The sequence below is a fragment of the Sphaeramia orbicularis genome, chromosome 6, assembly GCF_902148855.1.
Source record: "Sphaeramia orbicularis chromosome 6, fSphaOr1.1, whole genome shotgun sequence".
NCBI classification, from domain to species: domain Eukaryota; kingdom Metazoa; phylum Chordata; class Actinopteri; order Kurtiformes; family Apogonidae; genus Sphaeramia; species Sphaeramia orbicularis.
The window spans coordinates 52414895-52703252 of record NC_043962.1 but is presented as its reverse complement, the minus strand read 5'-3'; the positions used below and the strand labels follow the sequence as shown (position 1 = coordinate 52703252).

Genomic DNA, 288358 nt, shown 5'->3' with positions numbered 1-288358 from the left:
CAAGGGAGCCTGATTTCCAGTCATCTGACTGATCAGACACTTACAGCATTATTATGAAAGATGAGTAACAGAAACAGAAATAACCTGAAATAAATCCTAGAAAACTTATTAATCTCTTAGCCATGATCCAATATATTTAACTTACATGTAAATCAACCAGGTAGTGGTTTTAAGTGTGAACAATACTACTTCACCACTGAGGGCTAATAGTGTCTACTTGAAAGCACTGTAGAAAGAACCTGGAACTCATTTCAGATCATTAATTATTTAGTTATTGTGTAAGTACTTACACATGCATTCATGCTTATACAAAGTGACCTTTATCAGAATTAGTAGTATGTTTAGTCTTATTGCTTAACCACTGGAGTCTGATGGAGACCACACGAAAACAGTCAACATCTCAAACACCTTACCAACAATTTATTAATCAACCAATTGGAAGAAAAGTTAAATTAATCACCATATGGTGACCAACATCTTTAAATATAGGTTTCATGTCCAACATGCAAAAAAAAAAAAAAAAAAAAAAAAATTATGTATGTATTTATGTATTTATTTATTTACTTTGAAACGGAATTGATGTCATTTTAGAGTGCATAGTAATGCTAGATAAGGTAAAGGCAAAGATTTCATGCTGTTGTAACCAAATTGATCAACAACAGAGCAACCACTTTTATAGGACTGAAATTGGCTCTCAGAACTAATATTTTCCTCTTTGTCTAATTTCTTTGCAGCTATCTTTTTATTAATAACAAGTCAAAGTTAATAATCTAATTCATGACAACAATAGTGTTAAGTGCCAGAGGCACACCTCACCTGGGTGGACTGAACCTGTAGTCAAAAAGTATCTCTTTTCTACTATACACTTTGGTTTTAGTGCACCAGCACCAGAGGCTGTTGGCATTCACCTGAAGAAACTGTAGAACCAACTTAAAATACCACAGGAAGCACTTCTCAATGCTATTGGAACCACTGAAAATAGTTAGTAAACATATCAATCCTTATTCAAAATTACCATTCTCAGAGAACGTACTACCCCACCAGTGGAGGCCCATGGCAAACCCTTAATAAGAACCCTGTGAAGTATTTTGTTGATCACTCCATATTCGGTGAAGTGGGCTGTGAGGTGATGAAGTACCATTTCCTCCCACTGTCTCTCTAATTAGCTCTCTCCCCCTGTGCTGTCGCTGAAGTAGCACACTTGTGTCAGCAGTATTATCCATACCTGGGCTGGATTCTGGATCCACAGGCCCGGATTTGCTTTAATTTCCCACTTCCACTTCCTGTTCCTTGATGTGTCAACAGCCTGCTGTGGGTGGACACTGATGACAAGAAACAGCAGAGCCCCCACCAGTGAGAAATGCTAGATGGGGATTTTATTGTTATAGTTTCAGTAATACAAGGTTCCACACTAGAAGAAAACTTGTAAAGTGTGAAAGTCACCACAAACAGAAAATCATATAAATGTACATGGTGGTGGAAGAGGACCACTACAAAAATATCATTCCTAAAATCGTTATATTACTTATGTTAATTCCTCTGCACGGAGGGACTTACAGCCAACAGGAAAAATGAAATAAAATGATAGAAATAATATGTAACCCCTTGACGTCAAGATGTTAAAAGTTACTGACATACGCTGCATTCACAAACATTTGCTCAAATCATCATCAGATCATCTAGTGATGGCAAAAAATGTGTTCCATGAGGATATAATGACCTTTAACTTTGAGCTTTGGCCACCAATATCCAGTGATATCAATATCCCTGAGTTAAAGTTAAAGTTCTAGCTAGAAAAAAAAAATTCTATGAGATTGTTTTAGTAGGAAATAAGTAATTAAAATTACTTAAAAAAAAAAAAAAAAAAAAAAAGCAAGATAGCTCATACAAAATTATGAGTTATCTTGTAATGATACCAGGATGTCAAACATATGAGAAAAGTTAACCATTAAGCACTAACATAAACCAGGTGGTGTAATTAATTTATTTTATTCAAATATCTGATAGATTATGATTCTGGTGACATGAAATTCAGACTGAGAAAGAATGAGTTGCAGAAAAGCCTGGACTGTTATAGTTTAGGAAATATTACTTATATTATTAAGAAAAACAATAGCAAAAAATTACAGTATATATTGGACATCATTTTTATATTATGAAGAGGAGATGTCAAATGACATCTGTGGAATAAGCATTAGTAAATATTCAACACTGTGATGTATCAACATTAAAATTTTGGGTGTTCACTTGGCATTACTTCAATTAATGAGTCTCAAATGGCCGTTGAAATGTCACTACAGACAGACAGACAGACAGACAGACAGACAGATAGATAGATAGATAGATAGATAGATAACTGATAGCCCTCTATGCCCTATGGATATGTGATATTTATCATCTGAATGCTCCCAGATTTTGAATTGAAATGGGGGCCTTCAGTTTTTCCGCCCCGATCAATTTTCAATCGGAGCTGAAAATACCAGAACTCATCTCACTACAAGCTTTTTGTACCATTTTACTGACTAGACAGCGAGAATCCTTTGGACAGTGCCTTTGTTTTTAGATGATTTGCTGACCTTGATCAGATCTTGCACTTTAAAAAATTGCTGGTGACCTAAACTATATTGCACTTTAAAATTTTGTCAAACTGTTGTTATTGCGTTTATAGGGGTATTGTTTTTGGTTGGTTGGTTGGTTGGTTGGTTTATTTATTTATTTATTTATTTAACACTTCAGCAGCAAAACTATTGCTTGAATTCATATCAGTTTGGGTTTACAGATTGCCAGTGGCCCAGAATAGATGTGATTACATTTTTGGAAAAATAGGTCCAAGTTAAAATTTTTTATGAATTTTTAAAATCCTGTTTTTTGCTTCTCATTTACTTATAATGGCTGAAGTCTGTCTGTGCTGTCTATGTTTGTGCTGACATCAGCACATGCATAGACATGATGGCATCAGCTGGATCGATGCCAAAATAAACTACAATTCGTATGAGGGGTGTGGTTTGTTGTGCCTGGCACCACTTGTTATTTTGTGTTATAACTATTACTATTATTACCTGGTTTTGTTAATGTTTTAATGCATTGTTATCACCGATCTTTGAACCTGTTTTTCATTATGGTATGTTGTGTGCCGCTTGACCTCTTGGCCAGGTCCCAATTGTAAAACAGTTCTCAATCTCAACAGCATTTGGGAATGGCAATGGCATTTTATCTGGTAAAATTAAGGTTAATAAATTTTCAAAATTTTAGCGATATTCTTATTGATACTGCTTATCGATCTGGTATTCAAACAGTATATTTATCTTTTTTTTTAGGTCAGGCTTAAGGTTATTTCTTTGTGATGAGTTAACTGTTTTACCTTTTACCAAAGTGTGACACAATTAATATATAATATAATTTTTTGGGGTGAAGTGTAACAGCATTGTTTTGAATTAATTACTATCATAGGTTCTGATTTTCTAACGAAGTAAGCAGTATAAAACAAACAGCACAAATTACTATTTACAGCAAAGAAATAGACTTTCACTCACTTCTCAAGCATAAAAGTAACTGCAGGGTATTTCTTCATTAGTTTATTGACAGTGTTGTAGTGTTGTTGTACCTACCGTCTCCAGATCTTTAAATCCACTTGCTCTCATCTCTGAGATTATGAATGACAGATTAGATGATGCGCTGACCATTTCAGATTAAATTTATGAACTTGACACATATTGAAACAATCAGCAAGACACTGATCACTTTTAATCTCCAGGATGGTCTTGATAGTTGCGAGCATACATTCAGTATGCTAAATGTATACTAGTCTTGTTGCTCCGTGACCACAAAAATGCATCACCAATGTCTTATTGAGAAACCGTTACTGAGATGGGTTAGGCAGTAAACCATTATAGCGCTGTAACACCTAGGAAATATATTTATTTTCCTTTCTCTGGTACTATTAGGAAAACCAATGACCGCGAAGGTTATTGATACATCTGTCTTTAATTATTTGGCCCTCGGACTCTTTTAGCACTGAACATTTATATGGTACAGAGGATGTGTTTAGTGTAGAACTTGAAGTTTCAAGACGTTGTGACTTTTATGACAGTCAACTTAACTGAACATTATGTTACAGTTGGATTATCATGTTTTGTTTTTAATGTGCTTTTAATTTAATGTGTATACACAACTCAGAAGTGTGCTAGTAATATTTGATCTTTGTGGAAGTCTAATACTTTCCCAGTGTGGCAAGAGAGAGAGAGTTGGAGGATGAAGTCTGGTGACAACGCCACCTGGGGAATTACACCCCAGGAAATTAGTAGGAGGCTCACAGGTTCGAATTGACAACAATACCACAGGGGCGTAGACGGTTTCGATTTAAAACAATTTATTGAATGAATTATTATTAAAAAGACTGCTATTAAAAAAACAAGTAATTAAAAAGCTAGCACGTGGCCCATACGGGTGAACAGGGCCGGGGCTTACCACTATGGCAGGGATCCAACAAAATATAAAAGAAGGGAACCGCAAACCAACACCCGTGAACTGCACACCAACAAAACTGGAAGCTTTGTGAAGAAAATTCCACCACCAGGGATCACGCTGCCACCCTAGGCCCACGGCACCTGTTCAAAAGAAAAGAGAACAATTAAAAAAAAGGCCACGTGCTGCCCCCAACCCCTCAACTAAAGTAAAGAAAAAAAACAATTAATCAGACTATAATACACAAAATTAACCAGCACAATAACAAACTAAGAATAGACAAACTCAATAAACCAAGATTCAATGAAACACAAATGGAATGCATACAATTATAATAAAACACAACCCAATAATACACTAACACAAAACAAAAGATATTGTAACAAAAGATTCAACAAAACCAATTCAATATAACACAAACAAACAAACAAACAACACAACGGAATACAAATTAACCAAATGAAAAGGAACCGCCGAAGAGGGGGATGGCGCATCCGTGTCGCTCCGCACAGGGGCCACGGATGCGAGATTAAAATAAAATCATAAAATCGGTCAAAACAGCCAGAACAGCAGTGCTTCGGAGGGTGAAGGAAATGGCGGTGGTGGACTCTGGGAATGTCCGCCGGCTCCACAGTCACGTTACGTGCAGAATGGAACTCTTTTTCTTAAACCCGGCTTCACCACACTGCGGCATAAACAAGAACATAATTAGCTCCGGGAGCCAGGCAACAAAGACAAAACTGCACCGACAGACGGACAACGGCGACCTACCGGTATATACACTCCCGATGAGAAGCCAACAAGGAAACACGCTTCCACACGCTGTTCAGGAAGTCAGTCGCACTACAACGAATGGTAACATAAATGAGGAGGTACTAGAATGCTTTCGCGCAACCGACCAACGGTGGATTGAAAGCGGCTTACCTTTTCAGCCTCGCCGACCAGCCACCAGCGTTGCACTGGATTTTAAAAAGAAACGCCACACAGCCAACGCTGCTGCTGATGAGGAAGAGCGAAAGGAGAGAAAGTAGTTTCACCTGCGTATATATATGGCAGGTAGCGCCTCCCTTCAATCAATGCCGATTTGGCACACGGGGAGAAGGGAGGAGCAAATCCTCCTGCCACACCAGTTTTCTGGTTAAAGTCATAAAAATAATTGTTTAGAGTTTTAAGATTTAAGTCAGTTCACTTTCTCACTTGCTTACCTGACAAAACTGAACCTCCAATAAAATGTTGAAAAACTGAGTAATTCTTTTGTATATCACCCAACACTACTGATATGGGGGTATAATTTGGCCTGGGCATGGGGGGTGTAACTTGGCTCAAGCTACAATATACCCTGGCTACAGTCTGTCCTAGATTGCTTTAACCCTGGGTATAGTCCGGACGGGGGTATACTTTGGCCCATTACACTGGGTTGCAGTACTCATCCTTAGGCCGTTTTCACACAACGTATTCCATTCCGTATCCGAGTACGCTGGACCCCCAAGTCCGCTTAATTTTATCCATGTGAATGCAACCCTTCCGTGCTCAGGTACCGTGTCCGAGTCCAGTTGAGAAGGTACTCCTGGGTCCGGACTGCTCGTACTCGGGCACGGTACGTTGCTGTGTGAATGCGATCCATCCCCGAGTTCGGAAGTGACCTAATCACCACTCTTACAACGGAAGTGGGTTAATCACCACAAGACCATAGACCACACTCCTGTTGTCTCCTGAAAAAGCCTCAGATCCACACGGCCTTGGATCACCTTATCAACCGAACCACTCTGTGATATGTCAGGGACAACGAAGGTCGCTCTTTTTCACTTTGCCTCAAACAGGATAACAGATAAGTAAGGGTTTGTCTTCTTCTGACTTCTGTGTTTGTACGACAGCGACAGAATTCCTTCCACACCGCCACTTACTGTTTTGGCCCTGTAACTTCCATTTGTACTCGGGCATGCGCCACGGTAAGCACATGTGAATGCGACATCTGTGGGAAAGGTGTGAACATATCCAAGTACGGTACGGACTTGAGTACACTGTGTGAATGCACTCTTAGACATCAGTACAGTTTCTTTTCAGGGACCTCCATGTCATGTTAGTGACTACCCATTAGTTCTTTATTGTATTATTACACTGAACAAATACATGTGTCATGGCCGTGGGGTGAAGTGTCACCCGATATCTCAATACTAACTCCGAAATGGTATAAAGACAACGCCACCCTAATAAGGGATAAAAAAGGGAACACAAATAGGCTAAGCCTAAATTCATCCCACCATAAGGTCATGCGGGTCAGTATCTGAAGGGACAGTAGACCAAATTATAAGAATACAAAGTCTTTGTTTAATAGTGTTTTTGACATTAAAAACAAAATTTAATTTCTTTTTTTTTAAAAACGAACATACACACCCATACATCCATCCATACTCACACATATGTAAAAAAAACAATATTTCAAAATACAATTTAAAACAGTCCAACGCCACAGCAGTGAGCCAGAGCTTTAAACAGTGCTCCTTGTCCAAACACAGCTCGTGGTATTAGTGATAGTCAGCCTACCAGGATGTCGTAGTAGAACGTTTATGTGTGCCGGAGGTTCGCTGAAGCCTCTTCGGCATTAATGGAAGGTCGTATGGTTCTGCGGGTCCAGAGACCGAAACGGTGGTCCCAGATGGATAGGTCCGGGATCCGCCCACCAGAGGAGGAGAGAACGGGTCGGAGGTCCAGGGTTTGCAGGAACGAAGAAGAAAGGAGCAAAAGAAACCAAAGAAGGAAAAGAAGGGGAGGCTCGTCACTCCTCAGATCCAAGCCACAACTTTAAACACCCAGCCGGGATGATCACAGTCCTGCACGCCGTGCTCCCAAACGCCGCCGGAGAGCAGGGGTAATGAGCACGGAGGCTTTTCCCCACGGAGCGCAAAATGCTCCCCGAACACCAGGATTTTAAAATTGCGACATGCAACACAAAACGCGCAGTAACTTTGCCTTAAGTCCCAGCACAGGTGAGTAAATCTGGGTCATTGTTTCAGCCGCTCTCAGTCGGGAGCTCGGTTGTAAATGGCAGGTGACGTCAGGAGTGAAAGAGACAGGACCAGGTGAGAGGCCCTCCTAATATAGGCTCTGGTACGTGATTGGTGGGCCAGCAGGTGTGTGCATCACCACACATGTATTGAAACTATAAAAGAGAATCAAAAAAAGGAGTCATCATTTGAATAATCACCAAACGGAGGTCAGCAGTTATTTCATTGAGTAGATTATTTGTTGATGTCTTCTTGAATGGCTGTCAGCTGACAGCAGATTGTGGTTTTACACAGCTGACGTCATGTTCACCGTGTAAACCATAAATAAAAGCCAGTGCAGTGAAAAACAAAATCTGCATCAGCAAAGTGGGCCTGATAGCAGGTCTGTCTGTGTGGGCTGGATGTGCCATTTGCTTGCTTTGTTTCTCTCTTTTGTCATTTCTAAAACAGCTTTTAAATGATAACTATTTATACTCACCCTGAACTGGCTGCGTGGGTTCAATGGAGATAGTGAGAATGATTCACTGCCGTTAGGGTTCGCCTTTTGTCAACCAGTATTTCTCTTTCCCATGGATCTGTTTATCTCTCCATGTATCTCTGTAATAATAATAGAAAGATCAGGCAGTCACTTCAGGTGGATGCTGCATGGGCACAAGGACATACTGACTCAAGGTTTATGAAAGAGCCAAAGATAGATTTTGAAGGAGAGGTTTCATAAGCCTTCAGCTTGACTCACGACTGGTTCAACCCAAACAGGTGAAGTTACACAACTGGTGTCTGCTGTTATTAGGGAGAAAAAATAGAAACATAGCATATTTTTAATGCAAGCAAAAACATCAACAAAATAATCAATAATATGAATGAATATTCACTAAGAAATTTAAAAAATAACCAACAAAATCATTAAAAAAACAAAAAGAAGATAATTACAGTATCCAACAATATGAAAAAAACAAAACAAATGTAAGTCAGTTATATTTACACATGTGCATTACAACTTACAGATCACAGTAGATCTACAAAGGCACATAATATCTAGTAACAGGCATAATGTTAAAATTGCACTTGTTTCTCTTAAGACATTTCAGGAGGTTTCTATGTATTCCAGTTATTCACATTTTTGTAAATGTAATTATTTTCATGTAATTTTACTTTTTTACACCAAAACAAAGACAAACATTGAGAGTTTTTGCATCATCTATAGGTTATTTTAATAGTATTTTACTGGTCCAACCCACTTGAGATCAAATTGTCAATCAATCAATTAATCATTCAATCACATTTTATTTATATTGCATCTAAATATAACAAAAGTTATCTCATGACACTGTACATTTAGAGCTGGTGTAGACCAGACTCGTAATATTGGTCTGTGTGTGGCCCATGAACTAAAACGATTTTAATATGTTCAGTGTAATCCACAGGCCGAACCGGACCCGTCAAGTGAGCCAGTTTTGGCCCATGGCCCGTATGTGTTTACAACCTTGCCGTAAATGGTAAAAGCTTATTAAACCATGACAGTGGGATGTTTCTCCTTTTGCTTTTCCTAAATCTGGGACAGCTCACACTTGCATGTGCAGCGCTTGATGGTGAGCTCCATCAGCATCCTGCAAATCCATCTGATTCGCACATGGCTCGCAAAGGGAGGTGGGTGATGAAGTGGGCGGTGGGACAGGAAGGTGGGTGTGTATGCACATGCAATTCAGAGATGCTGACAGTCAAACTATTTCTATCTCTACAGAGAAGCTGGTGACGTTTCAGTTGGATTGAAGGGGGGGTGCATTCACAATGCCATCAGACAAAAAGATGGAATTTCAGCATTATGATTATTTTTGTCCCAACACCATGACATTGGTCTGGTTCCACTTTTCATCTTTTTGCACTTTGGTACCATTTCATAGTTTTTCATAGTAAAATGTTGCCATATAAGACACATTAAATATATTAAATCAACATAAAGATGGTAAATTAAAAGTGAAGGAAGTAATAAAGAGAAAAATGGACCTTAACTCACATGTCATAACCTTACATAAAACACCTTATTTAACCCTCAAAGGCCCAACAGCATCTGGTGATATGAATGTTAAATAACTTTGGAACCACCAGTTCTATCAATACAGTGGAATAATTCAGGTAAAATGCAGTTTCTCAGGTTTTCAGCAGCTGTGTCAGATGTGTTTTTCAAATGCACTCATAGTCTCTATGGTGAACATGGAAATGACACCATCTTTTGCAACACTGCTTCATCAATAGAGTCCATGTAGTTTGACAAGTAACAGTGGTAGTAGATGCTTGTTAAGTAGAATTAATGATATATTTTGCTGAAAATGTCATGTTCTCTTCAGTTTGCTCTGTTTTGATACAATAACCTTTGAGTTTACTGAGCTTTCATGAACATCTATGGTCATTTAATTTTACCTATAGGAAAATACCTGATTTTCACTGCAAAAATTCAAAGGATATCCTACTATAATGGACGTTCTGTGTCCGGTGCGTGTTTGTCGGACGCATGTTTGTCTGACACGTGTCCCAATGTCCGACGGGTGTCCCAGTGTTGCAGCACGGGAGAGCGTATGGGTGCAATGCCGCTGTTGCACCACGGGAAGGCGCTATCGTACAATGGCACCCTGGGTACAATGCCGCTAATTATTATAATATGTGGTGATAAATTACTTGGCAATAGTTAAATGCAGTGGCGGCTCATCAGTAGAGGGCGCTAGGGCACCACCCCACCTGTCTCACAAGAAGAAGATGATAGGAATCACATAAAATAATTTTACAAAAACTTTAATATTTAAATAAACTAGCTATACATGATACAGCCCATGTGTACTGTGTATAATCCGCATTCAAGTGGAGTATAAAAATGTTTTTGCTCATTTATTGAGCAGTCAAGTTACGTGTTTCCTGTTTGGGGCACAAAAATCTGCACCCAAGGCTCTTAGTTTACCATAATACACAGGCGTTATGAATGGCATGTGCACAGTAGACCCCCTCCAATACACGAGATCGCAGAGCCTCAGGGTACAATAAATTGCACCCAAGCACCACCCACAGGAGTAAACATCACATCCAGAAAAGAATCAAGACCTTTCATTAAAAAAAAAAAAAGATGTAGCTTCATTTGAACAGTGTCTAAAACGTTTGTTCACACTTTTGAGAAATTTAGATTTTTACATTTTTGAGAAATTTTTTAAATATTGAAAAATTTGCTTTTAGTTAAAAATGGTCATATTTTTGATGGTTTATAACATGGAAATGGTTAGAGATATCAATGTAGTTACTAATGAGCACTGACAGGAAGTCATATATGGACTTTCATTTAATGAGATGAGTTCTCCTCCAGTGAAAGTACCACCCACTTCTATTGGGAGACTGATCTCTTGCGTCAAGACAACAGGACTCTAACATAACAGCAGAACCTGACAACCTCACAAATTCAAGTTGTTATTGATTCTTGATAGAACATGACATTGAGATACAGGGCCATTGGTCCTATTTTGGATCTTATGAAAGATTCTAATATTTCAAGATACTATACTTGGGATTTTGATGAGCTGTAAGATAGATAGATAGATAGATAGATAGATAGATAGATAGATAGATAGACTTCATTGATTCCAAAACTGGGAAACTGTAGTGCAACAGCAGCATGACAGACCGCAAAAACAGAACATAAGATCAATATAGAATAAAGAGTAAACACACTATACATCATAACTTACAAGTATAAAAAATAAGTACAGTATGTGTGGGAAAAACAGTGAGGTGCAACAATAAACTGTAATGTATAAAGTAAAATGGAATTGTTTGGTAATATGGACAGTAAAGTGCATAGTGGAAATATGTTTATGACTGGGTTTGAACATCAGGTGAGTTTATTGTACAGTGAAATGGAATGCGGCGGGAAATTATTCCTGTATCTGTCTGTTCGACAGCTTAGCTGTAATAGTCTTTTGGAGAAGGTGCTCTGCTGTCTGTCCAGTCTGTGTTCAAGAGGGTGCTCATCAGTGTCTATGATGGAGATCAGTTTCTTGACCATTCTCCTCTCCACCACGGTCTCAAAATTGTCCAGCCTCAGAGCCAGCCTTATTGATGATTTTATCAAGTCTGTTGGTGTTGCTAGCTCTGATGGTGCTACCCCAACAAACAGCCACAAAGAAGATGGTGCTGGCCACAAGAGACTAGTAGAATACCTCCAACATCTTGATGCATACTCTGAAGGACCTAAGCTTCCTCAGAAAATAGAGTCTGCTCATCCCCTTCTTGTACACAACCTCGGTGTTGGATTTCCAGTCCAGTGTGTTGCTGATTGCCACCCCCAGGTATTTCTATCTCCCTGGTCTTGTTGACATTCAGCCTCAGGTGATTCCGTTCTGTCCACTCCACAAAGTTTTCAACCAGAGTAAGCTGCAATGAACAAAATCAAAACAAAAAATAATTGAAATATATTATTAATGTCAGTTTTGAAATCACAAATATCAACCAATTTCTGGATTGTTTTTTAGTTGACATGCTTTTAAACTTGAGATATAGTAAACACTGACAACACTTAATCTTATAATGATAATAAAATGATAATAAAGTTGCCTGAGATGGAGATCTATGTATGTTATTAGATTCAGAGATGAAAATGACAAGAAAATCACGTTTATTTTGCATGAGTTCAAATGGTTTAATATTTATATACAGCTATTTTGTAGAGTTGGAGAAGTAAATCTCTATATTTTGTGTTTATCAGAGAAGCTGAATATTGTAACATTGATTTGATTTGAGCCTTCCAGTACTCGGCACCCAGACGATGGAACACCCCACCCCCCCACCCCATAAGACAGTCAGACTTCATCACAATATTTAAATCCAAACTCAAAACCCATCTGTTCAAACTGGCATATTCACTCTGACTGGACACTCTGCACTACACTTGTTTTAGGTTGATGTTTTGTTTTAATTATGTTTGATGTTGTTATTTTATGCTTTTTATTGTCCGTAAAGGTGATCTTGGGTGACTTGAAAGGAGCCATCAAATAAAATGTATCATTATTATTTATTATTATTTCAGGAGGACCTTTTGTTCATGTGTAGAGTTTCCATCCATCTCAGATAATAGAGTGAATCAATGGTGAGTCACAATGAGGAACACTGGGGTTTTCGTCCCGGTCGCGGAACACTGGACCAGCTCTATACTCTCCATCGGGTATTCGAGGGTTCATGGGAGTTCGCCCAACCAGTCCACATGTGTTTTGTGGATCTGGAGAAGACGTTCGACCGTGTCCCTCATGGTATCCTGTGGGGGGTGCTTCGGCAGTATGGGGTCCAGGGCCCTTTGCTAAGGGCAGTCCGGTCCTTGTATGACCAAAGCAGGAGTCTGGTTCGCATTTCCGGCAGTAAGTCAGACCTGTTCCAGGTGCATGTGGGACTCCGGCAGGGCTGCCCTTTGTCACCGGTTCTGTTCATAATTTTTATGGACAGAATTTCTAGGCACAGCCAGGGGCTGGAGGGGGTCTGGTTTGGGGACCACAGGATTTCACCTCTGCTTTTTGCAGATAACATTGTCCTGTTGGCCTCATTGAACCTGGACCTTCAGCGTGCCCTGGGGCGGTTTGCAACCGAGTGTGAAGCAAGCGGGATGAGGATCATCACCTCCAAATCCGAGGCTATGGTTCTCGACCGGAAAAAGATGGTCTGCCCTCTCCGGGTCGGTGGAGAGTCTTTGCCCCAAGTGGAGGAGTTTAAGTATCTTGGGGTCTTGTTCACGAGTGAGGGAAGGATGGAGCATGAGATTGACAGACGAATAGGTGCAGCGTCTGCAGTGATGCGGTCGCTGTACCGGTCGGTTGTGGTGAAGAAGGAGCTGAGCCGAGAGGTGAAGTTCTCAATATACCGGTCAAACTACATTTCTACCCTCACCTGTGGTCATGAGCTTTGGGTCATGACCGAAAGGACAAGATCCCGGATACAAGCGGTCGAAATGAGTTTCCTCCGCAGGGTGGCTGGGCGCACCCTTAGGGATAGCGTGAGGAGCTCGGCCACCAGGGAGGAGCTCGGAGTAGAGCCGCTGCTCCTCCACATCGAGAGGGGCCAGCTGAGGTGGCTCGGGCATCTGTTTCGGACGCCTCCTGGACGCCTCCCTGGGGAGGTGTTCTGGGCATGTCCCACTGGGAGGAGACCTCGGGGAAGACCCAGGACACGTTAGAGAGACTATGTCTCTCGGCTGGCCTGGGAACACCTCGGGGTCCCCCCGGAAGAGCTGGAGGAGGTGTCTGGGGAGAAGGAAGTCTGGGCGTCCCTGCTTAGACTGTTACCCCCACGACCAGGCCCCGGAAGAAGCCGAAGATAATGGATGGATGGATGGATGGATGGAAGGATGGATGGTGAGTCACTTTCACATGTGAATCACACATCAATAATAGTCTACTTTTACACATGAACCATGATGATGGAAAAGATATGGAAACAGAAAAAGATGATGAAAGGCTTATTGTCAGTATCTTAGAGAGTCAACATTCGACTCATCAGTCCACAGTGTTTATGGTTTAGTTTGGCTTCAGATAAAAAATGCTTGTTATTCAAATTTGGGAATGGTTAATTGGTTAAGCATATCACGTTAACTGTTTCAAATAAGCATATCATGTAAAAGGCTAAATATATTGCTAAAATGTGTGTGTCGGGGTTGTGATCACACCAGAAAAAAAAAAGAAAGAAAATAACTGTGGAAAGAGCGTGGGCTGATGGAGAACACTGTATAATACTGTACACTCACACACAGAGTAAAACACACCGAGTCCCAGCACTTTCCCCCTACTCCAGACATTCCTTCCCAGCATTCCACTGGGCGTAGGCGGGGACAGAGGTCCCATCGACACAAGTGATGATTTTAACAGTGGGGAAGCATGTTAATGAAACCCACACATGTTTGTACTGCTATACTAGTGAGGACCCTTGGGTGATGTAATGCATTCCTGAGCCCCTCTACTTAAAACCTGCTTCTTACTTCAGCTCAGCTTTGCCTGATAAAGATAGAAAAACAGACCCAAAGACATTGGTGACAAAAGGCTGTGAAACAAATAATAAAGTATGAACCCCACACTGTGAAATAACCACACTACAAGTAAATGTTCTATTCAAGTATTATCAGCAAAATGAACTTAATGTAGGAAAAAGTCAAAACATTTACTACACAGTAATGGTAATAATAATGATAAACTTTTATTTTGAACATAAATAGGAAAAAAAAAATACAGAGGGGAACAAAAGGTAAAGAGAAATTACAAATTCAAACAGAACACTCCAAAATATTGAAGGCAATAAAAGAACCACAAAAAGAAAATGTCACAGAATGTACAACCATTTCATTCTGGCTCTTAAACAATACTTTATGGGCTGGATCTACTAAGATCCCAATTTGCGTGTACTAACTTGCATGCACAATCTAGAATTTTGCGTGTGGGGTTGAACTGCGGTTTGCAGGTGATTTACTAAGATTGCTTGCGCAAATGTTAACAAGTGCAAAGTCTTGCAGATCGCTCTATTTAAATGAGGGTTTTGCATATGCTAAACTGCTCTGGGATACACCAGCACTAATGGTAACAGTGCGCTGAAGGATCCAGACGCATGGAAATGTAACATTGGAGGAGTTTTGTCATACAAGGTATTGCATGACTCATTTATTCTTTTATTTTTCATTTTAAAGGTGTGTGTGTGTGTGTGTGTGTGTGTGTGTGTGTGTGTGTGTGTGTGTTTCCGTCACTCCAAAAATGTTCACACAAGGGTGAAAAATGCATTCTCTGCATCTCGTTTCATCATTTCGATGTCTCCTAACCACGGCTATGTGTGTGCAATTACGCATCCAACCCGTTTGCACCTCCTTTTGTTAAATATATACAGTTTCTATCAGCAAAATTGCTTTCAGGTTTGATAAATCACTTTGCGTGTGCTAAATGAATATATTTACATTTTCTCCTCCTAGCACACACACAACTGCGTGTAAACGCCCCATATTGCATATTCATTGTGGCAAATGTACTAACTGGATGCAAACGCGCTATTTTGCACCTTTGAAAGATGCAACCATGTTAGTAAATCAGTTTGTACATTTTTGTTTGAGTGCACTGAGTTTGCACATGTTTTAATACATGCAAACCTTTAGTAGATCCGGCCCATAGTGTGATTTGGATTTAGCATGTCTATTGTAAAGTCTCCACAAACAAATATCCCTCTCCAGTTTAAATTAGTTAATAGTTCCTCCATGCTATTGTTAAAAGTTTCAATCTTGGACCTTTGTGTTCTATATATGCAGCTCAAAGTTATATTTTTCTTTCTTTTCATACAAATTTCTATCGTTATGCATTCCATCATTTTGTCAACAATAGTCGTCATCCTTTTCACTTTTTTGTAATTTAATTTGTTATTAATGTGTAACCCCTTTTTAGTGCATTACTTACAATTAGGTCTCACTCAAACACACAGAATCCTGGGTTTCCAGTTGGTGATGGTGAATTTACTGGTTTTCCTGTCTACTTTTAAAGTTAGGGAATTGTTCTTTGCACTTAGAACAGTAGGCCTATGATTTAAATAAACTTGCGCGGTGCCTCCACTGAAGAAATACTGTACCAGTAGTTGATATATACTATGTAAATCTTCAGAAATTACATGTAACAAACAAAAAAATAAATAAACGCAATTCCACTGCTCTGATGAAATGTATCAAATAGGTGACTTTTATTTTACCTTTTTGTCAAAATGAAATAGCATGTAAGAATGTGCGAAATAGAATTTGTGTGTATGTGTTTATGCATGTGTAAAATGTATATAAGTGTGCTAATATGGAATAAAGTAAACTTGATATGACCCTGTTACCTTCGACACAATTAAAACAATAATGCAGAATATCCCCTGTGATGATTGACCATGTGGAGGAGGAAACACACCAGGAGGCTGGAATAATCTTCACCGCAGTATGATTTATTTACAGTGTTTGCCCAGGTGACATCGCCGATTGAGCTGTGTTAGTGAAAAAAAACAACAAAAAAAAAAAAACTAAAAACAGAAAAAAACTCAACTAATTGATGAAAAACAGCGTAACAAAACATAAGGAAAATCAGTCTTAAACCACAGAAAATAAAGCTCAGCCCATGGCTAAGGGCAGCCAGCTTCAGTGACCTGCTTCACTCAAGCAGAGCCACACTTCTCCTCGAGGAGCTTCTACTCCAGGCTTTTTATACCCGTTGCCCCTCCCACATGAACAAACCAATCCCCAATGTTCAGTTTACCTTTCAATTAACATTTACCAGAATATTACTGATATCTTGACCTATACCTCATTTCACTACTTATATTTAATACTTCCCCAAAAAGTCTCTAACAGTTTAAACCTGGTTTAGAGCATTTTTAAGGTTAACTACTGGCCAACTCACAAAACTCCCCTCTGATGGCTGCCACCCTTGGTAAGTTCCTGATGCCCTCTACTATAAAAGGTTTGGGAACCTCCCTCTTCCTGTTTGTCTGTCAGGCCTGGGATCTGGTGATGGGATGGAGAGAGCATGGAGTGAGCATCAAACAGTTAGGTAACAAAAGGAACAAAAGAACCAGACTTAAGCTATGCAAAATGTGTTTTGATCTGTGGGCCCATTATGAAGCTATTTCTAAGGATGCAAAAATATTAAATATGAAATGAAAATATGATTAATAGAAACAAACAAAACTAGACCAGCTAAGCTAGCAGGCCCAAACCCATGCTCCCCCTGTCACTCCAACCCAGAACCAGGCCCAGAGCCTGAGAACAAAGGACACAGGTTCAACCCACTCACAGGGCATGGGCTGCCACCATGACATCCCCCAAACCCTGGTAACCACAAATACTGTATCCTGGCCTGATGCAACCCTAAAACCAGACCAAACAGTACCCCTAACAGTACACATTTACCATTTAAACTTGCACTGAACACTATTTCTGCGCCAAATGCACTCACACAGTATATAACACCAGTTCACTTAGTCTTAGAAGAGCAAGCTTGCAAAAAAAAAACAAAACGTTGGAGCCTATTACGTTGGTGCACATAAGAAAAAAAAAAAAAAAAAAAAAAAAAAAAAAAATATATATATATATATATATATATATATGTATATATATATATATATATATATATATATATATATATATATATATATATATATAAAAAAAAACAACTTTCAATGAAGAAGGAAATCCGACGTAGGGATAATGATGTTCACTAACACTGTTACGGTGGTCTATGAATGAAACGGCCATTTGGCTTCAAACCAACTACTCACGAACAGTTTAGGATGCATAGCGAACAGACGATGTTCCAGGCGTTCTCTGTTACAGTTCAGGATGCCTAGCGAAAAGACGATCATGAGCATTTGAAAAAAACAAGTCTTTCTTTTGAAATGACTTAGCTAGCTTTGTCAAAGTTTGTGTACTCAGTTCAATGTCGTATTAAAGAAAACTCAAAACTTAATTCGGCTGGCCTTTACCATAGGCTACAGCACTCATTAATTCGTAGCCGAAAAAATAAACACACACACACATCGCAAAAATTGTGAGCTGGTTAGCAAAATGTCAAAGAAAAGTAATCCTCAATTTTTTTAGGTCCGGCTCCTCCAACTCTCAGTTCAGCATCCTCTTTCGCTGTAGCCAAAAACGCATTCCCTCTTTTCTCCTCTCTCTTTCCGGTCATCGCCAGGTACATTCCTCTGTCCCAGATTCTAATTGGCCCAATCCACAACATTACCTCTAAACGTACACAGGATTGGTTACAACATAGATATTTTAGCGGGAAAGGACCCATTGCATCATGGTACTTGCAGTCACCTTCAATAAACACATGTAATTAACACAGTCTCTATTATAAACAGATTTGTGAAAACCTTAGTGAAAGAATTTGATGAATATAAAAAATAAAAAAATAAAAAGGACCTTACAAATGTACAGCGCAACTCACCTCCTTCTTTATTTATTCTGTCTAAATTAAGAGATTCATATCCATTTAATTCAAAGTCTCCACTCCTTTCAGGCATTATCCAGGTCTTTGATATTGCAATGACACTGAAATGTCTATGAAACTGTCATAGATATTCTTAAATAGTTTGAAAGTTTGCATATAAACTTCTACTGCTGAAGTGAATCCCTGTAATGATGTTTTCTACTATTATTTTCATATTAAATTCATCATCTGTGTAATACTTGCAGTCATTTGTCAGTTTGTTGAAGAAATTCATGTCTGGGTCAATGTTACTTTCATACTCAAATAATTTGTGATCTTCATCTGTGTGGTTTGTAATATGTAAACTGCTGGTCATCTGTGTTGGTTTGTAATATTAGGACTCACATCATGTCCCATACATCCTTTACAATACATCATCAACAATACTTAATAAGGTTAACACTGGCTTGCTAACTGGTCTCAAGGACAAAGGCATCGCTGATAGTTTTCTAGTTCTGTCATCAGACGACAGAACTAGAATGACTACAACTTTTCCCTGCTCTGTAGTCTCATTCAGTTTAATGAATACCTAGCTGTCTGATGTCCATGTTGACTGTATTTTTTCTGCTTTCTTAAAAACTGTACCTGTCTTGGGATATCTGCATTTTTCTTTGTTAGGTTTTCATTGACATAAACATTAGTTCTTTTCAGCTTTTCATCCCTGTTTTTCTTTTGTTTTCTGTTAACAAAGTGGATAATTCTGGCACGTTTTTAATTTAATTTTTTTTCTTGGTGGTTACTGCTGCTGCTGGGTCTGGTCCTGGTGGTTGTGGCAGTAGCTGCTGTTGTAGGTGGTTCATTTTGAACTTTGGCTTGACTATTCTGTTATGTAATTAAAAAAAAAAATAGCATAATGAGAATGCTTCAGTGACATTAGGTTATTATTATTATCGCTATCATTATTATTATTATTATTATTAAGAAGAAGAAGAAGAAAATGGAGAAGAAAAGACAGAAATAGAATCTTGCTTGTTGCTCGTCATGCTGAAAATGACATGTTTACATTACATTGCTATGGTTATGACCACATATGCCAGCAGCCAAGTTGAGTGAAGTGAAGGGGAGTTGAGCCAAAAAATAGCAAAAGTAATACATAATCTCAACCCCATACTCATTCAAGCAAACAAACAGCATCTCATCATCTGCTATAACAACATTAGGGCTAAACAGCATTTGGGAGATGCTAACAGTGGATAAGTACATGTGTTATGTGTATGTGTGTAAATCCACTGACAGGAAGTGTTTTGGGAAGGTTTTATTGTTTTTTGGTGAGCTGGTCCATCTGTTGCTTCCGATGAGGCTTTGGTCACAGCCTGTTCCCTGAGCAGGATTAATAATCTGCAGAGGGATGGAAAGTGTGATGGTGTAAGCAATGAGATGTGAGGATTGTTGCTGGAAATGATAGCTTGGCTGGCATGCAACAGGGAGTGTGTATCTGGATGTGTATGTGTGTGTTTTGCATGCAGTGAGTAGATGTGTGTCTGTCTTCACAGTTTTGGAAACCTGTAACTTGATCTTTGAGGGCAACAGGAAATTGCTGGAGTGGATGAGGGGAAGCAATGTGATAGGAGACAGGTGGGTGGGGGGTGTCTGATGAAGGAGCGAGAAACGAGGGGGGAGGAGGCTGCTGTCAACACGCTGTCGCTTCAGGGTAAGAGGGACAGAAACCGTTAGCAGAGGATTAGCAGGCGTGCCAAGTTTAGCTGCACAGCCTCTCGCCTTTATTTTCACAGCCAGTGGGAAGTGGGGTAGCGCTGACCACATCGAGACATAGGCCGGATGTCCTGTCCATGATCACAAAACACAGCGGAATCTTCAACACTTCCGTGTTAGCTTGAAATGTGGGAGAGGAGACATGGGCTGTACTGTAGCCTAAATCAGAGGTTGGGACAGTATGTTACAGGTACTCTTTTTCATGCAACAAGAGCACTTGTTTTGGTGATTCCTTTTTGTTTCTGCTGACACCATGAACAGAAATCTCCAATGATACATCTTGAGATGGAAAGATGGACGGACGGACGGACAGACAGACAGATACATACATACATAGACTTTATCAATCCTATGACAAAAAAGATTTTTCCACAAAAAAGAATGTAAAAGTCAATGGACCAAGCACTGAAATCCAATTTATAAAAATAGTGTAGCTCATTTGTACAGTGTATTAATGATAAATGGTGCATTAATTATATTACTACATATATTACTGCTATGTTGTTAGTTTTTATTTTATTTTTGTCCTTTTTCCATCTTACAGCCTAACAGGCTCACATTTTATGAGAGGTGTGTAATATTTCTATCAACTATAGTTTCCATAATTTCATTCTTTGTTGTCAATCAATCAATCAAAACAAATTTTATTAATATAGCGTGAAATCATAACAAAAATTATCTCATGACACTTTACATATAGAGCTGGTCAAAACAGACTCTCAAGCCAATTTACAGAAACCCAAAGAATCCTCCAGGAGCAAATATTTGTGACTGGTGACAGTGGAGGGAAAAAGTTTCTTTTAGCAGGCAGAAACCTCAAGCAGACCCTGACTCCTGGTGGATTAAAATCTGCTTTGATCATTGTTGTGCATTTGTCTTATATTTTATATCTGTATTCTATGAAAAAAAACACATTTTTTCTATTCATTCCATGTCATGAAATGATGATTGTTAGTTACAAGATCCTGAACTTGCAATAACATAACATTGATTATAATTAAAAGAATAGGCCTCTGGTAATTCAATTGCAATTGTTCATTAATTTCTGAGCCGCTTAATCCTTGAGAGGGTCACAGGTGTGCTGGAACCTATCCCAGCTACCATCAGGCAAAGGCAGGGTACACCTTGGAATTGTCACCAGTTCATCGCAGGGCTGACATATAGACAAACACCCATTCACTCTCACATTCATACCTATGGGCCATTTAGATTGACCAATGAATCCAGGGATGTCAAACATATGGTCCACAGGTCAAAAGTGGCCCACCAAAGGGTCTAATCCGGCCCCTGGGATGAATTTCGGAAATGCAAAAGTTACTTGGAAGATATTAACAGTTAAGGATGTCACAGTCATTTTAGTTCAGATTCCACATACAGATCAATTTGATCTAAAGTAGATCAGACCAGTAAAATCTATATCATAATACTGGAAGTGCTGGTCTCAGAGTGTGTGTGTGTGTGTGTGTGTGTGTGTGTGTGTGTGTGTGTGTGTGTGTGTGTGTAGGTGTGTGTGTGTGTCTGTGTGTGTAGGTGTGTGTGTGTGTGTGTGTGTGCGTGTGTGTGCGTGTGTATCTGCACAGTTCTGAGAAATGGAGGTTTTTAACTGGCTAGTTTTGTACCTACAGCTGAGGAATAGTCTCATCTTCACATTAAATATCTCAGCAAGTCATATAGGACCAATACGTTGTGAGATATTAGTCATTTTGGAATACATTAGCCTTACAATCACATTGCTCGGTTGACCAGAAGCACAGTACCACGCTGCATGATGGGAAATGAAGTTAAAAACGGGAACAATGCATTTATTAACTTCAGTCCAAAGATATCGGTATTAATATGACCAGTGGATAGTACTATCATGAGCATAACATGCATGCACCCTCGGTCTGACTCATCAGTGCATGGCAAAGTTTTTGGACAGACGGACGGACGGACGACCAACAGATGACAATACCCTGCGGCCAGTGTGGCAGAGGGTAATAACCTACATATAATGACATCTCTAAATTGTTTTCTTTGATTTAGTGTAAAGGAAAAGTACAAGAAAATGTTTACAGTTACAAACTATCCTTTCACAAAAATATGAATAATATGAACAACATGAAATGTCTTAAGAGAAGTGCAATTTTAACAATATTCTGCGTTTTTATTGGATGTTTTGTGTATTTGTAAATCCACAAAGATATGTAAGTTTAATGTATATGTGTGAATGAAAAAATAAGGCATAATTGAGTTAAAATTGCACTTATTTTTAGGGTTGTTCTTGTTATTCACATTTTAGAAGATAGTTTGCAGAAGTAAACATCGTCCCAAAGAGTACCCAAAGAGAACCCATGCAGACACAGGGAGAACATGCAAACTCAACTTAGAAAGCTCCCCCTTTCTGGTGTGACCTTCTTACTGTGGGGGGACAGTGCCAACCACTGCACTACTGTGTTGCCCTCAGTGAATGAATGACTGAATGCTGTTTGAGATGAAAAACAAGCTGAAAATATTCAAAAGCTGCTAGTTTTTCGTTTTGTGTTTTATTTTATAAAAGAGCCAGACTGACGAGGTCTTTGACTGTCAGCTCAGCACTTCTGTGCCCAGGTGCTGATTTCAGAATTTCAGAAGTTACTTTTTGGTTCTTGCTCAATCTTGAAACAAAAACTCCCCACGCAATTGCTGGAGGACAGTGTTATTTGGAAGCACCTGGAGTCGTGGGCACTTTCTGCCACAAAAACAGAACAATCTCATCCTCGAGCCAAGAAAGCAGTTGGGCTGTTATTATTCTGGGGTGATATCTGTGTTTCACTTGTAATCTTATTCTACACTACTGTGAAAATAATTATGTGTGGGAGGAAAAAAGTTTTATCAGTGCTGTTGCAACTCCCACTGATGACAATAAAGGTCAAAGTTTGATGCATGTTGGTGACGCAGCACAGTGTTATCAGCTCTTCAGAGAAGTAATGCATCACGTATTAATGATTTCAGAACCTTATATAGACCAGTGACAAATTAAAGGACAAACCAATGTTCAGTGTCTTGTTCCACTACATGCCTCAGGAAGGGCTTCAGTTGGCCTTGGCATTGATTTTTCCTGTCTGTGAACCAGACTGGAGGGATGAACCATGATGATGGGGTGGAGAATGCCGTATCAGGCCTAGTCTCCCATGTTTAAAAAAAAACATACAAAAAAAAAAAAAAAAAAATTCCAAGCATACAACAATGTCTGTAATATATAAAGTAAAATTCCTCAGTAAATTACCTTCACATAGGTCTTATGGTCTTTTTTGTTTCCACTCCATTTTTATGCCCACTCTTTCCTAGTTGAGTCTACGAAGCCTGCATTGGTCATTAGAGGTAAGAGTTTCAAAAGTGTATTGACGCTAATTCAAGAGGCTCAATATGTCACAGTATATCATAGATATTCACTGTAAAGGCAACATCCCAAAAGCTGATGAGAGGGATGACATGCATTGCAGCAAGAGGAAGGAGCATTTTATCTGTCATCTGTACGTAGTAACCTATTAATGCTGAGCTATAACAGTAGGTCTAAGGATAATGTCTGTAAATTTGCATAAAATATGGACAAATGTAAATGCGAATAAGGCTGAAGTTGAGTAATAAGGTCAATTTCAGTTGTAAACTCAAGTTGAAGGCGTCAGTTCAAGTTTTGAAGGTGTATTTTTTTTCATATTATTTATTTATAGACATAACAGTAGCTGTTTGGTTACATCTCCCAGTCTGAATCATAGATGTAGGAGTTAAAGCTGCGTATGATGTTCGTCACCAATTTTTCATCAAATCTGTAAAACCCGAGTGATAGCCTTAGTATCACGAATCAGTCAGTCTTCCATGATTACCCACCTGAATTACTTTCCTCACAGTGAACAACTTCAAAGTGTTCTCCATCACAAACACTCCATTTGTTTACATACCAAATCGAAACCTAAACGAAATCATCACTTATGCTTTTTCAGGATTCCACGCAGCCAAAATAGTAAGAAACAATGAAACCGTTTCTGTGTTTATTGCCGCTACAGCCAAACTGCAGCTGCGTGGAATCCTGAAAAAACCTGAGTGACGGTTTTGTTTAGGTTTTGATTTGGTATGGGTGGTATGTATGTTTGGGGCAGCCAAGGCTAAGGAGGTTAGAACAGGTCTTCCAATAACCGAAGGGCTGGTGGTTCAAATCCTGCTCAGTCTGTTGTGTCCTTGGGCAAGACACTTCACCCACCTTGCCTCCAGTGTCACTCACACTAGTGTATGAATGCGTATGAATGTTTGGTGGTGGTCGGAGGGGCCGTTTGGTGCGAATTGGCAGCCACGCTTCTGTCAGCCTGCCCCAGGGCAGCTGTGGATACAAATGTAGTTTACCACCAGCAGAGGGAGAATGTGAGAGCAAATAAATAATGGATCAATGTAAAGTGCTTTGGGTGCCTTGAAAAGCGCTATAGAAATCTAATCCATTATTATTAAACAAATGGAGTGTTGGTGATGGAGTACACTTTGAAGTTGTTCACCGTAAGGGAAGTGATTCAGGTATGTAATCATTGAAAGACTAATGGATTTGTGATACTTAGGCTATCACTTGATGTTTACAAATTTGATGAAAAATTGGTGATGAACGTCATATAAAGCTTTAATATTAGAATTAATAAATTGTGATTGTGTAATTGTAATAATGGTTTTATGGTGGAAAGTGGGTAGAGAGGAGGAATTTATCTATTTCTGTGTTGTGTAGACATGCTCATGGTTATAAGGCTGTTGCTTATCTGGATGTTGCGCAGCTCATATTTGAAGTTTTTACCTCAAATTCTGAGGAAACACAAAAACTCCCCCAATAAGAAGTTGATGGAAACACCAGGGTGTCACCTGTTGGTTTTTGAACTGTTGTGTTAAAGCAGGCAAATGAGCTATCAATCAAAGCTCAAAATAGTAGATATCAAAGTCTACCAATAGACCTAAAATTAAAATAATGGAACAATAATTTAAAAGATAAACCTGAGCACTTAATAAACAGTTAAAATAAAACAATTGAAGACCAGAATGACCCCATGACCAGAATGACTCCATAACTCATTAGGTTAACAGGTCAGTAACATAACTGGGTATGAAAACAGCATCTCTGAGTAGCAAAGGTTCACCAATTGGGGTTCTAAAAACTGCTATAATTACCAAAAGATGTATGCAAATATAAATACAGCTGTGAATAAATATGTGTATGGATGCCTATAGATGCAATGACATCTTGTCTTCCATATGGTGCAGCTGCATAATACTATAATATTAATATGTATACAAGTACATGTAAAGCAGGGCAGATCTATATTACATTCTATGTTAGGCTTTAAAAACTGCAATACATCAATATGAATCCAACCCGACTTTTTTCATACAGTGCTATTTCTGGTCTGTGCTCACTACTGTACATTTAACTCCAGGTTAATCACTCATCTGACCACATGTCCGGATGCCAACCCCCCCTCAAAGCCCTCACCATGACCCAGCCGTACATATTTCCAGATCCCTGTATGGCCTGCCCTGTCACAGCCACCGTGTCCCGCTGATGGAGGTGCTGAGGGGGGTCGGTCAAGTGCATCTACATGCCTGTCTAAAATTAGCACTGGTAGTTTCCTGTGCCCTTTAATCCAGGGCTTTAAAGCCACGAAAGGCCAAGCCGCAGACAGGAAGAATGGTCATGAGAGCCCCCCTGGACCTCGGCACGCCATGCATACTGCAGGCCAAACCTGTCAGTCACAGTCCTGCCGTGACTTCACAGCACCGGATTTTAAGAACAGCTTCCCAGGCTCGGCTAAAGTTGGATTTAGGTTTGATGAATGATATCCGGGTGACTGAACAGACCTGTTGGTTCACCTGCAGCAGCCATTGGTCCAAATCTGTCATAGCGTCCTTGAGCAAGGCATTGAATTTCATTCTGCGCCAACGGGTAATGCTCATGTGTTTTTACCACATGAATATCACATTTCATTTGGTGGAGAGGTGCTTTAACTGTTAATGTCTGGTCAACTGTGTAATTTCCAACACGTTCTAATGTAACAAGGCCCACAGACTCACAGTCTCCAGTTGGATTTTGGACCATGATTTTGATGCTAAAATTTGCATTTTGTCTCTTTGGAGCCAGAAGTGACCATATTTGGACAAATATGTAGAACTGTGGGATCATTAGTGGTGATGCTTAAGCTAATACTGAATACAACACAATAAAAGGGTAATAATAGTTTGACTGACAAAACTACATGTATACACAAAATATGGAGGTGCACAACACCATAGCTTCAGAAATTTCTGTGTGTGGGCTTCAACAATGTCAATGCTGGTAGGCCATAGGAACAAAAACAACCCAGTCACAGTGAGATGTTAGTGGTTGTGGAGCAGGCTCATGTTAAATAATAATGAACAAATAATTTAACTTTGGTTTGAGACAGAATATGTCTACTAACAACACCTAGTGTTTATTACAGCTCTCGAGTAATCATTTTTCTCTCCAACCTCTCTGAAGTCTAAACGTCTAACAATATACATCTATAGAATATACATATATCTGAATTCCCAAAAAAAGAAACCTAATCACTTTTATTACCATTTCACTAATTTTTGCCTTTTGATATTACTCTTGTTCTATGTACTGGATGAATAAAGGTCTTGAGCCTGAACTTCCTGATGCCAAATTTAAAAAAATGTGTTCATACTATCCACATCCATCTTATCCTTCATTGTGGTTTTTCTTGATCATTTTTGTAATTTGGTTAAGAAATACAGAGCCTGGCCAAAGAAATCAACTTAACACACAAGAGCTGTAGCATTGTTTTGATATGGTACAGTGTCACAAGATTTATTTTCATCCATAGTTGCATTAATATTTGTCATAGATCTTAATATTGATGATGAAGCGCTGGTCCGCTGTGTAAAGTCTTCTTCATTACATCCCAAAGATTGTCAATGGGGCTCTTATCTGGACTCAAACCATCTGTGAAGGCCAATCCATATGTGAAAATGATGTCCCATGCTCTCTGAACTACTATTTCACAATCTGAGCCTGATGAATTCTGGTATTGTCATCTTGGAATATGTCTGTGTCATCAGAGAAGAAAAAGATCTGCTGATTTTCAGACCTGACTGTTCAGTATATTCAGGTAGTCAGCTGTCCTCAATTTATGGACCCCTGCACCCTAGATCATAACGCTTCCCCCACAGGCTTGACCTGTAGCCACTAGGCATGATGGGTAATAACTTCATCCACCTCTCCTCCCACCCTGATGCACCCATCACTCTGGAACGGGATTGATCCTTTGGAACACAATCCGATCTTTATGCTCTTTAGAAAATCAAAGCCTTGTTTTCCTGATTATCCTCACTGATAAATGGTTTTCTTACAGCCAACACATCTGCTTAGTTCCAATCACTTTGGTTCTCTTCACATCCTGTGAAAATGCTCACACTTAAACAGACCGTGATGATTTTTTACAATTTGATTTCACTACATATTTATGAGATATTACGAGATCTTCACTCAATTCCAGATTTTTCTGACCACATTTCTTCCTGAAGATGATGGTTGACCCCATTTTTTTTTCCATATTTGAGTAATGCACAATCATTTTTGATCCAGTTGTAGTACTTTCAGTTTCCCCTTAGTTGTTTTCGTTGCTTACTACAGACCAATAATTTGACCCTTCTTAAACACAGTTACATGTTTTCCATGACCACAGGATATGTCCTCTGATGTGTTTTGCAGCTGAAACATATTAATCACTGCTGTAATTATCCAGTAGAAGGATCTTACCTGTTTACTTAGTGAGGCAAGGTTGTGTCTTAAATGTAACAATGAATTCAGTGTCTCAAACCAAAGGAGCATCAACAGTTAACTAATTTCTAAACTAAGTGATGTGTGCTGGTTTTTCACTTTGCACATTAATCCTGTGATGGATCTTGTTTGGGGATCTTCCTGTTCTCCATTCAGGACATCCAGCAGTACCTGTAACTGAAAAACTCTGTAAGTTTTGATGAGCAGCTAAATCAATGAAGACAATAATTCTTTGTAAATGTTCCCAGAGACATTTGCCTGTAGTATTAATTGATGTGAGGGTTAGGGCACAATGACAACACTGTTACACAGTAAATAACTAGCAGATATTATGAACAAACAAGTGATTTCTTACCAAGGCTACTACTGTGTCTTTCCTGTTTGTGGTTGCTGTAGGTCAAACACAAAAATTAAAACTCAGATTAAATTTTAAAAACCTCAATCAGTGACTGAGAGCAAACATTTTCCATTAGTGTTTGTACTTGCTCCGTTGAGGCTGTAGGAGTTGAATCATTTTTAAATCATTACCCAGGAAACGGAAAATATCTCCTGAACTTCAAAGTGGGCAAAGGTGGCACCGACTAAAATGTGGGACTCTTTCATAAATCATTTGCATCAGGACACAAGCATGACAGATTTAGCCCTTTTAGCCTTAGATCTACCTCCGTTAATGATTCACTGGCTTTGATCAGCTGCATATCACATTGTGTTTCCTGTCTTTACTTCTAGAAGACAATTCAGTACCACTAATTCTTATCTGTCATGGATGGCGTGGGTGGTGTTAGCTACCCTGACTTGGGATCATTTATGGAAGTAGCCTAAATTGGAATAGAAAAGATGAGATTTTGCTTGATTTGTACTGTTCATGCTTTTATTGGTTACTTTTACCTGCAGCATGAATACATCCTGAAACAATTCAAAATGATTTATGAGCAGTTTACAGTCACACTCTGAGAAATGAACTTTGACCAGAACTTTGAAATTTGACACACATGTTCTTTACTATTAGGAGAGGTGCAGTGCACAGTTTGATGGCTGAATTTCAATTGTTGGATTTTTTTTTTTTTTTTTACAAATTTTTTTTTAAAAAAGATTGAAAGTTAAGACTCAAAATTAATCCCTGGGTAGGCAGGTTATCAGTGAGCAGGAGGGGCAAAGTGTTGTGCGATATTAGTAAGCTCTGCCCACTTTTTCACTTGTCTTTAGTTTGGTTTGGTTGTTAGCCTTATGGTTCACTTAGGAACCTACAACAAATCACAGTACAACTGTAACATTTTTAACCACAACATTTTTAATTTTCAGTCTACATTAACAATCTAAAAGGACCAAAAAGAGAGAATAGAGAAAACTGTCAATGGCAATGAGAGTGATGTATATTCAGTGCAGTGATTTGTTTTAGACATAGGTTGATGCGTGCTTTCACGCCAGAGTCTAAATTTGTCACTGGTTACTTTTTTGATTAAGAGTCTCTAGAGGAGTCTGAAAAATCACTAAATATACCAACATAGTCACTATATTCTCAACACTGACTTTTACCGCAGGCAGACTGTGACTGTGTGAGAGAGAAAATCATTTTGTGTCATATAAATGTGTGTGTTTGAGCATTTCAGTCACTTTTCAAAAGTTGCTAAAAGTTTCCAAACAAATTTAAAAAGTAGCTTTTAAAAGCTGCACGTGTGAGCAATTGATTTTAATGATATGACCCTGTGTGGAAATCAGTGCTCGTCCTTTTACCCTAGTGATAGACAACACACACTGTGCTGCTGGTGTCGCTCATCATTTGTGAGAATGTGGAAATGCCAAGCAGACACATCCCTGCTAAGCCATGAAGCATGTTGCTGCTGCTCGTGTGAGAACCCAACACACCTCCTTTCTCCTTCCTCCGCCTCCTTAGACCTGCAGGTCTGAGCATGTACGCGCCGGATATCAAGTCATGCCACATGTAAAATTTTTTCAACTCTGTGGGTGGCTGCTGCAGAGGCCCCGCCTTTAGGAACTGCCAGAGGGAGGGTTTATGTGAACCTGAAGACCTCACCCAGAGCAGCACCTGGAAAAACCAGTCAGCCTGTGAATGCCGTGACTGGAATCACTTTGTGCCTGTTCAGTAGCATTTTCAGTTTGTGAATGATTGTCATAGAAAACAGAGAGTGCCCGACACCTGGTCACACAAACATCATGAGACAGGACGTGCTAATTCTGAAGTGGAAAGTGATGCTCTGGTTAATGACAAGCTCTGTGAACAGCCTCGACTCATGGCAGCCTCTCACTGTGTTTGTTGTCGTGACTCGTCCTGCTGGTAAACACGCAACTGTACTGCTAGTGACAAGACACTTAGATGAATGTGTTACTGGGAGAACCATTCACATCTCTGACTAAAGTAAATGCAACATGGCCGCAATGTCAAAACACTCCACTGAGAGACAGATGAAGAAGTATTAGTAGCAATGTATGGATAACCTGTTGAAGTGAAAGCATTTGGTTTGCTTTACTGAAATATTATTGTATGTAATTACACATAATAACATGATTGAATGCAGATGACAGACAAATAAAGCTGTGATTCACTCACTTGATTTTTGGCAATATTTTGGAGTTTTTGAACATGATCTGTAATGAAACTTTGTGAGAAGTTTAGATGATGGTGGTAACAGCTTATAGACATTAATGGCAATGTCTGTTTGTGTGGAAAAGGAGTGTTGACCTGAGGCTCATTATATCATGATATGCATTACTACTATACTTTTCAAGCCATTTTAAGAAATCTGATGCACACATTAATTTGCCGGTTTAATGATTTTTAAATAAATTATGTTTTTGACAAACAAAGGTTTAGTAGTACAAGCTACCGTGTTTTCATCTGAATATATTCAGATTCAATTCAGATCAAAAAGTTATGGACGGATTTTGATGAAATTTTCAGGAAATGTTGATACTGGCACAAGGAACAAAAAATTACATTTTGGTGGTGATGGGGGGGTTGGTTTGTTTGTTCATCTGTCTGTTAGCAAGATAACTAAAAAAGTTATGGATGGATTTGGATGAAATTTTCAGGAAATGTTGATACTGTCACAAGGAACAAATGATTACATTTTGATGATGGGGGGGGGACTGATCTGCCTTGGCGGAGGTCTGTGCTCTCTGAGTGCTTTTCTAGTATTATTGTGCTTTCTCTAGGGCTTCCGTTTTTATTAATGTATTTTTGTATGTTTTGTCTTTTTCCCTGGACTTTGAGTCTGTAATAAAGTTTTCTTCATTGATTGACTTGATTGATTTTATATGTGCCTTCACAACATGTGGACAAATTTTCACCTAAATGGATTGAAGAATAACAGAAAAGATGATGCCTTTGTTCATCTATTGGTGCACATCACACATGGTAAACGCAACAAGACAGAAACAATGTAGAAGTACAGGGAGACCAGATCACAGCTGATGTAACTAGACATAAACTATGTAAAAGATTAATTTAAGTTAGACTGGCTTTCTTTCATGATGTGACTTTCAGTTCACCTTTCACACAAACAGCAACGGGAAGTCGATTCGGTACTTCTACTCTCACCTGCACTGGTGTTATGAAAAATGTTTTAAGGTAACACATCACACCCACTCCCACCTTGTTGTTCTGATGATTCATGTTTTTATGGTTCAGAGGCAAAGTTCACTATGGTCAATCATGACTCATTCCAAGCATAAAATCAACAGACTGGGGGGGTTAATGTCTTTCTGCTGACTTTTTTTAGGTTGTTCACATTGAACTTGTTTTAAGTGCATTGTATGTTTCCATGTTATGCAAATAAACCCCGCCCCAAGTATCATTTTAGAAGTGGTGGTGAGGACAGCATTTTGGTGTTGCTTCTGCTGAAGATAAAGTTAGTTTGAACAACTTTATGTTATGAACTACAGATAAATTTGAGACCTAGTCATACGATTAAAGGTTAAAGGAAGACAAAGAAAAACTCGGATTTACTCACCTGTGTTAATCTTTTCCTTATCTATGATATTTTACAACATATTGAATGACTTCAGCATGATTGGTAAAGAAACCACATGAAGTTTTGAAAGGAAAAAAAATCATTATCTGATTACGGTGATAACACTGAGATACATATAATGTGAACAGGGTACCCAGTCAGAAGCCCAAAAAAACTAGTATTTTTTATTTATGTTCGATCAAATAATATGTAACTAAAGCTGTCAAATGTACTGAAGTAAAAAAAAAAAGTGTGTTTTACACTGTAGGTGTAGTGCAGTCAAAATATGAAGCTATAAAATGGAAATTGTCAGGAAAAGTTCCTTAAAATGTAGTACTCAGGTAAAACATTATTTCTAACCCTGCTGTGTCAATGGAAAAACAGTCATGAGACCCAAAAATTGTAGACAAAATAGCAATTTATTAATAACTTATCTTTTCTTTACATTCGTAAGAGAGGAGTGTGGAGGGGGCTAGCAGAGGTCACCAGTAAGGCTTCCTCTGAAAAAAAGAGGCATTACCTCTCTGGAGGGGAGCAACACAACCCTCTGAAGCTCTGCATCCTTTTCCTCGCTCATCTTGACAAATAAAAACTGCATTTCAGAGTTTCCCTGAAGAGGCAAGGCAAAGCAAAAGCCTCCTGCTTTGTCCACACATCAGAGACTTTGAACCCTTGTGCACAGATCAGAATTACCCACATTAACCCTCAGAGATGCAAATATTCAGACACTGTTGCTTTTATACATTGCTATTAAAAAAGATGGAAGTAGGAAAAAAAAGTCCTAGATGTTGTATATTGTGGAAAAAATTACTTTCTCTGAAGGCTAATGTGCAAGAAAAACATTCTGAGCACAAAAGTAAGGCAAACAACCACTTTGATTTGTGAGAGGGTGGGTGCAAAAACAAGGCCCATTGGCTGATTTCACACATAAAGCGAGTATCAAATATATATATATATATATATATATATATATATATATATATATATATATATATATATATATATATATGTTACACATGTACACATTTTTGCACAATTCTTGGAAAGCCTACTTGATTTTTGGCATAATCAATTTAAACATACTGATCAATATGCAGTTATCTTACATAAAAGTAGAATATGAAACAAAGAGAATCATCAGTACCCACTTGTTGCAAAGGGTATATACTAGAGCAAGGCTTTACTGTATTGTATTTTATATTAAGATATATACACAGTGTATAAATGTTTTGAGAGACTCCACAAATGTAAAATCCAGTCCTGTATAATGTGCCTTTTAAAGCTTGGGCACTTTACCCAACACAGGCGAGTCTTCACAGAAGACAAAGGCGACAATGCACCTGAAGGTCTTTGGGAAGCTGATGCTAGACCCCAAAACAAACATACAAAAAAGGAGTTGATTGTTATGTTTGCCCAGTCTGAACAATCATGTCTCTTTGGCACACCAGCCTTTGAAGCAGAATGTCTGACAGATCACTTAAAGTTTCCTCAGACACAAAAAGAGATTAAAGACCTCAGAAGTCGGACAGAGATATAGGATTGTTGAAAGTATCTGCACTCTTTACATGATTCTTGCTTCTTCCTCTTTTTTTACTGTCTCTCCTCATTTGTCCAGAGAAGCTGAGTCTCGGCCACACAGCCCTCCAGTAACCACGCTCAGCAGCTGTCGCCCAAAACCAGCTGTATCAATAACATCATGAGCCTGGCATGGCAGATGACCAAAAAAGAGAAACTTTTTGCAGCTTTTCCAACAGGAGGCTCACAAAACCTCCAGAAAAGACAGGGTTGGGACATGAACGTGTCCTCACGTGGACTCCAGAGGGTCCAGCTGGAAGACATTGTGGTTGGTGGGAGTGGTGAAATAGAGCTGCTGGCTGGGCACCACCATACGGTTGTCGCACGGGCTCTTGAGGCTGAGCGTGCGCTCAAAGTCCAGGAGCTGCCCCATGAAGTTGAAGTTGGGGGAGATGTTAGATTTCTTCATCTTGACGATGTCGTAGGCGTCATTCATGGAGAGGTTGAGCTTCTGCATCAGGTAGGCCACTGTCACAGTCACAGAACGGCTGATTCCGGCGAGGCAGTGGACCAACACGCCACACTTCTGACCTCGAGCTTCATCTGTTAGAGACAGAAACGATGAGACATTAGAGACCACAAGCAGAAGTGCACCTCAGATCTTAAACTGCCTTCTTGTTCTAAAAAAAAATTTAAAAAAACTGTGGATAAAAAGTGTTTTATAACTGTAACTTACTTTTTGCCTGAAGATTTATAGTTTTTAATTTGATAATCCATTAAATGTCAAAGAAAATCCTAAAGATAGCATCTTTTGCTTTGTTTTTCCATATGACAGTCAAAAGAAACCTTACTGAAGCATGATCAAGGGATAAAGTCACTTCACCATTTTAAATGTTATGTTTTCTTCATTTTTGTATTTGTCTGTGACAATAAACTGAATATTTCTGAGGCCAAACAACATTTGAAGGCATCATATTGAGCTTTTATGACCACAAATCTACTAGATCAGTCAATGAAATATTCATTATTTGCAGGTCTGCTCTTCAGTTTATCCTACTAACAGTCCAAAGCTCAAAAGGAACTCTTACTAAACATGTTAGGAGTAGGTTAGGAGATATTATTTACACATATAGACTCTCTCTGGGTGCAGTCCCTTCCTACAAAGCGAGAACAAAACTCGTGATAAACATCTGTGACATTTAAGTCAAGCTGTGTTGGGAGCTGGAGTGGGTCCAGGGAGGGGAAAGTGGCGGAAGTTATTATCCTAACTGTCTCTCAGGCATGTCAGTCAACAAACGGGGGCTGCGACGGCACTAGCACACATAAACAGAGCTGACATTCTTTCGTTTTTGGCCTAGAGTAGCCGGCTGGGAAATTGACTATTACGGTCTATTAAACCATTCTTCAGCTCGCCAGGGTTACTCTGACAATGGTGCCATTTGGGCGTGTAAACGTAGGAGTCATGAGGGCACCCTGTCAAGGCGAACAGGATGTCAACAGGGCCTGTAAATGGCTCCTTTTGTAATGTGAGGGAGGAGGGAAGAAGGGGGGTGGGGGTGCAATGCCATGTCCTAGATTACTTTCAATGCCACTTCCTTCCTGTTGCGCTCGAATTACCGCCCTCCCTTTGCTCACTCTCCCCATTCTCCTGTTTCAACGTCGCCCTTTGTGCTGCAATTACACAAGCCCTGGGACAAGAGCTAGGCCAGGATGTCTTCCATTGAAGTCAAATCATTTGTTGAACACTGTGTATTTTAGCCTGCGCACCATTAGAGGCAGACTTGTATTCCAGTGCGTCAACACAATGGCCTTAATCTGCCGGCTCTGTGTCCCTGCCTGATTGACTGATAATACCACAGCCAGGGACACCTCATCTAATCTCAATAGCACAATAAGAACCTAAGAACTTCCTGGCATTGATAAGACATATCAAATTAATAAGATTACGTCCCCTAGTATCTGTTCGGCCCCTATATTCATTCTAATATGTATTCAACACAATCCAACATCTTCATTGGCTTTTATCCTTCTTTTTGCTGGTATTATGACTAATGCTTGAGCTTCAAAATATCAGTACACATGAGTACGAAGCTATAGTTTACTTAAAACGATTTGTGCCATTTTGTGCTGTCTTTAAACTCATAACTACTGGACCAAACTAAATAAAAGTTGCAATCTATCTGAAATGATTTGATTTTTCAACTCCAATATAAAGTAAACTTTTTAGTTGTGTTTTATGGATGCAGACATGTGTTCTTCATAAAATCAACAACCTTGCTTGAATTGTAGTCCCTAGATTCTTGCCTGTGCATTGCTCTAATGACAGTCATTAGTTGCAGACCTGAATGTGGCTCAGTTTGCAAACAACCTCAGTGAGCTGCAGAAGGGGGGGCTCTGAGTGTGTTTTTCAGCTCTGCAGGATTACTTACCAATGAAGCTGATGGCCTCTGGGAAGAATTGTGAGAGGTTCTGGCTCCAGTGATCAGAGATGGGGATCTGCTTGTACTTAAACTCCCCAGCGTTCTCAAACAGGTTTGGCAGGTTTGGAGTCACGTTCAAGATGTACTTGATGCCGTATTCCTCCAGCACGTCCAGGTTAGTGGAGTCCTTGGCGCAGCCTAGGTACAGATGCGGCAGGATCTCCACGGGGAAGGAGGGCTGCGGGTTCGACAATGGGCTGCCGTCAGAGTCCGTGGCGCTGCTGGGGTCCCGGTCTATGTCCGACTCGATGTCCGACGAGTCGGAGCTGATTCGCAGACCCCCGAGGCCCAACACCTGGGCGGTGGGGGAGCTGTTGTTGGAGGAGCCGTCCAGGTTGGTTTCGCAGAGCGCAGGATACTCGGCCTGAAATTTACTGAAACCCCCTGAAAAACAAAAACAGAAATTACATTAATACACGTGAAAAGAAATGGTAGAAGATAAAAAATAATAATAATAATAATAAAAAATCCAATGAACATTCCACAATATGTGGCCTGGAAATATGTATCTCCGCATTCAAGTTCAGTCACATTCAGCAGCTGAATGTTCGGTTTTCAGAGTCTGAAGTCTTTATTGTCATTTAAACATGACATCATACTGCAAAACGACATTGCGTTGCATTGGTCTCAAAAATACAACATGAAACACTAGTAAAGAGGGTAAAATAATCAGTTTACACACACATATACACATATATATATATATATATATATATATATATATATATATATATATATATATATATATACATACATACATACACACTCACACACATATATATATAAATAATGCACATAATAAAATCTGTGATAAAAAAACAAAAACAAACTATAGGTTACAAGTTCGATGTTTGGTGGGCTATTTTATTTCAGTCAATTTCTCTCCTTAAATGACACTCAACTAAACACGAACCATTCACTAAACTATAAATAGGCCCACCATTAAGACTGAATTTAATTATTGAAAATTAAGAATCCACAGCCAAAGCGCCTCCTTCCGTCTGAGGCGCAAAACCAGCGCCTGTGAATGAACAGCGACCACGGGGCCCAAAATGTGAATGAACCGCACTCACCCTCCAGATAATAGGCCTTGTAGCCTTCGTCCTTCATCCTCCTCAGCAGTAAACCCAACACGGAGCCCCCGTCCACGTTCTCGTTCCACTCCCGGCTGTACTCGTCGTAAAGTACGATGGTGTCGGTCTTGCACCGGCGCACGAACCTCTCTCGGTCCTCCCCGTTGGAGAGCAGCGAGCGCACGGGCAGGTTGCCTTTCTTGAGCCGGCGGAGCATGAGGCTCGGAATGGCCACGTTGATGGCCGTCTCGACGTGCGACGAGTCGTAGAGCTCCTGGGCCCGGCAGTCCATGACCAGCAGGCCGTCCCTGCGCGTCTCCAGCTGCTCCCGGAGCCAGCCCACCGTCTTGCTGATCGCCATTACCGAGTCGAGCTGGACGACGGGCTTGAGCTTGTCAAGCATTTATAGGCAGGAGTCGGATGATTTCAGAAAAGGAGATTATGGTTGAAGGCAAGGCAACCAAAAAATTTAAAAAAAAAAAATCTGTCCACGGTTTTATTTTTAGTCTACCCGATCCACAACAACAGTTGCAAGTGAGGATAAAAAAGAAATAAAAGTACAAATCAGAAACCAGCTCGGTGTCTGGCGCGTTTGAAGCGGGTTCATAAAAATCAGTGATTTCCCCGATGCGTGTTGCCCACACTGGCGCTCATTCATGCATCTGGCCAGAGAGAGTCCGTGTTATTTATCAATGAGTCACACTGGCCCTGCGACGGCGCGGAAGCTTCCTCCGCTCTTATATAACTCCACGACTCCAAACGCTAACGCTCCTCCACTTCTAGGTTCCGCAAAGGAGATCCAGAGTAGAACGGCGATGTGCGGGTATAAACCATACGGATTCGTCGGTAGATCAGCCCTACTGCCTGCGGATGCCGCCTAACCGTATCCTTGTGTACCTGCGCTGTGAATCGACGTTCTGCAGGTTCTGGCTCAGTGCGCTCTCTGCGGCGCCAGGCTGCTGAATGGCTACAAACAGGAGGCGTTTCATTGGATACATTATGTCTGCCGACCAATCAGAGCAGGCCTAGTGACGGTCGCCTTGGAAACGGGGGCCGGATGGAGCGGCCCGTGTTGATGAATTGTTAATGAGTTTGTCATTCACAAAAACGGAGAGGAATTTCCGCTCCGGATCAAGTGAGTGCAAACAAACAGAAGAACTGCAGGGAGAAGGAAGGAAGGGAGGGAGGAGGGCGGGTGACTTTAACTCAGACTCAGACAGAGGAGGAGAGGATCAAATGGGTCCGCAACGTATTCCAATAATACAGGCCTAAATGTGCTTTACATTATTCAGCTGGTTTAAAGTTTCTGGAAGTTCAAATCCAGACAACCTGCGCACTCAAAGCTAAAAATAGTTGATCATGAAACATAAACTAAGAGTCATTACTTAAATTCACTATAAACGGTTATTTCAAAATGGAAATGCAGCATAAATAAAAGTTCTACATTTAAAGCAAAAATATCAGTTAGATGTGGTTAAAGTGTTTATTGTGTGGTGAAATAGTCTCTGTTAGTTTTAGATTTAGAAATAGAAGTAGTTATATAAATAATAATAAAAAAAAAAAAAAAAAAAAAAAAAAAAAAAAAGGTCATATAGCCTACAGCATGACATCAGTATTGCAGAATGTGCAGAATCAGTCCAGCTGGCTGACTTGAAGGAGCTGTGGAAGAATAAATGGATGGATGTAGACTATATATACATACTTAACACATTCATAGCCACATACTTATGTACCATATTGCAAATATAAATCACACACCCACTGACTATTATAGCTGATGTTTATGATTCAAATTGCCTCTATATCAGTGTGTTAAAGTTGTACATGCATAAGGTTGAATCAAGAAATATGACCATTGTTCATATGTACATTAGAGCATAATGACAGAAAAGCTAAGAAAAGGGACAGGAAGCACAATAAATAAGTGTAGAGACTAGACTAGACCAATATGCATGTGGAAAAAAGGTCTATACATATAGACATTGGTTTATAAAACAAGAAATAAAATATTCTGCATGTAGTTAATTCTGCAACATAAATTACTTTATATACTATGTTTACTTCAGTCTACAGTAATACATCGTATTCTATCAGATCATATGTTTATATCTTGTCATGACCTTGGAAAAACATCTGTTTTCATCTTTTTGATGATGCATTTCCAAGAGGGTCTTAAAGAGTAAATTTAGATAAAAAGCTGTTAAACTGTTGCGCCCGCAACCCGGCCCCGGATAAAGCAGAAGACAGTGGATGGATAGATAAAAAGCAGGACAATTTAAATCTTGATCCATAAAGGAACATTTTTAGATATATTTTATATTATGTTATAGTAAAGAAATATTAAATAAATGTATATTAAACATAAAAAAGAAAATACCTTTTCTTCATCTATGAAAGCTTAATATATAGGACAACAGTTTTATCACACTTCACTTTTTTTTTTTTTTCCTTTTTTTGACATATTCAATAAAATTCATTTAGAAATAAAACCAATTTAGGGACCAATTTCTTCACTCTGCATTTGTGAATACAGACTTCACCCTGGATTACTATGAAGTTCATGATGTATTTAATATAGGATGTGTGAGGGTCACAGTATGCATTGAATTTTAATATTGCAGGATTTCTGCTGGTAAAATTTTCCTTGCTGCCACACCATACATTTGATACCAAAAAAATCATCACTGTTGCATTACACTTGGTCTACATATGTGTAATATATAATAGGCCTACTATTTTCAGTAGCTCCATGCCACTCTGTGCTGCTGTACAATTTTAGCCCTGTATTTTTTTTACTCCCTAAGAGTTATGTGCATGCTCCAAACCGTCAGGCATGCACAACTGCATTCTTTTCAATGTAAACATCCCGTAGTGAAACTTGTCATACTGAATTTACCTCATTTATTTATCATTTGCTGTAGTAAATTTCACTTTATTTGTATATTTAAAACTACACAGTTAATGGGGGTAAAAATAATATGGGTGTAAAACCAGCACCGTGCATGCTGTACCAAATTTACCCACATAGGGCGCATGTGCAAAAATACATACATAGGCCTACATACATACATGCATATATACATACCAGTCCAAAGGGCAGCTGAGTGTGCACGCTGATAGAATGGACAGGGAGGGCATGAAAAACAATAAAAAAACAACAACAAACTAAATCTGTCAGACAAATGGAGTGTAAAGAGTATGAAGTACAATTTTTGCCCCTGAGATTTGGTCCAACAGAAAGATGAAGAAACAGAAAATGAAACCAATCAAGTGCAACTACTTCAAATGTGTACTTGTAATTCTTGTTCTTTAAAAATAATTACTTAGTTACATTACACCACTGCTTATAAGTCGTACTTCTTTAACAAATAACCAGAAAGGGCAGAGGCATAAACCTGGATTTAAAAATATCAAGAAATACCATAGTTTATGATGTAGTTTTAAAGCGAAAACATATGAAAGAAGCTGCAGAAACTGAAACCCTCAGTTTCACATTAGTGACATTAACCTCTCTTTTCTCTAGCCTCCCCCTGTGAAGCCAGAGGTCAACCAAACAACACCTGGTGAGGGGGTCATGGCTTTACACAAAGCCATTAAGAGGCATGGTGAAAAGACTGTCTCTTAACAGAACATCCTCCAAAGTCTGTAACTGCAGGCTTTATAAAGACAACTTTATGAGTTTTCGAAGGTAAAATGTTATATTTTATAATTTTACTCATAAACTGATATTGCTTTGGGTAATAGACATACTCAGATCTTGTTATTTAAGTCACCTACAGACACATTCCTACAACTTATACTGAATATTTAATGTGTTTTAAAGTGAATTTTGGGGAAAATAATTTCAATTTCAGCACAGTTTTGATTAATAAAAATAAAATAATGTATTCTTATAATTCATGAATGAAAATGAGAAAAAATCACTGCTGTTTGACAGATTATCTATGTAGTATTTCATTATTCAGTGAAACCACTCTTCAGCTGACATGTTTCCAATACTCGGCAACATTTCAGTAAGTAAACTATGTGAGTATAGTGTAACCAAAAGCTTTCAGACATTTTACTTGTCTGGTTGTCACTGTCAGCATGAGCCTTTTCATATTATCATACTTTGTAATTGAGTAAAATAACACTGTGTCATATGATATGTTTGTAATATAATTGATAATAAGTGTCATATATATATATATATATATATATATATATATATATATATATATATATATATATATATATATATATATATTTTTATTTTATTTTATTTTTTTTTTTTTTCTCTTAACTATTTAGTCCTTATTAGGTTCACCAGAGGCTATCCTGGCTGCCTATACACCCTGAATGTGTCACCAGTTATGTCAAATACATGTTCTAGTGATGCAAAAAAGTTGGAAATCACTGGTCTGCATTTTAACAATGTTTAAAGTAAAGATGTGTTATGTATCCTGTGTTTTAACTGTGTGGCATTCAGTGTTAATGTGCAGTGCCACATTTTACTGTATTTCTTACTAATACTTTTATAATATTTTCCTTTTTTGGTTTTGTAAAAGCCCTGTTGGGAATTAATATTGGGTACAAACACTAGGACGCTTTTATGGGATTTCTGTTTTCGATTTATCTATGTGTATATGGATCTGCCTTTGTCAATTAAATCACGAATAAATAAATATTCAGCTGAAAAGTAAAGTAGTGAAGTACAAGCATAATATTTGACAGTGACATGTAATAGAGTACAAGTACCAACCAGGATAAAATGGAAGTATTCAAATAAAGTGCCATTACTTCAGTGTTTGAGTAAAAGTAATTTCCATCACTGACCCTGGGGTTTTGCTGTAACATCAGTAGAAAAACTCAAACGTGTCGGTTCATTGACATTCATTTGTGCTACTGAAGTGAATCTACATCCCTGATGCTTTCATGCAATTCCCTGCACATTTTTTAATAGACACAGGTAAAACACCATTGTGCGCACAGAGCAGCAGAGCTATTTCTGTCTGTGCAGCCTTCACTCAACTGAAGAGGTCCGTTTATGTGGGTGGAGGTGTTTCAATACATCACATTCTGTTTCTCTTTTTATCTCTCACTCTGACTGGAATCATTTTAATGTTCCATCACTTTTAGAAGACCTTTCTCATGAATTCCTGCTTCCTCAGTGCAAATTTCTGGTCACTTTCCACTGTGTCTCCTTGACAGGGTGTGTCCCTAAAAGCCTGTTATTGTCAGAAGTCATCACTGAGCTGGATCTCTGGCATCTTCGCGTCCTCCACACCCTTTTAACACACACACAGAGGACCAGGCCTTAGCCCATACAGAGCCATCGGGGCCGCTGATTCCTTCCCATTGGCCATTAATGGGTCCCACTCCCACATTGAATACACAGGCACAGTAAACAAATGACACATTTCCCCTGGGTGAGTTTTGATCCCCATCAGGGACTGTCAGACGCACAAAGGCTTCAGTAGACGACCTGTTAATTTAACATCACTGGTCCAGATTGGGGTTTGATCATCTTCAAGTGACAACACAACACATAAGATAAATGATAATCAGTGTGTAATTAAATTTGTTTCAGTATTACTGCTCTGACATACACATGGCATCACTAAACCATATCAGATTCAAATGATTTGTCCATATACTGTAAGTTAAAATAAAATAATACAATTACTTTGACTCCTGGGAAATGTAGTGCTGCAGCAGCAATGAGAAAGGAAAATATTAGGTGTGAAATAGTTAAAGTAACCAGACATGCACACATTTCCTGAAGGAAATGTAGTCTGTGTGCTTGCCTCTTGCTGGATTTGTGGACTTGTGGCTAGATGCGATGTAAAAGCAAGAAATAAAGGATTGTTTATAAAGTTAAGCAACAAAAGTAATTGCACAAAAACCAAGAAAAGGGGTAAAACCAATAAAGGGCCCTTTTAGGGGTTATAAAAGGAGACTGAAAATATAATTTACAATCACCCACTGAGTCTATCACAGAGATAGATAAAATGGGCCTTAAACAGTATGTAAAATGGGAGTCAGTGGTCAGGATGGGGGGTGGGGCAAACTGAGGTGGGAGGGACAATCTCCTTATAAAGTCTTCAACAGACCAATTACAGCCAGGTGAGGAGAAACATGGCAGGTGCACCTGATATGTACTAATGACTTGTGAAAAAGATCCAACCAAGAAAGAAAACAACTGTGGTATCTGTGTCTGGAACAAATGACACTGAAAAGATGGGAATTCACTAAATCAATTAATACTTGAAAGAATGTTTAATAGTCATGTCGACAGTGTGTGTCTGTGAGGGGGGTTGGGTGGGGGGTGGTTTTACATACATGACTTGAAAAGACAAAACACAAATAAAAAATGTTGATTAACATTCCTCCTTGTGGAGGAGACATGAGTGTTCATGTTAAATTCACTAACAAACCGCCTCTCAGTTTTTATAGGTGAGACTTGTGGTGAATCTTCTGAACGGTTCAATGAATAATATGTGGAAAAGAAGCCAGAATTGAAAAAGCAGTGATTGTGGGAACATGTTGTAGTCAAACATGTCAGTGACAGAAATTTAACATGGGAGGTAATGAGAGAAAAATTGGCATTTGACGCTTAGAGGCCTGTAGATCAAAAACAAAAAGTTTTAAGACTCATGTGAATAGCCTTTTAAAGAAAATAGTTTTTTTTTCAATAATTTGATGTATAATTTGTTGCTAAATTCCCATAAATGTGAGAGCTAAGAAGAGTTGTTTGTAGAGCGCTCTTAGAGTGGAGACGATTTCAGCCAATCAGCACTCAGCATTATGTTTCCAGTGTGTGCATGTCGTTTGGTTGATCATGTTTTGTGCGAAAATCGTACATGATATTACCACCACGCATCACACATAAATTCTTTCTGCTGGGCTGTACAAAGGCAATATAGAATAGAAAAGTATAGAATAGAATGTGTGGGAATGGTAACCATTTGAAAATGGACTATAAGGCAAAAAGCTGACCATTGTTTTAACTTTTCACCCATTTAAAGCTGCAGAAAAACAGTAACAATTGTTTAATTATATAGGATTTAGGACTGAAAAGATGAAAATAAAAGGTTCTGCTGTAGAACTGGAAATTCATAGTGTTATCTTCGTCTTTGTTTACTTTGTTTTCAATGTGATGCAAGGTCAAGAAAAAACTTTATCCTTTATACGGGGAAAAAACATCTCATTACTTTCATGTTCCTGTACCAACAGTGTTCATATGCATTCAGACTGACTCCGAGGTTCTGTCATAGACCAATACAATCATTCACACCATTACATGAATAATCCCTTACCTGGTAGAATGAAACATTCAACAATGCTGAGATATATGGCATATTTGGGCCATTTTAAGTCAAATACATTTTGAGCTGGGACAGAGGGTGATATTTCAAAAACAAAAAAAGTCACATTTTTCGAAGAAAAAACTTGAATACTCTCTTTGATTAAAAACACATTTATGAGAAAACCTGACACAGAGAAAAACTTGCATTTATTTATTTATTCATTTTAGAATTTTAAAGATATAAAATCTCAGGAATTATATGAAAGACTTATTTATTTATTTATTTATTTATTTATTTATTAGAAAATAAAATGTAATTTAGAATATTTTTTTCTAGAATTTCCAGCTGTCATACGTATATCGGCTCTACTACATCTCAGAAACAAATATTGTACTTTTTACTCCACAACATTACATTACTGATGCAAATTTAACATTAAAGATATTGAACCTATGCTTTTTAATAACAACCATGAGTTTATTCATACCCAGTACGCATGTAATGCAGATATTTTTCTTGGGCGTTTTAGCAAAAAAATAAAATTCTTCCCAAAGTGTAGATTTTCTAAACTCTAAGTTGGAGAATGATGGCGTCGCACCCCATTTTGCTCATGTCTGTTATGGCTTTGTGTAATGAAGCACCTGAAATATCAAATCCAGGTGTATAAATCAGTTTATGACCTGCAGTAGATTGCGGTCAGCGTGGATACCTTTGGGAGACGGACCACATTGGCATTATGGACAAATCCATATCATGTAAAGAATACACTTCCACAGCCCAAACCAACACTTAAGGTAACTTAAGTTTATAACCAAACTTGTTGCTGCTCCACCTTCATGGCAGATTACAGCCTCTGTCTGCTACATCCAGCATTATCCACAGTGTCCACAGGTTGACCAGCACTTTTGACCAGTTTGGAGTTGTTTTTGCATTATTTACATGGAAAGGGATATTTAATAAAATGAAGATTGTGTGGACAGATTTTTTTTTTTCAACTGGAGGAAGAAAAATATCTGTTTAGAAAAATATTCATGCTGCTATGGGTGGGGCATCAAATGAGTCCACTGTTCTTGTATCATAATCTGGCTAACGCATATCTCTCATTGACTCGTATTTATGGCTAAAACTGACCTTGACCTTTGGCCAACAAACTACTGTCAAGACATCTTTAGTCCAAGTGAACATTTGTATTAAATCAGGAAAACAGTCCTGGGACATGGTGACAAAGTGAGAATAGGCTTGAGGTCACAGTGTCCTTGACTTTTGAGCATTAAAATGCTCTCAGTTCATCAAGTCTGAATTTGATACATTTTTGCAACACTGTCAAATCATTCCTGAGATGCAATCATAACGGTAACAGGCTGACTGATGGACAGACCTTTTAATAGAAATATGCTGTGGAAGCAGTTACAAAGAGGACATTGCTAGAGTTGTTTCCACACCTTTTGTCTCTTGACAAAGTATGTATTGGCTCACATTTCACATTAATGTCATCATTAACAGCTCCACCAATTAGACATTTTCCCTCTAAACTTATCACATGGTTTCATCGCCATGGTAGTAGGAACTATCCAATATTTCTCCAAAATATGTGACCCATAAAACATAAAATATATTTATGGAATGATGCAGCACTTACAGTTAAGGACAAAATTATTAGCCCCTCTATGAAATTTTAAGTTTCTTCAAGATTTTCCTAAGTACTTTTTTAACAGAGCAAGGAATTTTCAACATAGCATTTCTGAACATACTAGTTTTCTTTAGAAGGCAAAAATTATTTATATTTGCAGACCAAAACAGCATTATTTAGAAAAAAAGTAAAATAACCAGGGACATTATTATTAGCCCCCTTTAAGAAATGACCATTTATTAAGTCATGGCACAAACCACTTTTGCGCAATGATGTGCTGTAACTTCACAGGTGATGTGTTTAAAAGTGATCAGGTGAATCAAGTGATTTCACTTAACATTTAAGTTAAAACATGGTATAAAAGCCTCAGTATGGCTCATTGAGCTGTCAGTTGAGAAAGCACCATGCCCAAAACTAGAGAAATCCATTTGGACACGAGAAAAATGATTATTGATGTAGACAAAGCAGGAGAGGGGTGCACAAAGCAATCCAAGCATTTCCAAGTGTCAAGAACTGGAGTGAGAAGTATAATCCAGAAATTCAAAAACAGCCACACAGTACAGAACAAGCCTTGGAAGCCTAGGAAGTGAAAGATTTCAAAGACCCTGGAAAGAAAACTAGTGAGAGATGGGTCTAAAGACCCCAGAACAACTGCCAAGACACTGGTGAATGACTTGGCCACATCAGGAATCATAGTCTCTAAGAAGACAGTCACTATAGCTCTGAACTGGAATGGACTGAGAGGATGCAGACCAAGAAAAACTCCACTTTTGAAGAAGACACACCTTTAAGCCAGACTTAAATATGCTCAGGACAACCTGGAGAAACATTATGCATACTGGAAGTGTGTCCTATGGTCTGATGAGACCAAACTAGAGCTCTTTGGCCATAGAGGCAGCGTTTATGTTTGGAGAAAAAAGGGAGAGGCATAGAACCCAAAGAACACCGTCCCTACAGTGAAACATGGTGGTGGGAGTATTGTGTTGTGGGGATGCTATAGTGCATCTGGAACTAGAAATCTGGTCAAGGTGGAAGGAATCATGAACAAAGAAAGATGTGGAGATTTTGAAGGAAAACCTTCAGCAGTCAGCAGTAACACTGGGTCTGGGTCATTGCTTCATCTTCCAATATGACAACAATCCAAAACATATATCTCTCTTGGTGAAGAGCTATCTTCAGAAGACCAAAGTGAATGTAACTGAGTGGCCTGCACAGAGCCCTGACTTAAATCCCATTGAAAATATTCGGGGTGACCTAAAAAAGAACATCCATGCCAGAAGGCCACCAAATCTGGAGGAGCTGGAAAGATTTGCCAAAGAAGAATGGGCTGGGATTCCTCAAAAAAAGTGTCAGAGACTTGTAATAAAAAAAATACTATGACTGCAGGCTGTTATCCAGCAAAAAGGAAACACAACTGACTATTAGGATCAGGGGGGCTAATAATTTTGACCCTGGTACTTTTTGTTTTTTGTGGAATATTTTCATTTCTGTGTGCAAACTAAAATCATGTAAGCATCCAAAATAAAACTAGGATATCTAAAAAAGCTGTGTTAAAAATGTGTTGCTCTGTGTAAAAGCACTCGGGAAATACCTTTAAAACAATGACATTTTTGTAGGGGGGCGAATAATTTTGTCCTCAACTGTACTACTTATCTACTCCGCTTATCTATTCATATTTAGAACCACTTTGAATGTAGGACTTATTTGCACTGTGGTATTTACTTAAATAAAGGATCTGAGAAACTGGATCTGGTAACACACAATATGAATAAAAACATTAGTTGCATCAGTCACTTTTGATTGCATATAGTGTTAACAGTGAAACATATAGTGTACACTGGCTGAAAATATAATCTCCATTTTTACAAACACCCATTTAAGTCAGTGTGAATTTCTCTTAGAGCCACTGTGATCATTTCTGTCTGAATAAAAATGTGTTTTGACAGCAATTTTATCTCTGCACAGCATCTCACACCTCAGTCACAGCTCTGCAACAAGATCGCATCAGCGTGCAGCCGGAGTTTATCAATCACTGACAAATATCCTGTGTCACAATCTGAGCCGATTCAGCATTACAGGCTTGATACTGAAACGTAAGACAGCACGGAACTGTTCTGTGCATGCCTGCAACAGTTCATGATTCATTTTGATCTAGATTAAACAGGCTGTTTGGTTCAAGGGCATTTAAAGCAGCTCCAGCCCAGGACATATATGCTGTATACTGAGTATTTGTAGTACAAGTTTTCTGTTTAGTATCTTGAATATATTTATATACATAGTCAGGTGTTTTATTCATATAGCACATTTCACACAAATCAACGCGATATAGTGTTTTATAGGAAAGAAAATATGAAATACAAGCCACAATACTTTTTTACAGGGGTTCACAAACCTTGGCTGTTGTCCTTTTAAAATCTCTCACATACATACTTTTTGTATCACAGATGAATGGAGTTTAATGTGCAAAGACTCATGCTAAGTGAGGACAGTTGCAGCCAAAAAGTAAAATTTATTCAAATCAGATTATTACTCATACAGTGTATAACTCAAAACTCTTATTCTGGAATGTATGTGAAGGAAAATGAAAGCAAAGGCCAAGCATGCCATTGTTATGGTTCTAAAAAAAGACTTGTTATATTAGTAAAACCCTCTCTTCGTCCAATAACAATTTCAAATTTTGAATATTTGACTCAGTTCATGGCTGTGACCAGGGTGAGGTTGTGGAATGTGTAAAAAAAATCAGATCTGTATAATGAATTTGAATGCCAAATCACAGTGCCACTTTTATGGACTGATTGTTGTCGTGAATGTACAGATATAAAGAAAATTGAGGTAGATGAAGTTTTGTCATACTTTATAAAAATGGCACATGAGCGAAAAGAAATACTCATGTTTCAGCCCCAGGTTGTCCTCTGTGTTGCATAAACTGGACCATTGGATAATTGACAAAAAATATCTACAGCCAAATTCACAAAGAACCCCCTACAATGAATCAATGAATGAATGAATGTTTAATATTGTTTGGTCTACTGGTAACACTGTTATGCTTAATGTCCCACTTGCTGTCAAAGTACTTGGTAAAGTGCTGTTTTTAAAAGTGTTATATAACTAAAGATTATTATGATGATAATAGTGATTATTATTATTATTATTATTATTATTATTATTATTATTATTAGACTAAACAAAAATGCACTCAAGAATAAGATCTGACCAAGACTTTCAAAAGGTGGTCTTGAGAAGGGCATCAAAATTACTACCAATTTCAAGTACTATATGATTAGTCACCATCAGTACAGCTGTGAATTTGTCATAACCTATTTACAAAAGATTTTGATGTTTCAGGTTTTGTTCTACGTTTACTAATTGGTCCATAATGAAAACTGTGGAAAGCACAAACCTTCATGCACTGAGCTCCTCACAGTCAACTGTCATGTATTTTGTGTCTTTTACCTCCTGAGTATATCACATCTGTTACACAATCTACTGAAATGTCTTTCAAATTAGACTGCAGCTATTAATGTAAGCAAGGCAAGATGGAAACATGTCCTGTCTAATAATTAAATTAATTTTCGTTTGTCATTGAATAATGACAAAACATTATGTTCTGCTTCCTCACTACTAACAGCTGAAACAATAACTGCATCTCCAAAGAAGATGAGCACATTATTTTGTGTTGTCATTAATGTTGCATGTTCTAAAACTATTACACCAAATGTGTTTGTCAACCCTATCCTTGGTTCTGGCCCACACTGGTTTGAGAGCTACCTAAAGAAGGTTTATATCAGTGGCGATTTCTCACAGACTGCAAGGGAAGCCCGGCTTCCCCTAGAATTACAAAAATTAAATGGTTAAATATGTACGGTTGTGTTGACATTTTATTAACTACAAATGTGTTAGAACACGTTCATTTCAAAGATGAGTTCGTTAAGAATCAGCTTCATCACAAATCAATGGACGCGATGTTGTTCACTTTTCATACATTCCTGTTGCGCTGTTTTCTCATTCGATCTCTGCTCAGTGCATTTGCTCGTAGACTGTGGGCGTCTCTGGGCTTCAATGGGACTGAGTGGAACAGTTTTTTTCATTGCCTCAAAACTGGACGGTAATTGGATAAATACCACAATATTGTCCCGCCCCTGGACGCCGGGCATCTCTGGGGGTGAATGGAGCTGTGGGCGGAGCTTGGCCGGGCTGGACGCCAGAATCCCACGTGCTGATTGGAGGATCAGTCGAAAGGCTGAATCCCGTTTGATTGACAGCTGTTTTCAGATCTGCTCCTTCACTGACACATTTCAGTTTAATACCGTCGCACATTCTGCTGTGAAATCAGAGAGAAACCACTACGAAATTACTCGTTCATTTCTTGCACTGTAAATAAAACACACTCATTGGACTTCCTTGTTTCAATTTAACATAATTTCAACGTTTTCTTGTTTCAGTTATGTAATTAAATCATTTCTTGTTTGAGTTTATTATCGTTTTGTAGATAGTTAAATCAATCAAACTGTCGGCTAGGTCAGAGTGAAAGGAGCATCTCTTGTTTAAAAAGGCTGAAGTCTTACACCCACAACACACTGGGCCAAGGTAATCTAAGCTCTGCTGGACATTCAGAGGACACTGGTCCAGTCCCTGGAAAAGACGCCGACTTGGTACGATAATAATAATAATAATAATAATAATAATAATAATAATAATAATAATAATAATGATGGTCACTGACCATTTTCTTAAAAAGGAACGGAGGGCCGAATTTATGTTTAAATAACTTGACAATTTTTTTTAATGTAAACCGACAATGAGCTTCCCCTGTCTGAAAGACGAGCAGCCGCCACTGGTTTATATCATAAGAAACACAATAATAAGCTCCATTTTTTTTTTTTATCAGATAAAGCCATAAAACCATCAAAGTCATTATTTTTTGTTTAGGCTTGCAATTTGTTTTTTTTATTTCTGTTTTATTTCAATTATGAGTCCCTTTTTGTTTTATTTTATGTGTTGTTTCACTTAATTGGTGATTGGTTACTTTATCAGGCATATAGAGGAACAATCTAAACTTCTAGAAGATGAAAAAGGTTGGTTAAAAGCATACAAAACCACTATTCAATAAGGTCCTGTATTGCCCATGTGGTTTATCATGTATCATATGAATAAAAAGTCTGACAAAAACTGTCAAGCGTGTCTTTGTCTAATTTGGCTCCCAATTTCAACTAGACAAAATTGAAAATGCTCACAAAAATGGACAAAGTCACAATGTCCAGCACTGTTTTTTTTTTTCTTGTAATATAATGGTTTGTGGTTTTGGAGAAAGACACAACCTGAAAATGTGAGAGGATGCTCATGTGAAACGTTGTTTCCAGAGCCACATCATGAGATCTAACAATAATCTCGCCGACCAGAAAAAAATGTCTCACCATCCCCGCATTTAGTCGAGAGCGGCGGCTCCTTCCACAGTGAATGCGGTACAAAGAGTCCATATTTAATGATGGGGACAAAGAACGAGATGAAAATCACACAGAAAGGGGCCAAGAGGAGCAAAAAGAGGGGGCCAAGGGCAAAAAGGGAGGCAGAAGAAAAGCGAGAACAGCAGGAGCAGGAGGGGGTGTTGGCTGGTGAAAGGGACCAGAATTCATTTGAAGGTGAAAAAAACCCAGCTTGGTTCCTTTCAGAGGGACTTCTGTCATGCTGGGGGATTGTGGGGGGGCATGCTGCAGGGGCCAAAGGGCCAATGTTAACGCCACACACTTCATATGCTAACACAACTGTGGGTGACGAGAGGGGCTGCTGGGAGCGGAGGGGTCTGCTCACACTGCTGCTGTGTTTGAGAGACATTTGGAAGGAAGTGGTTGTTTTTACATGTGCATCAGTACATGCATTCAGGACAACACATTTACATAGAAATGTACAATAAACTCACCTCCCTCTGATGTCAAAACCCTGGTCATGAACATATTTCCAATATGAACTTTAATGTTGTTTACGAACCCTACAGAAAAAATCCATTTTACTTTGCACATTACACTTTATTGTTGCACCTTACTGTTACTGCTTTTCTCTCACCTTACACCTGTGATGTATAGTGTGTTATCTATCTATCTATCTATCTATCTATCTATCTATCTATCTATCTATCTATCTATCTATCTATCTATCTATCTATCTATCTATCTATCTATCTATCTATCTATGGCCTTTAAATCCTCATATACATGGTATGTTTTGATGACATATAATAGAACTGCTGGATTTTTGATGTTGATGTTTGGCCATATATGAGCCAAACTCATTTTTATTACAAAATCCGGTTCATTCCCCATATTTCCAAATTCCCAGTATCTCAGTATCTGAAAATTTAAATTGTGTTTTCTAGGACTAGAAACACATGAAGCAAATTGGAGATGGTCACTTGGGAGACCTCTGGTGAATTCACATGGCATGACATGGATCGTTCATGCAAGATTGCAATACAAGGTATGCAAACCTGCAGCACTCAAAATTTTTTCCATCATGAGGCAAAAATTCTGTACTTACTTTATACTTTACTCAGTTGGTTTGGAAGGAAATAAGAAGTCTGCCTCCTCTGGAACGTGACAGTTTTCACACAGGTAGGGATTAAATGCATGATCGCCAGCTGCATTTACAGATCACTGTTAAGATGCAGCCACATGTACCATGTAGTACTGTAAAAATACAACAATACAATAAGGATACATAAGGAAGAATGTTCTTTTTTCCAAGGCAGTTGTCAACCATCGGAGACTGGGATATATACAGGCAACACTATCCCAGTTACTGTAATTAGGTCTCTTAAAACCAGGATACAGCTTTAACAAAGCCTCCAGAAATTATGATATGAGGATTACATGTACAATACAGACACCAGGTACTTCTATAACACGATCAGAGAGGGGAAGGTACATGGTGGATATCAGACTATCACCAAGACAGGCTCAAACCAACCCTCCTCAGTTCAAAGATTAACATTTGAAGGCCAAGAACTCTGTAGTGATTTTTTAAATGAATTTTCCCCTGTAATCTCTACAAATTTATTATTTTACTCACTACATTTTTCAGTGTACAGCAAATATGTTCCTATATTTGTTCTACTGGTCATGCAAATGTTAACATAAGCTCTGAGTATATTCAAAGGTTATCATATTCATATTCACATTTTTGTACTTTGCTGCTGTAAACCTGGAATTTCCCCTTGTGTGACTAATAAAGGCATAGTTTATCTTATATCAAAACAGAGAAAACTGGAGAAAAAGTGTCTTTTTCAGCAAAATATTTTAAGTGTGACTAAAAACAAGTGCCTCCATCTTCTGTCAATGATCCAACTCCATGGGTTTTACTGGTGAATCAAAGTTGCAGAAGATGACAGTGTTTCCATGCTCACTATGGAACCTCCGAATGTCCAGATAGGTCATATCTGATGACATTTTACCTGAATTATTTGCAATTAATGATAGGATTAGTGGTTAAAAAGGTATTCAACATTCTAGATCAGAAGATGCTTGAGGTCACCGGTGGCTGTCTACATCTGTGAGGGTTAAACAATGTTAGTGATGCAATAATAATAATAATAATAATAATAATAATAATAATAATAATGGATTGGATTTTATATAGTGCTTTTCTAGACACCCAAAGCGCTTTACATTATTGATCCACTATTCATTCACTCTCACATTCTCCTTCTGGTGGTGGTAAACTACATTTTTTAGCCACAGTTGCCCTGGGGCAGCCTGACAGAAGCGTGGCTGCCAATTCGCGCCTACGGCCCCTCCGACCACCACCAAACATTCATATGCCCTCATACACCAGTGTGAGTGGCACTGGTGGCACGGAGGGTGAAGTGTCTTGCCCAAGCACACAATGGACTGACTAGGATAGAGCGGAATTCGAACCGCCAACCCTTCGGTTATTGGACGACCCGCTCTACCACCTGAGCCACGGCCGCACCAAAAAACCAGTGGGGGGAAAAAAAATTTATGTGGTGAAAGTTAATATTTAAAGTATGGATGCCTGATTAACACCATCTTATGCACAAACACATAACAAACTGTGATTAGATGCTTGAAATGCAGCATTATCCTTCATAAAGGAAACTATTCAATACAAACGGTCTCCATATGAATTGTCTGCTCTGGTAAATGTTTGATTGTGTGGCTGGTTACAGTTGACTCACCAGGAGTTCCATAACATCTGACACAAGCCTCATCTTAGCATGCTTGTGTATGTATTTCATCAGATCACACTATAGCTCTGACTCTGACCTTTAGATCTTACATTTAACTATTATGAGTTAGTGGGATGTTCACACTGACCCCAAGTCAGACAAATGGAACATGCTGATCTGATGCTTCAGATCAGTTACTGGAAGCTCTGTGTCACCGCCTTCTCTGATATGCAACACAAAAGGTTACAAGGAGGGTCAGAGGTCACATAGCTGCTCTGGAGACATTGGTCACAAATTTCCCTGATATGTTAAAAATACCAGAACATTTAATTGACCTGGAAAAAATGTTAAAAATGTCTCACCCATCATTTTCCCTCTTTCTTTTCTTTTTTCAGTTATATTATATCATATCACATCATGTATATGTGCAATCACTATGTAATTATGTAAATATCTTTAAACTTTATGCTTACATTTTTATACTATACTTTTGAGAACGTTTATTTCTACCTGCCTTCTCTTTTGCAATGGTGTGTTACAAATTGCTGTTGTAAACTGTTAAATTTCCCCATGGTGAGATCAATAAAGTCTTATCTTATCTTACTATTAAATTGTTTGTGCATTCTTTTTGCGGATTATTATTTTAATAATTCTACTATTTTTAATGTCATTTGCACAGTCAAAAATGTGCATTCACTTCATTTTACACCCCACAATAAACAGTCAATGGAAATACATTAAAAACACACACAGACACTGCATCATCAGGATGTTGCACCACATATTTAGAGAAAACAATCCAAGAAAGTACCCCTTAAACCCCCAATCTTCACATTTACATTTCAGATGTTTTTTACATGTACATGACTTACTGAGCTTTGACTGCAACATGTAAAAAAAAAACAGACCTGTCGAAGGTTGCGTACGTTTCCCCTCAGGCTTATATCTGCCAGTTAACAGTCTCATTGATAACAGCCTGTCTATTGCTTCATAAAAACAAATGAATGAATTGTCAGTACTGCGAGTTCTCTTTTAAAAAACAGGTTACAAAACAGAAAGAAATGAAGAAAAACATTATAAAACACACATTTATTTGCAACTGAAGCCAAGCAATTTAAAAGTTGTGTTTAAACCAAGTATAAGTATTGGAACATCATTATATACAAGTAGAACTGTAAAAAATATATACTTAAATACAAGCAAAAGCCCTGCATGAAAAGTTATTGTTGAAGTAAAGCTTAAAGTACAGCAGTGTAGAAACTGAGGAAACTTCCTTTGTGTTCCATGGGAATTAACTTCAGGGAAAAAAAAGGTGGTCAGTGGTGAGAGACAAATCATTTCTTGAGCCCATGTAAACTATGCATTTACGTACATGATGTTTGTCAATTGATAAGACAATTTTTTCAAATTAACCCATACAGACCAGGCATTACTTTTATGTCAGTTTCCAAATGAAATTTTCTCTATATCTAACCTTTCTTAAGTGATTAATCACCATTAATCTGTAATATTATCCTCTGTATATTGTATTTTATCAGTGTAAATCAGGTATTTTCATTTACTGATCATGCAGCTGTTCATAAAAGCTCAGATTAAGGTTAAGGGTTATTATATCACAAACAGAGAAAACTGCAGAAAAAGTGACTTTTCCAGTAAAATATATCAATAACTGAACATAAAACAAGCATTTCCATCCACTGTTACTGATGCAACTTTACGGGTATTATTGGTTAATCAATATTGTAGAAGATGACGGCGTTTCCACGTTCACAATGGAGCCTCTGAATGTCCAAATGGGCAATATCTGATGACCATGAAATAATGATAAACTGTATTTTACACCAATTATTCACATGTATTGATAGTATCAGTGGGTCAACAGGTATTAAACAGTTTAGATCAATGGATGCTTTTGGTCAGTGGTTGAGGTTTGGGTCTTTATGGGTTAAAAAAGTCACAGTTCCTGGTAGAGAAATCTAGTTTAAACAGCTCAATGGACCGAATCTTTCAAAGCATATGATACGGGTCACAAACACCAGAACGGCCCCTGCCTTGGCACAATCTACTTCAATCTTCAAGAGCAAGGTGAAAGAGTATTAAAGAGGTGAACATACATCCAGTCTGGTCATGTTTAAACTGCCAAGACATCTTCAGACTTTGAACAGTTTGTGGATAAAGACAGTTGTGACAAGGTCACATCCATGATTTTCAGGACTGTAGTCTTTATATTTACATATTTTCAGTCTCATACTTCAACAGTAGACTGAGACTTAATTGACTTGTAAAATTATGCTGAGACTGACAAACATCACAAATAGTACCAAATATTACTTGTCTCTCATCATTAATTGTAATACAGTTTTCCCAAAGTAAACACCAATGGGGCACAACCTGAATGAGCAGGTTTTCAGATCTGTTTTAGCAGCAAATGAAGTCAAAGTGTTGTGTATGCTTTTTCCCCTGAATGTTGGAGGCATATTAGATTATTTGAACATATTGAAATAAAAGGGAAAAACAGTGTTTGTTGAACTATTAACAACTGAAAGGTGAGCCATCTACACACCACAAATCAACTACTTTGGAGACCACTGGTTTAATTTTTAACAGTCTATGTCTCATCTGAAAAGAGACTAAAACTCCAAACATACGTGGGGCAGTAAAAAATACAAAATTTTCCAGATGTAGATGAATAAACCACGATAAAATGGAAGCCCTTCATATTTAAGTTACAGTACTTCAGTAAAAAAATACTTGTACTTTCAGCACTAAATGGGTTTCTTTTCCCTCCCTCCTCCATCCCTCCTCTTTCAGAAGCTAATCTCATCCTCCTCCTTGTTTCTTTGGCACAGGCTGCTCGTCTCAGATGGGGAAATCCTTTGTCCTCAAACAAAGACTCACCATATGCACTAATCAGGCCTGGATCTGGACCTGGTCATGTCTGTGTGGTGAAGTCTGCACATGACACACATAGGAAGTGAGTACAGAGGAAGAGATGAGCGATACTCAGGAAGTCTGTTTGTCCTTTAAGCTTTTATTAAAATGGACCGAAGTTGGGAAATTGTGCAGGGATCAGTTTGTAGGAGATTCAGACTCTACCCAGATCTTTTTATACTTCTAATTTATAGTGTACAATGTATATTGTTTGCTCTTGTGTATATTTGTCTTTACTCATGTTTGCTGTGGTTTTATATTGTTATTGAATGTGTGCCATGCTGCTCGCACACTGTAATTACCCTGTTTGGGCTAAAAGTGCATCTATCTATCTATCTATCTATCTATCTATCTATCTATCTATCTATCTATCTATCTATCTATCTATCTATCTATCTATCTATCTATCTATCTATCTATCTATCTATCTATCTATCTATCTAAAACGACATGAAAGAACATGTGACTAGTTTATATCCAAGCATGACATCAGCTAAAATAATTAAGAAAACTATTTAATGTTCCCCTTTCACAAATAGGACTTTTGACTTGATGGAGTTTTTGGTCCATTGCTAATCAAAAAGTTATTCAGCTGTATAAATCAATATGCAATAAATTATTTTGTGTCAGGTTTTATGGCATGGACAAACATTAACCCTCAAAGACTGTGACCACCCTCTGTGGTTAACCTTTCAATTAATAATTGTACCCATATGCTTTAAAAATTGAGGTGAACTGGAGTTTCTCAGCTTTCCAGTGGTACCGCATGCATCTTATTTGGGCCTGTAGAGGTTCTGTAGTCCATGTGTTTAAGCTTTAGCATCAGTTCATTCTAATTTCTTCATGTTAGTCAATAATTGGCTGTAACATGCTTATGAAAAGTTAGATGTAGATACATATTCATTCGAAATATTCAAGTGTAGATCGTACATCGATGTTGAACTTTATGAATAAGAAAAAAACAAACTTTCTAAAGGTTCTATTTCAATCACAGCAAAAACACAAGTTCTCCTAATTTCCAGTAAATTAATTCATTTTCAAACAATGCAAATGCAAAATTGTGACTCCTAATGCACCAGAATTAGACGATGATTGACTCCTGACGGTGACTGAAACCAAAATTTAGACTGACTAATTGAACTAGTACACATCACGTGCCACCAAAGGTGTTCTAAGTGTCTGAGGGTTTACAAAAACACAGGTTAGACAAATGATAAATTACTTAAACTTTGTTGTTATTTGACTGATTTCAGGTGTATCAATATGTTTCTGTAGATGTTACAGGTGAGGTGAATGTAGATCTGACAGAGGTTTACAGTCCCTGAAGCTGTGAAGTCAAGCAGCAGAGAAACCTCAGAGCATGATGATGAGGAGATGTTAGCGATGAAGAAGTTTTGGGCTGGTGCAGATTAGCAGAAACAAAACACCAGGAGCTGTGGTCTTCTAGTCACAGATAACAACCACATGCTTCCTCCTCTTATCACATTGTACATCTGTTCAGCACACACACAAACGCTCAGACTCACAGGTGAATGCACGCAATGTCTGTGACGACTCATTCTGAACATACTGTTCTCCTGGAAACCCTGCCCTCAGGTTGGAGACTACAGAGACAGTCTGAAGGATTACCCTTAAATGTACGTTTAGTTTGAGAAATATTTTACTAGATCTTTTCTTTGACGTCATGCATTCTTTCAACTTGCCTTTTTCAGCTCAGTTTAGGCTCAAATCTTCTAGTACATCTTTAGTAAAAGAACATGGCAAAGCCTAAAACAAGAAAATTACATGATAAATGTTACAAAAACATACATATTTACATTTATTTTGAAACAAGAACAGTTATTCCACCACATCTGTCCACAGCCACCTAATCTGACAGGAAATTCAACACATAATGTCCATTGCAAATCATTTCCTAAACAGCATATATGCAAAATATATGCACACAAAATATTACAAATACATTGCATCTCAGCTCTGATAAGGTCCTTGAAAAAGGTTGTTAGGTTTAGGCACACATAAACTGCTTTATATTTAGGAAAAGACTATGGTTAGGGCTTGAATGAGAAAATTACATAACAAACATAACAAAACACACAGATTTATTAGCGAGAATAGTTATTCCACCATATTTGTCCCCAACCACCTCCATCTAAGCATTGTATTTAATATCATCTTCTTATTTAGATATGATTATTGTAGGTTGTCAAATGACAAAGAGGTTTGTGTTTTGTTGAAAAAGTGGTCTTGCCAAAACAAAGAAAGCCTCCCACCAATTCTGTTTTTTTTTTTTTTTTTTTTTAAATAAAAATAAAACTACTTACTATAAAAGGACCTAAGATTAAATTGAATAAAAAAACAAACTAGTGGACCTGGTGGTGCAGGAGGAAGGTCCTGGGTTCGATTCCAACCAGGGACCTTTCTGTGTGGAGTTTGCATTTTCTCCCCGTGTTTGCGTGGGTTCTCTCCAGGTGCTGTGGCTTCGTCCAGCCGTACTGATAGGTTAATTGGTCAGACAAAAAAATGCCCATAGGTGTGAGAGTTAAAGTGATTATCATAGTTGTTTGTCTCTATATGTCAGCCCTGTGATGAACTGGCGACTCACCCAGAGTGTACCTCTACTTCGCTTATAGGTAGCTGGGATAGGCTCTAGCATCCCCTGTGACCCTAAAGGTTCAGAAGATGCATGAATGATTGAATGAATGAATGAATGAATGAATGAATGAATGAATGAAAAAACAAACTAAAGGATTAAAACTGTTAAAACTTCTTTGAATGTTGACTCTGTTCCCTCTTTTAAAGACCTGTTTCATCACGTTGTTTTAATCCTTTCAACCATTCAGACATTTACAACCCCAATTCCAAAACAGTTAGGATCCTGTGTAAAATGTAAATAATAACTAAGATTGCTAAACCCATTTTTTTTTCTTTACACAAAAAGAAGATTGAAACACACCCAACTGAGTAGGTGTACCTTAAAAAAAAAAAAGGTAATGTTTGATTTGGTGGTAGTTCCAGGTCCATGTTTCCCACTATGTTTAATCTCTTCTTTAACAGGTCTGTAAGCATCTGAAACTGAAAAGAACAGTTGATGGAGTCTTGGGAGAGGAATATTACTGTATTGTGGTCTGATATAGAATACTAGTTGCCAAACTGTCGTGGGTGTTCTTTGTCATATCATTCATTCCATGATATGCCAAATGTTTTCAGTTGGTGACAAGTCTGGACAGGAAGGTCAGTTCAGGGCCTCTTCTACTATGAAGCCATGCTGTTGAAACAGATGCAGTATGTGGTTTGACATTGTCTAGCTGAAATATTCAAGGCCTTCCCTGAAAAAGTTGTGGCCTGCATGGCGAGTATGGTGCTCTAAAACCTGATAGTATGTTTCCAGTTAAACAAAACGCCCATTCTATAGGCACCAGTGCACTCCCATACCATCAGAGATGCAGGCTTTTGAACTGTGCACTGATAACAAGCCAGATGGCCTCTATCCTCTTTAGTCCATGGTTTCCAAAAAAGAATTTTCCATTGGAATTGGTTTGACCTCAGAACAAATTTCAGCTTTGCCTCAGTCCATATAAAATGGGCCTTGGTCCAGAAAAGACAGCAGCATTTCTGGACCATGTTCACATATGGCTTCTTTACATGACAGAGCTTTAACTTGCATCTGTTTGTTCACAGACAGTGATTACTGGAAGTGTGTCTGAGTCTATGCAGTGAATTACAGAATTGTGTTTGGTTTTAATACAGTGCTGCCTGAGGACCTGAAGATCACAGACATCAAAGGCTACATTCAGACTGCAGGCGAATGTGGCCCAAATCTGTTTTTTTTTTTTTTTTCAAATCAGACCCAGGCCACTTTCATATGTGGTCCTAAATCCGATGCATATCTGATATTTTGTAATGCACCATCAGTCTGAACGGCCAAGGTTGCATTTATCCGACCTTTACATCACTGAAATGCGCCAAACATCACTATTCTGCTCCGAGACAAGATACTTGCATATTTACTTCCTTAAAGATAGTGTGTGCCTGCGTGCTCACGTATTCCATCAGGACCTCTTTTGCGCATGTAGGTTACCTCAGGGTCGTATTCTGTTCACACTAAAAAAAACTGATAGAAGTCACATTTAATGTGTAATATGAAGGAGGACACAAAAAAATCCGATTTCTCCCAGAAATCTGAATTGTGCACAAAGACCTGCTGTCTGAACCTAGTCTTATGCCGCGTTTCCACTATGTGGAACCAGCTCGACTCGGCTCGGCTCAGATAGACTCGGTATACCTGGAGTCCGTTTCCATTACAGGATACTACAGACTTTACAGTACCTGGACGTCATAGCGATGCGGCGCATTATTTCTGTGTCATCTGCTCAGAGAGTTGCTGATAAACTTGCTCGTTGCGTGTTGTCTCGTCTGAATTTTTATATCAGCCACCAAAGACCGACCGACCATGGTGTGGTTTTGGGCTGTTATCATGTGGATTAATGTACCGCTATATTTAATGTCCACTTCCGCATCTGTTTTTTGTAAAACGGCAGGTCACAGAGAAAACTGTCTGACCAATCAGTGGTCTGCAGTGTTATACATCATGGTTTAGTATCACTTGGAACCTCAGCGGAGGTGATACCAAAAAACTAGTACCGGGTACCGGGTACCAGATTCCAGTTTCTTTTTCATAATGGAAACACAAAAAGGCTGAGCCAAGTTGAGTCGTGTCGAGCCAGTACCACACAGTGGAAACACGACATTAGACTGATTTTCATTGTTATCCCCACAGAGATTCTGAATCTTTTAATTATGTTATTAATGTAGATAATGAACTATTCAAAGTCTTTGAATTTGTTTTTATGGGACATTATTCTGAAGTTGTTCCATCATTTGTAGACTCAGTTTTCCTCAGATTAATGAACCTCTATCCATATTATAAAAACACAAAGACCAAGCAGAAGTGCTTACATGGTTAGGTGTTGATATTTTCCCGTTAAACATATTATTTGAAGATCAACTGCACTAAATATGTGTCAAAGTGCGAAGGGGTGTGGGCTTGAAAAAAAAAAACTTTCAAATGTAGGAAATAGTATGCGTGGAAAAAGTAGTGTGAAACGATACAGTTAGTGTGTGCACCTACGTTCTGCTTATGTATGTGTCTGTTTTTGTGTTTGTTCTTTGGTCTCCAGGTAGATGACTGTAGGTGTAAATGAGTCTTTGATTAGCATGTGAATGTTTGCAGATGGGTGGTAGAGACGACAGAGCAGCACAGATAAAATGAGACAGTGAAAAGAAGCTGAAAATCTCTACCACATCACCTGATGTTGGTGGAAATAAGTCATTTAAAAGTTTCCTTCACTTCAGAGTGGTGCAAATTGTGTATCAGGCAATATCAGGGTTTTATTCTTGGGTTTCCAAGGGCTTAGACGCTGGGTGTGACAGTGATTTGCCTCAGGTTGTGAACTAGATATATGTGCATGGGTATGCGGTTTGGGGTCATCTTGCAAGGAACATTTTCCGGTAAAAAATATACTTTTTCATATATTTTGACCATTATTTATACCATACCTATTCTTACCAAAGCCTGTGCAGATCTGGGAAAAGGCACTTAATAATTTTGATCTCTTTGCTGATTGTACATTAATTTAGCTCAGCAAACACTGAATATTTCTTCTCAGTTCATGTCACAGTCTTCATTTAGATTATGTTCTTACTGTTAGTTTTATGCTCTCTCCATACTGAGACTGATATTATTCTCAACAGATATTTTCTTTCTCCATTTTTAGAAAAGGTCTGTCAATACTACCTGTTTTACTAAATATCTTTGTCTGCACAGCAACACAAAAATAACTTTAAATTAGTCCAAAAGCTCAGATTAACCATAGTTAGTGTTATTCAACCTGTGGACACCATGGATATTAGTAGACGTAGCAGACATACAAGTTCATGAATGTGAGCAGCAACAATAAGATTGGTTATAAACATGAGGTCCCTTAAGTGTTGGTTGGGGTTGTGGAAATGCATTCTTTATATGATGGGGATTTCACCATAACAATGATCCAGTACATCTCTCAAAAGTGTCTGTGCGGACCTCAATCTACTGCAGGTCATACACTGATTTATATACCTGGCTTTGATGTTTCAGGTGCAGCTTCAGTACACAAAGCACTAACAGACATGAACAAAATGGAGTGTGAAGCCATAGTTTTACATTTCTTTCTTTCTTTCTTTCTTTCTTTCTTTCTTTCTTTCTTTCTTTCTTTCTGTCTTTCTTTCTTTCTTTCTTTCTTTCTTTCTTTCACAAATCTACACTTTAGAAAGAGTGTAAAACACTGTTTAGGTATAGATGAGAGGCCCATATTTACAGAAAAATATCTGTTTCGCAAAATGTCTGCATCAGTGTTGACAGGGCCTGATTCTTACTTTTCATTAAATATGATTATGATGATCTCATGCCAAAGCAAATCAAAAACTGCTAGAAACCCAATGTTATTTTCTTATATTTCTAAGAAATTAAATGAGAACCACTTTGTCAGTAATGTTCTATTCTGATTAAACATTTTCATGCAAACCTTTCATCAAATATTGCCCACGTAACAGCAGCTGTTGTTGTACCTTTAACGTTTAGTGTTTCCTTGTCTCTTTGTTTTTCTTGTCATGTTCTACTTTTGTAGACTGATAGCATGACAAACACACACTTTGATTTCCAGGCGAGTTCCTCCCAGCTGTTTTCATGACAGCCCCAGACACACACAGACACACACCCTGCTCTGAGCTTGGTGAAGACAATGGCGGCTCCGGCGTTATCTGCAGCGCCATCGCTGCATCTCTGCTCTGCATCGCCTCGCTGCTGTCCTGCCTCTGCCTCTGGGTGTGCATTACAACAGACGTGACGCACTAGGGATTGTGTAGAGGGCTTGGTCAGCTTTAATAAAGTGTTGGGCTCACATGCTATGTGTGTGATTGTGTCCGGGTTACCCGCAGAGAGGATTTCCCCTTCACTGAGTGTTCACTTCCGTCTGCCTTTGGCCCATTTCTGTCTGTCAGTCTGCATTCACAAGAACAGATGCAAACAGACAGACTCTACTCTCAGCAACTTTCATCTGTGGTTAGCATGTTTTATATTCAGCTCAGAGAAGTTTTCTGAAGGTGAAAGTGACAGGAGGCTGATCATAAAAGCATCTGACAGAAGAAAATGCTTGCTTTGCCTTGCCTTGCCTACCTCATATCACTTTCTTTGTAGACTAAACTGGGTTGAATCGAGCTGGAGGTGCTCATTCTCCTCAAAATCCCGAAAAAAGAAGAGGTTAGCATAACCACTGTGACATCATGCATTGGATTTGCATTTGATTATCACCAACTTGAAAATTAAATTATTGAATTGAAAATTAATAATCTTCAGCCGTCCTGCGATGAACTGGCGAAATGTCCAGGGTGTACCCCGCCTTCGCCTGTAAGTAGCTGGGATAGGCACCAGCGACCCCCATGACCCTAGTGAGGATAAAGCAGGTTCAGAAAATGAATGGATGAATAATCTTCAGCCTTAAAGTATTTTAGTGATTTCCAAAGGGAATTTTCTCAAAATTTAACCTTTTCTAAGTGATTTGTCACCATTTATTATACTGTTATCCTTTGCATTTTACATTTTTCAGTGAAAATCTGGTGTTTCCCTATATTTAGCTCAACGCATTTAGTTCAAAGGTTGTTATATTGTAACAGGAAACTGAAGAAAAAAATAACTATTTGGTGAAACATATAATTAAATGAATTTAAAAACAAGCATCTCCATCCACTGTCATTTATCAAACTTCAAGGGTTTCACTGGTGAATAAATGTTGCAGTGGATGACGGTGTTTCCATGTTCACTACCAAATGGGTCATATCTGATGAGCATGAAAAGTTAAGAAACTGAATTTTCCTTAATTATTTCAATGTGTTGATAGTTCAACAGTTACTAAACATTTTAGATCAATAGGTACTTTTGTTTGCCTTCTGCTCTTCTGGTCTTTGAGGGTTAATTTAAAGTTTTGTTTAATTAAAGTGAAGTCAGATTTGTGTAGTTTGTTAACAGTCTGGTTAGTTGCCTGTCTGCCTGCCTGCCTGCCTGCCTATCTATCTATCTATCTATCTATCTATCTATCTATCTATCTATCTATCTATCTATCTATCTATCTATCTATCTATCTATCTATCTATCTATCTATCTGTCTGTCTGTCTGTCTGTCTGTCTGACCATATAATGCTACCATTAGCTGATGATGCCAAGGCATCAGGATGAATAGAGAGCTGAAGTTCCACTCCTTCATTTTGGGAAAAAAAATATGGAATAGAGTCAATGGTGAGAGACAAGTAATTTGTTTTGCTGTTTGAATTATGTATCATTTACACATATGATGTTTATCAGTTGAAAAGATAATTTTACAAGTGAAGAAAGTAAGTTTGTTGTAAAACCGTTGTATTAGACTGAACATCTGTAAATATAAAATGAAACTGCAACCAAAATGGGCACAATGACCGTGACTTTCAACCTTTGGCTGCTAAAATCACTTCATCATTGAGACCAATATGAAGACACTCTGTTCCGTACTTCACGAGACACTGTATTTTAAACATAAGGACAACAGACACATCTGAAAACACATATCAGAACAGTTTTATCAGATGTGTGCATTTTTGTCAGCTGCTGATGTACTGGTACATGAACTGAGCCTGAACTGACACTACGATCGGTTAAACAGAAACTGAAAATATCCAGACTCAACAGGTGAGATAAATGCCTTAATTATGCAACACTTCAAGCCTTAACAGAGTGTAGACATCTTGTTAACCTAGTCATGAGTGGGGAAATTGGCTGGACAAACCAAAACTGTTTTCTCAATATGTTATTTTGTGTTCTAAAGTTGGACAGTTTAACGTGGGTGTCTGTAGGGACTGACTTACTTCCCATTGTATTCTGTGGTGTTGGCACACTGATGTCCTATTTTTTGCTGCTTGGTCCATGCAAACTGCTTCTCCCGTCACATGTGTCGTATTTCCACAAACAGCATCAGCTCATCTTAGCTCAGTTTTACTGAATCTGGCTTGGTTTGCAAGTATAGTACTCCCTGACCACTTATAGTAATGCAATGTAAACATTTATGGATACCCATAACCTCAACCATGGATCTTCAATGTGACTGCAGCTAGGAGAGAAGCAGCAGTGGCTGTTAATGATATAATTTCCAAAACAAGTTCTAGAAGACTCAAGTCATTGGTTGATTTAGCAAGATGGCACCTCTCATAAAAATCCTCTTCTTTTTTCCTACCAGTTTGTCTCAGTGGCTCATGTTTTGACATGATGACACAAATATGTGTTGGCACAGCACTGATTCTGAATCAATGAAATGTGATCTGCATGTTTTTATGTAATGTTCACTTGGAACCTCAGCAAAGATTCTACAAATAGTGTCCAATAGTACATGATGGTCTCTGCTCTCATGTGATGGAAACATAAAAAGTTTGTGTTTGTTAGCTAAACTGATATGTGGAAAAGTGGTTTGGAAATGCAGAACCTACACTGAAGGAAACTAATCCAATCACATTATCTGAATCTGAAGTGATATACTTTCCACTGGTTAACTGTCATGTAAGTTTCTTATATAATGTTATGTTAGAACTACTTTTTCTAGGTAACTTTATTTAAAAAACACATCTCTAGCTTTGATACAGTTAATCTGTTTCTAGTGTGAAGTCACTGCCATTTTTCAAAGCTTTCCCATTAACACTGTGGAAAAGATCCACTTTGAATGAGGCCCATCATGTCTCAGTGTTTTTAGAGATGATCTAGTTAAGTAACTCTGTTTATATTAACATCACATACAGTATGTCACATCTTTCAGGTGAATGCCAACAACACCATGAGCCCATGTCCAGAAGCAAACAAGTTGGCCAGAGCCCATATGTATCTTATTTTGGCAACACAATCACATCCACTGTCGCGGTCAGTGAGTCTAAAAGAAAAACAGTGTCTGAATGTTTATGAAGTTTATAATGGACTCTTAGAGGCATAAGTGAAATTGTCAAAACACTTTAGTTTTGTGTTAATATAAACTGTCTGCTTCCAACTCAGAGGAGCCTCATGATACACAAAGTGAAGACATGTTAAGAAACAGCAGTCTTGGTTTTCGTCCTGTTCAGTTTTGTTTTTTTGTTTTTTTTCCTTTTTTCTCCCCACCTCTACATCTTAAAATAATCTGAGAATGTTCTACGAACAATATTATATTTGTAATTTAGGGGAATGGTATGGGACAGGATTAATGAAAACTTGGGCAAACTAAGCTAAAAACTTTTAACTAGGTTTTCAAAAATATGAGAACTATAATAAGCAATGCAACAGAAACTGGAAAAACAGAATTGGAATTCAGATCACTTTTCTCCCAGGGTTAATTAGCCATGTGAATGAGCATAGAATGTTTTTCTTTTTTCACAATATGGGACATTTAATATACATAAGTCATATTCCACATCATGAATGTTTCATTTAATTTGGTCAAGCTTCAGTATAATACCTCAAAAAAAAAAAAAAAAAAAAAACAGTTCTGCTTCTACTGCTTGTTCTTTCATAAAACTAACTTAAACAGAACTGATGTCAGATGACCAAAACAATAAACCTTGATGAAAATGTCCAAACTGTAATTACTTTGGTCGTACTTCTTCCTGAACTTCACAGTCTGTGAATTGTAGAGATGGTGATGGTGACATTTTCATCTTTAGACCTAGACAGGTTTACTGGATGTATTCTGATGGAATAAGTCTGAATATTTCCATTTAAAAACGAGGGCACACCTGATAACCAGAATATTTGTGTGCATGTAAATATAGTCATTTTAATATCACAACACACTTCTTCATGTGCAAATGTTCCACCAACAATTTCTCCCCTAACAGCATTTTGCAAAGGAGCTGTCGCTGCATCTTCACTCAGCACTGCCTAAAATGAGTGAGATTTGTTTAAAGTCTTTTTAATCTAATCCCAGAACCAAAGTGGATGGTGCCAGACCTACAGATGCAGGGAGGGAATAGGTCCTATAACATAAGACTACTCTACCAATTTGGGTGAAAATTTGCAAATTGGTAAATATCCACATTTTTACTGACTCTTTCACTGCAGAACAGTCTCTGAAAGTTTCTTCTTCTTCTTACATCTTTAACCTTTTGTGTTTGTTCTGTGCGTTTGGCATCATGTCAGTTATTTGCACCTTACACACCATTTTCATCTTATTACATCTTTTACAACTAATGCTTCTTTGCAATTCACATGGCACTGATGTCTCCCAGACAATAATGATCCTCTGTTTGATTAGGAAGATCATCCACATTTCATATTATTGCTACATATTTTTCTCTGCCCATTGGTGACCCAGGAAAAACAGGATCTCCGAGCCATTTTGATCCAGATCCACACTATAACCTGCCAAACTGTAAATATGTGTCCTTGAATGTAATACTATGTTTTAATTGTACAAATGGATAAAACTTCAGCGGTTTATGGTTTGTCTATGCTCTTAAGTCCATTTCAGAATTACCATGTCACATTTGTTGCTGACTACCCTCCTCTAGTCCACACCACCAGGTAATGGAAAAGTTAAGGTGTTTTGGTCTATGCTGTACTTTCGACTTCTGCAGTCTAGTGAAAACAGGAAGTGTTGGACTGAAGAGCGTCCTTCGAGAGCAGGTCTGCAAACAAATAGAAGGGTACATGCACAGAGAAAACAGGAAGCACTAAGGGAGAGGGAACGCTGAGAGTTTCACAATGAGGAGTTGCCGTATCTCTAGATACATTTTGTACTTTACTTCAAGAGCAAGAGTAAATAAAAAAAATGCAAAACAGGCAGGAAGAGGTAGGGAGGAAAAGGTCAGAGAGCGATACTGACAGGATAACAGAGGACCATTGAATGTAACTAAGTAACAATCTGTAAAAAAGGACGTCTTTCCTTCCTCTTTCCTCACTTTGTTTTTCTCAGCAAAAACATGAGTGGCATTCCTCAGGCTGTTGGAAGATGATGGAGCTTTGCTACAAATTTGAGAAGCTGTAAATATGTGAATGTCAGTCAGTAGATTGAATGGACAGATTTTTACACTCGGTGTATGTGCCTCGGCCAGTTTGTAGTTGTTTTTATTCAATTTAGGTCCAGATCACAGTTTGTAGATATAATGTATTTGTATGTTTAAATTACGATGTTCAATGATGTTCAAAAAAAAAAAAATAAAGCTGTATTTTTTCAGTGTCATGAATGGATTCATGACATTAATTGTTTTTTCTGTCGATATCAGCCCAGACAAAAGAAGTCAGGTTTCTTTATTAATGTTTTGTGCACACAATGTAAGAAACTAAAGAAATGAAAGAATTAGCAAAGGAGAAAATGATTATAAGTCTGGTCATGTTGAAGCTGCAGAAATATTTTCAGACTCTGAACAGATCATGAACAAAAGCAGTTATGATGATAAGTCTCAATTTTCAGGTGTGTATTTATATTTACATATTTTCACAGTCAAATACAATAGTTACAATAAACTGTGTCTTTCTTGATTTGTAAAGTTATCTTTCAACCCTGAGAGAACAAGAACCATGAAATCACAATCAGGTGTCAAACATTTGAATCACAAGTACCTTGATTTTATCCAAATCATTTCAAAAATAATAGTCTCAAAATGTTCCATATTTACCTGGACCTGCTGCTGTGGTCCTGCTTCTCTCCTGCCACCATCATTATTATTCATTTATCCATATCTTTGTGATAGTGTTTATCATATAGACACTGGGAAGGTAAAGGTTTCTATGTTAGTGCTAACAGCTGCAGTAGTAGTATAACCGCTCTTTGTACTTGTAGTAGTATTAGCAGTTATGGCTGTACTAGTTATACCAGTAACAGCAGTCCTAGTTTTTAACAGTTATAGTTCAGTTTGCAGTGCATCCATGTGTATTCCTCTAATTTCTTACCTTTCTGAAGCAAATTAGAGCCATTTGTTGGCTCAAAGTAGGACATTTTGATGAATCAGTGGTGCACAATGTTAGGGTCTAAATACTTCTACATCCTCGACATGTCCAAATAAGAGCTACTGAATATTAATGAAAAGCTGAGGAGCTCTACTTTACTTTTTACAGCACGTGTGGGAATTTATGGTTCAAAACTATTGAACATTTTTGAGAAATAGATGATGGTCTTGGTCTTGGAGATTAAACTAACAAATATTTGCATAAATATGCATAATTCAAGGATGGAGCCTCTATTGCACCTGTCAAAGTACACAGTGTTGTCTGAAATTATGTTCTACATTTTCTGCAAAAATGGCGACACATCATATTTAAATTATATTTATACCAGTTGAAAAGCTAAACTAAACTATTGTGAATAAATATCATTTAGTGGCCGGTGTCTGCAGTGAATGACATGACATGACAATGACGGCATGTGGAAATCTGCTCATTCCAGCCAGATGACCGGAGAGTGTCCACTCTTGAGACTCAAGCCAACACAAAGGGGTATTGTGTCAGTATAATCCAAACAGCCAGATAAACAAGGTGGATGCTGCAACACTCGATGTCATCCCAAAACAACTGCAATGTGATGTAACTGAATTTGTCTTAGACATCCCTGAGAAACACACAGGAAAAAATTAAACACAGGAACAGTGCTGTTAAGTGGCATGTCGCTGAACTGCCACTGCCTCTAGGACATGTCTCCTTTTGTTTTATGAGTGATTGCACATCAGTGTAATTTAGTGTTTTTATGACTTCCTGCCTTTGTTTCATTAGTATGATCTAGAACTAAACACAATTAAGCCAAAACAAAAGGTAAAGGTCAATTTGCACTCAGTGGTAGACTGTTGTGTTTACCTTTCTGAAGTCCATAACTATTTGTTGAGCAGTCTGCTTACCTCTCCAGCAATTATTTCTGTCACTTCTTTTGAGGTTTGTTTGTTTTTTTTCTTTTTCTAAGTTAATTTCAGCCTTATTTAGAGCAGTGGTTGTCCTCAAGACCCAAATTTATTATCATTTAAAGGATGGACTGGACTGGAATTTGAAAACAATCACTTCTGACACTGAAAAGTAATGTTAAGTACAGTGCCGTGAAAAAGTATTTGCCCCCTTCCTGATTTCTGTTTTTTTTTGCATATCTATCACACACAAAGGTTTCAAATCATCAAACCAATTTTAATATCACTCAGAGACAACCCAAGGAAATACAAAATGCAGTTTTTAAATGACAGTTTAATTTATTAAGGCACAAAAAAATCCAAACCTATCTGACCCTATGTGAAAAAGTAATTGCCCCCTGAACCTAATAACGGGTTGTGCCACCCTTGGCAGCAATAACTGAAATCAAGCGATAATTGGTGATGAGTCTTTCACATCGCTCTGGAGGAATTTTGTCCCACTCTTCTTTGCAGAATTGTTTCAACTCCACCATATTGGAGGGTTTTCTAGCATGAACTGCCCGTTTAAGGTCACACCACAGCATCTCAATTGGATTTAAATCCGGACTTTGACTTGGCCACTCCAAAACCTTAATTTTGTTTTTTTTGAGCCATTCAGAGGTGGACTTGCTTGTGTGTTTCGGATCGTTGTCCTGCTGCATGATCCAAGAGCGCTTGAGTTTGAGGGCACAAACTGATGGCCGGACGTTCTCCTCCAGGATTTTCTGGTAGACAGCAGAATTCATTGTTCCATCAATCACAGCAAGTTGTCCTGGTCCTGAGGCAGCAAAGCAGCCCCAGACTATCACACTGCCACCACCATGCTTCACTGTTGGCATAATGTTCTTTTTATCAAATGCTGTGCCATTTTTACGCCAGATGTAACGGGCCGCACACCTTCCAAAAAGTTCAATTTTTGACTCGTCAGTCCACAGAATGTTTCTCCAAAAGTCTTGAGGATCATCAAGATGTTTTTTGGCAAATGTGAGACGAGCCTTTGTATTCTTTGCTGACAGCAGGGGTTTTCACCTGGGAACTCTCCCATGGATGCCATTTTTGGCCAGTGTCTTTCTTATGGTAGAGTCGTGAACACTGACCTTAACTGAGGCCAGCGAGGCCTGCAGTTCTTTAGATGTTGTTCGAGGTTCTTTTGTGACCTCCTGGATGAGTCGTCGTCGCATTCTTGGAGTAATTTTAGTTGGTCGACCACTCCTGGGAAGGTTTGCCACTGTTCCCAGTTTTCTCCATTTGTGGATAATGGCTCTGACAGTGGTTCGCTGGAGCCCCAAAGCCTTGGAAATGGCTTTGTAACCTTTTCCCGACTGATGGATTTCAATCACTTTTTCTCATTTCTTCTTGAATTTCTTTGGATCGTGGCATGATGTGTTGGTTCTTTGGATCTTGTAGCCTACTTCACTTTCTCTGATAGATTCTATTTAAGTGATTTCTTGATTCAACAAGTATGGTGGTAATCAGGTTTGGGTGTGGCTTGTGAAATTGAACTCATCTGTCCCAAATTTGTGGTTAGTCACAGTTATTTTGTGATTTAACAAGGGGGGGGGCAATTACTTTTTCACATAGAGCCAGATAGGTTTTTAATTTTTCCCCTCTTGGTAAATAAAATCATCATTTAGAAACTGCATTTTGTATTTCCTTGGGTTGTCTCTGAGTGATATTAAAATTGATTTGATGATTTGAAACCTTTGTGTGTGATAGATATGCAAAAAAAACAGAAATCAGGAAGGGGGCAAATACTTTTTCACAGCACTGTATGTGCAGCAACAGACTGGCACCAAACAGACACCAGAAACAAACAAACCACTTAAATGTGAGGACACACAAACACTTTAAATAAAATAATAATAATTTCATTTCATTATATTGTTTACATTGTTTTTGTCTTTTTACATCATACATGTCATTTTCCTCTTGATAGGTCTTATTGTTGTTTTTGTGTCACTATGTCTTGTATCCCTTAGGTCATTTTTGTTGTGTCATATCTTTTTTACATAGTTTTTGTTTTGTTCTGCCTTGTTATGTCTCCTACATAATCTTTATCTTGTGTTTTGAATCTCATGTCGCTATAGTCTGGTTATGTCTTAAATGTCATTTCCATCTCGTTGCATCATTGGAATCCTTTTTGTTGTCTAATATTTTTGTGTGACACATCTTTACATTTCACTTGGTTTTGCTCAAGCCAACATTTCTAAACTTTTATTTTGATTTGACAAATTAATTCATGTTTCATGGAATGTATTATACTATGAGAGTTTGCAACCCAGTGAAATAGCTCAGAAACCAATTTTGGGTCCTAACCCTAAATTTGGGAAAGGCTGACTTAAGAGGTGTGATATCTGGCATCTATGTTATAAAGTGTAACGTTTGTGTGGGAGTGTGTTTTGTGCTCAGAGACTTTCATTTGTTGATGTTGGCATAGGACATGTCTGTGTTAAAGCAGCATATGATGTTCATCACCAATTTTTTATCAAATCTGTAAAACTCAAGTGATAGCCTAAGTATCAGGAATCCGTTAGTCTTTCCGTGATTATGCACCTGAATCACTTCCCTCACAGTGAAAAACTTTGAAGTTGACTCCATCACAAGCAGTCCGTTTGTTTACATATCAAAGTCACTCGGGCCTTTTTGGAAGTTTTGTTGGGAAGTGCATTGTGGGAATGGGAATTCTACGCAGCCACAGTATGGCCGCAGCAGCAACAAATACGGAAATGGCGACATTGCATCTTGCTGCTGCTGTGTGGAATTCCGAAAAGGCCTGAGTGATGGTTTGCTTTTGTTTTTGGTTTGGTATGTTAACAAGCGGACTGCTTGTGATGGAGTCAACTTCGAAGTTGTTCACCTTGAGGGAAGTGATTCAGGTCCATTATCCCAGAAAGACTAACAGATTCTTGATGCTTAGACTATCACACCAGGTTTTACAGATTTGATGAAAAATTGGTGACGAATGTCATATGCTGCTTTAAACAGGAGTCATAAAAAATGTGCATGTTTGTAGGATAGACAGGTGAAATTTAGATGTAAAAAATACATGACTGAAAACACATACTGTGTCATATCAGTCCCCGGACTTTTGCTTGTTTTGTCTGTTATTTCCTGTTTTATTTTGTTAAGTTCTCCTCTTGTGTCATGTCTGGTGTCCTTGCTTCCCTTCCCTGATTGTGTCACCTGTGCTGATTACCTGTCCCCGCCCTGATTCGTTCCACCTGTGTCTCATTGTCTGCCCTCCCTCTTGTGTATTTAAGCCCTGTGTTTTCCCCTGTTCGTTGCCAGTTCATGTTCCTCCTTTTGGTGTGTCTACTTACCAGCGTTTTCTTCAGATCCTGTTTGTTTGCCTGCCTGTCTGTTCTTGACCTGGATTGTTCCTCGACTCCTGAGTTTTGCCTGACCCCCTGTCTGTGCTCCAGCCACTCCCGTGTTTGACCTTTTTGCCCAGATTTATGGTACGTGAGTCTGCCTATTCCCCAAAGTACTGTTGCCTGTCTGCTAGCCTCTCTGTGTATGACCTGGTCTGTCCCCTGATGCTCCTCTGTTTTTTCCTAGTCGGGTTCCCTTCGTGTGCTCCCGACCCGGGCCGTGGGCTTTCTCAATTGGGTTCAGACGTCGTGATGAATCCACGAAGCAGTTTCATTGAGGACTCACCCATAATCCTTTTGTGTGAACTGTTTTCCCTGTTTGTGTTTAATAAACACAATTACATTGTACTTTTGTCTGCGGGTCGTGCATTTGGGTTCAGACCTCATACTTTCAGTTCTAACATACTGTGTATTTTTATTTTAATTTAAATTTATATTTTAAAATAGTGGTGCATGTACTTCAGTGTATCATTGTGGTGATATGTGGTTATAGGGCAGTTGAAAACTGACTTGGATACTGTGCCCCAACAAGAAATGACTTTACCAGCCACCAATGCTATGTACAGATGTATAATCATGCTATCTAATTTTTTTTCTGATGAAATGACTGCAAGTAATGTTAAACATAAAGAGATGATTACTGACACCACCAACAGGCGGTCAAATGAACAGACCATAACAGGGGATAACTTGCACATCCCCCTGAATTTGAACATGTTTGGAAACATCTGATCTAATATAAGTACAAAAGTAGAGAAAGCATTGAATGTATCTGGTCTTTTATAGAATTTTTTTTTATTCAGAAATGGTACATACTGTGTAGTTAATCTATAGGGAATCAGTATTAATGTAAAAGTGAAGATGCTGCCCACTTTTATTTTTACATTATGTTCAAGCATTTGGATAAATGGTGTGTAAGTTTGAAGAACACGTAACACTACTCACTGTCCTGTACAGAAAGGAAGAAAGGCTATGACGTCAGACCTCAGCTTCACTTTAAACATTACAAAAACAACTGTTGACTTGTGGACAGGTAGTACAGCAGGTATTCATCTCTAGCTCAAGCTGGAACTTTTATTTAGTCTTATTACAAATAGATGACTGTGTAAAGTCAGAATGAAAGACAAAAATTTCCACATGACAGAGGATGATGAGGTCTGGGCTTGCTGTAATCCAGCTCCGAGCATCCTCCCCTCTGCCTCTGTAACATCCCAGAAATCTCTCCCTCCCCCCCCCCAAAAACAGCAACCACACATCAGGAAATGAGACGAGACTCACAAGTTCAGGCAAGAACGGTCGCTCCCCGGCAGCTGTTCTACTCTCACACACTGTCTGGAGGTTCCCATGCACTGAGTCTCAAGTATGGGAGGAATGCAGTAAACACTGGGAAAGGAAGCGGGCCCTGAAGCAGTGTGGGTAATGACCCCCCAGAGCCGGGGATGATGGGATGGCGAGCAGGATGAGGGCCATTATGTGGTTGTTTGTTGGTGATTTGCTGGTTGTTGTGTGACCTTAAGTGAAGAGGCCCCTGTAATTAGGTTGCTGCTGCAGTTATAACTGTGAGTATCTGGCTGCTGAGATCAACCAGAGCAGGAAAACCAAAGGACTCAATGTGGTTCAAAGACTGAAATTCATCACTTTCTGGCTTTATTTTCAGTTCCAAAGATGGGAAACATATCAGTATCATTAACACATTTGAATTCAGTGTAAAAATGTTTGGATTTGATAATGCGCCCATCCACAAAGACAAGGTATGATGAGGAGTAAGATCTTCAGTTCCAAAATGAAGCCAGAATAGAAGTACAGTATGTTATAGTGGAATAGCACTGATGGCCCCTGGGGTTATGTAATAAAAAACTGGTTCTCAGAGACTGAATTTCTCTTTTAAGTCATTCTGGTCTCATTTGTTTTATTTTGACCCTTTAAGTCACAGGTGTCAAACATGCGGCCCGGGAGCGAAATCCGGCCCTTGGGATGAATTTGTGAAATACAAAAACTACACTACACTAATTAACAATCCTTTTAGTTCAGGTTCCACATTCAGACTAATTCAATCTCAAGTGGGCAGGACCAGTAAAATATGATCATAATAACAGAAATAATGACAACTCCAAATTTTTCTCTTTGTAAATGTAAGTATTTTCATGTAATTACACTAAAACAAAGTATAATTTTGCAAAAAAATTTGAATAACTTGAACAAATATGAACAATATGAAATGTCTTAAGAGAAGTAAGTACAGTTTTAACAAGATCCTGCCTGTTATTAAATGTTTTGTGTGTTTTTTTTATATTATAATATACATGTGTAAATGATAAACTGAGGCAGAATATTGTTAAAATTACACTTGTTTTTTCAGTTTGTTAATGTTACTCACATTGTTTTAAAGGATAGTTTGTAGATGTAAACCTTTTCATAATGTAAATGAACTTTTTTCGCTCTTAAATGTAGAAAAAAGTTTGGAGTTGACATTATTTCTATATTATTATGTTATTATTTTAGTGGTTCGGCCCACTGCAGATCTAATTTAGCTGAATGTGGCCCCTGGACTAAAATGAGTTTGACACCCGTGCTTTAAGTGGTCTTTTCCCTTTTTTTTTCAAATTAGTCTTCCATTAATAAGATAGTATGACTAAGACTGCAAGTTAGCATTCAATATTAGCTTATCCATTAGCTCCACACCTTTTTTCCAAATATGGTCGCTTCCAGCCCCATAAAGCAAATATAGCAATGGTCAGCGCACAAACAGCAGTTCAGAAATCAGTGGCTGATATCATGGTTCCTTTGGAAACTAATTATACACAGTCTGTCATTGCCACATTGTAGAAATATAGATAGATAGATCTTCTCTATCACATTCCAAAAATTCTCGATGGGGTTCAGGTTTGGCCGAAAATGATTTCTCATGCTCCCTGAGCCTCTCATTCACAATCTAATCCTGATGAATCCTGGCCTTGTCATCTTGGGATACGTCTGGGTCATCAGTGAAGAAAAATCCACTGATGTCTAAACCTTGTGATTCAGTATATTCAGGTATTCAGCTGATCTCATTTTATGGCCATATGTACACAGCACATGCTACAGTATAGATCTGAAAAGTGTTCAGAAAGGGTACGAAATTGTAGCACATGATTGTAGCTAAAGGTTGTGATGTGTTTCAACATGCTACTACAGATGGATTCCCTAAGATGACTGAAAAGGATCCTTTCTGCCTGAGGATGTTGTGGTGGTTCTATTATGTTAGCTGGTTTTCTTCTCCTTCCTCCTCCCCTTTCTGTTGTCATTTCCCTGCAGGTGTGTAAGGAGGCAGGGCTGGATTCTCCCTGCTGCTGATGAGCAACACCTAATTCAATCATCATCTTCCCAGCATATAAGACCTGCAGGTACAGGGCTTGTGGATGCACTGCACTGGAAAAAATATCTCATCACACTTAAAATAAGACATAATCACCTAAAGAGTAACTTTTCAGTGAGATATAAGAACTTATTTTTAGGGAATAGATCTTGAAAATCCTATCACAAGAAATCTTACCGGATAATCTTCACTTGTTCCATTGGCAGATTTTTTACTTGAATTAAGGGAAAAAAAAAAAAAAAAAAAAAAACTCTTGAATTAAGCAAAAAAAAAAAAAAAAAATCTTGAATTAAGCAAAAAATCTGCTAATGGAACAAGTGAAGATTATCTTGGTAAGATTTCTTGAAATAAGATTTTCAAGTTCTGTTGCTAAAAAGAACTTCTTATATCTCACTGAAAAGTTACTCTTTCGGTGATTATGTCTTATTTTAAGTGTGATAAGATATTTTGACTAGAAAGGAGAAAAATACACTTTGTAAGGTTTACATTTTTTTCCAGTGTGTTGTCAGTTGTCTCGTTCTGTGTGATCGGGATCTGACAGGTTCTGCAGGTGATGTTGGATGAGGGGTAGGAGGGGATGGGCCCTGCTGCTCTTGGTGCAGCAGAGGAACTTTTCAAGTTAATGATTGGTCTAGACATGTTATTAAGCCCAGGTTTTTTAGATTTTTCACTTGATAACTGTACCATTTTAAAGTCAAGTAAGAAAAAAAATCTAATATACAAGACATTATAATACATTAGCATCATGGTCTTAATACATTTTATATATATATATACATACATATATAGCCTCATTTGCATTAACAAATTGCCATAGGAGAGAAACATAGCTTATTTAACAAATTTAAACATGTTAAGTAATGCTATCCAGAATGTTAACCAAAGATGTAAAACTATATTATATGAAGTACATAATTATATTTCAGCTGTGAGTTACAATTATATGATTTTGCTTGGGCACACTAACCTAAGACCTGGTTTAAAGAATTACAAAGAAAAATAGAATCATAATAGGTTTTGTGTGAGTCTTCACCAGCACTGGGTCAGCTCTAAAATCAACAGGATTGGATACTTAAGACCAGTGGCGATTTCTCACAGACGGCAAGGGAGGCCCGGCTTCCCCTTAAATTACGAAAATTAAATGGTTAAATATGTACGGTTGTGTTGACATTTTATTGACAACAAATGGGTTAGAACACGTTCATCTTAAAGATGAGTTCGTTCAGAATCAGCTTTATCACAAATCAATGGACTCGATGTTGTTCACTTCTCATATATTCCCGTTGCGCTGTTTTCTCATTCGATCTCTGCTCAGTGCATTTGCCCGTAGACGCCGGGCGTCTATGGGCTTCAATGGGACTGAGTGGAACAGTTGTTTTCATTGCCTCAAAACTGGACGGTAATTGGATAAATGCCACGATGTTGTCCCGCCCCCGGATGCCGGGCGTCTCTGGGGGTGAATGGAGCTGTGGGCGGAGTTCGGCCGGGCTGGACGCCAGAATCCCACATGCTGAGTGGAGGATCAGTCGAAAGGCTGAATCCCGTTTGATTGATAGCTGTTTTCAGATCTGCTCCTTCACTGACACAGTTCAGTTTAATACCGTTATGCATTCTGCTGTGAAATCAAGAGAGAAACCACTACGAAATTACTCGTTCCTTTCTTGCACTGTAAATAAAACCCACTCATTGTACTTCCTTGTTTCAATTTAACATAATTTCAGCGTTTTCTTGTTTCAGTTACATAATTTAATCATTTCTTGTTCGAGTTTAATATCGTTTTGTAGATAGTTAAATCAATCAAACTGTCGGCTAGGTCGGAGTGAAAGGAGCATCTCTAGTTTAAAAAGGCTGAAGTCTTACACCCACAACACACTGGGCCAAGGCAATCTAAGCAGCCTAGCTCTGCTGGACATTGAGAGGACACTGGTCCAGTCCCTGGAAAAGACACCTACTTGGTACGATAAGGTTACTGTGCATTTTCTTAAAAAGGAACGGAGGGCTGAACGTATGTTTAAATAACTTGACTTTTTTTTTTTTTTTGATGTAAGCCGACAATGAGCTTCCCCTGTCTGAAAGACGAGCAGCTGCCACTGCTTAAGACTAGCCTTAATAAATCAATTGGTCGTTCATACTAAGAGCAGCCACATGGTTGTTAATTAAAATAAACATGGTGGACACTGAAATTTTAACAGCTTTAACAACTTACAACAATGGACTAAATTATTCTTCTTATTCTTCCTCATATACTGTTATTATTGTGTACCAGGTAACACTTGTGTGGCAGAACTTGACTGGTCTGCATAAAACTCTGACCACAACCTCATATAATTCCTAAGGGATAAATCAGAGTCAAAGCCAGGTCTTATTGGCCGACATCTGTGGCCATTCTCATTAAAGCTCTTGCGGCTGAATGAAATCCCTGTGGCCAGGTTTCCAAAACCTGCTGGAGAGTCTTCATGAAACAGCAAAGATTTTACCAGCAAAAGAATCATGTCTATACGTTTGCATTTTTATCTTTCAAAAAGAGCTAAACCAGTCCAGTTGAGCCCAGAAGAACTATCAAGAAGGATGACCTAGGCAAATGAGAACCTACACAGACAATCATGTCTATAGTTTGACACTGAGGTGTTTAATAATCCAATGTGCACATCAGAACTGGGTTTTTCACATACATCTGGCCATGTGCCACATTAACTTTAGATTTTAGTTGCTAACTTACTTGTTAACTTAAAGCTGCATATGACTTGGGTTTTTTCGGGATTCCATGCAGCCGCAGTAGTAAGAAACACTGAAGCCGTTTCCATGTATGTTGCCACTATGGCCATATTGTGGCTGCGTGGAATCCTGAAAATACCAGAGTGACATCACCATGTTTGTGGTGATGTTTGTGGTGACATTCACCGTGAGGGAAGTGATTCAGGTGTGTAATTACGGAAAGACTAACAGATTCGTGATACTTAGGCTATCAGTCGGGTTTTACCAATTTAATGAAAAATTGGTGACAAACATCATACGCAGCTTTAATTGTGTTGACATCCAACTTAACTTAAACAATGTATTTCACAGAAAAAGAGTAAAAATAAATACATTTTTCACATGAACAAACACATCACCAGGTGTGACACCAAGTCCACATATTGGGTTTTGTTACTTGCGGCTGCACGTGGTGAGTAGGATCAATAGTCTGTGTTGTTTCCTTTAGGTTTACATATCCTTGGGTTAAATAGGCAGAGAAAAGCATTGTGCATTACAAGTAGATTTATACATTTGACTTTAAGTATACACCAGAAACGTAAAAGGGCTGTGGTTTTCAGTTAATGTTATAACAAATGCAGAGCTTTTGCAAATGCTGCTGCTGATGTAATATCTCACAATATCTTGCATCCAAAAAATAGTTTGACATGTTAACCCCTTGTAGACAGTTTCTTGTTTACAAATCTTTGTACTTGTTACAACGAGCTGGACTGGTCATTTCCCCCACTTTATATGCTAAGCTAAACTGTTGTTGAGTTCTGACTTTCTTACCAGTAATAATAATCATGACATAAATGTCTATTAACTTTTTTGGACTATTCTGAAACATTAATACCTTCTGGTTGTCTTACGTTGTATGCATTTGTCACACAGAAAATACACAGCAGCCTGTAAATAAATATTAATGAACATGTACATGATTTCTCATGTTGTAGTACTATTGTGATGATTAAGTTTTTTTCAAGTACATTTCATTCCTATAATTCAAATACATCATGCTCATATATGAAAAGGCGTACCATAAAAGCAATGATATGATGGGAAAGGGCATGTCTGAAATAATATGCCTTATAATTCAGAAGTTTTTCTGTCTTTTAGAGAAATACTTGGCCACCAGAATAGTACTCCAACATGAGAAATATATATTAAAGTTTGAAAGATCTGATGAGCTTCAGTGTGGAGATACTGTACACTGAGCCGTAATTACTCTGAAGGACACATTTTTGTTGCAAGCTATGAAGTGGCAAATATGCAACAGTGGATTGTCTCTCAAAGAATTTAAAAACAGCTTGTACCTTAAACAACTGAAAATGTCATGCATCTATCATGTATAGTTCAAAAGGGTTTGCATATTGAACTTAGCATCTTATTCTGAACCATTAATTTTTTACAGAAAAATCTGCATTTTAAAAGCCCCACTACCACAAAAACTAACGATATTAAATTTTAAAAATTGCATTGTGTTTACCAATAAAATGATTTTCTGTAAGTAAATGAGAGGTGGTCAATCAGGTAATCTGCAATGATTTCACATGGACTCATCCAAAAGCAAACACATCACCGTCATTGTTACAATATGAAATGTGATTTTTAGAAGACCGATTCTGGTGCTGTAATGTTCAACATCTCCTTAAATTATGTACTGTCAAATAATTCCTACAGCATAAGTCTAGAGAGTAAAACATAGTGTAAGCGTAGAGTCACTAATACTTCTTCAATGACAGATTGGACTTGAAATGTGAATGAAGGAGAATGTTATTTTTATTTTTGCATCATTGTGCACCATGCAACATTACAACCAATTTTAAGACAAATGGATGGGACAAAAGTAACACACTGAAAAGACAATAACTCTGAGTGTCTAGAGGTGAACATCATGCATGACAAGACTGGATCATGGAAAATATACATCATGCTTTGAGTTCTGTTGCTTACATTGAAAAGTGATGTGCACAGAGTGAAATTAATGTCCATTATTTTATGTCTACTCTTTTTCTGAATTTGGAGTATTAATATGATGTGATGTATTTCATCGTTTACCTTTACTTTGAGGACATTTCAGAGCCTGGACTTTAACACTTTCACTGCAGTGAAGAAGTTGAATCATTGTTTTGTCTTTATGCCACAGTCACCTTTACCCCAGTATCTGTACCTCTAGACTGTGGATTTCTGCCAAGGCCTAACAACGCCACCAATTCAGTGTATATCTCTGCGATATCAGTGAAGCCCCCCCCCCCCGCCCCCACCTCTTTCCCATCTCATGTTTGGCACTCTCACCCTCTGTGTGCTCTTAACACAACTCTCTGGAGGGTTTCAGGTGCTTCACAAATGTTAGCCAAAGCTCTGAGGTCTTCTCTCTTGAGCAAAATGTGGCCTGACTCTGCTTGACTTGACCCCCCCTTGGACCACCCAGGCTGTCACTCAGTCTCTCTCACACAGTGGGTCACCATTGTTCGCAAGTCTGGAGTTAGTCCAGAAATCTGGGCTCTCTCCACTCCGCACCCTTTGGAACAATTAGCACAATGGGTGACCTTTGACCAACTGAGCGGCAAGGAAGAAATTAGCTTCGAGGAACTGTGGAAGATACAAAGACAGGAGTCTTATACGCTTCTGAAGATAAACAATAAGACAGGGTTTTTAGAAAGTGGTTAATTTGCCTCAGCTAAGAGGATGTGGTCTCCGTTTAACTGAGATCAAACACAGAAGGTAATCCAACATCTGCAGCCAACTTTGGAACAACATGAAAGACCTTGCGTGCTTTTTGAAGCCTCTGACAGTATATATCTGCAGGTTTAAGCATTGCCTCTTCTTGGCTGTTGTGTCATTTGTGTTGATCCATGTTAGGGCTGGGTGTTGCACTGAAGAGACATGGAATATACTACTTAATTATTAAGATACATCATTTACATGGTGTTACTGTTACACTAGATCAGTACTAAGTATGTATTATCAGTTTGTTAAATGCTGTGTCAATTTATTTTTCTGTTTTTCTCATTATCTTAGTCCTTTCCTGGACATTTTCCAAACCATAACCATGTTGTTTTTGTGCTGAAACCAACTAAAAACTTTTTTTTCACTGTAACTATGATAATTGTTATATAACTTTGTTTTCATCCTTTTCCACAATGTTTTTCTATCCATAACCAAAAGTGATTTCATAATCTAAAGTGTGTCAATGCCACTGAATTGTGAGTGTTTTTTAAGCTATGAATAGTGTTTGTCACAGTATGTCATTGTGAAAAAAACAGACAATGAAAAAAATCCCTCTTGACCAAATTAACCCATATAGACCCAGTGGTACTACAGTTATTCTTTCTTAAGTGATTTATCATCATTTATTGTAATATCATCCTCTTTATTTTAAGTTTTCACTACAGCTCAGAGTAAATTCAAAGGTTATTAGATCAATTCAGAAAATAATTAGGAAAAAGTGACTTTTTCAGCAAAAATGTCATTAACTAAATATAAAAACAAAAGTCATCCAGTGTCATTTATCAAACTCTATTGGTTTTTACTAATGAATCAATGCTGTAGAATAAGACGTGTTTCCACGTTAACTATGGAGTCTCTGAAAGTCCAAATGGGTCATATCTAATGACCATGAAAAGATGACAAACTGTATTTTACACCAATTATTTACATGTATTGATAGCATTAGTGGACAAACATATTAAACATTTTAAATCAGGACATGGTTGTGGTCAGTGGTGAGTGTTTGGGTCTTTATGGGTTAGTAAGTGTAATTCATGAACAGTAGAAGATGGAAACTTTACTTGTTACAGTGGTTTGTAATGCTGTTTGAAATTAAATAGGTATTATTATAACACAAAAAGTCAAGATCAGTTTTTTCATCTGTTTTTGAGCAAATATCCCCCATTATTGTGTGTGGAAAAGTGGAAAATTAAAAAGGTATTCAGCAAAACACAAAAGTAATGAAAAATAGGCATGTTTTGTAGATGTCAGACATGTGCAGGATTTTAATTTCATTATTTTTACAGCGATAGCTCAGCACTTCCACTGAAGTGCAGGACCTGATGCTTCTTCATTGAAGCCATAATGTGCTTGAGTCCCTCACCAGATTTCCTCACTGTGTTGACTCAAGCAGCTGTGACAGTGACACACAACGACAGTGAGCAGACGGATGCTTAATGCTAAGAGCCGACAGCCGTTAGCCAAATGCCTGAGATGCAGCGATTACCACTGTCACTGCTCAGCAACCTGGGACACCAACTGTCATCACACTGAGGCATGAGATACACAACACGGGTCTGCACGTGAACACACACGTATAGTAGTAGTTCTATAAAATGCAGCAGTGTCATTGGGCTTACACTTCATTCGTAGTTCGTACATGCATTCATTCCAGTCGATAAACAGCCCCCTTTACAGTCATTCATACATCATATCCACCAGGCCAAGGACACACGTGCATCCCCCTCCCTCCACGCATCCTGTGCTCCCATAATCCTCAGTGGTGGCTCAATGTCCGCTACTCTCTGTGCCAGTGATATCAGGGATTTGACCCTGGCTCAAGCCAGCCTTGCTTCCATGCCTTCCTTGCCAACCCTGTACCCAGTAGTGAGGTCAGCACTCACCAGCTCCTTCAATCCTACGGCAGATCCAGCTGCCTGCAGGTCTCGTGCGTAGCTGCCACGTCTTAAAGGATCTCCTCACAGTTAATGCCACTTAAGTGCAAATCGTTTCAGCTGAGGAAGGCTCAGCATTGACGGAGCCTCCCTGAAGATCAAACGCCACCGTGCCATGGCCGGCTGCTCAGCTGGCCCTCTTCCCCACTCGCCAGACTATGGCATGAGGGATGGGGATTATTGTACCACAGACAGAGAGATGACTCTATGGAGCAAAGAGGGAACAAAGGAAGACTGAGGACTGATGGGATGTGATGAGGAGAAGGTCAGAGGTCGACAGACAGACAGACAGACAGACAGACAGACAGACAGACAGATAGATAGATAGATAGATAGATAGATAGATAGATAGATAGATAGATAGATAGATAGATAGATAGATAGATAGATAGATAGATAGTGCAGGAGCAGCATGACAAAAATAGAATACAAGAGCAAACATAATAATTTAGAAGTATAAAACAGATTTGGGTAAAAAAAACAAACCTGGAAAACTATAAGGTGCAAAACAAACTGTAATATTCAGACTGAGTAGGTGTAAAATGACATTTAAGTGCAAACAGGTTTATGACCAGAGACATCAGATGGAGGTGAGATATTGTAGAGTGGAATGGAATGTGGAAATCTGCTTGAGTTTTTTTATGGTTATATTCGAAAGCAGTTATCTGCCTCTGAACTACTGTCAGCAGTCATATGGGATATGTCATATGACCCTGTTCATTATATTAACCAGTTTGATCCTCAGCCAAAAACAGAGTTTACACTAGTTCAGCTTTTTAGCCTACGTACCATGTTTGACTCTGAAACATAAGGATGTGCACTGGGTTAGACATCTTCACGAACAGCCAGTAATCTCAAATATTAAAGAAGGAACTACTAATGCTTTTATGAGTGATTCCATTGCACTTTTTCCCCACACATCTCTTTGGTCAGATTATATTGTGTATAAGTGTGCTCTATAAATAATTTGCTTACAGTCTTATTAATGTGATATGATTCACCCCTACTACAATGTTATTTAATGCAATGCCTCAATATGATGTGATACCAAAAAATTTAATCCTGTTCTACTCACTATAGTAGATACTTTGATGTGAATATACAAACAAAATTGCATTAGCATCAGCGGTTCACTGTTGGGTCGCAGATTGCAAAATCTTCTTAATAGATCATGATTTGATCATGGTTAGATTATGATTTTATTGACAATATTGAGTCTATGTGCTCATTTATCAGGGGATATTCACAGATTACTGATCATTTTTAAATGGGCCCTTTTTTTCTTGAACTATAATACATTAACAACTTATTTGTAGTCTGTGCTCAGCGTCACTGAATCCACAAAATCATCATACACACACTGAACCTTTAAATTACAACTGTCTTTTGGCAATGACTCACCTTGATTCTTTACATAAACGCTACTTATTTGTGAAACTTTGAAATGTAAACTTCTGATTCAGATACAGGTGGAAAAAAATCTAGAACTATATCAGCAAAGTTTGGGCAAATTACATTTGTGTCACTGCCAAAATATTTGTCTGTGACTGTAAATGCACAGGCTGAACTTGAGATGTGAATAACTATTCAGCTCTCATCACAAAAATATTTTTAATGCATCAATATGAAGGATGGCTACTAGTAGTATTATGTGATAATCCAGGCAAAACTATCTGGCAAATGGACAAAATTGTGGTGTATCATGTTTATTTATTGATAAGTAACTTTAAGTATAAGATATAAGTAACATCGTTTTCCAATTTCTGTTCTTGTGTTCACACAGATACTCAGTTTTTTGTGAAATAAAACCCTGTTTACATGTAGAGAAGAATCCCAAATAGCTCCAAATATCTGTTTTGTGAAATAATTGCATTAGTGTGGACAGATCATAGTGCAATATGCATGTTATGCTCCATTTGACGTGAGTACTTTTGATTTCAAACACCGTCAGTGGACATCTCCCTCTCATATGTTATTTTGAAACATGATATATACTTGATGTTTTTGCAGCCATTTAAAGTTGGTTGAATAGTTAATGTCACATGTTTTCATTGACTGACAAATTCACAGCTAATTACGGGAATCGAGAACTGGATACAGTTTCAAACCCAAACGGTCCATTACAGCTCAGTGACAGTGTCATGATGCCCTGTTGTCAAACTAGCAGCCCAAACCTCTAAATTAACAAAACAACTTATAAGAAAAGCAGATGAACTGAATAATAACATACAACTCATGCATCCACAACATTAGCACAACATGTACTAAAAGCACTGTCTGTAAAATGATCCTTTCACCCTAATATAGGAAAAATAATTAGGTATGAATAAGGGAATTAGTAAAGAAATGGACCAATAAAGTCAGTAATAGATTTTTAGCAGCAATAAATCTTACAAATTTCCATTAAGAACAGAGATACAATAATGCTATACATGGACTGTGTAGTTCCAGTTTCATTTGTGAGATACAATTTTTGATTTTTCTGTGATCACTGTTAGAAAAGTCTTCTCATTTCTCTTCATATCTTTATGTTTCATGTTTATCCGGTCTGTTTATGAGCTTCATTTTGATCCTTTGGTTCTGATTCTTTGGTGTTTACATGAAAAATTCACTTCCTGCCTTCCTGGCGCCTGATCATGACACAGCCACAACATGGGCCTCTTTCCCATTTCCCCCCTCTGTCCAGGATGACCAGCTGAGGGGTCACGAGGTCACACCGTGTTTGGCCAAGGGGGAAAGTGCACGGTGACACATTTGCCATGCATTCTGGGTATGAAAGGGCCGGAGGTTCCTGATGAAACATGACACACAGTTCAGGAGTCAGAAGATCAAACACAGGGAGGGAAGTGGGTTTGTACTCAAAGTTCAGCAAACTAATCCTGCTTGACATTTTACCTGTTGACACAACAACAGTTCCTCTGTGGGCTGGAGGATTTTACCTCTGAAGAGTTTGAAGTCATGTAAAGTTACTGTCATCTACATAGGTATTACCAATGTCAGCGGTGTGTGCCTTATGAACACAAACAAAATATTAAACATCCATCCATCCATCCATCCATCCACTTATTCGGGTCGCAGGGACATCAGCCTGGGCAGAGAAGCCCAGACTTCCCTCTCCCCAGCCACCTACTCTAGTTCCTCTGGGGGATTCCAAGGTGTTCCCAGGCCAGCTGAGACATATCAGCCCCCCACCATGTCCTGCCCCGGGGTCTCCTCCAATTTGGACATGCCCGGAACACCTCACCAGGGAGGCATCCGGGAGGGTTCCTGACTGAGAACCACTTCAGCTTGCTTCTATTGACATGGAGGAGCAGCAGCTCCACCCTCCCGGATGGCCAAACTCCTCACCCTATCTCTAAGGGAGAGGCCAGCCACCCTGTGAAGAAGACTCATTTCCACTGCTTGTATTCACACTCTCATCCTTTTGGTCGCTACCCACAGATCACAGACCATAGGTGAGGGTACGAACATACATCAACTGGTAAATCGAGAGCTTTACCTTTTGGCTCAGCCCCTTCTTTACCACAACAGACTAGCTGCCCTGATCCACCTGTCAATCTCACGTTCCATTCTTCTCTCACTCGTGAACAAGAACCAGAGAAACTGAAACTCCTCCACTTGGGGCAGCAAGGCTTCTCCAACTCGGAGAAGGAACACTTTTTTCCAACTGAGGACCATGATCTCGGACTTGGAGGTGCTGATCTGTTTCATACCTAGCTGTGACCTGTCCCAGTGCAAGGTGGAGGTCACAGCTTGATGAAGCCAACAAGACCACATCATCTGCAAAAAGCAGAGACAGGATTCTGAGGCCCCCAATCCAGACCCCCCTCCCTTCCCCCTAGCTGCACCTACAAATTCTGTCTGTAAAAATTATGAACAGAATTGGTGACAAAGGGTAGCCCTGGCATCAAGAGGGGCCAGCTGAGGTGGCTCAGGCATCTGTTTCAGATGCCTCTGGGACACCTCCCTGGGGAGGGCATGTCCTGTCAGGAGGAGGCCTCGGGGAAGACCTAGGACACGCCTGGGAACACCTCAGGATCCCCCCCAGAAGAGCAAGAGGAGGTGTCCAGGGAGAGAGAAATCTGGGCATCCCTGCTCACACTGTTGCCTCCGCAACCTGGCCCTGGGTAAGCGAAAGACGATGGATGGATGGATGGATGGATGGATGGATGGATGGATGGATGGATGCTTTCTGACTCATTGTTCCAGACTTTTGGCCTCTGACTTGAACCAACAATGAAGTTGTGAAGTCTATTGCTGGGATGGGTTCTGACATCTTCAAGTTCTTTTGTAAATCCTTCCATGAAGAAAGTGGTGCAAATCAAAAGGCTGTTTTGTAAAATGGAAAAAAATATATTTTTAGGTCACTTCTATGGCTGTCAGATTGTCATAGTTTCACATTAACAGCTTGAAAATCTTGCAATCTGAAAAATATTCAGATTCAAAGATGAACTGAATGGGTGGTGGTCTAATAAATTTGTTAAGCACTATATAATAATAATAATAATAATAATAATAATAATAATAATAATAATAATAATATACATGTATTTATATGGCAATTTCAGTGCTTTACAACACAACAACAGTAAAAGAATACAAGAGCACAATGAAAACAAATTTGATAAAATAATTACAATTCAGTAAAAGTAAGTTCAAATGTAACTGTAGAGACAGGTGTCATTATGCAACAGGTCTGCACATACAAAATCATCTGGAAACATTTCTTGTTACTGGAAGAGTCAGACTGAAGATGTATGTAAGCGATAGATTCTCTACGTGGACGTGGAGGACACGGTTGTCTGGGGAATCAGAGAGGAAGGGGCCAAAATCAAATCAATCACATCCCCAGAGTGGGATTCCCCTTCTTTGGTCACGGTATCGGTGGCTTTTCAAATGGGTGGAATCCACTTTTCACTATCAATCGCTGATTGATCTTGAGTCTGCAGGGACCTCTTTGATGTAAAGAACATAGGGCTCCTATTGGGTTACACAGGTCAGGATTGATGACGCATGAAATCCAGGCCTCAGAGGGGAAAACCACAAGTGGACACCCAAAGGAAGACCAGTCAGGATAAAAACTGACCCAAATGGACATCGTTTTTCAGAGTTTGAGCCTCCTGGGCATTTACAACTTGAGCAAATAAAAATTCCCTTCTATCTTTTCAGGAAGCAGATAGGAGGCATTTTTGACTCATCCGAAGCCTTTGGCTGCTCCTCTCACTTTTCTCATCTGTCATCCTGTCCTCTTCCTCCCCTCCCTCTCTCTGGTCTGGGGGATAGATGTGTTGACAGATGGGGCTAGGACATCCGGCCGGCGAAGGCCGGAGTTTGCCAACACCTGGTGGGGATTAGAAGGGGAGGATGGGTGGGTGGGGGTCGGTGGGCTCTGCTGTATTTATGAGGAAAGAAGTGTTTATTTCTCTCCACTTTTGGCACATTACATTCGAGGTTCTGCATGGATATAGAGTATGCATGACTTTTCCAGAACACATAGGCGTAAGGGCTTTTAGGGTGGAAATGTGTATGCAGGAGTGGTGGTTAGGGTTGCAATGATTACTTTCATTTTGAATTCATCTGTTAAATATTTTTCTTGATTAACCATTAGTTGCTTAGTCAGAAAATGTCAAAATGAGGAAAAATGTGTCAGTTTTTCCCAAAGAGAGACATGCTCAAATCTTAAATGTCAAAATATTCACCATAATATACTGAAAATATGATTTTTTTGGACCATTTTTCTTGATTTAAATACATTTGAATTTCTTTGACAAGTCTTCTATACCCTGATTGTGTCAGGGTTATTAACTCCAAATACCAGTGAAAAAATCCTTTAATTCTAAAACAAACAAATAAAACACTAAAATGAGCCCACTTCTCAAAATTGTATAAAAAGTAAAAGTACAAAAAGTGCTTTCTTAATTAGACTGAGGAATGAAGACTTAAATCTTATGAATAAATATGTAAATATGGATTATTAATTATGTATTTTTTTAAAAATATATATTTAAAAAAGGCTTGGCAAATTCCTAAAATAACAATATTAATTAATTAATTCCTGGATTTGTTTCCCTGCAAATACATGGTGGATGTGGGCAGTTTTCTGGAGCCTTTTTAAGGTATGAGCTGATGCTAAAGGTTTTACACACTCTCTTTCATTTTCCATTTTTTGTACTTGGAAAAATACTGCTCCACAGTGGAAATGTAAGTGTTGCCTGTTATTATGCAGCATTGTGTAAGTGTGCTGTAACCATTAAGCAGGATTAGACCATGTAGTCCGCGGTTATGATGATTATGATATTATAATTTACTACACCTTTGGCTGAGGCTAAGCTCTGTTGTTGTTGTAATATTACCACATGCTGCACAGAATGACAGGTGAATGTGAACCAAGAATAGAGAAAAGATTTTAGTAGTGAGACAACACTTATTTTGGTAAAAGTTACAGTGGTGAAACTGAACAAAAGTTAAAGGACGTGTTAATTCCTATCTCATCTCAGTTGCATGATAAATTAAAAATAAATGAATAAACCTATCTATTCCCCATTATATTGTGTTTTATTAGAGGTCCATTCACATTCGACTCAGGCTGCTCTTAGTTCTGCTGCTATAGGCTTAGACTGCTGGGACGCTCATCATGATACACTGAGCTCTTCTCTGCTCCTCCTCCTGTCTGACCTCCCCTCTGCTCCTCCTCTTCTCTGATCTCCTCTCTCCTCCTCTTCTCCTCTATTTATGCCCCAGCAAAAACATGTTACTAGACTTCTTCCCCAGTGTCTCTGTGCTTTATGTCCTCACAGGTTTTCCCTGGATCATCTCTGGACCTGCTGGTGTGGTCCTGCCTCTCTCCTGCCTCCATTATCATCATCATCATCACTCTTTTATCCATATAGTTGTGATAGTGTTTATTATATAGTTACATAGATGGTAGTGGTTTCTATTATTTGTACAAACAGTTGCAGTCATAGTATATTTACTGCTAACACTTGTATCTGGAGTAGTAGTATTAACAGTTATGGATATTTGTTCTAGCTAATGGTAAGTACACTAATGCCAGCTGTTTTAGTTTTTAACAGTTCTAGTTCAAATTACTATTCACCCTTATGTCTCCCCCTATTTCCCCTTTCTCCCCCAATCTCTCTCTCTCTTTTTCTTCCTTTACCCTCTCTCTTTAATCCCAGCTGGTCAAGGCAGATGACCATCCTCCAGGAGTCAGGGTCTGCTTCAGGTTTCTGCCCGTTAAAAGGAGGTTTTTCCTCTCCTCTGTCACCAAGTGTTTGCTCCTGGAGGATTCTGTTGGGTTTCTGTAAACTGGCTTAGAGTCTGGTTTCGACCAACTCTAAATGTATAATGTCATGAGATAACTTTTGCTATGATTTGGTGCTATATAAATAAAATTGGTTTGACTGATTAAAATAAAAATTATGAATTATATTTCTATAGCACTTTTCAAGGCACCCAAAGCGCTTTACATTATTGATTAATTCGCTCTCACATTCTCCCTCTGGTGGTGGTAAACTACATTTGTAGCCACAGCTGCCCTTGGGGAAGCTGATGGAAGCACGGCTGCCACTTCATGCCAAACAGCCCCTCTACGCATTCATACACCAGTGACACTGGAGGCAAGGTAGGTGAAGTGTCTTGCCCAAGGACACAACGGCGCATGACTAGGACAGATTCGAAACACCAACCCTTTGGTTAATGGTCAACCCGCTCTACCTCCTGAGCCATGGCCACCCTAAAAAATTGCATTAAAACTGCATTATCTACTCTTTTTAGTAAATAACCTTTTATATAGAAAAACTGACACATTCTTCTACTCAAGTAAAGTTAACATACATCAGTAAACCAGTAACAGTAATACCTTCTTTATTTAGCATTTCATCTTCTTCCTGCTGCTTGGGACTTGGGGGTAATTCAATGGGAGGAGAATCTTTTCAGGTTAAAGTAGAAGGCCCGGAGTGACTCTGCTTTCCTGGCATTCAGAGGAAAGGTCACCGATTCACCACGGACATGGGAAGTGTCACACTGCGTCTGTGACACTAAAGCTATGCTTATTAAAGTCTCTCTTCTGAGAATGAAACTCAGGCACCTTCTGCATTGAGACTGAATGGAGGACGGTGGGGTTTCTGTCATCTGTGACTTAAAAATCTGCTGTAAGTAAAAAAGGTATTTGAAAAGAGATGGATCAGGGGGTTATGTTCATCTGTGATTGATGTACTGCTGATTTTTTTGATGACTGTGCTTTCCAGTAAAAAAAAATCTGATATTTTCTCATGTTACATTAAAGAAATTTTACAAAAACTGCGAAAGTAGTCAGTGTGAAGCTCTGCTGTCAGGTTTACACTGACCAGAGTAAAGAAATGTTTTAGAACAGATTACAACAAATGAAATAATTACAACAGTTACATTACTTAGTACATCCTTACCTTCCCGAGACTGTTTGTGTATGAGTTTTAGTGATTTGACCTAAATCAGAGTTAAGTCACAGTTTTTATGGTTTGAGATTTATTCAATTGACACTTGTTGAATTTAACTTGACAAGTCACTGTACATTTCTTAGGTGTCATATGATGGAAGCAAACTTGAAGAGATGTTTTATTCTAAAGGTGGACAAGACAGACTGTCTTACAAGGAAGGCCTTCAATGTTTGTAATAAACTTAAATGCACAATGGTAGACAGCATCCAGAGCATGTAAGCAATAAAGAAGGTGTAAGAATATTGTATATCACACAACCACATATGAAGGTAAATGCAAATACATGCTATGGAAATTTAGCAAATAATCACGTGTCTTGTTGTTTGGGCCAATAACTAGCATCACTGTGGCTCCAGCAGCTCCAGTAGATGGGAATCTCTCAAGACTTTTTATTAAAAAGGTTTGCAAATGTCACAAACTGCATCATCATTGGCTTGAATTGAGTTTTGGTCATTATGTTTCTGTTGTGTGAAGGCCTAAAGTTGTAGCAAACTTGGCAAAAAGAGACTGATCCCTTCTCAAGAGAAAAAACTAATCGATTTTGCACCTTTCCATATTTACTCGAGAGCAGCAGAAGACAGAAAACAGTGTCCACAGTGTAAGAATGAACAGAGTGAGAGGACAGTAGTGAATGCAGGTCCATGTGTCCCACTAATCCAATCAGCGAAGGTAAAGAGGATGGAGGGATGAGAGGACGAAAGGACCGAGGGATCAGAGTGGGTTGCTGCTGTCACACACCAGGAAGTGGGTTACAGCAATGGTGCATTGTGGGAGCTGACCCAGAGCCACAACAATGCTGAATAGAGGACTCTGGCTTAGCGCGGAGGGGAAATTAGGAGAATGGATGATGCAGCCACCATTCACAATTATCTTCATAGAATGGTGATACAATGTAGTATGTTCAGATTAATATTTCACTTTCCTTTAATACAATGTGCATTTATTAGAATATCAAAGAGATGACTGGGTTTTATTTTGCATTGAAAAAGACTCCAAATACCAATTTCTTTTATTATTATTATTATTATTATTATTATTATTATTATTATTATTATTATACGATTTTCTTTAAGATGACTGAACAGTATGTATTGCCAAGGATTTTATATGGTAGTAGTTTATCTATATCTATTCTGGTGACGCATTTAGTCATACCTAGGTCCAAATAATCTCATGATCTTTGTCATATGATCACATTTTCAGAGGGATCATGCAGGTCATGACACTAAATAAAAAAGTGTCCAAAGGTTCCTACTCTGTTGCCAATCAATTTCACTTGCATGAATATCAGTGTAATTGCAGTATTTTGCAGAGTGTAGCGCTATGAGCTGCTAGCATTAACAAGGCTAGACCAATATGATTATTTATGTATGTGCATTGTGAGTCTTTGGCAGCTTTCTGCACCAAAGTGTTTTTCTGCGCTTTCTGCGCTAAAGTGCATTTTTAGTCTACATCAGCTCACAGAGGTCGTGCAGCATGTAAATTGCTGATGATGATGAAGAAATGATGATAGTTTCTGAACTCTTTTTATTCTGAACTCTTCTATTTATTGCACTAAAGTACGTTGTTATTACTCATATATTTGCCCCATAGCTATTCTTTTATCCTTTGAGTTATTTATTATATCAGACTGAGTTCACTATTCACCATGACCTGAATATTGTCTCATGTTGTTGTCCATGATCAGAATGTCAACGAAGTTTATCCTCCAGAAACCAAAGTAAAATTTGTTATAGTTTGATTGTAACTCATCTACAGTATGTAGCAAGTAAGAAAACTGGGATTTAGTTTGTGAATCGTGACATGATCTTTTGGCCTGATTACCCAGCGGTAGTCATACCATGCAGTTTTAGAGGAGCTTAGTATTATGAAATCCTGCTAAATACTCATGATAATGCCTCTATACACCACCACCGTGGATTTTAAATTAGAGAAGTGGTTAAAGTTTGGACTTTCAGCTTCAGTTCGAGGGGTTTAACAAAATATTGTATTTACCATTTAGGAATTAGAACCATTTTAAACATTGTCAATTTTCAGACAAGCAGCTTCATGTCCAGATGTGTCCTGTTCCCTAGTTACTTTATGACAAATGAAGCAGATAAAAGTTCTGGAGTTGATTCTAGATGTTGAATTTGCATTTGGTAGCTGTTCAATGGAATTATCAATATGAGGTTCAAAGAGGTGCCACTGCAAGTGATGGAGGCATCATCCAGCTGAAAAAACAAAATAAATTTATCAGAAAGATAGCAAAATCTTTAGGAATAGTCATATCAACAAATTGGTACATTCTTAAAAAGAAAGAATGCAACGCCAAATGGCCTGGAAGAACACAAAAGAAAACTAAAGCTGATAATCACAGAATTATTTTGTTGGTGAAGGAAAAGCCAAATCAAGTCCAGAACACACCTAATGGATTGGATTTCTATAGCACTTTTCAAGGCACCAATTATTAGTTCACTCACACATTCACTCTCTGGTGGTGGTAAACTACATCTGTTGAACAGCTGCCCTGGGGCAGGCTGACGGAAGCATGGCTGCCAATCCACGCCAAATGGCCCCTTTGACCACCACCAAACATTCATACACGTTCATACACCAGTGTGGGTGACACTGGAGGCAAGGTGGGTGAAGTGTCTTGCCCAAGGATACAACAGCAAGGACCGCCAACCTTCTGGTCTGGCGGTTGAAATCCTGCTCTGTCACGCCCACCTAAGGAGGTGGGTGTGTCATTATCGAATTGGTGTCACTGTCCAAATAATTATGAACATGACAGTAAGTATTGGAATGAGAAAATCCCTGATTCATAGAAGTTTATGAAGATAAGATGAGCATCAGATATGACTTACAAAGTCATTGCTTATTACAGGCCCCAAAGCAGTTCACCATAAACATTAACATTGGAGAAATAAAGTGATTACATCTATTGCATTTTAATTCTGTTGCAGTTTTGTTTTTTTGTTCATTTTTTTTAATGTCCTTGTTTTTGTTCTGTTTTCCAATTTATGAAATTGAGCTTTCACTGCAAATTGTGCCTTATTTTTCATCAAACTCAATAAGCCTGGTCTCTGGCCTGGACCTTAGCACATTGTTTAAACTTTGAAGTCTTTCTCCTGGACATGCAGGTAAGTCTTCAGAGCCTGTAGTGAAAACATGACCTGCTGTGACCAGTCCAGTTTGTGTGATCCCCTGTCACTCAGGAACAAGCTGTGACAGAAGGCTTAGAGAAAAAAACTATTAACCAGGAGGAGAGGATCCTGCAGTCTGGAGCCAAACACATGACTGAGTGGACACATGGAGGCTGGACGGCGAAGCAGAAACAACAAGAAACAGTGGGATAGGACACATCCAAGTGACAGAGTTACTCATATGAATGAAGTATCAGGCGTTCAGGGTTTGCCAGGCCGTCTGTCAGTCACACAACCGGACACAAAGCCACAGAGATCTGTTACATTACTCACATTGCAGAAAAACACAATGACAAAACCAGGATCTGAAATGTCAGTCGACATCTTCACTTATCTTCTGCTGAGCCTTCATTTACCAGCATTCATAGTGTTAAAGATTATGAATGGTGAGCCCAGTGAGTGTGACTACCTGACTGTTTAATCTTCTTACTGCACCTGCCAGCTGGAAAACAAAGCAGGAGTCAGAAACTGTCTGGGTATTTTACTTGACAAATGACCAAATAATTCATATAAAATAGATTTTTATACATTGTACCAGGGCAGCAACTAATGATTGTTTTCACTATTGATTACTCAGTTTTTTCTTTTTAGCCACCAATGAAATGTCAAATTCAAAGAAAATTTTATTTAGATAACGTCACATCATAAGAAAAGTTATGTCAGGACACTTTACATTTAGAATTGGTCTAAACCAGACTCTTACTGTCAGACCTCAAGATACATCCTCAAATGTCTTGTTTGGTTTTTAATCCATGACTGATGATAATGAGTATACTGTAATGGAGGAAGAAAGAAATCATCAAATAATTAAAATATAGAACACTGCCATCAAAGAATTTAGAGGTTTTTCTTTAAAAATGTGTCATATTGATTATCCATATAGCTGTTGGTTGATCTAATTGTCAACAACATTGTCACTCATTAGACAAAGTGATATGTTTATTAATCATTGTTAGGAGGCACACAATTACAATTCTACATACAAAATTATGAGAACAATAAATAATTTTGATAATAAATTATTCTGATGTATTGTAGGAACAAATGGGACATTGTTCTGATTTTAGTATCTAGCTGTAGTGGAGGTAGCAGACAAGACCGAGAGGTGTGAGCCTCTGGATACAAAGAAGAAAAAAACTTAAATAAATAAACTTGTGCATTATATACCACCTTTGAGACCATTCATATACAGTATATGAGGTGCACCTGAATGCACCATGAAGTCCTGGTCTCAGTCGATCACACATTAAGACAGAAGGAGTTTGTCTATAAATAATGCAAAAAAAACTTTTTTCCCTGTCTGATAGAGCAATTTACTTTGACAATTATGGGTAAATAAATTGGATTGGATTTTGATTTATCAAACACAGATTTGATTTATTAACCACAGATTTGAAGATTATCAACACTCTTGTGGGAAAATCTTAAAACTACTAAAACTTAGAATTATAACTCACATTAGTCAGCCTGATAAGAATAATAATTTTCTTCCTATTATTGTTGTTTCAGGACATTTCTTTGTGTCTGACACTATTTGGTGTTGTCCGAAAATCCATTGGTCCCATTTGGTGCCATTTTACATGATCTGTGCTCTTTGTCATAAATGAATCTGGTATTTTATGGCCAGCTCTTTCAAATAATGAATTGTGAACCATGAGGGGGTCAGACTTATTCTGAATGAAATGTGTGGTTAAAAGAAATCCATTTAAAATCTGATGTCAGATGTTGGCTGCATCTGGCTGTTGTCATGGTAAGACTAACGGGAATGAAAGGTGACTGGCTGAGTTTACAGTCACTCATAAGTAAAATTAAAGAGTAAATCTTACTTGACTATAGAGTTGGATTTATGGATTTACACAATTAAATGATTTTACCCTCAAGTCCAAGTTAATATTTGTATATTATTTCACATTCATTCAGAGAGTGGAATGTATGAGTGAGCAGATGTCTATCACTTCTGCAGACACCTTCAAACCTTCAATCAAAATTTATTGAAGAAATTGGATTTATTAATGGCTGCATTATGTTTAGAGTTGTAGGACATTAATGTAAGCTAATGTAATGTCAAGAATAGAAATAAAATGTACATGATTGGATTCTGAGGAACACAGATTTACAGAAAATACCATCTGGGTTGTGGGTGGTGGCTCCAACTGGCAAATCCCTCTCACCATTCACACACAGTTTATAGTCTTCTTGAATTCATCATCATATAATTTCTTTCATTGTCTGTAAGAAGATATGAAATGTAATGGAGTAGAAGGTATAAAGTAGCATGATATGGAAATGTTTTGTTAAAGTAAATCACATTTGTACTTAAGTTGTGTACCTAAGTGAATGTAATGAGTTTTTACTCTACAGATTTCACCACAACACTGGTAGATGTGTCCTTCTCCCAAAGGTATCCATGCCGACCTGGATCTGCTCCAGGTCATACACTGATTTATACACCTATACGGTAGGACCTAAATTGGATTTTTTAGGTTCATGTTCTTTAGAGAAAAAAACATTATGCAAGCACATATTGGAATGTTTCCACATACACAAAAATAGGACCAATGGCCCTGTAGCTTACCAGCCAAATTCAAAGCTGTGGGAAATATATCCAGATCCCATTTATTATCACCCAGTTATGTGTATTTATTATATTACAGAAATAGCCCATGTTTTGGTCATATTCCAATCAGATCTGTAAAAAATTCAAATTCCAACTTGATATCATTGATACTTAGTGATTTATTGGATCAATCCACTTCCTATCTCTTACAATGGGAAAATTTTTCAAAGTCGCACCAAATCCAGAATCAGATCCAGATCGAAATAATTTCAATACCTTGTGTTTATATCATCATAAAGAAGCTGTATACCAAGTTTGAAGTCAATCAGAGCTGTAGTTTCGGAGAAAAAGACAATTTAAATTTTTTCCCCATAAGAGCCCATGTTAAATTTTGTGCAAGTTCCTGGATCCAGAAGAAGATCCTGATCAGCATGTGGACATTATGTTTTGGTCATCTCCCCATCAGGGCTGGACTGTAGAAATTTCAACTTGATATCATTTATATTTACTGAGTTATTGCATCGATCCACTTCCTATCTCTTATCATGGGGAAATTTTTCAAAGTTGCATCAAATCCAGAATCAGATCTGGATCCAAATAATTTCACTAACTTTTGTTGACATCATCATAAGGAAGCTGTATACCAAGTTTGAAGTCAATCAGAATTGTAGTTTCGGAGAAGAAGACGATTGAAATTTTTGTAACGGACGACAGACAACGACAGCCGACAGACGCCGACGGATGCCACATGACGACAATAGCTTACGGCCTATCGGCCAGTAAGCTAAAAACTGGAGTTATTAACACTTTCAGTGCCATGGGCCGATTAAATCGGCTTTACGAAAACAACCTGTAAAGTGCCACGGGCCGATCAGATCGGCTTTGGAGAACACGCCACATTTGTGTACAAACAAACCATCCACCCCCATTTCTTTCTCACATTTCGATGACATTCTTTCTGTGTCCCCCTTTGAGACCAATCAGACGGGAATTTGAGGTCACGCGACCGAATAATATTTTTATATCTTTCTAATGTTTCTTATTCTCCGGTGTTTCATCAGAGGGAGCCCTCCATGCCGGGGGGCGGCTGTGGACTCCGGGGGCTGTGGCGCCTTCTCTCACTGGGGTCCGCTCCTTTCTGGTGGGTGGGGGTCCCAGTTGGCCCTCTCCCACTAGTTGGGATGCGGGGCTGTGTTGCTGGTGCCTGGTCGCCGGGGTCGGCGGCTGCCTCCTGGTGCGGATGGCTCCCTGAGACAGCGCCTCCTAAATTGATGTTTTACTTGTACATTTTTGTTCTGGTCTACCCGTGCTCAGTCAGTCTTCTTAAGTATGTGTGAGCTTGTGGGTTTGCATGTATATGTGTGTGTGTGTGTGTGTGTGTGCGGGTGAGTGGGTGGGTGTGGGTGGGGGGCGGTACTGATTTTTAAACTGATATGTAAAGCACTTTGTGCTACAGTTTTTAATGTATGAAAAGTGCTATATAAATAAAGATCATTATTATTATTATTATTATTATTATTATTATTATTATTATTATTATTATTATTATTATTATTGATTATGCAAATTACGATCAATAATGAATCGGCTGCGTCCGGTGCGTTTTGAATCTAATTAGCAATCGGTCGGATGTTACCGAGCGGTTTCCTGCAGGATTCTTCAAATATTATAAAAACGACGCGAAATACTGAAAAACGGCCAAATTCTGTGGCACTTTTGAGGCTTATTAGCCCCTTAACTGTCTGGCACTTAAAGAGTTAAAATCTTCACTTCACAACATGTTCCAGATATCTATGCGTTGTGACAAAATGCCATTTTTTTTGATGAGGATGCCAAAACATTGAGAACAATGTTTGTTTTGTATAATATCCGTATTAGTGTGATAACATGTATTTTCCTCAGGCATCACAGAATCAAAAGACATCAGCTGTCATACCTCATCGATCGACGACTTCCATCATTAGCAATATCACAAGAAAATCCCAAACATATTCACTGCGAGGTAACTGTTAGCGAAATGCAACATTTACTGACATGCACGGCTCTTATGATTCAACCCTCCCCCCCCCGCAGTAATACTGAAGTCAGGCTAGCTGCCCACTAACGTTTGCTTTGAATGCTATAATCTGTGCATTTCACTATTATGTTTGTCAGCAGAACAGCCCCAGTTTATACCTATCTGGCTAACGTTACATTCCCTAGTGATTTATGTTAGTGACAAAACAGTTTACCAGTGAACTTTACATCCTAATATAGCTAATATAGGCAAGCTCTGGCTTTGTTTCCTGTACAAGTGCTCCAAGCCTCTGAGAACACATGATTCGTGCATGAAAAGGGGCACACACGGGAGGCAGGGGGGGGTAAACTGGCATTTGAGTTTGATAGACATATCACCATTCAATCATTTCGACAAGCTGGTTAAAATGATTGGATGGTGTTTTTTCAGTCCTGTTCATTCCATAGATGACTAAAATGTTTTATTTTTGTGTTAGAGGATTTAATTAATTGGTTGCAATCAGGGTGTGAAGGGGATTTTAAGCAATGTAGTAAAAAATGCTCCAGGAAAATCTCTCCTACCTTACCATTAACTTAATAAATTGGATTTTTTATAATGTAAGCACCCTGATCAAATACATACATTTGTAGAAGTAAATACACTAAATAAATAATAAACTGATATATTTGCTGTACCTGCTGTATCCTTCTTCGATTCCTAGGGAGTGATGATTAGAGTCAGCAGTTCATCACAGGATGCATTTTAAATCAGTCCTATCAGAGGAAAATTATGTCACCCTTTATCACCTTTACCTGCATCAAACAAAAAAATTTACACAGGGATTTTGTACCAAACACAGATCAGGACTGCTTAAAGGCCAATATTTGTATTTATGTTCTGTTAAATAAATAGTCAAACTTTATCTACAGTATGAACCCACTTCACAGAAATAATGAGGCTCTTTCTCTTTTCACAGAAGAAAATCATATTCTAAAAACATGTCAGGACTCAAACAGGCTGTGACCAGTCTATCAGGAAGGATGTTTGATCCACCGGCGCCACCTTTGACCCACATGGCCCTGGACCAGTAACAAGCCAGGATGTCAGGAAGTCCACTGCTTCCTCAAGTGCAGAGTCGAGATGGCCCGTTCCCACGTTTTGTCTCTTATTCCAGAGAACAAAGGGACCAGATACAACAACTGAACATTGTAAAGTGTCATGTTTTGTTTTGCAAATTCCAAAGAAAATAAAGAAAATAATTGTATGTACTGCACAGTGAGGCTACCATACAGCCACTGGCAACCAAAATCACCTACTGATGTACAATGTTTAATACTTGTTGGACCATTAATCCTATGTATGCATTTAAATATTTCGGTAAAATACAGTCATCTTTTCATGGTCATCAGATATGACCCATTTGGAGGTTCAGAGGCTCCGTAGTGAATGTGTCATCTTCTGCAACAATGTTTCACCAGTAAAACCCATGGAGTTGGATTAAATGACAGTGGATGGAGATACTTGTTTATATGTTCAGTTACTGAAATATTTGCTAAAAAAAGTCACTTTTTCTTCAGTTTTCTCTGCTTTTGGTATTATAACCCTCAACTTCTTTCTGAGTTTTTATGAACACCTACATGATCAGTAAATTACATTTTGGAAAATACCTGATCTTCATTGAAAAATACCAAATACTGAGAGTAATATTATAATAAATGTGTAAATCATTTAAGAACGGTTAAATAGTGAGAAAATTTCATTTGGGAGCTGCCACAAAAGTACCACTGGATCTTTATGGGTTAAACTACCTCTTCAATGAATTTATAGAACAATTCCTGCCTTGTTATATAAAGTAACAGTGAGATTTTGGTCATATGAGTTAGCTACACCTGCTGTCTTCAAGGTTGAATGGAGTTTGACCATGGAGATGGCTTTTCCAGAGGAAGGACTTCATGAGGAAAAGTTTTTTTTTTTAGCCCCAGAAAGACTGTGTTTGCTTTTCTCCAGCTACCAAATGTTGTGCCCCATGCAAGTGGCTAAAATCAAGGGACACCTTCATTTCAATCTCACTCCGTGTTGTTTTCCAAACCACGCAGCGATCCAAACCTCCTATGTGTGTCTTTAGTGTGTTCTGAACACCATCCCAGAACCTGTTAATAGCTTCCTGGAGGACGGCCTTCCTGTTGATATTAAAGAAGGAGCTCTGTGTGTGCTTACATTTATATGTTTGTCCTTGAGTTTACAGGCTGTGCAAGCATTTGGCTGTAAAGTTACGCAGAGGTGTAATGAACCAGTTTTCCTGGTTGGTATGGGCATTTTAACAAAAGAGCTAAAGCAAACTAAGAAAGAGTGATAAAAGTAGAATGGCAATTTTTTTGCTTAATCCGTACAGACCTATAAATATATTTGTGGCAACTTGGAAAGGATTTTTTTCTGTTCATTTAACCTTTCCTAATTGATTTATTACCATTTATTGTAATCCTATTCTCTATTTAATTTATTGATTATGTAGACATTAACATGAGTTCAGAGAACTTCAAAAGTTATATCAAAATATAGAAAAATTAAGAAAAAGAACACTGGAACAGTTTCTTTGTTCCTCTGGCACAAAAGAAGAATAAATAAAAAACCAAAAAAAATCAAATCGGCACTTAGACATCAGTATCAGTATTGGCTTTGTAGTTTTCCAGTAGATAATACATAAGTTACGTCCCCATTTTTAAAGAGCCAATAATCACTGAAGAAAGTCTGTCTTTTTCTGGAAAGTTTTCATGTTATATTGAGTCCAAATGCTATTTTAGCTTTTTTTCCCTCAGTTGGAGAAAGTAAAGGATATTTCCTTCACACATACAACAAATATTTCCACTTTAAAAAGTGTACTACATACGTTAGACAACACATTCTGAAAATGCTGCTCACACGTAAAATTAAATATAAAACAAACAAAAAAAAAAAAATAGACAAATCAGGAAAGGATTACAGCATGATAAAATTGCTATCCATAGTAATCACAGTAATTACATAGATGATATAAATACATGCATTTACATATATTCATACATAAATGCATACATACACACGTTTATAACTTATTTTTAAGTGTATATTATATGTAAATTATTAATAATACTAATACTCATGTATTATCTACTGGAAAACTACAATGGCACTAAATAACTCCTTTTAGAAAATGTAGACATTGGATTAGTTGTTTTGGGTCAAATTTTCATGATTGATTGATTTAGTTCTCCATCCAATATTCTTGAAGTAAACTGCTCACAACATGTGAGGTTAAAGCATGTGTGGCGAGAGAGAGAGTGCAGGGAAGTCGGGTGACAACGCCACCTGGGGAATTGCACCCCAGGAAATTAGTAAGAGGCTCACAGGTTCAAATTTGAAAAATACCACAGGGGCATAGACGGTTTCAATTTAAAACAATTTATTAAACAAGTTATTATTAAAAGGACTGCTACTATTAAAAAGCTAGCACATGGCCCATACAGGTGAACAGGGCCGGGGCTTACCACTACGGCAGGGATCCAACAAAATATAAAAAGGGGACCGCAAACCAACACCCATGAAACTGCACACCAACAAAAACTGGAAGCTGTGAAGAAAAATCCACCACCAGGGATCACACTGCCGTCCTAGGCCCACGGCACCTGTTCAAAAGAAAAGAGAAAACAATTTTAAAAAGGCCACGTGCTGCCCCCAACCCCTCAACTAAAATAAAGGAAAAAAAACAATTAATCAAACTATAATACACAGAATTAAACAAAACACAATGACAAACTAAGAATAAACAGAACACTAAAAAAAAGGGAAAAATATATACTAGAAATTCAACTCACCAAAAACTTAACAATAAACAAAAGTCACTAAACAGAAATACAGTAATGATAAACAAATTAACCATACAAAAGAAAAAGCACAAACCGAAATTCAATCAAACACAATATAACAAAGGAGTACATGCAATTATAATAAACACAACCCAATAAGATTCAATGGAACCAATTCAATATAAAACAAACACTTAACACAACAGAATGCAAATCAACTAAATGAAAAGGAGGAAACGCCGGAGAGGAGGATGGCACATCCGTCTCGCTCCGCAGGCACCTGCCACGAGCTTCGGCAGGGCGAGAGGCGAACCTAGGCTGTCTACGGAGGCCACGGATGTGAAATTAAAACAAAACCATAAGAACCAAGACAGCCAGAACAGCAGCACTTCAGGAGGGTGAGGGAAATGCGATGGTGGAAGCTGTGGATGTGCGCCGGCTCCACAATCTCGCTATCTGTAGGATGAAGCTTTTAACCCGGCTCCACCACACTGCAGCATAATAAAAAAGCATAATTAGCTCCGGGAGCCAGGCAACAAAAAACAGAACTGCATTGAAGGACAAACAGCGACCTACCAGTGTACATACACCCAACTGAACACCAGCAGGGAAACGCGCTTCAACACACTGCTCCAGGAGTCAGCCGCACTACAATGAATGGTAAGGTAGTAAATATGGAGATACTAAAGCGCTTTCGCGCAACCGGCCAAAGGCAGATCTAAAGCGTCTTACCTTCTCAGCTTCGCCGACCAGCGTTACACTGGATTTTAAAAAGAAACGCCACACGGCTAACACTGCTGCCGACGAGGAAGAGAGAAAGAGAAAAAGTGGTTGCACCTGCGTATATATACGGCGCGTAGCGCCTCCCTTCAATCAGTGCCGATTTGGCACACGGGGGGGAAGGGAGGAGCAAATCCTCCTGCCACATCTACCCCCCCTTTTTTGTATCGTCATCCCGACGATGAATAAACAAACATGTCCTAACTAACACCAGGGTCTGAAAATGGCAGATTGGGAACCTGACACACAACTTTGAATCCCTGTAGCTGCCGCGTCTTTATGACCAGCAGACCGTGGAAGGTGGTGAACATTGGAATGGTGGCCAGCTGTTGAACGCGCTGTACGGCGAGGGGCTTGATGGCTTGTACCTGGCTGACTGACTGGGGGCACAGAAGGAGTTGGTGCCAAGGGACCTACTTGTACAGGAGTTATGGGTGCTGGCCTATCCTGTGAGGTCGAGGCGACCGGAGAACCCGCTGAACAGGCAGCGGTTGGACCAGTGGTTTGTGTTGGACCGCAGGTCTCAGGGACAAACAACCAAAGGTCACTGTCACTGGAGGAGTCTGCCAATGCTGCCGAATGAGATGAAGATGGTAGTGTAGGTGAGGCAATGATTGCCTCAGGACGAACCACTTCCTTCAGCATGCCCCAATGCACATTACGCACCTTAGACAAATCATCTGCAGGGGCAACAGTGTACACTGAACCTTCTCCAGATGGTGCTCTAATAATATGGTAGACCACAGAGCTCCAGAGGTCTTGGATCTTATGCAGACCCCGAACTCCATGGTCTCTCAGATAAACCAACTGACCCACTGACAGAGGTGCATTTCGGACTTGCCAGTCATGCTGCACCTTGCGCCGACCGGCTGCAGCCACCAACCGCTCACGGGCCCCCTCGAATGCAACTCTAAGCCTGGCCTGATGCTCAACCACCCAGTTCTGTACCTCACCAGGCAGTGGTTCATGGATATGACCTAAAAGAAAGTCTACTGGGAGCTGAGGCTCCTGCCCAAACATCAAATAAAAAAGGTGACTCACCAGTGGTTTGGTGGGGTGTAGTGTTATAACAAAATAACACCTGAGGTAAACATGAGGCCCAGTCCCTCTTTCGGGATGGCGGCAGAGTACGAAGGAAGTTGTGAAGGGTTTGGTTGAACCCTTCACATTGACCATTTCCCTCAGGATGGTATGGGGTGGTCCGGGATTTGGTGACACCATACAAGGAGCAGAGCTGGTGAATTAATGCGCTCTCAAAACTCCTTCCCTGGTCTGAGTGGAGGCGGCTCGGGACCCTGTACTTGTAAAACCACTCTGAGACCAAAGCCTGGGCCACCGTAGCAGCACGCTGATCCCAGGTAGGTATTGCCACTGTGAACTTACTAAACACATCAGTCATCACTAGTACATTTTTAAAACCACCACAAGATGGTTCCAACAAGGTAAAATCAATGGCCAAAATTTCATTGGGCCGGGAGGCAAACAAGTGACCCATGAAACTATGAGACACATGCCCAGAATCTTTACAGACTTGGCAACACTCACACTCTTGGACCCATTTCTTAATGTCAGTGGACATCCCAGGCCAGTAACAGCGCTGCCTGACCAACTCCATGGTCCGCTCAATACCCTGGTGGCCGTGCTCTTGGTGGAGCTGGGTCAACATCTCCCATTTCAGGGCTATAGGCAGGATGAGCTGGAGAAACTCTTCTCCCCCATCTGAACGAAAGACCCTGCGGAAAAGAACCCCATCCTTTTCGACTAAACGGTCCCAGTGGCGCAGAATGGCCTTAACTGGCTGGGGGAGCTGCCGCCTCTCGTTGGCAGTGGGCAGAACCCGCCGTCGTCAAAACCCCAACACAACCTTCAGGAGAGGATCATCCTCCTGTAAGGAGCGGAGAGCAGACACAGAGTGACCTGGAAGAACAGAAACCAGAGACTGAGTTGCAGGCACTAAAGAACCCAGCTGAGAGCCTTGCTGCAGGTCTTCAGGAACCATGGTTCCAGGCAAAGCACCAGCAATCAGCTGGGTGCCAGATACATGCTGACATGAGAGCGCGTCAGCATTCCTGTTGCTACGGCCAGAGCGATACCTGATTTCAAAATCAATCACAGCGAGTTGAGCAGCCCAACGATGCTCTGTGGCACCAAGTTTAGCTGACTGCAAATGGCTCAGGGGGTTATTGTCTGTGTAGACAATGCATTTGTGCCCCAACAAATATTCGCGAAACTTTTCTGTCATGGCCCACTTCAATGCAAGAAATTCTAGCTTCATAGAGCTATAGTTTGTCATGTTGCGCTCTGTGGGCTGCAGGCCCCTGCTGGCATAGGCCACTGGTCTAACCCCACTACCGGTTTCTTGTGAGAGGACAGCCCAAAGGCCGCCGTGGCTGGCATCAACCTCCAAAATAAATGGACGTGAAAAATCTGCATAGGCCAGATACCGGGGCCGATACAAATTTGGCCTTCAAGCCCTGAAAGCTGTCCTCACACTGAGGCGTCCATGCTTCACTAAAAACTTGACCTGACCCCCTCTTTCACTTGGTTCCCACTAGCACAGCCACCAACCGATGCAACGGGGCTGCAAGTTTGGCAAAGCCCTCCACAAAGCGGCGGTAGTAGCTGGCGAAACCCAAAAATGAACGCAAGTCTGAAACATGAGAGGGTCGTTGCCAGCTGGCCACAGCCTCAATTTTCTTGGGGTCAGTGGAGACTCCCTGGCTCGAAATGACATGGCCCAAGTAACTGACTTCCTGCTGGAAAAATGCACACTTTTCCAATTTGGCCTTTAGACCTTCCTTTTCAAGCCGACCAAGCACAATTTCCAGCCTCTGGAGATGTTCCTCGATGGAGGATGAGAAGACAATGATGTCATCAAGGTAAAGCAGCAAGGTCTGATACTGCTGGTCACCAAACATCCTCTGCATCAGACTCTGGAAAGTGCTTGGAGGATTACACAAACCAAAAGGCATGCGATTAAACTCAAAAAGACCAAATGGGGTGCAAAAGGCGGTCTTGGGCCAATCCTGCTCTGTTACAGGAACTTGGTTGTAGCCACTGGCCAGGTCAATGGTGGAAAACCATTGAGCCCCTGAAAGGGCATCTAAACTCTCCTCAATTCAAGGGAGAGGAAAGGCGTCCTTTCTGGTCTTGCTGTTGAGGAGGCGGTAGTCCACGCACAAGCGCAGGCTGCCATCTTTTTTCCGCACCAACACAATAGGTGATGCGTATGGACTACTGCTCTCCTGAATGACCTGGGACTCTAACAGCTGATTAATGTGGGCCTTCACTGCCTCATACTCTGAGGGGGGAATACGACGATACCTCTGTCGAACAGGGACGTAATCTAACAATGGGATGTCATGAGAAATTAAATTAGTACAGCCCAAGTTGCCATCATGGGCTGAAAAGACTGATTGGTACTCCTGCAGCAAAGACTTAACTTGGGCCTGTTCCTGCTCTGATAACGCAGGCAGGCCCAAGACCTCCACCCTATCGGCCACAGAGGTGGCAGCTGTCTGGGTAGAAACTGTTGCTGCAGTGGACCTCACTTCAGTCACCCCTGTGGGTAGGCTAACAATCAGGGCAGTACTCACAACACCAAGATCGCTCCGTGGGTGGAGCAGCACCTCAGACGTCCCGACATTAACCACGGGGATATACGCAGTACCCCGAACAACCTGTACAAGACATGGTGATGCCAAAAGCCCAGCAGGCAGCCGTGACTCAGGGGGCTCAAATAATACATTCTGCCCTGAAAGCTGTTCTGGACAGGTACTAGCCACCAGCTGCATCACCCCACCCGCCTGAGTAGCAGACTGCTGACACATCTGCAAAGCTGTAATGACTGAACCAGGCGCCTGTAACACTGAGGGTGAGTCAAACAGAGACATGCCAAATGCACTAAAGAGCTCCTGATAACATCTACGGATTACATTCATTCCCAGGATCCCCGGGACAGAAGACACGGAACCAGGGGGGTCCCTAACAACCAGGATCCCACAGCGGGGCACCACCTTGACACATAACACTACATCAAGCTCTAAATAGCTAATATATGGAATTGCTAGGCCATGAGCTGCCCGTAGCTCTAACCAGTTACAAGAGCGAAGGTGATCATTACCCTGAGGTACAAACTGCATACGAAAACAACTCTCAGTAACAGTGGACACCATGGAACCTGTGTCCACTAAACAGGGGACAACAACACCACCCATCAGGACATCAGTGTTTGGACACGAGGCAATTAACTCAGGGGTTGCAACTCTCTGTGAGCCTATGGGTCCCCCATCTGAGCTGTGGCTCAGCAACTCAGTGGGCTTCAGTTTCCCAACTGGTGACTGATGGGACACTATAGCTGTTACACAGTTCACAGCAGCAGAAGGGTTAACACGGCCCTGCCAAGGGGCACGTTCTCTCTCACATTCACGGGCACAGTGGCCAGGCTGCTGACACCTTCTGCAGATTATAGGTCCCCTAAAGGGAGTCCGACCCTGGGGGCGAGGTGCCTGCAGGGAGGCAACTGTCTGGGTGAGCTGGTTCAGTTGTTCCTGCTGACGCTTCAGGAGGTCCATCAGCTCACTCAGACCTGGCTCCAGTGAAGGAGCCAAAAGGGCAGGTTGAGAGCTACCCTGCACACCACACTGAAGGCCATAAGCCGATGGCAGTGAAAAACTATGTCCCCTAGCACCCCCAGGCAAACCCTCCCTTTCCCACCTAATAGCCTCACTGCGGAGCTCCAACAAACTAATGGTGGGCTGACGCCGCACTAGCTGCTTGAAACGCCGGAGAGGGGGATGGCACATCCGTCTCGCTCCGCAGGCACCTGCCATGAGCTTCGGCAGGGCAAGAGTCGAACCTAGGCTGTCTACGGAGGCCACGGATGTGAAATTAAAACAAAACCATAAGAGTCAAGACAGCCAGAACAGCAGCGCCTCAGGAGGGTGAGGGAAATGCGATGGTGGAAGCTGTGGATGTGCGCCGGCTCCACAATCTCGCTATCTGTAGGATGAAGCTTTTAACCCGGCTCCACCACACTGCAGCATAATAAAAAAAGCATAATTAGCTCCAGGAGCCAGGCAACAAAAAACAGAACTGCACTGAAGGACAAACAGCGACCTACCAGTGTACATACACCCGACTGAACACCAGCAGGGAAACGCGCTTCAACACACTGCTCCAGGAGTCAGCCACACTACAATGAATGGTAAGGTAGTAAATATGGAGATACTAAAGTGCTTTCGCGCAACCGGCCAAAGGCAGATCTAAGGCGTCTTACCTTCTCAGCTTCGCCGACCAGCCACCAGCGTTACACTGGATTTTAAAAAGAAACGCCACACGGCTAACACTGCTGCCGACGAGGAAGAGAGAAGGAGAAAAAGTGGTTGCACCTACGTATATATACGGCGCGTAGCGCCTCCCTTCAGTCAGTGCCGATTTGGCACACGGGGGGAAGGGAGGAGCAAATCCTCCTGCCACACATGCACAACAATGGACAAACACATGCAAACATACATATGCTACTGAACATATTTTGCATATTTTTAGACTATAAAATGCTTGATGATAAAGTTAAGTTTTTAAAAGCTGCTTCAAAGATCATTTCAGATAAAACCTTGTGCATATGCCAGAAGCTGCACGAGGTGGGAGGTAAACACTGCCTTTAACCCTCATCTTTTCTTTTCTTCTTCTCTTTTCTTTCTTCCTGCCTGTCTCTTAAAAACAGGAGGAGTATCTTTTAGGAAATTCCCCAGTAACCCCCTCCAGGCAATGAGATGATAAACTGAAGCAGAGGGACAAAGGAAAAGAGAGCAGAACAACAGATGAGGAAGATAGAGCCGAGGAGGGTCCTGCACCCATGCTGATTAAGTTACAGTATATGGCCTGAACAGGAAGTGACTGTGGTCTGCGTAACGTACACACACCTATCCACACAGTGACACCTGTTCAAATAGGACCACAGGTAAACACTGAAACCTGCAAACCGTCCAACAAGTAGCTCGTCTGTTTGTTTTTCATGCCTCTGTTTGACTTCTCCTTGACAGGGAAAACGCTACCTGTTTGCCAGAAGGGTTTAATGACCTGCATCCATTACCTCACTCATAAATGTGCAAAAAAAAAAAAAACAAAAAAAAAAACAGCTTTTCATTTTTATATGATTGGCAGTGAAATTCTTAATGGCTGATCTGGTCATGTAAAAATCACTTGTTTCCCTCCTGTGTGTGAATACTGACATGAAAGCTGCAGGTTTGAACAGAATTTAACACCAGGAGACTTTGTGAGTTAAAGGAGACGAGATTTTCTTCATCCTTAATGTCAGTTTATCCCTCTAAAATGTTTATTACCTTCTGAATCACTAATTCTTTCAATGCATTAAATAATTGAGGTAAAATGCAGTTAGTCATCTTTTCATGGGCATCAGATATGACCCATTTGGAAGGGAACGTGGAAACACTGTGATGTTCTGCGACATTGATCCACCAGTAAAATCCATGGAGTTTGACAAATGACAGTGGATGGGGACACTTGTTTTTATATTTAGATACTGATATATTTTACTGAAAAAGTAATCTATTATTCAGTTTTCTCTGTTTTGATATAATAGCCTTTGTTATTTACTCAGAGTTGTAATGAGCATCTACATGATCAGTGTATTAAATGTAGGAAAATGTCTGATTTTAACTGAAAAAATGCAAAAAACACAGATGATAATATTATAATAAATGGTGATAGATCACTTAGGAAAGGTTAAATGTAGAGATAAATTAATTTGGAAATCTCCACAAAAATAGTTCTCTTAAAAAATGCTTGTATAAAAGCCGATGGAAAGGATTTTAAAAAATTTTGTACTGGAATCCATAATTTCTGTCTGAATTAGCTGTATAAATGTAGTCCTGAAGAGATGATGTGTTTTTGCAGCATCAACCTGGTTTTCTTGATGCAAAGCCAATGAGACTGTTCCATTGAATTTTGAATGATGGTAGAAAATGAGCTCTGTGGTAAACAAAAGTTTACATGACTAACATCTTTTGTTCAGCAAGATAATCTGCACAAATGCAAACTGCTTGATTTTGGACATTAGACTTTGACAAACTACATCACAGTCCCTTGACTTAAGCATCAGCATCACCAAACTTCCAACTTTCTTTTGATTTGACACATTTACTCTCATTATAGAATCACACATGAATTTTACATATAATCCCATTGGTTTCATATGTATTTTTGTCATTAATTTTGCATGTAATGCTATAAATTAATAAGAATTTTCACAAATTTTACACATAATCTAAAACATAGTTCATGCAATACCATAAACTTCACATTTAATGCCACATATTTCACATGTAAAGGTTTCACATAAGAAGTGAACTTCACGCATAAAACCAACTATGCTCCAAAGCCGTTTTTCCCACATGCATAACATGTGACCGCGTGAAATTTATCGTAACTGGTCCTGATGTAGCTGTGAATAATTCACACATACACTGTAAAGGTGAACTAGTGAGAAGATTTTTGTGTTCATTGTGATGATGTTAAATGACCCCTAAAACCCCTGCTCTCTGATTAAGATGCTTGTTAAATAATGCTTATCTTCAAAATAAATTTTTAAGACACTTTAACTCAAGTTTTCTTTGTTGTTATGAATACTGGTGTGTGTATTTGAGGTTGTGGAATAAAATGTGAAAGCCTTTTATACTGGCGTTAGCTACACAAAACGGATGCAGGGCTAAAAGACTTTCAGAGTTAAGAAAAAGTTACTGTTTAACCTAAAACTTAAAGAGAGATGTTGGTTTTAATGTCTATGCTGTGATTTTACATCAGTGGCTTCATTTACAGTGTTTTGAACCTGGTTATACAGGGGTTGGACAAAATAATGGAAACACCTTCACCTCAAGATGATGATGCCCCAATCTATACAGCTAGAATTGTTAAAGAATGGCATGAGGAACATTCTAATGAAGTTGAGCATCTCGTATGGCCGGCACAGTCCCCAGACCTCAACATTATTGAGCATTTATGGTCAGTTTTAGAGATTCAAGTAAGACGTCGATTTCCACCGCCATCGTCTCTAAAAGAGTTGGAGGGTATTCTAACTGAAGAATGCCTTAAAATTCCTTTGGAAACAATTCACAAGTTGTATGAGAACTGAGAATTGAGGCTGTAATTGCCGCAAAAGGCGGACCTACACCATATTAAACTAGAAGCACTCGGAGAGCGCAGACCTCCGCCAAGGCTGATCAGTGGGCCCCCCCGTGGGCCCCCCCACCCCAATCACCCCCAAAAGTTAATAATTTCTTCCTTATCCCATTTCCAACAAACCCTGAAAATTTCATCAAAATCTGTCCATAACTTTTTAAATTATGTTGCACACTAACGGACAGACAAACAAACAGACAGACAAAGAAACCCTGGCAAAAAAACATAACCTCCTTGGCGGAGGTAATTATATTTTGTTGATTTTTTAAGGTGTTTCCATTATTTTGTCCAACCCCTGTATTATGGCCATATGATCTGCTGGAAGCCCCTGTGAGGCTGTTTATTAGTTGTTGTTTTTTTTATTTCTTTATTTAATTTCTCCTAGAAAATTCTGCAGCAGTGACAGTGCAGTCACTCAAAAATGCAGAACCAAAAGAAGCTCATTATCTAACCCCAAACTTGAGCAGCAGAAGCCTGCTGCAGCAGAGCATGCTGGGACATCTTTGCAGCCTGAGCTTAAACACTCGTGGCCTGTTTTTACAGGGCTTAGCGTGTTGAAAGCTTACCTCCGGTGGAAAAGGGGGTGCAGTGGATTTAGAAAAAAAGTGAGGGGAAAAGAGAGCACATGAGCACATGAAAAAAAAGCTGACTTCCGAACAGGGAAGCTTCAAAGCGCCCTCTGCTCCTGCGTGATCTGTTTGTTGTCATTTGATCCCTGAGTTGGTTTTCTATCTGTCTCTCCTCCAGCCTTCCTGTTCTTCTCTTTCACACACAGGAAACCAAGCACTGCATGTGCAGCAGGCCTCTGACAACAGGTTCACCCTTTTCCTTTCCTTTGTGGGTCCATAAAACATTATTTGTTTCTCCTCAGACTTCCTGTACACACACTGTAGCAATCCCTAAACACTGCAGCTCCACTGTAAACAGCTCATGTTCATAACTGTCTTACAGTCAGTGCATAAAGGCAATAACAGAGAGCTTTTCACTAGAGCCTATAGCCGCTTTGGTTATTTTCTGGGAAAATATGAAGTAAGCACTAAGTGTTTTCTTACTTGCATACCTTTAGTTAAGACATTTACATAACAAGCTCAGTTTTACTGACCACAAAATGGTCTCAGTTTCTGCGCCTACAGATTAAAAAACATATATTATTCTGATCATATAAGAATGATTTGTATTGAGTTACTCAGCCATGACTAATTGCAAAAGCGACAAATGAAAGAGCCAAACCTACAGCGTTTTAGTAAGGAATTGAACAACTTCTGTATGTGCCAACATATTTGGATGAATCTTGACTGATGAAGCTGTTATTTTGTGCTATTGTTCTTAAGCAGTTAATGATATATTTGGTTTAAAAAAAAGTCACTTTTTCTCAAGTGTTTTTCTGCTTTGATATAAACTGAATTTACATTGAACTTTTTTAAACAACTTCATGATTAGTAAATTAAATATAAGAAAATAATTGCTATACACCAAAAAATGCAGAGCATAAAATACCATAATAAATATGAATAAAGCACTCAGAAAAGGTTCAATGTAGAGAAAAATTTATTTTGAGGTAACTACAAAATATTTTTTGGTCTATGAGGGTTTAAAAGTTTGTGGTAAAGCTCATGAAGAAACATCTAGATCTGTGTTTAAATAGGTCAGTGGACTACACCTCTGGTTGCATGTAATACACATCATCACCAACACCAAAATGACTGTTACCTAAATCTTACCTCAATCTTTAGAGCAAGATGAAAAAGTATTAAAGAAATGAAAATGTGTCCAGTCTGGACATGTTGAAGCTGCAGAGACTTCTTCAGACTCTGAACAGATCGTGGACAGAGACAGTTATGATGTCCCCTCCATGAATTCCATGATCTAAACAGTCTAATACTTCAACAGTTTGACAACAAACTGATTTAGTGTTGTGCAACATTATCTTTTAAACAGACAAATATTTAATGTGTAAATGATGGAATAATTCATATAGGAGCAAAAAAAAAAAAAAAAAAAAATCATTTGCCTTTCCCCATTGTCACAGATTTTTTTTTCTTCTTTTTTTCCTGTGGGACACAATGGGTCATATTTTATAACATAAAATATTACATCTAATAGGCAAAGTGTCACAGATTTTTTTTTTCTTAGAAAATTTGGTCAAAATATTCAATACATATGAATAAAAACCCACCTAGAGAGCTAAACATCTGGACATAGTTTATTTTTCTTCCAATGACAGAACCACCAAAGCTCATAGGATGAACTAAGTCAGGGGTGTGAAACATGTGGCCTACAGGCCAAAACCGGCCTGTCAAAGGGTCCAATCCGGCCCATTGGATGAATTTTCAAGGTGCCAAAAAATACACTAAAATTTAGTTCAGGGGTCACACACGACCCAGTTGGATCTCAAGTGGATTGGACTGGTAAAATAATAGCATTATAACTTATAACTGATGACAATTCCAATTTAAACTTTTTGTTCTAGTGGAAAATGATTAAATTATGTGATGAAAATGTTTATATTTACAAACTATTGATTCACAAAACGTGAATAATCCCAACAACCATGAACAGCCTTAATAAGTACAGTTTTAACGATATACTGCCTGTTATTAAATGTCTTGTACCTTTGTACAGATCCGTGATCTATAAGTTGTAATGCACATGTGTAAATGAGAAACTGAAGCATAATACTGTTAAAACTACACTCTTACTTTTTTGGACTTAATCAAAAAGAGAAATGTGACTTATTATTATTTATTGGTTGTTATGTAATTATATTACTAGTCCGACATCAAATTGTGCTGTATGTGGCCCCTGAATTAATATGAGTTTAACACCCCTGATCTAAGTGGATGTGGACATAGGAGAGGAAACAGGCTGATGTGAAAGAATTTTTCCTTTTTCATGTTTTGAACTTCACCTACTTGTCTGCCTTATCGGCACAATCTTATGTAAGATCCCAGGACTCCCATCTCAACCATAAACGCCAGAGGAAAAGTCTTGTCTCCAGCTGGAAGACGCCTCTTTATCTGAATGCCAGACAGAAAAAGATGCAGGCAGGCAGAGGAAAACCAGTAAAGAAAAAAAAACTGTGTGAAAAGCTCAGGATGTGGTGAGGAGAGCAAACAGCAGCCAGCGGAGAGCTCACCCCTTTGTGTGGCTTTTTTTACTGCTTCCTCCCAAAACCGAGCTGCATCCCTCGCCACAGATCAGCCACAGGAAAAACATGAGCTGCTTCAGTGTCTTTACTGGGTGAGAGCAAACCTAAACATCTGACATTGAGACTGTAACACGATACGCATGTGTAACTTTATGGGATGAACAAGTAAGAGCATCATGAACTGTCTGTAGTGAAATAAAACCAAAGATGGGAAATGAGAGAGTGTGTGTTAAAAAATGTCAACACAAAAACTAATGTATGAGGTAAATTAGGTGGTAGTCATTTTGAACCAGAATACTGACAGATTGAAACTACAGGAGATGAAAAATCTGAGCAAAAAAGCAGCTGAATTTGAAAATACACATCGTCTTTCAGCAGCTCTCTCCTCTAAACCAAACCAATAAATGTAAAGATAGACGATGCCTGTGGAAAAGTGAAGCTAAGTTCCCATGTTGCCTCGGTGTCACTGTAGAGCCTGAGTCTCATCTGACAGAAAGTGAACAGATATTGGTTATTACAGCTGTCAATCACACACCTGCAAAAATACAGTTCACTGGACAAAATGTACAACCTGTAAATAGAGTCCGGTGGATGTCCAAGAAAATCTGGTTCCCTCTCACTCACTTGAGTTACAAGAAGCTGAAAGGTTATTATGTGATTTTTGCTCAACGATACCAATGAAGTGAAGCACTACTGATTTAAAAAAATAGCTCAACTGTTGATGTTAAATCTAAGACTTAAAAAAAAATATACTGTATATATTATAGATTTCTTTTAAGATCTGTCTCCAATTATTGAGCCAGACTTTGTTGAAGTTGCACTTAGTCATATTAGAAAAGACTTGATCTAATCTATCTTAATTACAAATAAAAGTTGGGACATTGTGTAAAATTTAAATAAAAAAAACAAAAAACAAAACAAACAAACAAAAAAAAACAGATTAAAAATGGTTTGCAAACCTCATAAAGCCATATTTTGATCACATTTATAGAAATAGAATTTAGAATTTATTTTAATCACAGAGCATAGAAAACATGTCATATGGTTAAAATGAAAAAAAGGACTAGTATAAGAAAAAAAAAAATAAGGCAATGTTACTGTGTGTACTGTAAAGGATCACCAGTCAGCAAAAAAAAAAAAAAAAAAAAAAAAAAAAAAAGTGCTATGTGTTATTGCTAATGCTAATGCTAATGCTAGGCACTGTGTGTATAACACCATGGTAAGATGCAGAGACTGAATTTCCCTACAGGGGTAATAAAGCAAACAAACCTTTAACATCTCATCATCTACATTACATAATATAAGTAGCTGTGCCATGAAGAAATATAATAAAGGCCAGAGAGGCTTGAGAAATATCTGTGTACGAGGGACAAGGAGGAAAATGTTGACCCTGTCCCAACTTTGGAGATGTGAAATTGAACATTACTGTATTTCTTTCTCCGTTTTATGTTATCTGTTCTATTGTGAATAAAATATCTTCACATTTTGTTGTTATTTACATTTTACACAGTGTCCTAATTAGCTTTTGATCGGGGTTGTAGTTTGTATTAGTTTGATCAGTGCTCCCTGGAAAGGATTATCAGGAGACACACAAGTCGTTCCTTGACACTCAGCTGGTTCTATGTCCACTTTTTGCAGAAATGGGGTTAAACATATGAGGACATTCTAAATTCATTTAAGTTTACGTCCCAAAGTGCTTAGCTCCAAGTTAAACATCTACACACACTCACACCTAGAAACATTTAGTTCTATGTCCTGAGTGGCGCTCGTTTCAAATCAGGTAGTTCTATGTCCAAGGACCCAATCAGGGGCCATACCTGGATCATGTGACATTCGCTCAAAATGACCGTGGAGCATATATAAAGCACAAAATGAGAACTCCTCAGAAGGCATTTTGATGCAAAATTTGGCATTTCTGGATAAGTTTTGTTTTTCATACTTTCATTCTTTCATACTAGATTTTGGTCAAGTGGCCAGTATTGTCCCGGCCTCAGGTTCAAATGAAAATTGGCTCATTTTCAGACTTGTCACTGATTTGATATAATCGTTTTATCTGTGAATGCATATTTAATTTTGATGCAATTTTTGCATTTTTTGCACTTTATTTCTAATTTTTATTTTTATGTTATAGATTCTGGTCTAGTGGGCAATGTTGTCCGGTGTCAGGTTCAAATGAGAATGTGGCTCATTCATTCATCTATGAGTGTACGAAGAATTTTCAATACTCATCAATCCTCAGTCTTAAAAAGGTCGTTCATGGTGATCCACATCATTTGCCTACATTCCACAACTAATTCTCCTGACTTTGAGGATTGAAGTATGGCTGGAAAATGGTTGTTTGCCATGAAAACTGAGTTAACACAATTTACTCAGGTACTGCAGGTGTCCTAACACATTTATTCACCATTCTACCTTTAATGAAAAAGGATAGATGTGCTCATTTTAGTTGTCAACCTTAAATACATGTGGATTGGAAAACACTAGCAAAGGATGGTTTTTAATGTTGCACTTTGTGACATCAGTATAAAATACATGTAACCATTGACTAAAACGTTCTTAGTTTGTTCATAACTTTTTTAAAAACAACTCTGGTGGACATAGAACTTCCTGATTTCGATCATAAGTGAAACCTGTAAAGGCACTAGGTCCTATGTTGGACATAGAACATGTTGACCAGGGGCAACTTACATACCTTGGAATCAGAAAGTTCTATGTCCATTTTTAACTTTTTATATCTTTAAGCCTATGGAGATTTAGAACATGTTAACAATATGTTTAGGGTACCTTCCACAGTCAACACTATTCCCCACAAAAGATGATTGATAACTCTCCAAATATCAGAGACCAGACAGGTGACATTTTCAAACTCTGTTTTCTCAAAATGAGGAAAAGTGGTCATAGAACCAACTGATTCTCAAGGGACGAAGTCTCAAGGTATTTTGTCTTTACAGCTAAAATGTTTTCAGTAATCAAATAAAGCCAAGTAAGTTGTGTCTGTTTACCGCACAAATTACCTGCCAATAAAACAATAATAATAAATTCTTGATACTTTGTCATCTCTTCATTTTAACACTTCATGTTTTATAATAAAAAGAATCCCTCAAAACTCTGGTAATCTGTATACGCTGCAACTACGTGAAGCTATTGAAGGTGAAAACCCTGATCTTTAAACATTAGTTTGCATTAGTTTTTTGTAACTGGTTCATTGCTGGTTTGTAGTTTTTAAGAGCATGACTACTACTAATATGACTTAAATGTAATACTACACTTAAGTTTAAATCTACAAAACTTGACATGGTAGATGAATGTAATATCACTATCAAAATGAAATTCACATTACATAATAAATACAGTTTTATTGACTTAGATGATGCAGATGCAGACACAGCCTGTAAGGGCTATAAACAAATAATTTATTCATATAAATAAAAGTTACACAAATAGATTGCGTTTTAGGAAATACATAGTTTTAAAATAACACAGCATTATGCAAAGTTGCAAAAAGATTACATTAAAAAGGTGACTGCTGAAACAAGTGTTCTCATGTAAAGCCACAAACTCTGAGGTCGTACAGGAGACAAGCACCGTCTGTTTTCATAGCTGCAGCTGTCCTGACGGGACATAACATCCATAACACACAAACACACACTAACAGGAACGTCCCAGGCAGACTGTTCTGGAACGCACAGATGGATGTCCTTAAGAAGTGAAGAAAGACATGGAGGAAATATGTTGGTTTTCCAGACGCACACACAAACCCACTTTGACCAATCCTGATGAAGCCACTGACCCTTGAGAAGGACCGCAGAGGTGGACGTTTAACCCTTTGATACACAGGTTGCGTGAGCCCCTTCCAATGCAAAACACAGGTCAAAAATGACTCGTATTCCCTCTCTGTGTTTCTGTATGTATGTATGATACAAGTCCTCTTTGCACAGGACTAGAATCAGCCACTTTCTGTGATTTGTAAAGTACTACTGCAAATTCCACTGCAAATGACCCACCCTATGCCAGCAAACAGAGAGGTCCTGTGATAATATTAGAGCCCTGAAAAATGACATCTCTGAAATTTGGTGGGATATGCAACACTTTTTGTTTCCTCCATGCATTTATTCACTTTAATTCCTGATGGAGGATGACAGAGGCTGCACTGGTGATAATAAATCACTTTTCACACTTTTTTGGGTGGAAATTCTGCAGGCTTGCATCACAATGTAGCAAAGAAGAACGCGATAACTAGGACAGATTTGGTTGGATTTCTTCTTCTTGATAACCAACATAGGGGACCCCTAGTGGAAGAACCCTATCGAGTTCAGCTTCTCTATGAGTATTACAAGTCATCTAAATGGGGGCGCTTTAGTTCAAAATCAGTTTTTTGGGCATAAATCAAGCAAAAATAGGCCGTTTGAGACAAAATTTGGTTCATATTGATCATCTCACAAATGTTCAAAGACTGAGGGGATTTCAGGGATATACCCTTGCTGTCAGCCCCCAACAATGTAAGCTTCATTGTATGTGAATATGTCACATTCGATACAGATGGGGGGGGTTAAGTTCCAAATCGCCAGATTTCCAAGGGTTATATTATTGTGGGTTATGCATGTGTGAAGTTTTGTGCTGGGAGAAACACTATATTAATAATTACAAATTTAAATGATTATTTTAACAGTAATTTGGATTTATTTGTTAAAACATTGAAAGATAAAGAGAAATCTATCAACAATAATTTGATGAAAACAACAATTTTTGATAAATGTTTTCTTCTAGTTTACCATGTTATCAAAAACAGCTATACGCAGGTTAGTTCTCCTGTCAGTGCCCTTGAGCAAAGTGCTGATGAAGATCTGGAGTTGGTCCCTGAGCTAATACTAATACTAATACTAATACTAATACTAATACTAATGCCAGTACTAATACTAGCACTATTACAAATACTAATGTGAATGCTAATATTGTGTGTGTATTAGAGAGTCTGGTTTAGACCAGCTCTAAATGTGAAGTGTCATGAGATAACATTTGTTATGATGTGACGTTATATAAATAACATTTGATTGATTGATTTGATTAGGATGGGTAAAATGCAGAGACTGAATTTCCATACTGGTATGATAAAGTGAGTAAACCTTTAACCTTTAATCTTCATGAATACCTTGAAGCTTAAATAATGACAGAATTAATTTCATGATAAACCCGAATATATATAAAACAAAAACAGGACACTGTTGGACCATATCATTCATAGGTTAACAGTACAAAACAGAATTTTACTCAACGAGCAAGAAAGGGAAAAAAAAAGAATCTGTCATAAAAAAAAAGAATTGTGGAAAAGTTGAAATCCATTCATTGCGATAAAAGCTCATTGTGCACAAAAGGGTTAACACAAACACAACGCATGTACTTCGTCATCAGTGTTGGCAGTAAAGCTGAGGGTCTGATCCAAATAAGCGTCGTGTTCAGGTGAACCCGTCCACCCGCTCACTCTCCATCCTCTGCCTGTCTCTCGATGCTCGCACATCTCTGAGGATCTGCGACTGGTTGAGACATTCCTTCAGCTTGTCCTCAGTCAGAGTGAGACGCTCCTCCAGCACCGATACCGTCTGGTGGGTTTGGAGAGTTGGTGATGATAATTATGAAGCAGTCATAAAATAATTATAGAAGTAGAAAATCTAACTGCATTGAAATTAATTCTGCTGCCATTATGGAAAAATATCATCAGAGTTGCTGAAAAACAGAAGAGGTTTCTTCTTCTGTGACTTATTTTCCTGATGCTGAAAGTTTTGATTTTGATTGTGGAATGATACCATGAGGGAAAGATGAGTTTCAGAATAATTCTTCAGTTTTTCTTTTTTTTTGAGCTTTCACACCATTAATAAAGGAATTTACCAATTACATAACAGATATCACTTACAAAGCAAATTACAGACTGAAGAGCGATACTAAAAACAGCATCACCAAATAACTAGATGTGGATGGTGAGGAGCTTATGTAACATCAACGTCAGATCAATCAGATACAGTTTGTACTGAGTGTGTTTTTACCTGGACACTGGAGACAAACTCAGATTTTATATAAGAGCTCAGCGTCATGTTCAATGCATCATTTTTCTCACAAATGAGCTACTGTGAATCTACTCAGACCTTCTTTTATTACTAAACAACTGTCACTTCCCTTAGTCATCTGACACAGTGTGTTACTGTACTGTATGAGCGGTGTTTTAACATGTTTTTTTCTATTGCTGTCAAACGATTAGAATTTTTAATCAGATTAATCACAGGGTTGCTGTGGATTAATATCGAATATCATGATTAAATATCATTCATTTTTAATCTATATTAATTGCATTTCATTTTGTATGAGCAAACAGACTCAAGGTAGAAGGGAATATAAATGCACTTAACATGTTAAACACCTTCAACAGTTTCCACAAAACAACTTGAAACAAATCAACTTGAAACAACTGTTCCGTCTTGGGTTTTTTTGTATTCATATTTCCATCCAGAGGGCCAATGTGCTGTTTAACATCTTCCATCTTGGGTCTGGGTTTGTTCTGCTGCCTGTCACTATTGGATCAACTGCCCATTTGCACATGTGCAATGCTAACTCTGCTTGGACTAACTGCCTCAAATCCATTGGCAGAAACCTTCAGAGTCATTCTGCGCTGCAGATAGATTAATTGCATTAAAATTTGTAATCAGATTAATCATGATGATGGATTAATTCACATTAACATGTTAATTTTGACAGCCCTAATTTTATCTGATTCAAATGGACAAATTAACCAATCATAGTAGTGATAAATGATGTAAAATGTGTGTTTTTTCCAAAGCAAACAAAGTAATAGAAAGCATGAGGACTGAAGAGTAGGAGGGTGGCACACCTCTGATGAAGATAACTCCATTCTCTTCTGGTTCTAAGTCAGGGGTGTCAAACTCATTTTAGTTCAGGGGCCAAATACAGCCCAATATGACCTCAAGTAGGCCAGACTAGGAAAATAATGACAGTGAAAAAAAGTAAAATTATATTCTGAAAATGTTTACATCTCAAAGTATCCTTCAAAAAATCTGAATAAAATGAAAAATCACAAACAACCTGACATTTCTTAAGAAAAATTAGTGCAATTCTAACAATATTATGTCTCAGTTTATCATTTACACATGTGTATTATAACTTGCAGATCGCAGTGGATCTACAAATACACAGTACATTTAATAAATGAGAATATTGTTAAAATTGCACTTATTTTTCTTAAGACGTTTTATGTTGTTTATATTTGGTCAGATTATTCATACTTTTGGTGAAAAAACTGTTTGTAAATGTAACATTTTCATATTATTTTACTTTTTTTACACACAAAAAAAGAGAAAAGTTTGGAGTTGTCATTATTTATAGGTTATTGTGATAGCATGTTACTGGTTCAACCAACTTGAGATCAATTTGTTCTGTATGTGGAACCAGAACTAAAATGATTTTGACACCCTTGGCTCTTAATATCTTCAGTGTAATTTTTGCATTTCACAAACAGGCCAGATCAGTTTTGGCCCGCGGGCCATATGTTTGACACGCCCTGGTCTAAGTCCACCCACAGCATGAATCCGTAAAATAAGTCAGAAAGAGGCTGAGACTTTTGTTATCAGTGTCTGAATGTTCAGGAATATTTCAGACATCAGGATAAAGATATACACTCCTGATCAAAATTTTAAGACCAGTTGAAAAATTGCTTGAATTTACATTTTGCACTGTTGGATCTTAAAAATGTTCTCAGTAGTTTCAAAATGCAAAAAGAAGAAATGGGAGTGAGACAAAAACATTTTGAGTAAACAATTTAATGAAAACAACAATTAAACTGAAATAGACTGTTCATCAGCCCATCAAAAGTTTAAGACCACAGCCTTTAAAAGCAAAAATCTGCACACAAATGTAGATTCAGTGTCATTTATTGTCAGGTATTCAAACTGTCATGACCTCCTGATGGCAAAAGCAAAAAAGCTTTCACTGTTTGAAGGGGGTCAGATTGTTGAGCTGCATAAGCAAGGCCTCTTGCAACGTGCCATCCCTGCTAAGGCTGGACGCAGTAAGACAGTCATTTTGAATCCACTGTCTGGAAATGATGTCCATTTTTGTTAACTTCCCTTGCCATCCATCCCCAAATGTTCTCAATTGGATTTAGATCAGGGGAACACGCAGGATGGTCTAAAAGAGTGAGGTTATTCCTCTGGAGGAAGTCCTTTGTCAGGTGGGCATTGTGAACTGCAGCGTTGTCCTGTTTTTAAACCCAGTCATTACCGCACAGACAAGGGCCCTCAGTCATGAGGGATGCCCCCTGCAACATCTCCACATAGCCAGCAACCATTTAACGCCCCTGCACAACCTGAAGCTCCACTGTTCCACTGAAGGAAAAAGCACCCCAGATCATGATGGCGCCCCCTCCACTGTGCCACTTAGAAAACATCTCCAGTGGGATCTCCTTGTCATGCCAGTAATGCTGGAAGCCATCAGGACCGTCAAGGTCACATTTTTTCTCCTCAGAGAATAAAACTTTCTTCCACCTTCCTTTCTTCTTGCTCTCTTGCAAAGTCCAAACAGGCAGTTTTGTGGTGTTGAAGGAGACAAGGCCACTGAAGACGTTTTTTGTTCTTAAAGCCCTTCTCTGGCAGATGCTGTCTGATGGTTATTGGGCTGCAGTCGGCACCAGTAACAGTAATTTGGGTCGAGGATCATCCCATGTCTTGACAGACAGCCAATCAGATCCTCTGGCTCAGCGCTGATGAAATTTTTTTGGTCCACCACTTGACTTTTCTGTTCCGTTCTTTTAAGAAATTCAAAATGACTGTCTTACTGCGTCCAACCTCCAGCAGCGATGGCGCATTTAGAGAGGCCTTGCTTATGCAGCTCAACAATCTGACCACGTTCAAAGAGAGAAAGCTTTTTTGCCTTTGCCATCAGGTGGTCATGACAGTGTGAATATCTGATACCTAATTGTCGTTTTCAACAGATTGCTTATTCAGAAATTTTTTTTTGTCTCACTCCCAGTTCTTATTTTTGCATTTTGAAACTCTCCTTAGAACCTTCTTAAGATCCAACAGTGCAAAATGTAAATTCATGCAATTTTTCAACTGGTCTTAAAATTTTGATCAGGAGTGTAATTCCTCTGTAGTACCATGAGGCTCTGAAAGAGTAAGCTTGACTTTTTTTTTTTGGTTTTACCTCCTAAAAAAGGCCCACCTCACTACATTAACACGTATGCTATACTTCGGCTCTGGGGCCACATATGGCTCTTGAGCCCTTTTCCAGTGGCTCAATATGGTTTTGTCAAACACCATAATGAAATGAATCACAGTTTTTTTTACACATGATTCTGATGTTACGCAGTTGTAAAAATGTAGACTATACTCCAAATGAATAAAAAATAGAAAAAGTAATAGTAAAAGTAGACTACTTTTTAATTTTACGACACTGGAAGCATTCATCTGTATTCTTCACTGCAAAGAAAGCCTTCAAATATCAGCAAAACAAAAATAATGACAAATACCACTGTTTTCTTTGGTCCTGTAATTTCTTTGTAGTTCTGTAAATGCACTGAAACTTTGATTTATTCTACACATATGCTGTACAAACTGATCCTAAAGAGCTTCCTAAACAGTCACCACTTTGAGGAAAGATATAAGGATATCTTTTGGCTCCAGACAGTTTTGTTTTTCTGTTTTTGTCCTAAAATGGTTCTTTAAATAGTAAAGGCCGCCTGTGCCCTAGCCTATTGTATGTTAAATTCCACCCACTGTATGATTCTGTTACTACTTTTATTATTGGTTTTACCACTTGGGAAAGATTTCTCCAATATTTAGAATATTTTCTCCACTTTTTCTTGCCATTATACAGTGCATTCCCATGGTGAACTGAAGTCATGAAATTTCTTAAACTGAATGGACTCATCGACCTAAACTGTCATTCTATAGCCTGTGTTACTGAGTCATTGTGGTGTTTTAACCCATAAGGACCCAAACAGTCACCAAAAGCATCTGTTGATCTAAAGAGTTTAATAACTTCTGAACCACTTCTGAACCACTAAATCTATCAATACATTGAAATAATTAGTGTAAAATGCAGTTTGTCATCTTTTCATGGTCATCAGACATGACCCATTTGGACATTCAGAGGCTCCATAGTGAAAGTGGAAACACCGTCATCTTCTACAACAGTGGTTATTAACCAGGAGGGGTGCAAGCACATGGGGGGGGGTCTCAAGTGACATTGTCTTGCATGCATGCGGGTGTGTTAGCAACTACTGTTGTACATCACAACATTACAAATCACCTGGCACATCGCTTCACTCTATCAGCCTCAGGCTTTGAAGGCTTCAGCTGATTTTAAAATGTGGTGAGTATTTTTCAGCATTTTCAGCCATTTTTTAGAATGCAGCTTTTTGTGAATTTACTGGTTTTGCATTATCACCACTATTAATGTTAATGTTTCATCCCAGTTAGGTCACATATTTCACTTAACAGCCAAAAAACATATTGTTTATACTGCTATATTGTTTGTAACATATTTTTTTCACTATTTTGAGCTTGAACATAAGAACAAAACAACCTAAAGTTTGTTAATAGTCACAAAACCAGCTGCCCACTTTGGGTCTCTTTTTTCACCGTCTTGGTTTGATTAGTCCTCTCACTGCATGTTACACAGAAGGCATTTTGATGGTTGAGTACTGATCACTGACCTGTGTGAGGATATCCAGCTGCTGGACAATGTGCCGCAGGGTGGAGTCTAGAGCCGCCGGATAACCGGAGCATCCTTTCTCCTCTTCCTCCTCCTCTTCCTGCCTCCCTCCTCTTCCTCCCCCAACCATAGATTCACCCCCCGTCCACCCCTCTGCTCTGGAGCTGCTGATGTGATGCACCCATGGACCGTTGGAGTGCTGACTCTTAGCAGCAGTCCATGTGGGTGTCGAGTGCGTCCGACCATTTAAGAGCTGCAGATGAAAGCCAGAGAAACAGGTCTTTAGCTGATTGATTTTCATCACATTGTGCTGCTGTGTGCACAGTATGAGTGGGTGTTTTGTTTGATTAAAGGGTCAAACTCTGCCTATATTTATTATATCCAAGTAGAAACTCACATTAAATCAAGCCCCCATTGTGAAAACCAATTCATTTGACCAATTGAGCTCATGGGTCTTGCAGGTTTTAACAAATTTACAATTGGATGATGATTATGATTATGATTCATTCCTGACAATTAAGATTTATTCTGTGAAAACCTTCACAGTTTTGACTGATGGCAGATGTTTGGTGGTGTTTTACTTTACAGCGGCTTTAAATTTTTCTGAATTTCCATGTGATTCTAATGGCTTTATACTGACACCCTCTAGGATATAAAATGGTAGTAATAACTTTGACATCATTTCACATTTCATTTCACAACATAGTTCATATCACAAACACATTGTGCTAATGTTTGTTGATGATCAGCTTCTGCAATTATTATATAGTTTCATATCACAAAAAAGGACTTTATCATTGTTTTCAGTTGTTCTGAACATTCTATCTCTAGATTTATGAAATGTTCAATAATATTTGGTTTTAAAGAAAAGTTTAAAACCCCACAGAACTGATTTGTTATGTTGCACTCCTTGTTGAATTAAAAAGAGTACCAATGGCCCTGTAGCGCACCGGCATGTTCTATCAAGAATCAATAACAACTTGAATTTGTGAGGTTGTCAGGTTCTGCCGCTATGTTAGAGTCCTGTGGTCTTGATGCAGGAGATCAATCTCCCAATAGAAGTGCATGGTACTTTCACTGGAGGAGAACTCAGCTAATTAAATGAAAGTCCATATATGACTTCCTATTAGTGCTTCACTATATTCATATCTCTAACCATTTCCATGTTATAAGCCATCAAAATGGTTCATTATAAGTAAAGGCACATTTTTTGACATTTCAAAAATTTATAAAAATTTTTTTTAAAAAACTAAATTTTTCTGTGAACAAACTTTGTAGACATTGTCCCAAGGAAGCAACATGCAAAATTTTAAATGAATCCAACCAGTAGTTTTGTCAGAGAAGCCCAAAGACCTCCTGTTTGCTTCTAACTGTGGTTCCAGGGAGGTTTCACTCCTGCAAGTTTAGTTTAAATCAACCTGCCAAAGTCTGAAAGTCAGAATCAAATGAGGAAAGTGTGAAAATACCCTCAGTGTAAACAGATGACCAATAATAATGGAGTTTTAAAGGCTGATATAATAGTGATATAATAATGATTAAGCAGCACAATAAGATCTATAATTGATAAATTAAGTCAGTGTAATGAAAACCACATGCAAATCGGGGTCAATAAGCATCAAACTCAAATAATCAATAAAGCTCAATCTGAAGATTAAAGTTTGCATAAAAAACAGGTCATTCAAGGTGCATTTTTCTTATTATTCCTCAAAACCACTAATTCATAATTTGTAAAATGCACAGTTTACTCTGTCCATATCTGGCTCAAATTGAACCAGATCTCTTTTAACCCTTTTTCTATTTGTATGTTGTTACTTCTAAAATTTTTCGTTACCTGCCCGTAGGACTATAGATGTAAATTAGCCATTTCATCTATAATTCATTTTCATCAATTAAAGTTTTATTTTGATCAGTTTTTTGTTTTGAACTAGAGATCCAAGGACAAAGGGAGTTGTAAATGCAAATCTAAAATTGTAAATTTGTGTATATTTGACAGTGATGTAATGTCCAACTTATCTGAAACTGGGTAGGCAAAGAACAAGTTAAAGTAAAATAATGTCAGTTTTTGTAGTCATTTCAAGCAAAACTGAGAAAAACATGTCAGATATTTTGACTGGCAACAATCATGGTCAGCCATCTTTTGTATTTATCACCATTGTTTATCCCCTTCTTTTCTTTTATTATTCACTGAATGCCTTTTAGGTGGTTAAATTTTCTTTTCCCATTTGAATTTCTTGTACAGGACATAAATCCTCAGCAGCAGATTCACTTCAATACTCAAAACAGCAGTACAATATACTAGTTTAAAATAATTTCATAAACACTCGTACTGAAGTCAGCTACCCTCAATCATTTGTTGATGCTTGATATGTACTCAAAACTAAGAAAAACTGCTTCATTTTTATAAGTTGGTGCTGACAAAGATGCCTACTTCATTCCTGAAAGAATGTAAATAATATTAAAGTAAGAAACAGAATCTGAAAGTATAAACTAGTCTGACTAATAAGGCGTAGTGACACAGAATGTTATTCAGACTTCCTGCCTCATTGTTCTGTCGGTACAGGCCTTGAGTCTGCTGTAGCTAGACAGAGTGAAGGATATGGATGAGTCATGCTGCTGAATTACTGACTGAACGACTCTGTTACCTACTAACATGCCAAACAGACAAGTTCACAAGGCGATCTGTGGGGTGAGGCACGGGACGCTCTGAGCTATGCAGAGAAAGCAAACAAGAGAAAAGATGCTTCAGTTTTGTCTGACCTAAACATTTATAGAGATGATTCTTTTTAACGAGCAAATAAAAATGGCATGTTTCCATGTGTCATACAGTACTCTCTACCTCCATCAAAAACACCAAATGCAGGTATTTGTTTTGAGAGAATGGTGTTCATCCCTTCACAAGCATGAATGTGGTGGACCAAAACCTTATTATCCCCCTTAGTGTTGGTTTGTCATGTTATCTACAACACTGTTATAACTCTGTTGTCTACATTTATCTACGTTTCTTTTAATAATCATATTGATAATATTCGTCTAATACATATTATAGAAATTACTGCTCTTATTGTGTTTAATACACATACATACAGATGACTGACATAACTCCTCCATTGTGGCTGTATCTTACTGAGATGCCCAAACTACCTTTCTGGAGTTCTAATGTGGGCTCACCCAACCTGAAGAAGAAACCCATTTCCTTCACTTTTATCCACATGCTTGATACTATGGTCCCTACCTACCTACAGCTTGTGAAACTAGATGAGAATAAAGTAAACTGAAACCATTGCCTTTTGCGTGTATCTCCCCCTTCACCACAAGATCCACATCACTGTCAATGTCACACTCTGATGCTTATGAAATAATAACACAAAAAATGTGTGATCATAACAAATATGCCATTTGTTTATTTTTTGTGGTGGTTAACACCAGTGTTACTAGTTCAACTATATTTCATGGTTACAGTTTTCTGAATCAATAAATTTAGTGTCCTTGGCTCCACTGTGAAGCCAAGTGATGCCATTGTATTGGATTGTAGAGATATGAACTGAATTTATTTACATCAATGGCTAGAGGCCTGTTGTTTTCACCTCTGGACACAGCTCTAAATGAAAAGAATGGAGTTTGATGTTGAAATGGCAGCATATCTTCAACATGGGTGAGTTGTAGTTATGAGTTGTTGATGTTATCTTGGCTAAGTTGCCGTTTGTTGATCCACAGTTCAGACTAAACTGTGACAGTTCTGTCCTTGTTTGTACAAATTTAAACATATCTTTAGTGCAGTTGTTGACAACACATACTGTACAGAAAACAGAGGTGATCTGTGGTTTTACTGTAGTTGTTTTCTATCTAAAAACAGAGCTAACAGAGCTATAATGTAAACTATCAGCTGATACAGCAAATGAAGATTATAAGACCAACTGTCAAAATAACTGGCTATGAGTTTTAGTTTCAAGAAGAAAACGTGATGATACCATAAAACAGATGTGTGTAAACAATGAACTTTATATTTCATTTGGTAAGTGATACAGTCTATGGATACATAGTGTTGATTCATTGATGGTTTTGGTAGTGTGTTCTGGTACCAGATTTCCCCTGCTGATGAGAGTTTGGAATATCAATACTACATAGAACTACTTTTAAGTAGTGTAAGAACCAGTTTAACTACGGTGTTTTACTGACAGTGTAGCTCTGTGATCTGTTAGCATTTAAATGGGCAGGCAAAAGTGTTTATTTACATTCATGTACAGTGCTTCTTTAATGTCTTTCTGCACTAACGTGCTCTGTTTAGTTCAGGGCCACCTGCAGAGCGTGTGTAACCTGCTGTTTTGCTGCTGACTGTAGAATCACTGTAAATCGGTAAGTTTCTGGTGCAGTTCTGAACTGAGTTTTATTTACACAGACTTACATGAGCCTGCAAAAACTTTTTTGATTCAATATAAATCAATGGCAGGACAAATTAGGCCATCGCAGTCGATGTAATTAATGAAAACACTACAACACCACAGATGTACAGTTATGAAAATGTAGACAATATGTAGTTCAAAAGTAAAAATACAGAGTCTGAAGTTAACAACAGCTACAAAAAGCCATTACACAAATCATAAGACTCCAGAAAACACAGGAAACCTTGTTATAGTTTGGCTGTAACTCACCAACATTTTGCAAGTATGAAAATTGTGATTCTGATTGTAGGTCACATAGTCTTTTGATCACTCAGTATTAGTAGTAAGTAAAAAAAACAGATAAAGAGCTACGTAAAAGTAACTAAAATAATAGCAAGGCCTTGTGTGAAATGTGGAAGGGGGAACGAGTGGTTTAAGAGTGGGGAAAATAAATGAAGGATGTGTCAGGACAGGAGGATGGAGGAGGAAGGAAGAGGATGAAGAGGAAGAGGGAGTCACACATTCCTGGCCTAATGCATGAAGCAATTGATTCCGGCTCGCTTCCTGCACACTTCAAAGCGAGCATGGAGGGACGCAGAAGAAAAAAGAGGGATGGATGGAGGTAGGAGAAGAGGAGTGCCTGTGTGGAGGGCAGAGGGAGGGAGGGCGGGAGCTGAGGGGGGTCTCACTTAACTCTTGAGTGGAGGTGAACAAAGCCCACAGTGTGTGGATGGCTTCTTCTATCTGCGCCCATCTTCTTCTCTCTTTATTTTCCTCTCTCTCTCTCTTTATCCCTTCAACCCCCCCTTCATCTGTTACCACATCTGGCCAACATCTGCTCAGCTCATTTATGCTCAGCAGATCCACATTGTTCTGCACCAGCATGGTGCATGGTTCCTCAAATTTTCTTGTCTTAGTCTGTGTGTGATGCTTTGAGTTTGATTTGACTAGAAATTCTGTATATTTTGCATCATTTTGGACTGAAGCATTTAGAATATTGACAGTATTTTGATGAAGAAAATGCTTGTCCACTTTTCTCTGTAATTATACATGTTTCCATTAGTTACATAGACTGTGGCCTAATTTGTCCAACCAGAGTTTTATAGCACATTAAAATGTCTTTACACTCTAACATGACTACAAAGCATCTGTGTATATCAGACTCACTGCTGGTCGGAGTTCAGAAGTCAGACCAGTAGCTCACAGACTTAGAGTATTTCTTCTCCATTATTTCTTGAATAACAAAACCACATATTACATGAAGTCTGTAAGTTAATGTGCGCTAAACCCCAATACTTCAGTGCACACAGACGCTACAGTAAAGACTGAAATAAACTCATGATCCTTGTGACCTGCAATAGTGAGTATGTGTACATGACACTTGAAAAATTAATTGTTACATTAGTCTGAATAAAACTGGACTTTAAAGGTGCATGTAAAGATGTTAGCCCGACTCAAACGGAAGTTTTACCTCGATAATGTGATTGAAAGTCAATCTACTCCTGCATGTATACAGACCAGTTAGACTAGAATGGGACTATTCCAGGTCTTCTGTCCATGCATCAGAGCTCTGTGTTATATCCTGGCCTAATATTGCAAGTTGAGCAGCAGGAATCTCATCTGCACAAAAAGTAGTGCAGACAAGAAGTAGGTTATATGTACAAATTTGCAATGCTGTCCATTGTCTTGCCAGTTTACCTCTGGGTTGATGACCTGGTAGCTCACTATTGACTATCGTTGTGATCTGTGATGGCAGAGGTTAACAAGCTGAGAGAGTATCGCCACCTATCATAGCAGAGGTGATATGATTTCAACAATAAATTAATTGACTCCTGTGCGTGTAGACGGGGACGAAAACGACAGTCCGATTAAACGGCCTCGTTGATCTACGGTCATAGCTTAACTAAGGTATGCATGTAAACATACTGAGTGACATTAATGCAACCACATGTCTGTGTAATGATACGTAAAATACCATAATAATGCTGATAAATGGGCCATTTAAAGGGAACGTTAGCCGAGAAGGAAAGTTTTGAAGGCACTGTTTATTTTTTAATCACATGTGCCATCTGAAAAGCAGATCATATGACAATTGATCATCATCTAAGATCAAGAGATTGCCAAGCCCTACTAAATAGTATTTATACACTAAAAAGTCCACTGAAAGCACTTCATTTTCCATGTAGATCACTCATGTGTTCATGGGCTTAACATATAACTGAAACAGGGTTTCCCTAAAGTCTGGACACATAGGCAAAAATGCATATTTTCAAGAAATACAATTTTCAACAACATTGAAATATTAACAAATAACATTTTCAATATGATTTCTATGAGTTCCAAAGGTTGCTGTGCTTTGCAAGATTCATGTGAATTTGATGCAATAACTCCACATTGCTGTCCATTTTAGCACATTCATGCAGATTTATGCATTCAATCAAGTGTGTTCAATCTGTGATTTTCATGAAGTACAACTTCTCTACACCTTCCTGCTTGGAATGGTCCAACCAATGCGGACTGCTTTGCAACTAGCATTAAACATTCTGTCTGTTAACCTCATCATTCACATAAAACAAAGCTTCATTGCTGAACATCACAGAGTATTCAGGGAAACAAATTTTCATTCATTTTTTTGTTTCTTCAGACATTATGTCTCCAGACTTTAGGGACACCCTGTACACTGTGCTTCTTACTGCTGGGCCACTGTAGTAACATAGTAACAGACCTACAACCTCTGCTTCACATCATCCTTTTACAATTGTCCTGGAACACTTTAACATTTTCTGTCATTGATCATTTACACAAACTAATATTGCATGTTCCAAATCATGTTTATAAAATGCACAAGTAGGACTTGCAAAACTGAGGGGGTAAAAAACCTAAAACAAGCCTGCCTCAAATAAAGGTGTCTTATCTTCTGGCCCTGGTCTCTATTTGAAGAAATGTGGACCAAGGATATTTAAAGCCAAGTACTGAAGTGGAACACATTAATTATGCAGGACTCATGAGATACAGCATGTCCTCTAAACCCTGTGGTATGTTGGGGGTCAGCGGTGACAGGAATGTGAGGATGGCGTGCTGCCAGCCAGAGTTTTCTGTCTGATGGGAGATGAGGGGGTGGCACCGCAGGAACAGGCTGCCATCATAATAACGGGGCAGTGGGAGTGACGTGACATCGGTACCGGGCTGATAACGAGCTGACAATGTCCATGCTGTCTTTTTACGTGACATTGGTCTGCTGTACATTGTTAGATTTAATGGAATATAGAGATCCAGTGCAGAATGTTTTGTAAAAGGTATCTATTAGTGATGCAGGAGGAGTGAAATACATCTAGAGTTTAGAGTTGGGTACATTACAACAAAAACAATTAGTCTATACTTGTCAATTTTCAAATGCAAACAACATTTTGCATGTTTCAGCTTTTTAGATGTCAAGAGTGGATGCGTTTCTTTGTTATATTTTACAATAAACTGACAATATATTAACTATTAATATACCTATTTGTCGCTAAATACATTGAGGCTAAAAAGGTTGGTGCTTCAATCCCTGGTTCCTGAAATGTTTTTTGGTAAAGTGCTGAAAGCCAATGTGCTCACCAAGGCTGTAGCATTGCTATGTGACTGTGTGTGAATACATATGTGAATAATCAATGTGGTTCTATGTAGTATTGATAATCTAAACTTTCAAGAGTAGGGGTAAGTCTGGTACAAGAACAAACTTAGGACTACCAAAATCACCACTGAATCAACATTATGTATCCACAGACAGTTTCACTCACTGAATAAAGTGTAAAGCTCATTGTTTACACACATCTGTATAATGGTATCATCAAGTTTTATTTTTCAAGCTAAACTTAGAGACACTTATTTTTAGTCAGTCAAAATAAATGTCTAATAATCTTAATAAGCTGATAGTGTACATTATAGCTGTTAGCTTAGCTCTGTTTTTAGACAAAACTACAAATTTTACACACACATCTCTCCATAAACTTCAAATGGTTCAGAATTTAGCTGCTCGCATCATCACCAGGACCCCCTCCACTCACCATATCACTCCTGTCCTTCAACAGCTCCACTGGCCCCCAGTAAAATTCCAATTTAAAATCCTTCTATTAACATTCAAGGCCATAACCTCACCCCTCCATATCTGTCTGACCTCCTTCATGTTGCCATTCCCTCTCGCACCCTCAGATCTTCCTCCTCCATCCACCTCACTGTTCCCTCTGCCCGTCTCACCACCATGGGGAGCAGATCATTCAGCTGCTCTGCTTCCCAACTCTGGAACTCCTTGCCACCTGAGCTCAGAAATATCACTTCAGTCCCACTCTTCGAATCCAAACTCAAAACCCATCTATTTAGGGCAGCTTTCTCTTTGTGGCTACAATTGCATTGTCCAAGTTTTTATTATCATTTTTTTTAACCTGCCTTCCACTTTTTACTTTTTACTTTATGTTTTACTGCTGGTTTTATACTCTCCTTGTAAACTGTACGGTGTCCTTGAGTGCCAAGAAAGGCACCTATAAATAAAATGTATTCTTCTTCTTCTTCTTAATAATAATAATAATAATAATAATAATAATAATAATAATAATAATAATAATAATACATCACCTCTGTTTTCTATACAGTTTGTGTTGTCAAGTTCTGCACTTTGTTTGGAATCTTCCAAACAAAGTCAGAATTATCATTACTTAGTCTGAACCATGAATTAACAAGTGGTAACTTAGCAAAGATAATAACATCACATAATAACTTTATACCTTCATAAGCCTCATAACCCAACTCACCCGTGTAGAAGACGGGCTGCCATTTGTGTCTTGTAATCTCCATGTCAGTAAATTTGCATAGACATTATATGAAACACAAGGCAAACATCTACTTGATTCCCATCAGAAGGAGCAGCAGATTTAAAGGTCTTTTTCCCAGTTCAGCTCAGACCTTTGGAACAAACAGAAAGAATAAATTCTGAGACTAAAGACTGGAAGTAACCATTAAATGTTAAGGTTGCAGTGGAGTGAGCTGAACCATCTCAGCTCATCTCAAACCGAGTTGTCAGTTTGTCAAATCACCACAAACTGATTTTAGAATGTCATGGCATAAAGTGTTTTTTGTTTTTTTTTGGGTTGTATTTATGGGTCACAAAGTGAAGCTTTACCATGACTTGTTTTCCTGGTCAATCCTGTCTTGATAGTTAATATTTTGAATATTGCCATTCTTTATTTGAGGTGACACCAACTCCTTTAAAGAGTTTTTTTTTCAGCTTTGGTAAGTTACTCATTATCACTATCATCATTCATGTTTTGAGATGCTATGGAGATTATCTAGCCATAAAAAAAGCCCAAAAAGCTGACAATTAGAACATAAGAACAGTCATTTCTGTGGAAGCCCTACACCATTTTGTCTCATTGCATTGGTCTGAAATTGCAGGGTTTTTTTTTTTAATGTAATCTGTATTTTCAATGCACTGCAGAGGGATCTCTGGTTTTTGTCATTTTGTTGTACTGAGGTAGCTCACACATCATACATTCACATAGTTGAGTGGTGAGTTAAATATGAGGCCTGTGACAACACATACACTCATCTTTAAATCACTATATTTGTTGGTTTTTCACTGAGGTATTATTTTCAGATATGTCCACAGTTAATGTCTGACAGTCAGTTTCTACTACCTTTAAATTACAATATCTCAGGTATGCCTTAAGGCAATTTCATCAAATGTGATACAAAAAAATCACTTGGCCTCAAGGATGAACTGGGAGTGATTTGGTGCCAATAAGGTCAATGTTGGTTCTAATGGATCCAATATTTCAGGAGCCGCTTCAGTGATTTTATTCTACTGTATCAGACTAATATGACACATTCAGATTCAGTCTCTGTTTCAGAGCCATTAAATGTCTTCTTTGTATGTATGTAAAAATACAATAATTAGCATTATAAGAGCAGGCAGCTGTGTGCAAATACTTAACACCACAACCCATTGGACAATAGTGACACACTGTCATCTGAGGTTTTCACATTTGCTAATATACCTGTAATTGGATTGAAATAATACTCAAAATTTTGAGGATATATATTTGCGCCAGCTTACTTCTTTTACAAACAGGAGCTTCATTCCCAGATAAGATGTGCACCATTCTGTTTTATTTGAAGTGACTTTTACATCTGACAGAGTGATCCTGTTTTTAAGTATTGTTTTGTTAGCTTTGGGAAACCATGGCTCCCTGGCTAATGAGCATCACACACTATTTTCCTCCTGTTTTTCAAGGATGGGAGTGTGGCTCTAGGTAGAGATGAGTTAGGAAAGGGCAGCTCAACATCAGACATCAGAGAGCCCCTTCAATTAGGATCAAAGAGCCTTTTTATGATAGGGTCATGAACGTGGGGTTTCCTGCCAAAAGAGAGTGCGGCTAATTCTGGTGCTTATGGTAATCGTGTTTTTGATCAGACATCTGTGATTTGATTTAGAAGCAAAGAGGATACCTATTTTTGATCTCCTTTTTACTCTTATTTGATTGTAAGCTTCAAAGCAGCCATTAACATTTTAACATCAGGTGACTTTGTTCTGTTAGGTAAATCTGCAGCAGTCATTTGAGGATAGCAGTATATCAGTGGTGAATTATTGTTGATGGAGTCTGAGACTTGAACCTGGAGTAAGATTTCAGATCAAATACAAGAACTGCAGAAGAAGATGCAAACAAATTGTTCACTGTTTGTAGATGTCACTGCTCATCAGGTCCAAGACAACATTCAGATTCATTGCAAGGAAAATGTATGTCTTTATGGGAACTTTGGACAATGCAATCCAAGTCTGAGATAAAATCACATAATATAATGAATTGCAGCCTGCAACAGCAACCTGCCACTGAACAAACTCTGCTTCATTACGGAGCTGGGCAGTGGGTGACTGTCGAAGACCATGATCCTCTCAGTCACTGTTTACAATCTAAATATAATGCAACAACAGCAGAGCATAATGTGGGTGGAGAACGCTCTAGTTTCAACATACTGCTCCCACTGGCCTTTTAAACTTCCATTTGCCACCATTTACCAGATTATAGTGTTCACATCCGTTGCCATCAAGTAACCTGGCCACTCCTTTCCTGAATTAGAGGGTGGTGCGGTTTACATAAATTAGTTGTATGATGGAAACAGGTTATTTCCTGGTCACAGGATGCCAAAGTAATGCCGTTAATAAAGCAGGCTCCACACTGGGAGGAAATTGTAGTTAAAAATCAAAGCAGACATTAGCCAGCCTGACCCTCCACCCTGACCCTCCACCCTGGTTTCACTTTCCTATTTTTGCATGAGTGGTAATAGTTGCCCTCTGGATGCTGACACACTGAAGTCAGACTCCAGCTGCCATTTTTTTTTTTTTCTTTTTTTTTTTTTAACCAGAAAGTCACAAAATGTAATTACTAAGCAGGGCAAATTAGGAAAAATATGTAGGTTTATTGCAACTAGTGTCAAGTTTCTCCAATCACAGAATATATTTTTTAATCATTAAGTCAGAATTACATTAAACTGGAAAAACAGGAATTCACTGGAAATTCATACTCATACCAACACACACAACAACAATGCATAGAAACATGGTTCACACAGCAGGAATCACTCTTAAGAATTCATTCCTTGATAATTATTACTAACAGTTCAGTTGTAAAACCTACAAAGAGACAGTGTTGTTTTGTTTGTGAATACCAGAGTAAGAAATAGGGAAAACCCATCCAGTACATCCTTCTCATATATAAAACATCTTTCTTATCACTTTTAACATTTAGATATCAACAAACCATTTCAATTAACAGTCACAGCAAAAAGTCACTTGAAACAATAATTGTACATTCTGTAAAATTAGATTTTTATGTATTGATTAATATAGTTTAGGCTACTTTGAGGCTCCTGTCAATGTGCTTGTTTCCACTTTTCCACAATAAAATGGTGTAAAAAAAAATAATTCAACTAGGACAAGACAGTAACTAAAGCAAAATATAAACTAATATCAATTCTATACGGGTATACTTTCTATACCATCATTTTACATAGAATTACCACATTGTTTCCATCAAAGTTTTGCCTGCCAATGAAGCTGGAAACTTGTAAATGCTATGATAGGGCTAGGAAATGTACTTAATTAATTTGATTAATCAAAGTTTTACTTTCTTTGCTTTTATAAAAGATGAATGTTCTATGGCACCGGATAGAACCATATTATTCAGGAACTTATTTATTGATTTTATGGATTTATTTGGTTTTCTATATTTATTCATTCATTTTTATTCATTACTCATTTAATGTGTGAATGAATGTGTGGAGGTTTCAACCAATGGCATTCCATCAGACTATTTAATTTCATTTAATTTCATTTCACTTCATTTCATTTCATTTCATCTTTAATGACATAGTGGTGATAAAGACACTCTATGCTATTTTTTAAAAAATGAAAATTAGGAAATGACAATAAATCGCATCATGATCATCATAATCTCCTGTTGTTCAACAAAAAGAAAATGTGTTTCTTCAGTTGTATATGGTGTATGGTTTTATTGCACAGACTATTTTGGATCAAGCTTTGTTTCAAGTTCAAGTAGTCAAAACACTTGAAACAACTGATTACAAACAACTGATTAAAAGTGTAAATTGTCCAAAACATAAAAAAAAAACTAAACAAAAACGATTTAATTGTCTCTCCATGCCAGTCTATGCAACAACTAACCAAAGGCAAAGAAACAATAAGTTAGTTATTGTTTCAGGTGCATATTCATTGCACAAACTAAAATGAGTCTAACACCATTCATGTGTCTGATGAGTCTTGTGATGCGTCTGAGTGTTAGTGGCAGGCTTTTAGCAATTGACCGATTGGCGGGGCCCCGCCCCCTTAGTTACTGTTACTATGTGTGACAAGCTTGCAGAATCTCTCCATAGATTTATATTGAAAATGCAATGCATTGATGAAAAAATGTCTCCTACTCTGTGAAACTAGAAAAGCACTCTGAGAGCACAGACCTTCGCCAAGGCAGATCAGTGCCCCCCCCCGATCACCACCAAAATTTAATCATTTGTTCCTTGAGCCAGTATCAACATTTCCTGAAATTTTCATCCAAATCATCCATAAATTTTTGAGTTATCTAGCACACGGACAGACAGACAGACCAATGCCGGCAAAAACATAACCTCCTTGGCGGAGGTAATAATGACGTATCTTGAAACTAAACCATGCATTCTATAGAGGAACGTTAATGTACTGGTCCTTGAAATCCACAACTCTTATTTAGTGTTGCATGTTCTCTGAAACTCCAGTGAAAGTTGATTGTCATGGCATGGGCAGCTGTATCCTCAAGTGTCATTGATGCTTTTTGGAGTAATAGCTCCAAGATTTCATCAAGATCGAGGGAGAAGGGACTGCAATATGCAGCCGAGAGCTACATCCACAACCTCAACTTCAGAAAGGATAGAAACATAACTCTGATCAAGGCAAAAGCATACCTGTCCCAATTGAAACTGGAGAAGCCCCATGATTTGTATATCAAATGCAATCAGCAAACCCTTCTGGACCAGTCATGCTCTTGCACTGCTGGATAAGACTTTCTGGAAATCATAATTATGTTTGACCTAACTGAAAAGCTGTAGCATCCTCATTAGACAATGTGATATCATGACTCACATAAATATACACGTACCACTTTTAATTGACCTGTTATCTGTATGCACTATAAGCTTTCCGTGTGTATGTTCACTCCGCGTCAAATACCATGGACCGAGGGTTAGGGTTATGTGAATTGGAGATCTTGAAACTGACACGCAATCAAATGGCATTGAATAATACGTGAAAGGTCAAAAACGTGTATGTATAGCATGCCAAATACCATAAGAACTGGCGTGACATACAACACGGATGATAGGCTAAATGGTAGCTACTATGCTAGCTGTAACTAACATGGTTAAAAGATGTTGATAGTAAGGCCTGCCACAAAGTTTAATCCCCAGAGGACATCTCTGTAGTTGAGTTTTAGGTTTTGGGAATGGGTGGAAGAGAACACCTCCTTCCAAATGTTCAGAATATCTGTTGTCAGAATTACAGGTTCCATAGGCACACTGCTTCACTATCTTGCTCAGCGCTAACTGTTTGTTGCAGGTTCCGCTCCCTTGTAATGGTTGCTAAGGTAGGATTGGATGAAGACTATTCTAGGGCGGAGTCCGCCGATCGGTCAATTGCTTACTGCTTACTGCTTCTCGCCCTAATACCAGATAACACCATTGGATAGCAGCCAGCCTGCAAAAAGAAAGTCCAGTGAGTTAGTCTTTCCTGCCGGTACACAGCCTCTCCAACTCCAAGCCTGCTGTAGTACCTCCTAGTTGTGACACGTAGTAACTATGCCCCTCCAGGCACAGGCTAAATGTACACAGGCTACGGAGCAGGACTGGCCCCCAGGTGTACAATGTGCAGGCCCACATACCTTGGCATCCACAACCCAGCATGGTTAACCCAGGTTCTCCATATACACTGCCCAGGCTTTTTTGTGTCATGGAGACTCCATCTTTGGGCCACAAAGGAACCATGAGGGAGACAGCAGTTTATGAGTTATAAAACCATTCTCAAATGGCACAGAGAAGAATGCCACGGGTTGTCTTCATCAGTGGGTGGGGTCATCACACCCTACTGATCAGATAACACCCGCGTCAAGCTGGGCAGTCCCCAGCCAATAAGGTGCCGACCTGCCACAGTCTAACAATTTCTTTGGGTGCCAGGACCTAAGAGTATATTACTTGACAGGTGGACTGGAAACTATCCACCAAAAAATAAAGGCAAAACCTCAATGAAGTCCCCAGCTTTTTGACTCTCAAACTGGAATGTCAGAACCATGTTGCTTGGCCAAACTAACAATCTGACATCTGTACCAGACCAACGAAAATCAGCTGTCACTGATAGAGAGCTGGGAAGACTGAACATGGCCAACGCTGCTCTCCAAGAAACCAGACTAGCAGATAATGGATCCCTATCAGAAGCAAATTACACCTTCTTCTGGAAAGGCAATGACCCAGCCAACAAGTGTTAACATGCGGTTTGATTTGCTGTAAAGAAGTCACTTAAATGCATTGAACTGCTTTCTTCAGGTACAGAGCACCTTCTAAATCTTTGACCTCACACAACACAGTGGTTCATGTGTGCTGATGTGTGTGATGTTCACAGTGGCACAGTGAACTTCATACCTGCCTAAGCACCAACACTCAGCTTGAGCCCTGGGTCTAAAGACAAGTTCTATAGTGACGTAGACACCATGATCACTCACCTGCCATCCTCAGAAAACATTTACCTCTAAGGTAAGTTCAGTGCAAACGTGGACATGGACCTCAACTCTAGGCCAACATGTTTAGGTCACCATGGCATAGGTAAACTCATTGAAAATGACCAAAGGCTACTAGAACTCTGCTGTCCAAGTTACCAACACCTTCTTCCCCAGTAAACAGACACATAAAGTCTCATGTCTCCCACTAAGCCCACTGTAGCACAAGATGCAACCCATCGTCTTCTGAGACAGATGGAAGTCAATGAATGAACACCATTTATGTCTGAATAAATGTTGTAAACTATCCATATGACTGTATTACTAAGCCACATAGAAAAAGGGCACCATCAAAACCTGCTCATGCTTTTATCCATCTAGTAATACAGCTGTGTTGTTGTTGGCTGTGGTTTCTTGTACTGTGAGTACTCTGAAGTATGTACTGTGTGCTAAGAAGTTCAAGCAAATTCAAACACACAAACATGCACAGTCACTTCATCTTATAAAATAAAGACAATGTTTTGGGATGTCCACCATTTTAAAGAATGTACAGTTTTATTTTCAGTGAGTGTTTACTGGTGTTCACCAACTCATTTCCACATTCAGTGAAGATAACAATGTAATTTCACGTATATATCATAATATTCATATGTAGCACTTTAATGTTATTTATGCACCTGTTCCCTACTGAAAAATTCCATTTTACTTTGCACACTAGTTTATTGTTGCACCTTACTGTCTGTACATTTTTTTTTACCACTTCTATTATACTTCTTACTAATTTATTATGTATAGTGGGTTTGCGCTTGTGTTCTATTGTTTATTCTTATATTCTATTTTTATTGTGTGTCATGCTGCTGCTGCACTTTAATTTCCCAGTTTGGGATTAATACATTCTGTCTGTCTGCCTTCGTGTTGCACCACATCAGAGGCTTCATCTCAAGTCATCTGTCACACCAAACTGTCATGTTCCCAGGTGTCCCCACTCGCAATGTGTCACTTGACCCACTCAAACAAAACACACACATGATGAGGCAACCAAAACATACATGTATGCACACCAACAACTCCATAATTAAGCTGGTAGAGTTCTAACAGGACCAGGAAGCTGAGAGGAGGTTCATGTGGCTTTGAGGAAGTGGATACATCCTCTTTACGTCTCACCCTCCCTCCATCCTTGTGTTTCCTCTATCTGTCGGTCACTGACATCTGCAACAGCAGCAGCCACCCACACACTCAGACGAAAATATCCTGCTTGGCGGCAGATTGCCATTAAATACAGTGTGTTTCCTGACCGCATCACACACACATACACACACACACACACAACTGGGGACAGTAAACACCTTGACCACAGTCAATAAAATAAGCCCCATCCTGAGGCTCAACTGAATATCACACTGCACACACACATAACAAGGTCAAAATGTCAGAAAACAGAGAAGAATAATGACCATAATTTACCAGAGTCTGATGTGGCTCTAGGGTAGCCTGAAAAGTGAATCAAATTAGCTCTAAATTATTGAACCAACTGCTAATTAACTGACTGCTAAAAGCTCAAAGTGACAAGTGCAATAAGCCTCCCCATATAATGACAAATACTGCATCTTACAGCCAGACTACACAGCCATGTGATAATCCATCTATAAATAACGCAAAAACCATACTGTATGAGTGCAGCCATTCATTCACAAACTTTTCTCACTCTGAGGTCTAATGCAGATTTGTATAATAGTGTCAGAATACATGCATTAATGCTGCTGCTCAGTAGAACGTGTGGATTCAGTCCTGATGGTTTACAGGATATATTCCAGGAGATGTGTGAAGACTGGCAGATGGACACAGAAAAAGAGAAAATGAGATGGGTACAATGACTATTAGGGTGCATCAAACCCCCCATTTTTTTGCAAAGTGTTTGCTTTTTACTTGTCCCTAGTCTAACTTTTTTCCATTTAGTGAAAAAGTAATTCCTGCAAAATTTGAGCAAAATTTGTTTTTGTTTAGGTGGGCCACCGGGCTTTTGAAAATTTGACTTGCAAGGCTGCCGAATTCGGCAGGTTCAAAAATCCAAAGTTTTGACCGGTTTGTTTTTTAATTCCTGTTTGCTATAAAATCATAAGAAGTAAATAAACAAAAAATGGCAAGGTTTTAGTGGATTTGAGATGAATTTGAAACTTTCGACAACTTTTTCAAGCAATTATTTTGAAATTTTGCACATGATTACTATACAAATGTAACAGTTTTAGCTCAACTTACAAGTACAGTACATTAAGACATCAGTGGTATCAGATGTGTTTTGCCTTACAACGTTCAACTTCATAATGCTACAGTTCATAAAATAATTAGGTGTTAGTCTTTGCCTCGTGTTTCCACAGATTTGGAATAGATCTCTTGGATTCGTCAACAACTTGTAGAACAGTTTAGTAGTGATCCTCACTTTTTGATGCAGAGAGATAGTCTGCACTTAACTCCCCTGTCAGCGCAGTCATTGATGACATTCAAAGCATCAATTAGGGTGTCTCATTTTTGGGACTTCTTTTCCGATCCATCCCATCTTCAGGGGGTGCCTATCAGCCGAGTGCAGAAAACCTATTTTTCAATGGAAAATCATGCATTTGTCGGTTAGTTATACCATATTTACTCATGCAAATGTCATATTAGAGCTTTTGGGGGATGCTACTGTCGTCTATGAACGTCTCAAATCATGTACAGGTCAAGGTCACATGATTTTAGACAAGGTCAAGGTCATTTGACACGGAAAAATGGGTAAAATCACACATTTTTGCTGATTTCTCTGCCTAGCCTTATTTCACAGATCTGCACTCAGGGCTTTCACTGGAGAACATTTGATCCTAGATTACCCATCTGGTACCCTCCCTTTTCTTCAGTTCAGCAGGTACCAGGTTTCCTTTTCCAGACAAGGGTGGGTAGCTGTGGCTCAGTTGGTAGAGTGGGTCATCCAATGACCAAAGGGTCAGCGGTTCAAATCCTGGCTCTGACTGTCCACATGTCAAAATGTCCTTGGGCAAGACACTGAACCCTAAATTCCCAGTATCCCAGTAGGACCTGGCAGCACCCTGCATGTTAGCTTTCTAGCTGTGTGTGATGTGATCAGCCAGGGTTATGACAGCTAGAACATAGTTATGGTGGAACTCTGGCTTTATTCCATATTACCTCAACTTGTAGAGATATTTCTTTTGCTATGGTTTTGCTGTCTTCTAATGGGTTTTCTGTTGGCAGTGATCTGTACCTTTGAAGGATAGTTCTTACCAAAGGAAGCTGAGTGGCTGGAATAGCATTCTGTGAAGGGTCAATCACTTCCTCCCATTCATCTGCACGGCCACCTTTTCTCTTCAAAGGGCCCCCAGGGTGCTTCACCTTTTTCTCTTCACTACCTTTACCATATTTGGCATGTTTTACACTGAAAATGTGTTATGCTAAATGGACTGAACTTGTGCAAGGTGCAGCCTGGCCCTACTGGGAGCAAGGGTTTAGGGTTCAGGGTTCACACTTCGACATGCGGACAGTCAGAGCCAGGATTCGAACCGCTGACCTTTTGGTCATCGGATGACCAGCTCTACCAACTGAGCCACAGCCACCTTGTCTGGAAAAAGAAATCTGGTACCTGCTGAACTGAAGAAAAGGGAGGGCAACAGATGGGTAATCTAGGATCAAATGTTCTCCAGTGAAAGCCCTGGGTGCAGATCTGCGAAATAAGACTAGGCAATACAGAAATCAGCAAAAATGTGTGATTTTACCCATTTTTCAGTGTCAAATGACCCTGACCAGAATTGTCAAATGGAAATTCCAAATGTATAATCATCGCCAAATAGGAAATCCCCATTTCAAAGAATTCATTCATATGTTTTAACATGCATTTATTTTAAAACACAAACTGCAAATGGGCAACTCATCAGACATCAGTTTGGCACTAACAAGAGATTATGGTATTTTTAGGTCTTTTTCCGATAATTTCTTTGAAAATTTATTGTATTTTTAAAAATGTATATTTTAATTAGGGCTTAAACTATTGATAGTAAGGTTTATAAAGCATATTTGAGGAACTTAGGAAGTTTTACTTGACTTAAGTGTATTAAGTGGTATATTCACTTTCTGAGCCTGCCGAATTCGGCAACCTTGCAGTTCAAATTTTCAAAAGCACGGTGGCCCGCCTAAACATGGTCAGAATTAATTAATATTTTACAGGTAGTGTTTTTTACTCAAATGGAAACTTTTTAGACCAGGGACAGGAAAAAACTTGACAAAAGGGGGGTTTGATGCACCCTAATGACTATGTTTACGTGCTCAAAATATTCTGTTTTTATCTCCTTACTCTGAAAATCACAAAGGGCCTCCTACATTAAAGTTTTATTGATACCCTAAATGTGTAGCAGTCATAAAAAAAAAAACAACTGTGGGATTCATAAAGTACATTGATTTTTCATCTTTATTAATATTTCAATCCTCAAAAGGCAGAATGTATCACTTACTGAAGTATAAAGCTCATTGTTTTAACACATCTGTATTATGTTATCATTATGTTTTCTTCTTCAAATTAAAACTCATAGCAACTTATTATTATAGCCACTAAAAATAACACTGTCTTATGATCTTCACGTGATGTGTCAGCTGATAGTTTATATCACAGCTCTGTAAGCATAGCTCCGTTTTTAGACAGAAGACAGCCACAGGTAAACTACAGATCACCTCTGTTTTCTGTTCGGTATGGTTTGCGGGAGTTGCACTAAACATCTGTTTGGAATTGAACAAACAAGGTCAGAACTGTCACAGTTTACTTAGAAACATGGATCCACAAACAGCAACTTAACAAAGATAATAACCTTATTTACTTTATACTTTCGTAAGCCTCATAATCAAACTCACGTAGAAGAAACACGGCCATTTCATTGTGTCCAGTGGTGAAAACAACAACAGCGCTTCTAACTTTCATCACTGAGTAACTTTCTATGCCCCTCAAAGTTGTTTCTTACTGGTTCTCATCCTATCTGGTCACTTTCTGACACTTTTCTTCACCATTGCAGACTAGCAGCATGGCTCACAACTTCCACTAGTGGTCACATAAATCCCTGGCCCATTGATGTAAATAAATTCAGTTCATATCTCTACAGTCCAGTGCTTTGACATCCTTGGCAGTACTTCACAGCTCTCAACTCTAAATACTCTGATCAGAATTTAAATAATTTTTAATATTTTAAGTAGCAATACTCCATATAAACCATTTAACATGAAAATGATCTCCATTCACACTAGCATTTGAGCAAAAAGAAATTATGTTAACACACCTGAAATGCATATCACATGACCATAGTCAAAGGCTGATTATATGATAATAGTAAATTAAATCAATAAATAGAGATCAGTAGTTTAACTGCAAACCTAGGGGATGCTCAGTATGAAAAGGCAATAGGTGATGAGGGGTTGTGCATGAAAATAATAATCTTTACAGCATAAATTATGCATTTCAAAATATATATTGAATTTGTATTCACTATTGCTTTAAGTATGATCCATAAGCAAAAATTTGCATTTGCTGCTGTTCAACTAAATCAAGGTACATGTCATTATTTCACGTGCACATTTATTTGGATACTGAGCCCTGAGAGTATCAGATTCAGAGTTTGATAGTAAATGATGGAGCAGTGAAGTAACACAGATGCAGAGACAAAAGGGAAAGAAGAGGAACTCTGTGTTCACTGGAAGATGAACTCGGCACTCTGACCTATTTCTGGAGGATGAATGAGCAAGCATCTGTCACCAAATCCCACCAAGAATGAAGATGAGTCATCACCTGCGCAGCTCACAGAAACAGAAGCAAGAGCTGCAGCAGCCCGCCTCCATCAGTATTATTACCGACATCTAAAAACAGTACATTCAACTCACAAAACACTCAACTGAGGGGCAAATAATGCACTGCAACCAAGATCAAATGCTAAAAACTCTAATCTCATTCATGGCTAAATCAGACGACACACTACATAATTTAACAGATTAACCAGGATTTTGAAGTTTCAAGAACTAAACTGCACCATCTTCACAGCTCTACAATGTTTTAATATCTTCTCTCTTTAATACATATCTCTTGCAAATGATACGTTGATCTTAAGGAGATTTCCTGAGTAAATAATGAAATAAAATAAAATAAAATGAAATGGAATGGAATGAAGACTAAACAGAAGAGGGGTTATGGAAAATGAACATGAATGAATAACTCGGCATCTTCCAGCTCTAAATCATGGTTATTATATTGTCTTTTAAAAAGCCGATTTCATCATCATGATTGAATGTAGGTAATGTCATGATAGATGCAGATCATCTTGTTACATCATTTACAAGTAATGTAAAACCAGAAACAGCCATCTGATTTCTTCAGCTTTGACTTAGAAAGTCAAATCAGAAATAACTATTCGACAGGTATGTTTTTGTAATTAAATATTTTGTTGTGCTGGTTTCTTTTTGTCATGTTTTGTAAAGTATTTTATGGTGTTTTAGATTTGTTACATCTTTTAGGAATAATAGTGATCTGAAATTAACACTGCCAATTATTAATAACAAGTGATATGAAAATGTGATAAGATTTTTTTGCTGTATCGCTTATTTGGCTTGAGATTACAAACACTAATAAATACAATTCATCTACACTGTGACTAATGGAAGTTGCTGTGAATTTCAATGATAGGAAATAATTTAAAAGCATTATAAAACTTCTATACCTGCTGACATCATGAGCATTACCGGTGAGCGTACAGCATTTAAATATTTAGACGTTTTCAGTTGTGTGTAAATGGTTATGTAGTCCATAGCACTTAGGGTTCACAGGTTCCCACTCATTTCTAAAAACAGACACAACATTGATGGATGAATAGATTGGATGAAAGCATCCTCCAATATGGTCAAGTACTCGTCGTGTTGTCGTGGAAACAGGCTTTATTGGTGATGAAGTGGATTGTTTTGGGACCATGAGACGATACTGTCTAACCCACCTTCTCTTCATTTCCCTGTTTTGATCTGAAGAAGCCTTCAATTAACCCACGCCGCTTCCAAGAGTAATGAGTCACACAGAGCATGTCGTGATGTGGACCAGGGCTAAAAATAAGAATCTAACACATGAGTTTCAGGTTGTACATGGTTGATAAAAGATAGTTTGTAAATGTAAAAATAATTATTTAACTTTTTTACACTAAAACAAATAAAAACATTTAGAGTTGCCATTATTTATAGGTTATTGTGACAGTACTTTACTGGTGCGATCCACTTGAGATCAAATTGGGCTGTATGTGGCCCCTGAACTAAAATGATTTTGACACCCTTGACTATTAATATTTTCAGTGCAATTTTTGCATTTGACAAATTCATCCCAGGAGACAGAATGGACCCTTTGACAGGCCGGTTTCGGCCAGTGGGCCATATGTTTGACACCCCTGGTTTAATGTGTTGCAGGAATTAAATGAAATAAGTGCTGTAAAACATAAAATAAAGTTCTGTTGTATTGTTTTCAGTGAAATGCAAGACAAAGATAATTTACAAATAAATGTTTCCAGGTTTAATTTCACATGCTTTCACAATTTATTTTTTTAAATTTGGGATTGTAGTTAGTTAGAGTCTTAAACGGGCTGCACATGTGAGGAGAGCAGACTTTAAAAAGTGTACTTCAGTGGTAGCAGCTAACTACAATTCCATGGTAACAATAAGCTAAAAACCACAAAATGAGCTCATGTTATTTAAACTGTGTACTACGACACCCAGCACAGCCTGCCACTGAGATGAGATCAAAACTGAGAGAGCATATGCACAGGTGCTGAATCTGTAATCAGATCTCAGTTACCAACAGTCAGGTGTAAATGGAATTAATCTGGCTCTCTGGCCTCAGAGAACAGCTGTCTGATCTTCCGCTGATCTGGTGTCACTGTGGTGTCACTTGGTTTCACTGAGGATGCTCCACCCCTTAATATAATAATATTACACCAAAGATGAATCACTGTCATGGGACTCAGAGGTGAAGCTTCCTACAGCACACATGAAAAGCTATAATGTCCAAGATATGATGAAAAATATACTGTACATTGACACAAAAACACAACATGACGTGTTTTCATCCAGTTTTTCAGTGTGCACTTCTGTCTGATTGATTTGGGTTGGATGCTTGACCATTCATCATTCCAGTCTGTGTAAAGTTACAGTAAAGTGAGTCTGATGACGTTCATGGAGACACATTGTGTTTGCACTGTTGCACTTGGGAATAAATGAAAGTATGAAGGAGACACAAGTTTTTATTCATGTATCTATTTATGTAAATGCACCAGGCATTAACCAGAATGTTTTTTATGGATTATCAAAACCAAGTAGTGATAGATATCATTACAAATGTACTGATACTACCACGTGTAGCCTCACTAATTACCAGTCCAGTATTTATGACAAAAATGACAAAAAGGTTTGGAGTTCACAGTGAATTCTCAGTTTCTGTAGAATCAACCCACCACCAGCATCCACACACAATCACAAACATTTGCCGTCACCACATGGACACTTGGCATGGTTGTTTGAGGTGAATAAACACAGACTACACTGACCTTCGAGCTGATGTGGTTAGTGTAACTAAAAAGCACATTTCTAATATTCAGTCTGGCTCCATTTGTAAGTGGATTACAATGGTCTTTGTCACATATAATGCAGTAGAGGTGTAATCTCATCAATGCCAGCCTTAATATGCATTTTAGCACCAAGGAACCAACTCGTACATGAAACAGAGAGGTCACGCGGTGGCTGTGGCAGAAATAAACAAGCACGTGTAGCAGTGTGGCTGTAATGTATGAGAGCAGGAAGCTATTAACATGCCAGTACCAGACCAACAAGGGGGAGCAAATTCAATTTGGCTGCTTCAGAGAGGCTTATGTCTCTGCCTTCCTGCATGCTAAGTAATTGATTATCATGGCCTTCCAAGGATTTTGTCATTCTACATAAAACTACATCCTTCCTACATGTTTTATACAGTGAAAACTCCACATCCATACCGTATATGCACCGTCCTATTCGCATTGTAATGAACTAAATATATGTCACATAAGGTGCACCAGATGTGCACTGATGTTGTTAAACAACTGTGCTATTAAACACATGGAAAGCCAGCAAACGTGGTAGATTCAGCAAAGGTCAGCCACAAAATTTTAGAACACCAACATCTTGTCTAAAGCGCAAACATACATTTTTAAGGAATATAATGTTCTGTCTATCTGCTTTTGTTCCCTGGCTTTTTCTCACTGTTATGATAGCAACGTAATACTTCCTGTTGTGCATTATTGTCCAAATAATGCTTCAGAAAGTGTAGTAAAACGGTTTGTTCCAACACTGCTTTTACACAGAGGGTTAATGTTTCCTATGGTTTGTTTCTCTCCTATTTCACAGAAACAAATTATGACTTAACTTTTCTGCAGGTATGGGAGTAAGCGCTGAAAGGCTGCTGCACACTCCTACAGGAGTATTCAGGTGTTTAAAAAGTTACAGTTTTTTCCTCTTTCTTGATTTACACAAAGGCTTTAGGGTTATGCTAGTGTGGAATTTTTTTGTTGCATTATACAATTCCAATAGGACAACACAAGTCACTACTGCAGGTAACTAATGAAAACATTGTAGGTAACTAATGAAAACATTGTCATGGTGGATTTGTTTGTTTAATATGCCTACATATTGTCAATTATTGTAATAATCTCAGGCCAAAATGATGCAAAAGTGCAGAATGTCTTGTCAGATACAACAATACAAAGCTTTACACCCCGATTAAACCTCCAGAAATCAAAAATCAGAAAACTAGTTTGGCTATAACTCACTTATATTTTATAAGAGGTGAGGAAAGTTTGATTCATATTGTGCATTGCAATTCTACTTCAAAATATTGCTTTACTTTTGGCCAGATTGCCAGTCTGTGCCACAAAATAATAAAATGGTATGTGTTAATGATGGCAGCTTATTTTATATGACTGCTAAGTGACAGCATAAAAGTCAGGTCATCAAACAGGAAACTTTTATGTTTTGTAGTTCTGCTTCTGGGGCAGCATGGTGGTACAGCGGTTAGCACTGTCACTTCATCAGCTAGAAGGCTGGTGGCAGGGACCTTTCTGAATGGAGCTGGCATGTTCTCCCCCTCTCCAGCCTCCTTTCACTGTCCAAATATATGCACCTTAATAGGCTATTTGGTCAATGTAAATTGCCCATAGGTGTGAATGTGAGAACGAATGGTTGGTTGTTTCTACATGCCATCCCTGCAATGAACTGGCAAAACACCCAGGGTGTACACCACCTTCGCCCGTTCTTTGCTGAGATATGCTCCAACACCCCTGCGACCCTAAGGTGAATTATGCGGTTCAGAAAATGAATAAAATTAATAGTTTTGTCTCAGTAACAGAATTATGAAAAATGGTGCAACAGACGACACGGGCAGATTACAGATAATGTAACGAAAGACACCACCCCAATTCATAACAATGAACTGTAGTTAGTTTGACAAAATGTTGAATACTTTTCTATTTGTAGTCCAGAAACACAATGATGATGGATGGATAAGCTGATCACTATAGTGTGTCCTATCAACATCTACATCTACATGGAAATACAAAAACACAACAGAAGTACTGTAAAGAGCAGGCCAAACCAACAGGCGATTACACAATCCTACCAGTAAAACCATGTTGGCATATCACACACTACAACTTCAGCAGAGATAACAGTGAACAGTCTGACATAACAAGCCAAAATCTATGTGTTCCCTGTCTACACTGCAATCAAAGCTCGAAATACTTTCAACCTGGAAGGAGTTTTACAGAAGTTCTATTTTCAGTGACCTAAAATTGTAGTAATGTGGAATAGTGTGGTCAAAATGCATAGCAAAGGCCACATTTTAGAAAATAAGCTACTTGATAATAATAAAATTAATAATAATAATAATAATAATAATAATAATAATAATAATAAAAAATTGCATTTATAAATCACATTTCATTCAGTTGAATCTTAAAGTGCCACAGAGAGAAGACAGTCCAATAGAAAATAAAATACTATATCAGGAATAAAATACGTATTGCTTACTTATTACTATACTTGATTACTTAAAATTAGGCTGCAGAACAAACAGTTATCACAGTGTCTGAAAAAACCTGAGCAACATTGTGCTGCATGAAGTATATTATTATCACAATGAAGAGAAAAAAGCAATTAACAAAGGAAGACAGTATGACAAACAATTATAACCCTTACAAGTGTAGGTTTGTCCTTTCTAGAACGCTGAAAGTATCCTAAAGTGTTTAACTGGTAGCGCACTTAGCAACTGTCCTCTGTAACTTAAACTGCCTGACACAGTCCTCTGTTGATAATCAATGTCAAATACCACATGAGTCATACCATGACCTTCTTTTCACCAAGATAAAATAACAAAACAAATATAACTTACAATGACTTGGATTATGCCAAAGAAAACAAGGCGTTAATTTCATGTAATAAGTGTGCAAAGTCAAGGACATAACAGGCATTCAGGCTTACTTTTAGATCTGCTGCAGAAACAAATGACCTCTAGGTTAATGTTTCTGTACCTATAGTTTATGTTATTTATCACCAAATCCAGGATGTGAAAAAAGATAAAAACACTTGAAGACAAAAGACAAAGCAAAATAACAAACAAGACCACGGTGAACGTATCAGGATCATATTTTTGTGACTTGGATGTATTTTACTTTTATTCCACACCCACTGAGTAAATACAGTCGTCATGAAGAGGATATGTGTTTTATGGGCCTTAACCCAAATACACACATTCACACCCTTGAAACACACACAGCTCTATCTCTCATCCTGATGCTGTTAATTATATTTACTATGTGGAACAAAGTCATTGTTTAATGTGCTTAACTAATGCACATTTTTTATGTGCATACTTCTTTTAACCTGTTACACAGACCTGTTGCCATGGACTTGAACTACTGATAGTGTCTTAGAGTCTCAGTCAGCCTCTAGTGTAAATACTCTGTAAAATTAGTTTATTTAATGATGGTCTGCCAATCATTAATTTGGTAACACTTAGTAATGTATATACTGTAATGTATGGGAGGTAGAAATTGTATCTATAGGATACGATCTACAAACTTGAACTTAGGCCGGTGGATTAAAAATTTTGCATGACATTATATTTTTTTTGTCTTACAAATATTCTACGGGAAACATCTAGTTAATAGCCTATTGACAAAATAACTGACCAGTGTTTCATCTACAAACTGGTTTGAATGAGTCCTGGGACTCAGCTCACCAAAAAAGACTGAGTCATTCTAATTTTTGTTGAGTCCCACTGCTATACTATTGAGTCCCAGAACAAAACTTTAAGTTTAAAAAGTATGTTCATGAAACGGACAGCTTCATTTTCCATATCAAATCATTCACAGTGTCACATATATACTCCACTGTCCACACACAAACAGAAAGTGAAACACATATTTTCCTGAACTGTGTAATGAACAAATGTAAATATTCTTAAAGAATGATGATTTTAAAACATGTTAGGGTGATATGATCCAGACTGGTCAGTGGTGACACTCCTGGTGAGTGACAGACAACTCACAACAGTGGCATATGGTCCAGTTACTCTGGAGGTCAGCCACTAGATTTACTGTTGAATTTCCTTCAGTTCATAAAGCCTCCTTTCCTTTTGGTTTTTCCCACATATCGAGTGTCTTTGTAAAGTTGAAGCTCACTTGTTTAGGTCGCATTTTAAATTTGTTGAGTTTGTTCTGAGTATCTATAGTAAGTACGGTGACCATATTTTGATTTCTAAAAGAGGACACTTGGCGCCGTCTTGAGATACTTGATCACACACTATGTAAATACTGTAGTATTCTGTGCAACCACCCATAAACCCTGAGAAGACATTTAAGTGAAACAGGCTGCTTGGAATTATTTTATTATTCTAGCTGTGGAAGTGTCATAAAAGCTGCTGTGTCCTTTTTTCAGTTCATATTTGTTCAGGTTATTCACATTTTATTGTTAAAGGATAGTTTGTTAATGTAAATATGTTAATAATTTAATGTTTTGTTTAATACATATATATATATTTGGGGCGGCCATGGCTCAGTTGGTAGAGCGAGTCGTCCAATAACCGAAGGGTTGGCGGTTCGAATCCCGCTCTGTCCTAGTCAGTCCGTTGTGTCCTTGGGCAAGACACTTCACCCTCCTTGCCTCCAGTGCCACCCACACTGGTATATGAATGTTCGGTGGTGGTCGGAGGGGCCGTAGGCGCAAAATGGCAGCCACGCTTCTGTCAGTCTGCCCCAGGGCAGCTGTGGCTACAGATGTAGTTTACCACCACCAGAGGGAGAATGTGAGCGCGAATGAATAATGGGTCAATAATGTAAAGCGCTTTGGGTGTCTAGAAAGGCGCTATACAAATCCAATCCATTATTATATATATATATATGTGTGTGTGTGAAAATCAGTTCCTATTATTACATGCTATCATTACATTCACCTTTCTTAAGACTGTCTCATTAATCATTCTCTACTTTTTTCAGACTATTAGCAATTTATATTTATACGTGTGTGTGTGTGTGTGTGTGTGTGTGTGTGTATTTTTTTTCCACATTAACCCAAGAAAAACATTGCAGCCATTATTTATAGGTTATTATGTTATTCTTTTACTGTAGATCATGTTGGTCTGTATGTGGAACCTGAACTAAAACAAGTTTGACACATTGGGCTCTTAATAATTTCAGTATAATTTTTGTACTTGGCAAATTCATACAGTGGACCAGATTGGACCCTTTGGTGGGCCTGGGGCCTGGGGCCTGGGGCCTGGGGCCTGGGGCCTGGGGCCTGGGGCCTGGGTTTTGGCCTGCGGGCCACATGTTTGCCACCCCTGTTATAGTGCGTCTATGGACAGGTCCGTCCATCCCCACATCCACCGGGTGGTGTGGATCAGTGCCTTTCACTGCCCTAATGTCCCATATGTCACTGGAAAGACCAAAGTCTTCCGATTGCACGAACAGTGAAAGAGTTACGGTCATCGAAATTGCACTGGTGCCGATGCATATGCATTTAAAGAGTTTTTCCTGTGAAAAACAATGAAAACTGAACATTTTTGCTAATATATAAAAACTGCCCAGACGCTCCGGACAGGATGAGAAAAGAGCACGTCCAGGCAAAAGAGGACATTTGGTCACTCTAATATTGAGACAGTTTCTCTGTGGAGTTATCACAAGCGCGAGCGGGGATATGTACCTTGCCACAACACCAAGGCGAGCCTTATCAAACCACAGTTGGAGGTGTGGTCCGAGGTATGCATGGACCGCATTACCCACCTTCTAAATGGCTGGCTCATAGGAAAATGCGAACAGACATTCTTATTGACCACTTGTGGGGAAAAAATTATTGTACGTTTATTTTTATTTTTGTGTCCCCTGGGACTCATTTGTTAATATTTTTTGCGCCCTTTTCTAACTTTATGTGAATAGGATGCAGGATGCTGGGGTAGATGAAACACTGCTGACCATTTCGAGTTGGCATTAGTCACCATGATGTTGCTGATGCAGGATAATTATTTATTTGACAAACCTGTTAAAACAACTCAGCTAATTTGACTAAATCAAATGGATTTAAGCTTCTACACCACAAATTGACCCAACTCTAATGTAGTCTGACCCCAGCATTTGTTGACCTTGTGCTATTAGTTTGTTTGTCTGAGTTGTTCTATCAATGTTTCACACCTTTGCACTTTTCTCTCAGAACTTATACGCCTGGAATAATAAAGGAGGTTAAACGTAAAGACAAGACACTGTGACATGTGGGTGAAATCATTCATCTTCTTATAAAAGCAGCACATCAAGCAGCTTTCAGAAACTGCCCAAACACCAATAAGGTCATGGCATCTGCGCTAAAAGCAGCCACTACTCAAAGACTGACCAGCATCTATTGACTTCTGTCTATTGTTAGAACACTGACTTCATCCATCATTCTCTAAATGTCACTAGAAGAAACCTATGTGACTCTTACTTATTGTTGTAATTCTGAATGGTGATCTTGAAAGGTGAAATCCTCTTTTCTTCTTCAACCACTCCCCAAAGAGGTCAGAGGTCAAGGTTAGCAGTAGAGCAGAACCCCTCAAATAATCAGTGTTTTGCTCAAGGACACTTTTGCAGGATGTTTGCTGACACGGGGGCTTGAACATGAAACATGGTTGTCCGAGTTCACTTGTTAGCGCTTAGATTTAATCAAAGTTGCACATGTGGATGAGATTAAAGAGTGACCCTTCCGCCAAAAGGTGAAGTAAAAACCCCACACAGAACCGAGCAGGAGGGCTATATCATGGCTTCAGGCACACATTTAACAAAATTCGGAGCAACAATTTAGCTTGTCAAGGCAGATACTGGGTATTTTCACCCCTGCTTTAACCTTCAGTTCCTTTCCGTGTTGGGCTGTCATACATCCTATGAGTCAGTCAGCAACTCTGGTTCCCCTTGTTTCATCGCTCCGTCACTTTTCTGCCTCCCTTTTGTATTTTTCTTCCTCTTTTTACTTCAGCTTCTGTCTTTGTTACGTGCCGAGTAGTACTGACTCTTTCAGTCTAATTCCTCATATCTATGGGTGTTCCCTACAAAAACCATCTGTTAATCATCAAAATAGGAAGACTGTGAATAAACAGCCCTCAAAGAAAAATGAGAGGATAATGTCTGTCAACGCTGGCTTTGGTTTAGTCATTAGTCAGTAGTGAGTCATTAATTAAGGAGTTTAGTTTAGTTTTACTTTGCACACTTTAACAAACAAAACTCAAACAGTCACACAAACAAAAAGTCGTCGGCAGCAATGAAACAAAGATTATGGTGATGAAGTATAATATGAATTTGAGTCAGTTTTGGTTCTGCTTATCAATTCCTGTTTCAATTCCAAAATGGTTAGAGTGTTAATAGTAGTAACCAAAAATTTACAAAGTAAATGGTATTAATCATTCACTAATATATATATATCAGATCTGCATCAAAAACTTAAATACTAAATAAAGATTAGTTTGGGTTGTTTAGATAATTGCTTGCTTTGCAGACTAGTGTCTGTCTCACATCTTACTAGCTAAACAGGGTTTCCCACTTACTGACTTTCTTTTACATTGCTCAAAGGTATATTAGATATTTAAGTGTGTGCATGGTCTTGTACCAGAAATATTTAATCAAATGATTTTAAAATATGACAGTCCAGTAGCCACCACAAGCAAGGTTGCTAGTGGAGACTTTTTCAGTTGGTTTTTATATTACTTAATTTTATGTTAACTTGCAGTTTTGTTTGACTCTTTCTGGATCTCTGTCAACATGTGTGTATTTCTGTCTTATTTCTTAGTAATTTTTTTATTTTAATGTTGTTCTGTAAAACTGTTTTGATTTATTATTGCTTCTACAATGGCTAACCAGGGACACAATCCACAAATTAGCTATTACAGCTACAAGTCCTATGTTCATTGCATTGGTTGCATACTTTTAAATAGGACAATGCTTATATGTATTATCCCTGTCAGATAAAATTTAACTAAGTAATAAATATTTATGGCCAAAGGTGGCAAATCCATACTTGAGTAAGACTAGAATAAGTGCACTTAAGTAAAAGTACAAAATACAAGCTCAGAAAGGTACTCGAAGAACAGAAGAACGAGACAAAGCAGGAACTGATTAACACAGGAACTGATAATCCCCCATTGAATAGATTAAAAATAAATCAATGAGCCTGGTTTGAAAATGTACAGATTAGCAAGTACCGATGATTGTGTTGAACTATGGGAAGTACTGGGGAAAAGTGGTCAGAAAATTAAATAATCAATGAAAGAGCAAGAAAAATAAATAAATAAAAAATAATAGCAAAAAATAAAGAAAAAAAAGTCTACTAGTGCAGTAATAAAGTATTTGTATTTTGTTACTTTAATTTAGATTTTTTTTTATATCCAACAGGGCGATTCTAGACTGTATATTCCATTATCATCAAATGAACACCTCATCCACATATCTGTTCAACCGTAATGAAAAAACTTCTGACTTACAGCTAATTAGATTTCCATATTCACTGCATTTTGCTTCAATGCTTTTTATGAGATGTAATCACACCTTGGACCATTTACTTCACTTTTGCTCAGTTATGACCTTAATCATGACATACTAGCTCATATCTCATGTCATATATAGTTTAGAAACCAATCAGGCCAGTTGAAATTCATACAGGTCATATGGGTTCTCTGTATTGAAACTGTACTGTAAATACAGCAGGCACATTTACACACCTGACTGAAAATGTAACGTATTACCTTGTTTTACATTTGGTAATCATCATATTTAACAATCCTAAAAGTACTTTCTTCTACAAACAAAGTGAAAAAGTAAGTGGAGGTTACAAATACCCCTGCTCCACCATACAACACTTTGCCCCCCACTGCTCACTTAAACCCTGCCTAGTCAGGGATAAATTTTGAATTTTAAATTAAAGATAATTGTAAACTTGAAGAATTTAAATTACTGGACTTTTTGGGTACTTCATTCAAATCGACACAAACATTATTCTGCCAAAGTCTTCACTTTCAATCTGATCGCATTTTGTCCAACAAATTTTTAGCATACTATTTTGTCTGCCAAATTGGGCAATTTTTCAGATAAAATAGTATGTGAGAAATCAGTTGGACGAATTTTCTAACTTAAAATTTTCAAAAAAGTTGTAAAAAAAAACAAAAACAAAATTGAAATTCAGCCTTCAAATTGTGCACTGCACCTCTCCTGGTGGTAAAGAAAATTTGTGTTGAATTTGAAAAGAATCGGGTGAATAGCCTTTGACAAATTGGTTGGACAAAAATGTCAGATGGACAGATGGAATTTCTGGTATTACTATATAACCCCCGCCCCATGGGCAGGTGGGTAAAATGATCCCTGCCACCATATATTCATATTCTTTTTCATTTCTTTTCCAACACTTTACCCCATCATCCCAAAACATCATGACTGATAGGACAACATTATTCATGTTTGACTAGCAAGCCTAGTTTTGTGTGGAATGTCACAAAGGTGCAACAAGATTTCAGTTTATGTTTGTGGAAAAAGAAAACAAAGAGGCTGAGCGGTTTAACTCTGTTGTGAAAGGAAACTTGGATTACTTTACTACATAAGGCATTAGCTTCAAGGAAAAACACTGAAACCACCTTGTATCGAACAGTCACCCTGTTGCCAAGCTGCGTTACAGCCTTACTATAGCATTCATTTAAATGAGCTTTGACTGGATTGACCTTACACAGCAGAAAAGTCTCTTATCATGTGGGAAATGAGGCCTTCTTTGAGAATTTCAGTAACTTGTATCCCAACTGGAGCATTTTTTTCGGTTTCTTTCCCAGAAAAGTCTCAAGTGGAGGTGAATCCTCTCACAGCAAGGAAGTGAATGAGCGTCATTGTGGCTTTGCATGGGATTAGCCCATTTTAAAGCCCCTTAGAAAGATTTACCCACATTATTCACATTTTAATGGACATTCCCACTCACACATTCACATGCTGACTGAAATCAAAATCTGTGGCAAGCTTAATTCAGGGGGAAATTACAAGGTTGATTGACCTCTCTCAAGTGTAAGTATTGTGTGAATACAATAAGAGTAATAATTTATTGAAATCAGGAGAACACACATGCATTTATTCTGCTAAGTAAGAATAAATGAATATAACAGGAGGTATAGTCATATATTGTAAAACAAATCTACAATGTGTGTAGAAACATTTTGATCGAAACTTCATGCTATTTTAAAATATACATAAATACAGCTAAAAGGAAAAAGCAAATTATACCTTTAGAGCACATTTTGTGCATATGGTTTGGGCTGCTGTACTTTCAGGGGAAGACAGCCAGCTCTCATCCTGACCCATTAACATTTTACTCCATTGATTTAAATGAGTGGAACTGATTTGACTAGTCATTGCATTGCATAACACCACCATACAACATTCCACTCATGCTATGTTATGGCCTCTTTTTTTCTGTTCTTCTTCTGTGCCAACGTTACACAACTGCCCCTGGCTACCAAATTGCACATATTTGATTAAACCCACTTCACCTTGATGTGTGTGAAACATTTGTGCCTAATTTGCATATTTGGTATGTGATAGTTAGTGACAATAAAGCTGCAAGTTTGAACCTTGTGAATACCTACACTTATAGATGAATGGGAAATTTATGATTATAATATTCCATTTCTGCATTTAGATCCAGGAAATTAAAGTTTGCACCACATTCACAGCTCTAATGCAGGGTCTTATCTAGAGCTGGGAAAAATATACAAAAGGTTAATCTTGGTTTTATGTAATGTTATGGAAGATTTAGGATTTTAATCAACTTTTTTTTTTTTTGTCACGTAAACTGCAGTGTGAATAAGAAAAGTGATAAAACAGTGCCCTGCAGAGCTCCAGTTTTAGTCAAGATCATTTCAGAACATCTGTCACCAAGTCTCACAAACTGTGGATGATTTAAAAGACAGTCTAAAACCCAGGCGATAGTGGTGTTGTGCAACTCAATAATTGATATGCTGAAATATGTGGCTGTAATGTATTGAAAGCACTAGAAACCTCAAAAAACATGATTTCAACAGAGCTTCCAGTTGTTTCCAGGTGTTGGTATATAGCGTGGAGCATATACAGTAAGGCATCATCCACACTTTCACCCTTCCTGTAAGCAAACTGTAGTGGGTCCTGGAAAGAAGCTACTTGTTTCCTTATGCCCCGTTTCCACTGTGTGGTATCAGCTCGACTTGACTCGGCTCAGCCTTTTTGTGTTGCCATTACGAAAAAGGACCTGGAATCTGGTACCCGGTACTACTTTTTTGGTATCACCTCCGCCGAGGTTCCAGGACTGGGGACCAGATACCAAACCGTGACGTGTAAACACTGCAGACTACTGATTGGTCCGAGAGTTTTCTCTGTGACCCGCCATTTTACAAAAACAGATGCAGAAGTGGACAGTAAATATAGCAGTAGATTAATCCACATGATAACAGCCCAAAACTACACCATAGTCGGTCGAGGAGATTCAGTCTTTGGTGGCCGACGTAAAAATTCAGACGAGACAACACGCAACAAGCGAGTTTTCAGCAACTCTCTGAACAGACGACACAGAAATAACGCGCTGCATCGCTATGATGTCCAGGTACTGTAAAATTGGTAGTATCTTGTAATGGAAACGGCCTCCTGGAATACCGAGTCAAGCCGAGCCGAACCGAGTCGAGCTGGTTCCACATAGTGGAAACGCGGCATTAGCTGACAAAGAACAACCCTCTTAAAACATTTCATAATATGTGATGTCAGTGCAATAGGTCTCAGATTAGACAAGGTATAGATTTCATTTGCCTTTTTTGGGATAGGCACCAGGCAAGAGGTTTTCCACATAGCAGGAATTTTAGCACTTGACAAAGAGAGTGTAAATATATAATGCAAAACAGACCCAAGTTGCTCAGCGCAGACTTTGCGGGTGCGCAGATGAACACCATTCGGCCCTGCTGACTTATTAGGCTTCAAATGCTTAAACTGCTGCTGGACATCACTGACATTAAAAAGAATTTCAGGACAAGAGTTTCCCATACCTTTAGCTGCCGAAGCCAAAAACAATTTATGGTGTTCAAGTGTAAAATGAAGTTCACCAAATCGCGCGAAGTATCGATTCATTTCATTCACATTCATTTCTCTTTGTACACTGGGCTTGCTAGAACCCTCCAGTCATAGTTTCCATACTGTCCTATAAACCTTTAGCATTACAGTTGTCAATGGAGCTCTCAAGCTTGTCCTTGTACCTCCATTTACTCTGTCTGACCACTCTTTTTAACTCTTTTTGTGCACACTTAATCCATTCTTCACATGTTCTTCACATGTCCACATTCTCCACTAGTCTTGTGTCCAAGGACATGTTGAAGGACTGAATTCTCAGATCAGAGCCTTTTTGTAGCTAACAGCTTCATATTAAAGTGTTGTTAAGACTTCCAGAGTTCACATAAAAAATATTTTAAGTGCTTGAAGATTCAATCATCACTACAGCGTATGCCATTCAAGACAGCTAATAAAAAAACACCAAAATGGTCAAAACTATAAATATTCAAGGGGTATTGTTTGATTCATACTGTCACTTCGTATAGTGAATAATAGGAAGAAAATCCTCCACCCTAAATGCTGCCACGACTCGGTGTTCAGCAGCACAGTGAATTTAATTTGCAAAGAAATATGACAAAGCCACTTGAAATTTATGTTTGCAATGTGTTTGAAGCAATAAATGAGCTTCTTTATTTGCATACTAAGCAGAAATGATGACTCAAAACAGATCTTAAGATGCTCCTAACACACCCTTATAGTTGGACACTTGCATTCTGATATCTCAACACGAATGTAAATGCAGGGTGAATTTGAACAGGGCAAATTTGTAGAGCAAGGAAGTGAGGTCAGAAGTTGCATTCTATTGCCAGATGTGAACAGACATAAAAAGCTCTCCACTTCAGATCAAATCATGACAAACACATGTTAAAACCAGATCTGAACAGGGCCTTAGTTAAAACAGAGGTGGTAAAAGTAGTCATGTATCAATATAAAGTTCATCAGTTCACAACTCAGTCACTGTGGGGATACAGTGAATGAGCCTCTGCTCATATTTAACAAATTAATCAGTCTGCCCACACAATCATTTAGAGCTGAGAAAAATCATGTCTTTAATTAGGCACCTTATGCACTTTACTAAAATACATCATTCAGAAAGATGCACTGGCAATCATAAACAAATGCCATCTTCATCTAGAATCACTGAAAATGACTTATATCGGTGAAATGAAATGTCAACAAGCCGCAGATCCCCTGCTATAAATGCCAAGCTGTGGGAAACACTGACAGCAGGTAGCCTAGTAACCAACTGACTGGACCAGAAAAGCCGGCTGATACTGAGTTGTACGAAGGGGCCACTTGATTGGCAGCCAGCCTGCCAGGGGGTCAGGGGTCACGCTGTGCCTCTGCCCTTCACGGTTCAGGCGGGAGGGAGTACAGTGAGCATCCCCAGGCCCAAGTAACCACAGGTGGGCTTTGTGGTCTATCATCATGGGTTCTGTAGCACTGAGCAGAATCTCAGTATTCTATCACAAAGACAAACAACAAGCAGGCTTTTCTGTCAATATGAGTATTTATATTTCCCACAACAAGAGGCATCTTTCCATCTGCACTCTTATTCACATGAGATACAGCTTTTGTTTGTCTCTGCATGTTCAGGAGCAAGAAAGAGCACAGTGCTTTTGTGTCCTGGTCAACAGGTTAAAAAAAGAATATGTTTACATCTGGCACATGTCTAGTTCTCAAGCCTTATCAGACTCGGAATTTGTAAAATGAGGCTCCTGCGACTTATAAACATTTTTTAAAAGACTTTATTCAGCTCTCTTATTTGACAAACTAAGCTTGTATTCCAACAAAAACATCAGATTATAAAAATGAATATCCAGCTGTGCAGCACTGCTGATGGCTGTTGTTCTCACAAGATCTCGGAGGAGTTTAATGCATGGCTAATGGGTTTCAAAAAACGTGACTTTAACTAGTTAAGATGAAGAGGCAATTATAATTCATTGTTGTGATGATCTCTTAATTTATGATGGATTTGCAAGAAATTCTCTCTGTGAAACTTGGAAGGTTGTGATGCATCCAAAGTTTCTGTAGGAAATGAAAGTTGGTGCCACATTAAAAACTGCGGAACATCCAATCACAGCTCTAATGCAAGGTCTGAACACGAGCTGGAAAATATGGCCAAAAAAGTTATTTAATGCTATGGAAGATTTTGTCTAATTAATTTTTTGTTTTCAAGTTACATAAACTGAAGACAAAACATGAATCAAAAATGCTTTCTTTAAAAAACTCTATGCCATGTACAACTGGAAAAACACATTGTTAACATTTTTTGTTGAGAGAGAAATGTCTCCAGGGAAATAATGTTGATTTTGCAATTCAGGCATTTTTCACAATTTTTATGAAGCAAAACCTAGATTCACTGACTTTATTCAAAATATTGTCCAGTCCGATTCTGAGCACACTCTGTATGCATGATGCACAATATAACGTTACTTTGCATGGTTAAAAGGGAATCGTAGCTAGAGTGGATGACTCAAAACCAGTCCTGTGCAAATGATGCCGAGAGTTCACAACCGAGCTCGGTCACAGAGGCAGAGACTTTGACTTCGAGCATCCTACAAAGCCCCATTTGGAAATACATTGGGTTTTGGTCAGTAGATGGCAATATTTTAGAACCGTGAGGTAAAGTTGTATGCTAGCTTGTATGCTAGCCATTGCAAGCTGTTCGCAACTTGTATGCTTGAACAAACCAGAGTTTAAACCATTATAAAATGTAAATGTATTCTTCATATTAAGTAGTTTTCCCTACAATACTGGTTCATATCGTTAGCTTCATGGCATAAACAATTTTTTGGCCAAATTGTGATATCTGCATAAAATGAAGTAGCAGTTTTAGGAGAGTGCAGTTAAGCAGATATCATAATTTGGCCAAAAATATGACATAGGCAGTTATGCTATGAGGCTAACGATATGTTGGTGCCAACTACTGCAGCTAACACACTGACTTACTCACCCCTAGATATGGGGGACAACATAGCATGCTAAAGCAAGTTTGTAATAAGCTGGATATATAGATAAACGTCAGGCGAAAAAGATACCACATCTTCAGCGATCACATAGAAGATATCTGGAATATACCCCTGACTTCTATGGTAATGGTAAAAAAAAAAACACCAGTGAAACACAACTTTGAAAATAATACACAAGGATTTCATATATATAAACTAAATTAAAATACTTTTCATTCCATTATAAGCTTTCAGCATAGCATCAAAGCTGAAGAAACACAAAGAAAACATGTCATACTAGCCTGAATAGACAGTGGTCTTTTCTAAAATTAAGAGTGGGTTGAAATGTATGTTTACTTCATCAGTGAGCAGGGCTGTTTTGTGCTACTTTCAGCTTGAGTTGGAATTCAATGCATGTTCACCATTGAGTAGAACTCTGTAGTTTTACTCAAATAAGACAACCTAAAAGCTGTCTTATTAAAAATGATGTAATATGTCTTTTATTTGTTGTCCTAGTTTTGTGCCTCATCCTCATAAACATCCCACTCCTGGGTCGGCTCAGATCCCGGCTGGAGGAGCTAAATAAGGCTGACATCCACCGTTAAGACCTCACACATCAAACGATGGGAAGCATTAGGACTGATTTCCTGAGAACAGGAGGTACCATGAGGAGAATGTGTGTGAATGGAATGAATGTGTGTGAAGGAAAGCCAGAATTCATAAAACTGCAGTGTACAGTGAACATTACGAAATAAGATGATATTCCTGCCTGTGTGTGAGAGAAAATTCATTACAATAAGAGATCATGTTCCTGAGCAATCTCTGAAACTTTTAATTCATTTCTTCCTCTCAGATTTTTGTCTGTGTTTTTAAAGAAATGCCTCTCTGCAAACTGGTAAACCTCCACTCTATGATATATAAGACTGCCAAAAACAAAAAGATGAACAATTTGGGCCCAAATGTGACTAATCCAAATGACAAAAGCCATGTTCGGCCTATTTCTCTCAGCATTCAGACTGGAAGCATTGCTAAAATATACCATAAAGAGAAAATATATAAAATAGGCTATACTGGAAAGCAGCATCAGGGTTGGGTAGACCACCAGATTTATGAGCTACAGAGAGAGCATGGCAGAGTTGGTGGGTGGTGGAGGTGGTAGCCTCTGAGGAAGACGAATTACGTTCTGAATTTCAGGACATATGACGAAACAAACTGGCAGAGGTGGTGCTTATAAGTAACTCCTCCAACATTACTGAGCTCACCCACCTACTCCAACAACAAAGCCCAGTTTTAGAGGCGGCTATTTTTCAAATAATGCCAGGAATGGTTACATCAGATTCTGTGTATGTGTCTAAAATGTCTCATTCACTGCTACCTTGCCTTGCAAAAATGAGGTATCCAGGTTGTTAAAGTTCACCTGATTTTGCATAAAAAAGACTATTTAAAAGGTTTTTTTTCTGTTTTTTGGGGGTGTTAAAAATGTTAGAACTGGCCTGGACAGTGAAAAAGGTAATGAGTAGGAAAGGTGTACCAATGGCAGTTTTTGATTTTTTTTTTTTAAATGTCTAATTTTTTTCCCCTCCAAGAACAAGCGTACAGAAATATTTTAAAACTTTATTACAAAAGTACTCTGTTTCAGAATTTCAATTTCTGGAAAGTTAACTTTCTATAAATGAAAATTAACTTAAATTAGTACATAGTGGTAACCTGTGAAGTTCACTTCACTCAACATATCCCCTCTAACTAGGGATGGGAATCAAGAACGGGTTCTTTTTGAGAACCAGATCCCAGTAGCTTGATTTCTTGGAATCGTTTTCCTGCCTATTTCACGACTCTGCTAATCGATTCTGCCTTCGTTGGGCATGCGCGATGACGTCACACGTATGCTGCATTGTTTTGGTCAGAGCGTAGCCAACATGGTGTTGAGGCAGAAACGGTCTAAAAAGACAAAACCAGGTCCACTGGAACACTGTCAAAGCTTCCATTTCTTCAAAAGGGTGGAATCCCTCCAATATACTCAAACGTTTGTCCACAGCATGGGATTCATTTACAGGAATGTCACGTATTTGATACGATACTTAGCGACGCTTGTGAATGTAGCGGCAGAGTGAACGCCGGGCCCAGTTCCGGTTCTGGTGCGAGCAACAAACATCGTACCCCCTCAAATACAAGTTTCCAAAGGTAGAGGAAAGCAAATGAGGTGCACAACGGGAGACGGGCCAAGTCGAACTGGTTCCACGTAGTGGAAATGCGGGAATAAAGGAATTAGTAAAGTGTCTTGAGTTTCACTTTCACTGCACGGACAACCCCCCCCCCCCCACACACACACACACACACACACACACACATGAACCTGGACCGGCGTCATCTGCTATTATTATTTGTATATTCTGTATATGTTATATTTTCTGTACAGACATCTAAATATAAAAGACAGTTAATGCAAACGCACCTGTTTGTATTCTTTTATTCCCTCACCCAATGAAAATCGATATGAGAATCGATAAGGAATCGGATCAATAAGCAAAATCGATAATGGAATTGGAATCATTAAATTCATATTGATTCCTATCCCTACCTCTAACCACTTAGTTCTTCGAGTTTTCTTCACTTAGAGTGACGAATGTCTATTACTTTGACATGTTATCATGTGTCTGTGGTGATGTTATTGTATGTACTCAGATCAAGATTAAATTCTCCAATTCTGGTCTCCAGCTGATTGACTGGTGAGTCTATAATGCTTGATGCAATTTGGAAGGATTTCTGGGGACAGGAATATAAGTACAGAATGGTGTATGAAGCAGTGTGTAGGGTACTAGTTGTGATAACTTCAGACACAAGCATAAAAAAACAATGAGAACACAGAGAGAACAATGCGGTTTGTCAATCCAGTAAAGACAATCCAAATAAAATATAAAATAAAATATGCTCACAGTTGTGGTCAGTAGAGTGCGCTATGTGAACCCCATCATCCAAGGCCTTTCTTCATGTAGTTTGCATGTTCTTCCTGTGTTTGTGTGGGTTCTCTCTGGGTACTCCGGCTTCCTTCAACCATCCAAAGACATGCACTAATAGGTTAATTGATCAATCTAAATTGCCCATAGTTGTGAATGTGAAAGTGATTGGTTGTTTGTTTCTAGGTGTCATCTCTGTGATAAACTGGTGACACATCCAGGGTGTACCCCGCTTTCACCCATAGGTAACTGAAATAGGTGCCAGCACCCCACGACCCTCTTGAACAGGGGTCCCCAATCCCCGGTTCCCGAACTGGTACCGGTCCATGGATCATTTGGTACCAGGCTGCAAAGAAAAAAAATTGCAGTTAATATTAAAGCAATTTTTTCCATTAGTCTCACGGAGATTTTATTTAGAAAAGCGACCATTTCTGCCTTCACCTCACAACCGCTCTTGACTCTGGTGTGCCATTTCATGAACCGGTGGTAACACAAGCTAAAGAAATGAGCCAAAAACAAAATTCACTGGAGAACTTTTTCGGGAAGAAATGAGGAAACGATGAGGCTGCAGAAGGATCATCGACTGCCTGCAAACAGAAAGCTGCATTTATAAGGAAATATCATGATTCCTGCCTAAGTTGCAGGTTCATCGCAACAGGTGACACTCAAGCGCCTCAAAACTGCTCCGGCACATCAGTCCATGTTTGAGACAACTTCAAACATCTTTGCATTCTGGATTCAAGTCAAAGCAGAATATGCAGATATCGCCACAAACGCCCTGAAAGTCTTCCGTTTCCAACCTCATATGTTTGTGAGGCTGGGTTTTCTGCGATGACAGTTAGCAAGACAAGAATCCAGAGTAGACTGGATATATGGAACACAATTGAAGTGTGTGTCTCTGATCACCCCCTGATGGGACCATCTAGTTGCAGGGAAACAAGTCCAGGGTTCCGATTGATTCTGCATTAGGGTGAGTTGATATTATACTGTAGAATCATTGGAATTGCCTGATATACAGTGTAAGTGTTTCAGATCACATGCTCTGAACTGACAAAAGTTTTTGTTATTGGAACCCCCTCACCTCTACCCGGTCCACGGAAAATTGTCATGCATGAAACCGGTTTGTAGTACAAAAAAGGTTGGGGACCACTGCTCTTGAGGATAAAGCAGTTCAGAAGGTGAATGAATGATGTATTTGTCAGATGGTAATAAATAACAACAAAAACAAAACAAACAGAAAGGAACAGATAGTATATTCGGCATAGCTTCAAGTATATTGATATTACCCCGTAAAACCTTAGATCCACAACAGTTATATTTGTTATAGTAAATGTTCAACAGTCATTGGATGAATTGGTTTGTTGTCAGCTATAATATTAACTATTAATAATCAGTGAATTGGAAGTGTTTCCTGTGGAACTGATCTCTTGGTGTGGCGGTGTGTCATCGGGGGGGGGGGGGGGGGGGGTACACACAAGTTTCAGTCCCGCATTTTTAAGAAAAGAAAATAACTACATTGCAACAGCATTTAATAATTAAATAATAATATTTAATAATGAAAATAGTCATGATACATTCAATGACATAGTCATCTGCAGCTCAGAATGACTCTGAAGGAACGTCTCTGGCAACGCATTTCGGGCAGTTTATCCAAGTAGAGTTACCATCGTGCATGCACAAATGGGCAGTTGATCCGGTAGTGACAGACAGCAGAACCAACCAATAAAGATGGAATATGCATCACTACAACCACTGGTCTTTGTTGTAAAATCTTAAAATTTAAAATTCAAGACTTTAATATGCATAGCCTAATGTGTGAGCCCATTATTGATTTTTTTGTATCAAATGTATGGTGTGGCGGCAAGGATTTTGCCGTGGCGGTGCACCACTGCAAAGCCTTACCAGCAGAAACACTGACTGGCATGAGTAACTTTTTAATGAAGTCCAAATTTTCTGATTTCAGCTTTTTAAATGTGAATATTTTCTGGTTTCTTTCCTCTTCTGTGACAGTAACATGAATGTCTTTTAGATATGGACCAAACAGGACATACAAGGCAGGACACAATAATTAAGTCAGCACTCAAAATAATCATTAGTTGCAGCCATAAAACACACAAATCCTTTCCATAAAAAGTCCATGCTCTAATATTTAAGTTTTAACTTTATGCCACACATTCACTGTGGCATGATTTTAATAAGCGTATGCAACATCACTTATTTTCATCAATTTGTGGACACATACTGTTTCTGAACCTGGACCTGACCAACTCCAGCAACCCCAGATCATAAAATAACACTGCTCCAACAAGCTTGTACTGTAGGCACTTGGCATGATGGGCATGACTTTATCCCTCTCACCCTGATGCAACCATCACTCTGGAACAGGGTCAATCTGGACTCATCGGACCACATGACCTTTTTCCAATGAAACACAGTCCAATCTTTATGCTCTTTATCAAACTGATGGTAGTTTGCATCAGTTAAATCACTTGTTGCAGCTGAAACTTTTCAATCACTGCAGCAATTATCCAATGGAAAGATCTGAACTATTAGCTCACATAAATCCAAGTGAGAATTTTTTTTGGCCAAGCTGTTTATATAACTCTAATAGGGATGCATGTTTTTGACTTGATAAAATTGGGATATTGTGTAGAACTCACTTTTTTTTCAGTTCTTTTCTAAGCAGCTTTAATTAAAGTCAAAACCATGTATTTCTTCCTTCCTCCCTGCCTGACTGACAAACTTTAGTCAAACTTGTCAAAACCCAGACTCATTTAGTTCATGTAAACACACATAGGCTTGATCTAGGGTCACATCTTTCTATCATCTAGAGTATATCATCTACCTACTCTAAAATGTGGCTGTTTTGTACTCCCTGCTTAATATCTGTAGGGACAAGGATTAGACTTCTCATACAAAACTAGAAGAGAATATAATTAAATATCCAATAAGCTGACTGGAGAAAAATGAGTGTAATGCACTATAACAGGCGTTGCTGACCACACACATCTGCATCTGTGGGTAAAGGTTGATTGTTTTCATATATGCAGTATCTCTGAGGGGAAACCCATACTTCAGCTTTAAAGAACATGCAGAGGTGGGAAAAGACTGCAAAGGGAGGAGAAGGAGTCCTGAAAGACAAAGAAAACATTTCGAACAGTGGAGCCCTTCTAATCGTTTTCATTGCACCACCTCCACAAGGGTCAGAGGTTAATGACAAACAGGCCAAATCTCAGACTCTAGTCTGACCAGCAGCAGGTGGATCAACACACTGACAAGTGTTCCTCCTGGGGACCTCTGCATTCTGAGGCTATTGAGCTCAACGGTGTGAAAATATGGCCTACCCTCAGTCTGAAAAAGGGCCACTACAGAAAAAAGAGAAGAATAAATGGGAAGAAAAGAGAAAACAAAAACGGGGAACAAAGTGAAACAGAGGCAGAAGTAAAACAATTTCCCAAATAGAACGTCACTTGTTAGAAAATTCAGGTGACTTTTTCAAAGTGTTCTTACACTTTTTTTTTTTTTTCAAACCAAAAATGTACTAAAATGAATGTTCAAGGAGAATATAGGGTTATCTAAACCATAGCTGGCTCAAATTTGTTCATCTTAGAGCTACAACTAACAATGATTTTCATTTGTGATTAATCTGCATATTAATTTTGCTATTACTGGATTGTTTAAAGACTTCTCGTTAATTTAATCTGACCTAAGCAGCAATGAAACCACCTCTGGACCAAACAGCTAAACCATGGTCTGATGAAAACAAGGTGGTCTCAGTCTGGATCAAGCACCATTGTTTTAATTTCTGGACAGACTGACTTTTTGGATCAAGGCATGAAATTCACCTGTCATTACATAAAAGATGCAAAAAAAAAAAGAGTTGGGTTAGCAAATAAGAAGTTAACAAAATGGAAAATTACACATCCACAGCAAACTGAGGGTCAGGGCCCAAAATGTAAATTTAGAGTAAAATCAATGAATTTCAATCATAAGTTTTTCAAATTCAAACAAAAGAGTGATTTTTTTTCACAATGGTCTGTTCAGTTTCTCTGTTTTTGCCCTGAGATTTTATAGTCATTCATAATGCAATTTTTTTGTAAGTCTATGCCCTAAGAAGACACCAAATTTGGATGTTTTACATTTATCTAATTTGCTCCAAATCAAACAGCTGAACTCTGGTCCAATGAAAAGAGGGTTCTACTGCCCACTCAATAAATTGTTGCAGCTCTAGTTTGACTTCCCACATTCATTTTACTTCTGACGTACTCTTGTCTAAAGATTGTAGGTTAAAGAGCTTCAATTTGAATGAAGACATTTGCAATTTCTCTCCCTCATATTTGTGTAAAATGCTTTTTTAGTTGGTCTACAAACTTGTTAAAAAAAAAACAAACATCTCTCTATGAGAGACATTAACCAACAAAACCATAAACCAGCATCTGATAAACTCTGGCAAACAGGAAGTAGATGTTTAGTGGACACTTATCTGCTGAAGTCAACACACAGCAGTTAACAAATTTAATAAGAATATTTAGTACCATCTGAAATCAAGCAAAAAACATGCAGTAATTCAATTGCTGACACTTAATCCAATTGAGCCATTCCAAATTCAACAACATCATTGTGTCACTCGATCAGATCTCCCTAGCTATTGCCCTCACATGAGCATCTCCAAACATAGTTCCTGTTGTTTGTCACGGGATCACGGGATATTTATTGACAAGGGCTGTCACTGTGGACAAGGCAGTAGCGCAGCAGAGAGACTTTCTAAGAATAACAGACTGTAAACGGGGAAAAGGTGACTTCCTTTCGTTAAGCTCAGTTTAGCTGGTCACAAGGGGAGCAGCAGCAGAAAGGTGGTATGTAAATGTATATTTACAAAGATAACTCTAACGGAGGACATTTATGACCATACAATTTAATTCTACACAACAGACTGTAACACATTGTTCTGTGACTGGTTGTTCTTTGTGAAATTTTAAATATAAGATGGAGACTTTTATATGAGAACATGTTCGTAATCTTGAGTTTTAAACTTGAAGCAGATTGTTGTGGATTTAACATAAAAACAAATGATTATTAATTCTAATTCTGAAGATGACTGTCTAGATTACACCTAAAAATATCAATTGTGGACTTACTGCCTGAGAGATACTGTCTAAGATGATGTTTAATGTCATAAGGTCTTTCCATAAATGTATTTTATGCACATATTGAAATTTAGGTTAGAAAATGCTTACGAAAATGTCAAAAGGCAAAAAACTGTCCTGAATTTTGCAAAAAAAAAAAAAAAAGGCTATGCAGGCTTGAGGTGGTTTTTGAAGTTAAAAAAAAAAAAAAAAAAAAAAAAAAAAAAAAAACACAAAACAAAACAGCAAAAATGGCAAACCTGAGCATTTACAAGCTGTGTAGGTCTTTGTGTGGGTAATTGCACAACAGCCAGACACTGAGATACCTAACCCTAACCCAACTTGAACAAGTGTGTTGTGACTGACAACAATGAACACAAGTAGAAATATATTTAGTGGCAAGCTGAAAAACAGGGCTATAAATTCAACATAGTCGCAAAATATTTTTCCAATTAATTGATAAAGAAAAAGCTCCCAGCAATCCAGTAATGCCCTACAGCCTCCAAGACCAACCATCAGTCCAAAAAAGCTTACTGACGCGGGAAGACTGAAAAAGTAAGAACTAAAAGATAAACAGGATTAGTATTCAAGAAAGAAACACTTCACCATATGGACGGCTTAGGTGTATTTAGGACAACAGAAGGTTAATCTTTAAACGTTATCACAACACATCTCGCTACATGAGTCATACATATCCTTTTACATGTCAGAGAAAGCCAACCTACATATTAGTGAGCTTAATACATTATGTCCAAATACTGACATTAAACAAACACTAATACTCATAGAAACATTTAGGCTTCTATGATTCATGTTGCTTTTAGAAAAGGTGAAATTCCAGCCCAAGTGTAGAAAGAACAAGAGACAGAAGAAACAACAAAAAGACTGATTCTGCTGCTGATATACTCATTAAAGGAACAAACGTTAAGATGAATGGTCACGCTTGCACATATCTAGAATTTTTTTTATCACTTCAAAGGCTCTGTGTTTCAGGAAACTGACAGCAGGCAGGTGCCCCTGGAGGAGATTGGACTGAGCTGTATTGCCACACTGATGACTGCTAATCAGCTTTAGCACTTAAGCTAATACGGAAAGGCTTGCAAAGCACCTGTGGGAAACTCATTTCCCATTCACAATAACCGCTCTGCTAATTACTAATTGTCTCACTGTAAGACAATGTGGACTTCAGGCTAGCCCCAATCCCCCTCTCAGACTACGCTAGCGACCTAACCTTTCCCATGTTCCCACACATACCGGGCTCAAGGCCACTAGAAAATAAGCTTAAGAGTCTTTATCCAAGAACCTTACATCTGAATCTTGAATAACAATCAAACGGAAAACAATAATAGTGCAGCAAAGGGCTATTAGTATGTCTGGAGTAAATTAAATGAGGCTGTAGTCACAATGTTGTGCATGACAGCTACATGTACTCTACAGTGAAGTGGAAATGTGATTAACACAAAACCTTTGCAAAAGTTCAGAAACAAAGAAACCAACAATGGCTCATATTAAACTTCTTCCTCAATGATTTCATAAAGGGAAAGTTATGGATGAACTGATGTGAACTGATGAACTGAATGAAGGATTTGGGTGTCACTTTTTCTTGATTCTGTACAGTCCTGTGAGGCAACTTGTGATATAGGGCTCTACAAATAAAATTGAATTGAATTGAACTGTTTAAAGACATGATAGGGTAAAGAGTTTGTACTGATTACAGGACAAATTAGTCACTGTTGAGTCTATTTGAGACACTTGACGATTGTAATTGAACAAGACAGATTTTACTGTCGTTTATAAATAATGTCAGAGATTTAAAGTTCTTAGTGCAAAAATATTGTTAGCTTTAACTAAAACCATTTGGACTGTAGAAAAATTCCTGCTTTCTACATCACACTACATATGCATTCAAAGGCTAAAATATGATAGGGACGACTATGGTTAAATTATTGTTTTGTTAACATTAAGTTGCATGGGGTAAAAAGTGTGGAGTATTTTTTACAATAACACTTAACACTGGAGGGGAGTACTGAAATATTAGCATTTGTCCAGAACAGATTCAGTATTGGTATCTGCACATTTCTTGCACACAAATGTAGTGCCTTTTAAGGCTTTTTTAGCTGCTTATATCTGCCTTCCGCAAAGTCCCCAACTGGTATAGTAAAATGCAAAACAAAGCTATAATATGTGCAAATGTCACTGAAAACGTGTTCTCTTTTAACATTTTTTTTCGATATCCATCATGGGACATGCTCCCTGCACTCTTTCTAGAACTTTTAGTACACCACGTCCTGACTGCTCCATGAAGGAGGGGCCACCTCCTACTATAAGAGCCTGATGTTGCATAACCACCTCAGTCTAAAAACCTCTTCTCACTACTGGAAGCTTCCTCTCAGATGGCAGGTATAGCTAATGTGCTAGCATCACAGTTCTCAGTGAGCAAACCATTTGATGGCAAACACTACCTAATGCTGCACAGCTATCTAAGCTAAGTAAATGGTCTGTACCCAAACAGTAGCTGCTATAGCTATCCACCATACTAGCTGCTCACCACTTCTCAATTTTTATTGGAGCTGAACTGGAGCCTGTGCCTTCCCTCACCATGGACAAGGTACCAGCAAGAGTGTGCACCTGTGAGAACAAGTTTTTTGGGGTCCACTCACGTCCCTAGTTAACTGTGATTGTGCATGCCTCTCCATCAAGACTCACCAATGCAGGATAGCGTGCCAAGTTAGTATGTCACCGGTGGATCCAATGATTGGGGTAACCATTCCCTGTGTGAGGAGTTAACAGAAATTGCCCAAAGACACAGCACCCCAATGGGAGCCAGCTGGGGCAATCAGGTCCACCTTGTTGCCCAACTAGATGACCCTGACATGCACGACACTGGCCTGTTGGTGGAGCATGATGACATCGCGGGGAATAACTAACTCTGAGGATGAATCCATTAGCCTCTGCTCTGACAGAGTCCAGCGCAGCATGGTCCTTACACCACACCCTTGGAGACATACTACTTTTCAGAACTCAGGAGTACCTATGGGAATCATCCTCACAAGGAAAGGTGTGACAATGGATGCCTCTTGGAGCCACACACAAGGGTGGGACAGTAAATGAGTGATGGAGTTCACAGATACAGTCAGTTCCCATTAACTGTCTGAAGCTCCAGGCTCTTTCACTGGCACTGACAACATTTTCTGAAGGGACAGCATGGTCTGGTCAGAACAGACAATACCACTGTAGTGGCATACAGACAATACCACTGTAGTGGCATATATCAACAGACAAGGGGAAGCTGCGCTCACACTAACTGCACACATTGGCACACAGACTGATTGCCACCCTCACCAGGGTGCGAGAGGGGGGTCTCACATTGATTCTGACAGTGCCCCGCTGGCGAGAGAAACATTGGCTAGCGGAGATATTCCAGCTACTGTGTGGCCAGCCATGGCCCCTGCCCCTCCGCAGGACCTTCTGTCACTGATGCATGGGGAGATCTGTTATCCTCAGGCTCTGGGCCTGGCCTGCGAAAGGTTAAACCTATCCACTGCCAAGCTTCTGGATAATGTCATTGCGACCATACAGAGTGCCAGAACCTCCTCTACTCATTGTGCTTATGATGATTAAGGGCATGGGTAACAGGACTGATGTGTAAATGCTGTTGTCTCTATATCCCATAGTGAGATACAGAAACGTATTTTGAAATAGAACTTGAGGTTAAGAAATTTACTAGAGTTCTATGAAACATGAGTGAGGTATCTCACAGACCACCTTCCTAGCCCAGAGCAAGGAAGAGATGTGCTTACTTAGACTGAGGTAACAGGTTACATTCAGTCGAAATAAAATAAAAGATTTTATAAATGTTGGCTTCATCACAGATATTGGAAATGCAGAGAACATATAAAAACTAATCAAAAACATTTTTCTTGAGTAAAGATACCCCTTAAACAGCAGAAAAGTCATGTTTATTTATGTATGTCATTTTGTTTTGTATCCCCTGCAGTGACATAAAAAAGTAACACCACCTACTGCTGCGAAGAAACTGACAGACTAAATGATGGAATTTCCAATGTCATGTAAGAATCTAATATAATTACTTTTTTAACTTTGAAATTGGGAGTACTGTGATGTAAGCAATTAATTGTGCAGGCTATAGGGGTTGCTACAGTCTGGTTTGTCCCAATATACAGTCCCACAATGAATCAAAAATACAGTGGCAAGAGGACATCTTATTCACACTGTCTCTTAGTTCTCAGCAGTGAGTAAAGCAGCACTTTATTCACATCCTATGCTAAAATTCAGACTCAGCTTTATCTTCATCCTCAGAAATTGTTTTAAGTCTGACATTGTCAGTCGAACAAATTAACACAAACTCCTGCTGGTAAAAAGGAACTAAATGAACACCAATATAATGCCAATAGACTCTAAATATCCAGTCATCCATCCACCCATCCATCCATTTTCTTCCGCTTATCAGGGGCCGGGTTGTGGAGGCAACAGTCTAAGCAGGGATGCCCAGACTTCCCTCTCCCCTAACACCTCCTCTAGCTCTTCCAGGGGGACCCTGCAGCGTTCCCAGTCCAGCTAAGAGACATAGTCTCTCTAGCATATCCTAGGTCTTCCCCGAGGCTTCCACCCAGCAGGACATGCCTGGAACACCTCCCCAGGAGGCGCCCAGGTTGGCATCCGACACAGATGCCCGAGCCACCTCAGCTGGCCCCTCTCGATGTAGAGGAGCAGTGGCTCTACTCCGAGCTCCTCCCTGGTGACTAAGCTCTTCACCTCTATCCCTAAGGGTGTGCCCAGCCACCCTGCGGAGGAAATTCATTTCGACCGCTTGTATCCGGGATCTTGTCCTTTTGGTCATGACCCAAAACTCATTACCATAGGTGAGAGTAGGAACATAGATTGACCGGTAAATCGAGAGCTTCACCTTATGGCTCAGCAGTGTGGACTGGGTGGCAGCCAACAGCGGGGGGCTCGACGACCCAATCCCTGAAACACAGAGTCTGGTTCTTGGGACATGGGATTCTAAATAATGAAACTTAAACAGACTTGATAGTCCACTATGACATTAATTATAATGGTACAAAAATTGCAAAAAAAAACAAAAAAAAACAAAAAACAAACCCTTATCAAATTCAATTAAACAGATGAACTATTGTGTTTTCTGGTCTGCTGCTCTGGCTCAGTTTGTAAAGTGTACAGCACTAAACATACTTAATCTGTAGATTATTTGCTGGGTTAATGGATTCCTTCATGAAAAGTAAAACAATGGAAAATCTCCTGCTAATCTCCTAGAGTCCACATCGACATCTTCAAAGAGCTTACTTCAAGCACCTAAAGATGTTTCAGTGACTGTCAGGAAAAAAGGGAAGAAAAATAAACAAATCTGTACATTTTTTAAACTTTTTTCTTGTTGATGTTTCTGTAACATAAAAACTTACAACATGATGTAAATATAATGATAATGATCAAGTATGTGAAAATGCTGTTTTTTTAGGTACTATGTGCTTCATTTAGGTTTTCAGGTACTCGGGTGTACATTACTTGAGTGTTTACTTATTTATCTGACAACTTTTGACTTTTTTTCATCAACATATATGTTGCTGTATGGAGTTTGCATGTTTGCCCCATGTTCTCTGGCTTCCTTTCACTGTTCAAAGACTCTATTTCTAACTGCTCCTTACATTTTTAGAACAGACTTGTCACTTTTAATGCATTTAAGATGTGGGTGGGCAATATGGCAAAAATATCATAACACGATTTCTAAAAAATAAAATCATGATCTTGAGTTTATCAAGATTCTTTACATTGATCTTTGAGACTAATTTGCAAGTTTCTGAACAATGTGACCAAACAATTTCCCTATGTAGAACATAGCCCTAAAACAGGGGATTCAAACTCAACTTACCTCGGGGCCACTGGAGGTAGAGTCTGGGTCAGGCTGAGCCGCATGAAGTATTCCACAAAAAAAGGGTTTCTTTACTTTACTCTCAGCTAGTAACATGCACTTTTTGATAAACTCACCTTCTTTGAATGGCTTTTTGGTCCTAGAAATCATCTACCTCACCACATAGCTAGCCATGACGGCTGCTTCATTGTCTTTGCTTGTTTTCTTGAATAAATCTTGTTGCCTCAATAGACATTTTTTCAGATTGGCGACCCAGTTCTCTCTCTCATCTCCCAGGTATTTTGTATACTCCTCGGCATGTCTAGTTGAGTAATGACGTCAGACGTTGTATTCCTTAAACACCGCAACTTTCTCTGTGCATATGAGACACATAGGGGTGCTCCCTTTCTCTTCACGGCACGTTTTGAGAGAGACATAACTGGAACTGGGTGATGGCATATATTTTCCATCTACTTGGTGTCACTCCGGAATATGTTTCAACTAAGTGACTTAATGTTCATACTTCCCCAGGTACTTTGCGGTTGGCTAGCTTGACAACCGTTGACAACAAATGCTGCCGGAAGCTGTCAGGACACTATTCATAGTAGCCCATAAGTGATAAAAATAAATAAAATAAAAGGGTGGCAAGACTCAGCAAAAAGATGCATTTGAGAACTACATGCACACTAACACACACATTTGGCCCCAAGGCCATGAGTTTGAGACCCCTGCCCTAAAAGAAAAAAATAATTTAGCCCAAAGAACCTTCCAGAACATTTTTAATTTGGTTACTGCAATTTTGCCAACATGTGCCAAGAACATAAACATACTAAAATGTAAACCACACTCCGATTAAGTGCACTCTTGAACATAAAAATTAAACTGCACTTGGTTTTTCATGTAGTTTTCAATAAACATAAAAAGCAAAATAAATAAATAAATAAATAAAAATACAGAACAAAATATCAATGAAGAAATGCCCATTTCCAATAATCCTCCAGACTTACAGAACAAGTGGCTGGTAGCTCTGATTTTTCAACTGGTAGCTAATTAGTGTATTGGGTGGTTTTGGACGGAGGAAGAAGTCCAAAATGAGAAGAATGATAATCCAGGCACTCCAAAAAAGGATCAATGTGGAACATACTTGCTACTCTTCTCATAGTGCCTTTACTAAATGCTTGCGTTAAAGTTGTTTGCTTTTGTTTAAGTCTACCTGTTGTCCCTGGCTGTGGTGTAGCTGGTCTTCTAGTTCAGTTTGACTCTCATACTGTTTTGGATGCTATCACTTCAGCTGACTGAACAGGTTCGTAGTGTTGACATGTTTTTCTATATATAACGCAACGGACCTGTATGTGGACGACATGGAGGACACACATTGGCATACTGTGCGTGTACACGCATGTTTGAGGTTTCATAGTTGAGCGTACCAATTTCACATTTAAAACAGGTTAATCTGTGCAGATGTCCACGGAGTCAAGTACGCCCGACTCTGCAAGGGCCAAGTCTTAAGTTATGACAGACTTAATGTACAGGGCATCCAGTCTGAGATCTATTCTTTTCAAACACAGGGTCACCACATACATGCCATCAAACATGCATCAACCATGGAAGCTGCTATAAAACTCCAGCAAGCCTACTGCCTTCCAATTTATATCTATTAAAGAAGGGCTGTAAAAATGAGTGGGAGAGCTGGAACAAGTGAGAAACCAAAAACTTACCACTTCCATGCAGAATGGGAGGAGGATAATTTTCACCATGCCATATTTGAAGTGTGTTTGTCTGATCTGTCAATCTATCAGTTCTAGTCCAAAGACAAATGGGATATGCACTTTGGAACTGTTGACATAAACTACCACACCGACATCCTTCCAAAAAGTGAGTTGAGAAAGAGAAAGGTGAGAAAATCACAGTTAATCGGACAGCAGTCATTTTTCCCACATGAAGATTATTATGTCAGTTTGAAGCTAGTACCAGCAGCTACTGTCCAGACTATGCAACACTGGCTGACTCCATTCAGTGGAAGTCATCAGAGTAAGGTACTGACCACAAGTGAATTGAATTGTATTGAGCCACAAGGGTTCATGCAGTTTATGCAAGGTATGCCTATTATATTTATACTGTGTGTATATATATGTGTATATATATACAGGGTGGGGAAGCAAAATTTACAATGAACATTTAGTTGTTTTTTCTCAGCAGGCACTACGTCACTTGTTTTGAAACCAAACATATATTGATGTCATAATCATACCTAACACTATTAACCATACCTTTTCAGAAACTTTTGCCCATATGAGTACTCAGGAAAGCAAACGTCAAAGAGTGTGTGATTTGCTGAATGCATTCGTCACACCAAAGGAGATTTCAAAAATAGTTGGAGTGTCCATAAAGACTGTTTATAATGTAAAGAAGAGAATGACTATGGGCAAAACTATTACGAGAAAGTCTGGAAGTGGAGGAAGCAACAAAAAACGTACCAAAGCTTTTATTAAAGCTCTCAAATCCAAAATCTTAAAGGATCCAACCAAATCCATGAGAAAAATGGCAATTGAACCTGAGGTAGACAACAAGACCGTTAGAAATGCAGTAAAATATGATTTGAAGATTTAAATTCTCATGACTTTCAATAAAGTAATTGGTCATACACTGTCTTTCAATCCCTGCCTCAAAATATTGTAAATTTTGCTTTCCCACCCTGTGTGTGTATATATATATATATATATATATATATATATATGTGTGTGTGTGTGTGTGTGTAGAATTTTTGTGTGCATTTTGGTCCTTTTGGCTTGGTTGTTTTAAAAGCAGCTCTCAAGCCAAAAGGATATGGGCACCCCTGATATAGGTGAATTGGATAAAATTGAGAATCAAGAAAAGAACAGAAACTAAAACACCAGACTGTGAGAGAGGTCTACATGTCAAATGATTTAGTATTAGAAATGGAAGTGTAAAGGCAGTAAAAAACAGTAAGTCAGAGCCACATAGAGTAAAGAGTTATAAAGGGAGCAGATTAGATTGGAAAAAAAGAGGATACATCAAACAATAAGAGCCCATTAAAGTGTGGCTGTGGTCAGAGAAGGGGATCCAGTTATCCCTCTCTGGGGAACACAGAGATGAATGACTTCCTAACAGGTGGACTGTAGGCTTAAGAGCACAGCGAAGGGGGGATGGGGTTTAACCTGGGACTGAGGCGGTGTCGGGTTACACCTGCACCTCCGGAGAGAAGTCACGACCCCACAGCTTTACAATTCAGAGGAAATGGATTGTTTTTACATCCATTTCCCAGATACCTGGATATTCCGTATACTTAACATAAAGCTGTATCCCGCTCCATCTGTCCATAGACTCTCACATTGGTTTTCTTTCATACATAACTTTCTCCTTGGGCTGACTTCTTATCTCTGTACATACATGTGTAAAATCAGCCTGTTTATTGTTATTTATTTATCATTTAACCAGGAAAAAAAAGTCATTGTGATTAAAAATCTGTTTAGCAAGAGTGGAGTGTCCTGGCCAAAACAGCAGCAGCAGAAGTTACAAACAATAGAGATTTCATCTACACATCCACACAAAAAATTACATAAAACACATATACTGTACACAGCCTGTACTCTCAAAACTCTACAAAAAAATGATGAGGCAGAAAATATTTTAAAACCTCTCAACATCCTGCAGAACACAAGCTACTAATTTAAAGGTTAGATTTACGTTTGACCCTGATTAAACCAAATCACAACTTAAGTACAGAAACTAGAAGATGCGCCCTTTCAAATGCATATTGGAGTTACAGTTTTTCTGTTAAACCCCAGTCTAGAAGTTCTTTGTTGAAATAGGGGTGAATATTTCCACCATCCGTTGATATTTCCATCCATCAACAGGTCTTGTAGTTATTTCCTTGAACCAGTCTTGGCTATGTTGCAATCTAGTTAACATTACGCCACCGACAATCATTCATGAGTGGAGGAATTCAAGATATGAGCTTTAGTAGCTTGAACAACAGTAGCAGAAACAATAGTCATGGAGAAATGGAATTGTAACATTAGCTGTCACGCAGTGAAATTGATTAACACAAATGCTTCATAGTTATGCTAAAGTGTAGGAAAAAAAAACATCTGCATAATGCAACTGTAGTGGTAAATTAGAGCTACCAACTTTATCTTGAGGACTTTAACTTCTAATATTAAAAAAACACACATTTCAATGAGCATCCAATGACACATGTACTTCATAAGGTGTATTTTTATTATTAAACCATTATTAGTCTTTGCTCTATTGAAGCAGAAAAGGAAAAGAAAAAGAATTAAGTATGAACTCAAATATTACTGTGACAGCCCAGGAAAAAAATGTTGATTGAAAAAAAGATTGAAAGAAAACTGAGGCAGTGCAGCTTCCTTAACCACAGCCAACACAAACACATACAGATGAGACAGACACATATACTCGCCCACCAGCCAGCTATAAATAATATTAAAAATCATTCCGAAATGTACTGACAGTCCATGGGATGTATAAAATACAGTCCTGACTTTGCTAACCTTCACCCTAATCACACAAGGTCTGCAGGTAGATGCCTCTCAATGGGAGGAAGGAAAGATAAACACATGAAAATGTCAGAAAAAAAATCAATAATTTGTTTTTCTGTGAGCCGGGATGAGCTATACAGAAATAAGCCCGGCCATCAGCAGAGCCATGAGGCATCTGATCTGCCTACACAGTTCAATGGGCCACATCCTCTCTGCCTCCACTCGGGGAGAAAATAGCATCAGCAGCCAACACTGCCAGATATTAAGGTAGCCTGTTATTTAGCTACACTATAATACTGCAGTTGTTGGACAAAGTTAAATACGGAGAATACATTATTTGGTCTTAATGTTAGCTTTTCCACCATTAAAACTTCGCCAACTCCATTTTTAGTTCCAGCAACTCTCAGCCAAAACCAACTGCTGGAACCAAAACAGATATTCTCCAAAAACACAAAAATGGGAACAAACACCAGAATAACAGTGTTATTAAGAAAGATGGTCCAAATACTGTTTCTCTCTCAGGGAACATGAGCAATGCTTATGTAAAAATAGGATCAATGGCCCTGTTGCTTACCGGCCAAATTAAAAGCTTTGGGAAATGTATCCAGATGCCATTTATTATCACCCAGTTATGTGTATTTATCATATTACAGAAATAGCCCATGTTTTGGTCATATTCCAATCAGATCTGTAAAAAATTCAAATTCCAACTTGATATTATTGATACTTACTGATTTATTGTATCAATCCACTTCCTATCTCTTATAATGGGAAAATTTTTCAAAGTCACACCAAATCCAGAATCAGATCTGGATCAAAATAATTTCAATACCTTGTGTTGACATCATTGCAAAGAAGCTGTATACCAACTTTGAAGTCAATCAGAACTGTAGTTTCGGAGAAAAAGACTATTGAAATTTTTTCCCCATAAGAGACCATGTTAAATTTCCTGTAAGTTCCCTGATCCAGAAGAAGATCCTGATCAGCATGTGGCCATTATGATTTGATCATCTCCCCATCAGGGCTGTACTGTAGAAATTTCAACTTGATATCATTTATATTTACTGAGTTATTGCATCGAACCACTTCCTATCTCTTTTAATGGGGAAATTTTTCAAAGTCGCACCCAATTCAGAATCAGATCCAGATCCAAATAATTTCACTAACTTTTGTTGACATCATCATAAAGAAGCTGTATACCAAGTTTGAAGTCAATCGGAATTGTAGTTTCGGAGAAGAAGACAATTGAAATTTTTGTAACGGATAACAGACGACGACGACAGACGACGATGACAACAGACGACGACAACAGACAATGACGACAGACGACGACGGATGCCGCATGATGACAATAGCTTACAGCCTGTCGGGCGGTAAGCTAAAAAACACTAAAGATTCAGTGTGTAATATTTAGTGGGACTTGAAGGTGAAAATGCAGATGGCAACCGCATCACTCTCCCCTACAGTCACCATTAGCAGGTCCTCATCAGAGCCACTTTGTCTTTTCCAAAGTTTGACTCATATGTTGGTTCTAAAGGATGATACAATAGTGTCAGCATGGAACAGTTAAAGGGCAATTGCCAACTAACTGACCTTGATTATCACTGCCTCTTCCCTCAAAAATTCTGTTACTTAAGGCATTAATGCATGTCTGGAATTAACTTTATTGGAAAGCTGATATCAGTTACACTGATTATCTAAGTCAAAGTAATGAAGTAATGATGTGTGGAAGCGATTTTCATCTTCTGATCTAATATTTTTCTTTAAAGTCTGTCACACAGTACTATATTCACTTTCTGCCCTCGTAAATTTTTCACACTTGTCCTATACATTAAAGGTTAAAAGGTGAAGTCACTTTATTTTCCCTGTAGCGAAATTCAGTTTCTGCATTTTACTCATCCTTCGACACACTGTGCATAGCAGAAACATTAGCAAATTAGCCTTAACACTTAGCACATTGGCCATGGCCATGGCCGGGTGGAGCCGCCACGGGTGCAGATCTTGGTGGTAGTAGCAAATATTCAAGGCCAAGGCCGATACCATGGCCAAGGCCATGGTTCTGGACCGGAAAAAGGTGGTCTGCCCTCTTCGGGTTGGTGGGGAGACCTTGCCCCAAGTGGAGGAGTTTAAGTATCTCGGGGTCTTGTTCATGAGTGAGGGAAGGATGGATCGTGAGGTTGATAAGTGGATCAGTGCAGCGGCTGTAGTGATGCAGTCACTATATCAGTCGGTTGTGGTGAAGAAGGAGCTGAGCCGAAAGCCGAAACTCTCAATTTACCGGTCAATCTACGTTCCTACTCTCACCTATGGTCATGAGCTTTGGGTCATGACTGAAAGGACAAGATTCCAGATACAAGCGGCTGAAATGAAATCCCTTTGTAGGGTGGCTGGGCGCATCCTTAGGGATAGGGCGAGGAGCTCAGTCACCAAGGAGGAGCTTAGAGTAGAGCCGCTGCTCCTCCTCCTTGAGAGTCGTCAGCTGAGGTGGATTGGGCATCTGTTCCGGATGCCTCATGGACGCCTCCCTGGGCAGGTGTTCCAGGCATGTTCCACTGGGAGGAGGCCTCGGGGAAGACCTAGGACACGCTGGAGAGACTATGTCTCTCGGCTGGCCTGGGGACGCCTTGGGGTCCCCCCCCCAAAGAGCTAGAGGAGGTGTCTGGGGGGAGGGAAGTCTGGGCATCCCTGCTTAGACTGTTACCCCCGCGACCCAGCCCCAGATAAGCGGAAGAAAATAAATGGATGGATGGATGGATGGATGGATGGATGGACTTAGCACATTAGGCACAGTGAGCTGCCATTGAAGGCTCTTGAGAACCAACTGCAGATCTTAAACCTGGTACCTTGGTCAAGGAACTGACAGGAACATCAAACTTTGTATACCTGTTTCTTGATGGCAAAGAAAACTGGAAACCCAAACCTTCAGAAGCACACACCAGAATGTAACTGTGTGCCCATAGGAATTTAGACTTATTAAATGGTAAATGTTTATGTTTATGTTTATGTTTATGCATTTGGCAGACGCTTTTTTCCAAAGCGACTTACAGGGGAAAACCAGTTAAATCACTCAATCAATCAAATTTTATTTATATAATGCCAGATCACCAAAAAAGTTATCTCATGACACTTTATATATAGAGTTGGTCAAAAACCAGACTCTAAGCCAATTTACAGAAACCCAACAGAAAATATAAAAGTCCTAAGACATGATGGTGAAAGGATGAATATCTACATTGAGGTAATATAATTTTCTGATGGTTTCCTTTCAAAGTTGATGCACACAGGTCCCATAAGTGTCCTGACCTGAACTGACAAACATCTTTCTGCATAAAAGTAACAGACTGTTACTACACCTGGGTTTAAGTCGGACTTTATTGGAAACCAGAATACCACTAAATTATACTGAACAGCTAAGTCAAAGAAATGAATAGTCAAAAGTTGTGATATGTGGAGGTGACTTTTGTGGACAATAATAGAGTGCAGAATTAGTATCAATAATGACAAATGACAAATACGGCAACAAAAAAAAACAGACCTTTAAAACTCAAAAGGAGTCCTAAGATGTCCTAAAACTTGTGACACGCAGTAAATATCCTTTCCCCTTCCATTTTCAGAACAGCTGTAATTGTTAGTAGTAATTAAATCCATCATTTTGAGTTTGTGAACTATTGTGGTCCAAATAAGAAAATTCAGAACATCATCTTGGGCTTCACCACTTTTAACTATCTTTTGTTCCTAAATGATTAATCAATGAATTAACAGAGAGGAAGACTCATTAGTTGCAGCCCTACTTTTCATGTTACCTTATTGTACCCGGGGCTAATGTACTCAGTGGACCAGGCTAATATGGGATGGAAAAGATGAAATGAATGAATGCAGGAGGAGCACACTTTATCAATCACAAAACTGGAAATAGAATAGAATAGAATAGAATAGAATAGAATAGAATAGAATAGAATAGAATAGAATAGAATAGAACGCCTTTATTGTCATTATACATATGCACAACAAAATTAAAATCTCTTTAGTTTAACATCTCTTTAGTGGTGTGTTGTGCAAAACAGTTCAAAAGAAAAAGAAAAGTATAAATATATAAGAATAAAAATGAAGGCTGACTGCAGGTTTTTATTGTCCGCTTCTCTGTCTTCTCACTAAGCAAAGCTAAGCCTCTCCCCAAGGTAAGCAGGAAAGAACACATCATCATTTGCCTTTCAGGTGTCCCTGGTACCTGTAATAGACCTGCCTGACTATTTTTAGATCCATACATGGGTCGACTGTCAGTGCGTTTCTTGTAGAGGCTCCTCAGGATACAAGCTGTACCCTTCAGAGAACACACTCATAGGGCTGGGAGCTGGTTATATGGGGACAAGATGGAGGGAGTGATATGTGAAGAGGAAAGCCCTTCGAGTGACATCAACAACGGTAAATAGTTATACAAGGAAAACTGCGGCACAATTTGGAATAGTGAACCAAAAGGCTTCATAAGAAACATAAATTTAAAAAAAACACTAAACACTGACATACTTACTGCCACTATAGATCTATGTGATAAATCAGAAGCAACTACCATCTTTGAATCATAGTCTGTTCAGCAATTCATTTGAATCATCAGCAATTACAGCTACTGACCTTTGAGCTTAGAGGTGAAAATACAGACATAATGAGAATGAACCAATGGGCCGTCATATGTCTTTATAACAGTGCACACTGGATGCATCATCTGACAATATGTTTATTTCACTGTGTTAAAAATTACACTCCTAACAGCAATATTTTACATCATTTGGATGATATTTTGCATTGTTAAATATGAATGCAGGCAGGAAATTTGCATGAGGGTAAAACAAACAATCATGGAGTAGAGTTAACATGACAGAATGAAATAAATCTGAATGGGAAAAGGGCTCGGACCAACCAAGAGAAACTACATCCAAGTCACACAAGTACACAGTAAAAGCCCTTCATTTTGGATAGTAAAAGTCGGATAAGCTAACAAATTTGTACGGAAAGTTATTCTGCAACCAATGAACACAACAGACCCCAAAACACTCATATTTTTCAGACAAGAAAAAATGTTATTTGCAGCAGGTGTTTTCTTTTTAATTCACCCTTTGACATTTCATTATTTAAAATGTCATACTTTGCTGCAACAACCACATCTTGAAAATGAAGTCATTGCAAATATTGTAAAGTGTGATTCCACCAACGACCACTAGGTGCTGGTCCAATTGATCTGACATTGAACTTCTGTCTAGAAATACTATTTTCCAGAGTTCAGTGTGGTCTCATTGTTTAAATTTGCCCCTCTATTTAATGTACTTGTGGGTATTTTGTAAATTATTACTTCATTAATAAGATTTTAAAGGTAATAAAAGACTTTGATAATAAGTTTATTGTTCCAGTCAGTTAGTTTTAGCAGTGTCTCCCTCTTATTAATCATTCAGAAAAACACAATTAGCAGGACTCTGGTATTCAAGTATTTGTCTTAATATGTCTGAAGGTTATATATAACAATTATCTAAACTTATTTCTGACTTTTTTTGTTTATTGTGCTTTAGTAAAGGGAAAGAAACAGTTGAGTAAATATTGTATAGAATGCTGTATTACTAATTCTGCAAAGCTGAGATGACTCTTTAACTCTACAATTTTTGAGCAGAGAACTTTTTATTTCCTGCAACAGAATGGCCCTCAAACAGCTGCCCACTTTCAATAAGTGATTGTTGTGTAAGGTTGAGATAAAGAGACAAGAGTTACAAAACAGAGAAAGGGGAGAGACAGGAAGGCTAAGAGAGGTGAGGGGGGAAAGGACGGATGGGAATCCGAAGAGAGAACCCTGTTGAATTAAAGATAAGGTTTGCCCTCGCCTTGTATTTTTGATGAGGAAGATCAAGTTTGGACACTTGCACGGTAGCGCAGAGGAGACCAGAGTTGCCACAGGGAGTCTCACAGCAAAATAAGGCATTACAGGACACTTGTGACATCCCAGGTAAAAGATGAAGTGATGGTAAAGAGGCCAGATGTCACTGGAGTTAAAGGTGACATGAAAGAGAAAATCACAAGAACCCAGATATAGATCAGGGCCAGAGTCTCTGTTTTACAGCCAGCTACCCTGTTCACAAATAAACCAAGACTTATACTTTATGTAAAAAAAAAAAAAAAAAAAAAAAAAAAAAAAAAAGTAAAATCTATGCAAAAAGACGTCACAGATGAAACACAACTCACTTAAGGTCAGCCCTTCAGACTGCAGTTCATGCTATAGTTTTGGGGTTTTTTTTCCAGTAAATTTGTCAGTAGTTTACATTGACATATTTCAGGCTCAAAGTATTGCAAATTAATTCGTATAAATACTGCCCCTCTGTCACACTGAAACTGGATTATTTTTATGGACTACACAACAATATTGGACGATGGCAGGTGTTTGGTAGTATACTTTTTGCTGCAACTGTATGTTTTTTCTGACTTCCCATGTGATTCTAATAATTTTATACCCAAAGTTCTTTCATTTTGTTACACAAAACCTAGATCTAGTGCAGCTCTTACTAAACAAGCACTTAATATCTGACCTGTCCAAATCTTAATTAAGACATTTTAAGGCCAAAAATACTGCCGCTAGGGTTTTAGACTTTAATGATTATTAAGACTTTTCAGAAACTGTAGAAACACTGTAAGAAACTGTAGGGTTCATGATGCATTTGTTGTCTGGGCTTCTTGTTTGAGTTTTCATCTGCTGCTAACACTACTGCCAACATCAAGCTGGTTGTATATTTAAACCAGATGACCATGAAAGACATAACAGAGAGATGATCTTCTGAAGATAAGGACATGGCTAAAAAAAGAGGATACTGTGGAGGAGGGAATCATCAGTTGGGACAGAGGACGACAATCTGTTAAGAGTAAGACAAGGAGGTACAAGCCGTATCTTCCCTCTCTTAACACAAGCAACATGAGATCGCTTGAAAATAAGAAGGACAAGCTGGTGGCGCTGGTTAGAACAACCAGTGAGTGCATTTTAATGTAGTTCACAGAAAAACGGCTGAAATAACTCATTCTGGACATTGTTATGGATGTTGTGGTGTTACGGCAGCATAAAGAAGGCAAACGGAGAAGGTGATGGGGATCACTGCTTATCATTAAAGAGACAACATGTTAAAGGACCGTGTCCAAAGTCCTGACAGTCAACTATTAGTTATTATATAATAATACTTCCAGACACATGAAACTTCATTATCAAAGCCTTTTATCACCTGCAAAAACTTATCAATGGAGCAATCATTTACAAAATGGCTACATCGAGGGTACAAATTAAAAGAATGGGGCCTTATTGACTTATAAAATGTCATAGTATTTCTAGACAGAAGTTCATTCAGTTATGATATTTGTAAATGCTATCCATCGAATCAAGAATCGCAAGAATCACTCAATTCAACTTCGTTCATTCCACGTTGACTTTTTTGAAAATTACAACTAAAGTAATGACCCTACATCATCTAAAGGCACTTTACATAGTCAGGTGATGACCATTAGTAAGAAAAATCCAATAAATCCCCAGTGACCAAGCTCCCAACTACAGCAGCCAGAAAAACAGAAGAAACATCCACCAGAATTACACTCAAACATACATAGAGCAGTAAAAAATCTAATATTTGCGTCTAAAATGTAGTGGAGTAGAAGTTAGAGATGCCCCGACTGTTAAATTCCTTTGTTTAAAATAACAATTTAGCCCATAGCACTGTTATTTTCTGCTTGTTCATTTTATTCTTACTTAAATCTTCATTATAAAAATAACTGAACAATAATTAGATCTTGAAGGATTTTATCACAATATCTCTGAATGAGAAAAAAAATCACTCATGTAAATGAATAAAGCAGTCATAAATACAACACAACAGATAAATATCATCCTCTGCCAAGGATACAATGACAACCATGCCAAGGATGATGTTCAGCCAATATATCTGTACACCCATATCAGAAGTATAAAGGGACTTCAAATAGAAAGACTTGACTCATGTCCAGTTTGTGCTGAATTACAGTACTGCAGTAAAAGTCATGAATGAAGTTAGAATGTTCAGACTGCACACTGTAAATGAGACATCACAGTGTGAATGAGGGTGTTTGACGTTAGCCTGAGTGTGTCAGTGTGTGTACATGTACATGTGTTATCCAGCCTCTGGGAGCCATCGTCCTGGTGGAAAGTGAACCCCCTCCCCCCTCATGAACCGTTACTATCTTTAGTCCATTTCCGTCGTGTCCTGTCACTTGTGTTCTCCCCTACACTCAGCACTTAAATCTGTTATCTAAACCTCCCGGCCATTCAATATCCCGTACTTCCCCTGCACAGGAAGCTAGGAAGGAGAGGGGAGGGGAGGGAAAGGGTACATGTAGATACATACACACCATGCAATTACACAAACACATAGGCACTCTCTGCTGATGTACACACCTCAGTCTGCAAAAGGAAATGACTGCAGATTGCTGTATCATTATATGCATACTCTACAAGTCTGACATACTTGATTAAACACAATGAAATGAAATGAACATATGACCACATAAGTCGGAAAGACAGAGACAGACACACACTGAAGGTATGTGACAGGAGGCCTGTCAGTAGATGACACATTGTCTGGTCAAAGCAGTGTCACAGCTAACTCTGCAGGGACATGGGAGATGGTGGAAGTAACCAAATCGTACCTTCTGCGATCTAATCACCTCTTAAACATAAACACACACACACATTATGTTAGCCTTAAGGACCATTCACCAACTATATTAACAGTGTGGCTCTAACCTTTGATCTCTGCTACAGCTGCATGGTTTGGTGAAAAAATAATAATGCTTTTATAGTAGCAATGCTACAATTTCAATTTGAGTCTGTTTGGGAAATGCAACTACTCATGTACTATTTATGGTGAATTTCCAAACTTATGACATAATCTACCAAAAAAAAACTATTCAAGATAAGTAGCAGCTTTCTTTTTTTTCTTTTTTTCCTGCTTAGTGTCACTAAATCCAAAATGTATAAGTTTGTGTTTATTTTTCTCATTTCTCCAATTAGATCTCTCTAAATTCTACATCTGGACCTTTACACTGCAGCCTTTAGAAATTAGATAATTGCACTAGATGATCCTGCACGTTGTGACAAAATTCCGAAGATGCCCGAGCTACCTACCGGCTCTGTTTGTAAACAAATGGTTTGTTTATGGTGGAGTACACTTCGAAATTATTCACCGTGAGAGAAGAGACTCTGGTGAGCAGTCACAGAAAGACTTACATATTCATGATCCTTAGGCTATGACTCGGGTTTTACAGTTTTGATGAAAAACTGGTGACAAAAGTCTCCTGCAGCTTTAAGATTCAGTCAGTTGTGACTCTCCTCCATCTCCATAGAAAAGTACCTTCTCTTTTCCACAGCAACGTGACACAACAACAGGACATCCATCTTCATAATGCATCAGAAAGAAGGTGTGTTATTAAAATATCACTGCACAAAACAAGTTGGTTTACAGGTTGTCTAGGGAACTCTAATTTCAGTCGTATCAAAGAACACACAGGGTGTACAAAAGTACTGACGAATGCTACAAAACTTCTTCAATTGTTCGCACGTACGATACTGGCTCTCAAAGGAAATTGACAAATGGTAGAGGACCAGGGAGATGGGCTTGAGCTGCCAGTTCTTCCTATTATTTGTCACCATCTGTAAATGAACATTATGTCCTTAGAAAACAGGTACATCATGCAGAGACACATAATAATCCTCGCTGGCCTCATTCACACCTGCTATTCTTAATGTGTTTCATGTGCTGACTTGATATGTGTTCAGAGCAGTTCAGTAGTCAAGGCTGTCGTTCAGCTAGAGGGCAGACTCAGACAGATGACAGACCAGGTGAAGCTTGGTAACATCCACTAATGTTAGGGCTGTATTTAGACAACATATGAATAGGTATTAATGAGTTTAACTGATTTTACTGAGATGGGTTGTTTTTTCCATTTTTCAAAAAAATAGGACCAATGGTCCTGTACCTCATCGGCATGTTCTATCAAGAATCAATAACAACTTGAATTTGTGAGGTTATCAGGTTCTGCCACTATGTTAGAGTCCTGCGATCAATGGAAGTGTGAGATACTTTAACTGGAGGATATCTCAATAAATTAAATGAAAGTCCAAGACTTCCAATAAGTGCTTATTAGTAAAAATATTGATATCTCTAACCATTTTCATGTTATAAGCCATCAAAATATGGCCAATTATAAGTAAAGGCAAATTTGTAATACTTCAAAAATTCATCAAAAATTCAAAAATCGAACTTTCTGAAAACTGTGAGCACACTTTGTTGACACTGTACAAAGGAAGATACATAACAAAATTTAAATGAACCTGACTGGTAGTTTTGGAGAAGAAGATTGTTGAATTCTAGGCATTGGCGACCTTGAATTTCAAGTTTCACATCACTCAAAGTTAAAGGTAATGGACCGAAGTCAAATTCCATATATGACTTTGTATCAGTGCTCAATAGTAATTATTATCTCAAAATATGGCCCATTATAAGTAAAGGCAAATTTGCAATACTTCAAAATTTCTCAAAAGTGTGAACACACTTTGTAGACATTGTCCCAAGGAAGCTATATATAAAATATTTCATGAATTCAACCAGTAGTTACATCTGAGAAGATGTTTGACGAAATGCCTATAGAAGAAGAAGATGACGACAAAGATGGCAACAAAGACGACAGGCACAGCACCTTCACAATAGCTCATGTGAAGGTAAAGCCAGTGAGCTAAAAAGCACAATATTTGACTCACACTTTCAAACCCTGCTGCCCCCCTTAACCCTGAAAAATAAAATAAATTAAACCCACTTTATAAACAGAAAGCCAAAACAAAATATACTCTGGTTGTCAGTGAGTTGAGGATAGAGTGAGAACAGAAGGAGTCATCAGAACCCAAACATCAGACCCCAGGCCTCTCCTCTGTAATGACATCGTGCTGCTGCTTACGCTCCATTCAGAAGCACTGAGGCTTGCTACTGCCAAGAGCTCCATGCAAAGCTTAATGGCAAATGCAGAGACAGAGAATGGACAAAGCCAAAAGCTGATGGCACATCTGTGTCATCATGCCACCACTGACGCCACTTAGCTGTCAACATAAACTCTTTGAATTGGAGTCAAAACGCACACAGAACCATGAGTATGTGTACTGCTGTTATGAGGACACATGCAACACAAAACTTCACCAGTGAAATAAAGACTTCTGTACAATATTGCTTGAATTACTTTTAGTGAATGAGTTTAGAATGGTATGCTGAACTGAAAGTCTTTTTCACTTGAGAGTAACATGGAGGATCTCTGACGTCAGATCTCAGAACTCATTTTACTTCCTCAGCAACACTTGTAGTGCTGACAGACTCTAAAGAATCAAACCAACACCATGATCTGCACTGTTGATTAAGTAAAAATAGGCCAGACTTATTGCATATTGGGGTTAAAAAAAATCAGAACCACAGATTGCAGACTTGCCAATTCTTTGCTGTCTGAAGGTATCAATGTTATTTTTCTCCAGCATCATCAAAACAACACTTTATACAAACCGTACAAGTAGGGATGAAAATTTCATATCATGGTTATTGTGACCAAAATTATCAGGGTTACCATTATTATCGTGGTATTGTTGAAATTGTGCTCAAAATGTTCAAAAAGTACTTATACACACACCAAAATAATTTAACCAAGTTGTATTTTGAAAAGAAAAAAAAAAAAAATACTAGGCACAATGTGCTTTCTGTTGGTAGAAACATTCAAATATTATCATGTAAACATCAAACATACAAATGTGCATTAAAGATGGAACCTTATGGCCATTGTTTGACCATTTTCCATATCAAGTTTAAGTTGTTTTAGTTTCTTATTCATAGATAGATAGACATTGCAAACTGGCATGCGCACCAGGAATGCTGCTGCTTCTCCAGGAAATGAGCAGTACCGTGAGTTTTCAAAGTGCAGTAATCGAACACGGTTATCGTGGTAATTAGAATTTAAACGGTAATACTAACCGTCTGGAATTTTACCACGGTTTATCGTTATACCAGTAATCGTTACATCCCTACGTACAAGTTACTCTGCCAACTAAGAAAACATTTTCGTCTGGAGAGATGTAAAACAATCACATAATAGCACATAACCTGGCTAAAATTAATACTAACAACCATTAGAGTTAGGTCAATTTCAAGATGGTCAAAACTGGGGTACTCTAAGAACTCCACAAAGAAAAGCCAAAGACTTAATATCAACTGTGTCAAAGTTACTGTGATTACGCATTTACTGATTATGTTATGTCCACACATACAGCTCTGCACTGGTGGGCCATCAGGGCCAGGAAGGACTTCTCTGGTGGCCTAAAGAATCACTGATCTACATTTACCCCCTACATTTTTATATTTGTTCAATGACGATGTATTAAGTTATTCCCAATAGTCTATTCTTTTCATTTCAAAGCTTTACTCTTGGTTGCACTGCTTCCAGTCATGTCTGTGTATGTTAGAGCATTCGTCCAATCATATTTCAGCCATCATGTGTTGCCAGGTAAAAATAATCTGCCTGGAGGCCTTCAGAATCAACAGGGCAGCCTCTGGAGCTTCAAATAAAATGAATTAACCCGTTGCTTTAACCAAACAGATTTCATGTTGGCCATATGGGGGCGATTGAGCAGGTGTACAATAATGTCTGCATTTTCATGTCATTTGATTGCATGGTCATAGTGCATACTAGTTAGAGCTAAGTCAGCTAGCAAACTGTATCTGTAGTGACTTGCATGAACTAAAATATATTGGTTTAGATTTAATAGCTCTTGATTTTGACACAGACATACCGAAAAATAATTAGCAATTTTGGTGTGTATACTGTATATTATAAACATTTTTCTGTCATTTTATTCAGTAAATATTGCAGATTGGTTTTGAGATTATGTATATGTAGAGCAGCTGTGGATGTAGTGAAAGGAGACCCTCTAAGCTGTGTTCATTGGGTTTCTTGCATTAGTAATGAAATTCATTCTTGCTATGGAAGATGCAACGCCCTGTTATTTCTACAGAACTGATGGTACCGCATTGTTTTTAAATGGTGGATGAAAGACATCACTGACAGCCTAGGTGTGAAATACACAGCTCTTCACTCTCTGTTCACTCGCTCTTTTGACAGACAACAGGATTAGTTGGAGCTTTTGAAGAAATGAAAAACAGGATCAGTGTAGCCACAAGAAAGTTTAAAAGCCTCCTTTTCCACATCAATAGCATAACAATTCCCTGGTAAATAAATAAATAAATAAATAAATAAAAATTACAACAACACCACATTGGTGCAATGCCACAAATAAACTGGACAACAATAGAAATTTTCACAAAATATAACACGTTAAAGAGTTTTGTAGCAATAAAATTTGCAATTTGGCCTTTGTAAAATACAGTAATTATGGTACTTGTGTAAAAATGAATAACATAATTTCTATAACACTATTGTTTCTACATGTAACAATGCAATCTATATGCCCCCTAAGAAGCAGACCATAAGACAAATTAAGACTGTGAGACAATGAGGTTACCCAGCTTGTCAGTATCCAGGTAATTACAGCACACTACATTGTACAATAATTGACAGTTTGAAGGCACTTTTGCAGTGACAACAGCATGCTACTATGGAAGTTCGCAGTGGTCACAGAGGTCTCGGTCACATCACTCACCCCTACAATAATGTGTGCATGAGTGACTGGAGGAGATGGCCTTAATAATTTAAATTCAGGAACTTCCCCATCCTGCCGCCCACGTACCCACCTCAGGCCATTTGCATCCCTCGTCCCTTCCCCGTGCTGTCCTCACTGTTTCCGCCCACACTCTGTGGACCCATTAGGGCAATGGAGGGGAAACATGGAGGCAGAGCGGAAGGGAAGCACTATGAGGACATCACGGTAGGAAACACTGAGGAGACAACCGGAGGAGAGGACTGTGAGTTGTGATGGAGAACAGGTGATGAGAGCTGACAGGAGGAGTAGCACTGGGGGCTCCCTGCTCTGAACCCAACCTAACACGACAGATACACACTACAGTCCAGCCACTCACACACAAACACACACTCTACTTGGCAAATTTACATCCACTGACACATGTATGCACACATGCCCATTGATGCAACTGCACTCACTTACACAGAGGATGAATTCAGCTACACCGGGACAGTTTTTGAGATTCTATGTCATGTTCCCCTTTTCGTCATCAGTTACAAAAATAACCCAACACATCATACATTGCTGAATTTGTTGTCTGAGTTGTCTACTTTCATCATATACACAAATTAAACATACATGATATTTGTATATGCGCTGGAGATTGGTCTGGAACCTACTATCAGTCAGACTATGTTGGAGACATGATGTGGTTTAAGTGCTCAAAAAGGATATTATTAAAATATTAAAGAGCTTTAAATAAAAATCTAACACATTTTTGACACATTGCAGAATTAAATATTCGTCATGAATTCACCAGTTCATCAACCAACCGTTCATACATTCATCAGTGCATCAGTTCACAGTGTCATCAACTGAACATACTATGCTGTTTTACTCATGCTGTCCCAGTTCATCTGAATTCACCCTAAAACTGAACATAGTGGTAGCTGCAGAGCGAGAATGAGTTGATTGTGTTTAACTTTACAAGATTCAGATGTTTAGATGATGTGTTAATAGTGAGTGAGGTGATAGAAAAATTATTGTGTGTCCCAGTTGTGTTCTTATTACTGATTAGTCTTACACAAGTGCTCTAATCTGTTATGGTCTTTGTATGTCTTGTAGTGTAGTTTTTGTAGTGTCTTGTTCTTTGTATCAAGAAGATGATATTCTCATCTTACCCTGTATGCTAAATGTCATCCTGTGTGTGAACTGTTACCGTTATCAAGATGTCACCATGTACGATAAATGTCATACTGTGTGTGAACTGTTGTCATTATCATGTGTCTAATGCATGCAGTAAGTGTCTGACATAGCAACCTTTGGGTATAAAAGTGTTTTCCTTTTGAATGGTTAGCACAGATTCACATTCACAAATTGACTATCCTTCGGTTAGCGAGTGTGCACAAATAGGGCCTTGGAATAAAGAAAGCGTTTCTTCTTCGAGCACTCTTTCTCAGAGTGGTGATTTTCAGAGTGGTCTTAAAATCTCACAGCAGGTAAGGCTGTGGATAAGTCTGATGTAGATGTATTAATAAACATGACACCGAGGAGCAGCCAGGGAGTTAAACTGGCAGCCTACTGGATCTATTATTAGCACTGATGCGGCTGCTGCTCCCTGCATGTTTGAGGCCCCAGGGGCCCGGGCACCGGCACGTGGACTCCTGCTCTCACCCTGTCGCTCTGATCTCCTCCTCAGTTTTTCGGTCGGACATTCTTGGGCAAAGTGGAGTCGGAGGAGGGGAAAACGTAGTGAAATCTCAGAGAGTCGGCTTGTATATGGTTTCAATCGTGTCTGAGAGTTGCTGCATCTAAAACCTGGTGTATTCTTCTGCATCAGGGGCTACAGCAGTCACGTGCATAGGTGAAGAGTGCCTAGTCCAAAATTAAAAAGCACATTAAGGCTACGGTATCAACAGAGACACCATGAGGACTGCAGGGGAGCTGTGATTGGCTTATTGAGTTTTCTCCTGCAAGTTTGTGAATGAAGAAAACCAGGACAACACTCCAGAAACAGTGAGTGATTGTGAAGTACATTCCCATAATATTATGCGCATTTATGCTGAATTTATGTTTTTCTTGTGTTTTTTACATCATTATCGCTGCTGTTTTTGATTATTTGATTATTAGTTGATTATTTTGCTGCAATGGCACCTTTCAGTGGGTATGATATGTTAGTCACAAATTGGATACTTGGTCCTTTAAGTGTATGTGTTAGTAGCAGCAAAATGGGAAAACATAAAAATCAGAGTGATGTTGACAAGGGCTACAGTGCAATGCCTAGATTACTGGGCCAGAGCATCGTCACAACAGGACTTGTTAGGGGATCCATTCTGTAGTGGATAGTGCCTACAAAAAGCACCTTTCCCACTGGATGTCAATCCAGCTGACCATCGTGGGATGTGCTGAACAAAAAAACATGGATCCTGATCAATGAAGGCATCATGACTTACAGCACTTAAAGGATGTGCCTCTAATGCCAATGAACCAGATACCACAGCACACCTTCAGTGGAACTCAGGCCAAGGGTCAGCACTATTTCTGAGATATACTGTTATGTTATCAGGTGTAACCCCAGCATGTAGCCTCTCCTCTCACTGTATGAGATGTAAAGCCATAAACAACTGCTGCCCTGAATGAATGAACACATAATAAGGTCTGATTATGCTACAAATGTTGAGGGCAGTGAAAGCTGAACATGGCCGTCAGCAGTAGCATCACTGCAAGGACAAATGTACGTAGAGGGCAAAAAATAAACAATAAAAATAATAATTGTTGCTGTTGTTGTTGTTATTATTAGTAGTAGTAGTAGCAGTAATTATAATTAAATCTTTTTTTTAACGCAATTTTAAAAAAAAAACCAAAAAAAAAACAACATTTTTTGGCTTTTTACTAAAACATCACTGGTCTGTCCTCTACCTTTTTACTTTTTCTTTACTAAAACTATAAGGTAGATATCTCTGAATAAATTAATTATATAACAAGAAGCAAACAAGTTTAGTTTAGAATTTTTGTTGAGAAAGGTCTCCAGTGGAATAATCTTGATTTGGCAATTTAAACATTTTTCATAAATCACAACCTCAATTATTATTATTATTATTATTATTATTATTATTATTATTATTATTATTATTATTATTATTATTATTTTATTTAACCTTTATTTAACTAGGAAGCCCTTGAGATGAAATCTCTTTTTCGAGGGAGACCTGACCAAGAGGCAAATCAGTACAATACAAATGAACTAACACAGTATAAACTTAAATACATTTAGCCCAGCCCAAAATTTATTTTCTATGTATCTATCCACCCTTCCATCCCTCTACCTATCCTTCTCTCTATCAATATCAGCACTTTAACTAGTCTTACAAGTGGCTAATATTTCACTTTTTGTTATTCTATTTCACACCAGTAGATGACAGTATTTCCAGAAGAAGTGTTTGGTACAATGTGCCACCAAACTAGAAAGGAATCATATGTGCCTAAAGTTTACAAGTTATTCCATTTTTCAACCTTTCTCTACCTTAAAGACCTGCAGCATCTTTAGTACGATGTTGTAATTCATTTTCAGAATGAAGAAAATTAGCACAGATTTTACTCTCATCAGATACTGCAGCAGAAATACCAAACAGCCCTAATAAAGACCTCATGCAGCAGCATTTACACTGGATTAAATATTTCATCCCTCAACCTTGCATATTTCCTAAACTGTGTAAAGCAGGTTACATTCTTAAAGCTCATTAAATCTGCACATTACAATTCACCTACATTATTCTCAGGGTTTTGCCTGCTCATGCAGGATCAGCATTTGTAAAGTAAGCAGATCATGCTAATTTACATGTAAGATTTCTGCCTTGCAATATTGTTAAAGTCCAAGTTCAAGGCAAGGTTGCTGTACTGAACTGTGACAATTCCCTTAGCTGAAACAAAATGTAATGCTAATGCAATGATATTGAGAATGTATAATCAGAGGTGAAATACTTTGTAATGTATCGAAGATTTACCCAACCTGCCACTTTTGGAAGAACCTAAGCCAAATTAAAGTGAAGTTTCAAAACTGACTTTTCCAAAAAAGGTTGCGGCAAGTTTTTTTTTTTTTTTTTTTTTTTTTTTTTTAAAGTTCCATGGGTACTGATTGTCATTTTTTTAGCTTTACCTAATATTTGTGCTTAGATATGCTTGTAACAATGATACAAAATGATTTGAAATTCAATGTTTTATCAAAAAACATCAGAATTTCTTGCATGTGGACACCCAAACATCTCTCGCATACATCTACATCTTCAACAAACGAAGTGAGAATCCTGAATCACACTTAATAAAAAATAAAACAACTTTTCTGCTAATATTATAACATTAAATGTCTGAACCTGACATCAGCGACAGCAGAGACTGAACTACAGCCTGGTGAACACTGCCACCTGGTGGTCACACACATATCACACATGTTAGACCTGTCCTATCACAAGTTAAAATAAAATAGAGTTCATTTATACACAATTTTTCTGACAAAAAGTCAAAAAAACAACAGCATTAACACATATTAAAGAAAGCCTGGCCAAAACAAAATAATCCCCACCCGCAATATTTCACCGGAGTACCTTCACCTTTAATTGCAAGACATGGTCACGATGGCGCCCTTAATGCCACGCAATGTTTATGCAGTGTCAGAATAAAAGTCACAACATTTATTTCTGTCCATAGTTGCGTTCATTTGTGCCCCAGGTCTTGTATTGATGATGGAGAGTCAGACCACTGTCACTGTGTAAAGTCTCCATTATGTCCCAAAGATTCTCAATGTGGTTCAGGTATGAACTTTCTGGTGGCCAATCCATGTGTGGAAATGATGTCTGATCCTCCTGAACCACTCTTTTACAATCTGATCCTGATGAATTCTGGTATTGTCCAAGTCCAACTTTAAGCTCTCAATCAAACCAATGCTGGTTTAAGAAACGAGAAGCTACTCACTGCATCGGTTAGGGTTAAAGTACTTGGTGCAGATGAAACACATTAGTCCCTGCAGTAATTATCCCATCAAAGGATATGAACTAATGACTTAGTTAAGTCCAGGTGAACACTTTTATTTCTGGCCAATTTCAACATCCAGTCTACTTATGTGTAGAGTGCAATACTAATTTCTATTACAGGAAATTCACTGACGCAAAAGCTCAGGTATTTCAAGCAAAATCAAAGCACAAATGTGTCACTGGGCCTCATTCACAAACAGTGGGTATGCACAAATCTATGCTTAAACTCTGCGTATGATCATTTGATGCACAAATGCGGGATTCATCAATATTTTCTTACACAAATTTGTTCTTACTGTGCAAATAAATTTAAAACTGACTCAGCCCATGTGTACGCACAAATGAGGAAGACCAAACTGACTTAGAAAATGCAAACACATACCTTTTAAAAACATGCAGAGCATAAAAATCCATATTCATTAAAACGATTTAATTAACTTTTTTTAAATCATTAATTTATTAATGTATTGGCCAAATGTATAAAACCACCATGAAATTGACACACTTTCACCCTCATCATTGTAACAATGTCAGTTGTTTTAGTTAGTATTCTTAGTAAGTCTCTATTCCATTAATGCTAAAATGTTATATTGTTTAGGTGACCGGGGATATGGCCTTAAAACATGGCTGATGACACCATATGCAAACCCTGAAACCCCTTAAGAGGTGCACTATAAGAACATACATGCCCACACACGCGCCATAATAAAGCACACTTTTGGTGTGCTTAAGGGCTATTGGATGTGTTTGGCTATAGACGGTGGCAAACTACTTTATACCCCTGAGAAGGTAATTTCCGTGGTTATTCTGTTTTTTGCCTTTTGGCTCCATCACTTCTAACAAACTGTGAAATTTACTACTTCTCTCCTCACATAACCGCTTCCTTTATCCACAAATCAACTCTCGGCAACCGGCTTCCTTATATGGAGAAATGGGGGCGTGGTAGTATACTAATCACAAATTGTGAACATGCACCTGTCAATGTAGAATGATTCTGGTTCACACACATACGCAAGGTGGTGAGAACAAAATTGGCTGGTGCACAGATGTCAAAAATCCCTGTGATTTTGGTATGCACTTATGTTGTGCGCAAAGTGAGAACTTTTCTACACACATATTAGTGAATGAGGCCCATTGTGAAGCTACAACATGAGCAGGCTGCTCCCAGTGTTCATCGCAAAATTATTGACCACAAACTCTTTCCAACTCTGCTTTTAGAAAAGATTTTCTCACTCGCACATAATTGAACATCAGGCCCCTCCATTGCTTCTCAGGTGTATTTTGATGATGAAAGTTGTGTCGACCAGACAGTTATCGGGGTTTTCTCTGACTTAAGTTTCTTGACACCGTTCACTCATAATGTGCAAATTTGAAGGTACCACATGATAACAGAAACAGCTGTGTTCTGCGATTAACAGAGCAATCTGACCGTTTTGAGAGTCATATCATGTGTTTGGTTGCTTTGGCTTGGTTTTTAGGTGATCTGACAATTTTCAAAAACATTGCAGTTGCAAGTAAATGGTCATTTCCATCAGATTAGACATAATAAAAAGTTCTAAATGCTTCAAAGCACATCTTATCAGACCAATTTATTTAGTATTTGTAGAAAGAGTTAAGTTTGTAGGTCTAATTTGAGTAGTTTCACTCAAGTTCACATTATTATTATTATTATTATTATTATTATTATTATTATTATTATGCACTTTAACTAATAATGATGGTGTGTATCTCTTTACTGCAACATTCCAGTTGCCCCTTGTGCACTACAGCTCATCTCTGCAGATTCTGTATCGTCATAAACCACGTTCTTCTTGTAATATTGCATTTGTATGACAGATGTACTGTATCATCTCACCAGTGTGTTGTAAACTCCTTGGCCCAACTCAATGACACGTGGGTCAGTGGACTGAGTATCAGCAACTGTTGGACTGATCTGTGGGGAATTAAAAAAAATTAATAATTATACAAATAATTATACAAATATACTACATCAGGCTAAACCTAAACCCTATATTAAAAACTAGAGCCCGACCAATTGATCAGCCAGCCGATTAGTCAAGCCATTATAGCTTATCACTGATTAATCAACATCGGCCAATATGTAACCGATTTATTAACTTTTTTACTGCGGAGATTCTGTTGCTGCTCCCGTGTGTGTGTGTGTGTGTGTGTGTGCAGCCCGGAGAGTTAGAAGAACAGTAAAGCGTGTTGGTTTCACTTTCACCTCTGCTCGGATAATTACGCTATCATCCCCCCACACACGCGCACACACAATCACGGAATCACGGACCGCTACTCCCCTGTTCCGACAAGCATGGACCGCTAATCCCCCACTCCAACACTCCACCACCACCACCACCGTCCAAAAATCAGGGACCGCTACCCCCACCGTTCCGACAAGGATGGCCCGCATATCGCCCCTGCTCCGACACCCACCATCCGAAAATCACGCCCCCCCCAGTCTTATGAAGTATTCACCCCCCCACGCACACCTATGTCCGTGCGCTTCCCATCTACCTCACAGTTTCATTCTGCAGACACATCTGGGTATTAATAGTGTAGGGGAGATTGGGGACAGTTGAACATGGGTCAGTTGTAACTCTTGCAATTGATCCAACCAGGAACAACTTAGGACTCACCTAATTTACTCTGCACATGCTCAGTTTAGTCCTTAGTCCACATGGGAAGTTGTAGTGCCTTGAGGCAGACACATCCAAATTAGTGAGGGAAAACATAATTTTTATGTTTAATTTTTCATATTTGTTCCTCTAATTATTTTTGTGATTACATAGTTTGCTTTGTAGTTGGACTCATTAAAGGTCGGTGTCACTTACATTTTAAAGAATGATTTACCAAACAATTTTTATGTCACTACTTATAAACTACAGACACATCTTTTTCAAAAGTCTGCTCTCCTCAACATAAAAACTACCACATCTACAACCCATGGTTCCCCACAGGTCACAGACTAGTCTAATATAAGACTATTATACAGCGTTTGAAAGTTGTGTAAATTATCTTTATGAGACAAAGATTTACGCAACTGTTAATCCACGTGTTCACAATGATCTAATATAAGACTATTATATTCGGTGTAGATCAATGTTCTTATTTCATATATCGGCCAATATATCGGTTATCGGCCAATATCAGATATCAGCCAATATATTGGATATTAGCTTTTTTTTTAAGCCCCCAATATCGGTATTGGCATCGACCCAAAAAAATCCCATATCAGTCAGGCTCTATTAAAAACACTACATTCCTGCATATCCAGATCATTGTCTTCATCCATTTCACTCTTTAAAAATTGGGTTTATGGAATTTTAATTTTGATCTGCTAGATTTTTTCAGGGAGTGAAGCTCTCATTTTTTCTTTAAACAAATTTTAAAAAAGAAACCTTCTACCTTGTTCCAAGAAGCTCATATCGTCCCTTTTCACTTACTTCACACATCAGCTGTGTTGGTTTGTATATTTCTGTAAGTTAACTGGTCATTATTTGATATTAAATACTATATTTGATGTCACAATCATCCTATGCTTTTCAGCTTCACAAATCAAGGCATTCTTAATAATGCCTGAAATACTAAAAGTAAATAAAAACTTGAAATAAAATTAATGGTTAAAATTAAAAGTAGTTCCTCAAAAATAAAAGTAAAAATACATTTAACTAAAATAAAACTCAGATCAAAAACCAAACTGGAAGACTCAATGAAAATAAAAAAAACAGGACAGAAGATTGCTTAATATTCTGTAGGCACATCATCTCTTGAGTCATGAAGTGAGACTGAGCGGACCTGGATAGCAGTGGGCTGTGGGGTGTGGAGGTGGGGCACTCGGGGATAGACGTCGGTCAGGTGGGGAGGAGGATCAGGGGTTGACCTCCGGCTGTGTTGTTGTAGGACTTCCTGGTACGATCTGGAGTCAAAATTCGTCTTCCACATCAGCACCTGGGAAGTCAAGAGATATTCATTCATATTCATCACATTTACTGTTATCATTTAATGTCTAAATCAATCTTGTGCGTGGTTTCACTGCTCTATGAGTGTAAACCTATGCAATCCAACACTTTAAGGTATTTTAAATGACATGAGTTAAGATTAGCTCATTTCTAATACTGGCTTCAATTATTAAGACTAGATTAACTAGTGAAAATCCAAGTTTTTGGTAATAAATGTAAAATAATGACTTTTATTTTACTATTCAGTAGAGAGTACAACCAAACTCTGCAAATATAGCAAACACATATACTGATGAGTGTATTAACATTAGCAAAGTCACCAAATCGGTGCTGTGTGTGAGTGACTTTTCAGTATTGGTAAGGGTATTTTCAAAATAAACTTGACTGACAGACAGTGAAAATACCATACAGTACATAATTTTTTACACCGGACTTCAAATCTTCCAAATTGTCTAAAAAAGTTAAATTTGAGGACCAGGTATCATTTCTACAAGTCAGTTATATTCAGTTTTACTCATATTGCCCCGTAGTTTAGATTTTTTGAAAAATAATTACTACTATCTTCGGTTGCTCCTTTTAGCGGTCACCACAAATCATCTGCCTCCATCTGACCGTGTCCCCTACATCTTCCTTCACAGTAGTTACCTGCATGTCCTCCTTCACCACATCCATAAATAGTCTCTTTGATATTCCTCTTTGCCTCCTGACTGGTAGCTCCATCTTCACCATCCTTCTACTGTATTCACTATCCCTCCTCTACACATGTCCAACCACCTCAATCTGGCCTTTCTCACTTCTCCTGCCTTCATGTGCTATGGGAATTACAGTAAATACTAGTTACGAACTCAAAAATTGGACATGAACACCCCATCATCGTATATCGTACATCGTATTTTCCAACAGAGAACTGAAAAAAAATTTGATATACGAGCTGCTGAGATAAAAATAACCTTTGAACTTTTCAACATGGCAAAGAGCAATGAGGGATTCATCGCAAATGATGAACAGTGCTTTTATTAATGTCCTGCTACTTTTAGATGATGAGTTTGCACATTTATTGCCTACAAATTTTGAATTCACAAGTAGACAGGATCATCTTCCCGACAGCTTGTGAAAGCAGCATTTGTCCTCAAAGCTTCCAACTTCTGCTAACCCTCTGATGTACTTGTTTTAATCCTGTCCATCCTTGTCACTCCCAAAGACCATCTCAACATCTTCAGCTCTGCCACCTCCAGCTGTGCCTCTATTCACCAGTGCAGCCATCTCCATAAACTACCACCCTCTACACCAGGGGTGTCCAATCCTGGTCCTCGAGAGTTACTATCCTGCATGTTTTAGATGTATCCCTCTCCCAACAGGATTGGACACCCCTGCTCTATACTTTTGCCTTAATTTCTGCAGATGCTACTTTGTCACACATCATACCTGATACTTCGACCCTGCCCCCACTCTCCTCTTCACCTTCAATCTAACCTTCCCATTGCTCTGAACAGTTGACCCTAAATACTTAAAATCTTTCACCTTCTTCGCCTTGACTCTTTGCAATCCTCAATGTTTCACCTCCCTCCATTTCATTCATACATGTATTCTGTCTTGCTGCGGCTGACTTTTATTCCTATTCTTTCCAGTGCATACTTCCACCTCTCCAAGTTTTCTTCCACCTGCTCCCTCCTCACCCTATAGATTATAATGTCATCCGAAAACATTTTTTTAAAAAATACATAATGCAATCAAATTGGCTGAATGCAACTGATTTTATGTATTTGTCCCAATTTTGCATCACATGTACAGTCAATTTCACACTTTTTTTAAACTTGCATGGCAATTATAAAGTTCTATTATAAATCTATTATAATGTAGCTTTATTGGCATTCAGCTTTTTCAGAGATTAGGTTTGCAATGATATGCATTAAAGTAGTTTCACTAAACTATGCCCTACAGATACCATCTACATGCAAGGGTTGGATAAACCTCTCAGAGCTTTGATGATGAAGGGTTTTGAGAGAATGTCAATGACTATTTAGTAAAAACACCAACCTGACCATCTGTTGCCCCGGAGGCAAACAGATCTCCAGTCCTAGAAAACTTCACAGTTAGCACAGCCCCCTAAAAAACAATGTAAATGATGGTTCATTTATAGATGCTTGGATTTGGAATGTGGATGCATGCTGTTGAGACTAACCACAGTTTGTTTTGAGCTGCACCACTACCTTGTGTCCGTGGAGGGTGTAGATGAGGCGTCCTTCTACCAGGTCCACGATCTTAACTGTGCTGTCACTGGAGCCACTGATAAGGTAGTTGTTTGATGGATGGAAGGAAAAGCTGTTGATTCCCCCAGTGTGAACTGAAATGCACAACAACAGCCACATCCATGAAAGTCATACACATCAAATGGCTGATAATAAGCTGTTCTGATGTTCTGATAATGAGCACAGTCTTCATGAACCCCCTTATACCTTGATAATGCTGAATGAGCTTGTTCGTCCGTAGATCCCAGATTTTAAGAGACCCGTCAGAGCCCGAGGAGGCAATGCAAGTGCCACTCGAGTTGAAATCAACAAACGATACCGATCTGTAAAAATGGAAATCTCAGTGGAGGCTGATGTGTAAAGAATATTGATGGATCAAACAATGCTAATGTACCAAGATGCTTGAAAGTTACCCTCCATATTCAGTGAAACAGTTGATGCACTGTCGGGTGGAGGTGTCCCACAGACGCACAGAGCGGTCATCTCCACCAGACGCTATGAGCCGCCCATCTGGAGAAAATCTGCAATGAGAACGACAAAAAAGTAACTGTATGCAGCTCTGATACACACTTACACACTGTTACAATACACCCTAGAGCAAGTCCAGACAATCAGAGCCTCATTCTACACATTCAATACTCTACTCTTATCAGTCTAGAAAAACATGGTCCAGGATCTAAAATACAGGATTATTTAGTGTGAAATGTTCGTAGACACTTTGAATGATGTGCTGTGACGTGAAAGAGCAGCAGTCACATGATAATAACTATCCCACATGTCAGTGTTTTCTGAATTTCAACACAAATTCAGAAAACACCTGCAGAAGCATCAAGTAGAACTGCCTTTCCAAAAATGAGCCATGGAGTTGGTTTACTGGGTCCTTAATTGTCAGACTGAAATGCATGACAACATCCTCCTGAGATCAAGCAATGCATTTCTATCCTCTGTCAGGGACAAAGACTCTGCAGATTGATAAAAAAAAACAGTCCATTGCAAAAAGGACATTCTATAAATAAATTATATGTAAAAAAAAAAACTGTTGCAGCATCCTGTTTTCACCCAAGACAACTTATTTTCCTACTTAAATTAATATGAGTTTAGAATTGTTGACCTCAGCAAAGTCATGTGAAATGTAGAGAAGAGATGAAAAAATACAAAAAAATACAAAAATAAGAGGAAAACAAAAGAAAAAGTAAGCAGAGCTTACCAATATCCCACGCTCATTTGCACAACACTACCTGCTCACTGATACCCTTCCAACCCAGGGAGTCATTTTGAGTCTTGACTTACAATCTTTTGAAAAACCTTTCAAAAATGTGTTAAAAAAAAAAAAAAAAAAAAAAAGCAAAAATTGAGAGAAAGGACTGCACACGTGTGTCAAATTTGAAAAGAATTGGGTGAAATGGGTTGGACAAAAATCTCAACAGAAGGATGAGTGGAATTATTATACCCCTGCCACAGGTGTAATAAAAGACAAGAGGCAAAAAGAGGACAACAAAGTATCAGATTTAGGGCAAAAATTATGTAAAAGATACATGGAAATGACATAAAAAACACAAAAAAGAAAAAAAAACAATGTAAAACAAAATGAAAATAATGTAATATGACAAGTCATGTAAAAGACATCAAAAAGACAAAAAAAAAGCAGAGAGCAACTTAAGAGACATGACAGACATGGAAAAAGGCATAAGAAACAGTAAAAGACTAAATAAATGAAATTCTAATTAAAAAATTTAATATGACAAAATTTGTGTCAAAAAATCACAAATGTAAGAAATTTATCCAAAAGACCATCACAGCTAACAATTCAGACACACAAAATGAATTTCTGCACTCATCAACATGTACATGTATTATGGTTTATGTCTTGATAGTATAAACACTGCTGTTTTGGGGATTTTTGTTGGAAAAAGAGCTGTTAAATATTAGCATTGCCTGTTATTTAAATCTGGTTTGGAAGGTTTGGAACATATAAAATTGGTCTCAAACCTGGCACAGCGGACCCAGTTGGTGTGCTGGTTCAGAGAATAGATGAAGCACTGGCGGTGAACACTCCACACTTTGACTGACTTGTCATCGGATGCCGTCAGCAGCCTCTGGCCATCGTGGGAAAAAGAAACACTGCGGACGGCTGCCGTGTGCACTTTAAAAACCGTTGACTCTCCTTTCCTGTGAAGAAACAGAATGACTACTGAATTTACTGATGGTTCCAAGAATTTCCCACAATAGGATGGGAGTTAGAGCCTTTAGCTATCAAGCTCCTCTATTGTGGAACCACCTCCCTGTCTGGGTCCGGGAGGCAGACTTACACTCTATGTTTAAGAGTGGGCAGAAAACTGTCCTTTTAGATAAATCTTATAGTTAGGGCGGCTCAGGCTGCTCTTGGTTCTGCTGCTATAGGCTTAGACTGCAGGGAGACTCCTCATGATACAATGAGCTCCTCTCTCCTCCTCCTCTCTGTTCTTATCTCTGCTCCTCCTCTTCTCTGACCTCCTCTCTCCTCCTCTTCTCTTCCATTCATGCCCCAGCAAATACATGTTATTGACTCTCCTTCTTCCCCTGAGTTTCTGTGCTCATGTCCTCACAGGTTTTCCCTGGATCATCTCTGGATCTGCTGCTGTGGTCCTGCTTCTCTCCTGCCTTATCATTATCCATTTATCCACATAGTTGTGATAGTGATTATCATATAGTTACATAGATGGTAGAGGTTTTTTTTATTGTTGGTACATACAGCTGCAGTAGTGCTATATCCACTGTTAGTACTTGCATTTGGAGTAGTAGTGTTAGCAGTTATGGGTATTTCTACTAGTTATTGGTAGTTATACTAGGAGCCAGAAACATCATCAAGGACGCCTCACACCCCCACCATGGACTTTTTTCACTTCTGCCCTCTGGAAGAAGACTCTGCAACATCTTGTGGAGAACCACTAGGTTCCAAAATAGTTTTTTCTCCCAGGTCATCAAACACTTAATTTCACAGGCTGTACTGCAGACTGCACAACTGACACTTTTAATCCATACTTCATCAAATTTTGCACTGTATTTTGCACTTTTTTGCCTTTTGCACAGCCTACATTCCACTGTGTATGTATCTTACATTTTACTGTCTATATTCTATATTTTTTATTCTGTTATTTTAAACTATAGCGAGCAAATGCAATGACATTCCATTCTGTATACGCTTGTATATCTGAATGACAATAAAGTCTAACAACAGTTCTAGTTTTTTTAACAGTTATAGTTCATTTTGCTGTGAATCTATAGTCACAGAAAAAATTATTACACCATCAAAGGTCAACGTAAACAGTGGTTATGCAATCAAGTACTAACTCCTGTGTGTATCGTGTGACTAAAACAGACAGAAAAGAAAACATGGAATGCCTAAAAGCACTGTTTTGGCAGTACAATGTCATAACTATTGATCTAAGAACATCTGGATACCACTGAGCTCTTCTCTGCTCCTCCTCCTCTGACTTCGTCTCTGCTCCTCTTTCTCCCTGACCTTTTCTCTCCTAATTTTTTCTTCTATTTATGCCTCAGTGAATACATGTTACTGACTTGACTTCTTCCCTGGAGTCTCTGTGCTTTATTGCCTCACAGGTTTTCCCAGGATCATCACAGGATTTCTCTGGATCATCTCTGGACCTGCTGCTGTGGTCCTGCCTCTCTCCTGCCTTCATCGCCATCACTCACTTATCCATATAGTTATGACTGTGTTTATTATATAGTTCCATAGATGTTCTAGTTCAGTTATCTGTGCATCAACTGCATCCATGTGTCTCCCCCTACTTCCCCCCTTCTCCCCCTTTCCCCCAGTCTCTCACTATCTTTATCGCTCTCTCTTTTTCTCTTCCTTTACCCTCTCTCTTTAACTCCAACTGGTCAAGGCAGACATCCACTCTGCAGGAGTCTGGGTCTGTTTGAGGTTTCTGCCTGTTAAAGGGAAGTTTTTCCTCGCCACTGTCACCAGTCACAAGTGTTATCTCCTGGAGGATTCTGTTGGGTTTCTGTAAATTGGCTTAGAGTCTGGTTTTGACCAACTCTATACGTAAAGTGTCATGAAATAACATTTGTTATGATACACATTATATATGCTATATAAATAAAATTTGATTGATTGATTGATTGATTGGTTGGTTACTGTCAAGAAAACCATGAGAGATATCAACTCTGAAATTAAACTCTTAAGAGCTGTTTTGTTGTTGTCATTATATTTGTCCAAACAAATGTAACTTTAGTTGTACCAGGCATTAAAATGAACAAGAAATTGAAGAAAACAAGGGTAGTCTAATAATTGTTTCAGTGACTATATGTGTTTTCCCCAGTGCGATAACTTTTGTTATGATTTGGCGCTATATAAATAAAATGTGATTGATTGATTGATTGACTGATTGATTGATTGATTGATTGATTGATTGACTGATTGATTGAGAAGCACAACTCATCTGATTAGAGTCTGTATAACATGTGTGACCCAAGTTTCCAGCACTAGTTGTATTGCATTTTGTGCAAGTCCACATTTATTGTGCTTGGTCAACAAAAGACAAGAGTAACTTGAGCTCACATGGATGGAGTCCACAGACGCACTGTTCGGTCCTTGGACGAAGTGGCCACCAGGTTACCAGAGGGGGAGAACTGCACCCCGGTGATGACATCTTGGTGGCCAACAAAGCGGTAAGCCCTTGCTTTCGGTGCCAGATTCCATATCATCAGGGTTTTATCTGCTGAACCTGAGGCTGGAGTGAGAGAAGAAAAATGTATCCAGAAAATTTACTCAAATACTGATGTACTGTGACATTATATCACAATCACCACAGATTTCCTGCTGAAGAATCAGTGGATTTAAGAAAAGATGAATAAAAAGTTAATTACATTGTATATGCTCATCTTGGCTTTACTTTGAATTTTGCCTCATGAGAGAAAGTAGCCTTAACATGACCACAAACATGTAGCTTAGAGGTTTGAAATGCTTTCATGGAATGTTTGAGTCTCTAAAATATTTACTGGTGATCACACACCATCCATCATCCATGAAATGCTTGGCAGGTCAAACTTATGAAAATATCTGTCTTCACAATCTAACATAACATATTTATACTGTGTAGTTTGTGGTAGGGAAGTATGTATTTCCTGATCATGGCATAACATTCCATTCCTTCTTAAACAAGCTGCAAAATACGTTCAATCATATAAAACATACAAGCATCGACAAAACTGGCATGCATCTTATATTACTAAGATTGGATCATTACTCATTAATCAGGCAGTTTTTGATGAATGTTTCTCTTAATGCTGAAGTCAAACAGAATAAGAGTACAGCTAGTGTTAATAATTACAAACATTAGATCATTTGTGGGGGTTTAAAACAGTACATGGGACTGCAAACAAATATAAGAGGCAGCTTTTAAAATAGCAGTCATATAAGCATCTGGGAGCATATAGATTACCCAGCTGTTTGCGGTTTGGGTTGAAGTCTGCACAAGTCACAGCATCTTTATGTCCCTTGAAGTGCCTCTCCAGGGTCGGATCCTCCTGTAGCACCAGAACTCACATTCAGATAGAAACCTGTGGCTACATAGACTCAAAAAAAATCTTGTGTGAAAAGTTGCTGAAAAGGTAACTGACTTAACATACAAAGGAAAACCAAAACAAGACCCCATCAGCTGTTAAAATTAGACCTGACATATAGTATGAGCTCAGCAGAAGACAACTGCACTTCTTTACAGAATCAGAAAATTCATCGTCACAAAGCTAAGAGCAGGCCTGCTTTTCTGAGCTCATGAAAAGTCACAGTTATAAATAAGTGGTTCTCACAGGACAGTGACCCTGCAAACATCAAAAATTATTTAATTTAACAGATAAACACACTACATCAGCCAGAAAAAAATCTGATTTGAGGATAGCAGCAAATGTCACCCAATATCAATATCTAGTTGATATATCAGTGCAGCAAAACTTTTACTTCTGGTGGAATTTTTCCAGTGTGTATTAGTACTTTTACTAATCTCTAATGGTTTTGGTGATGATTTCACAACAGTGGTATTATCTAGTCTTCTTGTGCTTATTTGTACAGGTGTGTATTTAATGCATGATTATCATTGTATTGCATTTACTAGTGTATGCTTTCTATAAGCCAAATTACACCTTAAGAATATGAAGTTTTACTCTACCAGGGCCTGGATGACTATGATTCTCCAAAGACGATACCCACGGCATTAAAGTTGCGTAGCACAGGTGGAGCTTTATTAAATTCACTGTTAAACATTGTTTTATCATTAGATGTTTAGTATGTCTGTGAAAAAGCTGCAGAAGCACAAGTAACCTTAAGGAATATGCTGGGTTTATAGTTGAAAGCTGGACAGGAACTAGCTATAAACTTTGTCTGAGCGGCCAAACACGGTCCAGGTAAAGAAACACAGTAAAAATTTATTTGCATAATTGCTATTTCTCCACAGGTTCAATACCATGATAAACGATTAACTACTACTACTAACTAATTACTGTGCACACCCAGGACAGAGCTGACAGTTTGACAGTTCCACTCAGCAAATCCAATTAGCAAACTCACCGACTCAGCTACTATTACCAATGAGGCTACATTATTCACTTTTCCTCATCAGCAGCTAATTATTAAAGTTCCGACACAACTATGCTTACCAGAACAGAAGCCATGATGCGGTGCTACTTCAAAAAAACCTAATGTTGTCAAAGTTGGACCACTCCTCTTCTCCGGACCTCCATGATTGTCAAACAGTCCGCCTTCAGTGTTTCCAGACCCGAGCTATCGAGCTCCGATAACACGGAAACCTACTCTTTTCTCAGTCTTTAATGGTCTCTCCGGTATTGTTGTTACTCTAAACTGCTCAGAGTGTGTTCCTCCTTGCATTAGCAGTGCCTGCCCGGTGTATTTTTTTTTTTTTTTTTTTTTTGCTTGATCTTGTGGAAGTGAAGCGAGTATGCAGCATTTAATGTTACATGAAAACCATCGAGAATGGGAGACGCAGGATATTTACACTCAGCATTATTGACCCTGTATAACTTTTAAAATGTGACTGGTAGCTTAAAAATGCCGTCATAAACGTTACGTATAAAAACTGTCAGTTCTTTTAAAAGCGTATAATTTCACGCTGTATCTGGTTAAGAAAAGATTTGTATACAAGAACGCAGCACAGAGAGGAATGTCAATCTGTTTATTTCTAATGAACAATAAAATCAACATAATTTTCTTTGTTTGTTTACAGGTGTATAATACATGTTGGCCTCAGAACTGGATGGAATTGACATAACTACGCAATATTGTTATTATATATTATTATTTCTCGATTACGCCTCTTATTTTTGGACGTGAATGCAGCACGTCATTAAGGTGGCGCGTCTTCCGCTGCTAAGCAACTAGCCTCTCGTCACATATGAAGCATTACGGAGGCGGCATTGTGCAGTATCGGCTTGTCTGATTGGTTCTTTTACTGAAACGGACCAATCTGCGCAGGGATTGTTTTGTGTGACTGAACGTTTGGTGTTCCTGTTTGAAAAGATGTCGCTGAATCGGGGCATCGGCAGTGCGGAGGTAAGTTTAGTTAAATGACATCAAAATACACTTAAATATACTGTTGAGCCGTGTTATCGAACATATTCCTTACTGTCAGTGCAGCACAATTAATAAAACTGAACGTAGCTAACCTAGCGTGCCAATGTGTTAGCTGTCCTCAGTGTTAAGTTACCATATCAACGACAGTGCACATGTAAGAATGAAAACCCTGCTTTTAAACACTGTTTTGTGTTTTACTCTCAATAAATTAGCATGTCAATATGATAAACCCCAACTGTTTTGCTACCTATGTGTTGATTTGGTTGTAAGATCCATGGCGCTGTTCCCTCTTCTTTTAGTACATGGCGAAAAGGATACCGAAAAACGCCAAGTATCACCATATCAAAACCCGCCTGGATACAGGTATCTTTATAATTTAACAGATACTCTTTCATTGTTTTGATGCTGGATAAAATCTTGCTGTAATGCCCCATAATGACGATTTTTTTTTTTTTTTGTAATGTTCATTCTCTAGGATGCAGCCTTACCAAGTACATGGAAAGACTTGAAGAAATAAAAAGAAGTGAGTAGCTCATGTAGAGTCATTAAAGGTGATATTGCTTTATGATTTTACTATACCCCACTTTCAGTAGGTTTTATTTCACAACCAGTCTTCTTAAATTCCAAATGCGCTGAGAAAGAGAATGTGGGACAAAGAGTATATGTGGATGTTGTAGTACCTGAGAAGTATGTGTCTGACTAAAAATCCATTTGGATAAAGTGCATGTGTCTTCAGGAAATGTCCATCCTTACTGAGATGCACTTAGATATTTGTATGTTGACACCACCGTACAAATGCTGACTGGCTGCACAAGAAAGAGATTTGACTGAGGGACTGATTCTTGATGGAGTTTATGTGTAGGAAAAATACAAAAAGTATCTTATCTTTTGAGCCATTTTGTGAACAAAGATGTTTCATATCCTCTGTGCTTCCAGCCTTACTTGTTATGATAATTTCTCAGATATTAAAACTAGTATTGATGTCATATGTGTGGATGAAACTGAACCATGCTTTGGACCATTTCCTCTCTCAGCCTTGTCTCTCTCCTGTAGAAAGTTCTCTGTTCTCATTGCATCACTCAGACAACATGCCAGTACTAATAAAAAGAAATCAATAAAATCGGGGCATACATTTCCACTAGCTCAGACAATTTGGTACAGGTGTGACAGGCCGAAGTACCCTCCATCCAGACTATACCTGGTGTAACAGGCCAAAGTATACACCTGACCAGAATATACCCGGGGTTGAAGTGGCCGAGGCCAGAATATACCCCCGGGGGCCAGGATATCAGTAGAGTTGAGTGATATACAAGAAACACAAGAAGACACAAGAAACATTATAATTCAAAGATGCAAAGATTTTTTTATTGTCAATTCACAGGACATACAGAGAATTGATTTGCCATTTCTCTCTCACCTTGTGATAAAAAAGGTAAAAGAATAGACAAGAATAAATAAGAGGTATAAAGAATAAACTATAATAGAATATGAAGTGTATACATTAATATATTTACAGTGGTAGTGCAATAGTAATGGTTATGAGGTAAATAATGGATCAAAACAGCAGCAGATATGTCAATAGTGCAATGTTTGTAATAGTGCAGTAGACAGTCAGCAGCAATGTGAGAATATCACAGAATGTAAGTCTACTGAGTCTAATGCAAAACAGTTGAGGTGTAGTCTTTTTGTAAATGCGGGGGTGGGTTACAGTCCGGGGACCAGGGGCAAAGGGGGGAGGCAGTGGACAGAGTTCAGCATCCTGATGGACAAAAAAATGATCATGCTTATTTTCAAGGTCATGGACACAAGCCGGAGTGTTATGAAAGATTGTGTACCCACGTATCTATGACCCGGTGTAACAGGCCAAAGTATATCCCCAGTCCAGACTATCATTTTAATAATTTGGACCAGGCCAGAGTATACCCCCGAGGATAAACTGTTCTAGGCCAAACTGTACCCCAGAATGTAAAATAGCCTAAACCAGACTATCAATCAATCAGTCAAATTTTATTTACTATATAGCACCAAATCATAACAAAAGTTATGTCATGACACTTTACATATAGAGCTGTTCGAAACCAGACCCTTCAGCCAATTTACAGAAACCTAACAGAATCCTCCAGGAGCAAACACTTGGTGATAGTGGAGAGGAAAAACTTCCTTTTAACAGGGAGAAACCTCAAGCAGATCCTGACTCCTGGAGGATGGCCGTCTGCCTTGACGTGCTGGGGTTGAAGAGAGAGGGTACAGGAAGAGAAAAAGAGAGAGATTGAGGGAGGATGGAAACAGAGGGAGACACATGGATGCACAGCAAACTGAACTAGAACTTGTAAAAAGTAGAACAGCTGGAACAAATGTCCATTACTATTAATACTACTACTACAAATACAAGTATTAACAGTGAATACACTAGTACTGTAACAGTACAAATAATAGAACCATCCATGTAACTATATAATAAACACTATCACAATATAGATAACTGAGCGATGATGATGGAGGCAGGAGAGAAGGACCCCAGCAGCAGGTCCAGAGATGATCCAGGGAAAACCTGTGAGAGATTAAAGCACAGAGACTCTGGGGAAGAAGTTAGGTCAGTAGCATGTATTTACTGGGGCATGAATAGAAGAGAAGAGGAGGATCAGAGGGGAGGTCAGACAGGAGGAAGAGGAGAGAAGAGCTCAGTTTATCATGATGAGTCTCCCAGCAGTCTAAGCCTATAGCTGCAGAACTAAGAGCAGCCTGAGCCACCCTAACAACAGGATTCATCAAAAAGGAAAGTTTTAGTCCTACTCTTAAACACAGAGTGGGTGTCTGCCCGAGGCAGGGAGGTGGTTCCACAATAGTGGAGCTTGATAGCTGAAGGCTGTAGCTCCCGTCCTACTTTTGGAGATTCTATACCCCTCCAGGCCAGACTATACCCACCCCCAGGCCAGAATATATCCCTCCAGGCCAGACTATACCCAGGGGTGTAAAATAGCCTAGGCCACACTATACCCCTCTTGTGTAAAAAGGATTTAATTATATTTACATAGTATATTTACTCACTTTTATTTACAAAGAGATAAAACATTTGGTACTGCACATCAGTGTATTTTCTTGGACACATGTAACTCTCCACCACCACTGTATAACTACCACACCTACAGTCCGTCATAACACTCCAACTTGAAGACATGATCTTGAGTAGATGTGACCTTGAAGTAGGCTTAGGTGTTTAACTTTGAACATTTATATTGTAGCGAGGACTTGCTAGTCATAGGACTTGAAGCTTCAGGACACTGTGACTTTTATTATATTTTGAACAGTCAAATTAATTGAATGTTATGTTAAAATTGCATTATAATATTTTGTTTTTAGTGTGCTTTTATTTTGACGTGTAAACACTACTGAGAAGCAAGGTAGTAATCTTTGATCTTTGTGGAAGTGTAATATTTTTATTGATTGAAGTTTTTCTTGTTGAAGTAGTAAAAGTCTATGTGTAATGAGTTTTCAGATTTAAGTCAGTTAGCTTTCTCACTTAATTTACCTGACAAAGCTGAACCCCCAATAAAATATTGAAAATTCAATTAATTCTTGTTTGTATCACTCAACACTACTGATATTGTGGGGGTATAATCTGGCCCGGGGGATATATTGTGGCCTAGGCCACTGTAACCCCAGGTGTAGTCTGAACGGGGGGTATACTTTGGTCTCTTATACCTGGTCTTTCTTTCCCATCTCTACCCACAATGTGGAGCCTTCATTGTCGTCTGCAATTCCCGGTTCATCCTTGTTACATTCACATGGCCCAGTCAATGTGGGTTTCTTGAATACAACAGCGACATTGTCATTTTAAAAGAAACTTCAAAAGGACACAGGTAGCAGCTTGGATGAGGGATTTGGCCCACAAGTGCAGGATAATGGTGTTTTCGTGAGACACCTTTTAAACACTGATTTCATTCTACGGATGTGAAACTCGCACTTAAATCTTCCCAAATGTCTGTCCTTAGATTAAAGCACATGTGAACTATTTGTTCTACATTAATGCAAAGTTTACCAACTTGGCACCTTTTTTCCCCTGTGGATAAGCTTTTTTTCTCTCCCTGGTCATGCATTTGAAGAGGTACACTGGAGAACTGATATTTCCCAGGTGAATAAGTGCTTTGTGGACAGCGGTCATTTTGTTTGACCTCTGATTTCTCAGGGATAAGTGACACTGATTCCTCTGCTTTCTAATGGACGATTGTGCTACCGTCCACAATTATTCCTCTGTGGAGTGATTATAGGGACATGGCTGGTCAGGTCTGAAAGTGTGAGACAGTGAGGTCATACAGCGGATTACAGCAGTATCAGGGGCTGAGATAAAAACTTTTGAGCAGACTGATGTGATCGTAGAAGAAGTAGGTGGAACATGGGAACAGACGGAGCAGGGTTGTGGTTTAGGGAGGCATTAAGAGAGGATGAGGAAAAAGTCGACCTGCAAGACCCAGGTGAGTTTCTCAAGTCCCAGTTCCCAAATGCTGAGTCTTAGGCTAATGAATACTAATGAAATATCAAAAAGCGACTGTGCAAAGCAACATTTCATAAATTGAAATACAGCTAAAAACAGATTTTACAGATTTTGTCTTTGTAAAACTGAATAAAATACATTAAAATTACAGAGTAAATGTGGTTAGTTTTCATCCTTGTCAATTTATGTGTTACATAAGCCTAGAACAGTGATTGGGTAGTTGAGTTCTTCTGGTTAATGCCATCTTGTAATAATGATTGTTTGTCTCAGGTTTAAAATGGCATTTTGTTGAATTTGTGTTATACAAGCTTAAATAAAGTTAAAAGTTAAATAAAATAAAATTTGCGTTATTAAAACTAAAGTGAAATTGAACAAAAACTATTGCAAACCATTGCCACCTTATTTTCAGAGTTTTAAAAGAATAATTAACCCATAAACAGATATTTTATCTTTTTTTCTTCTTCATAGAAGACTGTTTTTTTGTTTTTTCCCAGATTACAGGTATCGAAAGGATGAAATCTTCAAACGGTTAAAAGTGACAACATTTGCACAGTTGGTAAGCATCAATATGTATTTTCATCCATGTTCTCACCTCTATTTTCCTGTGACTTTTATATTGGAGGAGACAGAAATAAAATAAATTAGCCCAGATTCATTTATTACAGTGCTTAAATTTTAAAAGACTCATTGTGTGATCAGATTTGAAAAGTTTCATTTATTTATCAATTTACTCGTTTGCTTTTACGTTATTTCTTTAGTTCAGTCTTGTTTTTATTAACAAATATATTTGTCACACCAGATTCTTCAAGTGGCATCCGTATCAGACCTAAATGAGAACGAGTGTGAATCGCAAAGACCAGAAGGTATGAAAAGAGAACTGTTTGTTCATGTCACAAGATAACATTTCATCAGCCTGTGTGTAAAACTGTAACCGCAGAAGGAAAGATGACACATAGATATTATTTATACCAGTGGGATATTACTATTGTTATTGGTATTGTTTATTTATTTTTTGTTATTGGTATTAAAGTACATTAAATGTTTTTACATAATTATTAATCTGATGCTTTTGATGTATGTTTGGTGGGTCTTGTAGTTGGACAGTGACATCTGTTTATCTTGATGTTTATTCCAATCTGAGTATTCTTTTTTCCCCTCTTTCTGTTGCTTAAGGTAATCTTTATTGTCCATCGGTTTATGACTAATTTGTTACTACTTCAGTCACTCTTTGTTGATAATTAATGTATTATTTGGTCTTTGCGACTTTTTTTATAGTACAGTAGTTCAGGTTGAATGCTGTATTTATTATGTACTGCTGTTTATTTGTCTGCATTTTAGAATGTCTGTTCTCTATGACACTTACAAAACTGAAACGCTAAATCTTAGGGACCTATCCTTTCACAGAATTCACTCCCATTTTCCTTTGCTGCCTGTTTGCAGATGTACTGTCCGTGGTGTCGGATGCAGAGCTGGAGTCTCTGTCCGAACACACCAACGGCTCCCCACAGGCATCTCTAGTGACAGATCATCCTGATTCAAGAGAAGCCAAGGACATCTGCTGTACCTCCAGGTCAACGCTTCTCAGGTACTATATAGCCCTAATGTACTGCACAGGTTGACAACCTTTATAAAATGAGAAGAACACCAAGTCTGTCAGTGGCCACTGTGTCTTTTTGAGTTCTGTCCAAAACTTTCTACAAATTTGATTTAAAAAGTGTCATGCTTCATCCTTTTTTTGCCAGTACGGCTGTGACATGAGCCTTAAATTGCACTCATAATGATCTTAAGCATTTTGAACTGAACTTGTTTAACTGTGGATATCCCTAAACCTCCACAAAGAATGATAAAACTGACATCTATTTAATGTTGGTAGAGCCACAAATTTAGAGACTTCCACTGGATTTCCTGCATCTGCCTCACTGTAATTGATAAAACCCCAGTACATTCAGACAGTCACACTTGTCATTCAACAATCAGAGCTTGAAGCCACAAGCTCACCTGTAACCGTATACTCACCTGTACTCACATCCTGTGCATCTGCCTTTACGGCCTCTCCCTCCATTTGTCCGTGGCGTCCCCTCCTATCACACATGCACCCTCACCTGCGTCTAGTTTAACCAGGACTGTAACTTTACCCGCAGCTTCTCCACTGATCAGGGCTCTGTAACAGCAGAACCTTTAGTTCACCTTCACTCAGTGTGAAGAACAGATGGAGGTAGAAAGTAGGGCAGCGTCAGAGTAAATCCACACCAGGAGAAAGTGGTGTTTGGCTCATTTCCATGGTTACATTTAGTGAGTCCTTTTTCTGTGGGGATCAGTTACATGTTTATTGATCCAAAACCTCTCCAAGCTACGGTACAAAATCCGGACTGTACTATACTGAGGTATCTGCACTGGATTTAAAAAAAAATGTTTGGTTGGATGGTTTTTCCACCTGTCTATCACCCACTATGCTGTTTACACCCAGATGCTGTATAGTGTGTTGTTTGCAATTTTTTTATGGGGGAGGGGCACATTTAACTGCTTGTGGGTGAATTTGTGCTTGAGTCTGTTTGTTCTAGTCCTGAGTGTGCTGAATCTCCTTCTGGAGGGGAGGGGGTGTCCAGGGTGTGAGGGGTCTGTGATTATTTTTCTGGCTTTCTGCTGGAGTCTGCCAGTGTGGACGTCATTGAGGGGGCATAGTGTTGTCCCGATCACACGTTCTGCTGCTCTCACCACTTGCTACAGGTCCTTCCTGTCCTCTGCAGTGTGGCAGATGAACCACACTGTACAGCAGTAGGTCAGGAGGCTTTCGATGGTGGAGCGGTAAAAGTTGGTTATCAGGGGTCGGGGTAGGTGGGCTTGATGGAGCTTCCTGAGGAAGTACAGCCTCTGTTGTGCCTTCCCCACTTGGTGAGAAATGGTTGTGGACCAGGCAAGGTCGGCTGAGATGTGGACTCCAAGGAACCTGAAGCTCTCCACCCTTTCTACCTCCTATCCATCGATGTGTGTGTGTGTGGGTGTGTGTGTGTGTGTGTGGGGGGGGGGGGGGGGGTTCAGTTTGTTTCAATCTCCTGAAGTCCATAAGGATTTACTTTGTCTTTGATTTAGGCCCAGGTTATTGTCAACACACCATTGCCGCAGATGCCGGACCTCCACCTTATAGGCTGACTCATCATTATCTTTGATCAGACCTATATTGGTGGTGTCATTGGCAAACTTGACGATGGTGTTGTTGGTGTGGATGGGGGAACAGTCATGGGTAACAAGTGAGAAAAGGAGGGGGATGAGATCACACCCCTGTGGTGTGCTTGTGTTCAGGATAAGAGTGGTGTAGGTGTGGTCTCTTATCCTGATGTTCTGGGGTCTGTTGGTGAGGAAGACCAGTATCCAGGTGCACATACAGTGACCTGCCCAGGCTGCTTCTGAACCAGTTTGTGTGGTTTGCCTGGGTTAACGGCAGACCTCAAGTCCACAAACAGCACACACATAGGTGTTACTGTTGTCCAGATGTGTGAGGGCTGTGTGGAGGGCCATTATAATGGTGTCCTTTGTTGACCTGTTTGCCCTATATGCAAACTGATGTGGATCAAAGTCAACAGGGATGACAGCCTTGATGTAGGGTAAGATGAGTCTTTCGAAACCTTTGGTGATGATGGGGTTAGAGTAACTGGGCGATAGTCATTTAGGCAGCTCACTGTGTTGTTCTTTAGAGCCCAACCGATTAATCAGCTGATTATAGCGTATCGCTGATTAATCAACATTGGCCAATATGTAGCCGATGTTGTTTCATAAATTTGTTTGACTGTATTTGTGCTCATTCATACATAAAGAACTGACAGACTTTAAGACGATGTGTTTTTCTCTTTTCAATGCAGATTTCTTTGCATTTATTTTTGTTGCACTGAAACAAATGAAACACAGGTTCATGTAGTCAAAGAAATTGTCGATTGCTGCTTTCCTGCAGTTACTACAAGCCCTAATTAAATGTACGCACTCACTAAACCTGTATTTCTACTACAGTATATATTTTGTGAAGATCAAGTAATGTTTAATCTTTGACCTTTGCCCCTTCCCAGTGTCATCAGCGGTGTGGGGGAGTTGAACTTGGACAAAGGCAATCATCAGCCCATGCTCAGCTCCGAGCCGGGTGACAGACCCTACCCCGACTGCCCCTACTTGCTGTTGGACGTCAGAGACAGAGACCAGTACGACCGCTGCCACATCATCACCGGTACGCAACAGAAACATTTAAAAGAGGGGTCGGACTGTATTTACTGAATTATTTCTACGCGTATCATCTCTGTTTTGTCTCCAGCTCACAGTTTCCCCATCACCATGCTGTCTCGAACAATGAACCCATACACCAAGGAAGTACTGGACTATGTATCCTCTAACATGAACCTGTAAAACCAGGACAAGACAGGTTTCATCTTCATGTTACTGAATCGGTATAAAGGCTGTGTGTCTATTGATTTGTTTTCCCTTAACTCATAAACTGCAGAGAAACGCAGCGGGGAAAATTATTATCGTGTATGATGAGGATGAGAGGATAGCCAGCCAGGCAGCCACCACCATGTGTGAACGGGGATGTGAGAACCTGTTTATGTTGTCTGGAGGTAGGATTTCACTGAAGCTGTCTAGTCTGCTTCCTGGAAGAGTCATCAGCTCTACAGTGAAAATGCTGTATCATATATCCAAGGGTCTGCTTTTTAAAGAAAAAACATTAATATTGAAGGAGAATGAAGTTGATTTTACCAGCACTTCTATTCCTATTTACTTGTGTTGAGTTTTCCATTCATTATTTTTGTACACCCGCCTGCCCAGAGATTTCAGTTGTTGGATTATTAACACATTTTTGAAGATTTTAACATAGACAATTTGTCAAACCAATTTCTCAGACACTATTCACTCTATTCTTTTCAAATTTCACACACACACACACACAGTGGAAAAAAATCAAAATCTTACAAAGTGTATTTTTCTCATTTCTAGTCAAAATATCTCATCATAGAATAGAATAGACTTTATTTGCCATTTGCACAGATACATAGCAGTATAGGTGCATTGGAATTCTTGTGCGTTTGCCTGAGTCAGAAAAGGGAGCTTGAACAAAAAATAAAGATATGACCAAAAAAACAGGCAGATACAAAACATAGCTAAAACCTTCAAGAAAACAGTTATTGCACATACAGCTAAGATGCACATTTATAACAATAGAATATTATATAAAAAGGGAGTAATAGTAATGATAGTAAGAGTCCTGAGAGGTAAACAAGTTATTGCACATTTGAATTAAAAAGTACTGTGACGGATCGCAGGTTATTGCACATTCAATTTAAAGTACTAGGAGGTAGATCAGTTTATTCCACATTCAATTAAAATACTGGGAGGTAGTTTTTTAAAATAAGACATAGTCACCTGAAGAGTAACTTTTCAGTGAGATATAAGAACTTATTTTTAGACAATAGATCTTGAAAATCTTATTTCAAGAAATCTTACCAAGATAATTTTCACTTGTTCCAAGGGTATTGGTAAGTTCTGCTTACTTTTGCACTTGTTTGGTTTTTAAAACATGAAAACGAATTATTTTTTCACTGCAGCTTTTGGTATTATTCATAGTTTTCATTAATAATAATCCTGCTACCTTCACACAACCAGAGACACTTATTAAGACCATGAAGTACGCAGATTCTAGAGGTTCGTTAAAGCCCAGGTCAGACCAAAGATTCATGACAAGATTAGCTGCGAGTTCCTTCTATTTGCAAAAACAAGTGTACCAAGATGGCAGTTTATCATTTCCATAGCAACAACTTTTTGTATCATCTTTTTTTGACATGTTAGTGCAGACCTTTTTATAGCTGAATTGAATTTGTAGCATATTAAACTATAAATAAGGAGAGTGACAGTGTGGTTTTTCCTACACCTTCACCTCTGGGATTAATCACACTAGCAAAGTTCCTGGAGCAGTTCTGTTCTGTGACGGTGTTTCTATTATCATTAAGGAGAGAAAAAACAAGCTATTGAGACAGAATTTATGTGTTAAACACCTGAAATAAAAACTGAGAGAAACACACATGATAATGCACAAAGTTCTAGAATCAGCCTTTGGAAATTTGATGAACTGAATCCATCAGCTGGTTTCAGGTGAGCTGAGATCATCCAGTTCATATGGTTGAAACTTATATCTAGGACATTCTGAAATGGTTTCATCTCACAAATCTTTGGTCGGAACTAGATTTTAGATCTTTCTAGTATGTGGTGAAACCCAAAATAATATAAACAATACAGAGCTTGATTTATAGAATTGAAACTAGGTTCTATGCGTGATGAGACCTTTCACCTCACATCTCAGGTTTGAAGATCATCGCTCAGAAGTTCCCTGAAGGGTTGACGACGGGCACCATCCCGACCTCGTGTCTTTCTCCTCCCGCTTCATTAAAGGGAAAGAAGTGTTCTGCACCACAGCACACACCACAGGTGGCAGAGAAGAGATGGAGGTTCACGTCAGATGAGCTGACCAAGATCCAGGAGCAGCTGGAGGAGATCCTCATCCCCACTAACCCCAACAGTAAGACCTCACCATCTTTTTATTACAACTTACAGAATTTGATATTCTAGGTCATTTTCAATAACCAGAGGGTTAGAGTTAATATATAAATGAATCACTTACTATAAGTTTTTTGCATATGCTTTACAATACAGTTACATATCAAACCCCCTGTTGGGAAATACATACATTTAGGACCTATTCAGGATTAGAGAGCTCTGATTATTTGGAAATTAACCCCCATATCTGTGTTTCATGTTTTTTAATTAAATTTACTGGTCTTACTCACTACTTCAGATGTCAAGGGCAGGTTCACCACTTACACAAATTTGTTGAAAGACAGAAAAATGTTCCTGCAGTAGCTGTCATTATGTTATCAATCTCATCATCTATTGAGATTTTGCTCTTCTGAAGGATTTAAGTTTGCTCATTCAATGACTATTCATACTATATCCACTGGAATTTCTACCCAAAATGCTATTAAAACTTTGATATATCATCACCAGTTCATCCTGAACTAGAAAATAAATGTGCATAAGAATCAAATAAGTTGCATATCCCACCAAATTAGAGAGATGTTCATTCGCACATGACTAATATAAAATAGTATAATATAAAGTGTGTTCACTGAATTAGGGTGGATTACAGTTCATGGTACAATACAATACAGTAAAATGGAAAAAGCAACAAAAATATTCCAAATATTAACACCTTAGTTTCTTTTCATTTATTTTGAACACACAGTAGTGAATTTTTTTTTTTTTTTGCTATTTCCAGCTGCCTGCACAGACTGGTGCAGAAATACAGCAGAAATAAATGAAAGCTAATGGACAAGATGGATGAAATAAGGAAAAAAAATGTCTTATGTCATTGGATGTCAGAACAGGAAACCAAATAAAGACGATATTCAGTTTTACAGAATGCTATCATTGAAGACACTGTTTAAAGTTAAACATGGACATTTAACCTATAACCAGAGAGACTGGACTGGACCCAAATGGTCACATATTGGACCAGGGCCTAATGTGGACCTAATGTGTCTTGACTCTTGACACCTGGGGCCTCATGTATAAAGCGTGCGTACGCCCAAAAACCTGGCGTACGCCCTTTTCCACACTCACGTTCAGATGTATAAAGACTGAAATGACCATGTAAATGTGCGGTCCTTCACGCCAAGTCCATATCTGGCGTACGCACATTTCTAGTGCTTTGGAACCTTTGGCGACACTTAGAGGTGACACTGAGAAACTGTTAATAATGTGACAAAGGTCATTCCTCTGATTGATGGGCACATCTGAGATACACAGATGAACAATGACCACACCGGCATGTCATCCTACTGCTAGAGCAGCACATCCACCACCAGAACCAGAACCAATTAGACCCTGTATCCATCAATGCCAATCCTGCCCGGGAGGACATTCAGCAACAACCATATAAAGAGAGAAGGACACAAAATGCATTGGTTGATAAATGCATTTAATGTAGTGTTAATGTCTGTGAGAACATTTATTAGTCGGTCCAGTCGCTCATTGACTCCGCCGATTGTCCTCACGATGTCCTAATATGACTCGGGTCAGCACGGACCCATGCAGGTGTTCTGGACACCACCCGGATGGGCATCAGCAGTGGGCTGTGGCGGACCGGAGGACCGGCTAACACCGGGGAGTCAACAGGAAGCCTCTGTGACAGGAGGATGATACTGCATCTGACCGTCTTCTGTCTCAGTGTTGCAAAATAATAACTTGAGTGATTAAACAGGAGTCAAAGGCTTTGATTTCTTCTTTGATATCCTGACATTATTACGCATGAACCTTTATCTTGTTTGGCTGTGATCAGACTATTGTATGACCCGTAGAATGAACTAATGTGTGACTTCCACAAATACTAAATATATATTTACCTTGGGGGTGATCCGCGTCAGCCCTGTGAGAAAAGCGTCACCCAAAATATCGTCGACTTTCTGCTCAAACAGTCTCAGTTCGTCTCTTTTCTTCTTCCGCCTGTTTTGGCCTGCGCTTCGCATCCACCTTGACGTCATCATCTGATCACGCAGAGGGGGGAATCCCGGAAGGACCCTGTTTATACTAATTTGCATATTTAAATATGGGTGTGGAGAGGGAGGAGTCTGGATGTATAAAGGAAGTGTGCCTGGAATCGGGCGTATGCTCAGTTTTATTCATCTGGATTTTTTTGTGCGTACGGAGTTTTCTGGATTTAAGCGTACTCCAGGTTTCAGTATGAAATCCATGCAAGTCTTTATACAGGAGGCCCCAGGTCTTTAATGTAAAAGTATAGTTCACTTTTACTGTCACTGCATAATAATTCAACCTCTGCATTTAATCTATCCGAGTGCAAAAGCCTCTGACTAGGCCATAGGCCTCTGACTGGAGAATTAACCTAGCATAGTTGGGGAAACAGGAAGAACTATTCTAAACTCACATGACACCAGGTAACCACACAGTCTCTGGACCCTCTTGCTGTGGGGTGACAGTGCTGCCCACAGACCCACCACACAGCTTTGGCCTGCACTTCGCGTCCACCTTGACGACATCATCTGATCATGCAGACAGGGGAATCCCAGAGGGAATCCCACCTGCAGACTCCGTTTATACTAATTTGCATATTTAAATGTGGGCGTGGAGAGGGAAGAGTCAGGTACTCCAACATCAGGTACTCCAACATTTGCGCTCAATTCCATGCTGATTGAGATGTATAAAGGAAATGTACTTGGATTCGGGCGTACGCTCAGTTTTATACATCTGGATTTTTTTGTGCGTTCGAACTTTTCTGGATTTGGGCGTACGCCAGGTTTCAGTATGAATTCCACGCAAGTCTGTATACATGAGGCCCCTGAAGTGTTATTCAAAATGAAAATCCTATTATCACTTTATTCTTTTGATTGTTTATTGGGAAAATGGCTTAATTTTATGAAATTTGCCAGAATTCCAAGCCAAACCAGACATAGCAGTTAAGCAGCTGATGTTTGCATTTGATACATTTTTGTTTTGTATTTGGTTTTGATTTATGTTTTTTCATAAGGTGCTACATAATTTCTCACAAAATTGAATTATGACTTCATTCACATGATCTGGTATTTAATCCTCGCAGTCTAGCCATAATATGTCGATTGAATACAAAAAATAAAATTTCTAACAAAAGACAAGTGATAAATGAAGGGAAAAGCCTGAAAGAAGTCTTTCAAAATCTAATAGGTTACAGTTTACAAGTTACTTTAAAAATGTACATATGGGTATATTTTCTTTTAAGTAAATGTTAGAGACTGTAAACTGTACGATAACTGTTAGAATTGATTACTGTTATAATATGTTATAACCTGGACAACAATGCTGAAAGGTCTTACAATCATAAAACCTATCAGTACTCCACACTAATTCCTGTCAGACCATTAGAAATACAGTGTCTTCATTTCTTCTGTGTGTTTTGTCTGCAGGTCGCATGTCCAGCCAGATGTCGACTGCCAGCTCTCAGTCCAAAATGTCCAGTGCTCGGAGTCGACAAAGTATATCTACAGCTGGGAGGGACAACATCAGGGTGCAGAGCAGCAAACCCTGGAAATAACCCCTCAGACAAACTCAGAATACACTGTCCATTTGTTTCAGTTTAAGCTTGGTCTGTAATGTGGTCTAAAACAGTCCTGTTTCAGTCACACGCACTAATTATTACACTGTTTTTTTGCAGGTTTTCCATCCCATTGCACAAAGTAAATTTTTTTTCAAATAATATAGTTTATATTAGCTATCCTTCACGTAAAAGTGCTACATTTCCATCCACTACTGATTGAAGAATGGGCAGCAATATTAAAAGTAATGATTAGTCTCCTCTGACATACATTTTGATTGATTGTTTCTATCAAAAACAGGGTCATTATCTATAAACTACACAAACTTGGGAACACAGATTCAGATGGGGTTTTTTTTTTCTCAGATTCAGATTTTCACCAAAACCCTCAGACCCCTCAGTCTTGGCTTTTCATGTGTTTTTTTTCTCGTCTCTGTGTCTTATTCTTAATATTTAATAACCTGTCTATATTTCAGTGTTTTCACAGTGCCTCATGTGAACCAACTTTTAGCACTCAGACTAATGGCATTCGACACTATTGTTATCATCTTTGTCATTGCTTATTTCTGTTGATTTTAAGCCCTTTATTTATTGCATGATGCGATTATGTATTGAATGATATGTCAGATGACAAAAGATTATTCAAAGCCCAATCTCCTTTGTCAAAAACTTCAGTTCTAGTTTTCGTTTTTGTTTTTTAATATTCCCTACAGTCATAATGTCTGGTTGCACTGATGGCCTTTCATGCGTTTGCTTGAACCAGGGCACTGTTACATTGTCACTGCAGTGACTGTGTGAGGCCTTCACAAAAAAGACGGTGGGCAACAAAAAAGTCAGTATTGCAAATGTGCAGCCTTTTGCATTGTGCTAGCATATTGTTTCTTTTTACTTTGTTGACCTTCTCCACATAAACTCACAGTCTCCTATGACACACATTTAACATAAAGAAAGGAGTTAGATTTTTGTGTTGTTTCACCATGAGCCTTAACTGACATCAATTTGCTGATCATGTGATTTGTTTTTTGTGAATAAATGTCCAATAACCAAATGAATAGCATCAGTGTGTCTTTTTTTTGACTGGGTGTGGATAAGTAATTCCAATTCTTAATTTCCACAACCACTTCGTTTGGCATCTCACTTCTCCCAATGTGATAATATCAATGCTAGGTGTCATGGGTAGTAGCAGAGATTTTGTTAGCTTGTCTTCACTGGCCTCCTGTAATAATCCTGTTAAAAAACACAGAGGCCTAAACAGTAAAGCTCTATCATTACATAACAGATCTCCTTGTACCTTACAATCAAATCAGAACACTAGTCTCTCAGACCGCAGGTTTATCTGTGGTTCCTAGAGTCTCTAAATCTAGCCCAGGATGAAGAGCCTTCTGTTACTGATTTCCTCTCTAGTAATTAAGCTCCACTGACAATTTTAATGCTGCTGCTTTTTAATTGATGTTTGTGTTGTTTTAGATATTCCTGTTTTTAACCCTTAAAGACCCAGTGCTACTTTGGTTGCAGTTCCCAAATTACTACTAAACTTCTACTATACTTCTAAATTTCTACTAAACTTTCCTAAGGGATTTATCACCATTAATTATAATATTATCCTTTGATTTGGTGTTTATTCAGCGAAAATCTGGTATTTTTCTATATTTAATTGGCTGATCTTGTAGATGTTCATAAAAGTTCAGATTAAAGTTGAGGGTTATATCACAAGCACAAAACACAAGAAAAAGTTACTTTTTCTACAAAGATACCAATAACTGAGAATAAACCAAGTATGTCCATCCAGTGTCATTTGTCAAACTCCACGGGTGACGGTGTTTCCATGTTTAAAGCTAAGAAACTGCATTTCACCTCAGTTAGTTATAGATAGGATTAGTGGATCAACTATTATTTAACATTTTACATCAATTGAAGTTTTGCACAAACGTCACACGATCACGTGGTTTTCTGTTTACGACGCCATATTGGTAGGCAAGCTTTCCTTGGATTGTACAACGTGTTAAACGATGGTCCTGCTAAACTCCTGTGTGCTGTTTATAACTTAGCTTTCACCAATTATAAGTTAGGCATAAAGACCGCTCGGTTCCATTGGTGGCAGCGGTGGTTCTGTTCTGCCGACCGCTGTTTATAGTTATTACCGCGGTTAGCGTAGCTTCTCAGTATAGTTAGCCTGCGTGCTTGTTGCGCTTAGCGGCGTGGGAAAAAAGAATTGTCATCATGTGGTACGGTGATGAAGACCCCTTTAAACCTACCAGGAGGGCTTCCCCTGGCCTATCACCTATAGAGACAGAGTGATTGTGGATCTACCTGCTCCCTTTGCCGGCGATTGCAGCCAGAGTTGCCTCAGCTGGGTGAAGCAGCTGGAAGTGGCAGTCGGAGCTACAGCAGGCGACACCGCTGAGTTCAGCTGGAGCTGGTGAGAATACTGCCCACCCGTCTGTGACAGTCTGCTTTTCTACTATGGGACAGCCTTCCCCATGCGGTCAAGTCAAATTATGCGGCCGTGAAAGAGAAGATGGGATCGGCTTTTGAACAGAGATAGTTCATGGACCATTTTAGAGCTAACATATCGGCTCGTTCACGAGTTCCGGGGCAGAGCCTGGAGGTGTACGGCTGATGTGAGCCGGCTGGAGCTGGTACTGGCGTTTTTGCCTCCGAGTTGCCCGCGCATCACTGTTGTTAGTAAACATTGAAACTCATCGATTGCCGAATTTCTACTACGTGGAACCGGCTCGACTTGACACGGGTACCAGATACTATTCCTGGAGACCGTTTCCAATACAGGATGCTACAGACTTTACAGTACCTGGTCGTCATAGCGATGCGGTGCGTCACTTCTGTGTCGTCTGCTTAGAGTTGCTGATTGTTATGACCCTGGGTCATAATTTGTCTATTTATATGTATATATGTTTTCTGTTTGGTGTGTGTGTGTGTGTGTTTTCCCCCCGTCCTGTAGGTGTGCTGTGCCCCTTTTGTGTCTGTGTGTTGCAGGAACTGGATTGGTGGAACAGGATTACCCGGCCCCTTTAAAAATGGCCCTGGAGCTTCCATCCAGGCTCTCTGTTGCCTCCTGCCAGCTCTCAACCCTGTGTTCGTGTGTGTGTGACCGTCAGTCTTCGTGTGCTCCTGAAAAATTCGATTGTTTGTATTTGTAAATAGTTTTTGTTAAATTGAACCTTTTTCTGGTAGGGGAGGTCGGCTCTTTTGTTTTCTCGTTTTCTCCTGTTTTTGGTTTGGTAGTTAGGTGAGTTTTCTGTATTTTATTTTGGATTAGGTAAATTAGTTTGAATTGTAAAAGAAGATATTTTGTTTGTTGTTTTAGCCGCTCCCTCCCCTAACCCTTCCTTAGTTGTTTAGAAAAAAATAATTGTAATAAACATTGTAAACTTTAGTTTTCAACTGACGTGTGTGCTTGGGAGCTGGGAGGGGACAAAAGTGAGCACATTATGTTCGCCCTGGTGAACCCCTTGGCCAGGGCATAATACTGATAAACTCACTCGTTGCGTGTTGTCTCGTCAAGCTCATGCTGAATTTTTACGTGGGCCATCAAAGACTGAATCTCCTGACAGAATGGTGTAGTTTTACAGGCTGTCGTCATGTAGATTAACCTACCGCTACATTTACTGTAAACTTCCGCATCTGTTTTTTGTAAAACGGCGGGTCACAGAGACAACTCTCTGACCAATCAGTGTTCTGCAGTGTTTACACGTCGCGTTTTAGTATCTGTTCCCCAGTCTTGGAACCTCGGCGGAGGTGATACCAAAAAAGTAGTACCAGATACCAGATTCCAGGTCCTTTTTCGTAATGGAAACGCAAAAAGACCGAGTCGAGTCGAACCGAGCCGGTACTACGTAGTGGAAACGCGGCATATGGTGCCTTTACCACAAGCAGACATATCCGCAAGTAACAAAACACGCAAACACGAGCCCAAAGAAACATACGATATAAAGCAACAGTTCTGACTTTCTGGATCCAGATAGTGTGCTTACCAATATGGCGGTGTAAACAATCACATGACCAGTGACGTCAGCTGCAAGTCCTCAATAGCTGCTTTTGGTTGCTGGTGGCTGTTTGGATCTTTATGTTTAGAAGTTTGCTGAGAGAAACCAGTTTCACTGTGCACTTCATAAAACGACAGTAAATGATCATTCATTCATGTGAAACCAGCTCCTAGTAAGGACCTTTAAGACTAGACTTAAAACCTTCTTGTCAAATTGTATAGTTAGGGTTGGTTCTGGAGATCCTGAAATACCCTTTACTTTCAGTTTCAGTCTTTGTCTCTCTCTTTCTTATCGCCCATGTATTGACACGTCATCCTTATATGAGGGGGCTTCAAAAAGTTCATGGAAAAAGGCCATTTGAAAAAAACAGTTTGAATTTTGATGTTTATTTTTCAACATATGCTCCATCTAGGTCAATACACTTCTACAAGCATTAATACCAGCCTCAATGTCCATCTGTGTAAAACTGAGGGCCATCCAATTTAAACCATGTCAAACCTATGTTCTTTTTCCACAAACTATTTGAAACCCCATTGTATGTCTTTACTTTTGTTGTAGTTTGTTCTTTTCACTCTCTGTTCCTTCCTCCAAGTACTTCTGGTTCTAGCTCTGTTTGTTCATGTTGTGTGGTTCTGGACTCATCCAGCTGTGTAAAAACACAGCCTTACGTCATAACACAACAAAATGTTGTACTTTCTCACATCACTGGTGACTGCATTTTGTAATAGAATATATATAATATATAACAAACAGAAAGAAAACTTCAAGGCACTCTCTTAAAGCATTAAAATGCCATTATTTCATGGCATGGTCATGTGTAGATCTTTTTTTTTTTTTTTTTTTTTTAATAAATATATTTCTCTACACAGTACAATCATTTTTTAAACTATTTTGATGATTATTTCATATTATGAACTTTGCTTTTGAATAGCTTGTCTTGTCACTGCTTTCACTGAGGATTCTGTTGGGTTTCTGTAAATTTGATTTGATTTTGATTTGATAAAGCACTTTGTGACTCTGTCTGTGAAAAGTGCTCTATAAATAAAATTTACTTACTTACTTACTTCATGTCACTGGTTTAATTTTATGTTTGATGGATATTCAGTTTAATTTAATAGGTAAATTATGGCATGTATACAGATGATATATCATATCATATTATTACATGTTTGTCATGAAAGAAAGGCAACATCCACAATGTGTAAGAATCTCACAAAATGTGAGGAAATGTATATTGTGTTGAACATTTCTTCATGATGAAATGAAAATGCATCATATTTTTCAAATGATGCATCAATCTGTCAAGCTTAGCCTTATACATGCGCTTTTCTAAAATAATGCAGAAAAGTGCAAAATAAAATACTTTATTGTGTACATAAATGACTGAGCACAACAGCTTCCCATTGTTCTCATTTATTTGTGTGATTCAACAACCATGAGGATGATGACGATGACTGGTGACATCAGTCATAAAACTGTGTTATTTGTTTTGAACGGTCTCTCCACAGGGACATCCGCTTCACCACATCGTGTTTAATAGGGGTTATTGTTGGTATGGGTCATGAGGGCCATCAAGGCCAGCCAAGTCTCCTTGGCGGTGGGGATGATCTGATTGGCTGGCAGGATGAAACCATAACGACCGGTGTCTCTCAGCTCAAAGGTGTAGGAGTACTTGATGCCTTGGTTGTAGGTCCAGTCGATGGTGCCGCCACTGGCTTGGTCTGAAATGAAAACAGGAAATAATGATTTAGTTCATTTAGTTTAGTTCATTTAGTTTTAAACCTAAATCTCATGTAAGTTTAGATCAAGGTGGTATACTTCAGTCAACAATCAATCAGATTAAAAACTTTATTTACCTTACATGACCTGCTGGAGAAGAACAAGTATGTGGGATTATCAGTTAGAGCATACTTTTTTAACCAAGGATCTTTGGTTTTCACACATTTTTTGGGATTAAATTAAGTTTGTCATCATCACTTGTATTTTTGACATGAATCTCAATCATTAGATAAAAGTTGAAACACTTTTTTATCAAAGAGGTAAAAATAAGTTGTCCATCAGTTTGTCATTCAACTCAGCTGCTGAGTCAATTTTCAGCAGATGTCAACTATGATGATGAGAAATGTAACACTACACTTTGATGTACCTTTAGTGCAAAATACATTTTATGATTTATTTATTTATTTAACCAGTTGTCCAATGTATTTTTGTTAGTTTGGGGATCGGGACTGCCAAATTTATCTTTTGGGTATTGGGTCTACTTTTTGTAAACAAAAAATTTCCACCATAAGCTAATACAGAAAATACATCAAGAGATGCGTAAGACTTCTGTAAAATATCCCACATTTTTGGTGTGGATGGATGTGTCTAAAGCTTTTTTCAGAATTTGTTTTAATCCCCTCTGTATCAGATGACTGAAGCAGTCTAACTGCTCTTTTTACTTAGTAAGTCATTCATTTCTTCTCTTCCAATGAACCACAGAAGTATACCCCTGTAGTGTTAGTCATTAGGTAGATGTCATCATGTGGACTTACAGATGGTGTTGATGATACTCCCATATCTGTATCTGGTTCCGTACAGTGAAGCCAGGTCAGTGATGGCTTTCTTAGCCAGGTTGTGCTGTGGAAACACATGAAAAATCAGAAATGCTGTGGTTTCATTTTTTCACAGGTTAATTGTAAGTACTGTGTGTAAATCTGTGGTCTGGCCATCGTACCAGCTCTGTCTGGTCCTTGACAGGGGTCCTGGTGTAGCCATAAGGGTACAGGAGCATCTGGGAATAGGAGTGAATGGAGATGAAGGCCTTCATGTTTCCATGGGACTTCACAAAGTCCACAATGGACTTGACCTCAGACTCAGAGTGGGCTCTGGGTCCACGGTAGGTCTCGGAGCAGGGGTTTCCACTGGCTCCGGCTCCTGCAACAGAACCAGACACACAGTTAGAAAAAGTGAAATGTTAATGTGGGTTAGGTCTGGTATCATGTGACATCAACAGATGGGAACTAAGAATTGTTGACTTACAATACAATACAGCGCACCAGTCCATTTATTTATCTTTTATTCTTTGTTTTTTGTTTTTTTTTTTGTTTTTTTTTTTGCTGGAAGTTATTATTTTTAAACCAACAGAGCATTTTTTTTTTATTTCTTATTTTCCATTTTTATTAATTTCTCTGTTTGCTTTACATTTTTTCACATAATCTATTCGTTCTTATAAATTTACTTACATATATAATGCACCTGTGTATTAACAGGTGTTTGCTGAATTGACAGTCTCTGCCTTGATTGCATTTTATTTTCAGAAAAAACTAATAAAAAAAAAAAAAAAATTAATGACTAAATTACAAAATTAGAGCAGTCTGGAGATCAGATGAATGAACAAAATCAATTCCGTATTAGTGTACATAAAATCTGATCAATTCCCATCCCTAGTTCTGCCTGTTGCATCTTGGTCAGATAAAAACACAAGGATCTCATTGTTAAATGGACAGGATTCAGAAACATTGCTCCTTTAGCTTCACCTGGTGGCTGATTGAAGAATGACACTTTGGCTGAATGATAAACACTGTATAAACTACATGTTAACTTTACATGAAGCTGACGTTCAGGAAATACAAGTAACTTTGGCACCAGTTTTAAAACTATGAACCACAGACAACAATTAAGTTGCTGTGTGTTTGATGGGAAGGTTTTACCTCCAAAACCAGCATCCCAGTTCCTGTTGGGGTCAACTCCGACACAGTTGGAGCCGGGGTTGGGCTTCCTGGTCTTGCGCCACATACGGTTCTGGAAACATCACCACGTCATGTGTTACTGTCAGTTCACAAGTTAATGTGTTTATGCAGCTTTAGTTCTTTATATGGAAGATACTCTAAATATTTTTTTAGTGATTTTATAATATTTTATTTACATTAACAAAAGAAAATATTTTTCAAAATAATATAATTTAGTATTAGAAAGCTGTGGGGACACAACTTTGCCAAAAACCTTGTTTTATTAAAGCCAAGTAGATGAAGTAGATGAATAATTTCTATTATCATTATCACTAATTATTATTATCTACTAATTTTTTACTTCTATTTTTCTTTTTATTAATTCCTCCACCTCTCCCTTTTCAATTGCCACTTGTTTAGCCATACTTGAGGGCAATTATTGTCACATGATCAACATGATTCACTTCCCATGATGCACTGAGGATTTAAATTGAACATGTCTTCTGTATTCTGTCCTGATGAGGACTGTGTGCTCGAAACACATTGGCAATGGTGTCCCTGTTGGTATTAACCTGTTTAACCCTGACCATATTTTCAGGGGAAAAACGCCTAAAAAGACATACCCAAAGTAAATGAAGAATTACATCACACTATTAAGGTTCATATGGATGTTCTTGGTGTCTATGGACATTTAGAGACCCCACAGAATCTATTCCCATTATCTAAAATATTGTATCTATTACTATGCCTGAGTAAACTGTAACAAACTAAAAGAGAAATTAAAATTTTTTATCCTCACCTGTTTGTTTTTTTTGGCTGGATTGACGATGACATGCGTAAATTAATTGTTTGTGTCGGAGATTTTTAATAGCGTATATTTCACCCCACAAAGACTAAAAATCATGTTTGAACATGAAAGTTTGCCCTAAAATACACTTTTGATGTACTTTTTATTAACATTAGGGTCTAAACTTTGAGCAAAAGTTGAAAAAAACATCTATTGTCCTGATTTATTCTATTTTTATAGTAGATGAATATTAATATAATTTACATGTTTGTGCCTCAGACTCATTGTATTTTTACTTTTTGTGAATATTGATGATTAACTTTTTGCTACAGTCCTTTTTGTCCTTTTGCTTTTCAAGACATTATCAACCCCTATCTCTTTGCTTCAGCCAGAGGTAAAAAAAAAAAAAAAAAAAAAAAAAGGGGGGGGGGGCTTAAAACAATGTTTGGTTAAAGAAGGAGAAAGAGGTGGTTGTGGATGGATTTGATGCCTCTTTAAAGATACCTAACTAAATTGTTTTTGTGCCTAAACCACACCTAAATATAGCAGTTATACAATTGTACGACATGTCTGTATATTTCATGCATATTATGTTGTTTTGGTGTGTGGACAGTGCTGCAACATCTCCAGGAAATTAACATAATTATCTCCACATTATGAAATCTTTACCTTTAGATGAAGACATTAAAAAGCATTTCTTTTGGCTGCATTCAGATTTGGTGTTCTTTGTGTCACCAGGACATGAACTTGTCATGGTAGCATCATAATAGTCTTTTACCTAACTGTAGTATTATCTGTGTAATTCAAGAAGTTATTAACATCTTTAAACAGACATGATAATGTTTTAAAGATGAAACTGAATGTTTTCTATAGAGATGCAATGATTAATCAGTTATTCTATTGGTTATTGACTCTTCAATTAATCAGTGAAGAATAAGCTTGAGTTATGTTTTAAATCCTCCAACTTCTAACATATATTAATGATATGGCTACATTTAAACCCAGAACCACTTGTGGGATCTGTATTGAAGTACATTTTAGTTTTAGAGAAAATGTATTAAAATTCAAACTAAAAAAGTCATTTTGGTCACTTTTACTGCTGTTAAATGTTAAAACTGGTCAAAAAGTATTTATGGGTAACAGTATTTCAATTGTAGATGATAAACAGGAAGAAAACTCCACTCTCTTTAAGCGTTAAAATGCCTTTATTCTCATGGCATGGTCATTTATAGACCTTAAAAAACACTTCAACGCGTTGTGGCTTAAAGCCTTCATCAGGAAGTCAAACAAAACAGGAAGTAAAAAAAAAACGTTTTGTTTGACTTCCTGATGAAGGCTCAAAGCTGAAACATGTTGAAGTGTTTTTTAAGGTGTATATATGACCATACCATGAGAATAAAGGCATTTTAATGCTTAAAGAGTGTGCCTTGGAATTTTCTTCCTGTTTGTCATCTACTTTATGAATCCCTTTTTCCAAAGAGTACCTCGAACAAACTCTTCTGTTGGGTCCCAGAAGCTTTCCTTCCCATGATTTCTTTAGTATTTCAATTGTTTTGTATGACCAAAGTATGTGTTGGATGTGGATCAAACAAGACATTTGAGGTCATCATCTTTTTCAACATTTTCTGGCATTTTATCGACCAAACGATTAATCAATAAACTGACAATATCAGAATAATCTAAAAGTCTGGAAACTCCGTGGGAACCCAGCAGTGATGAATAAATGTAAAATGAAAGGCGACTGACTGAATTGTGGGTATAGTAGTATCCGTCAGGGTTGGTGACAATCTCCAGGAAGATGTCCATCCTGTTGAGGATGGCGGTGAGGGCAGGATCACGTCCATAGTCAGACACAATCTAATTAGAGAATTCAGTCCAGCAGGTTAGACAAAACAGAGACTGACAATAAAAAAAATTTAAAAAAAGATCTGTCACATCACCTTCTTGGCGAACCAGGTCCCGCTGGCCTGTGTGACCCACTCTCTGGAGTGGATTCCAGTGTCGATCCAGATCGCAGGACGTTTGGTTCCACCAGTGCTGAACTAAGAGACACAACAGCAATTAATAGGCATCAATCCAGAATAAAAAAGCACTGAAAATAACGTGCTTTCTATTCATTTTGTATAACTGATGATTTTGAAAATTGGAAAACGTTTTCACCTGAAATTTGAAGTATTGAAGGTATTGAAACATTTAACCTCCTAAGACCCAGCTATGGGTTTTCTGTCCACATTTGTGGACAAGAGTTTCACAACTTTATACAAAAAAAAAGAAAAGAAAACTGTCCACCACAAAGGATATTCCGTAAAAATGTTAAAAACTGCATCTTAAAAAACTGTTGCATCGTGATGTTTCCAATATAGGCACTTCTTTAATAATAATAAAAAATTAAAAAAAAAAATGCTTGTATTTTGCTGACATGTCCTGGGTCTCAGGAGGTTAAGTGATTTATTTCTAAAAAAAAAAAAAAAAAAAGTAATAATATTTTTGGCATCTAGGTCCAGATACAAGCGACTGGAGTGAGTTCACTATTCAAGCTGAAGAAGTAATATTACTAAAAACGCAGCTTAATTCAACCCATAACCATTATAGACCTAGAACCATTTTTAAGGCAATCTCCAAATAATTTTTTTCTGCACTTAACCTTTTCCAAGTGATTATCACCATTATGTGCTATGTGCTATGCATTTTGCTTTTTTTGTTGTTGTCAAAATCAGATATTTTCCTATATTTCATTTACTGGACATATAGATGTTCATTAAACCTTAGAGTAAATATAAAGGTTATTATATCAACACAGAGAAAACTGAAGAAAAAGTGACTTTTTCAGCAAAATATATCGTCACCTGAAAGTAAAAACACTATCATACTGTCATTTGTCAAACTTCATGGGTTGTACTGGTAAATCAATGCTGTAGAAGATGATAGTGTTTACATGTTCACCATGGAGCCTCTGAACGTCCAAATGGGTCACCTCTGATGACCATGAAAAGATGACCAACTGCATTTTACACCAATTATTTACATATTGATAGGATAACTGCTTCAAGCGTTATTCAACATTTTAGATTAGCTCATGCTTTTGATTGGTGGCTCTGGTTTAGGTTTTTGAAGGTCAAAATTATTCCTACATTCAACATATGAACCAGTTTAGTCTTGACCTGGCTCAAAAATCCCATCAAAACCACCAAATATTGAACCAAAATCTAATTAGAGTGTATACATATTCTATATTTTATATTAATAAATGGGTTTTTAAACTATTGATGTTTCAGAGAGCAGGTTTTATAGGCTGAAACATTTTGTGTTTGTGCAGAAAAGACATCTATTGCAAAATATCATGTCTTATTTTACATAAGACGTAAAACAGTCCTCTTGATTTAAGAATATTTCACTGAAATTGAAACTCAAATTGAAACTGAATACTAATCATATGTACAAATTTTAACCCAGAAAACCCTCATTTGTAGGATCTGTATAGAATTAAATTTTTGGGAAAAATCCTTAAAATTCATACTAAAAAAAGTCATTTAGGTTCTTTCCACTGCTGTCAAAAATGAAATTTGGTCAGAAAATGCAAAAGTATTTTCAGTTATTTTGTTTGAACAGAGTTGTGTTTTTGTGAACTTTTAACTCCTGTTTCTTATTCTTACCTTGAGCACGTTGAGAGGACGGCCCTGGTAGCTCTGACCAATCACCATCTTTGAGACCAGGTTGGGGTTCTCAGCCACCAGCATGTCCTGGAAGCTGTAGATCTAAACCAGACAAACCAGATTCTTACATGTCAGTTGAAGTCCTACATGTAGTTTTAGCATCATAAAGACTATCCAGAGTTCAAGTTTGTTAGAGTGAACATTTGACGAGATGTCCTAAATCAGGGGTGTCAAACTCATTTTAGTTCAGGGGCTGCACACAGCTCAATTTAATCTCAAGTGGGAAAGACCAGTAAAATATTAGCATAATAACTTATAAATAATGACAGCTCCAAATTTTTCTCTTTGATTTATTATTAAAAAAAAAAAAAAAGTTAAATTACAGTATGAAAATGTTTATACTTATCAACTATTGTTAAACAAAAAATGTGAACAACCTGAAATTTCTTAAGAAAACAAAATTGTACCTCAGCTTAACATGTGTATTACAATTTACACATCAAAGTTGATCTACAAAAACACAAAACCTTTAGTAACAGACATTTGGAACTCAAAAATACAGCATTTAACTTTATGGTTAATACAACTTGTATACAAACTCAGTGACACCTGTGACTGTTAATGTCTTCTGTGTAATCTTTGCACTTTATAAATTCATACTGTGGGCCAGATTGAACCCTCTGGATGGCCAGCTGTGGCCCGTGGGCCATATGTTCGACACTGCTGTCCTAAACCAGCAGGTTTAAACAACAAGGCTGAATCATGATGAGGAATTCAAATTTAAGCCACATAAGCTCTTAAAATACCAGGTTCAAATCTAAAATCATTATGACAGCTGGTCTACCTGGGCTATTTATCTGAGATTTTTAGATTTGTGGGGCTTTTGATATTTATAATACAAATAAAGAATCAAGACTGCGCTTTTTTTTGTTTTGTTTTGTTTCTTATTATCTAGATCAGGTATATTATCCCAGAAAGAATGTATTGAAATATTGTCAAATCTCTAGATTATCCATGAGGCACTGGAAAAAATAGATTTTACCCCCCCCCCCCCACCCCCCCACATCTAAATCACATTAGACCTAGTCCAGATCAAAATCCACTCCGTATTGTCAAATCTTAGATTACATGATTATACATGGACTGAAAATAATTTATACATAATAACGGATAATAGACACAGTTTCAGATTTGTGAAACCTTTGTACTATTGGATAAATGTTATGTGAAAAGACAAAAAAAATTTAGATTTAGCTGCTTTTTTTGTTTGTTTGTTTTTTGCATTTCCAGACCACATGAAACTGGGTCTGGATCAAAACACACAATAACTGGAGTGCTGAAACCTGGAATATATTATCCCAGTGAGGATAAAGGTCTTTATTTCATGAGACGAGCTGCACATATAATTCCACTTGGACATGGTAAATATGGACCAGAACCAGAGTGGCTGAGGACTGACCTCATTCAGAGTGTGGTATCTGCCGTAGTCGAAGGCATCAGTACTTCTGGGCTCAGCATCACGAGCAACAGAGTCCATCTCCTCCTGCTCCTCATCCAACATCACCTGCAGAAAAACAGAAGAACCTGTCAGATTCGGATTAGACAGGAGGAGAAAACTGAAAAAAGTGCATCTACAAGCCCTGTACCTGCAGGTCTTCGATCATGATGGAGTACTGGAGGTTTCGGGAGTCCAGGTAACGTTTGACAGGCTGCAGGGTGTGGACAGGGACCCTGACATCGACTGGGGTGGACACATCACTCCCCTCCATCCAGAAGTCGAGCTGGAAGGCAAGACAGTGATTTAATACCATTGTGGGTTTTCTAGAAACTCATTAGAGGATGACAAACTGACCTCAAACTCCACCATGTCCTCCATGGCCTTGATCAGAGACAGCTGGACATCATCCTTCGCCTTGATGCGAAGAACCTGGTGTCTGCAAAAACAAACAACATTTTACAATCTGGCATAAATAATCTAATATGAAAAATGTTTCAAATAGGCAATATTTTGTAAAATCCACAACATCTTGAATCTGACGTCACTGTCCTGTTCCCTCATAAATCCATCTGAACACAAATCATTTTTGTTTCTTTTATATCTTTTCATTTTCTATAGTTAACTAGCTAACTATTCATGAAACTGTAAATAATTTTTGCTTTTACTTCAGGGTTGATCTAACCTAATGACTGACTCTGTAAAGCCCTTTGAGATAACCTTGTTGTGATATTGGACTATAAAAAAATAAAACTGAAATTGAAAAACCTAGCTGTTGCTTTAATAAGCAAAAGGTTTAGGTGCAGCAAGCTATAGCTTCAACAAAACCTTTTCAGTCAGTAGAATCTTGTTTTTTCGAGTAATTTAGTGTCTTGTGATCGATTACTGTTTGCATTTATTCAGGAAAGTTTTAAATAGAGGCTGAAATAAACTGAAGTGACCAACATTCAGAGGAACATCATGTTAGCTCACAGGAGGTGAAGACTGATTTCTACAGAGCAGCGGTTCCGCCTCTGCACATCATAGAGGACTCATATGAAATTTGTAACTTTTACTTGAGTCTTTCCATTTTCTGCAGCTTTATGCTCCTATTACCACATCTCAGAATCATATGTTGTGCATTTTATTCCAGTACACTTCTTTTACTGCTGTAGTATGCTTTGTACTTTTGGTTTTTGCACAAAACACCTATGAAGAAGAGTGTAAAGTACTTTGTTTGGTCACTGCTTTGTAAAGACAGGTTGAATGCACTGAAAAAGTAATATTGTATCATATTGAATCCAAACACAAGAGGCTGGTTCATGGGTATTAACACAATAAATGTTCTCCTCCAGATGATAAATACACAGATGTCAAAGCATTTTCATAAAGCTAGTTTTTCTGCACCAGTAGTTGACACTTTGAGGCGACGTTCAGTGCTGATTTCAATGTTTGTTTGTTTGTTTTTTCAGAAAAAGGCACATTCATCCACACGTGTAATACGCCACTTACCCATCAAACGTCTCCTTTCCCAGAACAGCCACAAACAGAGCAGCAAATGCGATCAGCCCCCTCATTCTGACTGAGAGTGTGAACCTGATGAAACACAAACCATGCTTTTATAGGTCAATATGGGCTCACATTACCAAACCACATCCTTGTTTAAGGTGGAGGTGTGTGAGCGGCTGGCCCTGTTCCCACAGCTGCATGATACCAAGCCAGAATTACACCACATGTGTCTTTTTCACAGATAAACAATTAGGAGGTTGTTTGTACTGCTAATACTGCTGTTGATTACAGTCACTAAGTATCAAAATACATTTTGAAGGCATGCATAATATGATGCCAAAATCACTAATCACTGGTGTACAGCTTAGAATTCCAACTCTAAACAACAGCTATTAAATTTGAAACGATATCAAGCACATGTTTATCTCACAAATGATGTTCGAAATATGTTTTGCACATTTATAATTTATCTATGACTCCTCAGTTACTGTCACTAGTAAAAACAGCGTCAATTCTACCAACAGTCTTCACATCGTACATGAATAACCACATGCAAATAAGCATTGAAATTTGTGGGGGTTTTTGTGCTTTTTTTTTACATAAATCTTTTATGTCATGAATACCTGGTATCTGTACCTAATTGTTAATGTTTTATTTATCAGTAGATGCAAAAGGGGCCTTCAGAGGTAAAGAAAACCTACTATGATGCTGTAAAGTCTGAAATTTACTTGCATCATACATTATGACATTTGCAGCTATTTCATCATCATCAGCCTGATTTCAGCATTGCCTGCAGTAAAGAGGGACACAAAAGGAATTAGAAAATTGAAGGAACCAGGTAACTATAATTTTTGTATTTTCCATTTGTTGTTTGTATTTTTAGAATCATGAAATGAGGTTGCATTTTGCAACAGGAGCTCAATCTGCATGATACCCTCAGTGTAATGATGTAGAGTGGGTATGTTACATGCACACATTCATAGAGACTAAACTTTTAAAGTGACAAATATCGTATGTGTAAATGATTGAATAATGCAAATAAAATGAATAAATGAATGAATATTTTTCACTTACCACTGTGTGTAATGTAGTTTTTCTTCCCAAAATAAGCTACCTTTATGTTCAGCCATGTTCATCAGACCCTATTACAAACCATGATAACAGTTTGATTTATTACAAATATTCACTAGGATGCCAAAAATGAACTTTTGACCTAATATTTTTGTGTGGTCAAAAAGCAAAGGTCAAGGGTATTAACAAAATTAATTGAAAGTTGCTAACTGTATGTTGTTGGAAACAGAACTGCATGAATCCTGCAAGGCCAGTGGGCACATCTGATTAAACTCTTTTATGAATATTTCTTTTCACAGGAGCTGGTGAGGTCATTCCCCTCCTCTGTCATCATGTGAATGTGCTGATGAAAGCACAGTGAGAGACAGCTTTGGGAGTTACATTGTTGGGCTGAAAAGGAAAGGTTAATCCTGCCTTCAAGGGCTATGGGAACTATGGTAAATACTAGTTACAAATGAATGTCCCTTCACGTCATATTTAACACTGGAGAACTGGATAAAAATTTTGACACCCAAGCTGCCAAGATGAAAATAACCTTTGAACTTTTCAACATGGTGGAGAGCAACACAAGATTCATTGCAAATGATGAACAATGCTTTTATTAATGTTCTGCTGCTGTTAGCTGATGATTTTGTACATTTACAGCATACACAATTTGCAAAAACAAAAAATTTTCACCAAAAAATGCTGTAGCACATGAATGAAAACGTCCAGAACTGTTTTACCTAAGTAGCAGGTCATGATAAATTTTGTGTCAGACATTTTTCAATTCACTACAACAACAAAAGCATCTGAACACAACACACTCCTAATTTCAAATTCACAAGTGGAAAGGATCATCTTCCCAATAGCACTTGAAGGCAGCATAAGACTATGGAGCAGCTCAGAGGTTGTTTTTTTTTTACTGAAAATGTCATACATGATGCTTGACGTCACGGTGAAACATGGTACTCCATTTTTAGCTTACTGGCAATAAAATTTATATGCCCAAGTATGCTTTTTTAACTGGAGTAAAAAAAACATACAGATCAGTCCCAAATATTTTCCAAACTGCAAAAAAAATCCTTAAATGCCCATCATATAGAATCACTTGTTCTTGTGTGTTATGTATATTATACATACAGAGTGAAATGGTGAGGGTCGATGCCGAGGCCTTTTACACCTAATCTTATCAACCCCTTACCTCATGTGAACTTGTACAAACTGCACAAAAAAATGAACGTGTATTTTACATACACACAGGTTATTAATGGAAACATTAAGAATCAAGAACTGTCTGTCACATGTGTGGATGCTGATTATATCACAACACATTAAGAAAATATAATATTTCACTTATCACACCTTATATTACTCTATAACCTGCTTTTAAACTGTTTTCACTTCCTAGTCTTGAAATGTGTTTGTTCTGATTTCATCCTTGGTCTTTTTTCACGTAATTATTCCTCAAAAGTTATGTATTTATTTTTCTTGCTTATTCCTTCCTTTTTTTTCACAAACACATTTAGAAAATCATTATCTGTCATTGTCAGTGTTTTTACATTTTGTATTAATTCATACCGAGGCCCATATACAATACCATACCATACCATACCATACCATACCATACCATACCATACCATACCATACCATACCATACCAACTTTATTTATAAAACACTTTAAGAACTTTACAGCAGGCCAAAGTGCCGTACACCAAACATAAAACAAGGGATTAAATAAGTAAATAAAACTAGTGATAACACAGGGTGTTAAGTGGGCTAAGAACAACAAAATACAACCATCATAAAAACAAAGACAAATTAAAATCTGTTAAGAACAGCATAAAAAACAGACATGTCATTCACTGATTAAAAACTAATGAGAATATACTCAAATATACTCACATATTCAAATACAATATAATAAGTAACACTGATTATCTACACTGAACTCTTCCCACGCAGAACATGTGATGCTCTGCACAAAGAGTATAAAGCAGTGTTTTTCAACCTTGGGGTCGCGACCCCACATGGGGTCATGTGGAATTCAAATCGAGTCACCTGAAATTTCTAGTAACTGATTTAAAAAAAACAAACTAACTAATAAATAATATATGGTGAGTTGAGAGAGACAATCCCAATATATAGAAGACATGACAAACTCTGAAGCTGAAACTGAAGCACTGTGGTTCTGTTTATCTTTCAAATGTTCATTGTGGTCGGTTTAAGATGCTGCAGCTCTTTCATAATTCATAGTTTGAGTTGCTGTTTTTTCAGTATTAATTGTCAGCCTTGTAAATCCAAGCTGGACTGACTGTACATATCCTGACCAAGGAAAATCAAATTCTCCCTTTAGGCAGTAATCAACACCTGACTTTTCTGCCTCCGTCCAGAATACTATACGTTATATAACCTAAATGTCATCCAAAATGAAACATGTTTTTGCAACACTGAACAAATAACTATTACGTGATCAAAAACAAATTAATTTTAACAAAAAAAAATGTCTCCGTTTTGAATGTCTGGGGTTGCCAGAAATTTGTGGTGTTAAAATGTGGTCAGGAGCCAAAAAAGGTTGGGAACCACTGGTATATAGCATTTAGCTAATTCACAACTTCCATCCATGGTTTGGATTTTAGGAAAGAGAATACTTTTTCTTTCTTTCTGTCTTTTACATCTCATCATCCACTGTTAGTTGTTAGTCTGCTGCTAAACAGGGAGCTGACGGCGTCCGCACTCTGTTTCTACTTGTTTTTTCTTAAATCTGATCTAACAAACAGATGTAACATTTTCAAATGAAATCAGCTGTTGAGCCATCAGAGGACACAAATTCATTGTGTTGTTATTACGGATACTTTTCTGTGTACTATTATGCTGTATTTATTATGCTGAATTTTTCATTTCTCTCAACAAATCACACTTTATTTACTGTTTTTAGGCTGGACACCGTGTTTTATCCATTAACTATGTAGCACCCTGTTATGATTTTTATTTCTGTTATTTTATGTTGGACTCTATATGTTAATACAATTCTAAAGATGGTGTTTGTTTTATGGCCTTCTAGATTCTTAATTTATCCTGCACTTCATGGTTCTCTCCGTTTTCATATTAGTATCTGTTTTTCTATTTTACAAACAAATACATATTAATCATAAATCTTGTGATTCTATTTGTCCTCTGAAAAAAAGTTAGCATTACATTTAGAAAGGAGATATCCACAAAAACATTTAATTCCTCTGCTACAAGCATAAAATACCCTCTACAAAATGTTTCGCTTCAGCCCTGTTTAGCTGTTTGCTTCTCACTTTGCTCATGTATTAGCTAGTAATATCACTGAGGGTGTTTGAATAAGTAGAAATGAACAGATACAAGCAGCACCAATACATTTTTGACACATTAGAGCAGCTCTAATCACTTGTCTCTAGTACAGATTCCTGACATTACTCTCTAATACGATGTGCCTACAACGTTTGTGTCCTTGAGTTTCTGTTTTGCAATCGAGCTGATATGGAAAAGTAAAGAGACTGAAAGACACAGAGTTGGGACTGGAAAACACCTGTTGCAAGGTTCATAATTCACAAAGACTTACAGTAAGAGAGACTGGGTTTGTCCAAATCCATTCATCCTCCAGCAACATTCTTATATAAAATTTAGAGACATCTGGGACACATTCAGATCCTACATGCACATTTCAGAAAACACTTTAACTATCGGTACAGTGTCTACAACACAGTCATGACTTTGCAGTGAAACAGCGGTTTTAATGAGCAACTTCCTATTTCTCATGTGTTTTATTTTAAGATATGTTAAGCATGTTTCAGGAAATAACAGGGCAGAAAGCATTTTCTATGATATGAGATAAAAGAAACAGAAAATCAAACTTGTAAGCTCTAAACTACACAAAGTCAAATTTGGTTTCATTATTTAAAAGCAGAAGTAGAGGGAAGTGCCAATGAACAAATACTTCAGTAATCTGTACCAATTTCTTTTTTCCTTTTATGCCTTTAATTTTAACACAAGCATCTTTACTTTCCTTACTTTTTCAAAACAGGCATGTTGCTTTAATCATAATGCATAAAATTTTGCTTCATTGCAGGTCTGAACAACATCAAGACTGATTTCAGCCTTAATAGATAGAACTTCAACACTTTGTTAATCTGTCACTGAATATCACACATGTAACTGGATCAAACAGTAAATGGAGTCTAGATATTGGAGAAAATATGTCTGTTTTGTCTATTCCTGTTGAACATTTGAGATTCAGTGTTTGTTGGTCATTCAAGTTCACATTATATTAGTATGAGGTCTTTTGTACTTTGAGGATATTTCAGAACCTGGAATTTTATTCCCGAAAAAAGTTGAATCAGTGCTACTTAAACTATAGTTTGTCATACACATACAGTATCTATACTTCTGGAGGAAACGTGAACTTTGGCTAAATCTTAAAAATGCCCATGAAATGAGTCTGGTATCTATAATATACACTGACAGTGAGCCTGTTTACATGCGCACTAATACTCCAGTCATTCTGGAGTTATCAGATTATTCAAGTGATCATGTAAACAACATAATCTGATATGGTTTATCAGATAACAGCAGTAACCTCATTAAGGGAAATCTGATTAACACACCTGGATTTCTTTGCAATACTCTGATGTCTTCCTACATGTATACAGGTTAATCTAATTTATGCTGTACTTTTACGTCTTCTCATGTGTGAAAACAATCAAAATTGTAGAAAATGTAAACATGCTGACTGGGATCACATCAGAAGAGAACCAACAAACATAGAAAGACATTTTATCAATTTGATTGAAAATGATGGTGTATGAAAAAACAAGTGTCCTTGATATATCAGAAGCTGTTTTTAGATTTTTCAGATAATACACAGCACATAAAACAACAATGGGAACTGGAATTAAACGTAATATTGGATGAGGATATCTGGGAAAATGTTTGCTCTGGTTGTCACAGGGGGGTGGGGAGTCAGCTTTGGAAGGAATTTGACTGGAAGGTTAAAATACGATTTTTCAGAACCCCGTTAAAATCTTTTCTTTCTAAAAGTGGTGTTAGCAACAAGTGTTGGAGAAACTGTGGTCTTGTCGGTGATCAGACACACATATTTTGGGAGTGCCCCATTGTGAAACACATCTGGACCAATGTAAAAGGCATATTGGATAATTTACTTAAAGTGAACCTCTCTATGGACCCATTATTATTTTTACTGGACATATTCCCCGATGGTCTGTCCCACGACCAAGAATTCATACTACATCTTCTTCTGATGACTGCGAGAAAAATGATAACAATGTTATGGCTGAAACCTGAATCACGTACAACTGGACAATGGATACAAAAAATTAAACAAGTTTGTCTAATGGAACAGTTAACAGCACAGCTACAGCTGAAGACTCCGACCTTTGAAAGAAGATGGAGACCAGTATTCAGTCTTATTGGAATGGATATTTAAGCCTGGATTGTTGGTTTTTTTTTTTTTCGTTGTTTTTTTTTCTCTCCTTTTCTTCACTGAAACCAAATATTTTATATTGTAATCTTGGGCCCAATCTCAGGACAAATGTTGTTACCCTGTACATTGTTTTGTTTTGTTTTGTTTTATTTTGTTTTCTTCAATAAAAGTTAAAAGAAAAAAAAATTGTAGAAAATGGAAATTACATAGATAAACAGTAGAAGACAATAATAGGAAGTTAGATTCTGCGATCACTATGAAATGTACTCTGAAAGAAATCCGATAATGGACTGGAGCATCTAATCCAGGGTTTTCGATGATCACATTTTGCATTAAGTGGATGATCTGATTATTACGATAATCTGATTACTCCCAGTTATTGTATTTTTATGGTCATGTAAACAGGCTCACCAGTAGAATGCGGTTACATTCTACCGGCGACAGGTGAAGCGGTCATAATGATGATTATTTTATTCTAATGGGGCCTGTCAGTGGAAGTTGATGTATTAGAAGCAGCAAGATAGGCAGCGTGAAGATCTGAGGGCCATACTGTGATGATGACAAGTAGGTCACAGCATCTCCAAAAATGCAGGTTTTGTTGGCTGTCCCTGGTCTACAAGGATTAGTACCATTCCAAAAGAAGTCTAAGGAAGGACAACCTGATATCAGTCTCATCAAGCATCTGTGGGACACACTGGGGTTAAAAAAGTCCAATCCCGCCCATTTTAAAGGACTTGAAGACCTCTTTTTCATCTGCTGCTAACACCTTGGTGCCAGATACCACAGCACATGTTCACAGGTCTGTGGAGTCCAGGGCTCAGGTCAGCAGGACCCACACAGTATTACGCAGATGGTAATAATGTGATAATGGTATGCTTCAATAGATGCTTGGTTGGGTTGAAATCTGCTTTCCCTTTTAGCAGTACAGAAACACTCAAGAAGACCTGCAGTTCTGGAGATGCTCTGACCCAGTTGTTGCCATCAGAATGTGGCAACTTCCATGTTAACTTTTCCCTTGACTTAACCCTTTATCGGGCATTAAGTGACTATTTTTGGTCATTTCAGCACATATTACAAAAAGGTGACAGCAACAGTTCCAGTGTGGACAGCAGGGAACGATCTCAGGTCAAATGTGGTCTCCAGGGTCTGTAAGGTCCACCTTGGCATAAACAGTGAGTGTACCTGCTTTATTAGGTACCATGAAGTAATGGTAGTAATGTAAGGAATAATGTTCACATTGATCATGTGGATGGATGTTGACAGGTGTCTGGATCAGCACTTACTGTATTTTGTTATAATGTTCTTAGTGATGATGATCTTCTCTATCCACACGTTTTCTGTCTCATGGTGCCAGTTTGGGGCCAGAGCAGCCTGTTGCCCTAGGGGAGATTAGGCCATAGTGTAGGTGGGAGAAGAGTGCAAACACGGTCACTGAACCCATGTATCACCATGTTTTGGATACCTAAGCCAATGATGAACTTGATCAACATCATTATGTTTGGACATTTGGACCAATGGTTGTATTATCCATATTCTTTCATAAGAACTTAGACTTCCTGGTGTTAGTCAGTCAACTGCTGCATCTTGTTGTATGAACTTGACTCCTTGCTGCAAGTAAAGTCTTCTGACTCCAGAATCCAGTGACTGTCTTGATTCTTAGATGGTATCTCACAATTTTTCTATCAATCTAATTTTCTAAAATACATGTTCCTTCCACATCACAAGTGTGTTCTTGTACGTTTTATTTATATTTCTTAAGTTTTTGTTTGTTTATTTATTTGTTTATTTGTTTTGTTTTGTTTTGTTTGGATGTTTTTGGCCACTTAGGGGCAAGGAACCATTTATGGTAACTTCACTGACCTTGATTTTCTACATAACAATACTTTTTTTTTTTTTTTTTAATTTCACGTAAGTATTAAAGTCTCGTTATGTCCTCCAATAATACACTAAGGTTGAAAACTGAGGTTGAATTTCAGAGTATTTTTATGAGTGGCCTATAAAGGGTTAAAGACACAGCCCTCTGTTTCAGATCCTCAACATCCTTTCTGTGTTGAGCTTCAGATGTTTCCACTAAGGCAGATGTATATTCTTCCCATTGAGTATGGATCTAGAGTGTCTTTACAAACCAATTTAACCCCAGTCGTCATCACACTTTCCTTTCTTATTCCTTTGTTTCTTTTGTACTGTATGGGTGTAGGATGGAAGGCATGTGCTTTTATTGGAGTCCTTTCTGTTTATGTTCAGGACATTAGATATCGACTCAACTCTAATGTTTATAATAAGGTTTCATTTTATTCAGGAAGGCAACAGGAAAATCTTTTATTGTTACATTTGTCTCTCCAAGGACACCAGACTCCTTTGACAAAAAAATTATTTTTAATCACAGAACCACTGTCCCAGTTAGTTTGTCTTTGTTATTGTGTGTTCCCATGTGGTTAACATATTGCTTTGAATCCAAATTGATGAACAAACTAACAGATAGAGTTCAAGATGTCAAGTTTTTGTTAAAAGAATACAGAGTTGAATACAGATTGAATACAGAAATATAATGGCTTCAGATCCTAGTTGGAAAATGAGTGCAGCAGAATACATGTTTCTCATCAGAACATGTTACATTTGTTTCTTCTTTTTTTCGTGACATCTTTTCAGTTTAAGGATGATTCAAAAAGAGGAAGTGAAGTGTTTTCACTCATAAAGTGCAGGTTCATTTACAAATTTGCATGTTTTATTAATATTAATACCGAGCACAGTGGAGTCATATAACTGAGTTTACAGCTAAAAAAAAAAAAATCATGATTCAGTGTGCAAGAAACTCTTCAAGATCTGACTTTGTGGATATGTAAAGTTTAAGTGGTCACTGGTTTTATTTCCTCATGTATGACCACAAATTTGCAACAGTTCTCGGCAAGAGATCCTCATACTTAATTGGTAAACTATGTCAGAGTGTTTTGCTCCACATATAATGTCAGTGATTAAAAGTTGTCAGATTTTGTATGAAAGGAGAGAAAGCAGATGACAAATAACATAAAAAATGAGAAACACAGAAGAAACTTCAACCAAATTGTCTCAGTGACACAGCATGTACACTCACTAATTTCATGTTGTGTTTTGACAAGAAAATGATGCCATTTATTTAAATTGTATATATTTTAATTGCAAATAAGATGCATGATATATTTACCACAAACAAACTAAACAATGTGATTCATCATACTTGCTGGTCAAACATGCACAAAACATGCAATATCCGGTGCTGCAACATCTAGTGATGAGAATGTGCAATAGGAAGTACATATGAGCAATGTTTAATGTAACAATTTAGTTATTGCTGGGAATTCATATAGAATATCATGTAACAAAGAAAAATCTATTTTAGTTCAAGTGCAAATGGAACCACAGTCTTTTTTCCTATGTATTTTACTGATAAATATTGATCACATTTAATTATTTTTGTTTATTTGATACGGACAAATGTAGTCACTGCTGTATTTAAAAGCTAGGGTGCAGACCTTGTCCCTTGTTCAGTTTTAAAGAAACATGACTAAAAGTAGAAAAGCACTCAAAGAGTGCAGACCAAGGCAGATCACCCCCCCCACCCCCCCACATCACCACCAAAATTTAATAATTTCTTCCTTGTGCCAGTATCAACATTTCCTGAAAATTTCATCCAACTCCGTCCATAACTTTTTGAGTTATCTTGCTCACACAGACAAACAAACAAACAAACAAACAGACAGACAGACAGACAGACAGACAGACAGACAGACCCCAATGAAAACATTACCTCCTTGACGGAGGTAACAACTATAAAAACTAAAAAAGTATGACAAACTTCAAGGCATGAAAAGCTGACGATGGGCAAACACTTTGACAAAAATCATAAACAAGTAAAAATCTGTGGAGGTTAAAGAGAACAATACATAACTAATACAAACAATTGAAATTCTTTTAATTTATTGATGTTAAAAATAGTGGATGAGGTATTTTAAATGCAGTTAAAATGCAGAAATCTTTAATAATGAAGCTGAAGTTTCTTTTGTTTTTTTTTTAACATGATGAGTCTGATATGACCTGTCGGGTGTGGTGGTGTTATTTCCTTACAAAAGGCCAGCAGTATGAAAAAGAGGAAACTACAAACCACGTTTCCTGCGACACAGAAATGCAGCTGTTAACAGGCATTTCAGTAGAACCCACAGGGCTTTACATTGCATCGCACACTAAAGAAGCTGCGGTGTGAACGTACGTAGACCGGCTGATGCATTCACAACAATATGGACAATGTTTGAGCATCATAAATGCGTTTGGATAAAACAGACAACATTCAGAAGAAACAGCATATTTTGGTTTCACTACTAAAGCAGATTAAATGTGTCAAAATACTATGGACAGCCTTTGTTAGTCTGGACACGCCTCCACTCTGCAAAGACTGGTTGTTCTGAGCCCTAGTACACGCTTTCTCTACTCCTATTGGTACAGAGAGACATCTATCAAGGCGGAAGTGCCCTCATAAACATCAATGAAATTCAACGGGACCTCCAGAGTAAAAGCCGTGTCAAGTTATAGGAAAGTCTCAAGAGCGGGTCCGGAAGTGAGACACTGCTGGGATTAAAATAAAAGTCTTCTGAAAGGGTTTTATCGCATACTTTATACTCGTACTTGTGCGTTTTTATTTTGTTAATTCTAGCCGATAGGGCTCACGCCATGCTACTTCACATTAAAATTTTTATAGGACATTCTCCAACTTTAGCCTATTTTTACCTAATATAACAGAGAAAAATTGCGACCGACTGATCAATATTTACAATTGAAAATGGAGACAAACCAAAATAATCTCTGATAAACTCTTATACTTAAAATAGTCTTTAATACTTGTCTTTAACTTTAACAATTTTCCTCTGCTAAGGAAGCTGTATTAGTAATTTTTGTTTATCAGCAGTATCACACAAAAATATCAGACTACTTTTTTTAATGTTAAATATGTTTTTTTAATGAATTTCCTACCGAACTGAAAGGCTGTACTTGAGTATCTCTTTTAGATCACTTTAAAGTTTTTTATTTATTGATTTTGAACGGCAGACTGTGCTTAGTTTAGGGATTCACTCTTAAATTCTCTTTGTACTTATGATAAATTAGCTCATAAAACCTCTTGGATTCACTCACGAAGCTGAAAACAGGCCTGTTTTTCTGAGCTCATGTAAAACTGAGTTTTTAAAGATTCATGGTTCTCACAGAGCAGTGATGATATAAAACGTGATGATCTTAGAGAAGATATATTGCTGTAGCTTAAACTAAGGTTGCTCTTTAAGTTGTTCAAATGAGCTCAAGCTCAAATAGAAGAAAAATTAAAATAATATTTTCCTGCTGCATTCATGTGTTTGTTGCACATGAATGCAGCAGGAAAATTAATCATAAACATCAGATATAATTGTAAAACATGGACAGGAACTGTTTAATATACTTTGGCTACTTTGACTTCTCACATCTTAAGTTTCTAAGATTGCATTTTGCTGGTAACACAAGTTTTTTAAAAATTAGTTTTTGAATGCCGAACTTTGCTTTTAGTATGTTTATGTTTATGTTTATGCTTTTGGCAGACCCTTTTTTCCTAAGCAACTTAGAGGGGAAAACCAATCAAATCACTCAATCAATCAAATTTTATTTATATAGCGCCAGATCACAACAAAAAAGTTATCTCATGACACTTTATATATAGAGTTGGTCAAAACCAGACTCTAAGCCAATTTACAGAAACCCAACAGAAAATAGTAGAGTTTGAAGGCTTAGAGTTTGAGTTTTATGGCAAGGGTCAATACTTTTACTTATCCATAATGGTTTCGGTGACAGTGTTTCAATGGTGGTTTTAATCTATGGACTTCTGTTTATTTCTATCGCTCTATAAATGGATTTACCGCTTAGGAATATAAAGTTTTACTCTGCCATGACCTGGATGACAGTGAATCTCCACAGACTCATATATGAGGGGGCTTCAAAAAGTTGGTGGAAAAAGAACATAGCTTTGACGTGGTTTAAATTGCATGGCCCTCAGTTTTACATAGATGGACTTAAAGGTTAAGTTATGTTTCAGTATGTCTGTGAAAAAGCTTCAAAGACAAAAAAAAAAAAAAAAAAAAAGACACTGCAGAAAATATTGAAAAATGTAGAGCTGGACAGGAAAACAGTAAAACACCAGCAGGGAGAACTACTGTTGAGGGGAAAAAATCACATGGAGCTTTTTCTCTAGTCTTACTAACGCGTCCACCGATGCTTTTATTTTGAAAGGTTATTCCGGAACCTTAGTGGTGGATTCGGGGTGACTCGGCAGGTGTCCGACAGGGAGAGCGTAGATAGTGAAACGGGCCGTGTTGTCTGTCCCACGGGCTTTTCTATCAGTGTTTGGCGTCTGACAGCGGCGTCGGGATATTGTTTGTTTTGTCTGGACACGGTGGGCTCCGCGGGGACGGAACAGTGACAAAATGGAGATAGAGAAGGAAGTGAAGAAGGTAAGATATTCCACCCTGCGAGAGTGTAGGCTGCTGGTTGTCGGACCGGGGGAACGCCCTGGAAAGGTGTGCCGAGTACGGAGCAGGTGGCGGACAAAGTCTCCAAAGACACACCACACATAGGGCTACTTTTATATTTATTTATTTAACTCTGGATCCGGAAACAACACACGTCTTATTTAAGCTGTTTCGAAGATAAAGGACTCAGATAACATTTATTTTTTCTAGGGGCAACAGTATGCTAATACATTTCAAGTGTCTGAATTAGCTAAAGTAGCCTGAAGCCAAGCATGTTTTGTCATTTTTCCCATTTGAAATGAAGTAACTTTTTCACATTAAAACGAAAGTGGAACGTTTAGCTACACCCACACAACACTGTCTTTATCCTTGAATCATTTTTACTTCCATATAAATTTGAATGACTTCCTTTTCACGTGTGACAAAATCCTGGTGTGTAACAGTCACATCCATCTAATACTCAAGTGTCAAAACAGGTGATTTTAACATGCTTTTTTCTAAGAGACTGGGGATATTTCAACTATCGGTGTGACCTTTAACCCATAAAGACCCAGTGCTTCTGTGGCAGTTCCCAAATAAATTTTTCTATCTATTTAATCATTCTTCATAGATTTATTACTATTTACTATACTATTGTCCTCTGTATTTTGTGTTTTTGTTTTTTTTTTTCAGTGTAAATCATGTACTTTCTTATATTTATGTTTCTGAGCATGTAGATGTTCATAAAAGCTCAGATTAAAGTTGTGTTTTATTATATCAGCAACAGGGAAAACTGAAGAAAAAGTGAGTTTTTCAACAAAATATATCATTAACTGATAACTGAATATAAATCAAGTATCTATGGAGACATTTGTTTTATATTCATTTACCACTGACATTGATCAAACTCCATGGGTTTTACTGGTGAATCAATGTTGTAGAAAATGATGTTGTTTCCACGTTCACTATGGAGCCTCTGAACATCCAAATGGGTTATATCTGATGACCATGAAAAGATGACAAGCTGTATTTTACACCAATTATTTGCATGTATTGATAGGATTAGTGGATCAACAGGTATTAAACATTTACATCAGTGAATGCTTTTAGTCGCCAGTGGATGTTTGGGTCTTTATGGGTTAAAATGTTAAGCAGAGTTATCTCTTATTTCTCAGCCAGCTTATGTGGTGTTTGGGTTGATGTGTTTCGAGGAGGACGTGTGGTTGTGGAGTCTGGCTTTGGCAAAAAAAATTATGAATTTCAGTTAAATGTATAATATACCATAGTATAGTACTGTATTTATCATCTTATATGAGTACAAAAATGTGGAAAAGGATCTATAATGTCCAAAAAGCTTGTCCACTGAGGGTCAGTCACAATCTCCATGCATATTGATGCTGTCCATGCTGGGCTTCCCTTCATCTGGTGTGGGTCCTGCACCTAATAATACTGGGGAAAACCCTGTTAAAGTAGTTTTTCCAAAGCAGTAAAACTCTTATCATTTTTGTGCTGCACTGCACAAATTGTTGCATTTGACATTATGGCATGTCTGCCTGATCCTGTAGAGGAGGAAGGTTGTAAAAGTGATGTAAGATGCAGAGACTCCACTCACTCCAGTACCTTTTTATTTGTCATAACATGACTTAGTTGAATTTCATTTTTACAGGGAAAGTAAAAGCACAGGCACAATCCACAAGTAGCTGACAAATAACAGTTCAAACCAACATTCAAGTATGTTAGTTCTCTAGGCTATATTTCCTTTACACCATCTGCTGGGTATTTTGCATCTTGTTTTTAGCTTGATCATCTCTCTTTGGCTTTTGTTCGGTCTTATAGTACATATGATGCGTTGTCATCAATGGTTGTGGCTTTGTTAAAGTTTTTTTTTTTTTTTTTCATAAACTTGTGTGTTTCTGATCTCATCAAAAATAATATGGTAAAAGCCTGAAAGACTTTAACATGGAAACTATTTTATATTTATATGGCGAAAATTTCAGTTTTAAGTGGGGATAAATAACCGCTATTGCTGTTGATAAAGTGTTGGTTCATGATGCTCCAGAACAGATCTAGTGATCCTGCTTTTACTGTACAGTCTAGGAACTGTACTGGAAATTCACAAGCTGGCTGTAATTCTATGATTTAAGGTTCAGAATAAGTTCATTAATCTCTACTAGAAATTCCTGATCAGAATGCTAATACAGATAATTACAATGACATTTACAGTGAGTATTTTCTGCTCATTTTGACATTTGTATTTGTGAGATTTCAGTCATATTGCAAAGACCTAACACTAATTGATGCTTTTCATGTGGTGACCCATTATCTTATTTGGATGATCCACGCAGTGAAGCCTGGCAGGCGGAATTGTTTTCCACCTTGTTTTCAGTTTTATGTGCTTGTCTTTGATCTGTAAGACGTGAGTCCTTTTGCTGTAAAGTGGGTCTGAGCAGCCGGATGACCCAGACAACCCCGGTCCAACATCTGTTCTTAATCCCCGGAGAGGATCAGCGTGCAGCGTGGCTACAGACTTCACCATGGCTCTGTGAAATGCTGCTGTAATTACTGCCATGTTTCAGAAAAACAGCCTGTGTGTTTAGGCAACATTCTGCTCAATTAGACAAAAAAAGAAGCATATAAAGGTAATGCATTCTGACTTAGCTCTGCAGGCAGGAAAACTGACATCACAGATGTGAAGTGTAAGTTTGTTCTGGTGGTCTTTTCCAATAACACTGACTTAATGTGGAGTCATTCTCTTCTCAAAACACTGTAATGGGGGATTTGACTTAAATGTGGTGTAAAACTTTCCCACAGAGATGAAATGAGTGACCTAATCCTCCTAACTTTAAGATTTATACACACCAATGCACAGAAGAATCAATATATCACTTTAATTAAATATCAGAATGTGGTTTTTGCACACAGCAGCACACAGACTTTTAATATGTGGCAAATGATGATATTTAATTAAGAAGTACAATCTGGTCGGTGCTGTTTGTGAAGTGACATGTATTTATTACATGTTTGCTAAGTGAAATAACATGTGGGGAAGCCAAAGTTAGGATTGAGCCAAAACACTTTATCTAGAGTTATGGAGGATTCACAATTTTAAAAGGGCTTTTTTATCTTTTTCACATGAACATAGGACAAAAGATTATTTTTTTGTTAGGGTTTACTTTATAGAAATAAAATGTGTAGCAGTTTAATGGAATCAACAAACAATAACAGACAGGAAGAGTGATGATGCACATTTTCACAATCTTAGCTTGTCATTTAATCACATTTTCGATACTATGGGGGTACGGAGCGGTGCGGAGCGTGCCACTCGTGAAAGTGAAACTTAATGCTCATTTATCTTTTCCCTACCTCCTGAAGTTTTGCAAACTTTCATTTGAGGGGGCAGGACGTGGCGCTACGTTATGGCTAAACCTTACCAGTGGAAACACTGCATTGTTACCAGCAACTCACTCCATGTGCAGGGGCGTGGTCTGCTTCAGCAAACTGATTAAGACTGAATGTGATTGGTGGATCGCTGTGCTCAGTGTATGTCAGGTACCCTTGAAATTAGATGAGAACACGTTGAGTTCATTTGCTTCAACATCGGGGAACCTGCAATGTGACTATTGTGCACACGTACATCGCGATGACGATGCTCAAACGATATATGGTGCAGCTCTATTACACGTACACTTTATTGTCTGACCACTTAACTTGCAGAGTTTGTGTAACATTGTTTTGCTACTGTTGAAGAAATGATGATGACTATTTACTGTAAGTCTGTCAGCTGCTGATCTGGCTTCTGAACTCTTATATGCACTGAGTCTAATTGATGGTATCATTACCCCACCCCCCGAAGGGGGAGGCAAGGGGTATTGTTTTTGGTTTTGTCAGTTTCTTTGTTTGTTAACACTTTAGCAGCAAAACTACTGGTTCAATTCATATCAACTTGGGTTTATAGATTGCCAGTGACCCAGAATAGATGTCATTTCATTTTGGGAAAGGTAGATCGAAGTTCCAATTTTTTATGATTTTTAAAAAAAAATCTTCCCATTTAGTTATAATGGATGAAATACGTTCAAGGGGTGGAGTTTGTTGTACCTGGCACTACTAGTTAATTATCAAACTAAATGGGGCAAAACAGGCCACCATAGATGATGTCATTAATGGATTCACTGCAGCTCTATATAAAGAAACATGTGGATGTGTTTGTTTACCCCATCTAGATTTTGTCAATATACTGTGATAATTTTGATCCAACATTTTGCAAAAATGCAAAGTTTCTTGTCAGATACAACTATAAGCCTGCCCACTCAGACTATACCTGCAGAAACCAGAAGCAACAACAGGAAAATGTAGTTTGGTGTTAACTTTCTGATATTTTACAAATTGTGATTCAGATCACAGATTATGATTTTACCTCAGATGATTGTCATTTGATCTTTAGGCCAGATCGCCCAACCCTATATGCCTTATATGTTGAATAAACTATAGATCCACCACTAAGTGATGTTTGGAGAAGCAATCACACCGAATATTACAGCAAACAAATGCATTGCATTTTATTTTTTATTGAGCAAAAAAAGCCTCCAGATGAAGCACCAGGCTTGATTTTGCAATTCAGACACAAAAAATCAAATTAATCATATTGGTTACATATGTGCTCCACCCAAGATAAATACATAGTTGTCAAATGAAATGTGACTGGGTAAAGTCCACACCAGTGAAGGTATTTCTAAATCGGTATTTCCTTCCTCTGTTTAAAAGAAATTTGTCCTCATGACCTGTGTGTTATAAAATCTTCACACACATAATAACAGAAAAATGAAATAAAAATGCTCAAACCATTGTTTGTGGTAGAATTTGGGGAGAATTTAGTGCAATAGATGCAGAGCCTGTCAGTGTCAATTATCAGCTTGTAAATGTGCACAAATGAGCATGTTCTAAACTCTGTTTGCCACACAAATACACATAAACCAGATCTTCAGTTTGGAAGTGACCTAAAGCAGTGTTTATGAACGAATAAGTGGCCTTAATGTAGAGGAAAATATGCCTTATGTGAGATATCTTTTTACTATGGACAGGGCATTGGATAAGAATTTTAAGAGCTCAAAAAGTGCAGTTTGGTTTCCGTCTTAAAGCATGTAAGCGGGCTTCTTAACTTTTTAATCAGTAAGTTCCTCCATTGCAGCTGCTTCTGGCCTGCAGCTCAGCTCAGTGACTCAGGACATGAGTCATTCCACCTGAAGCATACACTGTGTCTGACCAGCCTGTTTGCAGCAGTGTTGTCAGCAGAAATAATGACCCTGCAGCGTTAGTCACCACAAAGCATCAATGATCAACATCTGATGTGTGTTCTGAGGAAAGAGCTCAGCCTAAAATGGACCGTTGTCCTCACTACGCCTGAGACAAATATTTAGACTTCCTTAAGTAGTTAACACTCAGCTCGGTCCGCCTCCAATGCCAGCACTTTACTTTTCAGTTCAAGATGTTTAGCTGAAGCTTTACAGAGTGTCTAAAAATGAACCCAGCTGCAGACAAAACATACACTTAAAGTAAAATGAAGAATGTGAATGAACTGCATCAGCTGGTGTTCAGTACTTGATGTAGTAATGAGTCTGTTACATGTAGATGAGCAATGCTGAGAAGGTTACAAGTTTTTATTTACCTAAAAAATAATGTAATTACACTATCAAATTGTTTTTATACTTGAGTATTTCAATTCCCTTTCCTTGATTTGACATTTTCACTGTTGCTAACCGATTTCATGCCTCAAAGTCATGTTCCAGCACTTTGCTGATTGAAATGTTGGTAGAATTGAGCATTGAAAGGCATTGTGTTGCTTCCCTCAGAAACAAATTAAGAACCCTTAAAGCTTAGATGGAAGCTCATCCATGGTTGTCATCATGACTATTGTAGCCTTCACATTACTCTGTACCAAGTGTCTATCTGGTGTGTAACATAGGTGTCTGGTGGGATCGCACAAGGTTTTAGATACTTTTGTGAAGCTAACCATATATAGTCATAAACGGCGCTAATGAGGTTAAGGTGGGCAGTGCCATTTGACAAGGAAAGGGATACAGATGCTGAAGAACACAATGTTGAGACAACAAAAGTAGAAATAGTGGTGCTGAAACATGTTTGAGAAGATTTAATGACTAGGGGTTCAACGGGACATGTCGTACCTTCATATGGTACACCCCTCACGGTTCGGTACGAGCATGTACCACAGTACGGCTCATTTGTCATTTTCACTGGTGTATGAGTGTGTGCGTGAATGGGTGAATGTGAGGCTTTGTAAAGCGCTTTGGGCACCATAAAAGTGTGGAAGAGCACTATATAAGTACTGATCATTTACCATTTTCAAATGACATTTTCGGACAACTCGTGTTTATATTAGAGCTTTGCAAGATGACAGACTTTCGGAATTCTACTGTCATTGATTGGAGCCGGAAGTGGGAAGTAGGACTTTCTTATTCTTCTCAAAAAACTTTACTCTTCTTCATGGTATTCAGCCAGTATGGTAATTAGAGCAGTGCCCTCTGGTGGATTGATTGAGAAATGCTCGTTCTAACGTACATGGCGCATGGAAGCATGAAGGCAGTAACGCATGACAACATTAGAAACAGACGTACCTAATTACATAGGTAAAGCAAACATAAATGAGCCTTAAGGCTCTCCATCAGCTTCCAGTTACATTTCGGCTCACAGCTGGGCTCCAACCAACCTCTGCATCTGAACCGTACTGTACCGTGCACAATATATCGTTTGAGCATCACCATCGTGATGTACGTGCGTGCAATAGTCACACTGTAGGTCCTGCGATGTTGGTGGCACATGAACTCAACATGTTCTCATCTAATTTCAGCCTGGGTACCTGAAACACACTTGACGCAGCCATCCACCAATCACAATCATTCTTAATCAGTTTGCCAAAGCAGCCCACGGCCCTGCACGTGGATTGAGTCGCTGGTAACAACATTAAAAAAACTAGAAGCACTCGGAGAGCACAGACCTCCACCAAGGCTGATCAGTGGGCCCCCCCGTGGGCCCCCCCACCCCCGATCACCCCCAAAAGTTAATCATTTCTTCCTTATCCCATTTCCAACAAACCCTGAAAATTTCATCAAAATCTGTCCATAACTTTTTGAGTTATGTTGGACACTAACGGACAGACAAACAAACAGACAGACAAACAAACCCTGGCAAAAACATAACCTCCTTGGCGGAGGTAATGAGCAATGAACAAGAGAAAATCACAGAAAATAAAGACTTGGTGCCAAAGAGAAAAGTAACGTCAGTTATCTGGACTTACAGGGGTTGGACAAAATAATGGAAACACCTTCACCTCAAGATGACAATGCCCCAATCCATACAGCTAGAATTGTTAAAGAATGGCACGAGGAACATTCTAATGAAGTTGAGCATCTCGTATGGCCGGCACAGTCCTCAGACCTCAACATTATTGAGCATTTATGGTCAGTTTTAGAGATTCAAGTAAGACATCAATTTCCACCGCCATCGTCTCTAAAAGAGTTGGAGGGTATTCTAACTGAAGAATGGCTTAAAATTCCTTTGGAAACAATTCACAAGTTGTATGAATCAATACCTCGGAGAATTGAGGCTGTAATTGCCGCAAAAGGCAGACCTACACCATATTAAATTATATTTTGTTGATTTTTTAAGGTGTTTCCATTATTTTGTCCAACCCCTGTATTTTGGCTACAAGAAGGACGATATTGAAATATGTGTTCTGTGGTGACGGTGCCTTCCACCTGTCACCACAACGAGAGGAAACAACTAATTTGTTTGACCATTTACATTGGCACCACACAGCTGTTATATCCTTCTGAGTATTTTTTTTTCATATCGCAGTATATATCGCAGAATTAAAACAAATCGCAATGTCAGTTTTTTCCAATATCGTGCATCCCTACTGTGAACTGTGACTCAAGAACCACAATACGTCCCAAACTGTGGATACTGTTGCATCCTTAATAATGACTTTAAGTACAATTTTTTTCCCCCTGCATTTTGGCTGCATACTCTCTAGTTTCATTTAGTTTATTTACGCCCTGAAAGAAAATTAGGATAGAAATATTTTTTTCCTTCTTCTGTAATTACTTTGACTCTCATGGCCTCCATGTCGTTATCTATGAGTCTGTTCTAATTTAAGATAACTATTAGCCGCATCAGTCTAATGTAAGTGTGTTTCAAGTCCCCTGGGATCTAAAACAATTCTGTGTTTAATCTGTTAAAGACACATCTTGTAATTTATTTCTACTCCTTGATTGTGATTAGAAAGGCCACTCACCACTTTACACCAGTGTTATTGTGCTACAGAAATGGCTTCATAGTGTCAGATATTTTTGTGAGTTTTGACTGAAGTTAGTGGAAAGAAATGTGAATTGTTCCTCAAGTCTTACAGATGTTCAAACAATGTAGAGTTAAAATTCTACCCAAAGTCAGTGTTGTCTACACTGGGATAATAGTCCAAAAACAAAAATGGCTCCCACCATTATTTATTACTGTTGGTCAGATGTTCAGCTGAAGGTTTCTTTATTTATTGCATCATCAAGTCTTATAACAAAGTCAGAAGTAATTTTGTGACTGTGTGGGTCATTGGCTATTTTGTCCTCTTTTTACTAAATCTGTGTGCAAAGTTAGGTTTTTCAGGTCAGTCAAATGATATTATGTGTGTTGACATGTCATAAGCCTACTGTTTATCTGAGTCCAACTCTGTTATTCGACTGTGACCACCCTGTGACTTCTCCATTCACCCATGGCAGAGCTGTTGTAGAGCAGCCTGACCTTTCCTGTTCATCTGAACAGCCATCTGCTGATTTGCCTCATACTTTATTAAATCTATTGTTAAATCCACTTCTAATGTAAAAGACATGGATAATATCTGGAGCAGGTTCATCAGCTTTTGTTTTGTTCTGTTGAAACTTCTTACTAAAGGCAATATGGCAAACCAAGCAAAACTTATCCAGTCTCAAGGACAAGAAAATAAAAATAAAATATTTTAAAGTGACAGTTGGTGTGTTCTTATTAATGTATTTAATACACAGTTTTACTTTTTACAGTGGAAATTTTTTGTGGAAACACCAAAAGAGAAAATGTTTGTGTACTCTCTTGAGGTGATTTTTGTCACTGCTTTCTGTTTTCATGTAAGTTTTTTCATGCACATTTTTTTGATTTGGGGACGTTAAAGCAATAATCTACAGAAGGTCGGAGTTAAAGGTGCCCTGCCACATGTATTTCATTACTTTTGTGGTAATATCTGAAGTTCTACCAAAATCATGCATAACAATTCTATAGAGTTGTGAAATTGCTGTAAACTGCAGTCTGATGGGGCTTATTGCACAGTTTCTGGTGTGCCTTTCTCTAAGGAAGGTCTCAGATATTCTTTTTTTTTTTTTTTCTCTTTCTTTCTTTTATGGGCTCAGCTGGCTGACAGGCAGCTGTCTGTACCGATAAGGCAGCAGCCGACACCAACTGTACTCCCAGTCATCATTGCCCATTTTTCTGACACCTTTGCTTGTGTATCCTCTTTTATTTGGACATTTTACCAGGGAGTATCTCAGAGATGCTGAGATGCTCTCAGATATTCTTAAAGAAGTTCTTCAGTCTAAACAAACTGCGTAATCTGCTTCTTGTGCTTTATTTACAGATGACCCTCGGCCATGAGTTCGGAGCTGGGGCGGCCTGTCTGAAGTGCAAGGACAAGTGTGAAGGCTTTGAGCTGCATTTCTGGAGGTCTGTACAACTTCTTTTCACAAAGTATAATCAAAACAAACACAAAGAATTTATTTAACAAACAGCCATACTATTTCAATTCAGAACAAAATGGGGAAAAAGGTCATTGTCTTTATACATACAGTACATTTGAAAGGGAAGTTTTGATGCTGATACTAGGGATGCACGGATTCCGATACCAGTAACGGGCATCGGATCCGATACTCAGCGTGTGTACTTGTATTCATACTTGTAAAAGTAATCCGATACAACCACACCAATACCACTTACGGCAGCATGACATTCGCAGTTAAGTGCAGCAGGTATGCAGCGATTGAGTAATGTGTGAAGTGTAGAGAGTTTTCAAAATAAATGACGGTGACAAAAGTAACACTGACTGCAAGTAACATTAAAGACACAGACGGATAGGGACAGAGCGTTCTGTCCATCCTCTGCGTACATTCCATCCGTTTTTCCAGGTGCTCACGGATGCGTACCCAGACGGAGAATACCACTGGGATCCGTGGAGGTAGAGGATCTGTTCAAAGAGCGACTGTGTGAGTTAGTGAAAAACTACTGACATTTATGACAACTACCCAGGGCTCGGCCGGTTTCCATCCTACTTATAATACTAGAGGGGTAAGGAGCGGTGTGGACTGCCGCCAGCGGAAGTGAGAAACGAAACTTAATGCTCATTTATCTTTTTCCTACTTCCTGAAGCTTCGCTTTTAAACCTTACCAGCGAAAATGCTGCAACATTAGTATCCACATAAGTATTACCTTTTCTGTCGTCTCCATGTTTATTATTACTGACTTACTACTTCTTCTCATAAAATTTTACTTTTCTTCGTGGTATTTGTCCAGTATGGTTAATTAAGAGCTGCGCCCCCTGGTGGATTGATTGACAAACGCTCATTCCAACACATTAAATATCAGTAGCAGCACCTTGTTCCAGTCAAACCAATGACAACGACAATAAAGCAGATTTTCAAAAGTAACTAAGAACTGTAATGGTATTATTAAGTACTCATATCAGTACTCAGTATCAGTAAGTACTCAAATGTAAGTACTTGTACTTGTGCTCAGTCTGGAAAAAAGTGGTATCGGTGCATCCCTAGCTTATGCATTTTTTTCCACATAAATTTATTGATACACACAATGCAATAACATTCAATGAAACATTTCAATGAAATATAACTGGTTTAAATTAAAAAATATATTAGTAATTATGGGACTCATAAAACAACAAGACAAAAAACATTGCTCAGAGTTTTACTAGAAGGATAAAACTGATGGGAACATGCTGTTCCTCTGTCCCTCTTAAAGGTTTTTGTCCTAATGGTTGAAATGTCAGGTTTGTGTAAGTCTGCATGAAATTAGAATATATCTGATTAATCCTGAGAGGGAGAGAATTTTGGTCCTGCTATTATTTAAGATTAACATTGGCCTGTTTACATTCTGTACAGCAATGTGGAAGATTCTGGATTGTCGGCCTTGTCACAATATGTGTTTTTATGTGGACTAGCCACTCATGAAATACTGCGGAGTCTGGATTATTATCCACACATGGTTAGTTTTCCTGAAGAGGGTGAAGGACGCCTTGGTGCCCACAGCAACACCAGGTGATCCAGCACAAAGGAACACCACAACCCATGACTCTGGTGGGGGTTGGAGTCGAAATGTGCCAGGAATGTTGTACCATTACAAACTCACAGTGGATTTAAAACACATCTTTTTCTTCCATAGTTTACTGTATGTACTTTGCAGATGCATCCTTTTTTATTCTGAATATCTGCCCTTAATTCTAGCAATTTCCCCTGAGGAATGAAGGTGAAAGTGTTTTGTATTTTAAAAATACTCCATTAGAAGTATGTCAGTATTGTCATTAAAATGTCAGTCTTCAGTGCAGTTAAATGGTTTCTGTCATTGTTTTACTGTGTTACATTTTCCTTCAACACCTGTTTAAGGTTGAGCTCCTTTAAATGACTGTACTTTGTTTAACCCACAGCAATGCACTGTATTCTGTAAGGCTGGGGATTCCCAAACATATGATGGGTTTCAAACCTAATTGCCAATTTTTGTAAGAAAATATGTAGGACTAACATGACGCATGGACACGTTCAGGGTGTACCCTGTCTTTGCCTATTGCTTGCTGGGATAGACTCCAGCAACCCCAGTGACCCTCTCAATCATTAGCTAAGTGGTTTGGAAAATGAATGAAAGAATAATATGTTGAATGGATTAATTTTCCTAATTAAAACAGAAGAAAAGTGTTGTTTGCAGGAAATTATAATTAATAAATGTTGATCTCAGTCCAAACCATGTCAAATACAGACAAGAGGCATCAATTGTAAAGGATGTCACAAGACAATGATGATATAAAACACACAACAAGATGATTATGATGTAAAAGACGAAACAAAACATAAACAGTGTATAACACATAAAGATATTTTTAAGAAATCATGTTGTGCGACACAGTCTCCAGTGTTTTTTCTCTGCCGGACAACTTTAAACAGCCTGACGCTGCTGGATTCTTGTCCTCATCATACTTGGAGTTCGCAGGCCTGGTCATGCTCAAGCACATGTCATAAATCATGTCATACTTCTACAAATATGAGGCAAGCTGTGTCAAGTTGTGTGATAACTGCAGTCATTTTGAGTCTATCACTGACAATTTTGTGTTGTAGAAGTAAACACATTGTTAATATATAGAATTATGTAAAGACAACATTATCTAATTGTCTAAATGCATATATGAATTGATGTGGACTCACATTCAGGAGAGGTTCTGTAGGGTCCAAGCCTGAACAGTTGTAGTGGTTATTTCCAGAGCTGTGCCTCTTCTTTAAAAAAAAAAAATCACATTTATTAGACTTCAGGAAACATGTAAAATACATCTTCCCCATGTCATAAAATGTATAAAAGTAACTAAAAAAAACATGTGAAGTGGATGATTTTTGAAGAACACCTGAAAAAGTTCAGATAAACAATAAAAATGGGCCATCGAAACTTAAAAATACAGCTAAAAATGTCTACCATAAATTGTGAAAATACATCATGAAAACCTATGAAATACACCATAAATATCTATAAAATGCACCATAAGTATTGTAAAAGTCCAGGCTCTAAGCATCTTTGTCTTTCATCTCTGCAGAAAAATCTGTCGTAACTGTAAATGTGGTGTCATGGAGCATGACGTTGAGATGAATGCAGAGGAAAACCACAAAGTGGGGAAACTGTTTGAGGATACCAAATACACCAGTCTCATGGCCAAACTAAAGAGAGACGGCATCCCCAACTACCAGGGCAACATGGTGACCATCACACTGCCCAGCGCTGCCACTGCCCACATCGTCCCTCCTCTTGTCTCCTCCACTGTGGTGCCTCCTGCTGCCGCCACAACTGGCAGCTCTGTACAGCCTCCGGGTCCATCTGTGTGTGCAGCTCTCACCAGTGGACCAGCTCAGCCGACGGCACCCGTCATCACACCGGTCAAAGGAAACGCAAAGCCAGTCGCAGTCAGCGCTACATCAGCCAGCGTGGTGCCAGTCCCCAAAGATGTGCCAATGAAGACTGTCACCTATGAGTGGGTGCCCCCAGTCGCCAATAAGTATCTGGTAAGAGTTTGACCCAGGAGTTAGCCAGTTAATTTAGTGAACTGTTGTGAGAGCAGAGGACAAGATGCATTTGGAAGTAAAAATACCAACACAGTGATGTAAAAATACTGCTCCAGGATTTTAAAAACCCTTTTACTTGAGTTGAGTGGATATTGTAACTACCTGTAGATTTTTTACAGATAAATACAAGAAGAGCTGACTGAAGCAGGACTATGAGAATACACCAGAGGTGTAGTCTACCAAGTGGACAGGGTCGACCCTCTCAAAAACAATGATTAGCGAGGGCTTTAAAGTTTGTGAAGAAGCTCAGCGCGCTATGATGAGCGCATCACCTTAGTCCACTACAAACAAAAGGTTGCAGCAACATTTCTTTTTTTTGGCATGGAAGAAAAGACGGAACTTGATTCTAAAATAAAAAGCTTGTTACATCTCTTCCAAAGTGCTCTATTTAAGTAAAAATATCATTGTGAATTATCCACCTTCAAGTTATTTTGGAGCAACTGGCTCCAACCAAACAGTGAGATCTTTCAAGTATTTTAAATATGTCGATCTTTGGTAGTCAGATTTTTCCTTTTTGGCTGACAAAATTAACATACTGTTGGTGTGTTGGATGCTGATCAGGGCTGTTGTGCAGAAGCATTTTCTTGTTACAGATATGTTAAATCACTTTCAGAGCTCTCATATTTCTGGTGACATAGTTGATGATTTGAAAATTTATTGAGATAAAACCATGTGAAATTAGTGGAAAAAATATGATGGAGTTGTGGACAAATCATAGACTACACACTGCTTTTTAAGTGTCTGGGAGTCTGTTTAGTATATGGAAGTAAAACAATCCAGAATTGGGGGGCTTCAACTCCAAAAGCTTTTCTGTGATTAAATCTTGATTTTGGTTCAAATTAGAAGCAAATGATGAGATGACCTGAGTGATCAGCCTGAGAAGTATGATTACAGAAGTCACAATAATCTTCATAGGAGTACACAATATGTAGATGTAGTAGTTTGTGTAGTTGTAACAGCAGTTATCCATGCATCTAAATCTGGATATGTCCAGAACACAGGCAAGCATTTCTGAAACATCAGTGATTAAAATTAAATGGCATTTTCGGAAGACGCTGCTCATCTGCTTGATATTAAGTTTTGTGGTCTTTAAAACTGTATCTCTTTGTTTAGTCTAGACTGTATCTGTAGGATGTCTGTTTGAGACTCCCCCCTGCAATCCTCTTTTTCAGGAAATATTTCCAGTACTTTTCCTTATTTGATGTAGAACATCAGTTGGTCTTTAACTTTTCTCAGTTCACATCTCATTCCTTCACAGTGTCATCTGTTTTTCAAATCTGTGCTCAGGACTTTCTGGTAAATTTTCTTTACTGACCAACAGGCGGTGCAGTACATTGAGCTGCTGCCTCCAGAGAAACGTCCAGTGGCTGGCACAGAGGGTGCGGCTTACCGGTGGCAGCAGATGGCCCGACAGCTGCCAGAGCATGACCAGGACCCTAATAAGTGCCACGAGCTGAGTCCTGCAGAGGTCAAGAAGATGCAGCAGTTTGTCCGCAAGTACAAGGATGAGGCACTGGGCGTGGGAGACATCAGGCTGCCGGAGGAGATGGCTCAGATTCGGGCTGCAGAGCAGGGTAGAACTGGAGGTGTAGGTGTAGGTGTAGATGGGACTAGGGTTCCTGGGGCTGTAGCTGGAGCCAGGGGTCCTGGGTTTGGAGCTGGAGCCAGTGGTCCTGGGTTTGGAAATAATGCTGAGGTTGGGGGTCCTGGGGCTGCAGGTGGAACTTGGGGCCCTGGTGGTGCAGGTGGAGCTGGAGCCGGGGGTCTTGGGGTTGGAGCTGGAGCTGGAGCTGGAGCCAGGGGTCCTGGTGTTGTTGCTGGAGCTGGAGCCAGGGATCCTGGGGTTGGAGCTGGGGCTGCTTCTGGTCCAGGTGCTGTAGGATCTGGTGTAGGCTCCATGGGTGGGGCCAGTCATAGTGCTGGTTTAGTTCCAGGACATGGAGGTGGACCCTCTGCTGGTTTTGGACCAGCAGCTGGAGGAGCCATGGGTACTGCTGCCACTGTTGGAGCCATGGGGGTCCCTGGAGCTCAGCAAGTTGGACCACAACAATCTTTTGTAAGTAGTTTTCATTCTTTGTGTTAAAAGTATGTTCATCAGTCTGACATGTAGTTATTTTAAACAGTTTGATGGATGGTTTTCATGTTCTGTATATTTAGTCTGTCAGTTTAATTCTTTATTTTAGTGGAGTTTGAGTGTTTTGAGTTTTATTTTAAGGAATTCACTAGTTTTAGTAGATCTTCTCTTTAGTGAAGGTGTAGAAGCAGACAAAGGTCAGATACATTATATTAAATATGATTTAAAAAAAAAAAAAACATTATTGAATCTCCCATATTGTGCAAATGCCTGTAAAAGTTATCATTTGTACAAGTCATCATTCTTTCTGGTAGTTTTCAAACAACTGGAGAAGATAAATTTTTTTACACCATAAACCATTAACATCGCTTGATCCACTGCAGTATCAGCAGTTAGCCCCAAGACAAGAGCTACATAACAAACAAAGCTTAATTTACCTCCCATTGTATGCAGTGTGAGATTTACTCAATCCTGTCACTGATGCAAACCTATTCGTCTGAAATAAAGTTGAAGCAATTTTAAGTAACTGACATGCACATTTGGGTGGTGGGAGTGAAAGGCTTATCAGTTTATTTATCTATCTGTATATCTGAAGTAAAATAAATGTTGTTCTGAAACAGAACACTAGATGGAGCCATACAGTCATCTATAGCAGCCTTTCTCTCCCATCCACCATGGTGGATTGAGATTCTGTTTAATGGAATGACTCACAGTTTTTCTGCTCAGCTCATCAGACCATGTGCAGTCAGTTAAACCTTTCTCTGTATTAAGTCTCATGATTTATTACTGCACTTTTACTCCTACTTTGACTCCTGCAATGAAACAAGAAGCAGACATGGATTTTATGCAAGAATAGCATTAAAGAAAGAAGATAGAATTCAGACTTGTACTGCCGCTGAGCATCTTATTCCACTGTGACATCCTGTATTTTACAGTGACTGCTAGAATCTTCCTAATTTTTTTTTGTTTCTGTATTTTCTGCATTATCTTCCCTTGATTCATAACAAAGTGAGAACACACTCCATTTATGATGGAAACAACTTGTCTTATTGTATAATTGTTTATAATAGGGCTACAACAATTTTTTTAGTCATTAATTTAGTAGTCATGGGTTGTTAGTGATGTCATCGTGTGTATACCACGGCATGCAATGCCATACTAAACAATGTTTTACCACAGCCAATTGAAGTAGCTCAGAATGAGACATCTCATGTTTCCCAAATCTTTAATGCATTGGCAACACATGCACTCTAGTGACCGGGAATAGAAGGGGAAGCATGTAATGTAAAATTTACATTACTGTTCCCATCTGCTAATTATTTACCAGCACCAGGGTCAGGTCACCATTCATGTGTGTGTTATAAATGGGAGGCAATGTGATACAGTAAAAAATGCAAATATTTCCTTCCAAAATTAAGTATTTGTCACATTAAAGCAAGGCATTCTTAACTTTGTATTAGATTTAAAGAGAAGGATATTACCCTTTGTTTTCTGAGGAGAACTGGAAGTACAGATTACTCCGAGGATGCAGATGACTGGGTATAGTTTTATTTTATAGTGGGTTATATGATCTTTCCATAGTCTGTGGATGGTCAGAAGTTAAACAATGTGCTGCGCAAACACACATGAGACACATAAAATCTATATCACCTTAACTAAATACTACATTTAGAACATTTTCACCACTTGGCACATGGTGTCCATGTGAAACCACCCATTGAAATGGACAAATTGCTGGAATCGTTAACCTCACAGAGCTGCTACTTAAATCAGTTGGTTTTCTTATTTGTTTAGATTTTATTTAGATCCCCAGTAGCCTTTGCATCACTGCAGAAGGTATTCTTCCTGGGATCCTCTTACATTACATTTCTCATTTAATGCAGAACAAAATTATGGAAGTGCAGTGATAGCCTACTTTAACTTGAAAAATATGACTCAAGAAATTAGTGTGTGATTTATTTAATATATTTACTGTGCGACATTTGTGTTTTGGCCCTTCCCTACAAATTGACAATTCAGTGTGTTTTACATAAATAAAGGAAGTGTACTGAGGAAAATAAAACCAGAGACAGAAAAATCAGCAAATTAAACTAAAAGAAAGTATGTCTAATTAAAAACGTTAAACTGATCAAAGAACTGAAGAGTACTTCACAGTTCTAGAGGTGAATCAAAGGCTCATGAAACAACATGTTTTAAGCTGGAAAAATCCCGAATTTAAGGAGATGCTATATTTACATTTCATAAGGATTAAAGTTTGTTCAGTTGCAGCTTTGCAGCTAAATGTTACTTCACTGTTTGTAATTTTTGCTCGCTTAGTTGACCTGTGTCATTGAATCTATGACCCCTACTTGGGCCTTAACTGTTTTATTACTAAAGATTATTAGCACAAAGAATAATACATAGAGTAGCAGATGAGGTTCTGGATAGTAAAGAACTGTTTTGGTCATTGAATAGAGCAATATAATATCTAATGGAACTGTAAAGCAGTAAAAGTATTCTTAATATATCTTACATTTAACTAAAATTGTTAGTTTTTTTCTTAAGCCAAACTAACTGTTTTGTTGATGATTATTAATCAATAGGAGTTCTTGAAGTCAAAATGGAAGATGAATTTTCCCTCTCTGTAACTTGTATATCTTGGGTTGAAAAGACTCCTATGAGTTACATAACAGCAACAGATAATACTGACCTCCTCCTCTTTTGTCCCTTTAAGTCATGCAATCACTGCCAGGAGCCTATGCGTCTTGGCAACCCGGCCGTGTATGCTGAACGAGCCGGATATGACAAACTGTGGCACCCGGCCTGCTTCGTATGCTGCACCTGCAAAGAACTGCTGGTGGACATGATCTACTTCTGGAAAAAGGGTAAACTGTACTGTGGACGCCACTATGGAGACAGCGAGAAGCCACGGTGTGCTGGATGTGATGAGGTAAGATGGGGAAACTAAAATGTCTCCGAAGTTACTGAGAAGAAACATTCCAACGCCTTTGTATTGTCATTTTCCCATTTCTGTCCACAGCTGATCTTCTGTAATGAGTACACTCAGGCTGAGGGTCAGAACTGGCATCTGAAACACTTTCTGCTGTTTTGACTGTGACTGTGTCCTTGCTGGAGAGACGTATGTCATGGAGAACGACAAACCTGTCTGCAAGCCCTGCTACATGAAGAACCATGCTGTGGTGAGAAACTGCAGCTCTTTCTTTGGATAAGTAGATCAAGTGGAATGATTTTGTGTTGTATTTTGGAAGGAATTACTTAAATCACAGTTTAGTTCAGCTGTATGACATTAGATTAGGTTCTGGGGTGCATATATCTGACGCAGCAACGTTACTTTCTCCACAAATTATGTTCACCAAGCACAGGGTTGCGATGCTCATTTAGCAAATTACTTTTTGAGACTTCAGAGATTCAGATTTAACCAGATGTATCTACTGAAACAAGCATCAAGGGTCATCAGGTTTGGAGTCAATCAACGATGTCGATGTAAAAAGGATAAAGGAACTGAACGCTGGCCACCCAGTGCCAAGAATGTGAAGCACTGTGTGTGTGTTTACATGATTCATCCAACATAATCCTCTGCAAAGCCACTGCTTTTATGCAGCTCATACTTTCCTTCACTTTGGACCATATCATTACAAATGCTACCTGCTTTGTTCATGTCCTTTCTTTTTGTGCTACCAAACATTATAATCACACTGAGCTCACCATTAAACATAAAAGCCTTTAGATGTATTTATGTAGTATTTGTTTGTATAAGTATGTATGTAGCATAAATCACACAACAAAGTATTTATAGCCTGAGATATTTTGCTGTACTGGTCCTAGGGATTTCCCGATCCGATCTACAGATCGGTATCGGCTGCCAATGTGGCATTTTTTATGAGATTGGATCAGATTGGATTTAGTCATGAGATTGGGCCTATCCAGACCTGGTTCTGGAGTGGGGGGGTGTAAGCACATGTCCTGCTCCCTCAAATGAAAGTTTCTGATGGTAGGGAAAAGGAAAATTAGCTGCACAACAGTGGGAGGCTAGAGCAGGAGTCTGGGGAGAGGGAAGTCTGGGCATCCCTGCTTAGAGTGTTGCCTCCACGACCCGGCCCCGGATAAGCGGTAGAAAATGAATGAATGGATGGATGGACAGCAGGAGGCTTAGAAAAATTAGTAAAAGGTCTATAGGTTTCAGTTTCACTTTAACTCTTTCAGTGCCATGGGCCGATTAAATCGGCTTTACGAATACAACCTTTAAAATGTCACGGGCCGATCAGATCGGCTTTGGAGAACACGCCACATTTGTGTACAAACAAACCATCCACCCCCATTTCTTTCTCACATTTCGATGACATTCTTTCTGTGTCCCCCTTTTGAGACCAATCAGACGGGAATTTGAGGTCACGCGACCGAATAATATTTTTATATCTTTTTAATGTTTCTTATTCTCCGGTGTTTCATCAGAGGGAGCCCTCCATGCCGGGGGGGGCGGCTGTGGACTCCGGGGGCTGTGGCGCCTTCTCTCACTGGGGTCCGCTCCTTTCTGGTGGGTGGGGGTCCCAGTTGGCCCTCTCCCACTAGATGGAATGCAGGGCTGTGTTGCTGGTGCCTGGTCGCCGGGGTCGGCGGCTGCCTCCTGGTGCGGATGGCTCCCTGAGACAGCGCCTCCTAAATTGATGTTTTACTTTTACTTGTACATTTTTGTTCTGGTCTACCTGTGCTCAGTCAGTCTTCTTAAGTATGTGTGAGCTTGTGGGTTTGCATGTATATATATGTGTGTGTGTGTGTGTGTGTGTGTGTGTGTGTGTGTGTGTGTGCGTGTGTGTGTGTGCGGGTGGGTGTGGGTGGGGGGCGGTACTGATTTTTAAACTGATATGTAAAGCACTTTGTGCTACAGTTTTTAATGTATGAAAAGTGCTATATAAATAAAGATTATTATTATTATTATTATTATTATTATTATTATTATTATTATGAATTATGCAAATTATGATCAATAATGAATCGGCTGCGTCCGGTGCGTTTTGAATCTAATTAGCAATCAGTCGGATGTTACCGAGCGGTTTCCTGCAGGATTCTTCAAATATTATAAAAACGACGCGAAATACTGAAAAACGGCCAAAATCTGTGGCACTTTTAAGGCTTATTAGCACCTTAACTGTCTGGCACCGAAAGAGTTAAGGTCTGGTCATGATGCACGAGCCGGGTTTTTAGCTTACCGGCCAATAGGCCGTAAGGTATTGTTGTCATGTGGTGTCCGTCGTCGTCGTCATCGTCTGTCGTCCGTTACAAAAATTTTAATCGTCGTCTTCTCCGAAACTACAATTCCGATTGACTTCAAACTTGGTATACAGCTTCTTTATGATGATGTCAACAAAAGTTAGTGAAATTATTTGGATCTGGATCTGATCCTGGATTTGGTGCGACTTTGAAAAATTTCCCCATTATAAGAGATAGGAAGTGGTTCGATGCAATAACTCGGTAAATAGAAATGATATCAAGTTGAAATTTGTACAGTACAGCCCTGATGGGGCGATGACCAGAACATAATGGCCACATGCTGATCAGGATCTTCTTCTGGATCCGGGAACTTATGGAAAATTTAACATGGGCTCTTATGGAGAGAAAAATTCAATTGTCTTCTTCTCCGAAACTACAGTTCTGATTGACTTCAAACTTGGTATACAGCTTCTTTATGATGATGTCAACACAAGGTATTGAAATTATTTTGATCCGGATCTGATTCTGGATTTGGTGCGACTTTGGAAAATTTTCCCATTATAACAGATAGGAAGTGGAGTGATACAATTAATCAGTAAGTATCAATGATATCAAGTTGGAATTTACACTTTTTACAGATCTGATTGGAATATGACCAAAGCATGGGCTATATCTGTAATATAATAAATACACATAACTGGGTGATAATAAATGGCATCTGGATACATTTCCCAGAGCTTTTAATTTGGCTGGTAAGCTACAGGGCCATTGGTCCTATTTTTTCAATCCATGGGGCTTTTGTGGAATTATTTGACCCGACCCAACCCGCAAATAAACTGACATTCTTTTGACCCGCCCCAACCTGACACGTGAGTAACCCGCTGATGTGTACATCACTAATGTACAGCACGGAACCCACCACCTTATATTACCTGGATGGACCTGTCCATAGACCGGCTACAGCAGTGGCAAACATACAGCCTGCGGGCCAAAACTGGCCTGCCAAAGTTTCTCATTGTCCCACAGTATGAATTTGGAAAGTGCAAAAATTATACTAAAGTTATTAAAAGCCAAAGGTGTCATACCTGTTTTAGTTCAAGTTCTAAATTCAGCCCAGTTGTGATCTCAAATAATATAATAGTACAATAACCTATAAATAATGACTCCAAATTTAAATAAAAGTTGGTATTGGATCGGTATCAGATCGGTAACTAATCCTGAAAAAAAAAATAGGTTTGGATCGAAAGCAAAAAAATCCATATCAGGACATCACTAACTGGACCCTGATAGTTCAGTAAAATACGTAAAGAATATACAAAAGACAGCAGGCTGATTCATCTTGAATCTTCACATCACATGAGCATGTACTTCTTAAAAGTGTCCAAATCCTGTTGTTGTGTGTGACATTTGGATTCACATCTCACGAGAATTTACTTTGACTTACTAAACATCTACTGCTACCACTGCTATGAATAAACAACAAACACCAAAGGATAGAACTTTTGATGCAGTCAGTTCTCCGCCAACAGGCACATTTGTTGAAGTGTGCAATGTTGCCAAAACTGGTCACAATAAATATCAAAAACTTATGTTTCAGGCTGACTTAAAGTTAGAAAAACTAAATGTGGAATAGAATTATCCAAAAAATATGAATCAAGGAGAATATTTGTTGAAAAATAAAAGAACACACACAAAAAAAGGAACGATATGTGTCAAGACAAAAGTGCTTTGGTTGTCCCTGACTTGATAATTTTGTGTTAATTTTTGCAAATTTTTTGTAATTTGATACATTTTTGTAATTTAATAAAAACTACTAAAAATTAGGGAGTTATTAGGAGACTAAATTTAATGTAACATTTATGGTCAGAACATGACCATAAATGGCAAACAGAAAATTTCACAAATCTAGAGGCAGAACATAATTTTATATTTATATATATATACATATATATATATATATATATATATATATATATATATACATACTTGTTCAACATTAAAAGATGCATGGAAAGTTGCATTTAAGTACCTGAGAATGTAAATAAAGTCATCCTAAAGTCAAAACAAAAAAAATTGTTGTAATAAATATAATTACTGCAGTAATGATTGTTTTACCACCCAGCATTATCTTCAGAGTAAACAGTGCTAACATTAGAACAGGAATCTGCAACCCTTGGCTCTTTAGCATCACTTTGTGGCTTTGTCAAAAAAAAAGGAACACTTGGAAATGAATGACATTTTTTAACATTTGAACAAAAATCTGCTGCCTGTTCTCAGAAAACTGGTTTCCAGTATTTCACATCTTATGACTGGAACTCAGCAGATTCACTTTAAGGCTCCACTGGCCTCTACTTTTATTTAAAACCCTGCTGTTTTAACAAATTTTCCTAACTCTATGCATGTGATTATTGCACAGTTTGACTTAATGTTCTAAATATATATGTTGGACTCAGGACTCTCCTGCAAGATCTCATCTCTCTCAAACAGTTCAACCAAATCAGTCAAACAAAATGTGTACTATGTGCCAGTCAAAGTACACCAAAAATCTGTAGTTATTGTGTCTAACTGTGTCTAGTTAGTTGTTATTTTCACCAAAATGCACCAAACATTGGAAGTTATAGAAAAGCAAGTTTGAGAATCATAAGAAACAGGCTACCATAGAGTTTCTACCTTCAGGTAAAATGTACAGGAGGTTAAATATTTTTTGTGGCTCCAGATGGATTTATTTATGTTTTTTCCTCTCACAGGTCAAAAATGGTTCTAGATTGCAGAGATGTCTGACCCCTGCTTTAGAACAAAATACACCCAACAATAAATACATAACTTAAAAACAAAAGATTCAATAAAGCATTGTAAATCAACCTTACTGATATGATTCATTGTTATTTTAACTTTGGTTATTTGTTGAAAAAACAGGAAAATATCCTCTGTTTCTTTGTAAAAGTGTTTGACTGTAATAAAGCTGTTACATTTTGGTGTGTCCCTACATGTCACTTAAAAACAGAAGAAATCTGCTAATGCGTGAATATAAAACCAGAGTAAGTACATGAAAAGAAGGTCACAGATTTTAACCTGTTTTCATCTTTCCCAGAAATGTTCATCCTGCCAGAATGTAGTGGATCCCGAGGCTCAGCGGGTTTCCTACGGCGAGCACCACTGGCACGCTGAGCCACAGTGCTTCAAGTGCTCCGGCTGCTCCAAGTGCCTGATGGGACAGCGCTTCATGGCGGTGCAGGCCTTCCTCTTCTGCTCTGTGGAGTGCAAGAAGATAAAGATGCCTTAGGTAACTATACAGGCTGAGACCCAGAGGCAGAGAGAAGGACGGAGGCAAACAAGTTACACAATTCAGCTCTTTAATCCAGGAATTCAGAAGACAGGTCCAAACACAGTCAAACAATACAAGGCAGGCAAAAGTACAAAGGAGAGAGGCAAAATCGGAGGTCAAAATCCATTCCAATCCATAACAGTCCAGAGTCATAAGAACACAGAAAAGCTTATGCTGCCTTCAAGTGCTATGGGTAAGGTGTGGGTACTAGTTACCAACTGAAAAATTGCACATGAACACACCCTTACATCGTATTTTCCACTGGAGAACTGGGAAAATAATTTTGATACAAGCAGCTGAAATAAAAATATCCTTTGAACTTTTCAACACGGTAGAGAGCAACGAGAGGGATAGCAGATGAAATAACACGTCCAAAACGGTTTTACCCAAGCAGGTCACTATAAGTTGCATCAGCCATTTTTCATTTCGCCATAACAACAAAAGCACTTGACCACTGTACACTCATAATTTCAAATTCACAAGTGGAAAGGACCGTCTTCCCAATAGCACGTGAAGGCAGCATTAGTACACAGAACAAGCTGGCAAGGGACACGGGGAACACATGGGGTATATATACAAGTGATACGAAGACACAGGTGTAATACAGTAGATAATCAGGTGAGACGGGAATACAAGGGAAGTAAATGCAACACTTACAAAAACATAACGGGAAAGAGAAAAACTTCCAAATAAAAACACAGAACAATTACACCGCCTCCATCTTCTCCACAACCATGTGTGAAGAGCATCATGGGCTCAGCCAAGACCAGAACTAGGGCAAGACCAGAACCAGAACCAGGGGTGGATCTGTTTATAACAGTGCCTCAACACCATAACGTAGAAACAGTACCTTTTAGTTCAGGTGCTGCTTCTGTTCTCTGTGCTGCCTTAGGTTTTCTCTGTTGCTTTACTTGCACAGTTTTCCTACAGATGAGATTTATTTTCTATTCGTCAGATGATGTAAACATTTGTCCAAACAGTATGATTAAATCAACACTGTCTTATAATACCTACTGTTGATTCAATGTCCCTTTACTACTTTTTTATTAAAAAAAACAACTACTGTCAGAGTCTGTACTTTGTGCAGAAATGTGATGAAGCAATATTGGCCAAGTGTGGTGACGATTTCTGCTCACTGTACAGGAAATAAATTATGGAAATACTTACTTTTGCAGCAAATTTGAATGTTTCAATACTAAACATGAGGAACATGGAGGCACAGAATGACCATATTTGGAGCCTTTTTTACCCTTGGTCCTTGCCACAGGGTATTGTCATCAGTTCATCATCCATCTGTCTGTCTGTCCGTATTTGCAAAAACTTTGACGTGCACCAGTATTATTTTGAGATAAAGCTCATTTTGCAATAATAATAATGGCTCAATTATATCATTGTGTGTGTGTGTGTGTGTGTGTGTGTGTGTGTGTGTGTGTGTGTGTGTGTGTATAATCAGCTTCTATGGATGCTTGGTAAGTTTATTGATCGTAATGCGAAATTCAGGATTCCAGCAGCTCAAAAAAGATCAGGATAAAACTATATAAGTCTGAAAAATCATAATGGTACAAAACTTCTATCATAAAAACAAATGTGCACTGCCTGACAAAAAAATAAAGTATTTCATTACTGGCTTTTTATTGCTTTATGATTAAACTTTTTTCAGGTTATTTATTCATCTTTAAATGAGCTTTTATCTCAAGATGAACAAGACAAAGACTCAAGCTTAAGTTCTATATGATTATTCCATGATCTTGAGGAAATAATTTGTTCTTAAAGCAACGTATTACTATCATCACAAATTTTTTCAAATTTGTAAAACTCCAGTGCTATCCTAATTATCATTAATCCGTTAGTCTTTCCGTGCTTACGCACCTGAATCACTTCCCTCCCAGTGTACAACTTTGGAGATGACTCCATCATAAACACAGTCCACTTGTTACATAACAAACCAAAACTTCACTCGGGCCTTTTCTGAAATTTAGTCGCGAAATGCATTGTGGGAATGAGAATTCCATGCAGCAGGAGTTTAGCTGTCTGTTTGTGAGTGCTGAACCCAAATGTCGCCTTGACCTCCATCCACCAAGTAGACTCATTCTTTAAAACAAATCTGGTGGACTGTTTAATTTTAGGTTGTAGCAATCTGGCTCATTTTCTTGCTGAACCTGTGAGAAACTGCTTTCACTTCCCACAGTGCACTTCGACAAAATTTCTGAAAAGACCCAAATGACGTTTTGGTTTGTTATGTAAACAAGCGGACTGTGTTTTTGATGGAGTCATCTTTGAAGTTGTTCACTGCGAGGGAAGTGATTCAGGTGCGTAAGCATGGAAAGACTTATCGATTGATGATAACTAGGCTATCACTTGGGTTTTACAAATTTGAAAAAAAAAATAGTGATGAAAGTCATACGCTGCGTTAAGAAATCTGTTTTGTTTTTGTTTTTTTTTTGTTTGTTTTTTTTAAGATCATGACAGATGAATGAGATTAATGGTTTTAGATTACAGCATCTGGAAAAAACTGCTTTAAGCCTGGCCATTCATCTTTAATCAAATACGTTTGAGTGAACACATACACAGAAACAGATCCATGACATACACCTGTTCACAGTAAAATAACTGTCATCATATTAAACATTAAACACTTGTGAGGTAGAAAAAACTTGACACGACAGGACTTCTTTATCCTCCTAAATATCTGTGATGAATATAAACATAAATGTAATAATAAGGTATGTGATGATTCCCAAGAATGTTCAGGTATAATACACTGTAAACTGTTTTCTGTTGGTCTGATAATTTTTTTTTGCCACGTACTTTACATTTAATGCAAGAAACTGCACTTTATGTATTTGTTTTTCCAGTATTTGAAAACTCTGCAGCATCAACGAAATAGAATAACCTGAGGAGCTCAAATAGTCTCTTTGCTTTGGAATGTTTGGTAAAAAATTTTGATATGTGACAGGTGTGCTGGAATAAAATAAACTCCAGAAATAATAAGACAAGCTCCTGTGCACTGTTGCTTCTCTTAGCTTTAATGCATCACTTTGCTTTGGACATTCATCAGACATATGGGCAGTTTTGAAAACTAAAAACGTACAGAGAAGCTCATTATCCAAGAGCACAGAACATGATCACAATGACAAAAAATAGGACCACTGACCCTGTATCTCACCGGCATGTTCTATCAAGCGTCAATAACAGCTTGAATTTGTGAGGTTGTCAGGT

At 38.4% G+C, this 288358-nt stretch overlaps 5 protein-coding genes across 7 annotated transcripts; 2 read left to right on the top strand and 3 right to left on the bottom strand.

Moving 5' to 3' along the window:
• Positions 1-33579: 33579 nt before the first annotated feature.
• On the bottom strand, positions 33580-38011 carry dusp6 (dual specificity phosphatase 6). The gene is made up of 3 exons (XM_030136507.1): positions 37038-38011; positions 35914-36348; positions 33580-34087 (listed from the first exon to the last, which is right to left on the bottom strand). Exons 1-3 carry the CDS (start codon positions 37438-37440, stop codon positions 33774-33776), a joined length of 1152 nt encoding a protein of 383 aa, XP_029992367.1. The 5' UTR covers positions 37441-38011; the 3' UTR covers positions 33580-33773.
• Positions 38012-120664: 82653 nt separating this feature from the next.
• On the bottom strand, positions 120665-217765 carry poc1b (POC1 centriolar protein B). The gene is made up of 12 exons (XM_030136331.1): positions 217435-217765; positions 216225-216309; positions 215342-215513; positions 212767-212946; positions 211191-211298; positions 210985-211100; positions 210739-210872; positions 210566-210634; positions 208365-208517; positions 206422-206499; positions 128041-128292; positions 120665-122920 (listed from the first exon to the last, which is right to left on the bottom strand). Exons 1-12 carry the CDS (start codon positions 217447-217449, stop codon positions 122777-122779), a joined length of 1506 nt encoding a protein of 501 aa, XP_029992191.1. The 5' UTR covers positions 217450-217765; the 3' UTR covers positions 120665-122776.
• A 512-nt stretch (positions 217766-218277) lies between these two features.
• Positions 218278-234020, top strand: cep41 (centrosomal protein 41). 2 transcript variants are annotated; one of them, XM_030136332.1, is made up of 12 exons: positions 218278-218344; positions 218665-218728; positions 218841-218888; positions 223352-223413; positions 223657-223720; positions 224298-224442; positions 226916-227070; positions 227155-227222; positions 227341-227455; positions 229192-229407; positions 232841-233016; positions 233090-234020. In XM_030136332.1, exons 1-11 carry the CDS (start codon positions 218312-218314, stop codon positions 232966-232968), a joined length of 1098 nt encoding a protein of 365 aa, XP_029992192.1. In that variant the 5' UTR covers positions 218278-218311; the 3' UTR covers positions 232969-233016; positions 233090-234020. The 2 variants fall into 2 exon arrangements, with proteins under 2 accessions (XP_029992192.1, XP_029992193.1); XM_030136333.1 differs by lacking the exon at positions 218278-218344 and adding an exon at positions 218405-218519 and having other exon boundaries at positions 232841-234020.
• Positions 234021-238374: 4354 nt separating this feature from the next.
• On the bottom strand, positions 238375-252896 carry cpa5 (carboxypeptidase A5). Of its 2 annotated transcripts, XM_030135698.1 has the most exons (13): positions 252746-252878; positions 249180-249247; positions 248109-248192; positions 246975-247056; positions 246769-246903; positions 246582-246686; positions 245123-245224; positions 243410-243511; positions 243216-243326; positions 240665-240755; positions 239689-239888; positions 239507-239591; positions 238375-238693 (listed from the first exon to the last, which is right to left on the bottom strand). In XM_030135698.1, exons 1-13 carry the CDS (start codon positions 252791-252793, stop codon positions 238506-238508), a joined length of 1401 nt encoding a protein of 466 aa, XP_029991558.1. In that variant the 5' UTR covers positions 252794-252878; the 3' UTR covers positions 238375-238505. The 2 variants fall into 2 exon arrangements, with proteins under 2 accessions (XP_029991558.1, XP_029991559.1); XM_030135699.1 differs by lacking the exon at positions 249180-249247 and having other exon boundaries at positions 252746-252896.
• Positions 252897-260936: 8040 nt separating this feature from the next.
• tes (testis derived transcript (3 LIM domains)) lies at positions 260937-286283 on the top strand. Its single transcript, XM_030137457.1, is given in 8 exon segments — positions 260937-261123; positions 270788-270873; positions 274010-274472; positions 275854-276588; positions 279320-279535; positions 279626-279682; positions 279684-279785; positions 284906-286283. Coding segments are annotated over 8 exon segments (1878 nt in total). The 5' UTR covers positions 260937-261096; the 3' UTR covers positions 285098-286283.
• The last annotated feature ends 2075 nt before the right edge of the window (positions 286284-288358 follow it).

Bases quoted from the DNA above. Each gene is read 5' to 3' on its own strand.
- cpa5 (XM_030135698.1), bottom strand. From the start codon at position 252,793: ATGTTGCTGGAGGATGAATGGATTTGGACAAACCCAGTCTCTCTTACT. The intron at 249,248-252,745 runs GTAAGTCTTTGT...GGTTTGTAATAG, and splicing joins CAAACCCAGTCTCTCTTACT to GGTCTGATGAACATGGCTGA. The intron at 248,193-249,179 runs GTAAGTGAAAAA...GTGTTTCATCAG, and splicing joins AAACTACATTACACACAGTG to GTTCACACTCTCAGTCAGAA.
- dusp6 (XM_030136507.1), bottom strand. From the start codon at position 37,440: ATGCTTGACAAGCTCAAGCCCGTCGTCCAGCTCGACTCGGTAATGGCG. The intron at 36,349-37,037 runs GTGAGTGCGGTT...TTTGTTTTTCAG, and splicing joins CAAGGCCTATTATCTGGAGG to GGGGTTTCAGTAAATTTCAG. The intron at 34,088-35,913 runs GTAAGTAATCCT...TGTCTCTAACAG, and splicing joins AGAGGCCATCAGCTTCATTG to ATGAAGCTCGAGGTCAGAAG.
- poc1b (XM_030136331.1), bottom strand. The intron at 211,101-211,190 runs GTAACTTTCAAG...CCATTTTTACAG, and splicing joins TGTTTCACTGAATATGGAGG to ATCGGTATCGTTTGTTGATT. The intron at 210,873-210,984 runs GTATAAGGGGGT...TGTGCATTTCAG, and splicing joins GCTCATTCAGCATTATCAAG to TTCACACTGGGGGAATCAAC.
- cep41 (XM_030136332.1), top strand. From the start codon at position 218,312: ATGTCGCTGAATCGGGGCATCGGCAGTGCGGAG. The intron at 218,345-218,664 runs GTAAGTTTAGTT...CTCTTCTTTTAG, and splicing joins GGGGCATCGGCAGTGCGGAG to TACATGGCGAAAAGGATACC. The intron at 218,889-223,351 runs GTGAGTAGCTCA...GTTTTTTCCCAG, and splicing joins ACTTGAAGAAATAAAAAGAA to ATTACAGGTATCGAAAGGAT.